This window comes from Macrotis lagotis, chromosome 1 (genome assembly GCF_037893015.1).
Source record: "Macrotis lagotis isolate mMagLag1 chromosome 1, bilby.v1.9.chrom.fasta, whole genome shotgun sequence".
Classification (NCBI taxonomy): domain Eukaryota; kingdom Metazoa; phylum Chordata; class Mammalia; order Peramelemorphia; family Peramelidae; genus Macrotis; species Macrotis lagotis.
The window spans coordinates 507,928,003-508,211,465 of record NC_133658.1 but is presented as its reverse complement, the minus strand read 5'-3'; the positions used below and the strand labels follow the sequence as shown (position 1 = coordinate 508,211,465).

The window sequence follows — 283,463 nt, the reverse complement described above, 5'->3', positions numbered from 1 at the left end:
CTAAATAATGTTAATAATGCTTTTGAATTATTGCAGTACTCCACTGCTTCAATAGACTGGCAGTGTCAGCCATATGGACATTCCCTTCAATGATATGATGGGGACTTGCAACCCTTCCATGTCTGCTCATCCTGAGTGACTTAGCATGAGAGGACCAGACAACTTGGCTGTGCTTCTTCAAGTTTGACCTTTGAAATATCTTCATTCAATTCAACTCAGCTAGAAAAACTGAAATTGACATTGTTAGAAAAAATTTATTTTAGAGTCTTATGGGCATTTTAAAAATGCAATCTTTTACTAATGTCAAATTCATAAATCCTAATGATTAGCAAACCTCTTGGAAATAGCCTTCTAGATTTTTTTTGCTAAAAAAAGTATTTCAGACCTAATCCTACATCCTTTGCTCCAACAAAGAGTTCAATCAGGAAATTTTTTTTTTAGGTGAAAATTCAGCCTTCCTGATCCAAAATTATAAGTGTTGCCTGGTGTGATTCAACAGGACAAAAGGAGGAAAAATGTCACTTCCTATTGCTAATACTTATTAGTTCACCATACTTTCTATGTTTAAAACCCATGACTCCATGTATCAAATTCTTTAAAGAAAAGGAAAATAGAGCTTGTCATTTCCTATTGTTTAAAAGTAAAAATTCAGTCTGGGAAAGATTTTGAAAAGAGGAAGTGACTCTAATTCAAATTTGTAAGTCAGCACCAATCTCACCCACTAAACTGGAAAATATTTAGACTTTTTCCTGGGAAGGGAGGAAAGGAGCTTCAATAAGAGAGACATGTAAAATAATAATGGCATTAGCTCACGAAGTATATTTAAAATGTTTTTTCTCAAATCACCCACAATAAAATAGTAGAAAGTGTTTCTAAGTCAGTAAGAATTTGCAAATTGATGTCACCCTTCCAATTCTGAACTTCCAATAATCATTCATAAAGCTACGTAACTTTGGTTTGTCATAGGTTGAGAGAAACGTGAAGATGTGGTATGAGGGGGTCAGAGGAGAGATCAAAGACCTGACTTGGCATTGACAAGGGGTGAATTTTTAGATTGTTAAATTTTTTTTTGTCCATATAAGCTATATAATTCACATGGAAAGTTACTTTCTCAAGATTATACATTTTGGACAAAATTCTAACTTCCCGAAGAAACTAGTAGAAAGTAGAGAAAAATGTTAAGAAGTCATTTCTAGGAAAAGTATATTGCATCCACACACTCAAATAATCGAAAGAACCTGTGATTTCATAGGTCTGGGGATTTCCTCCAACATTTTCAAGCATAATCCATCCATGCCTGCCCATCTGTCATGTGACTTTCATTCATATTCTCCCACAAATTTGTCATAGAGAGTACATATGTGACACAAGGAAACTAGTTGAGAATGTGGGCTAAGCCGTAGTTTTTCTTAACACCAAGTGTTAAGCCCATCTGTTTTTGTGCATACACTTTCTGATGACATCCTTTGCATGACATAACTTCTTATTTTGTTTTTTTGTTTGCTTGTTTTTTATCTTTTTGCAAAGCAAATGGGGTTAAGTGGCTTGCCCAAGGCCACACAAGACCAGATTTGAACCTAGGTACTCCTGACTCCAAGGCCAGTGCTTTAACCACTATGCCACCTAGCCACCCCCATAACTTCTGGTTTGTAACATGTTGCAACCTATCTTCCAATATAAGCCTTGATTTTGGGATGATCCTCAGTCTTGATTTACAACCACACAATAGCACCAGAAAAGTGTTGATATTAGAGAAATGAACTTGTTTCAAGTACATAGTATTATATACAAAAGAATTTTTTAAAAATTGAGGTATAAGATGACTCTTCTGACTCTATAAATAAAGTAGATCCATCTGTATTCTTTCAAAACATTTGGCCCTTGTTTGGAAGTAGTTAACACCTCAATATTTATTCTAGGGTGCAAAAGAATCAGATGTGAGATTGTTGTCACAAAAATTGTTTACCTGTTCATGGACTCAAATAATATTGGTTAATAATACTTTTCTTCTTGGGAAGAGTAAATAATAGAAACCCTCATGAACTCTTACAAGTCTGCCACTGGTGTCCACTCCACCCTTTCCTTTTTGATTCCCTGCTGTGGTTTCTATAATACTTATTCCCTGGTTCTCCTCCTACCACAGTCATCAGTCTCCTTGGATGGTTCATCTTTCTTCTTTTGACTCCCACATGTAACTATGCCCCAGGCTACATCCTGTAGCCTCAGTTCTCCTCTCCTGAGGCTGCTCATTATATCCATGCTTCTAACTCCAATTATCACCTCTATACAGAGGCATACATTCAGATATATTGTGTATACATGGATGCACAACTCCTATAATCATATGTATGTGTATGTCAACATACATATATCTGCATGCATGTATACTCAACAGTGATGTTTGTTGTGAAGTCCAATCCCATATTTCCAGTTGCCTGCTGGTATTTAACAATATGCCCAAAATTTAATTCAACATCTTTGCCCTAAAATTTGCTCCTCCCCAAAGATGACAGTACCTCCAAAAGGAATATGTGGGTCATATAGTCTAATTTCTTCTTTTTTCACATGAAGAGAAGATCATATCTTTCTCTTCCACCCAGACTTAAAAGCTTAATTTATTTTTTCTTCTTTTTTTGTTCTTCCTCTTTATCCTAAACATTGAATTATTTGTCAAGCACCATCTACTACACAATATTCAATCTAACAATCAACTACACACTCACTATATGCAAGGCAATATATTAGATACAGGATGCATAGGTAAAACATTCTCTGATGTCAAGTAGATTATAATTTTTTCAGGAGAGATTACATATATATATATATAAAAAATCATAAATAAAATAAATACATAAATATAAGGATGCCTTTCGTATATTTAGGAATAAATATACCAACCACTCAATTTTCCCTAGTCTGTTACTGTTCATGTCTCATACATTTTCCAAAATGGTGGTAAGTATTGAATACTTTTTATTTCTTTTTGCAAGGCACTGTGGCTAAGCAGCTTGTCCAAGACCACACAGCTAGGTAATTATTAAGTGTCTGAGGCCAGATTGAACTCAATTCTGCCTGACTCCAGGACTCTGTCCACTGTGCCACCTAGCTGCCCCTACTTTCCTTGTCGTAAAATGTCTTTTTCTTTGTGAAGAGGGAAAGGGCAAAGAAAGGAAAATGAATAAGAGGTTATGTTAGAATGAAATCAAACAATCAACTATGAATATGATTTGTAGTGGCATATCAAAATGGATTAGAGAGCAGAATACAACATTATAAAGCTTTTTTTGGTTTTTATTTTATCCTTTTGATAAATTAATGATATCTTAATGATAAAAAAACATCTTATCAAGTTTATATTCACCAAAAATGAACATTTTCATATACAAAGGAGAGGAAAAAGAGGAATGCAAATAAAACTGATTCTGCTACATACACCATTATTATAAAATATGCATCAACTTTAACATGATATTATCAACAACACTCTTTTTGCAGTATATTGTTCATAAGAACCATACCTGAAATATAAATATTTACATGGAGTTAAAATGTGGAGTTGGAGCAAAATTTTTAAAGTGTCAGGAAAACTCAGAATAGCAGAGGTAGGATTAATGATCTTAGACAAAGCATGGGGGAAAATAAACATGCATAAATGATATAAAAAGGGAAAATATTTTATATTTAAAAGTTCCAGAGCTAATGAAGTAATACTAACTTTATATGCACCAATGTCATAGAATATATAACCATTTAAAGTTAATTTAAAAATAGGGATAAATAGCAAAATTATGATAGTTGAAGAATTCAATATGCCCCTTTCATATCTAAAAAAATCTAACAAAAAGATAAAGAAGAAAAAGTTAAAGTACTGAATAATATTTTATAAAATTTAGAAATTATATACCTCTGGTGATTACTAAATAAGAAAAGCAAGATATATATATATATATATATATATTTCTGAGCTGTACATGCCACCACAGAAAAGAAGAAATATTAAATGCATCCTTTACTGACCACAGTGTAACAAAAATTATAATCAATAAAATGACTTTGTAGAAAGGAAACAAGCTTCAGTGGACACAAAATAATTTAATTCTAATCAAAGAAAAAAGCATGGAAATGATAGATAATTTCATGAAAAAAATGACTGTCATTTTTGTCATTCAACTAAAACAATCATTAAGGTAAAGTTTATATCACTAAACAGCTTCCTCAAGAAAATAAAGCTCAGTGAATTGTCATGCAACCAATAACATTAGAAGACTAGAAATAAAGAAGAAAAGACATGGATTTGAAACCAAGAAAGTCAGGAATGGATCAAGAAAGAACACACTGATGTGGGACAGATATATTCTTTAGTTGGAGATGGAGAGATAAAGACTTTTTTATGGGTATAAATGTTAGTGATTTGATGCTTAGAATGGTCAGTACTTCTGAGAGAATATGGAAAATCTCCTGCCCCAGGACAAGGGAAATCAAAGCTCCTGGGGACAATTGATATCTAGAAGGGTGGGATACTATGAACCCCCCCCCCCCAAAAGATTTTAAGGCAAATAGGAAAGAGAATAGTAATAGGAAGGGAGGGAGTATAAACGATCCACAAAATCAGGGATACAAGAAAATTTCTACAAAGGTACAAGATTTCTATTCTATTTATCTCCTACAAGAATTGACATTTCTAAGAATTAGTGACAACCATAAAAAGAAGAGGGGAAGATTTACTAGACAATCCATAGAAATTGTTTAGAAGAAGGAACAATTCCATGAAGAATACAGAAGCTAGGCAAGGAAAAACAAAGTCTAAGGCCAAGGAATTAAGGAATTAAAATTTGGAATAGCTATAAAGGGAAGAGAATTGCATTTAGGCACAGTTCCTTGAAAAAATAGCAAACATTTTCTTAGGTAAATACTTTTTCAATCACCCATTTTTTCTCCCTACAAGCTCTTCTGTTCTAGTAAAATTGAACTCCCAGTTATTCCCCAATCTCATCTGGTTCTCTCTCAAAGAAGTGTATTCATGCAGATCATCTTTTAGATATCTAATACATTTTCTCCACATCTCTACCTGTTGAAATAACAAAAATCCAAGAGGCAGTAACTGAAAGAGAAATTCCATTCCAAAAAGCTACAAAATGCATGAAATATTTTGAGTTCAAACTCCCAAAATTCAAAAAATACTTGAATAAATTTGATTACAATGTTTTCCTTAAACAAATAATGAACAATGTAAATAGCTTTAAGAATGTTCATGGTTGTATCATGTCAATAAGATAAAAATGGTAATACTGCCAAAGTTAATTTATAGTTTAATAATATAGTAATTAAACTATCAAAAGTATACACTATAGAAGTTGATAAAATAATGTCAAAATTCATATGGAGAAACAAAAGTCTAAAATATTAAGATAAATAATGGAAAAAATTTAAGAATAAAGGGGAGATTGCACTTCCAGACCTCAAACTATTTTGTAGTTCATCAAAAGTATTTGGTATTAATTTAGTTTTAAAAATTTAAGTTAAAAAATTAATTTAAAAATAGATTAATGAAACAGTCTAGGTTAAAGAGAACCAGGAACAATTGCATGCAAAATCCAATATTGGATAAACAAGAAAAAAACATTACTTAGGAAAGAATTCCCTATTTGATAAAAACTGCTGGGAAAACTGGAAAGCATGTGGTAAAAATTATTTACACTAAAACCTAATACAATATTCCATAGAAAATTTAATAAATAAATATATGTATATATATATATATATATATATAATGTGACATTATAAACATCAGTATAAAAATTAGAAGACAAACAGATCATATGTTTCACAGAAATACATTATAATGTGATAAAATAAACATTTATTAGGTGTCTACTATGTGACAATTACTTGATAAGCACTGGGGATACAAACAAGAAAAAAGTTTCAGTGGTGACTCTCAAGAACCTTAACAATCTAATGGGGGGGACAAAAGGAAGATGAAAAGTAGTTGGGGGGGGAGGTAGAGCATGGGATACCTCTGGGTGAGGGTTAATAATAGTGGAGTTGATAAGCAGAGCAGCTGGTGAGGAAGAAGGTTGTCTGTGCTTCTAAAATCTCTTTAAGGGAGAATTATTTGCTTACCCTCCAGCTCCCCAATCAGAGGGGCAGAGACGAGAGATGTACCAAAACTGAAGCAATCTCTAAGGTGATGAGTTTCCTGCTGATGAGCATGTCCTGGGTGGAGCCCACTTCTTTGCAGAGATGAGATGTCTATAGGTTGGAACATAATATATATTTTCAGATTTGTTTGATATATTGATCAGTTTTACCTATTTCCCACCCCATTCTTCTTCTTTTTCTTTTTTTTAAGCTATTATTTGTTATATAGAATGCCTCTTTAGAAGAGAAAAGGGAAAGTATCCTGGGATAGAATGGGGGGGGGGGGGAATGTTTCAAAACTAATGTCTTCCAGACTGCTTTCAAGTTTTCCTTGTAGTTTCTATTGTTAGAGGGCTCTGGCCTCACCAGTTAGTCTTTGAACTTACTGCACACTGCAATACTACCTAGCTTGTATGCAACTTGTTCTTCAATATCTAATTGTTTCCACTGATCAACAGGACCAAACAATTTTGATGATTCTGCATTGTAGTATAGATTGAGATCTGATACTGCTGATTCTTTTTCCTTATTAATCTTTTAAAATTATTTCTCTTGAGATTCTTGAAAATTTGTTCCTTTTGTTACTATTTTTCCTAGTTATAAAAAGTCAGCCTTTTGTAGTTTGATAGCTGTGGCTCTGAATCTATAAATTAAAGTAAGCATTATGAAGTTGTTAAATGATCAACAACTTTAATTTTACTATTAGATTGTTGCTGAGGGTCAGTGAGATAATATTTGTTTATTAATTATATTCTATTTTTCAATTCCAAATTCTCTTCTTCCTAAGCTTTCTCCTTCCAGTTGAGAAGGCAAGAAAAAAGAAAACCATTATGAATATGAAGTCATGCAAAACAGACTTCCAGATTAGGAGGATGAGGAAGAAGGAAAAGAAGAAGAAAAAGAAAAAAAGAAGGGAAAAATTCAATTTGAGTCCATTCATTCTCTAGCTGGAAGTGGGTAGCATTTTTTGTCATGAATTTTTTGGAATTGTGATGGGTTATTGTATTATTTAGAGCTACTAAGTCTTTCAGAGTTGATTATCTTTACAATATTGCTGTTATTATGTAAATTTTTCTCCTGGTTCTGCCCACTTCAGTTTGCATCAGTTCATATAATTCTTTCCATTCCTTCTGTTGAAACATATTCTGCATTAGCCATGCTTTTTTTTAAAACACGAAAAATAGAGAATGAAAAAAATGCTTCAATCTGCATTCTGAGTCTATCAGTTCTCTATGTGGAGATGTATAACATTTTTGATCATTAGTCTATTGGAGGGGAAATGTATCAATATATCAATGTATCTATATAATATTGCTGTTACCATGAACATTTTTCTCTAGTTCAGTTCACTTCACTTGCATTAGGTCATATAAATTTTCCCAGAATTTTCTGAGACCATCTCCTTCATCATTTCTTATAGCATAACAATATTTCATCAAACTCATATACCATAACTTGTTCAGCCATTTCCCAATTGATGGAGTATATCCTCTTAGTACCTAATTCTTGCCATCACAGAGTTGCTATAAATGTTTTTATTATAGTTTTTCTTCATTTAATTATTTATTTTTCCAACTACCTGTCATAGTTTTCAACAAACTTTTTTTAATTTTTGTTTCTCTCTCCTTTCCTTCCTTCTCCCCTTGACAGAAAGCAATGTAATAAAGGCTCCACATCTATAACCATGCAAAACACAGATCTATTTTATTCATATTGTGAAAGAAGAATCACATCAAAATAGAAGAAAAAAATTAGAAAAGGCAACATAATTCATAAGAAAACTTTTTTTAAAAAATTGAATTAAATTAAACTTGGTCTGCATTTAAACTCCTCAGTTACTTCTCTGCATATGGTAGTATTCTCCATCATAAGTCTTTTAGTACTCTGTCTTTGACTATTGTTCTTAAGTCCATCGTAGTTGATCATCATCCCATATTGCTGTTAGTGTATATAATATTCTTCTGATTCTGCTCATGTCACTCAGCATCAGTACATACAAGTCTTTTCAGGCTCTTTTGAAGTCCCATCCCTCATAATTTCTCATAGGACAATAGTGTTCCATCACATTACATATACCACAATTTTTTTTCAGCCATTCCCCAAATGATAGGCATCTCTTCAATTCCCAATTATTTGCTACAATAAAAAGAGCTGCTAAAAATATTTTTTGGACATTTGGGTTTTTTATCCTTTTTTGTGATCTCTTTGGGATACAGATCTAGTAGTGGTATTGCTGGATCAAAGGGTATACATGGTTTTACTGCCTTTTGGGCATAATTCCAAATTGCTTTCCAGAAAGATTGGATCAGTTCACTACTCCACCAACAATGCTTTAGTGTTCCAGTTTCCCACATCCCCTGCAACATTGGTCATTTTCCTTTTTAGTCATATTGATCAATCTGATAGGTATGATATGGTACCTGAGTTTTTTAATTTGCATTTCTCTAATCAATAATGATTTATAGCATTTTTTTCATATGATATAAGTAACTTTAATTTCTTTCATCTGAGAATTGACTTTTCATATCTTTGACCATTTTTCAATTGGGGAATGACTTGTAGTCTTAAAAATTTTCACTCAATTCTCTATATATTTTAGAAATTAGTCCTTTGCCAGAAACACTAATTGTAAAAATTGTTTCCCAGCTTACTACATTCCTTGTGATCTCGACTGCATTGGTTTTATTTGTGGGAAAACTTTTCAATTTAATGTAATTGAAATTATCCATTTTTGTCTTTTACAATTTTCTCTGTCTCTCTTCTTTGGTCATAAACTCCTCCCTTTCCATAAATCAGACAGATAAACCATTTCTTGTTCTCCTAATTGGTTTAGAGTATCACCCTTTATGTCTAAATCCTGTACCCATGTTGACCTTATCTTGGTGTAAGGTATGAGATGTAGGTCTACGCCTAGTTTCTGCCATACTATCATTCAGTTTTCCCAGCCATTTTTATTGGAGTGAGTTCTTATCCAAGAAACTGGACTCTCTGGGTCTATCAAACAGGAGATTATTATAATCATTTCATGCTGTCTCTTTTACACCTAAATCTATTCCACTGATCCATCATTCTATTTCTTAGCCAGTACCAAATAGTTTTAATGACTGATGCTTTATCATATAATTTAGATCTGGTATGCTTAGATCACTTTACTAAAAATATTTTTGTATTTATGGGTTCTTTTCTTTTTTCCCTTGATCTCTTTGGAATATAGATCTATTGCCGAGTGAAAGGGTATAAATAATTTAATAGCATTTTGGGCATAGTTCCCAATTTTTCTCCAGAATGTTTGGACTAGTTCACAGTGCCACCAACAGTGCATTAGTGTATCTATTTTCACATATTCTCTCCAGCAGGTATCATTTACCTTTTCTGTTGTTTTAGCCAATCCGGTAAGTGTGAATGAGATAATATTTGTAAAGTACTCAACACAGTGCCTGTACATAGAACATGCTAAACTAAATTTTCCTCCCTTGCTGTCTCCCCTGTTGGTCTTTAAATGGGAACTCCTTTTCTAGATGATTCATGAAAAAACATATTGTTAGAAAAGCTGAATCATCAGTTTTGACATCTTTGCTACAAACAAAACTAGGAAAAAAAGAAAACTGCAATGAAATGGAAAGATGAGTCACAGGTACTCTTTAGAGAAAGAAACAAAGAGCTGGTGGCATGGAAATTATTGTTTATCCAAAAGCTAAAAGAATTACTATTTTATGGTACTTGTGATCACCACAGTGTTTGACATATATAGGTACCTAATAAATGTTTATTGATTGATTGATTAGGTATACTGCTGTAATTATAATATGTATTTGAAAAAACTACTATGAAAATAATTATAACTTTTATAAAATCAGTTACTGAGGACATAGGGTTAGTAAAACATCTGTGAAGAATTTGATAAAAATCTTCCAAATCAAATCACCATATCTGAGTGAATGACCTCAAGTAAGAACTTCAATGCAAAAATTGGAAAAAAGGTTAGGGGAAAATATATGGAAAAGTATGGATCAGGAGCAAGAAACGAGAGAGGTCAAAGATTCATAGATTATACAGAAGTTTCATACTTCTATATTATTTTAATGAGCATATTTTGGGTTTACTAACCTAGAGTCACACTGCTATATGTTCCTCTCGGGATTCTCAGGGTACTGTTTCTTCTCCAGCACTATCAACTTGAGCCCCTATTCCATGGTTCTGTTTCTCCCAATGATTGGGGTACAGTGACTTATATTCCAATTCTATTTAATCAATAAGTATCAATTGACTTTTATCAAGGTATATTTATTTAAAAGATATAGTAAGAACTAAAGTACAAACATTTTCCCCTCCAGTGAGCCAAGAGGCATTCTCTTCTGTATTAACTTGGTCTTTGAAAAGAGTGAGTTTATACCTTACTCAGTTTCCATATAATATTGATCCCACCAGATGCTCAGGAAATTGGTTCATTTTCCTAACCTTGTAAAACTCGCAAGATTGAAGCCTCCAGATTAAGCTTTGCCTAAAAATTTTAAAGTGTGCTGAGGTGTCCATATAACTGTATTCATGAAATCATTATATAGCTATCCTACAGAGAAGTTCCAAGGTGCCCTTATAGCATTGTCTCTCACCAGATGCTGCCAGGGAAAGAGTCAAAACAAGAGCAGATTTTTCTTAACTAAAGTTTTCTGGAGTTGCCTTAGTTCTGATTCCACAATTGCAACCCTTTAAAGAAGATGGTATTCACCACATGGTTAACAGACTGGAACCAGTTACATAATGTTTATCCTTGCTCCAAAGTTTCTCTGAGGTATGTCCATTAATGCATCATCACAACTCTCCCAGAAGCATGTTCTCCAGTTTCTTCCATAGGGGAATAGCATTAGTACTTTGCTCACAATCTTATAGGGAGACAATATGCAAACAACTATATAAAAACAAGTTATATGAGTGCAGCTAGGTGACACACCTAGTCCTGGAGACAGGAAGACCTGAGTTCAAATCCAGCCTCAGACACTTAATAATTGCCTAGCTGTGTGACCTAGGGCAAATAAATAAATAAAAATTAAAAAAAATAAGTTATATACAGGATAAATAGGAAATAACAAAGAAAATAACAAAGTAACCTGAATTAAGAGGAATTAGAAGGGCTTTCTCTAGAAGGATGGGATTTTAACTAGGACTTAATCACATCAATCTTTAGTCTCTTCCCTGCTTTGGCTAGCATTTGTCTCATAGAATTAGACAAAGAGTTATCATGAAAACAGTTTATATCACATAAGAGAATTATTTGTTCTTTGCCCAATTTGATATAATTTGTCAGTGATTTTTTTATTATGACAGCTCATTTACAATTTGTTCAACTTCTTTTTGAAAAAAAGATTTTTAAACAGTTTATTTCCTGATTTGTCCATTTTGATATTTTATATTTTTCTCTTTATATTTTTCATGCTCTATTTTGCTCTAGACAAGAATGTGAAATTAGATGTTAGTTCTAACTTCCTTACATCCATAACACAAGGCCTGAGAGTGTTGTATTGCTGTTCAGTTGCTTCAGATCGTCCATGATCCTATTTGGGATTTTTTTGGCAAAGATCCTGGAGTGGTTCATTGTTTCCTTCTCCAGTTCATTTTATAGATGAGTGAACTTGTCAAACAGGGTTATACAGCTAAAAAGTCTATTGCCCAGGGTCACTGCAAATAAGAGCCAAAAATTCATTACTTTCCAGGCATTTCTATTCTAATGGGGAAGATAGTACATTTATTAAAACATACAAAATGAATGTAAAGAGAATAAAAATAAAGCAGTTAAGTTCAAGATGGTTTGGGAGAAAGAGCAATAGAAGTTGGAGCAGGGGAATTCAGGAAAGATTTCATATAAAAGATTTCATATAAAATGTACCCTAACTGATAATCCAATAACTCATCTGTCACAGTTTAATGTTATCTTCACATAGATTCTCCTTAAAGAAATGTGCTTGTTAAATGGTCACTTTTTTGAGCCCATGTTCATCTCTTAACATTTAAAAAATGTCAACAAAATATTCTCAGTAATGCAGAAAGAAAAGGTCACCAGATTGAAGAGTGAGTCATGGATTACAGGATATTCCTACATTTGTTATCTTGGCAATATAGTGTTACAGTGTTGAATTTAGCCTTCTTTTTGTAAGAATTTAAGTTTTCTTTCTTTAAGAAAGAAGCATAAATGATCATTTTGACAGGCCCGCCCCTCCCCTTTGCATGAATCTCCAGTTTTTCCTATTATTAGCCATCTGGTTTTATATGGAACAAGCAGCCTGGATTTTAATGTCACAAAATTTCAATATAAGGAATAGAAGTAATTTGATTTGGGTCCCAATTCTTCTTCAGTCATTTGAATAATGATCGTCAGCTGCCAGAGAACCTTCTCTTTTCTACTCTTTATTATTATTATGGTCAAAGATTGTTCTTTAAATTTTTTAATTATACATTTTTATAATTTTATAAATTATTATGATACAGAGAAATGGAGTGTTGGATTCAGTTGGAGACAAACTTTGTAAATCTTTTCTTTGCATTGTTAAGGGAATCTTCCTTCTTCCTTTATCATCTAATTTAGGCCACACCTGAGGACCCGACCTTCATCCTGATCTGGATTGCCTTGTCTTCTGGTTGGGGTGGTCAGGGAGCAAAGGCACTGGAAGAATATCCAAGACCACCCAAAAGAGACCTTCCCCCAAAGGTCAGATCTCCAATGCGGGACTTGAGTCACTCCCAGCTCACCACCCCTCCCGTGGACTCTGAGGGAGAATGTAAGGAGATGGAGAAAGGGGCTCTGTCTCTTTTACCTTCCAGATCCCTGTTGACACTCTGGTCAGCTGGCCTGACCAGTTCAATCAGCAACTCACATGGTCTTCTCTTTAAACTCTTCTTAACTTTTCTATCATTTTCTTATATGTTGTAATTTCTTTTAATAAATCTTTATTTTTCTTTCCACACCTGCTTTCCTGGGTCTAATAGTGATTCCACACAGGCAGTAGAAGCCAGCAGTAACAATTATACATTTATTACATATTTTGTTTCGATACAGCAAACATTTTTCAACAAATCCTCCACAACATATAGTTCCTAAAAAAGAGTTAAGTGATGTTTAATAAAAAAGGAGGATAGTATAGGTCCTTTAATTTGGATAGTATTGTACTAGAACTGACCACTATATTTACTAGAATTAGTTTCAGCATTGGGTTTTGTTTTTGTTTGTTTTGAAACATTTTAGTCATACATATTTATCTTTTATTTTGCTTCTGTCACTCCTCATTGCACACATTTTTCATGTTTCTCTGAATTCTTCATAGTCATCATTCCTCACAGTGCAGCAATGTTCAATTGCATTCATTACACCAAAGAACAAAATTCCAAATGAGGCCTTTTCCAAGTCTCCCTCTTTCCCTCCTCATTCTTCAATCCAGACACTGATTTCCTTGTTGATCCTCAACCAAGATACTCTTATTTCCCGTTCTTTGGCTGTCCATGACTGGAGTATTCAGCTTACTCATCCCTGTCTCTTGGCTTCCTTGGCTTCTTTCAAGTCTCAACTAAAATCCCACCTTCTTTAGGAACTCTTTCCCAAAGTCTCTTAAATATAATGCCTTTCTCTTGTTGGTTATTTTGATTGCTTCCAATTTAACCCCTTTCTCTCTCTAGAGGGAGATTCCCCTGGCTCCCAGCAAGATGTAAATTAGCTTTTAGGCCCACATTCCTCAGATTCTACCTCATTAGGTCTTTCCTCATCTTCCCTAGCTATTTCTCTGTAAGATATAAACTACTTTCCTCAGTTTTCCATTACTAATATGAAACCTAATCACTTATCACAATCAACCAATCTCAAGATAAGGACGAGAAGAGAGCAATGTTGTTGTTATTTGTAAACATTTACTGTCCAGCTTAAGTGGAATTCTTGACAATAGGAATTTTAAAGATATAAGATATGAGAGAATCATATTGTAAAACCATGTCATCTATGGGAAATCTCATTGGTTACTTAACTCAAGTTTTTATTATTCTTTGTTCTTTCTGTAAAAATGCCCCCTGAATTTTGTATCAGGGTTGGCATTTGTAAGGATACCATCCACTCGTGGGTTTTTGGTAAGATCCTAGAGAGTAAAGCTTCATTTATAAAACTAACTTTGTTATTTCATTTTAAGTCTAAGAAAATTATGGTTAACAATACATACACATACATAATTGTAAATAATTCTTTTTTTTTTTAGCAAGTATTCAGATATTTATTTGGTCCTTTAAAGGTACAGCATGGGAGTATTTGAGTTTTACAAAACATCAAATATAAATAACCTGAAACCATAACAATACACAAAAATTTTCTGATGCTGACATACCAGGCAGTACAAGCTGAAAAACTGAGTAAATTAACATTGTTTTACAGTAATGTACACAGTGCCAGTTGATATTTTAAAACAAGTTTCAACACACAGCACTTGAAGCATCTTTGAATCCACCTCAGTTTAGGAGAAGATGTGAAAAAAAAATTAAAACTGAGCTAAAGTATTTTTACTAGCCAAAAATAAAGGTGTAATATTTATAACCAGAGTATTAATTTTATTAAACCACAGTATTTTTAACTACTGAATTATACCTAAAGGTATTTACATAAAAAGTTGTAACATGCACCGTGTATTGTATTTTATCTAATGACTGTTGAAGCAAATACTTCTTTTCAAGTGTTTAAAACTAAAGTCCTACTACATTCAATATAGCATACTGGAATATTTCTAATGGTTCTATCCAAATGAATGTTTTATCAAGGGAAAAAAACTCATTGTCAAGTCAGTGATGTGATTTTCCTTTGGAACAAAGGACATAAATAGTCTAGTTCTGGCCATTTAACACAAATGCCCAGATTACATAAGACAGTAATAAAATGATGAAGTTTATTTTCATTCAGTCTAATGCTATAATGTCATCTAGCTCCTCAGACTGTTCTGTAGGTGGCCTCTTTGAGTTGACATGTTCTTTATCATCTAACTTTCTCTTTTGGGCTGAATCTTCCTCAGTGACATCAGCATTACTTGAAGGGCCTTCTTCATCAGAATCAACGATCAGCACATCATCTTGATCTTGAGCTGTTGATGTGGATGGCTGTGCCCCATCATCACTGCCATTACTGATGTTTTTAGATGTCTGTTCTGCTGGTTTTGGCCCCATTTTTTCAGGGGCATCTCCAACAACTTCAAATTCCACATCTTTTTCTAGATCATCACTATGGAGGACATTGATCAATAATGTATAATCCTGCAGAAAATCATCTGCTTGAAGCCTGCTGCCATTTTTTATTCCAAATTCTGACAACTTCTTATGATTATTAGCCTCTGTTTCTCCCTCTTCTGAAGATATGAGAATGGTTCCTTTGCCATCTTCAATCTGTATATCTGGTGCTACCATAGCAAATTTTTCTTTCACTATCTTATCCTGTAATGTAAGGACTGTGACTTTGTGGACATTCAATTTCACTGTTACCTCAGGCTTGCTGGCACAAACATAACAATTAGGATTGGGAGGATCCAATGCACAAGGCACAAGTAGTTTCTTTCTTGGATTTGGCTGCTTGTTCAAAAAGATCGTTCTACATTGATCTATTTTTCCTGATAAAATTTTCAAACCTTCCAGGACTATCAGCCCAGCAATCACCGTATTAGTAGTAGCTATTGCAGGAATGATATTTCCAGCCATAGATTTGATATCAAATCTGCTCTTCATATTCATACTGAAAATATGCATCCTGAGGTTTGCTGCAGATGTAACAAAATCCATTGCTGATGGATCATCCTTGTCCCATATGAGTTCAGCTCCATCACCTTTTTCAGCAAGATGAACTCTCAAGGTTTCAATACTCTTTGAAAACAGATGTGCATAGCTCTTGACATCCAGAACCTGTTGATCTTTTAAACCTAACATGGACTCATTTTATTGATCTGCTACATTTATTTCTCGATTTTGCACTTCAGTCCAATCTAATGGCACAGGAGGCTTCCTTTTCCTCCACAGTTTATCCATGGTCAATAAATATCTGATATCATCCTTGAAAAGCTTGGTGAACAGTTTAACAGGATCATATCCAGTTGATTTAGCCCATTCTTTAGTAGAAATACATTTGATATCACCATCATCATTAGATGCTCTTGCTCTGGCTTCAGCTTCTGCTGGTTCCCAGGCAGCTTCAGGATCAGCTCTATCAGGGGATACTTCCTGATCAGCATCTTCTTCCCCAAATAACTGGTTGAACAAATATTTTGCCCATACGATACAGTGGATAGGTTCTGAAGGTGTATTACGAATTGTACATCCAGGGAAAGTTTTCTGGGTTGGTTTAGGATGACATTCATAACATTCTGTCATACCCTTTTTGATAACTGTTACTTGTCCAAGATAGCCAGCAGTTCCACTCTCTATAAGAGGAACATCAGCAGCCAGACACATCCTATTCACATGGTTCCTTGCAGCTCTGTTATCCAAAGCATTCATGACCAATGTAAACTACCGAAAGAATTCCACATTATAATCGGGGTTCATGATGTGGTAGGCTATAATATTAGCGTCTGGGTAAAACTGCAATACACTTTCCTTAGCAACCTGTGCCTTCGACCTTCCAACATGTTTCTTTTGAAACAAAAACTGCCTGTTGAGGTTGCTGACATCAACGGTATCCAAATCAATCAGGTGGATGTGCGCGAAGCCGCTCAGCACCAGGTTCTTGAGGAGCTCACAGCCGATGCCTCCCGCGCCGACCACCGGGACGCGGCGTCCGGCCACGGCCAGCTCCCGGGGCAGTCCCCGCGACAGTGCCATGGCAGCCGCCCTCCCCCACGGCCGGGACCCACCCACAGACGCTCCGCCTGACCCACGGCCACTCCGGCCGGCCACTCCGGCCGCTCCGGCCGCTCCGGCTGCCAAAGCGAGAGGGGAAGCTGGAGCGGCTGCAGGCGGGAGCTGTACATCATTCTTTACTTATCTCCCTCCTCATTAGACTGTGAACTCCTTGAGGGCAGGGACTGTCTTTTCTTTGTATCCTCAGCACTTAGCACCGTGCTGGTCCATCCTAGAACTTAATGTTTATTTACTGTGGACCGGGAGCCAATATTGGAAGGAACTGAAACACTCGGAGTAATTCCACAGTTACAAAAGGAGATTTACTTAGCCTTTGCACAGAAAGGATAAACAAGAACATAGCTCTCAGCTTGATTAACTAGCAGTCCCAGGCTTCCTATGGAAAGGTAGGCAGAGCAGGGTGTGATGATTTCCACAGCCTTGGGACTTCGGCCAACTCTGAAGGGATTCTACTCCAAATGGGTGGACCTTTTTGCCCTTATGTGACCAGGAAGCCACATCAACATGAGCTGAAGCCATCAGAAAACTGTGCCAAAAGTGGCATATCTTGAGTCTTATCTTCCTGGGACAATCAAAACTTGGGGAAAAACTTCCTTACCTTTTAGGGGAAAATACCTTTTAGGGAAAGATATCTACATGGTGACTCCTTGGTGGCAACAAGTGCTTTTACACTTTGTATAGGAAAGTGTGTATGTTGGGGCTGAAGGGGAGGCTTAGTAATTGAGATCCTAGCACACATGATATCTATGAGTGGAGAGAGGGAAGAGAGAATGAGATGTTATAAAGGTAGAATGGACAAGACTGACAATTATTTGGATATGGAAATAGAGGGAGAGTGGATCTCGGATGACTCTTTCATTCCACACCTGGGAGACTAGAAATATAGTGATACTCTTAATAGAAATATAGAAATTTGGAGAAAGCTTTAGAAGGAAATTTAAGGGTGAGAAAGAAGAAACTTCTACTCAAACTTATCTAGTTTAATCCCTATAGGGCAATGAAAGTATCCTCAAGATTTAGTTAGTCAAGGAACCATTGACATAAATTCCTGGTTATTTAACTATGTAAGTTCAGTGCAAAGGAAGTTGGGAGTTCTTCCTAACCCAGTTTCCATAGAAATCATCTAAGTACATAAATACATGGAGAAAGGAGAGTTTCTTCCACCTAAACCAATGCTGTATTTTTTAAAAAATATCTTTTCCATGCTATTGTTAAAGTAAACTTTCTTTTTTTTGAAAGATTATATTTATTTTGAGTTTTACAATTTCCTCCCCATTCTTGCTTCCCTCCCCCCACCCCCCACAGAAGGCAGTCTGTTAGTCTTTACATTGTTTCCATGGCATACATCGATCTCAGTTGAATGTGATGACAGAGAAATCATATCCTTAAGGAAGAAAAATAAAGTATAAGAGATAGCAAAATTACATAATAAGATAATGTGTGTTTTTTTTTCTAAATTTAAGGTAATAGTCTTTGGCCTTTGTTCAAACTCCACAATTCTGTCTCTGGATACAGATGGTATTCTCCATTGCAGATACACCAAAATTGTCCCTGATTGTTGCACTGATAGAATGAGCAAGTCCTTCAAGGTTGAACATCATCCCCATGTTGCTGTTAGGGTGTATAATGTTTTTCTGATTCTGGTCATCTTGCTCAGCATCATAAACTTTCTTTTGTTAAATGATATATTTTCTCTAAGCATCTCATTTAATTCCAGTCCCAAACCTGAACCACTGTGCCAGCCAAATTAGCCTTGGCCTAGACCAAAAGTGGGAGATAATAAGTTCAGCTTTTGACCTTTGGAACATCCAGGAGGAGACATTCAGCAAACAATAAATAATTCAGGATTGAAATTCAGAAGAATGATTAGTGCCACAAGTCTCCAAAGCCAAGTTGCAAAAAGATATCACCAAGCTAGAGAACTCTGGGACAGACTATTTGCCATTTCTAAACTCTTATGTTTCTATGGCAATGCTCTGTGGGTGGCAAACTGGAAACCAGAAATGTTATTCAATATGTTGTTAATGAACCAAAGAATAACCTGAATAAGAAACAGTCACAAAACTCATCTAGGAGACAACTTCAGAATTAGAACAAATTGACTCCATGGTGGCAACAAGTGCTTTTACACTTTGTAAAAGAAACAGAACAAAGTTCCCTTTTTTCATTTTGTCACCTGATTAATAAAGAGTTAAGCTAACTAGGGTCCTCCTGAAGACACTCACCCCCTATGTAATTTTAAGTATAGTAGGAAAGAGAGATGCTATCTATGCTTTTACTACTTTTCCTTCACTGTTGACAATATATTAAGAAAACCCTTGGATAGGAATATATTTTTCTATAATAAGAGATTTAAAAGTATCCTCTTTTAATCCTGACTAGAAATTCAGTAGCTAGCCTTCATTCTGCTCATCTTGGCAATCAAAAAATTAATGCTGTTATGAATGTGGTCAGTTGAATTCCTCTTTTGATGGCAAAAAAATCCATTCTTAAAAATCCTAAAGATCTCTTAGCTTTAGGAGTAGCTAAAGAATGGGGTAGTGAGGTTTTTTGTTAAAAAAAAATTAATGCCAACATATACTTATTACAATTTAAAAGATTAAGGAGGAGAAGTGGACCAAATACTTTTATTTTTTAAATTTTAGAAAGGTTTTATTTTGAGTTTTACAATTTCCCCCCCAACCTTGCTTCCCTCCTCCCACCCCCACACAGAAGGCAGTTTGTTAGTCTTTACATCATTCCCATAGTATGCATTGACCTAAGCTGAATGTGATGAGAAAGAAATCATATCCTTAAGGAAGAAACATATAGTATGAGATATAGTAGAATTACATAATAAGACAATTTTTTTAAAAATTAAAGGTAATAGTCTTTGGTCTTTGTTCAAACTCCACAATTTTCTCAGGATACAGATGGCATTCTCCATCACAGATATCCCAAAAAAATACAAAAACTTTATTGATGACTTCTGATTTCTCAATTTCTCAATTTATCTCCACAATGATTTTCCCTTTCTACAAAGACCAAGTTAAGTAAAGCCAAATCAAACAGCAATATTATCTGACAGATATGTAATATTCCACCCACTTAGTCCTCCACTATGAGAAGAGGGAGGTTTTGTCACCATCAACAGAATGCTTTCTGAAAAACTTTGATGGGCTGTTTCTATCAGTAATGCATCTAAACCTCATCCATGCTTTTTTCCTTAGGTGATTATTTCTGAAGTTGTAATAAAATCTATAATTATTTTTGAAAAAGGATTGACTGGGGCAGCTAGGTGGCGTAGTGGATAAAGCACCTACCTTGGAGTCAGGAGTACCTGGGTTCCAATCTGGTCTCAGACACTTAATAATTACCTAGCTGTGTGGCCTTGGGCAAGCCACTTAACCCCATTTGCCTTGCAAAAACCTCAAACAAACAAAAAAAGAAAAAGGATTGACTGAAACTTGAATATTAGAGTTAATTATTGATGTCCAGAAATGAGCTAGTAAGGGAACACACATAGGAAGAATTGTACCAGTAGGTAATGTTTGTCCTTCATGGTTTTAGGGGTTTTTTTTTTGTGCAAGGCAAATGGGGTTAAGTGGCTTGTCCAAGGCCACACAGCTAGGTAATTATTAAATGTCTGAGGCCGGATTGGAACTCAGGTCTTCCTGACTCCAGGGCTGATGCTCTATCCACTGTACCACCTAGCCGCCCCTGTCCTTCATTTTTGAAGAAGACCATGATGTCAAAGGGGTGATGCCATGACAAGCACATGAATTAGCTTTGAGTAAGGGTGTGCTGGGCTTAATCACCAGCCTCACTTTCTCCTCCAGAGCTATCAGATATGAATCAGGAAGACTGGAGATGGCTCTAGATGTGAGGTAATCAAGGTAAGTGACTTGCCCAAGGTCACATAGCTTGTAATAGTCTGTGGCCAGATTTTTTGTTTGTTTGGTTTTTTTTTTTTGTTTTGCAAGACAAAGGGGTTAAGTGACTCGCCCTTGGTCACACAGGTAGATAATTATTAAGCATCTGAGGCTGAATTTGAACTCAGGTCCTCAGGGAGCACTTTACTAGCTGAAGTCATCTAGCTGCCCTTGTACTGGTAAAGAGTATTTGTAGAGTAGCTATCACTTCTAAAAATAATAGTAATGGATTTTTAAATGCATGTGTTCTTCCTCATCTCTAGGTAATGAAAGTTTTTTTCCTTGCAATAACAAGATCTTGGAAGGATGCATAATTGTGATTTGTTTTTTCCGAGGAAGTGCTAAGTTTCCCAGTGCTTTATATAAACTTCCTTTTACTAAACAACTCATGAACTTTGAGTTTCATTTATTGTGAACATTTCTTTGAGATTAAAAAATGAACTCCATTTCCAAAGCACACAAGGGAAATCTAGGCATTCTTGATTATAAATCTGTTCAGACACACCCATCTTAGCTTTCTTACCACATCAAATACCGCTGAAAAGAGCAACAGGCAACAGGTAGTGGGATGCAAATAAGATTCTGCAGAAGTAGACTGGAGGGGAGGCTAGGTGGCGCAGTGGATAGAGCACCTGGAGTCAGGAAGACCTGAGTTCCAATCCTGCCTGACACTTAATAATTACCTAGCTGTGTGGCCTTGGGCAAGCCACTTAACCCCATTGCCTTGCAAAAACCTAAAAAACAAAGCAAAACAAAACAAAAACAAGTACTGACTGGAAAAGTTGTAAGCTATGGGACCTCAAGAAGGTCATGGTGGAAATCCAGGTCCACTGTAGACTCTTCCCTGCTGGAGAAGTGGTAGTCATCTGTCAGCTTAGACTAAACAAATGAGCAGACCTTTAAAATGTTGATTCATTAACAGAAAGCAATGTGGGACCATACCTTGGATTGCTTCCCCAAATTTCATACTCTTTTCTTTTGGTCCTATATTCAGCAGGCACTCACAGGGAATTGTGTGCCATCATAAGGCATCCACTACAAATCCACTTCCATGGTGAAACTTTATTTCCATAACAGGAGATTCTGCTACAGCTCTCCTCCACCCTGGATGTATGCTTGCATTTCCTTTGGGGTTTTGTTGTTGTTATTTTTGTTTTGGGACAATTGGAAGCAATCAGGATTAAGTGACTAGCCCAAGGTCATATAGCATCTAAGGTCACATTTGAACTCAGGTCCTCTTGACCTCAGATCCAGTGTTCTATTCACTGTGCCACTTAGCTACCTGGCTTGCATTTCTTTGTAACAGTGACTCCCCTGATCCCCACTACCTGGAGGATAAGTGTGTTATATCCCTCCCTCCCAGAGGATTCTCTGGTACCCTTAAGGGAGTTTAGGTCATCTATAAAGTCATGCAATACACATTTTTTGCTTTAGCCATGTTCTAAAAATAGCAATAAAAATAAAGGAAAAAAAATTGTTCATTCTGTACTCTGAATTCCAAAATTTCTTTCAGGAGATAGATAATTTTTCATCATTAGTCCTTTGGAATTGTGGTAGATCATTACACTGATCAGTTACTAAATTTTTCACAATTGATTATCTTTACATTATTGTTACTGTGTATATTTTTCTCTTGATTCTGCTAACTTCACATTGTATCAGTTCATTTTAGTCTTCCCAGATTTTTCTGAGATCATCCCCTTTATCATTTCTTACAGCACAATAATATACCATCCCATTCAGTCATTCCTCAAATAATGGTTATCCCTTTAGTTTCCCATTCTTTGCTCCCACAAAAAGAGCTATTATAAATATTTTTGTACATATAAGTCCTTTTCCTTTTTCTTTGATCTCTGACATTGTTCCAAATTTTTCCTCAGAATGGTTGAATCAGTTAACTTTACCAGCAGTAACTGTTAAACACGATAAAAGACAGGTGCAGATCAAAGGGCTGTATAGGGTCTGAGGGAAAGGATTGTTTTCCACAATGGGGATCAGGGAAACATTCACAGAGGCCTTCTAGTCATTTATGTGTAGTCTTTGTTTAATTGCAATTGTTTGCCTAATTCATAGCTAACAGTGAACACTTCTGAATGCTAGCACCTAGAGAGGTTGTTTGTGCTCTCATCAACCCTTTCTCCAGTAGAGTAAGGTTCTTCAGTGGTTCTTATCATATGATATTTGAGCAGCCAAACCAATGGAGGGAACATTTGTAATGTGATAGTTGAGATCTAACCCAAACTAGTGCTATGGTCTCTGATTTACTTGACAGGAATCTCTTCCTGATCAAAGACAGAAACAACAAATACCATCAATCTGTGCTTTTCCTTCCTTTTTCTCTTCCTTCCAGATGGTATCTCCTATGAATCATAAATAGTGAGAGTGGCAGTTTTAATAACAGGTAAATAGGAGATTTCCACTTTGCCTAGGCCATATCCCACTATATGTTGAGCTTGTGTCCTGGCCACTTCCAAAGCAACCCAGGTCTCAGCTCTTACAGGATTGAAGCACGTTAGCAAAACTAGTTAAAATGAAGTAGTGAAGGGCTCCTAAAAAAGAATTACACTGGGAGGGGAGGATCAAATTTCACTCCATTCCGACTTTGACCAGGTTCATAATAGTCTAATTGAACTGAATTTGGGAAATGGAGGAAGACCTGCAGTTCCCACTGGAGTCAGGACCAGCATCCATTGGACAATGGCAGTGTCTGCTTTAAGATCTGAGAGACACACTGAAGAGAGGCAACTTCCAGACTCAACAATGTCATTGACTTTAAGAGTAAATGAAGCTCGATACCTAAGGAGATTTTCATGAAGACTCTCCAAAGGTGAGACCAGGATTTCTAGGAACAAAGAATTATGAATTCACCCTTTGGCTGCATATGCTCCTTAAACCCCCTTTTCTGTATGTGCTCCTTAAACCCTGTTTTCTGTGTATCTTGAGAGTGTGTGCTCCCAGAATGGGGATAATGATGGGGATGATAGCCAGCATTAATAATAGTGCTTTAAGATTTGCAGAGCATTTAACATAAGTAATCTCATTCGATTTTCACAACACACCAGTGAAGGTCATGCTATTTTTGTTCTCATTTTATAGATGAGTGAGATTAAGGGACTTGTCCAGGGTCACATAGTTAAGGAGTCAGAATATGAAGTCAATTCTTCCTGAGAATGATTGTACTCCTAAGTCTGCCAATCAATCCATTATGCCTAACAACTGTCTTTGCTAGGTCTTACTAGGAAATACCTTTTCTGAAAGTATCTCACTTTCTTCTCCAGAGCTATCTGGATCCAGTGGCCAGATATGAAACAGGACAACTGGAGAAGGCCCTGGATGTGAGGCAATCAGGATTAAGTGACTTGCCCAAGGTCACAGTTAGTAAGTGGCAAGTGTCTGAGTTCATATTCGAATTCCTGTCCTCCTGACTCCAAGGCCAGTGCTCTATCCATAGCACCACCTAACTGCCCTTATCAAAACACGTTCAGCTAAACAAGGGCAACTAGGAGACAGTGCTAGGCTTGGAGACAGGAAAAACTGTGTTCAAATTCAGTCTCAAATCCATGTTTACCAGCTATGTGACTCTGGGCAAGTCATAAAACACGGTTTTCCTCAGTTACTCAGTCTATAAAATGAGCTGGAGAAGGAAATGGTAAACTACTCCAGTATTTTTGCCAAGAAAACCCAAATGGAGTCACAAAGTATTGAGCATGACTGAAAAACAACTCAAAAAACATGTTTATCTTGAAAGATTCAATATGTAGAATTAAAAGAAATCAAAAGTCCTGGGTGGCTAGGTGGCGTAGTGGATAAAGCACTGGCCTTGGAGTCAGGAGTACCTGGGTTCAAATCTGGTCTCAGACACTTAATAATTACCTAGCTATGTGGCCTTGGACAAGCCATTTAACCCCATTTGCCTTGCAAAAAAAAACAACTAAAAAAAAAAAAGAAATCAAAAGTCCTGAAATGAATTTAAAAGAGAAATTCTGAAAATGAAAGGAGATAAAATTGAAATCAAAAAACCCTTACCAAATAAAATTAGGTTAAAAATGAATAATAAAATTGTCAAATTATTGGTTAATTTGATAGTAGAATAAGAGGAAAACCAAATTGCCAATATAAGAAATGAAAAAGGAGAAATCATAAGAGATAAAGGAGCAATAAAGAAAATTGTTAGAAACTATTTTGTTCAATTGATGTCAACAAAGATGACAATTTAAGTGACATGGTGTGAAGCTCTTGGCCAGTAAATACTCTACCAAACTACCGTGGGATTTTTTTTTATAATAAGACAGAAATAATCAAATTCCTCTAGAGAAACAAAAGATAAAGAATCTCAGGAGAAATAATGACTAGAAATAGAAATGAAGGAAACTTTTAAGTACCAGATCTCAAACTATGCTATAAAGCAAGAAAAATTAAAACAAAATCCCAAGGACACCAAGGAGGTTAGGATTTTAACAAACACTATTGGCAAAACTTGAAAGCAGTTGGGCAGAAATTAAGCAAATTGACTAACAACTTACAACATTATTATATATTCAAATTCATTGCTGTATATTCAAATCCAAAAGAATACATGACCAAAGGAATTAGAAGAAGAAAAGATATCATTTCACAGCTATGGCTACATGGAGAATCTTTGTCTAAACAAGAAAGAGAGAAGAACATAAAAGAAAAAAATAAGCAATTTTGATCACATAAAATTAAAAAGAACATTGGCTACATAAGATTGATAAATTAAACCCACTTCTGATCTCTTGTCAGAGAAATGATGCAGAAGTAAGAGAACCAAACAGGGAGAAGGGAGGGGTGATGGAAAAAGGGAAACAAGTAGAAATATTTTAATATATAACTATAAATACATACAGCCACACACATGCACAAATATATTTTTTAAAAACACAACATAGAAGTTGTCTCCTATACAATTCTCCTCCTTTTTTTCAAAGTCTTGAAATATTTGTTGTTAAAGACTGTTGAATTCAAAATTTAAAATAAAAAAATCAGAATTGAAGGTGGCACAGAGGGGGTAATTAATCAACTCAAAAATATATTATTAAGTGCCTACAACATGTCAGTCATCATTCCAGATATTAGAGATATAAAAGATAAAGAATGAAATAGTCCCTTTCATTTGAAAAAAAATTTTAATTCTAATAGTGGGAAGGGGCAAGGGAACAAGCTTTTATTTAGTTCCTATTGTGTGCCAAGAACTATACAAAGTGCTTTATAGCTATCATCTCATTTGATCCTCTCAGCAACTCCATTTTACAGTAGAGGGAACTAAAGCAGATGGTGATTAAGACCCTTGCTGAAGAGTCACTCAGTAAGTGCCCAAGGTTGGATCTGGCAGGTCATCTTTTTGTATTTATATAAATATTATTTATTTTCCAATTATATACAATAATAGTTTCTACCAATCAATTTTTGGAAAAGTTTTGCATTTTACAATTTTCTACCCTCCATCCCTTCCCTTCTCTTCCCCCAACAGAAGGCACTTTGATATAGTCTTTACATTTATTTCCATGATATACATAGATCAAAATTGAATTATTGAAAGAAAAAACATATCCATAGGAAGAAAGAAAATATTAGGGATAGCAAAATTACATATTACATAAGACAACTTTTTTAAAAATTGAAGATAATAATCTTTGGTATTTGTTTAAACTTAACAGTTCCTTCTCTGGATACAGATGGTATTCTCTATGATGGATCTTCTAAAATTGTCCCTGATTATTGCTTTAATGGAATGAGTAAGTCCATCAAGGTTGATCATCACCCCCATGTTGCTGTTAAGATGTTCAGTGTTTTTCTGGTCCTGCTTATTTTCCTTACCATCAATTAATGCAAGTGTTTCCAGGCTTCTCTAAATTTTCATCCCTCTTGGTTTCTAATAGAACAATACTGTTCCATCACACACACACACACATTACAATTTGTTCAGCCATTTTCCAATTGATGGATATCCCCTCTATTTCCAATTCTTTGCCACTACAGACAGAGCTAATATGAATGTTTTTGTACATGTGAAGTTGGGTTTTTTTAGCCCTTTTCATGATCTCTTTAGGATGCAGACACAGTAGTGGTATTGCTGGATCAAAGGGTATACGCAATTTTCATTGCCCTTTGGGCATAATTCCAAATTGGTCACCAGAACAATTGGATCAGTTCACAACTCCACCAACAATGCATTAATGTCCCTGATTTTTCCATATCCCTCCCAATATTAATCATTGTCCTTTCTGGTCATATTGATAATCTGAGAGGTGTGAGGTGGTACATCAGAAATTTTTTAATTTTCATTTCTCTAATCAATGATCTAAAGCAATTTTTCATATGACTATAGATAGTTTTGATTTCCTCATCTGTAAATTACCCTTGCATATCCTTGGACCATTTGTCAATTGGGGAATGGCTTGTTCTTTAAAATAAATTTGACTGATTTCTCTATATATTTTAGAAATAAGTCCTTTGTCAGAAACATGATGTAAAAATTGTTTCCCACTTTACTACACTTCTTTTAACCTTGGATACAGTAGTTTTGTTTGTGCACAAGATTTTCAATTTAATATAATCAAAATTATAGAGTTTGTTTTGTATAGTGTTCTCTATCTCTCTTCTTTGGCCATAAACTGCTCCCCTTTTCTTTTTTTTTCTTAAAATTTGTTTATTTTGAATTTTACAATTTTTCCTCTAATCTCGCTTCCCTCCCCCCACTCCCCTCAGAAGGCAGTCTGTTAGTCTTTACACTGTTTCCATGGTATACATTGATCTAAGTTGAATGTGATAAGAGAGAAATCATATCCTTAAGGAAAAAAAATATAAGAGATAGAAAAATTACATAATAAAATAATGTGGTTTTTTTTGGTGAAATTAAACGTAATAGTCTTTGGTCTTTGTTAAAACTCCACAATTCTTTCTTTGGATACAGATGGTATTCTCCATTGCAGATAGAGTGCCTGATTGTTGCACTGATGGAATGAGCAAGTCCATTAAGGTTGATCATCACCCCCCACATTGCTGTTAGGGTGTACAATGTTCTTCTGGTTCTGCTCATCTCGCTCAGCATCAGTTCATGCAAATCATTCCAGGCTTCCCTGAGTTCCCATCCCTTCTGGTTTCTAATAGAACAATAGTGTTCCATGACATACATATACCAGTTAATTTTTTTTTTAGGTTTTTGCAAGGCAAACGGGGTTAAGTGGCTTGCCCAAGGTCACACAGCTAGGTAATTATTAAGTGTCTGAGACCGGATTTGAACCCAGGTACTCCTGACTCCAGGGCCAGTGCTTTATCCACTATGCCACCTAGCTGCCCCCATATACCAGTTTATTAAGCCATTTCTCAATTGAAGGGTCTTCACTCAATTTCCAATTTTCTGCCACCACAAACAGGGCTGCTATGACTATTTTTGCACAAGTGATGTTTTTATCCTTTTTTTATAATCTCTTTAGGGTATAGACTCAATAGTGGTATTGCAGTAACAAAGGGTATGTTCATTTTTGTTGCCCTTTGGGCATAGTTCCAAATTGCTCTCCAGAAAGGTTGGATGAGTTCACAGCTCCACCAACAATGTAATAGTGTCCCAGATTTCCCACATCCCTTCTAACATTGATCATTGTCCTTTCTGGTAATATTGGCCAGTCTGAGAGGTATGAGATGTACCTCAAGAGAGGCTTTAATTTGCATTTTTCTAATAAGCGGTGATTTAGAGCAATTTTTCATATGTCTATGAATTGTCTTGATTTCTTCATCTGTAAATTGCCTTTGCATATCCGTTGACCATTTGTCAATTGGGGAGTGGATTGTTTTTATTTTAAATTTGACTCAGTTCTCTGTATATTTTAGAAATGAGTCCTTTGTCAGAAACACCAGTTGTAAAAATTGTTTCCCAGTTTACTACATTTCTTTTGATCTTGGTTACACTGGTTTTGTTTGTGCAAAAGCTTTTTAATTTAATGTAATCAAAACTATCTAGTCTGTTTTTACTGATGTTCTCCATCTCTTCCTTGGTCATAAACTGCTTCCCTTTCCATAGATCTGACAGGTAAACTATTCCTTGATCTCCTAGTTCGTTTTTAATATTATTTTTTATGTCTAAATCCTGTACCCATTTTGATCTTATCTTAGTGTAGGTGTGAGATGCTATTCTAATCCTAGTTTCTGCCATACTATCTTCCAGTTTCCCAGCAGTTTTTATCAAGGAGAATGTTCTTATCCCAGAAGATGGACTCTTTGGGTTTATCAAACAGCAGATTACTCTGTTCATTTCTTGCTGTTTCTTTTGTACCTAGTCTATTCCACTGATCAACCACCCTATTTCTTAGCCAGTACCAGTCAGTTGTGATGACTGATGCTTTATAATATAATCTTAGATCTAGCTGATAAAGCTAAACCAACTTCTTTTGTATTTTCTTTTATTAAATACCTTGAAATTCTAGACTTTTTGTTTCTCCATATGAATTTACTATTTTTTTCTAGCTCACTAAGGCAATTTTCTGGAAGTTTGTATGGCACTAAATAAGTAGTTTAATTTAGATAGAATTGTCATTTTTATTACATTAGCTTGGCCTATCCATGAGCAGTTGATATTTGCCCAGTTATTTTAGATCTGATTTTTATTTCTATGAAGTGTTTTATAGTTGCTTTCATAGAGTTTCTGAATATGTCTTGGCAGGTAGACTTCTAAGTATTTTATGTTATCTGAAGTTATATTAAATGGGATTTCTCTAACTCTTGCTGCTGTATCTTGTTAGTAATATATAGAAATGCTGAGGACTTATATGGGTTTATTTTATATCCTTCAACTTTGCTAAAGTTGTTAATTGGTCTATAGTTTTCTTTCTGTTTTGACTCTTCCTGGTTTAGGTATCAGTACCATATTGGTGTCACAGAAAGAAATAGGCAGAGTTCCGTCTTCATCTATTTTTCCAAATACTTTATATAGAATATTACTTAAATATTTGGTAGAATTCACTTGGGAATTCATCTGGCCCCTGGAGATTCTTTCTTAGGGAGTTCATTAATGGCTTGTTGAATTTCTTTTTCTGAGGGTTATTTAGTCATTTAATTTCCTCTTCATTTAACTTGGGAAGTTTATGTTTTTGTAAATATTCATCCATTTCACCTAGATTCTCAAATTTATTGGGCAAAATAGTTCTGAATTATAATTTTCAATTTCCTTCTCATTGGTAGTGAGTTCACCTTTTTCATTTTTGATACTGGTAATTTCATTTTCTTCTTTCTAATCAAATTAACCAAAGGTTTATTGATTTTATTGCTTTTTTCATAAAATCAACTTGGTTTTATTAGTTCAATAGTTTTCTTGTTTTCAATTTTATTAATTTCTCCTTTAAATTTTAGAATTTCTAATTTGGTATTTAATTGAGGATTTTTAATTTGTTCTTTCTCTAATTTTTTAAGTTGCATTCTCAGTTCATTGATTTCCTTTCTCTGTTTTATTCATGTAAGCATTTAGTGATTAATATATCCCCTAATAACTGTTTTGGCTATAACTCATAAGGTTTGGTATGTTGTCTATTTATTGTCATTGTCTTGGATGAAATCATTAATTCTATGATTTGTTATTTGATCCATTCATTCTTTAAAATGAGGTTATTTAGTTTCCCATTTGTTTTACTTCTATCTCTCCATGGCCTATTATTGCATGTGATTTTTGCATCATGGTCTGAAAAGGATGAATTCAATATATTTGCCTTTCTATATTTGATTATGAGGTTTTTAATGCCTTAGTACATGGTCAATTTTTGTGTAGGTGCCATGTACTGCAGGAAAAAAAAAGGTACATTCCATTCTATGCCCATCCATTTTTCTCCAAAGGTCTATCAAATCTAAGTTTTCTAACATTCTATTTACCTTTTTCTTTTTTTTTTGTGGTTAGATTTATCTAATACTGAGAAAGGGAGGTTGAGGTCTTCCACTAGTAGAGTTTTGCTATGTCTTCCTGTAACTCATTCAGCTTCTCTTCTAAGAATTTGGATGCTATACCACTTGGTACCTATGTATTTGGTATTCAAATTACTTCATTGCCTATGGTATCTTTTAGGAGGATATAGTTTCCTTTTCTCTTTTAATGAGATTTATTTTTTTTAAGGTTTTTGCAAGGCAATGGGGTTAAGTGGCTTGCCCAAGGCCACACGGCTAGCTAATTATTAAGTGTCTGAGACCGGATTTGAACCCAGGTACTCCTGACTCCAGGGCTGGTGTTTTATCCACTGCGCCACCTAGCCGCCCCTAATGAGATTTTTTTTGCAACTGCTTTGTCTGAGATAAGAATTGCTACCCCTGCCTTTTTGCTTCAGCTGAAGTATAATATATTCTGCACTAGCCTTTTACTTTTACTCTATAGGTATCTCTTTGCTTCAAATGCATTTCTTGTAAGCAGCAAATTGTAGGATTCTGGTTTTTAATCCACTGTTATCTGCTTCCATTTTATGGGAGAGTTCATTCCAATCACATTCAAATTTATAATTTCTAACTCTTTTTTTTAAATTCTAACTCTTTATTGCCTTCCATATCTTCCATTTTGTATTTTCCCCTTATCCATATTCCCCAGTATTTTACTTCTGAATATCACCTCCTTCACTGTATTTACCCCCTTCTATCCCACCCCTGCTCCTTACATTCCCCTTTCCTTTTACCCCTTCTTCTTTCCCTTCAGTCAATTTCTCCTTTTCTCACCCTCTCTTCCTATCCTAATACTTGAAAGGTACTAAATTTCTAAACTCAACTGAGTCTGTGTGTGTTAATCCTACTTTGAGCCAAATCTGATGAGAGTAAGAGACAAGTGGTTCTTACCTTCTTCCTTCTCCTCCTCCATTGCAATAGGTCCTTTGCACCTCTTCAATGAAATGTAATTTACCCCATTCAATCTTCCCCTTCCTCTTTTTACTGTCCCTCCCCCTTCCCCAAGGAGATATTGTAAAATCATTACATCAGGGGCGGCTAGGTGGTGTAGTGGATAGAGCACCAGCCCTGGAGTCAGGAGTACCCGAGTTCAAATCCGGCCTCAGACACTTAATAATTACCTAGCTGTGTGGCCTTGGGCAAGCTACTTAACCCCATTGCCTAGCAAAAACCTAAAAAAAAATCTAGAAAAACAACAAAAAAATAAAATCATTACATCAGAATCATGGACAAGTCCTGAGTGTCCATTACTTCTGGCTAAGTTATATTCCCTCTAATAGTTACAATTTTCAAGAGTTATAAGAATCTCCCTCTCAGGTGGGGATATAGCCAGTTTCATCTCACTGGATTAAGTTTTTTTTCTTTTCTCCTGTTTACCTTTTCATGTATCATTTGAGTCTCCTATTTGAAGACTACATTTTTTGTTTAGCTCTGGTCTTTTCATCAGGAAAATTGGAAAGTCTCCCATTTCATTAAATGTCCATCTTTTCCCCTGGAAGAGAAGGCTTACTGTTGCTACCATAGTGAATTCTTGGCTGCATTCCAAGCTTCCTTACTCTCCAGAAAAGCATATTCCAGGCCCTTTGGTCCCTTAATGTTTCTGCAGCCAGGTCCTATGTAATACTTACTGTGGCTCCTTGGTCTTTCAATTATTTTTTTCTGGCCACTCGCAAGATTTTCTCATTAATCTAGTTCTGGAGTTTGGCCTTAATATTTTCAGGGATCTCTTTCAGGAGGGGATCAATGATTCTTTCAATGACTATTTTACCCTCTGGTTCCAGGATATCAGGCAGTTCTCCAGTATGGCATTCAGGCTTTTTTTTTTCTTTGAGGTTTACAGGAAGTCCTATGATTCTTAAATTGTCTCCTCTGGATCTATTTTCCAGGTCTGTTGTTTTGTTGATGAGGTATTTTACATTTTCTTATTTTTTTTCCATTTAAAAAATTTGTTTAACAGATTCTTGGGGTCTCATGAAGTCATTGGTTTCCATAGATTTCAATCTTTTTTTTTTCAGAGAAGAGTTTTCTTTATTAACCTTTTGCGTCTCCTTTTCCAATTGGTCAATTCTACTTTTGAAGGAGTTGCTGTCTTTTCCATTTGTCCAATTGTTTTTGAGAGAATTATTTTTTTTTTGCATTTGTCCAATTGTAGTTCCAAAGGATTTGTTTTCTTGTAGGATGTTAATTTTCTCTTGTGTTTCTTTACCTACTTTTCCCATTTGATTTTTAAACTCCTTTCTGATCTAAGAAGTCTTTCTAGGCAGGAGATCAATTCATATTCTCCTCTGAAGCTCCAGTCCTGAGTTAGAATCCTTGTCTTCAAGGTAACATTCAATGAACCCCTCTTTGCACTGGCCCTTCTTCATTTTGGGCCCTTGTATTGGGGGAGGGCCTAATTCACAGACCTTTGAGGCCTTGCCCACTCCAGCGGATTCCTCAGTGTGCTAGCCTGTAAGGGATGCCAGAAGATTTCTCTGGATTGTCTGTGATGTTGATCCACTGGGTGGGGGGAGGAAAGGAGGTATGCAGGATCTGGGCCCACCCTAGCACAATGTGGGCTAGGCCATTGGCTAGAGAGTTAATTAGCAATCAGTACAGTGGGAGATCTGCTGCCCACACCCAGGCCTTGGGGCAAGGTGCAAACACCTGGGAGTTGTTATTGTGTTCATTCTGGAGAAAGTCATGCTATCCCACTGGAATGGGGGGTGGGGTGGGGAAGAGACCTAGTGGGAAACACCAGGAATTTGATGAAAACACAGGGCTCCCCAGCCAGGGTCTCCCAGACCAGCCAAACTGACCAAATAGGTGTCTGGGTGCTGTGCTGAAGTTCTCCTGTCTACCTGTAGTGCACCACAGCAAATACATCCACCACCACTGTTCATCCAGCCCCACTTCCCCTGCACCCTCCCCCAAATAATAATAACAAAAAAATGTGCTTGAGTATTTGTTCCAACACCAACAACTCTGTCATGGGTGGATCTCATTCTTTATGATAAGTCCACCACAAAAGTTACTTCCATATTTTTCCACCGTTGCCACCGCTGATCGCAACTCCCTCCTTTCTTATTTCTCCACTACCATGTACTATATTTTTTTCTCTCCTTTCACTCTGACTCTGCTGTAGGGTCACTGAGTGGTGCAGCAGACAGATCCCTGGTCCTGGGGCCAAGAAGCCCTGGGCCCCCATACCACCCCTTAGGCCCAGAATCCACCTGGCCCTATGGTCCTGGGCAGGCCTTCCAATCCCAGCCCCTTGCAAGAAGTAAAAAAGAAAATGTGTTATATCTGACCACTCTCCCACCATGGTCCATCCTCTCCTCCTTTATTCACATCCCCACCCCTTCTTCCTGCTCCCCCCCTCCTTCTTACTCCAGATGCCTATACCCCATTGAGTATATATGCTGTTTCCTCTCCTAGCCATCTCTGATGAGAACAAAGGTTCCCTCATTCCCCCTTGCCCCCCCTTCCATATCATTGCAATAGCTCATTGTAATAAAAAAAACTTATGTGAAATATCTTGGACTATTCCTCCTCTCCTTTTTCTTTCTCCCATTCCATTTCCCTTTTTTTTCTATTGACTCCATTTTTACACCATATTTTATCTTCAAATTCAGCTTTCTCCTGTGCTTCAACTATGAAAGCTCTCTCTACCTGCTCTATTAACTGAGAAGGTTCATATGAGTATTATCGGTGTCATTTTTCTATGCAGGAATACATGCAGTTCATCCTCATTAAGTCCCTCATATTTCCCCCCTCTCCTCCAATCTCCATGGTTCACCTGAGTCCTGTATCTGAAGATCAAACCTTCTGTTCAGCTCTGGCCATTCCAAAAGGAACATTTGAAATTCCCCTGGTTCATTGAAAGTCCATCTTTTTCCCTGGAAGAGGACATTCAGCCTTGCTGGGTAGTTCATTCTTGGCTGCATTCTAAGCTCTTTTGCCTTCTGGTATATTGTATTCCAAGCCCTACGAGCTTCCAATGTAGTTGCTGCTAAGCTCCACGATATTTGAACTGTGTCCTTCTGGCTGCTTGTAATATTTTCTCTTTGAATTGGGAGTTTTGGAACTTGGCTATAATATTCCTAGAGGTTTGTTTTTTGGGATCTCTTTCTCTAGGGGATCAGTGGATTCTCTCCATTTCTATTTTGCCCTCTGCTTCTAGAATATCAGGGCAATTTTCCTAGTAATTCTTTGAAAATGATGTCAAGGCTCTTTTCCTGATCATGACTTTCAGGTATTTCAATAATTTTTAAATTATCTTTCCTCAGTCTGTTTTCCATATCAGTTGTTTTTTCAATGAGATATTTCACATTTTCTTCTAATTCTTCAATTTTTTGGTTTTGAAGTATTGATTCCTGATTTCTGGTAAATTCATCAGTCTCCCTGAATTCTATTCTTTGTCTGAAGGATTTGTTCTCCTCAGAGTTTTCTTATCTCTTTTTCCATCTGGCCAATTTTGCTTTTTAAAGCATTCTTCTCCTCAATAACTGTTTGAACTGTTTTATCCATTTGACCTAAGCTGGTTTTTAGCATGCTATTTTCTTCAGCATTTTTTTGGATTTCCTTGACTAAGCTGCTGACTTCATTTTCATGTTTTTTCCTGCATCTCTCTTCTTTCTTTTCCCAGTTTTTCTTCCAACTCCCTCCTTCGATTTTCAAAGTCTTTTTTGAGCTCTGTCATAGCCTGAGCCCAATTTCTGTTTTTCTTGGAGTCTTTAGATGCAGGAGCTTGTGCTTCCTCATCTTCAGACTGAATATTTTGATCCTTCTTGGGCTCATTTGCAAAATATTTCTCAATAGTCTTCCTTTTGTTTCTCGGCTTGCTCATTTTCCCAGCCTAGGCCTGGTTCGGGGTGCTTCCTGAGCTTTTGGGACACTCCCACAAGGGTCTCAGTGTGTGAGGCTCTGTCCTCCCTCCTGGTCTGTGAATGACCATAAGCGCCTCCCTCTGCCTCGGGGCTGAGGTGGGGAGGGGCCTGCTGTTCTATGGGGGGGCCTAGACTGGGATCAGGATCTGAATGTGGTCAGAGCCCCAGAGTCCTGTTCCAGGGGCAGAGGACTGAGCTTGCAGTTTCTCTTCACTCCCCTCCCTCAGCTCAATGGGCTCATGCCCTGGAGGCTCCTGTTTACCCGCTCTGCCTGCTTCTGTTTCAGGCTCTGGGCTGCAGGAAGACCAAGCTGCTCCCTTTGTGCCCCGAGGGCTGGGCTCCACGTGCTCGCTCTGGCAGAGGTTCCCCCCCCCCCCCGCTGTTCCCCCACTTTGTGCCCGTTGCTCCTCGGGGTGCAGCTCAGGAGACTCCCCCACTGCTGTGAGCTGAGACTCCCAGCGCCCTGGGGCTGCCTCCGGGAGGCTGAAGTTCTTTGGCTCTGGCAGCCCACCCCTCTGGCAGGCCACCTCTCCACTCTTTTCCAGGTTACCTTGAGTAGGAGAACTGCCTCATTGGGTCCCTTTGTGGGTTCTGTCTGTCGAAAGTTTAGTTAGTCTTTAGCTGATGAGTTTTATCAAAGAGCTCCTAAGACTCGATCCCTTCTTGTCACCATCTTGGCTCTGCCCCACCCCCGAAAGAATTTTTAAAAAGCAAAATAGGAGTTTGTAGGATAGGAGAGAAACGTTTGTAGGCAGTAAGGGAGACAGGATGAGATTAAAAATAAGTGGTTAGTGAGGAGAGAGGGCAGTCTGTTGGAGAAAATAGGATGAAATGGGATCACTTGTGAGGTCCATCAGGTTTTCCATGTCAAGGAGAAGGGTCACCTCTTCATGTAAGACAGTGGTAAGGGAAGAGATGGTGGAAGAAGTTATCTTGGAAATGTGAGCTCTCAGTTAATGGCCCCTATTTTTCAGTAAAATATGAATCAAGGTTCTCAGCTGAGAGGATAAGAGAAAGGGGGACCCAGAAGAAGTCTGAAGACAGATAAAAAGTTTTGGATAGTGAGATAGTGAGTTAATTAGGGAGATGTAAAAGGATTCTTTTGAAGTAGTGAGGGTCCAGTTGAGAACACATAACAAATTTTTAGTTGACTGACAGCATAGAATTTTCTCCATGTTCATTAAGTAACCTGTGCAGCAAATAAAGGCAGTGGATAGTGAGAATGCACCAAGGCTAAGACTTTTCAGGGCAATATCAGCTATCTGATTAAGGGGGCAATGGTTTCAAACTAAGAGGACAATATAGAGTTGAATTGGTTCATCAAAGCATCTGGATGGAGAAAGGAGAAGAATATGATTAATACAGAAAGCATTGACACATTGAAAGAGTAGAGATTACGTTTTGGATGAAGCATAGGATTGGTTGTAGAAGGTAGAAGAAGAGGTAGAATGATAATGGATTGTGATCAGATGAATAAATTTCAGAGTTCATGGACATAGAAGTAGCATCATATGACCATTTTTGGTATCACTGAGGTGTGAGGGAAGAATAGGTATATAAAGTAAGTAATATAAAGTGAGAAACTGGTAGATTAGAGTGGTTGAGGTACTATTAATATGTATGTCAAGATCTCCTATTTTGTAGGCAGGAGCTGGAGAAGAAAGATTGTATGTCAGTACTGAACTCACTGAGAAAGTTAGAGGTGTGTCTGTATAAAACAGCTACCAGAATTATCAGTGACTTGGGAGAGGTTCCTGAGTGCTGGTATTTGAGGAAGAAACTGGTTGTGGTAATGGGATCAGTAAGTATTTCAACTTTCCCACTTTGATTAGTAAGTTCAGAGAATCAGTGAAAAGTGCAGTTGTGCTAAAAAGGAGGAGGGAGGCAGCAGCAGCAGCACCAGAAGGGAACCAGATGGCAGTGAGGGCAGAGGAATACAAAGAATACTAAAGAAAAGATTTAAGATGAATGTTGAGTTTGTTGCCTATGGAGCAGGCATTCTATAGAGCACAGAGAAAGGTGTGGATTGAGGGAACAGGATTAAGCAATGGAGTGCAGAGGATGGGGTTTGAATGACCTATGGGGAGATTTACTGGGATAGGGAAATTATGACCAGGGGACCATTTGTTAATAAAACATTTTAGATATATTTCCAATGACCATAGAGGAGCCTCAGATTAAAGATCTTTTAAGAGTTTTAGGCAGTTCAGGAAGGAAGCAAGTACTTAGAAAATAGTATTGTGCAATTCTTTTTTCTATGGTAGATAAGGCTAGACAATGGAATGGCATCCTTTACTCTCACCACAGCAGCAAGAAGACTGGAACAACGATGTCTTACTTTTTAGAACGATGTAGTATCTGTTGAACTCAGCTGATGTGGCAGAAGAGAAGACACCAAGTCTTATTATTTCCAATTCTTTGCCACCACAAAAAGAGCTTCTATATTTTTGTACATTGGTCCTTTCCCCTTTTTTATGATTTCTTTGGAATATGGTAGTATTATTGCTTCATCATCTATTTCACAATCCCTAACTATGGGGTCCTATATCTCAGGGTATTTTTTTTTTCTTCAAAATTCTCTCAGTAACCTCATCAACTCTCCGTGTATATATGTATACAAACATGTATAGATGGATAGAAGTATAACCCCAGCTTCTCTCCTTAATATCTGTCATCTGTTGCCAATTGTCTAACAGAACTTTCAAAATAGATAATCCAGAAATATTTCGAACTCAACAGGTCCAAAACAGAACTCATTATCATTTGTCCTAAATACTCTTCTCTCCCAAACTTTACTATCTGTCAGTCTTCAACTTCAATATTATCCTGAAGTCACTCTCTCCCAGTTATGCATATAGTCATTTTGCTTTTGCTTTTCTTTTTTATAAGAAATGTGTATGATTAAAAAAGGAGATACAAAAGGTTTTATTCTTAAACCTAAATTATTTCTCAAAGCTATTCGCCATTGAGCTGAACCCCTCAAGTGGCTCCCTAATGGAAATCCTTGGTATTGCTTCCAAACTATCCTGTGTAGTTAGTAACACTGGGTCCCAGGAGGGGTATAAGCTATTTCCTCCTTAATGATGGCGATGAAGTAGGTCAAGTACTTTTCTAAACTTAACTTTCCAGCACATTTACCTCTGTGGTAAAGTAAGTGAATGACAACTGGCAGCTTATGGTCTACTACATGGAGTTGAACAAAATGATTGGGTCATTTGCTGTGTCTTTTCTGGACCTTCCCAAAGTAGCATGGCAGAAAATCCAGGATCCCAGTAATTGGTGTGGGGTTCTCAACCTTGCTAATGCATTTTAATCTATTGCGGTGACTGAAACTAGTCATTGCTTTCATTTTGGGGGGGGGATGTTCACTGTCTTTTCCCAGGGCTATCTCAGTTCTCTCTAGTCCTGCCATACATGGTCTGATGGGTAAGAGATCTGGATTCCTTGATAGTACTGATTTCCACCACTAGACTCATGACTACCTATCTCTCCTATTCCTGGGAATGTACTTGCTGCTTACCTCCACCTCTTAGAATCAAAGGTTCCTCACTTGGTCAAGTCAATAAACATTAACTGCCTATAATGTGCCAGATGTTGTAGTAAGCACTGGAGAGGATTGGTTAGTTGGTTCCTGTCCTTTGTTATTGAAGATCAAAACGTCATTATTTTAGAGCCAAGTAACTGTGTTTGATTGTGGCTAATCAGACTGATATGAGTTCAGAATTTTCTACCACAGGTCAGGCACAAATAGTCCATGGGAACACCTGGTTTGTTACGTATCTCACATGTTCTTTGAGCTACTTCCATTCTACCTTACTTGGAGTAAAGTACCCTCCTTGATGAGGGGACACCATACTGGGTGGTCCTGTGCCAATTAATTCTAAAGATCTTGGGACCTTTAGGGTGTGTCTGTATGGCTTCTTCTGATCTCCCCGAGCTTTGTGAATTCTCCATAAAATAGTCTTTTTTTGCAATTGTACATCTGGCATTCTAACAAAGTGGGTAGCCCATCATAGCTGTGCTCTCTGTAGTAATGTGTAGTTTAGCTTGAGGAAGGACCTTAGTGTCTGGTATCTTCTTCTGCCAGTTGAATTTCAGAATCTTTCTAAATGGAAGTGATTCGGTTTCCTGGCCAGCACAACAGCTCTGTGGACCTTCAGTTTAGTAATCAGTCTAATAACTCTTCTCTTCCACACTTTCAGTTAGCTCTGGCAATGCTGTGTCAATCTCATTGTCAATGTGCACCTCCCTGGAATAGACACTGCCAAGGTCAGTGAACTTGTCCACAGTATTCAAAACTACTCCACTCATCATTTAGACATAAAGGATGTTACTAGAACAAGGAATAGTTTGCCTGTGTAATATTTGGAGAGGGAGAAGCTTATGACCAAACAAGAGACAGAGAACATTATAAAATACAAAATGGATAACTTTGATTACATTAAATTAAAATGTTTTTGCACAAATAAAGACAACATAACCAAGATTAGAAGGAATGCAGAATGGTCATAAGCAATTTTTATAGTTAGCATCTCTGATAAAGGACTCATTTCTAAAATAGATAGAAAAGAGGGTCAAATTTATAAGAATACAAGTCATTCTCCAACTGATAAATGGTTAAAGGATATGAACAGGCAGTTTTTCAGATGAAGAAATTAGTTTTTTGGTCATATGAAAAAATACTCTAAATCACTATTGATTAGAGAAATGCAAAATACAACTCTGAGATACTACCTCACATCTATCAGTTCGGCTAATATGACAGAAAAGGAAAATGATAAATGTTGGAGAAAGGTATGGGAAAATTGGTGGGGTTGCAAATTGATCCAACCATTCTGGAGAACAAACTGGATCTATGTCCAAAGGGCTATAAAACTGTGCATACACTTTGATTAGCAATACCATTATTAGGTCTATACCTGAAAGAGATCTCAAAAAAGGAGAAAGGATCCACATGTACAAAAATATTGAGAGCAACTCTTTTTGTGGTGGCAAAGTATTAGAAATCAAGGGGATGAATCAACATCAGGGACTTAGGGGATGAGTTTGCAATGCTGCAACGGTTATGTGAAATGTAAATGCCTAAGTATGCAAATCCCTCCAAAATAATTCATTGTGAAGGGTCATATATTTACTTGGGTTTTGATCAGACTGTCAAATCCCAATTTTTCTTTCTTGTAAATAAATACTCAGTTGGGACTGTCCCAAAAACTTTAAAACTGTAATTTTGGGGGCTTGATATTTTTTGTACCAGGGTAAAAAGCCTTAACAAAGGGCATGCTTGCTTTCCAAGTGTGCTCCTGTCCTGTCACCATCACTTCACGATGTGATCGCCTGTGGGACATCACTTTAGTTTCTGTTAGTCTTGTTCACTAACCATCCTGTTCTCAAATACAAAGAAACCTATGACTTCCTCAGTGGGAGAGGTTTGGCGTCTCTGGAGCTTAAACCAGCAGCCTCTTGACAGAATGATGAATGAAAGAATAAATGAAAGCTAGCAGGATCCTCCTTTTGAGTGACAAGTGTCTTTGGAGAGGAGGGGAGGGGGACTTGGAGGACAACCAAAACGCATGCTCTATAATCACTACCACGTACAATAAGTACGTTACTTACTACTACTGCTATATCCTTCCGACTAGCTCGCTGTAGAATGCTGAGGCTTAAGATGATCCTAGTCCTGCAGATGGATCCTTGGACCAATTCTGTATGTGCACAAGCTCCCCTCCAGTGACTGACTGACTGACTGACCGGGGGATACAGCATCAGCGACCATGATTGTACTAAGTCCTAGACTGGCTGAACTTTGGGGGGGATGTGATCTAGTTAAGCAGGGAGGCTGTGGATTTAAGAAATGTGTAACTACCTACTATCCATCCATGTATCTCTTGGAACCATTCTGTCATGTTAAAATAATGCTGTACCTTACTGGCTAACAAATGATTGATTAGTTTGATGTTTAAACAATAGTGCCTTTAGTAAATTACTTTACAATAAAAAAAAAAAGAAATCAAGGGGATGCTGATCAATTGGGAAATGGCTGAATAAATTGTGGTATATGAATATCATGGAATCTTTGTGCTGTAAGAAATCATGAGCAGGTAGATTTCAGAAAAACCTAGAAAAGTTTGGAACTGATAATGAGTTAAGTGAACAGAACCAGGAGAACACTGCACATAGTACCAATAACACTGTGTGATGATCAGCCTGGCTCTTCTCCACATAATAATCCAAGACAATTCCAAGACTCGTGAGGGAAAATGTTGTTCACATCCAAAGAAAGAACTAGGGAGGTCTGAAGGCAGATCAAAGCCTACTATTTTCACTTTTGTTTTTTTCTTTCCTGTGACTTTTCCAGGTGTTCTGATTTTTCTTTCACTAATATGAAAATATATTTAACTTGATTGGATATGTATAACCTATATTAGATTGCTTGCTGTCTTGGGGAGAGGGGGAGGGAAGGAGAAAAAAAACTTGAACCTTAAAATTTAGTTTTTGAGCAGGGATTCTTAACCTGGGGAATATGAACTTGCTATTGTATGTCAGAAGTTGGATTGTGACCCAGTTCTTCAGCTTCAATGCTATCTCCTCCAAGAATTCTTCTCTGATCTATTTATTTAATTTTGTTTCCTATTAGTCTGTTAAGTTCCCTAATGATGCCCCGCCCCCACAGAGCTTAGTAAGTACTAAGTATCCAATAAATATTTTTTGAATAAACTAATTTTTCAAGAATCATCTACTAAACAAGTCAGGAAGAGAAATAAAAAAACTGTAGAACTAGAAAAATTAAATGTTAATTTTGGAAGTAGACAAAATGCAAATTTAAAGATTTATTATTCATAAATTTTAAAATAATTCATATTTTAAATTCTAGGCTAAACAACTTGAAATCTAAATTTCCTAGTCATACAGCTTTTATTAACAGTGAAAGACCAGTTAATTTTTAAAAATAATATTAACTCAATAAGGAATTTCATCTTGGTCTCCACTTTATATCTTTTACACCATGAAAATGTTTCTTTAAAGCAGTGTTGTCTGCCCATGTAGAATCTAGACAGGAGTCATCATCATTTTCTTCCAATTTCTGGAAAAAAAAAAGTTTTTACTTTAAGTACTTTAGAAAGATACTTAATAAAGTATAAGAAAGAATAGAAAATGGTGCTTGGTGCTCTCCCTAAGGCTCTACTCGGACAACTTCACATTCAGATTCCAAGGTTTCTGAGAGTTGTAAAAGGGGAGCTCATATACAAAGGAAAACAGTTTTGAGTTCCTTGATCTTCCCCTTTTTCCAAACTCCAAACATCTGAGAACATTCTTATGCATATTGCTATCCCTCTACCACAGTTGATCATGGGAAAAGAATTTGATTTCTAACCTACTACTAGACTTCTGATAAAAGCCTATTTTGTGTTACCTTGAGTTCCTCCTGCCTTTTGTAGTAATACAGCATCATCTGTTTTTGTTCTTCACTGCTTATAACAGGTTCCCTGGCTGGAGCTCCTTGACCTTTCTGTTGAAATATGGAAAAGGGTAAAATTCATATTAAAGTAAAATTTACTTCTATTTCATTGAGTCTGAGATCTCATAGATGGAGATAAAACTGCAAGGTTCTTGTTCACATCCTTCCATAAAATCCTTCCCAGAGGCTCTCTCCTCATGGTGTTGAAGGCCTTCTTCCCCTCTAGAGCAGGTGTGTCCAACTCACAGCTCTCATCATTTGAACATTATTACATTTTATTATACCCATTGCTAAAAATGGGTTATATTTATAGTCATAAATAAATATTAAATTCTATATGTGGCACTTGCCAAGTTTGTGTTGTGTGGTGTGACCCAAAAGAGCTAAAAGATTAGACATCCATACTCTAAAGTCTAGAACTTTTCACATTCTCTGTACACAATGTAACAGTCGTTGAATGGTCTACTGATTGTCTCTGGTGCCTGTCAGTCCACCTCCTTTTCCTTCACTTGTCTATGACCTGGAATCCTGATACTGACTAATCATATATTTCTTGAATGCTTTTTGTGCCTCATTTCTTAGCATTCTCTACAAAAGTGTGGCAGTGTGGTACATAGTAAAGTATCTTTAAATGATCTTTACTGAAAACTAAACTTTGTTAGTGGGTCAGTAGGATTTGCATTTAGTATCAGAAGAATTTAGTTCAAAACCCATTTCTTGCACCTAAAATAAGCAAGTTTGTTTTCTTCTTTGGGCCTCAATATCTCCACTTGTAAAATGAAGGGACTAGGATAAGTGACTATCTGGATCCCTTCTCAGCCCTAAGTTTCTTGGATTCTTGAGGAAATCACTCAGTCTAGCACTAGGAGTTGCCCTGAAATAAAACAATTAGATGAAGTCATTGCAGGGACTGCACCTGCAGGTATTGGGGGGGAGGGGGGAGATGGATTTATGGCAACCTTAGTCTTTGGGGAAGGTTTAAAATTGATTCACAGGATCAAAGATTTAAAGTTAACAAGGATCTGATCTTCTTGCCTCTGAAAGCAGCTCTCTTCCCCTATCAGGGCAAGGTCAACAACTGTCCTCAGGACAGGAGTCATATGACTTTTTCAAGAGCGAAATGGTCCTTCTGATCTCCATCAATCTATTTCAGGAGCTTGGAGCACACTGATGTGCTAATCAGTTTAACAGTTTTGAAAAATGTCACCAAACATTCTCAACCCTTCATTAGGTTTTTGCCATAGTGCCCACATTTTCTATTTTAAATAATATTTTTATTTTCCTACAGAATGCAAAAAAAGTAACGTAAAAGTTACTCTAAGCTACTTTTATACTTTCCTTTTCTACTTTTGAAAGTGAGCATAATAAATATTATGTACACTTATTTTAATACCTTGGGCCTATAAAAATTTTATTTGCATCACTGATTTAAAAAGCTCAGATTTATTATAACTTTTCACCAGTTAGAAAGTAACAACCAGTCAAAGTTAAAATGTAAAAGTAATATAAAGTACTTACTTGCTGAAGTTTGACAATGATTTTAGTTTTCTCATTTTTCCCCACATAGTCTGAAAGTTTTTGATTTCTTTTTAACTCCTTTGCTGCCCACCACAATTGTGCTTCTGATTCATCAATGACCTGAAGTCCAGCCTGTAATGAATTAAAAGAATCAGTTTTATCAGCTTTAAGATAAAACAAAAGAGCTAAGAAAATGCACTCCCACCACATTTTTCTTAGATGAGGAAGATCATGGTTAGGGAACATACTGCAAATACTCTCAGACTCAACTAATGTGTTGGTGATTTTGCTAAACTGTTTTTTGTTTTGCCTTTTAAAATTCTTTGTTATAAGGAATGACTCTGATATGAGAGATATTAATTAGCTGGAGGTGATTAAAAAACAAAAAGATATTTACTTTTAAGAAAAGATTCAACTTTGGGCTGCCACACTGTTCAAATATACATTATCAAGTTTTCAAACACAGCACAGCTTGGCTCATATATCACTCTGAACAAACACCAAACTGGAGATAACAAAAATCCTGACTTTTTGCCAGCATCAAAAAAACTCATTATTTCAGCTCTTCAAACTCACTGTTCAAACTCATGAGCATCAATTTCCTGATTTGCAGCCCCTTTTCATGTTAATTAACTATCCTAAGGTAACAGAGAAGTCTGTGTATACACACACACACACACACACACACACACATTTGAGAGAGCCTGGAGATCACAGAAAAAGGTTCAACTCTCAGCCTGGTTATTCAGCTACATGACCCGAGGCAAGTCACTTTCTCTGAACTTCAGTTTTCTCATCTTTAAAATGGGGATAATTATAGTTCCTATCTCACAGGATTGTTAGGAAAGCATTTAGTTAACCTCATCAATGGTTGTCATCTTTGACTTGCAGACTTCTCAGATATGACATAGGATCATTTAAAACTAGGCTATTTTTCCAATCACGAACAAAGGGGTGGTTCCAATCTTTTTTACATTTTTTTGAGGAGCAGGTTCCTCCATCTCAAACTTCAGGGTCCCCTTCCCTGGCAGCTGACTGATATAGTAGCTTTGACCCTCTGCAGGAACAGGGACCCTGGTATGTAACCCCCCAATCACAACCCCTGTCAATTTTGAGTCTTTAAGGAACCAGTGCTGACTTTGGGATATTAAACAAAACATGTCTAACTATTAGGAGGAGAAAGCCCCCAAGTTCCTTCCCCATGAAGAGGAGGGAGGGACACTGAGTCACATAAGATCTCTCAGGAATGACTGGTTAAAGAAGACCCAGTTCTACAATTTTTAACTATGAACCTCTATAATTCCCTTTAACCACTCACTACTTGGTTACACCATTGACCCTTTTATCATTAGTAGGGCCTGAAATTCAAGACCTCAAACTTGAAATTTTTTTTCTGGTAACTCCTGTCCTTCAGGTAATCCCTTTCATTCCTACCAGTTTGTCGGCATTGTGGGAAGAAATCATGAGACCATTGTCAGTTTGTGCTATTTAACTCCAACTGAGTCTTCACTGTCACTTGGCAGTATCTTCATCCCCCTCTTATCTACCTTCTCTCATACTTCTAGGTCTATTCTAGTTTTCAGGGAGGCTGATACTTGGGTTAGCTTTGTCCCTTTTTTCTTCTAAGATGCTTTTTTACTATTTTAATTCTTTCCTCCAGAGCTTTTATTTCATTTTGTCTTTTGCTTCATTTCTTCTACATATTCATATAGTTCTTGATGAACATCAAATTTTCTATTTTGAGTCACTACTTACAGTGGTTATGGAGTTACTTTCTCCTTCTAGACTAGATGTTGGGACATTTCCAGACTATAATAATTTTTAATACTGGTCAAGTGTTTTTCCTGGTTTTAATTCCTGAACTGGCGTTTCATTCCTGGGCCAGGCTCCATTCCCTGCTATGGTTTTGGGCAGGGTGGTTGCTCCTGATTGTTCTTGCCTTGGGCTTCTGCAGTGTTCTCATCTTACAGTTTAGCCACCTCCTTTCCCTACTTCACTGGATCTTAAGAGTATTGGATTTTGAAGGCCCTCTAATGGAGGACAGAGTGCTAGGGAAACTCAGAACCCCTGGGCATCTGGCCTGTCCTGGTCTGAGAACTGTCATAACCAGACTGGTAGTTTCTAAGATGTGCAGCATTGCTATTGCTCATCTGAGACAGCATACTTGAAAATATGAAGACAAGTATGATGAAAATGCTGGGGAAATTCAGAAGCTGCTAAATGAAAAAGAAATAGACAGGGTTTTATTAGTAGGAAAGTTAATGTGTCTTTAAGAAGGTAGTGTTTTGGGGGCGGCTAGGTGGTGTAGTGGATAAAGTACTGGCCTTGGAGTCAGGAGTACCTGGGTTCAAATCCGCTCTCAGACACTTAATAATTACCTAGCTGTATGGCCTTGGGCAAGCCACTTAACCCCATTTGCCTTGCAAAAATCTAAAAAAACCCCCCAAAAACAAAAAGATAGTGTTTTTAACTCCATCAAAAGTAAAGAGCCTTGCAAAGCTTAGAGAGGTGTAGTATTCTTGGCTCAGTAGATCAAATTCAGTTTTACTAAAGATATTAACAATCCAAAGTGTTTTTTTGATGCCTTGAAGGCTATTTATGGGTCAACAACTTGTGGCGCAACTCAACTACTCAGTAATGTTGGAGCCTCGTTGATTAGTGATCTTGGAGAGACAAACATTTCCATAGGGTTCTCAACATAGTAATCAATCTAAAGCTGAAGTCATTGACCTCAGGTTTAAGCCAATCCCTCTTTAGCCAATTTCCAATTAAAGAGTTTTGAATGCCATTAGACTCCTCACATGTGGCAAAGCACTCGACTCTATTTCAGCTGAGATAAAGGTGATGGAAATTTTCTGGGTGATATGGTAAGAGGAAGTTATTCCCCAAGCGTTCAAGGATGCCTTCACTGTTCATCTCTATATAGGAAAAGGAAATAGGTTGTCCTGTGACAATTATAGGGATATCACTTTCTTTTAGTCATTGCCAAAGTCCTCCTAAATAGGTTGAGCCTTCATTAGGAAGATGGTCAGCTTCCTGAGAGGCAGAGTGACTTCAAAAAGGACTAAGAATAACTGATATAGGGTTTGCTGCCTGACAACTCCAGGAGAAAAACAATGGTCTACATATAATACAATATTGACTTGTCCGTAGCCTTTGGTACTGTCAGTCTTGAAGGCTTATGGAAAATCATAGTAAATTTAGTTGCCTCAAGAAGCTTATCAGTATTGTATATCAATTTCATGATGTCATGCTGAAAACAGATGATGCTCTTATACTTTTCCAGTTACCAATGGAGTAAAGCAAGGCTATATGCTTGCTCCCTTGCATGATGTTTTCAGCGATACTGTAGGAAAATTTCAGGGAGGATGGAAATGGCATTCTGCCCTGAGAGTAAATTATTTAACTTGAAAAGGCTACAAAGCCATGACTGAAGTGGAGGGAGAGTTGGTGTGCAACTTTCTGTTTGCAGATGATTGTGCACTCGATGAAACCTCAGAACCTGAGATGCAATAAAGTATGGATTGATTTTCTGTGACTTGTGCTAATTTTGGTCTGATAATTGGCACCAAGAAAGGATAGGTTCTCCACCTGCCAGCATTACCTGTGGAACCATCAGTTATAACAAATGGAGATATTTTGAATATTGTGCTTTGGCAGTGTACTTTCCATTGGTGTACTTAAGATGATGAGGTTGATGCATTTGTTGCCAGAGCAAGTCAATGTTTAGGAGGCTCCAAAGGAAAGTTGTGGAAAAACAGCAGCATTAGACTATAACTACCAAACTGAAGGTCTAAATTGTGCTGACCTCATTGCTGTCTGCCTGTGAAACCTGGATAGTGTACCAGTGCCATGCCAGGAAACCAAACCACTTCCATTTCAATTGTCTTATGAAGATTCTGAAGGAGATATATGAGTATTGGATACAGTATCCTGGCCAAAGTCCATTAACTCTCAGTAGATGAGTTGGTTTCAAACTTTATTTAAAAATACTGCAGTCATAAACTTCCTCTACTTCTCTTAACAACTAAAAACAATTTTAGTTTTCTTCATTCATCTCTTTATTTCTTGTTATTCAGGAGGAAGAAAAGTTCCTTCCCTCTCTATTTGTTCCTTTGGGTTCAGATAATTTCCACTTTTCATTAACCCTGTTTACCGCCAAATTCCTAGAAAAAGCAGCCTTTATTCACTGACATCTTTGATCCTAAACAATATGTTTTATGCTTCCACTACTTTTCTTTCAAATGTAATCAATAAGCACTAAATGGTATACCTCAATAGTTTTTCTCAATTTCTTCAAAACATTTGTAGGATGATGGCAATTACATTTTTCTTGATGAAATTTCTCCTCTTCTGGTTTTATTCTGTTTCTCTATTTACTGCTAACTTCTGCTTCTTCACAGGGGCATTTCCACTTCCCATTCCTTCTGTATAGTTATTTTTTTCAAGATCCTGTTTTATGAACTTTTCTCTTCCTCCTGAATTTCTAATTTTGGTTGATGTCACAAATACATTTTCCCGTTATCTAGGTTTCAAAACTTGGAACCCTTCTGATGATTTCCTTTCCCTGCTCTTCCTTCATACACCTGGTCAGTCACAAAGAATAAGATTCTAGTCTGAATTATCTTTTGCTAGGTCTCCTATTTCTATTACCAAAGGAACCACACTCAGATATGCATGAGCTTTTGCCTAGCCTATTCCCAGTCTCCTTGACGCTCCTCTTGTCCTCCTTCAGTCTATTCTGTGCACTGCTGCTAAAGAGTGATGTAATGAATGCACAGTTTTGATCAAGTCAAAAACTGTTAGTATCTCCTTCTTGTCTGTACTGATCATACTAGAGAATAGTTTCCTCCAATCTCACTCCAAATTCTAGTGTGCATTTTAAAACTCTCATGAGTGTATCACATTTTAATTTGTATTATATAGTTATTTGCATACATGCTATTTCTCTTACTAAATTTAAATTGTAAGTATCTTCACAGTAAGGGACAGTATCTTACCACCTTTGTATGCCACAAAAATCTAGTACTGTATGTAAAAGATGTTTAAATAAATTCCTTCTGATCACATTTACAAAGTGTCCCAAAAGTCTTGATGCAGTTTTAGGCATTAATATTAAATTTGTCTAAAGTAAATAATTATTAATAAGTATTAAAGCTTAAAACTGCACTAAGACTTTCTGGGACAAATTGTATTTCAGAAGCCAAAGTGATAAATTTTTAAACCCCTTCTAAGTTGGGATTATTAAAAAAAAAGTGTAAAGTATAACATGGTTCTTATATTTTATAAATAATTCTATTTCCTTTTTCAAATAAATAAATAAATCTCTTGCAGACATGATAACTACATACATGAGTTCCTGACAAATCTTCTTTATTTTCAAACTCCATTCTAATCGGATCATATGGTGGCAATCCCATTGGATAAACAATCATTACAGCTCCTCGAAGCTGGTCCAATGCATCTTTCACCATCTCCTTAGTAACACATACATTAGCCTGCACTTGTTTCTGAAATTGAGCAAACATTATTACTTAAGCTAATACAAATATAAACAAAATAATCGCTTATATTTTAATGACTTTTGTATTCAATAAAAAAAGTAGAAATAAAAAGTAAAGAGAAATAGCTTAAAACCCCCAGTTTCATTAGGGAAAAAAAATGCCGTAACTTTTTCCTTCCAGATTCTCAAATGTTTTTCCATCTGAAAAACAAATCCACGCTAATATTAAGATTAATGTCTTTATCCCATTAAAACAATTTAAATAAGGCTGAACAAATAGAAGATTACTCTGATTACTATTTTAAACTTCTCATTAACACTTAAGAAATTTTTAAAAATTTGTATTAATCCATATTTGTCTTACTGACAAACTACACATTTACCAAAAATAAAAGAAATACCTCTAAACTGTAGGGGTTGGATATGGGATAAATAGTTATAAGTATGAAAATAGCAGGCTAGAGAACACTCATAACATTTTTTGGAATTTTTTATTTTAAAAAATTTATTTTTAGTTCCAAATTCTCTCCCTCCCTGGATCCCTTCCCCATCTCAATGAGAATATAACTATTATATACTTGGAAGTCATGCAGAATATATTTCTACATTAGCCGTATTATGAAAAGAAGGCAAGAAAAAAAGACTTCACTCTGTACTTATCAATTCTTATCATTTCTTGTTTTATCTAAAGTTCATAAGCAAAAAGATAAATCCAAAAGATGGATTTTGGAGCATTTCAGATTGGAAAGATTAGAAGATGTGATATTACCTTCGATATTAGTGCTTTAGCTTCTTCTATAGTTTTCTTCAACACTTGCATCATTTTTTCATTTGGCGCTTAAAAAAAAGAAGTGATAAGATTATGAGATTTAAATACATTGCATGCTTTAATTCTAACTAGTGGCAATCTAGTAGCATGACAGTTTTGTTGCTTGACCTTTGTTCTTTAAGAAAACATGACATCAGTGATGTCATGACATGCAAGTGAATTGGATTTAAGTGAGGTGGGCTATGCAAAGTCAGCAGCCTCACTTTCTTCTCCAGAAATCAGTTGGATTTAGTGACAGATATGGATTAGAATAACTGGAGATAGCACTGGATGCAATGGGAGACTTTGGTCTTTTTAAAAAGTCTTTCACAATCATAGTTTGACTTGAGGCAACATCCACTCAGTGATTAAGGCTAGGTGAGAAAAATGAGGCAAAGATGTCAAGAATGACCACTTTTACTGAGACAAAAAAACCAATTGGGAGCCAAGAACCATCAAGGTTTCTCTATGAATAAGGCACGGAAGAAAGAAATGAGGCAAAGATTATTTGCATAGTCAAAAAAAATCATTTCAAAAGGGAAAAATTCTCAAGGATTCTGAAAAATAGGGTAATCTCTAGTTATCCTGATTCATATCTGGTCACTGGACCCAGATGGCTCTGGAGGAGAAAGTGAGGCTGGTAAAGCACCCCCTTCACTTAATCAATTCATTTGCATGGCATGGCATCATTTCCCTTAAAGAAAGAAGGGGTATAACTTCTGTGAAATAGGAGCAGCCCCACTGCTAGAAGGCTGGGTTACACTGTTCCCATCTCTCCCTCCCTCCTTTCCTTCCCTTCTTTCTTTCCTCTCCTTACATGTGGATGCTCTGTCCAAAGTCTTGATAAGATTTCTTGGAGTTTACAATTGTAAGGCCCCAAATCACTTTTGACTGTCCTTGATTGGCCAAGAACAGACCTCAGGCCAAGCTCACTTGGTCATTGTTTGGGCCCTGATTGGCTGAGTAAATATAAATAGCAACTGTAAATAATGAATTTTAAAAGCAGATTCAAGAAGGTGATATAAGCTCAATAGCTAGACAAAGACAGGATCCCTTCATAATTATAGTTTTCAGGTGGCGCTAGCTAGAGCTGGGTGATGCAGTGGTACAGAGCACCAGCCCTGACATCAGGAATTCAAATCTGGCCTCAGATACTTAATAATCACCTAGCTGTGTGATCTTGGGCAAGTTGCTTAACCCCATTGCCTTGTCAAAAAGAAAAAATGAAAAAAAAATTAGAGCACAATTATAGTTTTTTCTACAAAATGGCAAACTTTGAGAAGCAATGATATAGAGGAAGATTTGTAGGCTAAAAAATGGCAAACAGGGAGAATAGTCAGGACATTTAAAATTTCAGTTGAGAAACCAAGAGAAATGAGAAAACAAGTTAAACCCTCATATATCAATCAACTGCATACAGAATATTTGTGACATGCAGTTTTATCCCAAAAGGTGGAAACCAATTTAAAACAATCTCTGCTTAAAGACTATGAAAAACGAGTTGTTTTAACTGGCTTTCCTTAAGAATTAGTAGTCTTTCTGAACTTAACTTCTTTTTTTGCTAGGGTGAACTACCTGTCTCCAAACAGAGAGCAAATTTATAGATGAACAGGTAGAAAATGAAAGGACCCAATAATAGTACCCTTCACCAGACTGAAAGCTCCCTGCATACAGAGATCAGTCTTCTTTTCAAACTTTGGATCACCTCAGCTGTATGCAATGTCTTGCATATAGTAGGCACATAAATGTTTGTATAATTTATACATGTATATATAATGGATATAATGCTTCTACCATTACGAGTTTTCAAAGGTCATTTTAGTAGGACTCTCTAAAAAAGGCCCATATCTCCAATTTCCATAGCCTTCTATAGCCTTCAAAGAACAAAGTTTACACAACAGATGCTTAACAAATACTTAAAAGATTTACACCTCCATCTCTCAGGTATTAAGAGGATAACTGCATTTCACATATGATTAAGGGTTAAAGAGTCGTCTCTATAAAGTGCTGGATTACAGAGAGAGATGACTCTTCACAATAAAGTAGGGCTAAATATATTTACATTCTTCTTCCTATTTCTATACTATCAAGAGGCCATTTAAATAAACTCAGAATTCTTCAAATCTTTTTTTAAAATTTTATTTATTTAAGGCAGTGGCATTAAAGTAACCACTGGGCCAGGCAATTATTAAGTGTCTAAGGCTGGATTTGAACTTAGGTCCTCCCGACTCCAGGGCTGAATTCTGCAAATCTTAGGTTTTTGCAAGGCAAATGGGGTTAAGTGGTTTGACCAAGGCTACACAGTTACATAATTATTAAGTGTCTGAGGCTGGATTTGAACTCAGGTACTCCTGACTCCAGGGCTGGCGCTCTGTCCATTGTACCACCTAGCTGCCCCAAATTCTGCAAATCTTAATAGAATTTAAATCTCAAAATTCCCCTCCTAAATATTGCTCCAAATTATATTTATGATACACCTGTCATTCTATAATGAAAAGAACTCTTGGGTTACACTTGTCTAATCCTGTGTATTATTAGAATTGTGTCTTAATATATATGTGTCCACATAAAATTAAGTTTGTGCTTGCCAATTTGTGTTGAAATATTAAGATCATTTTTCAATGGAAAAATAATGAAGTTCTACATTTTTCTTTTTCTTTATTTTTTATATTCTCTAATTTTCAATATTGCCCAGATTTACTCATACACATAGAAGAAAAAAAGTTATTTATGGCTTGATTACCATGACCATTTCTTCGTCCAATTTCATCCTTCTTGAACACTGATCCCCCACTTGGAACACATTTTTCAGCCCATTCATCCTTTAATTTCAGCTCCTCAATTTGTTCATCTGTCAGTCCTTGCATATTAGGTGGTAGAAATATTCCATGTTCTGCTAGTTGTTCCATTTCTTGAAATATGGAAAAAAGAGAAAATTAGAAAACTTATTTCAGAGCTATATTGCTATCACCACCACATATCTGAATAACAGTTAACTAAAAACTTTCAGATACAGTCTCATTTGGTTTCCACAGTAACACTATGACGTTATCATGGTTCTCACTATCCTGCATTGTACAGAAGAAAAAAAATCTAAGGTTCAATGAGAATAATAGATGTGTCTAAGGTTACAAAGTCAGAAATAAATGAGCTAAACTCCTAGTCTAGAATTCTATCTTAAGTTTGTGAATGCCTTTTTCCATATACTTTTCTTAGAATTCTAAATTTAAAGAGAATGTAAAGATCATCCAATCCAATCACCCACCAGCAGATGCTGAAATCTGTTGATTTATATCCAACTCCTGCCTGACTATTTCATAACAGAGAATTACAGTTTAGTAGAACTGCAAATTTACTTTTGATCAGCTCTAATTATTATAGTTTTTCTTTATAATGAATTGTAATCTGTCTCTTTGACTTACAACTGCAAAAAAACAACTACAACTGGAGCTTGAAAGCTTTGTCAGGATGATGGAAAAAAGGGGACAACTCTGAAAGAGAAACTGAGGATTATCAGTATCCCCCAAAACATTTAACATAGTCTGCTGTACAAGAAATTGGAAAAAAAAAACCCTCCACAAATAAAAGGTAGTCTAATGACCACATTTAGCAAATTGTGCAAGATGCCCCCAGAAATGAAATGGATTGCAGCACAATCAATTCAAGCACTACATTCAATTCATTCAGATGTGATAGCATTAACTTTCAATTTACAAGACCAAAGAACAGTAAAGAATAAGTAAAAAAAAATCACATATTAAAACTAAAAAAAAAAGCAGTAATTAAAAAGCAGTTTTTAAAACTGCTATGTAGAGGATTTTCACCCAAGAGGAAGGAAAGAATGTAGTAAAGGCACAAAGACAAGGAAAGGTGATGACTAAAATAAGGGGCATTACAAAGCAGAACAATTTGGCTACAAAACAGAATGTGAGAATAAAAGTACAACTTAAAGCTAGAAAGATAAACCAGAGCCTGGTTACATATAAGAAATATGTTTTGGCAGTGGAGGGGCATGGTCAACATATTGTGCAAATAATTTTACTAATGCAATGTGAATGATGGATAGACTACAGACAAGAAGATAAGTTTGGAGATTATTGTAACAGCTCAGGTAAGAAGTGATGAGGGCTGGAGCTAGAGTAGTGATGATGTGAATGGAAAAAAATATGAAAGTGGAGTGTATTTATCTGACTTTGCAGCTGAATTTCTCTGATGTGTTCCTCCTGTGGAAGGTGAATTCCTTGGGAGAAGACATTCTTCCTTTTCAGCACAATATTCTATGCATTTACAAAGTACTTATCATATGCTTTTTTCTACTCAGGTTAAAGACTGGAATAACATTTGAGCTCTTTTCCAACTCTGAAATCACGAGATAGGACTTGGCATCTGATTAAAAGTTGAAGGGTAAGGGGGCGGCTAGGTGGCGCAGTGGATAGAGCACCGGCCTTGGAGTCAGGAGTACCTGGGTTCAAATCCGGTCTCAGACACTTATTACCTAGCTGTGTGCCCTTGGGCAAGCCATTTAACCCCACTGCCTTGAAAAATCTAAAAAAAAAAAAAAAAAAAGTTGAGGGGTAAGATGGGGAGAGGAGAGACAAGACAGTAACAATATCTCTGAGAATGGAAACCTGGATGATGATGGTTAACATAGACAGAAAAGGGGAAATATGGAAGAACAGGAAGATCTGGAACTACAGGAAGATAAATAGAATGAAGTCTATTAGCCAATTTAATATCTGGCATCCAGGGGAAAATGCACTAGACATGGAATCAACTGACTTGGATTTGAAGCCTTGTCACCTACCCTGCAGAATTCTCAGTAAGTCAATTCACCTCTGTAGGATCAGTTTCCTCGTCTGTAAAGTGAGGGTTAGACTAAATGACATTTCAGTCCTGAATCTATGATCTTGATGTGCCCTTCTAGCCCTTAGGTTGGGACTTTTTCTGCTATCATCCAAGGGAAATTCTGGAGGGTAAGGAAGACAAGTTCTGTTCTGGATATGTTGAACTTGAAGTGCCTATGAGACCCCCGAGACGAAGATGCTGAGGTAGCATATCCTGAACATCTCTCATATCCATCTCCTTTTCTTCACTCTTTAGAAAAATGAATGTTTTATTATTTCACCAATGTAGCTTGTGCACAAAGAAGGGGCAGTACTGTTGTTCAGTCATTTCAATTGTGACTGACTCTTCATGACCTCATTTTAAGGTTTTCTTGGTAAAAATACTGGAGTGATTTGCCATTTCCTTCTCCAGTTCATTTTATAGATGAAGAGGGTTAAGTAACTTGCACAGGCTAACACAGCTAGTAAGTGAGGCCACATTTGAACTCAGTTCTCTCTCCACTGCGCTACTTAGCTATGCCAGGGGCAGCACAGTGGAAAAAGCAATGGCTCTGGTGTCAGATGACTCCAGGTTCATTAGCCTCCTTTGGCTTCCTCCAGAAGCCTCACTTTACAGACGAGGAAACTGTAATCCTACAGAGGCGAATTGACTTACTGAGAATTCTGCAGGGAAGGTGACAAGGCTTCAAATCCAAGTCCGCTGACTCCATGTCTAGTGCATTTTCCCCTGGATTGTAAAATGAGGGGTTTTGGATTCATTGGCGACTGAGATCTCTTGCAGCTCTACATCGATAACCCTGTGATCACCCTGGTTCAGGCCTTCATCATTGCTTGCATGGGTGATTACCACAGTTTAGTATCTCCCCTCTCTGATCAATCTATCTTGCAGTTATCCAAGTCATTCAGAAGCACTTACTCTGGGTCATGGTTGCTGCTAAGGGCTGGGAATACAAATAAATACAAGCAAGAAAGACAGTTCCTGCCCCTTTGTATACAGCAAAGTATACAAAGTAAACAAAGAGAAAACAATACCTAAAAGGAATGGGTGAGGAGAGAAAACAAAGTCAAAAGTAAAGTCTAAAGAGGAAGGCTTCTTTCAAATGGAGGCTCTGGGAAGAAATAACCAAAAAGAGAAAGGGTTTCAGGGTTGAGTGATCTTTCAGGGTCTAATCTAGTAGCCCAGAGAAGAAAGGAGTGAACAAGTGATGATTCTAAAACACTGGGCTAACAGTCCCTGCTCAAGAAGCTCTCACCTCCAGTATCAAATATTAACTTCCCACTTGGCATTTAAAGCTGTTCATCACTAGAGACAATCAAACTTTTCCTTCTAACTGTACATAACTGTACATAACTCCTCCTTCTTATTGTAGTCCTCAAACATAACACCCCCCCCCTTTGTGTATCTATTGGGGCTCTCCCCCAGCCTAGCACGAGTTCATTCTCTCAAGTACAAACTTTCCTTTAAAGTTCAATTCAAATACTACCTTCTGCAGGCCTTCGCTGACCCTCAGCATCTCCCAAATTACCTTGCATTCATTTTGTATATAATATGTGGATATGTTGTGACAACCAAGCTCCTTGAAAGAATGGACTGTTAAATTCTGGCTTTACTATCTCCAACTTCCAGCACAGTGACTAGCTATAACTGCTTATTAAATGTTTGTTTAATCAAATTGAATAGAATCAAAAATCTGGGTCTCATTAACTATCCAAACCACAGAATTCCATCCAATGTCACAACAGAGTTTAAACAGATCTTCTCTGGCAAAGTGACTCCAGTGCCTCCTTTTAAAACCTAGGACCCAATCTCAAGTCCTTTGTTTGGCCCCTTCCCAATTTTCTAACATTTTACTCTTACAATCTTCTTACATTTTATTCTCTTTCTGGAAAGATATGATTCAGTCACAGACCTTGCAGTTCTGGCCCCAGGCCTCTAGTCTGCAATACTTTTCCTCCTCACTCTTAGAATTGGCACCTTCCTTCACCACTCAGCTCAAACACCACCCTGGCCTCTTCCTCTCTGTTGCCAGTGCTTTCTTCACCATAGTTACCTTATTTACCTTGAACATAGCTTGCACCTATATGGCTCTAGCAGGTTTAGAATTGTTAGTGAAGAAGTGAGGGAATCTGGGTGGAAAATAACAGTCTTGGCTTCAGCTCACCTGAAAATTTTGAGAAGCATATCATCTCTCTCTCTTTATTCACCTTAGTACTAAAGACATTAAACAGGGGTAGGAACTCCAAGGAAGACATGCTTCCAGGATGACACTGAACTCTTATGGACAACCAATTTCAAATCTTTCAAATAGCTTACATCGTTCTATCTTGACCACAAGAACAGCACGACTCTTTATCTAGAATTCTGCCCTTTCCTTCTGGAGGAAGAATAGGTGACTTGCCCAGGGTCACACAGATAGTAAGTACCTGGGGCAGGATTTGAATTTGGGTCTTCCTGACTGAACCATCTCAACACCATCAAATGCGGCCTAAGTCTTCCTCTAGCATAACATTCTAGGTCCCGCTTTAACAAAGCCTGTCTCCTGGGCCTGGCACCGTCTCCTCCCTCATTTCTATCTCTTGGCATCCCTAATCCTCTTCAAGGTCCCGTCCAGGCACCAACTCCAACTTAAAATTTTTCTGACCTCCCACCTCTCAGTGGTAAGTGCTCTTCCATGTTCACATGAAACACATTTCTGTATATATTGCTATACATGGTTTTTCTTCCCAGGAGACCATAAAACTCTTCATTTCCTCTTTGTCTCCTCAGAACTTGACGCAGAACTGAGTCTTCAACAAAACACTTGTTTTGATTCAAGAAAGTTAACACCCATCAAAATTTAGTGTGGAAAAGGCCACAATGTAGATTTGAGACTCATCAACTGTTTTTCTGTAGATTTTGCAAGGCACTGGGGTTAAGCGGCTTGGCCAAGGCCACACGGCGAGGTCGTTATGGAGCGGCCGAGGCCGCATCTGAGCTCGGGTCCCGACTGCGGAGGACGCGTCCTGGCCCCGAGGCCGCCCCACTCACAGGAGCGCCCGGCAGGCCCTGCACCGGGCTGCGGCCGCCCCCCCCCGGGCGGCTCCACAGCGCGTCCCCCCCCCCCGCGGCTCCACAGCGCCCCCCCCCGGGCGGCTCCACAGCGCGTCCCCCCCCCCCGCGGCTCCACAGCGGCCCCCCCCCCCGCGCGGCTCCACAGCGCCCCCCCCCCGCCGCCCCCTCCGCGCACGCGCCGCGGTACCTGCGCAGAGGCGCTCCACCTTGAGCCTCCCATTGTAGATGGCGGTGACCAGGCGGCAGAGCTCCTGCACCGGGGAGCTCCCCGGCGCCTGCAGCAGGAACTGGCTCTCGTCGCCCCGCTTCACGTGCAGGTGAACCATCGCCGGCGCTGTCGGAGAGAAGACCCCCGGGAGTGAGGGAGGCGGGGCCGGCCCTCCTGCCCGGCGGGCCGCAGTGTGTCCAAGTGTTGGGGGCGTCCCCCGGAACTATCGGCTGTCAAAGGCGACCGCCTCTAACAAGCGGCCCCCGAGAGCGGGGGGCCTCGCGGGGCTCAGTCCCCTCCGCGTCTTCCCCGGCGGAGCTGTCGCCGCGGAAACCCACCGCCGTTACCGTCGCTTCAGCGTCCTCAAGCTCAGGAGCCGTCGCCGGGGAGACGCGCAGGCGCGGCTCCTCCCGGACCGCGGAAGTGACGCACACGACGCTCGGCCTGGCGCCCCGGCCCCGCCCCCTCGGCAGGCTTAGCGGCTATTGGCCGGTCCGAGGACCGGGGTTAGCGCCCGACTGCGGCTGCTCCGACTCCAGCCGGCACAGCTGGGAAGCAGCGGCACGACCTGATTGGCTACCCTGGAGGGAAGACCGACCGACACCCAGCCTATCGGGCTGGCCGTGAGCGCCGAAGGGCCAACACGTGCAGCACGCTGGCTGGATGCTAGCCTTGGCAGCTGAAAACAAATGTCTACTACCACCCAAGACCCGCTTCCCATTTGGGATTCAGCACAACTTTAGCTGTGTACACATCTGGCGAGGGCTTTTGGATCAACTGCCATCAACACGGAGAGCCTCGAATGAGAGAATGGGTGTAGCACCATGCACACCTTAAAACTCTGTAAATGCCATTTATTTCTCAGGAGGCCATAGGCCTAGATGGCCATCCTCGTGGTTCCAAATCTATGGTCTTAAGTTCTACAACATGTAGTTGCCTGATTTTTTTTTTTTTTTTGGCTCAACAAGCATAAAGTCTCTAACTCTAGATATGGCAACAAATGGACTGAATCCAGGATTTGGACTTCTGGTTGTGGAAATGACGATCCAGTATGAACAAAGCACGGGAGGGTCAATGCTGTCTAGGTCTAGTTGCTGGTGGAGAGCTCTGGCTCCTGCCTTTCTCAGTCCAGGGAAGTAGGAAGGTAGGTCTGGGTCCTGCTCCTGTTTCTCCTTGACTTTGAGATGGGTATCTCTCTACTAAGGTGATGTCTTTCTTCTTGACAAAAGGAAGGAGCAGACACAAAAAATATGAAAAGTGAAAGTGGATCAGATGATAGTTAATAAAATACTTTGTAGGGTTTGACTCGTAAGAAATCAAAAAATGGGACAAAGATCCTAAATTTCTCTGTAGGCAGATGGTGTAAACAGGAAAGCTGCAGTAGTCAATAGGCCCAGGGATGCTTAAAGTCATTAATGCACCCTAGTTCAGCTTATCTTAATGTTTTAAGATAATTTCTAACTTGTTTCTTTTTTTCTAGAGCATTGTCCTGATTTACAATCCAATGACTTTCGATAAAGGATTAGTATAGTCATGAATTATTTTGATGAAGCAATGCTGGTTCTTTGTGATCATGTTTTTTTCTGGCCATCCAGACTGTAAATGATTCTTTTTAGGATGTTTCCAGTAATTTAATCAATACATTGACTTTAGTTGCCAAATTTCACTATTTTTTTAAAATGGGGATAACATTTACTCTTTACCACAAACTTTCAAATATCAAACTCAGTGACTAAAAACATACCATTTAGTTCTTTAAATATATTAGAATGTAATTATCTCTTCTGTCAGTCAGGTTGCTATTTCACATTGATCTATGTTCTTTTCTACCCCTCAGAATTACTTGTTTATGTAAATAATCAAGTTTATGCTTGAAAATAAGAACCACTGTGAAAATGAAAGTTTTTCTTACTGAATAAAGGAAATAGCTCTCTTTTGGCACCATTAAAAACTTAAAAGTAATTTTTTTTTATTTTTAGCTTCAGAATAGAGGTTGATGAAAATTTTACTGCTAAATATGAAATGGGTTACAATTGTTTGCATCTGACAAATCAGTTTAACTGGTCTTCAATAATTATCACAGAAATTGTTTTGAAAACTCCAGGGAAGTAAATTAAGAGTCTGAATGGTTGTCCTAAAATAACCTGTTTTAAGCGAAGTAATCAACATGGTAAAGACAGGTATTTTTAATTAAGATGCCACATTTTACATAATATGTCACATCCCACAATTGCATTTTAATAAGATAGTTTTGTAAAGTGTATAGTTATAAATAGTGTGCCACATTAGCAATAACAGTTACATATAAATAGCAACTTACCACAAAGGACAAAGAATTAGTGAAAAGTTTAGTGTTTCAATTTAGTACTTTAGTTTTGTTTTCTTTTGTGTTTTTTTTACTTAAAGAAATGCTAGTTATATTACTAATACACATCACACTATTTTAGCTATTTGCAGCATATCTTTTAAATCCAATATAACCTCTGAATTTTTAATAATCTGCAAGCTTGGTTATCCAGTTAAATGCTGAGCTTCTGCATGTTATGTACACTTTAGACTGCAGTTTATCATTAGATATCCAAGAGAAAGTACTTCTTATAGAATTTCAATTTGTACTAGCAAAATTCAAAGAATTGTTTTGCTAATATAGAGCATATATTCAAACACTGATCATTACACAGATGTTAGCAGTCACAATTTTAACAAGTTAATTCACATATTGGTGCACACTGCTTATAGTAATACTGCTGTTTAAAATGTACAAATACTACTGTTCAGATAAGAATAACAACAAAAAAAGCACAATATAAAATCCACTAAGGTTTCTTTTCTATTTAACAGCAGATTTTGGCTGTTAAGAGAAGTGTGAATTAGTTTTACAAACATAGTATTTTGATAGCATTTACGAATTTGGATGAGTCTTTTATGTACTGTTTGCCTTGTGTTTTAAATGATGCAACCTTCTGTGATTTTTACCTCATTTCTGGTTATGATGAAAACTCTGAGACTATATTAATAAAAATGAAAGTCTTACTTTCTTTTCTTTAATGCATATCTTTAAATGAATAACTGGAATTGCAATAAAGGTGATCATTTAGAAACTATACTTATTTTTAAAAGCATATTGGTGGCATATTGGTGATATTGGTAAGGATCATTTTAGTTTATATTTGTCATAGAAGTGTTCTGAAAGGAATTTACTTAATGATATCAAAATTCCATATTTTGTATACATTTTGCACACTTCTTGATAAAAGAATGGAAGCAAGATAAGTTGCATAATGGCAGTGCATTGCAGGAATTAAAATCCATAGCTGATTTGGGGCTGACATTAGGAATGTGGAACAGAGCCTCTTAATGGGATAAAGATAGTACTAAACTACAGCCTCTATTCAAAAGAGCTTCATCAGTGTTGAGGTCTGTTGCTTTGTCTGCTAGAGGCAACACTTTAGAAATCAAATCAGCAAATGCAGCATGAAGATGGGTTTGGGGTAAAATGTGCTTTAAACAAAAACAAGGAGAGACTCATGTTTGGGACCAGGAGTTAAAATGCTATTAAATAAGCTATACAACAGTTGCCTCCCAAAATGTTTTCACAGAACAAGAGATTTTCAAAGGGAACTTGGGTAACCACACATGACAATGAACTTCTGGCTCCACTGAGGTACTGGAGTAGAAACCAACAAGTTGGAGGCAGAAAAATTGAATTCTTTAATGTGGTGTTTTTTTTTCCCAATTTGGGGAAGAAAAGCTTAAGAAACAGGAAATGAAAATATTCCACATAACTGAAATGAAGTATAAAGTATACTCTCAGGTATAGTTACATTCTTTATCTTTTAACAAAAGACACAAGAAGGGCACTGAAAGTAATTAAAATCTGACTTGAATCTACAACATATAAATAAAGAACAAATAATGAAATTAATTTGTTATAGGATTAAAAAAGAGTAATACCTGTCAAATGTTTTTCAGTATAATTTTGGCAGTTCTTTGGTAAATATTTACAAATACCAGTTGCTAATCTGTATGTAGGGACTGATGATTATGGTAGGTGAAAATTATCAGGGTTTTTTTCATATTCTTTAGAGGGGAAGAATAGAAGATATTCTCAAAATATTCCTAAAAAGTAGCTTTAAGCACTCTCAAATTGGGATTAACTATTTTGCCTACCTATTCTAATAAACACATTCAAACTCAACTTAATGATGAGAATTATCTTTGTGCATTCTCAAAATATACATATTCAAACTCATACACATTAAATAGTGGTATTTCTTGAAGATATCAGTGCATTTAATTATTGCACATAGTTTAACTTTAATGCCCTTTTTTTATACCCAAAAGACCTTTCATTCCCTAACATTATCTTTCTGTAAAATCTACTGCTGATGAAGTCTTAGATGTCAAAGGGATAAAAGGATCTACAGGAATTGTAGGGCTAGGTGTTACTACCGGGGCAGGAGGCTCAGGTGGTCTTCTTGATGGCAACATACAGAAAGAAACAGTTGAATTTTTATTCCAGTCCAAAGAAAAGTCAGAGTCAGGAAATGAAGTTGACTGAGTATCTAGTAAGTCTGGACAACCAGCTGATTTCTGTTTTACACTGAAATCATCCTCCTCAAAAGTTACCCAACCTTTTGGTTTGATGCTTTTCATTGCTGAAGATGTGCTCTGCAAATCAAAACTGTCCTCAAATCCATCCTTGGAAAATGAAGCCTTGCTTACTTTACGACTGAGAAGATGTGAAGAGGAGAAAGGACTGTTAACAGATTCTTCTTTTGGGAGCCATGAAATTACTTCAGATTCTTGAGGGTCAGTTCTAAATGGATTTCCAAGAGGAGGAGTTCTATCAGTAAAAGGATTTGTCGCATTTAAGCCAGCAAAAAACGGGTTTGAGGAACTTTTTATGTTTTCCTGGGATTTGCTCTGAGCTGGAATAGGTGGTATTGCTCGCAAGAAACTTTCAGTATTCAAGAAATAAGCAAAGCTTTGTGATGTGGAAGGCAACTTAAGCGATTCCTTTTGTTTTAAAGGTAGAATTGGTGATGTTTGAACAGACATCTGAGACTTTGATAGAGCAAATGAATTAAATGAAAAGTAATTGCTTAATTGTGTTCCACACTTAAAATCATACTCTTCATCTGTTTTTATCTGAAATAGAAAGAAGACACTGAATATTTCAGATGAATTCTTATACTACCTTCTTTCCCCATTCCTCATATTCTTTTAATGCTCCTCATTTCTTTGGGCAAATTCAGAAATCTGAGTACTAAAAATAGAAAACTGATCATATTCTTTGTGGAATGTGGTGGATGAAATTTGGTTGAAATTCTACTGCATTACTGATTCCCTCTGACCATCCCACCAAATAAATTCTTTTGTTAAAACCTCCTTTTAAAAAAATAGAAACATTTCATTCATGCAAATAGTGACAACCAAATGGAGAGTTACACAAATAGCATTAGAACTGTGCTTTGTTTGACCTACTAGCTGCCCAAATGGTAGCCACAGAATGAAAAAATTACATTCTGAATAATCTTATGCTGGTGATGCCATTTGTAGCAACTCATCACCTATTTATATTGATGTTGTGGTTTCATTGTTCTTTTGCATACAAAAATGTAAATGTTAATATGAAATAATGAATGAAATTAGTGTGTTAGCATATTTATAATCATAAGCCCAAGTCAATGGCATTTCTTACCTTTATCTTTGAGAGCTGATAAATTGCCTTGTGAAGGAGCTTTTGACTTTAAAGGCAAGGTTTCATTTTTAGAACTAAGTCTGTGGAAAATGCCACAGAAGATTTCCTCTGAGGGATCATCCTCAGATTTAAAAACATTAAATTTTATTCAAGAACAAAAAGGAGTAACTTTAAAACAGATATAAGCCCACCAAACCTTTGACTATGTAAATGATCTTACTGATGATGGTTTATATTATCATCTTAGTATTCAAAAGACATGGCCTTTGAATTGTTTTCAAATACTTGTTCCAGGTTTCACTGGCAAGTCAGTTAGAAGAAGCCTTCAGTACTTACTCTAACCCTTAACTAAGTGATGAATTTCCCTTTACAAATCTCATTTGAATTGTTTTAGCTATGAGAAGGTTACTCTTTCATGAGGTGGCATATATTCCATTTTGGGGATCTTCAATTAAGGAAGATCTTCCTTATGTTGAACTGAAATATGCCTACTTGTAACTTCTAATTAATATCATTACTTCTATGAGTCAAAGACTAACTTCTTATTAATGATAATTTATTAACTATCTTATATCAGGGACAGATACTGTTTCATCAGCTGGAGGATAGTTGATAGGGGCCAGGAATGGTTATGGAACCAAACAAAGCTAACTGATCTATGAGGGAAATAAATCTTGTTGTGATCTTAGCCTTATGGCAACCAGGCTCTAAAAAAAAGGAGCAAGATGGTCTTTGCATTATTAATTTCTTTGCAAAAAAATCTAAGAATTATCTTTAATTACTCATCCCATTTCTGTAGCACTTAGTGTTTATGTTAATTTCAAAGAAGTATGATAGGGGAAAGATAAGCTAGAGAAAAGGTCAAATCCAAGACAAGGGTCAGTCCAGCTACCTAGCAAACACTGGGCAGGGATGCAACAAAAGACACTTAAAAAACAAAGATACATATTTTTAGGTACATTTCTATATATATATTCTAGGCAAGTATTTTTCTGATGTCATTTATAAGAGTGAAGGCTCAAATCTTGGTGGATAATTATAGGCATGAAACATGAAAAGGAACAGTTTTTTTTAATGATTCTAATAGTTTTTCTATTTGTGGGTGGGTAGTAGGGCAGGTAATTTGCTTAATTGGCAACCTCAATTATTTGTATCATATGGGTATATAAATGTAGATAAGCAAGAAATATAGGGACTCCATTTTAGCACATACTAAGGACCCATATTGTAGAAAGTATAGATTAATATATTATGTTTATTGAATTGAATAGAATCAAAATTTTGCCAAATATCATAAACCTATATATCTTCATATTTAAAGTTAAGGTCTTATGCAGTTTGACATAGGCACAGTCTTCCTGCCTATCATCTGGCAAGCAATTTTCAAAGTACAATAACAACCACAACACCACTCATTGCATTGAATTTTGTAACTGAAGTAGCATCTGAATTAGATCTTATAAGAATTATTGTTCCTATGAATGTACAGGATCTTGAAAGATATTTAAATAATACTTTACAATTTCATATTTTTTGTATTAACAGAATGAAATCTTCCATATCAAAAACTTCAATTGCCCATATTAGCCTAACAGAAAAACTAATTTTACATCTATGTCACATTAACTCTAAAGGCCAATATGGATTAAGTAAATAAATTTTCTGAAAACTAGCAGGTTATTCTCTCAAGATTATTCTTAAAGGCAATGTTAACTGTTCACATAAAGATGAAGTGGGAAAATATCTGTTAAACAGCACTAGCAAATATAACTAAAATGACTTCTAAAAATCTAAAATGCTAAAGAAAAGGAAAAGCAGGTTTATGGTATGATAGTCATATTTATTAATGTGGACAGATGATTTAAAAAAATGGGGAGATGTATGAAGCAAAAGAGATTCATACATCTGATCTGTCAGGACAGATGACGAGCACATATAAGATTGGTAAATAGTCAGATACCTGTTACCCTGACGGTTGCTCCTGCTTTAAGAAAGGAGACAAACATCAAAGGAAAGAGTTAGGAGGAAAATCAGAGAGGCTGAACAGCATCCCTAACAATTCAGTCTTTAACATTATTTTCAATATAACAGCATAACACATAATAAATGATAGAATAGCAATATTCACAAGTTATATGCAGTAATAGGCTCAAGAAATAACTTTAATATCCTTATATAAACAATTGAGACTGTATAAGAAATCTGCTTAATTATAAGCATGATGTCAAAGAATTTTAAAAACTTTTGGTGCTCTGATTGGCATACTAGTCAATTCGAAGTCATTACTTAAAGAGAATAACATTCCAGATGGATCTTAAAAACTGAAGGAGAGCAAGCCTTAAGGCCCACAGGTCTTTTCCCCCACTCCCTCAATCTACAATAATTTGATTTTAACAGAGAAAAAAGGCGACAAAAAAGCCTATATAGTTACACTGGGGGGATTGGAGATGTGTGCAATCTTTTCAAGGGGTGATGTTTGAAATTAACTGAGAACACACAGAAGCTTACAACCAAAGCTCAAAATATTCATCTCCTAGGGCATTCTGCCCTATTGAGACTTGTCACAAGACAGGTATTTACTGCACAACCACATGGAAGAGGTCTAGATGGGCAGTGATGGGAAGGGGGATGATTACAATCTTTACAATGCCGCTGATATTGAAGGGCAGTCATTTTACTGACTTTTCCATCTTTTGCTGAGAAAAGTGAGGAGAGAACATGTTCATTTCTTTAATTACATTTTATTTAATTCTCAAATTATGTGCATTCTCACAGACCTATTATCACAGAAAATATACATTATGTAAGAACTGAGTTTTGTTGTTTTCAGAGAGGATACCTTATTTTAGGTTTACTTTTAAATTTATGTTTGCTCTGGTAAACTTTATTAATAGGAAGATGAGGAATGTAGAATAAAGTGGAAAAAATGGCAACAAACTGTAGTGGATACTGTGTCTTTGAGTCAAGGACATTTGAGTTTGAATGTCTCAGATACTATTTTTGAGAAGCTGGCTAAGTCACTTAATCTTTGTGCCTCAGTTTCCTTATCTGTAAAATAGGAAAAATAAGAGCTCTTATTTCATCTAGTTATTTTGAGGATCAAATGAGATGATATATGTAAAGTGTTTTGTAAACCTTAAAATGCTATTTGATATTAGTTATTATTATTAATAATAAATTGGCTGGTACATCATTCTAGGAAAATTTTCTTTCTAGAAATAAGGTCAATATCATATCCAACACTGTAAAGATTTAATGTATTCTGGGTAAATGTTCTGCATGACTGAACCCTGTATTTTTAAGTAGTTATTTTCATAGCTTTTGAAAAGAACCATTCTAAAATGCATTATAGATTTCCTTTTCTTATTAGAGTAAAATGAAAATATTTGAAGATACTAAACATAATCAACTGCTCCTCTGTCTTCTGTTGGTTCATCATCTAGTCTAGATCATAGCCCAATAACCTATGAGGGTTACCAAAGACTGTCCTGGGCTTTTCAATGTCTTAGTGACCATTTTAGTTACTATAGTTTATTGTATCTATCCAGATGACTTACAGATCTTTTTATCCAGACTCAGCTTCTAGAGCCTCAATTCTACACCCTGTATTGAATATTTCAAAATGTTCTACAGACATATCAATCTCAAAATGTCCCAAACTGATCTTATCTTCCCCCCAACCTCATTAGTTCAGCACTTCTTTATTTCTGTCAAAGGCAGAAGGTTAGTAGCCTTGACGTTATCCTTGACTCTTCACACGTAAAAAATCTCACCATTTCTGCTCCTTAATATTGCTTTCATTCAACCTCTTTTTCGTTTTTATTTTTTATTTTTTTTGAAAGGCAATGGGGTTAAGTGGCTTGCCTGGTCATACAGCTAGGTAATTATGAAGTGTCGGAATTCAAATTTGAACTCAGGTCCTCCTGACTCCAGGGCCAATGCTCTATCCACTGTGCCACCTAGCTGCCCCAATTCAACCTCTTCTGACTCATACAACTTCCAGATAGAAATTGTTCAAAGGTCCCCACTCACCTCTTTACTAGGCTACTTCGATGGATTCCTAATTGGTCTGCCTGCTTTAAATCTCTCTCCAAATCCTCTACATTGATATCAAAGTGATTTTTCCTTAATTCCAGATCTGACGCAACACGTTCCTACTTAACAGATCCCATAGCTTATTAGTGTATCTAGAATCAAATCTAAATTCCTCGGATTAGCCTTTAAAGTTCTTTATAATCTGTCTTCAACTTATCTTCTATTTTATTCATCTTCCTACACTCTACCCTTCAGTTAAACTGGTCTGGTGTTTGAAGAAAAGCCTGACCCATCTCATTGCATCTTAATATCTGTGCCCTGGGTCTGGCTGAATTATACTCCTCCTCACCTGAATAACACTCTCTCCTTATCTGTGCTTCACAAAATCATTTTCTTCCTTCAAGGTGCAACTCATTTCCACAACTACATCATGTTTTTCCTGATCCTCTTAGCTCTTAATGCCCATTCTTTAAAATAATTTGTATTTACACTTTATATACTTGTAGATGTCCTGGTTTGTAACCCCTGGGGTCCAGCACAGAAAAACTTTTTGATTAGTAAAAATCCTTTCTTGAGGAGCTGGTTATCATCATTTGTCTATCATCATTTTCTAGATGGGGATTGTTCTATTTCCTTTTTCATTGTCAGCTGTAACTGCAATAGGTATAAAATGGGTTTTGTGACTATTTTGCCCAGTGCTTAAAGGATTTTTTTCATTTTCATTTATTTATATAAAAACAGGTTAGATAAGAACCCAGAATACAGCTTTCAATGCAGAAAACAACTGTATTATGGCTGACAAGCAATGCAATACAACACAGATTTTTAGTCGAGTTTTTTCCTTATATGGAATTGAAGACTCAAAGAACTTTCAAACAATATTAGCTAATTTTAATAGAATACTTTGTAGATTTTATATGAGAATAGAAATCTAAAGATATAGTCAGTTTTCCATGTCTACTAATCCAATATAAAAATCTCAAAATTCTATTTTATTTTCTTAAATAGCACAATATCAATAATATATAAAGAAACAGACTTTATATGAAACTGTGAATTTCTAACACATAATTTTAATCAAGGTATATTATATTTAATACAAGAAAAAGTTTTCCTACTTTCCTTTCTCAATTTCCTTCTGCTTTTTTTTGAGATGAATTAAATTTTGACTGAAAACAATTTAAATCTATTATCAAAAACAATTTATATCAACAAATTATCTAATGGAAATGTTGTTGAACTTGGAGTCAATGGATTGAGCCTGAATCCTTACTATCCATTTATCTGTAGACATTGGACACATCACTCAAGCTCTCTAAATTGCAATTTCTTCATCTGTCACAAGAGAGAGTTAAACCTAATCTCTATGGTTTTTGACTAGCTCTAAATCTGCATGTAGAGTGGGTATTACTTGTTCCATCCAGACCTTGAAGTCTTAAGTGAGCTGACAGAGCCACATGCTGAAGGCATATTGAATAGTCTCTCATTATAATTGTAAAATGGTAACCTGGAAGAAGATATATGGAGCACCATGATCCAATACTGTTCTTTTTTTTTTTTTTAAAGTTTTTGCAAGGCCATTAATGGGGTTAAGTGGCTTGCCCAAGGCCACACAGCTAGGTAATTAGTAAGTGTCTGAGGCTGGATTTGAACTCAGGTACTACTGACTTCAGGGCTGGTGCTCTATCCACTGCGCCACCTAACCACCCCTCAATACTGCTCTTTAAAAACATGTAGTTTGATCAAGTTCCAAATTAGGTGATGGGACCCTATCTGCTTCACTGCTAGTTAAAATGTCAAGGCTTCCCCCACCAAAAAAAATAAAATAAAATAAAAACTACATTTCTATACTTAAATATATTGACTAGTAGTTAATTATAATTTAAAATGATAAATAATGAAGTAATAACTTCAGTCCTGATCTGACAGTAAATATATAAACTATTACTTACTACAGGTATAATCTGAAGTGTTTATAAAACTATTTTAAAATTAATAAACTAATTCATATCAATAAAAAATTCAAGGTCCTTTGATTATGAGACAAATTCCATATTAGTTAGTGCTAAAAAGAGGGTATACTTTTTGGAAGATAACTCACTGATATGGGCAGGTCCTGGTGGGGACATTGAGACAGGAGGGAATGACTACACTCATTATTATATTCATTGAATGTTCTATTTTTTTTATCTAGTAAAAGAAGGTTGGTGGTACAGTAGGGAAGCTAGGAGTGGTGGTCCTGGAGGCAGGAGTCCAAATCCAGCCTTAGACACATATTAGCTGTGTGACCCTGGGCAAGTCATTCAATCCTGTTTACCTCAGTTTTGTCATCTGTAAAATGAGTTGGAGAAGGCAATGGCAAACTACGCCAACTAATTTGCCAAAGAAACTCAAATGGGGTCACAGAGAGTTTGAAACAACTCAACAGCAACAACAAAAGAATTTCTTTTGGTTTTTCAATCAATTCTAAGAGGGGTAACATTGGCAAAGCAAAGAAGAATTAAGACAAACTAGTTGATTACTGAGGTGGCCACAATCTAACTTAACTACTCCTTAGCACTCCATCAATGTAATAAGTCTGGAGCTCTAACATCCAGAGTATTAGCATTCTGGGTCTAAAGGAAGAAAAAGCACAAGGGCAGGAAAACCATAACTTCACTGTTCCTTAGCTATTGCTAAATGCCATTAAAAAGCTAGCTTAGTGGGGGTGGAGCCAAGATGGTGACAAGAACTGATCGTGTCTTAGGCGCTCTCACATAAATCTTTGAAACTAAAGACTCTTAAATTTTCGAGAGACAGAACCCACAGAGGGACTCAGTGAGGCAGTTCTCCTACTCAAGGTAACCTAGAAAAGAGCAGAAAGGCTCTGCTCCCCAGGGTCAGAGGGGTGGCCCGCCAGAGCGAAAGAACTTCAGTCACCCAGAAGCAGCCCCAGGGTGCTGGGAGCCCTGGCTCACAGCAGCCAGGGAGTTTCCTGACCTACTCCCTGGGGTGTACCTGGCACAAATTGGGGGGAACAGCGGGGGGGACCCTCTGCCAGAGCAAGCACTTGAAGCCCAGCCCTCAGGGCACACAGCAAGTGGCCAACTCAGCCCAGATCCAGGAAACAGAAGCAGGTAGAGCTGGTAAGCAGGAGCCCCCAGGGCATGAGCCCACTGAACCTAGGGAGGGGAGTGAAGAGAGAGACTGCAGAGCTCTGTCCTCTGCCCCTGGAACAGGATGCTGGGGTTCTGACCACATTCAGATCCTGATCTCAGTCTAGGCTCCCCCCATAGAACAGCAGCCCCCCCCCCACCTCAGCCCTGTGGCAGAGGGGGGCACATATGGTCATTCACAGACCAGGAGCCTCACACACTGAGGTGTCTGAGGCCAGATTTGGACCCAGGTACTCCTGGCTCAAGGGCCAATGCTCTGTCTGCCACTCAGCCAACCCTACCATTATTACTATTTTATTTTATTTTGGGTCTTTTTGTTTCTTTTTTTGGTTTTTGCAGGGCAGTGGGGTTGGGGTGGCTTGCATGTCACACGGCTGGGTGATTGTTGGGTGTACGGGGCCGGATGTGGGCTCGGGTGCTCATGGATCCAGGGCTGGTGCTCCGTCCACTGCACCACCTGACCATACCTACAATTATTACTATTATTTTTTTTAATTTTAATTTTTCTCTCTCCCCTTTACTTTATCACTGAAGAGAGTCTATATTTTTTGGGGGAGGGGGTATTTTGTTTACTCTTAAACAAGAATATTTTATTAATGTATAAAAACATTATTTGTACAAAATGAGAATAAATATTAAATAAAAAATAAAAATTTTTTTTAAAAAAGCTAGCTTAACAATTAATTAAAATGAAACTAAATGAGATCACGCCAGCTACTGAACAAAAGGCAGGGGGCCAAATGTTGAATCACTTGAGAGGGTTAAGAGAGGAAAGATGCTGCAACCGTGAGTAGTTCCCTAACAATTTAAACTTCCAGGAAACAGAAGCCATTAGAGATGAGATCTGAGACTCTGTCCATTCATCTTGGTCTCAGGCCCCACCTTCCCCTGAGATCAGAACCTTGAGTGCATATATCATACCAAAACATGTCATGATAGGCTAAAGTGTTGCCTAACTATTTCTTCTGTCCAGCTCTTGGGGTAAAAGAGAGGGGAGAGGAATATCTGGGGATCAGAAAATAGGATTTCACTTTCCTAGGACTGGATGTTTCTATGAAGAAAGGATGATAGTCAAAAGACTACAAAATACAGATTAAGTAGTAGGAGGGAGGAGGAGATACAGTGGCCCAAGATTTTGAAACACACTGCAAGCAAGAAAATTATAAGATTATATCTTTTGTTTCCAGATATAGTCTCGAAGATATCTGTCAGCTATGACTTCCTCAACCCTGGTTCTAGTAGCTGATTTTTTTCATACCAAAAATACTGTATTCTCAGTGCCATTTTTGGCTGACCATTAGCTCCCTGTGTCTTCATGACCATTATATTGCCCTGAGAACACCTACATGATTTCATGAGGTGGCTGTTGTTTTGACTACACTTCCTCCCTTTTTCTGTTATTAGCTTTTCTGTCTTTGACCTGTTAACTTCTAGAACTAAAGTGCACATCATTTACCTTTAGGCATAAAATATTGCTTGGTGTGTCCATGATAGTATTGAAACTAAGAATGGAACGTTATAGGTCACAACTAGTTAGTATGTGTCAGAGGCAGGACTTGAATCTATGTCTTCCTAACTCAGAAACTCAATTCACTATGCAACATTGCCACTCACTATGGGTATTAATTACTATGCACATTTTACAAATGTAGAAAATAAGGCTAAGAGAGGTTAAATAATTTGTCTATAGTCATACAGCTAGTAAATATCAGAGAAAAGATTTGAACCAGGTCTTTTCTGATTTAAAACCCTGCAACTCTCTCCATCATACCATATTGCCTTTCAATGTTCCAATAAATGAAGCAAGTTTCACAGATATGGCCTTTAAGAATCTTTAAACAACAGAACTGTGATGTGTAATATTTTATGAATATAAATAAAATGGATATCATTTTTATATAATTGGTTATGGGAAATCTCAAGTATAAGTGAATTTTTCAGTTAATGACAAAATTTAAGAATAAACCTTTAAATGGTTCATATGTTCCTTTCTTCTTAAGATGGCATTTTCAAGGTAAAATAAAATATTACAAATATAAAGATTGGTGGTTGGAACATAACTTTCATTATTTTAGAAGTTGTTCTGAAATACATATAAATTTAAATGAAATGATGAATTTTGACTTGATTAAATATGGTGCACAAAATGAATTGCATTCACTTATACCAGAGATTCTCAAACTTTGTCAATCTGAGAATTACTTTGGTAGGGCAAGAATCTCAAGGATCAACTACCACACATGGATATGACAGCCTATCATAAAAATGTTACAAAATTGGGGCAAATGAAGGCACTGGTTTTGATGAGACATTAGTGATATGCTTAGTTTTGGGTATGTTTTCACTTTTATAACCATGTCTATTGCACTCGGTCCAATCCATTTAGGCTGGATCAGTGACAGCACCAGAAGCTAGAATCCCCACAAACTATTGCTGATATCTACTGATTTGAAACCGACAACCTGGTAAAAAAAAATTTTTTTAGTTTTTTTTGCAAGGCAATGGGGTAAAGTGACTTGCCTAAGGCCACACAGCTAAGTGTGTCTGAGGCTGGATTTGAACTCAGGTACTACAGGGCGGGTGCTCTATCCATTGTGCCACCTAGCTGCTCCAACCTTGTAAATTTTTGATCTAGTATGCATTCACATTCTCTATTTGTCTGAAAAGTGAGGGTTGATTTATGAGGTATAGTAAAATATGGATAGGTTGTATTATGCATCTGGGGAACTATTCAATCAATGTGAGCAATGACCTATTTAAGTAATTTGAATGAAATATGGTCTTGATGGTCATAGTAAATTTTAAATTGTTCAAATCTGTTTTCCTAAGGAAAAGACTATAGATAAAAAGAGCTAAAAACCTTTCAATGTCCAAATTATATAACTACTAATTTATGAGATCCCATAAATCACATGTACCAGTATTATCTTAGAATGTAATTCTGGTAAATGTTAAAACACACAAAATAAAACCAAAATTATTTCTTCCTCTGTTAAAATAACATAATGTTAATTCTAGGGTGAGTATTGCAATTTTGTTAGCTTTTTAAAAAAGTAAATACTCTTCCATGAAGTCTGTCTTGATTGTCCTACTTGACAAGGAAATATCCCTTCTTGGAATTCATCTACTACTTTGCTCATAAATCTTATGCATTTACCATTATTTTGAATTACAGTTATTTGTGTATGTGTCACATATCCATATCAGGCTACATGTTACATCTAATCTTTTTATCTCAACTAGTGCCTATTGCACAGAACACCCATCTAATTTAAAATACAATTATAAAATGCCCTCTTTATGGGAAAAACTCAGCTTACTGTATAATGGAGACCATTACAGAGACTATATTATAAAATGAGAACATATTTAACAACTACTTACTTGCTGTTGCTGCAAAGGAGAAGATTCTGAGGGCAGATTGTGGGATGACCTGCTGCGGGGTGGTGGCTGTGGAGGGGTTTCAAGATTTTGTTGAGAAGTGGGTTGAGGCATAGGTGATGCTATAGGAACAAGAGGCTCCTGCAGCTTTTGAACAGGTGGAGTAAAAGAGGGCAGGGCAGAAGAGACAGCCTGAGGCTTTAGTGGTTCAGGGAGTAACACCAAACCTAAAAATATAGTGAAAGTTTAATGTTACTAGATGATTTCTAGAGACCCGAGGTTTTATTCCCCTCTGTAAAAATGAATAGTAGGACCATCTGGTCCCTTTCCCCCCCTAAAACAAGAAATAACAATTTCAGTCTGTGGTACTTTTGGTAAAAATGTATTAGAATAAAGAAAATTTCAGAGTTTGGAAAAGTTCTTCCTTTATTATTTTTATGGCATTTATGTCAGAAAACACAGTTAGAAAGCTAGGGAAAAAGAAGGGATGCAAAAAACTGGTTATTTCAAATGTACTTCTTACCTTTTGGTAATTCAGATGCAGCCATCTTCCCAGCAAAGACACGGGCATGGCTTTGTGGTGCACTAATAACTCCAGCACGTGGTGGGATGGTCTTAAACAAAGTAAATGAAAAATTTTTGAAATGAATTCATTTCAAGTAAATATAAGCTTTATTTTAAGTATGCTTTAGCTTGAGAACTCAGAATAATAAAATGACCAATTATGATGAACTATATCTCCCCTCCATAGAAGTATAGAATGATTCAAGCCAAATCAACAAACATTTTTTAAAATCAAATATTTACTATGTGCTAAAAATTGTGCTGGGGAGAGAAAGAAAGGCAAAAGCAGTTCTTGCCCTTCAGGAGCTTAAAATCTAACAGGAAAACAATTATATACATACAAACTATATATACACATACCTATACATACATGTGTTTATGAATGTGTGTGTGTGTGTGTGTGAGTGTGCGTGTGTGTGTGTGTGTATAAATAAATGAGGCATAATGCGAAAGTTTTCTCAGAGGGAAAGTATAAGCACTTAAAGAGGATTAGGAAAATCTCATAGAAAGTAGGATTTCAGTTCAGACTTAAAGGAAACCAGGAGAGCTAAGAGATCAATATGAATTGGGCGAGCACAGGAGATGGCCAGGAAAAATGCCCAAGGTTGGGAAGTGGAATAAGGAACTACAAGGAAGTCAGTGTTACTGAATAGCAGCAGAGTATATGGAAAGGAATAAGGTAAAAGAAGAGGTCAGGTTGGTTCTGATGCCATTGACTTTAAAAGTCAAACAGAAGATTTTATATTAGATCCTGAAAGTAACAGGGCAGTGTAGTTGGCTGATCAGGGAATAACATGATTAGACCTGGAATTTAAGGAAGGTCATTTTGACAGGTGAGAGGAGAATGAACTGCAGTAGGGAGATCAACTAAGAAGTTATTGTGTTATCAGTCTACCTGAGTCACAATCAGAAAAAGAGCCTGGAACATATGCAGGAAAATATCATGGAAAACTGCCCTAATATCCTAAAACAAGAAGACAAAATAGTCCTTGAAAGAATCCATTGTTCATCCCCAGAAAGAGGTTCCAAAATAAAAAGTCCAGGGAATATTGTAGCCAAATTTCAGAAAATTCTCAGCTAAAGAAGGTAGCCAAAAAGAAGCAATTTAAATATCAGGTAACCACAGTCAGGATTACACAGAACTGATCAGAGGGACTAGAATATAATATTCCATGGAGCAAAGGAGCTTGAATTATAATCAAGAGTCAACTACACTGCAAAATTCAGCATATTCTTTCAGGAGAAAAGACAGCCTTTCAAAGAAATGAAGACCCGCCCCCCCTTTTTTTAGGTTTTTGCAAGGCAACGGGGTTAAGTGGCTTGCCCAAAGCCACACAGCTAGTTAATTATTAAGTGTCTGACACAGGATTTGAACCCAGGTACTCCTGACCTCCAGGGCCGGTGCTTTATCCACTATGCCACCTAGCCTCCCCGATATGGACATATGTTAAACCCAAATATATATGTACAACATTTTCCACATTGTTTGCTGAGATGGGGAGGGAGAAGGAAAGGGAGAGTGGAAGAAAAATGTGGGACTTATAAACTTGCAAATGGATGAATGTTGAAAACTACCCTTGCATGTAATGGGAAAAAAACAAAATTAAAAAAAAAAAGAAATCATGAGGGACAAGAGTTCAGAAAAGCCTGGAAAGATTTGCATGAACTGATGCTGAGTGAAGAGAGCAGAATCAGAACAATATTGTACACACTAACAGCAACATCATGTGATGATCAACAATTTGTAACTTTGGAGAAAGAAGTTTCAGTTGAAGGATGAGGATGGAAGCTAGAATACAGTGAGTTAAGAAGATGATGAGGGCAGCTAGGTGACTCAGTGGATAACACCTGCCCTGGAGTCAGGAGTACCTGGGTTCAAATCCAGTTTCAGACACTTAATAATTACCTAGCTGTGTGGCCTTGGGCAAGCCACTTTAACCCCATTTGCCTTGCAAAAAACCCTTAACCCCCCCCCCCAAAAAAAGATGGTGAAAGGAAAGGAAATGGAGGCATTGATTGTTGAAGATCTTCTCAAGGAGTTTAGCTACAAATAAAGGAAGAAATAAGTTAAATGATAGTGGGGATATTTTTGGGAGACAGGGGAGACATGAGCAGTAGGGATACTGCAGTAAACAGCATCCCTACAGCAGTAGGCAGTAAATTAGGAAAGAACCTAAGTGAATATGGGGATTATAACAAGGAAGTAGAAGTAATCTTCTTGGACTGAATAAGTAGGTATTATAAAGGAGAACCCTTTAAATTCTGGAGATGATATTAATAGCAGGATGTGCCAAACAAAAGTAAAAGGAAGTAGAAATACAATTTTCATGTGTGGAAGTAGAAATACTATTATATATGAAAAAAGTTCTCCTTCAAAAAAACTTTTTAGACACAAATGAAATTAGTCTAAATGTAATTTTTGGATTCTTACACTCACAACTACTTCTTACGGTCCCTTTCTTCAAAGCTCAGCTTGAGGCTGCCCTACTATTTAAAGCCTTCCTACCTTTTACCCCTTTTGAAATAACTTTATATTGTTTTATATATGCATGTTATATTTTATTTGTAAAATGTGCTCTGAAAGCTAGATTGGTTAGTTTTTGTATCCCTAAGGTTTAGCTGATTGCCTTGGTAAACATTATGTTGTTAATAAATGTTTGCTGAATTGAATTCTTACACTTTATAGCTACTTTGCTCTACTATAGTTCCTAGTTCCTGGATCTTTACTCTAATTACTTCCCATAATTCTCATAACACCCCTCCTCACTTTACCAATGGGTCCCAACACTCTAATCTCTTAAGTACCTTGTTCTACCACATTCAAGGAGGTTCTTAATTACCTGTTACCTGTTTTTATTTTCTTCTAATGATCTTTTACTCCCAATTCTTTTCTATTTCAGTTTATTGTATTAAAAAAAATGCCATCCCTTCTCTCAATGTTTCCCCAGCTCCCCAGAGAGAATCTCACCTTTGCAACAAAAAACAGTTAAGCAAAACACATCAACAAATTGGGCAGGTCTGAGAAATGTATCCCTCATGTCACACCTAAAATCCATCATCTTGCTGCCAAGATGTGTCCCCTTATGTACGGTTAATACATTTATTGATTCTTTGACTTTACAATGCTGTTTCAACACTCTATCTCCTTTTCAACCCTACTCTGGGACGATAAACAAAAATATCTGGTCTATTCAAAATCTGAAAATATATACAACTTTTTGCCCCAGTAGTCCTACTACATACACATATCTTTGATACAGGGCAGAAGATATTATTTCATTTTTAATACTCTGTGACCTTTACTGATTTTTCACTTTATGAGATTCTAGTTTCTCCCTCAACCATTCTTCTTTACATGTATCTATTCATTAATTTTACTTTTACAAAAACTGTTTAACTGTATGCACCAAAATTGTCTGTTTCATTTTCATGATGTTCTCTATCCTTTATTTTATGACATCTCCAGCTAACCACTGTTTGAAAATTATCTAATATCTTTCTTTTCTAATTTTTTTCTAAATAATGTAACCGTTTATATTTAGGTTGTGTATCCATTTTGAGCATATTTTAGCATATGGTGAGAGGCATTTTTCTAAAACTTATTTCTCTTTAGCTGTTTTCTTGTTTTCCCAGAAATTCATGTAAAAAAAGAGTTCATTTCACAGTAATTTATATAGTTATGTTCAAAGGCTCAACAATTCTTTTTCAACTGCTCTTCTTTCTTGTTTATATAGTCTATTCCACAGATTGGTTTTTTAAAAATTTTTTAATGAAATAGCTTCAATGGCTACTGCTTTAAAATTGGAAGCCTCATTCTATGCTCACTTCATTCATACATTTTCTTCTCTGAAATTGTAGACTTTTTATTCTTACAAAATTTTGAATATTTGAATTTTGGTATTATTATTATTGTCTAGGCCTACATGTAGCCCCCTTCATAATTTGACTGGCATGGAACTAACCACAGTTGTAAATTACTCTATATAGCATATTTTATCTTATACTTTCTTTCAATATGGTGATATTCAAATTCCATGATAAAGCAGCAGTAAATTAAGCAAGATTTAATTCATACCGGCTTTGTTGCAGTGTATCCAATAATTCCTGGGCTTGTTAATCCTCCTTGAGGTGATGGCTGATTACGTACTACAATGAATAAAGATATCATTAGGGAAAAATCCAAATAAAAACCAAATACACATACTTTAGAAGTCGATTTTATGGTATTAGTTTAAATGGAAGGTTTTGTATTTTTTTTTACCTAAAACATCTTTTCTTGTTGTTCCAGGGCTTTTGGGTGCTTTAAATAGGAAGGAAAATAAAATCAATTTCAAGAATAATATTTCATAACATGATTCTGCTTCTCATTAAGTGAAAAAAATTGAGGGCATGAAATGAATAAATGAAATTTCTTGAGCCTGCTTTAAATAAAACTATTATAGCTTTATTTAGTTTGATACAAGGCAGAAGATATAGTTCATTTTTAATTTAATGACTTTTACTGATTTTTCACTTTATGTGATTCCAGTTTCTCTTTTACAAAACTTTTACAAAGTATTGTATGCACCAATGCCAAAAACTGTCTGTTTTATCTTTCATGATGTTCTTTAGCCTTTATTTTATAATAGCTCCAGCTAACCAAGACTGACGTAATTCTGATAACTGGTGTCTGATAGTATTTTTCAGAGACCATTCAGCTATTTGGAGAAATTGGAATTTGCATATCAAAAAATCCATTAAATAAGATTAAGGAACAACATTTTGACTTTTTGCACTCTTATGGTAAAAAAGGGAGGAAGGTAAGAATTTTCAATGACATTCAGACCCTTAGTCTTCTGACCTACTCAGAGGAAGATTTTTCTTAAGACTTGATTCTCCAGTATAATGTTCTTCCACAAATTTGTAATTAATTAGTAGGATCAGTTAAAGACAAAGAAAAAGAAAAGTTTTGCACTGCTCTAAGTTATAAGCTAGAGACTCATATAACACAATGTCTTGGGGCTCATGTCATAGAATAATATTATGGATAAAGGAATCTTATAATGAGAACCTTTTAGGATTATTATAACTAACTTTCTCAGATGAGGAACAAGAAGAATCTTCCTTATCAATAATACAATAGCAAACTAAAGGAGGTCCAATGTAAATAACCATGTAAGATGAAATATGAAAAATACTTAAATAGGCCAGAAGGAGAAAAACTACCAAAGTAGGAGATCTGTAAACTAAGACCCTGATCAAATCTGCCTACTTTCTTCTCTTCTGATAAACCTTCAATATCTGAGTCTTAATATTCTGTAATGTTTGGGGAAAGGATTGCAATAAAATAATTGAGAAAATTTTAGTAAAATACTATTAGTATTTTATGAAAGATAAATGGACAAATTTTGAAAGAGGTAACAATAGATAGCTTTAAAATTAAAAAAATACAAGAAGTTAGTATCAAAAAATGGAGAAACTTAAAGATAGAATTTTAAATGTTTTCAGACATAGTAGAGTGAGGCTCAGAGATACAAAATGCAACACACATTTCTACAATGCAAAAGTCTGGTTACCTTCAGTCTCTTGCCTGGCTACCCCAGGGCTGGGAGGTCCTCCAAGACCTTTTTTAGAGAAAGAATAGAAACTGTATATTGCAAGGCACAAGTAGCAAAATGTGAAAAGAAAGCACAAAAAAGGCACAATTTAAAAGAATATAAGTTAAACACACTTTTAAAAACATGAATTTGTTGTTTTAATATTTTTTAAAGCAATTATGCCACATCAAATTGAAATAATACTTATTGACAACTAATTTCTAATCTAGAACTTAAACAGTCAGAAATGAGATTATATCTCTATCTCTATGAGTACTGGCATCAAAGAATTTGATAATAAGGACAAAGAAAAGATTTTACTTCATTCTTGGCCCTTTATTTATTTATTTATTCATTCATTCATTCATTCATTTATTTATTTATTTAAAAGTTTTTTTGCAACGCAAATTGGGTTAAGTGGCTTGCCCAAGGCCACACGGCTAGGTAATTATTAAGTGTCAGAGACTGGATTTAAACCCAGGTACTCCTGACTCCAGGGCCAGTACTCTATCCACTGCGCCACCTAGCTTCCCCATTGGCCCACTCTTTAAAAGGAAAACCACCAAGATTCAACTGTATGTCTTATATTAGAAGTTATATTTCTAGTGTTAACATTAAATGAGAATAATGATTAGTTTATCTAAATAGAATAAGTGCCTGAGGGAATATTGCTATGTCATTCTGAATTCAGAGACTACACCATAAGAAAGTGAATTGCAATGAAGAATTTTTTAAATCTTGAAAGATAATTTAAGTACACTTCCCTAAATGTATTGCATTGGTAGGGTTATTTTCCCATTGAGGACTGTATTACATATTTCTATTTAAGTCACTCAGGTAATTTTTGATATTTATGTTGAAATTTAACTATAAAATAATGAGAGCCACAGTATATTAATAATTTTAATATTCTGTATAAGGAAATTGGAAGTCTTTGCAGAAAATGTGTTGATGAAATTATCAGGCTATTCTTATAATGTAGTTTCAATGTAAACCTAATTAAAAGTAACTCTTCTAGCAGTGATTATTTTAATCACATTATTTCTAATGAAGAAAGACAAAAGCACATAGATTTTAAAGATTAAGTATATAAAAGACATAACTTATGTTAAGCCACAGTAAAGGTATGCAAGATTTAGCATATTAGATTTCAAATTCTAATCTTAAGAATTTAAAGGTTTTGGGGGCGGCTAGGTGGCGCAGTGGATAGAGCACTGGCCTTGGAGTCAAGAGTACCTGGGTTCAAATCCAACCTCAGACACTTAATAATTGCCTAGCCGTGTGGCCTTGGGCAAGCCACTCAACCCCATTGCCTTGCAAAAATCTAAAATTAAAAAAAAAATTTAAAGGCTTTTAAAAAGAATTGTGTGACAGAGAAACATACTATAAGCAACTCAATTCTTCTATATTCCTGAACATTAAACAGTCTAAGTGTGTGATAAGAAATTTGAAACGGTTGAAATGTTTGCTTTGACTGTTGGCACATGAATACTCTGAAATTACTGAATTTCCCAGAAGAAAAAAAGGATATTTAGTTATTACTTTGTCAAAGTTCATTTATTTATTTTAAAGGAGTGGAAGATAATAGAAAGGAATATGCTTGTTGATGACAACACTCTAAACAAAAATATTTTGAAATTCCTGCATTTCAGTACTGAAATAAAAATGTTAAAACCAAAAAAATACAACTGGTAAAATTTATTTAATGCTTAAATGTTCTCCAGGACAAAATTTTGTAATAATTTTTTTGTAGTTTTCAAATGTGTGATTTCATTAGTGGTAGGTAACCTTAATGACAAAACTCCCTCTACTAAAGGAGCCTGGGAGTCATTCTACAACTTAAGCATCTAATATATATGTACAATGAACCAAGAGTAACAACTTATTCAAGGGTCACAAAGCCATTATGTGTAAGAGATGGATTTTGAACCTATCTCTTCCCAAGTCTGTTCTCTATCATTTCACACTGCCTCTCAGAGCTATACAGAGCTGTTCTTGAATTTTTCAAGTGTTTAGACAATAACTACTTAAAACTAATTGCCTAATTAGTTATATTCATGGTAAAAATTTTAGAAAAAAATTCCCTCTTAAAAATCCTGAAATAATGTTTTAACCCTTAAGACTCAAATATATCTTTTGGCTGAAGGTGTATTCCGTTTTAGTTAATACATGAACATACCAAAATCCAGATTTGATAACAAATATAAACTTTTACCTCCAAACTCCTTTCTAGAAGGTGCAGGACTCCTACTCCCTTTAAGGTCATAGGAAAAGTATGTAGCACAAAGCAAAATGAGAATCAATGACAGAATTGGAGAGTTAGGAGAATCAGATATTTAAATACTACTAATTCATCATTTTAAATAAATTATCTAGGAACTACACAAAAGGATCTAAGACCTATGGATGGTAGCCATTTTATACATGCATATACATACAATAATGTGCTGTCTGGTAAACACTTCACAAAGATAAGATATTTCCTCAGAGAGAAACTTTCCATTATCAAACATAAGTGTCACATTATAAATCTAACAATAAATTATAAAGAAGTTACTGGAATAATTATAGTAATATTGAATTTATAATATATAATAATACAATATATCATGTTATATATGTAACATATAACATATTATTATATACTATACTATACTGTACTATACTATACTATAGCAATATTGAAAAAGGTAGAGACTGGAGACTGGTTTGCACAAAAAGAAAACCAACCTAGATTTCAATAGGAAAGTCCAGATACCTAACTATATCCAATTACCAAAAAAAATCATATCTATACATAGCAATTCGAGAGAAAAAGAATCATGTTAGAAAAATCTAGTTTAAAAGCACTTATTTTACATTTGATTATGTCTACCATATGTTTTAGAAAAAGGCTAACAGAAGAGTTAGGGTAAAAGAGTCAGAAAGTTTAAAAACAAACAAAATACTAAAATATAAGAGGATGGAGTATAATTTTTAAAAAGTCTATTGGAATAAAAATAAATTAATGGTATACACTATAAACAACTGTGCCATTACCTGAAGGAGGGGGCGGTCTTTGTGGTGGAGTTGGACGTGTAGGTGGAGCAACTGGACGAGGAGGAGGAGGGCGTTTAGGTTCCAAGCTTTGGAAAGACTCTTTCTGAGAGTCAACAGGAGAATCTGCAACAACAACCAAACCCATAGATTTTATTAGAAAAATTAATTTCTTTGATGTGCTTGAAGACAATTACATTTTTTTCACAGACAGGGAAAGTTAATTCAGTAGGTAGAAAAAAGAGCTAGACATCCTCATTTTGCAAGTGGAAAAATTAAAGAACAATACCTAAAGTAAATTTAGAGTTGCAACTAGAATCCCTAAAGAACACCTTCTAAGGATAAAATGGCATGGGAAAATTCCGGTGGTTCACAGTTTTAGCAATATGTATCAGGTTCCTGAAGCTTTCTGAATGGCTTAGTCAGTAAATACAGGAGTGAAATATAGTGGAAAGTTCAATAAAGTCAAGTGAGGAGATTGAGATTGTAGCTCCAGTTCTACAACTAAAGGGATAGGTCTCCTTAAATTGTAACTTCCCTGAGCCTCAGTTTCTTCACTGATAAAATGAAGGCCACTAAAGGACTTTCCAGATCTAAAATTCTTTGCTTCTAAGATGAAATTTGGGAAGAATTTTTTTTTTTTAGTTTTTTGCAAGGTAAATGGGGTTAAGTGGCTTGCCCAAGGCCACACAGCTAGGTAATTATTAAGTGTCTGAGACCAAATTTGAACCCAGGTACTCCTGACTCCAGGGCTGATGCTTTATCCACTGTGCCACCTAGCTGCCCCCAGGAAGAATTTTTAAAAAACAGTATGTTTATCTTTTGAAGGTTAGTTCTGCTGTATGAATGTAAGAACAGGTTTGGACCCAGAAAAGAATTTAAAAATCTATTACATAGGATAACTCAGGGGAAGCAGAAGGTACATATTGGAAATACACATGAAATAAAAGCAAAAATTAACAATAAAAACCAAGATAATTCTTTTAGAATGTTCTATTCAAGAAAAATCTAAAAGTCACATAAACATTTTAACTATCACTTTATTTTTAATCACTGTGCATTCTTTCAGTATGATGCTTTTCTTTGAGGGTAGATTTTTATTCCTGTCTTAGTACTCCCAGCACCCAGCCCAGGTGTTTAAGACAAGCTGGCTTAATTTGTTATTCATGGAATAAATATGGAGGGAAAAGGAGATAAAGTCCGTTTCCTCTTTTTCTCTTCTTGTCTGTAAGACATTACTTTATTGGTACTGTAGTTTCCCCTCATTGCCTCTATGGAACTAGTTACCCAACCCAAGCACAGAAGCCATGGTCTACCTGATCTCCTTTTAGGCTTCTTTTGCCTATATAGCAGATTTGTTTTCAGGTGAACAGCCTCCCAGACATTCTCTCTGCCTGAACCCTATAAATGGAATCAGCAGAGCTCTTTAGTACTGGGCCCTTTCCCCTCAGGAATATGATGGGGGTTTCTTCTACTTTCCCCTTAATCTCAAAGTTTCCTTTGGTCAACTATTGACCTTTCTCCTTTCTTATTCCTAAAAGTTTTCTTCTTGAAAGATACATACAAAGAGAAGATCTGTATTTTATAAGACCTCTGCCTCTCCTGTCTGTTTTTTTTATCAAGGCAGTAAACAGTTATAACTGCAATACAAATAACCCATGAATCTGCTAATAAGATCAAGTCAAAATCTGAATACATAAAATAAAAGAATTAGATTCTGGTGATATGAATGAATTTCTTTTTCTCTGTGTATACCCCATCTACACTTTTTCTTCTATCTTTGGCCTCAAGAAAATAGGTATATACATAAGATATAAAGTACTATGTAGTATAGTTTAGCTTTTTAAACTTTAGTAGCTTAAAATGGCACCAAGACTTTTGGGACCTCTTGTAGATTCCAGACTATCAATGGGAAGTTCCAAGACAAAAGAGAGGCTGGTGCAATTATCAAAAACTTTTTCCTTACAGAGTGGAAAAAACACACTGAAGCCTAAATTAATGTACAAGAATACTTGCTCTGTGAAGGAATAGAAGGCCCAGGAGGTCCAGGAGCTCTTGACGGACCCCGGCTTGGTCTAGCAGGAAGGGGTGGTGGAGGCCCATCAGCTATTGTAGGGGACTGACAGGGGCTGGATCGAGGTGAACAGCTTGGAGAAGTTCCAAGACTAGAGCCTGAAGCTGGTTGTAGATGCTGGGGAAGAATTTCTTCAACTTCGGTACTGTAGTCATCAACATCACCTAAGGGCAAAAAATAGTAATTTCTTTGACTTACAAATAGGATATTTTAGACTTCCATCAAAATGAATCTGTTAATTAAGATATGTTTTCTTTTTTAAGTGTTATTCTGCAATATTCCCAAATTTCATGATTCAAAGGGCTAAATTTCAGAACCCAGAAGTTGAAGGACTAAATTACACAAACCACCTATCAGCTTCACAAATACATACAGAATAAGCATGTAGGATTATTTGTTATAACTCTAAAAATTATTTAATAAAGCTATAGGAATAAAACATTCTATATTTCAAGTCCCTCTAGTTCTAAATTTGGCAGATTTACTTGCAAAACTCATGTCTTCTCTTTTAACTCTAGATCTATGATCCCATGAATAACATGGAGCTAAAAAATTTACATGTTCAGTAAACAGACCTTCCATAACAAAATCTTCAGCAACTTCTGCATCTTCCCCAAGCAAAGTTGAACTTGTTGATGATGGCAATACATTACTAATTTTCTCCAAATTGATTTCTTTTTCCAAATCAGCAATCCAATTTGGACTTTTTAAGGTAATAGTTATGATTCGATCTAAAAACTATATGTGGAGGAAAAATACAAATTATTTACATGAAAATTAAACCTTCAACATTAAAGATATTTTGCCCCATTTTTCTCCAAGATCCAGAGTGGTTTAGAGGGCATGGCAGCTAGTTCAGGGGCCCTTCTCTGCTCCTTGTTTAGGGAGAGCTGGAGACAGGAAGAGAACTGTCACCAAGGAATATTCAAAAGTGTAAGCCATTTCTTATCTAAATCCTGCACTTCTCTTATTTCCATTTATCTTGCCCCATTCCTCTCATATCCCATTCTGGTTCAGAGTTCACTGTGAACTCTGAACACCCATTCTCTTCACTAAAACCTTTCTCTGGGGCTCCTTTTATCTATTCATACTCATGAAGATCTGGTGATATTGAATTCCCTAGCTATTCTCTCTATTACTTGGCTACATAGCCCAATCTTCAACTTGATTCTGGAGGGAAAGTTGTAATGTTTATTTTTGTTGTTTGTTCTTTGCAAGGCAATGGGGTTAAGTGACTTGCCCACACAACTATGTAATTATTAAGCTTCTGATGCCAGATTTGAAATCAGATCCCTAACTCCAGGGTCAGTGCTCTATCCACTATGCCACCTAGCTACCCCTTGGAATATTGCTTGCTCACCCCTGCCAATTCCAGTCTGCACCCTCTCCTTACTTGAAATTTACTCCATTCAATTTTTTTATGCAGGCAAGATCCTAAAAGCATTTATTTAGTGTACCCTGTGGCATTTGCCCTCTTTCCAAAAGAAATTCATGTGTACCTCTTCACTAACTTCCCCTTCCCAATTCTTCAATCTCTTTAATCCCTAAGACTTCCTTCACTCCACAATAATTACACAGGTATGTATACCCAGCTCTGTATCTCTGCATCTCATGATCACCCTCAAGTGTTCTATTTTAATGCATAAAATCCTCAAAATGCTTTGGTCAGATCCATACCCTCCTATCATTCTCTTTCCCTATACTTTATCTATCCCAAATCTACTCTTCTTCCTTACTTCTCTATTATTCAAGTATTCTCCCGAGCTATTACATTTCTGTCCTTCTTTCCCAATCTTAATCCTATAGCTAACCACTTCCTCTAATCCCAAATCCCTTAACCCCATGGCCTACTTTTGTTCATGTTTTGCCCAACTCTTACCATCCACATTATTTGCTTCTGTTCATATGCTGAACATGAGGAGGAAGAAATGTGAGCTGGAGGAAATCGTACAACCAAGCTAAGTAAATTCTCTACAAATTCACATATCTAATCTCAGAAGTTCTGTACCACAGCAAAGAAATAAGCATACTCTCTAATTGATCCTCTATCCTATTCCCTAGAAATTCTACTCTAAATCTTCTTCCTCCATTCTTGTGTTCTAGCCAAAACTGCCTTCTTTCTCTTCCTAAGCCATAACATTCCATCTCCAGTCTCCAACTGGAATCTGCTCCCTTCTCTACTCTGCCCAAATTTCTCCTCCTTCCTTTATAATGCAGCTAAAGCACGAATTTCTACATGGAACCTTAAGAACCCAACTGTTAGCATCCTTTCTCCCATCCTCTCCTACCTTGAATTTAACTACTTCAGTGATTTTTTTATTTGTGGCTTTTGTTGTTGTCATGGTGGTTAGTTTTGGGGGTTTTTTTGAGCATTACAAATGGCTCCAAAGAATAGTTTTCAAAGGATCAAAATTGCATGCCCTTCCAACAATCAATGGAAAGACACACGATAGGTATAAATCAGGGGCATATAATAGCAAAAAACTGTCAAAGAATGGTATGAAAATAACAAAAGACATGCATGACTGGAAAAAATAGATGAACTGGTGGACAATCTATGTATGCCATTGGTACCCATATGATATTAGGAAAGCTGGAGAAGGTACCCAGCATATCATAGTAATTAAAAAAACAAAACAAAACTTTCATACTTACACAACACTTTAGGGTTTACATACTTTTATCTCAATTATTTCATTTGATCCTCAAAACAACTCTATGAATAGATACTATTATTCTATTCTTACAGATAAGGAAATTTATGCTCAGAGAGATTGAAAGTGACTTGCCCATGATCATAAAGTTAGTGTTAAGAACAAGAATTACAATTCAGGTCTTCCTGACACCCAGGTCTACAATTCTTCTTCATCATTACTACCCTGTGGAAAATTTATAGGAAGTCAAAGATAAGTTGTAGAGGATGGAAAATGTCACTGGATTCTGAGCTACTTCAGTGTAGAGAAAATCCACACTGATATCATAGATTCATTGAAGTATTGTTTTTTAAACCTTTTAGTGACAACTAATTTATTTAATTTTTTTTTTTAGGCTTTTGCAAGGCAATGCGGTTAAGTGGCTTGCCCAAGGCCACACAGCTAGGTAATTATTAAGTATCTGAGGAAAGATTTGAACCCAGGTACTCCTGACTCCAGGGCTGGTGCTTTATCCACTGCTAACTAATCCTAACTAATTTATTTAAATATGTGATTAATAATACTAATAAAAATGGGGGTGGCTAGGGGGCACAGTGGATAAAGCACCGGCCCTGGAGTCAGGAGTACCTGGGTTCAAATCCAGTCTCAAACACTTAATAATTACCTAGCTGTGTGGCGTTGGGCAAGCCACTTAACCCCACTGCCTTGCAAAAACCCAATAAAAACCAAAACAAACAAAAAAAATAATACTAATAAAAATGGCTACTTTCTACATTTTAGCAGTTATTTATAAGATAAGTAGTAGTTTATGATATAAATCATTAACATAGTAAAAATTTCATCATGCCATTGCCAATATAATAAAAATGTCTTTAATATTAAATAATAATAAAAATATGCCCTTGTGTCATAATAAATCATTTTCTTCTGAGTACTGGTCTTTTTCAATCCAACCTAATGACTTCACATTTCAGAAATTTATGATCTGACTGGAAGCATGCAGAATAAATTTACAAATCAGCTAATTTGTAGAAGTTGAGACAATACTGTGTCTGTCAACAGAATGATTTGTGCCTAGTAAGTCAATAATATTCTTGAACAAAGAATAGTTTTGATGGTCTAACCAAAATTTAATAACTATTGAAATTAAAAATTATTATCTATAAGAAGTAGGGACATAGTTGAATGATTTTCTTCTTACCTTGCTTCATTTTCACTATTTCATATCATCAGCTAAATGCTAATTGAATGCATATTCCATAAGTGATATAAAAATGCCCCCTGAAAAAATATTTGAAATTTTCAACTACACAACAAACTCTAATGAAAGAAAACCAATTATATTAGAGGCAGTGTGGGGTAGTAGAGTGTCAGACTTGGCGTTCAAATCTTACTACTACTATTTCCTAGCTATATAGTCATGGGCAAGTCATTTAATCAAATAAGATGATTTATTGAAAGTAATCTGCAAACCTTGAAGTGATCTATTTATCTAGTCTTCAATGAGACTCTAAGTGGGTGTGTCTCTCTATATAAATTTATATAAAGTCTGCTCTCATTCTGACATTCATATTTTCTTGTTATTCTACATCAATGGCAATTACATTTCATGGTTACACTAGTTTCAAACTTGTACCTAAATAGAAAATATTTCTATCTTTAATTCTGTAAGATGGAAGAATGACTATCTTTTATTAATGAGCATGATTAGATCAGATTAATATATTTTCACCTGCTTTAGGAGACGATTTCAGCATCCTTTAGAATCAGTAAGATAGTGACTTAGGGGAAGCTAAGTGGCGCAGCGAATATAGCACAAGCCCTGGAGTCAGGAGGATCTGAGTTCAAATCCAGCCTTAATACCTGCCTGAGTGACTGGGCAAATCACTTAACCCCATTGCCTTAAATAAATAAAATTTTTAAAAAAGACAGTGCTTTACACAAAACAGACATTAAATAATTATTTATTAAACTGAATAAAAGTTACATTACCTCTTTTCCACTTAGACTCAGAACGCTCAGGGCAGAACTTCCTGCCAAAAATGTAACCCACATTTTATCTTCTACAAACCTTTAAGATAATTGAAAAGAATTTCAGTTATCATTATTGTAATAATTTGACAACTCACTGACTTATTCAATATAAATTTATGGCTGTGTGAATACCAAAAGATAAAAACATTTTTAAGGGAATTTTAATAAATCCCTAATTTCAAAACGTAACAGTCACTAGGCAAAATATTAAATATGGTTCTTTTATCATTAGGAAAAGAAAAAAGTAAAACCAAAAGAATGATAGCTATCAGTCTTTTTCTTAGAGAAACTTTTCTAGGTTTGGCAATGCTTAGGATTTCTAAAGTTAGATAAAGAAGGACATTAAGATTAAATGTTCAAATCATGGACATTTTGAGGGAAAGCCTCAAAATGAAAGCTGCTGGAGCAGATCATAATTTTTCTATCAAATATATGATTGCTACAAGTGCCTACTTGTAACCTTAGGAAATGAGAAAGAAACTATCTGATACTCAGTTTGTTCAGTATAAAGCTAATATGTTGCTCCTTGCTATCATCTGAAATATTACAACTTTCTTCAAATTCTCTGAAATTTTCTGGAGTATTCTTGAAGATATTTGGAAAAAAAAATCACACACACACACACGCGCGCGCGCGCGTTCTACAGTAGCTTTAAAGTCTATTACTCATTAGGTTTTTAAGATAACTCTGGCTCTTCCAAAGTTTAACACCTCCTTGCCTCCCAACTCCTCTGGAATTCTTTCAGTCTTAAGCACTTCAGTCTTCCTTTTTTACAATCTGCAAAGCTAATCTTTCAATATATAATGCTTCCCTTGGTTATAGTTGACCTTCTGTGAATCTTCTAGACTAAAAGTCTCCCTCATAGCTGAAATGCTCTTCTTTCTCTTTTCTACTTCTTGGCTTTCCTTACTTCTTTTAAGGCCCAGATGAAAGAAGACAGTCTACAGGAGTCCCACTTAATTCTAGTACTTTCTCTCTGTTGAATACTTCCTATTTTGTGTGTACATGTATGTGTAAATGAATGTATAACTGTTGCTTTTCTTTGTATCAACAGTTCTCAACATGAATAATTAAAGAATGAATAATTGACTGAGATGGTGTGTTTTGTCTGAGATACACAAAAGAATCAAGTCCCACTGGATCTCAGTGTACATGGAAGAGAACAAGTGTATCAGAAAGGTATGAAGGAACCAAGTTATGAAGGCCTTTAAAAGCCAAAAGGAGGATTTCATCTTTGATCCTGGGGGCAATAGGGAACCAAAAGAGTTTACTGAAATGAAGAGTAGGAGTAGAATGTTGGTATTGTTGGTACATTGCCATGATCCAAAACATATGTTTTGGTTAGACAATATGACCAGAAAGAACAGTGATCAATGTTGGAAGGGATGTAGGAAATCTGGGACACTAATATATTGTTGGTGGAGCTGTGAACTCATCCAACCTTTCTGGAGAACAATCTGGAATTATGCCCAAAGGGCAACAAAAATGTACATATCCTTTGATCCAGTAATAATACCACTACTGGGTCTATATCCTGAAGAGATTATGAAAAAGAGTAAAAACATCACTTGTACAAAAATATTCATAGCAGCCCTGTTTGTAGTGGCAAAGAACTGGAAACTGAGTGAATGTCCTTCATTTGGGGAATGGCTTAATAAACTGTGATATATGTATGTCATGGAAGACTATTGTTCTATTAGAAACCAGGAGGGAAGGGAATTCAGGAAAGCCTGGAAGGATATGCATGAACTGATGCTTAGCGAGATGAGCAGAACCAGAAAAACATTGTATACCCTAACAGCGACATGGGGGTGATGATCAACCAATGGACTTGCTCATTCCATCAATGCAACAATCAGGCACAATTTTGGGATATCTGTGATGGAGAATACCATCTGTATCCAGAGGAAGAATTGTGGAGTTTGAACAAAGACCACAGACAATAGTCTTTAACTTTAATTAAAAAAAAACAAACTGTTACCTTATTATGTAATTTTGCTGTCTCTTATATCTTATTTTTTTCCTTAAGGGTATGTTTTCTCTCTCATCACATTCAACTTGGATCAATGTATACTATGGAAATAATGTAAAGACTAACAGATTGCCTTCTGTGGGGGATGGGGGGAGGGACGTGAGATTATGGGAAAAATTATAAAATTCAAAGTAAATAAATACATTTAAAAAACAAAAAAACAAACAAAAGCATTCTGGGAAGGTCACTGAGTAGAGAAGATGGACTGAGATGGGAAGAGATATGGAGACCAACCTGCAAGCTACTGCAATAGCTGAGGGGAGAGGTGATAATGGTCTCCAACAGGTTGATAGCAGTGTCATAGGAGGGAAGGGAGTATATACAAAAGACATTATGAATCATTGAGACTGTCATTTTGAGCTCCTGGAGAGCAGTAATTGTCTTAGCTTTCTTTGTATCCTCAGAACTTAGCACAGTGCCAATTACTGACTGACTAACCATGCCTGTTTTTCTTTGCTTCCTTTCTTAGTCAATACCTTATCCAAAATAATTGTCTTTTCACAAAACCTTAGTGACTAGATATTTAAATCTTCAAGTATAAACTTTAAAAGATATTTTAAACATCTAAAAGTATCACATCTACTTCTTTATCCAAATACTTACGGATCCAAAGAACTGAAGGTGGCAAATCACATTACTTTTCCCTTTACATGTTTACTTTTAATTTTAAATTTAATTATAAAAATCATGTTTAATTTTCCTGTATTATACATAGGGGTGTAGGAAATCTGTTTTCACAGACATGTACATGTGTATGCATATGGTATCTCTAAATAAATACTAAAGAGGAACTATGTAATCTAGCTTTTTGTTTTAGACACAATTGGTATATTAACAAATGCCTGAGCAAAAACCTGAAAGAAGTTCAAAGTTTCACATTATTTTATCCACTCTTTCAATATTATTTCAAAGTTGGGAAAGCACATTTTAATGAATAAAGAATGAAAGCACATGGCCAATAAAGAGCAGATGTTCAGGTCAGTGACAATGCTGATAATACTCTTCTCTTCGATAGTCTCTTCTTTAGGTTACCATGGCTACCTTTTCCTGATTCTCTTCCTAGTTGCCTGACTACTCCTTCTTAACCTCCTTTGCTGGATCTTCATCCAGGTCACACTGGAAAAAGGTATCCCCCCAGTCTTCTGTCTTGGGCCTTCCTTTTTCCCCTCAATACTATTTTATGTGATAATCTCATCACTGTCCATGGCTTCATCTCAAACTTCTGGTTCCCTCCTTTATAATCTTTTTACTCCTTTCTTCCCTATTCACCCTTTACTCTTCTTCTCTGACTCTTCAATCCAATGATGTTGGTTTCCATGATGTTCCTCTCCAAACCCCAAGCATTTTCACTGGCTTTACCTCAGGCCTAGAACATTGTCCCCCTTGCCCCATCTCCTAGCTTCTCATTGTCTAAGCAGAGCCTTTCCTGATACCCCTCTTTAAGGTAATGCCTTCCATCACCTGACTCCAAGTTTATCCTGTATTTTTCTGGTTTGTAAAAAGTTATTTGCTTGTTGGCTCCTCCATTAGGTAGTGAGCTCTTTGAGAGTAGGGACTTGTCCTTCTTAATTCCAACTTTTGAGACATTGCCTGGGACATAGGGTTTAATAAATGTTTATTAAATAACTTTGAAATTGTTCAAATGATACTTTACCTTTTAAAAAAGTTCTCATAATTATTTTTTTTACTTCCCATTAAAAATGATTACAACCAAGAAGAGGTTGCTTATTACTACTCTGTATTTACATTCCTTGTTGCCTAGGACAGTGTTCAGCTCATAGAATTTTAAGTTTTATTTTGCCAGCTCATATTGAAGTTCTGTCATAGCTTTCACTTAAAAGTATATTCCCAGGGGCAGCTATGTGGCACAGTGGATAGAGCACCGGCCCTGGAGTCAGGAGTACCTGAGTTCAAATCCGACCTCAGACACTTAATAAATACCTAGCTGTGTGGCCTTGGGCAAGCCACTTAACCCCGTTGCCTTGCAAAAACTAAAAAGTATATTCCCAGGGTCACTTTAAACTTAATATAAATTTCAGATTTTAACCTCTACATTTCTCTAGTAATATGCCTTACTTTTACCCTGAACACACAAAGTGCTTAACTCAATAAGTTTGTTAACAAAAATCAGCTATTATATTCTTACTCATGCTTAGTAGCTTATTCTGAAAAAAATAGGAAATTTAATCTGAAGACAGACTGAAAATTTAATTAGGTCATGAGTCATTAAGTACTCTGAATTACAATAAAAGCTTTCTGATTAAATGACAATCAACAAATGCTGCACTTACCTTATAAGGATAACTTCACCATAATTTGCAAATTGCTGGAGAAGTTCATCAATCAAGATATCATCAAAAAAATTATTTTCAGGTAATGAGCTTTTGATGGAGACCAATACTGTGCCATCTGGTGGTCCTTGGGTTGCAATGACTTCCTTATAAATATTTTGTCGTGCTTCAGCATCCACTTCAAATATATCTATATCGATTAGTGCAACAACAGGTCTGAAATGAAACATTCAGTCAGCTGTGGGAACATATTGAGGATACAAAAGGGAAACTAATTTGCTTTCAAATTAGAATATCAATATGAATATCCAAGATATCTAAACCTGTGATCAGAAGTCTTCAGCTCAGCTCTTCCATAGTGCAGCAAAGTGCCAGGATTCCAAGTGTAAAGGGCTTTGCTTTCACTTTGAAAACTAGCATTCAGAAGATCCAAATCTTCAGCTGTAATCAATATAAAGCAGCTATTTAGATTGGAGTAGTAAAAAGATGTACTTTATGCACATATTCTAGGGGTGACAGGAAAAATTCCCTGTCTGTTTAAACCCCACAAATACATACTTTCTGAAGTATCTATCAAAGCAATATGATAGATGACCCAAGTGCTGGGGGGAAATTAAACTACAAGCATTTATTAAACACTCATTAGGTTGTCAGTACTATTGCTAGATGCAAGGAGTGCAAGTACAAAAAGCGAAGGAAACAATCACTCTGCTTGAGGGAGGCATCATCTAAATATCTAGGTACAGACAGTGTAAATACAAAATAAAGAGAAGGTACTCAAGTCTGTAGAGAAGGAAGAGCCTGAGTTGCTTTAAAGGAGGTAAGGGGATTGAAAAAAGTGATACGAGATGAGACACACCCAGCCTGAAAGTCATGATCAGGAAAAGAGCCTTGACATCATTTTCAAAGAATTACTACAGGAAAATTGCCCTGATATCCTAGAAGCAGAGGGCAAAATAGAAATGGAGAGAATCCACAGATTCCCCCAAGAAAGAGATCCCAAGAAACCAACCCCCAGGAATATTATAGCCAAGTTCCAGAACTCCCAAGTCAAAGAGAAAATATTACAAGCAGCCAGAAGGACACAATTCAAATATCATGGAGCTGCAATCAATATCTCACAGGACTTAGCAGCAACTACATTAAAAGCTCTTGGGCTTGGAATATAATATACTGGAAGGCAAAAGAGCTTAGAATGCAACTGAGAATCAACTACCTAGCAAAACTGAACATCCTCTTCCAGGGGAAAAGATGGACTTTCAATGAAACAGGGGAATTTCAAATGTTCCTGTTGGAATGGCCAGAGCTGAACAGAAGGTTTGATCTTCAAATAAAGGACTCAGGTGAAGCATAGAGATTGGAGAAGGGGAAAACATGAGGGACTTAATGATGATGAACTGCATGTATTCCTGCATAGAAAAATGACACTGATAATACTCATATGAACCTTCTCAATTAACAAAGCAGGTAGAAGATTTTATACATGAAGCACAGGAGAAAACTGAATTTGAAGATAAAATATGGTGTAAAAATGGAGTCAATAGAAAAGAGGGAAATGTAATGGGAGAAAGAAAAAGGAGAGGGGGGAATAGGCCAAGATATTTCATATAGTAAGATTTTTATTTATTACAATGAGCTATTGCAATGATATGGAAGGGGGGAAGACAAGGGGGAATGAGGGAATATTCGCTTTCATCAGAGGTGGCTATGAGAGGAAACAGCATATATACTCAATGGGGTATAGACATCTGGAGTCAGAAGGAGAGAAGGGAGACAGGGGGAAGGGGGGGGGACATGAGTGATGGAGGAGAGGATGGACCATGGGGGGAGAGTGGTCAGATATAACACATTTTCTTTTTTACTTCTTGCAAGGGGCTGGGATTGGATGGCCTGTCCAGGACCATAGGGCCAGGTGGATGCTGGGCCTAAGGGGTGGTATGGGGGCTCAGGGCCTCTTGGCCCCAGGGCCAGGGATCTGTCTGCTGCGCCACTCAGCTACCCTACAGCAGAGTCAGAGTGAAAGGAGAGAGAAAATATAGTACATGGTAGTAGAGCAATACGAAAGGAGGGAGTTGCGATCAGCCAACGGTAATGGTGGAAAAATATGGAAGTAACTTTTGCGATGGATTTATCATAAAGAATGTGATCCACCTATGACAGAGTTGGTAGGGTTGGAACACAGACTGAAGCATATTTTTTATGATTATTATTTTTTTGGGGGTGCAGGGCAAATGGGGCTGGGTGGCCTGCCTGGGACCGCATAGCAGGGTGATTGTTGGGTGTCTGAGGCCAGATTTGGACCCAGGTGCTCCTGGTTCACGGGTCAATTCTCCATCCATCATCCAGCCACCCCTACTATTATTACTATTTTTATTTTATTTTGGGTCTTTTTTTTCTTTTTTGGGGGGGTTTTTGCAGGGCAGTGGGGTTGGGGTAGCTTGCATGTCACATGGCTGGGTGATTGTTGGGTGTATGGGCCGGATATGGGCTCAGGTGCTCCTGGCTCCAGGGCTGGTGCTCCATCCATTGCACCACCTGGCCATACCTACAATTATTACTATTATTTTTTTAATTATAATTTTTTTCTCTCCTCTTTATTGCTTAAGCGAGTCTATATTTTTTGGGGGAGGGGGTATTTTGTTTACTTAAACAAGAATATTTTATTAATGTATAAAAATTATTTGTACAAAATGAGAATAAATATTAAATATTAAAAAAAAGAATTTGGATGCTGAACTGATGCTGAGATGAGCAGAACCAGAAAAACACTGTACACCCTAACAGCAACATGGGGGCGATGTTCAACCTTGATGGACTCACTCATTCCATCAGTGCAACAATCAGGGACAATTTGGGGCTATGTGCGATGGAGAATACCATCTGTATCCAGAGAAAGGACTGTGGAGTTTGAACAAAGACCAAGGACTATTACCTTAAATTTAGAAGAAAAAAAAAACACCCTGATACCTTATTGTCTGATCTTGCTATTTCTTATACTTTATGTTTCTTCCTTAAGGATATGATTTCTCTTTCATAACACTCAATTTGGATCAATGTATACCATGGAAACAATGTAAGACTGACAAATTGCCTTCTGTGGGGCGGGGGGAGTAAGATTAGGGGAAAAATTGTAAAACTCAAAATAAAATCTTTAAAAAAAAAGCTACCTAATCAAATTGCCTTATTTTATGACATATGAAGAAATAGGCACAGAATGGCTAAGTGACCTGCATAAGGTCACACAAGCAACACATGACAGAACCAGTTTTAAATATGCTGTATGTTTGCAGAGTTTCTCTAGGATGAGTGGAATAGATCAACTCAAGTAGACCACTTATTCAACTGCACATCACATTCTGCACATTAAGCTTCATTCATCCATAAGACTTTCCAAAGTAAAATTAGGTCAGACTTGAGTGGTCATAGTTATCCTACAGAGTTTAGTAGTATTTTTTAGTTTGAGGCAATTATCACAATACTTTGTACAAATCAGAGAAACCTTTTCCATCTGAACTTGGGAAAACTTGTTCTGTGCCAAAGGCACAACACCTTTGGTGAACATGTAACTCACTCAGTATTTAATAGAAACAAATAAAACTATCTCTGTGATTTTGCCTCTCAAACAAACTTGAATGATTAGATTTGGATGAAAGACCCCTTACTGGAAAGGGAGGCTACAGTTTGCTCTATAAATCAAATGCTTTTTAAAAAAATAACGAGATGCTATTTCTAGAGGAATAGCAATTATTAGTTATTTTTATCTTTTTTGGAAATGCTGTGATTTTTTCCAGTTCATATTTTCATTCTTCCGGATGTCTTAAAAATTAATCTTTCAATGTTTTCAAAACTGTGCTATATCTAGCAAGATTTCTACTGAACGGTCATGCTATTCCTAATTTCATGCTTAGTTCTTTTTCCTTATCGTCATCATTATACACTGTGAACTAAAATGTTAGTTTACAAATATGGTGGTTTCATTACCAGAGATGACAGCGGATCACTATAGAAAAGTTGAAAGAACCATTTTACTTTTCATCTCTTTGTGGTTGCCCTTTAAATTTCATTTAAAAATCCACATTGATATGATCTGACTCAGTTGGGTTTCATGCTTAGTTTTCTGTTTACCACTTAGTTATTTTTTGAAGTGATACTGATCATGATATTTCACCGTAATATTTTCCTCCATAATATTTTGCAATTTATTTGCATTATATTCTTAACCACTCCTCAGCAGTCACATCTCCCCATTTGGAAAGAAGGATCCGTATTTGCTGATTTGTTAAAGAAACTTCTTGGCTTTTTTATACTATTCATTATGACAATTATTTTACATCAGTTAAACCTCTAAAGGAAATTAAAAATGATATTTTATTCCCTCATTTCCCATTTTTTTAAAGCATGAAATACTGCCTGTAATGATCTAATAGTCATCTCCTTTCTATTAAGGTGCTGAATTTTGTTTGTTATAGTTAATGGTATATGTGTACATAGGTAACAGAATTAGAAACGGTATATCCTATGTTGGTTTCCAGATGTTTCCTAGCTGTGAAGTCAATTTAATTTTTTGTGATGTTGCTAAGCAATTTCCACATTCAAGGCCTCTTTCTTCTCAAGGTATTTACAATATAAAGGTTTGAGTCTTCTAAGTGTATGGTACAAACCTTTGACTTCCTATTTTTTAATCTTAAACCATGCTTTCCAGAACAATTTTGATAAATGACTTTTCCGCTATCCTTCCATGCAATAAAGTCACCTGGCGTCAATGCATATGCTGGTTTAGTTTTGAGGATATTTTTAAATTCTTCACAAAATTTTTCTTCTTCATTTTCAGCAATAAATTTTGGAATATAAACTGCAATTACCTTTGAATGGTTATTTTGCTTATAGTTTTCAACAAATCTTTACTGTTTGTTTTTATGGGGCAACAAGGTTAAGTGACTTGCCCGAAGTCACACAGCTAGTACATATATTACAAATTTTGAATGGCAAAATGACCAATTGTCATATGAAATGATTTTTTCCTTTGGGCACATGATGAAACCACATTATTTGCCCCTCCAAGGTGTGAGTCATTCATCCATATGATTCATTTCAACCAGAAATGTAAAAAGTATTCAAATAGTTAAATTAACATTTCTAGAAATTCTAAAACCCATGATACTGGGCATCAACACAAAAGCAGAAGAGGATCATGCAAGATTGAAAGACAAATACATAATTTTTTTTATGCTGCATGGGCTGAATTGACCAAAAAAGTCCATCACTTAGGGGCCAAGCTCATGAAAATGAGTCTTTCCATATTTAGGCCGACATTTAGCAAACACTAACTCACCAGGACTATTCTCAAAAACCTTTTAGCTTGGGAGCAACTCTCAGAGTTGACAAGGCTTTGAGAATCCAGGGTTACCTTCATACCATTATGAAGAATTGGAGTTGGACTTCTTTTACTTAACAAAAAAGCTCCATAGATGATACCACCTATGCCAGAATATTTAAAAAGCCTTTGGCAAGAAAGAGGAAAAACACTACTTTAATATGTAGATGTGCAATACTTCAGAGACATTTAAGTCAATATGAAGATATTAGTATTCCATCGATAATATTATTGAAAACACTTAATTTTTTTAAAATTTTCATAGGAATGAATATCAGAAAAATATGAATGGAAACAATACCCCAATATTGTAAAGAACTTAACAAATTCAACACGGGGGTGCTTAATTTCTTATTTTGCTAATCTTCAAAAAGAATGGGTAATAAATCTATAGAATGTCTGTACTTTTCAATTGACTTTAAGATTGTTGTACTTAATTTAATCTTATTCAATATCATTTAATTGAACAGTTAATTCCCCAACCTGTTCTATCAAAAGGCCATTTTCTTCTTCTCCAAAGAATACGATCCGTCCAGGCTGGGGTACGACATTTTTCACTGGTATCGTAGTCATCAGAAAACAAATCATACTTGTATGTAGGAGCAAAATTTATTTTTCCTTCATAAAATCCTCTAAAGATCTACAGCAAACAAAATATATGTATATATTTTGTAAGTTATATTAAAAAAATCCAAATTAAATATTTGCTTTTGCTACAATTCTTTTATTCTTTGATAATGAAGGACAAGAACCAACCAACCAACTCTTCTCTAAAGGGTAGAAAAATATATTACCTATCAGTTATTTTTCTCGCTCAACAGAGTAAAAATTAAACTAAGATAAAATAATTCTCAAGTTGCTTGTTTTTCTTTTTTTTTTAAATACAATATGCTAACAAAATCAAACATAAGGAATTCCATCTGAACTCCTTTTGATGTAGACTAGGTTATTACAGTACTAAGGTTTCTTAGAAATTAAACCAAATACTTCATTTTGTAATTGAGGAAATGGAAGTTTTAAATAGAGCAGGGCCTACATATCTAGGTAGTGGGAAAAGAAGGAATAGAATTTGTTGTCCAAGTCATACTGTATTCTTTTTACCATAGTTTGAACAAGTAGATACAGTGGAGAGAAGTTTCTCCTAGTATTAAACCTAAATATAAATTTACACCTGCTTTCATTTTAATCAAGAAAGAACTCCTGAGAAATATGATGCTTGCAAATAGCCAACATAATGTGAAAAATAAAGAAGCGAAGATAGTTTTCAAGTATAGGGACTTTCTTTTTAAAAACTTTAAAGAAAGAAAAATCATCTATAAGGTACCAGTATGCAAGGCTAGAACCTTAAAATATAAAAAGGAGAAAAAAAAGTTAGATTTTTATGAAAAAAAAGTAGAAGAGAATTAATTTTTTTTTTTTTAGTTTTTTACAAGGCAGTGGGATTAAATGACTTGCCCGAGGTCACAGTTAGGTAATTATTATGTGTCTGAGATCACATTTGAACTCAGGTTTTCCTGATTCCAGGACTGGTGCTCTATCCATTGTGCCACCTAGCTTGCCCAAGCATTAAATTTTTAAGCCAAAAAAAAGAACAGTGTAAAAATATCTAACTTCTAGTCAAAATTTATTTCTTCCCATATTCATGAATACATAGAAATAATATTTTACTTTTTTCTTCCCAAAAGGAGGAAGAAACAATTCTTTAACATAAAATGAAAGTTCTTATAAGCCTTCTAAAAATCAACTTACCACTCAAGTCTCTGACATTCTTAACCACGTTCACCATTAAAAAGAAAAAAGTTCCTCTTTCAAGATGTATACCTGTCCAGAAGTCTTCTGCATAGTAAGTTGATCTCCTGCTATAAGTAAATCCCAGTTCTGCTGCTTTATTAGATCTTTAACCTCTTCATTTGGTAGATCTATACGATAATTAAAATCACCACACCAAAATATATAGTCATGTGAAAATAACATCCTCCCCTGGAAAAAAATGAGATGGATATTAAAACAACTCCATTAATTTTCCCTCAGACACTATTTCCTCTAGTCTATGTTTTTAACCTTGTTTTAACTAAATATGTGACAAAATGGTACACATTTACATTAATAATTTTGATTTTATAGGAGAGTATTAGGAGTTTCCTGATGATATTAGCATAGATATTTCTGAAAATCCTAACAGGTATCCTGTGAGAAACTGCATTCTCTAATAGCCAGAAACATTAGCTTAGCTTACCATAGGAAAGCTCAGTTTTCGGGCTATTTCTACAAAATCTTCATTTCTTTCTCTGACTTGTGATTGTCCTGCAGCAAAGTGACTGCAGATAAAGCAAAGACTTGTTGTGTGGAATAACATCCGTATGGCAACTGCTCCTTTATTTCCAGTAGCACCTCCCATTCCAGTCTTCACAGTATCAACTCCAACATCCCTTTAAAACAAAGAATTCTAAAACAAGGCTATTTGACTGCAATAGTTTCTAGGAAATGAACAAAATACATATTTGTATTATGTATCATAAAAATACAAGTTATGTCTAACAGGTGAATTCGGTGAAGCTATAAAAACTTGGGGCCTATTACAAGTAGCATTATAAAATAAACAATCATTTGTTTTAAGATCAGAACCATTGTTCCAGAAGCATCTCTGTAGCAGCCCACATTTTCTTTTTTTTATTTTATTTTATTCTTTTCCAATGACAGGCAAAGGTAGTTTTCAATATTCATTCTTTTGCAAATTAATACTTTCCCCTTCTTTTTCTTCCCCTTCCCCATGGCAATGAAGAAACTGATATAGGTTGTATAATCGAGTTGGACATATATTTAGATAAGTTATGTTGCGAAAGAGGAAGAAAAAAGATAAAAGAAGTTTTAAAAATTGAACATAGTTTGCTTTGCTCTGCATGCAGACTCCATAGTTTTTCCTCTGGATGTGGATGGCAGTCCACATTTTCTAGCCCCATTGTGTTAACTAATTTTATAGCACAAAGCAGTATTGGCAATGCTTATTTCTTACTGACCTGATAAAAGGAGCATGTTGGGGTCTGATAAAAATGAAGAGACAGACGCCTACCAATTGCTCAGAAGCCAGCAACACATATTTTTTATCTCTGGAGATAGTCTTCTGCAGTTCAACAGCCCACAATTTCTGATTAGTTGTACTATCATAAAAAAGGTTAAAAAAGGTTGCAGAGATAATTCATAATTTATTTATTCTGTATTATAATACCACAGATAATAAAAGTCACACTATAGTAAAATCATTCTAAGTATTCTAGTTATTTTTTCCTGAGCATTTCTTTATCTTCTCACTTTGAGCAAAAATGCTCTATACTTCCTCGAATTTCTCGTTGCATGTCTGTTTTTTTCCAACCAATTAGATTATCTGCTCTTTGAGAGCAGAGTCTGGATCATACCTTTGTAATTTCAGTAATACACACACACAGACACACACACACACACACAAACACACACAGACAGCTTTGCACATAGCAAGAATGAATTCAAAGTTAGAATCTTTCTCCTCAAAAAACTATATTTTTGCAGACTAATTAAGCTTTCAAATTTACTTATATCTCAAAACAGTGATTACTAGGGCAGATTTTATTCTGGAATTCAGCAAAATCCAGTCATTTCTTGGAATTCTGATCTATCAATCTCTTTAATGAATGCCAGAACTTTGAAGAAAAATAAGTTTTACTTATGATCAGCAACCCTTTAGACCATTGTATATTTCTACTTTCCTTTAGGGAGGAACTCATTTAAGCATAAGCCACACATTCTTGGATCCTTTCTACAAACTGTATTTATTAGTGATAGAGACCCAACAGTGATGTATTCTGAAATCCCAAGCAAAGGCACTGTTATTAACTTTCTAAAAATGAATATTTTTTAAATATCACATTTGTGTCCCCATAGATCCTTTCCATCTCTTATTCCAACCCATAGTCCATTGTGCAAGAGCATAAAATAAAGTGCAACAATGTACTTTAAAAAAGCAGTTCAACAAAACTAACCAACTCAATGTGTTGAGTTTATTTATTATCAGACCACATATGATAAGAAATTTATTTATAAAGAGATTAGTCTGCAACAAAATGAATGGGTTCATATTCAGAAAGTTGTTTGTTCCTATTAATCACTATTTATTATATAACTCCCAACTGAATAGGGCTTACTTAGGGAGATCAATTTTGGTCCCTTTCAATTGGATTTACTGCTGGATAGAATGTCAAATAGATTAAAGCCAGAGTCTTTTCTAACAAATGCCACTGTGAGTCATGTATATATTGAAGGGACTCTATATGCCCTGAAGATTTTACAAATACATGTCATCACTAATTTTAATATTCATATATGTATGACAATGTTAGTATGGGGCTGATGCATAGTATAGTATTAAAAAACAGAATTTAGAGCTGACCACCTAATCCAGTCCTCTACTTTGCAGATGAGGAAACTCAAGGCTAAAGATGTTATGTGATATGCCCAAGGTCACACATTAAGTACCCAGATAATAAAGAAAAAAGACATGATTAAAACCTAGGGACTCAGGAGTCTAATTATATTTCTCCATTAAATAACACTAAGTGTACCCTGCCCATACTTAAAAGTATACGGTTCTAGAAATAATGTTTGAAAACCCAAAATAATTTTCAAGTTAGCCTATGTAAGATCCTAAAAATATTAGAACAAAAGAAGTCTCAGGCCACGGGAGGAAAATGAAGCAGTAATAAGTGCAACTTGTTAAGTCAAGAGTCAGGAAGCTCATATACTATCTCTGTAAGCATCAGAGTAACAATATGCCCTTCCTTTCATTTCATTTCCCATTGCTCCTTTTCTACGATTGCCTAAAAAGAAGTAAAAGGAATGATGGTCCCCAAAGTCAGAGAGGTCTCAAATTCTATTACTTACCTGTGTGACCTTGGGAACTTTACCCTCTGATATTCAGTTTCCTTATCTACAACATGAAGGGACTGGTCTAAGCTTCTAGAATTAAATGTAGGATTCTATAATCCTTCTTTCTCACAGTGATCTGCACCTACATTTATAGTTAAGAAGAATTACAAATCTCTAATAGTGAAAGAAGTTCCTTACATGAAGGCAAACACTGGTTTATATATCCCTTCTGACTCCTGCCTTGGTTACATGTGTTTTGTCATGACAAGTTCTATGTTAACCATACAACTGTATACCATAGTCTGTACAGTAGACATTTTTCACTGACTCAGGTTTATAAGTAGTTAGGGCCAAACTCACTGCTACCCTTTAGGTCAAGAAGAACAAAAACAAAAATCCCTACTTAAGGGTTTATATGCTTTGAACTCCAAAGTATTTTATAGCTGAATTAGTTTCAAAAATCTGATTTAAACTAAGTTCTAATTGTAGAATTATACATTTTTTTCTCTGTTACTTTTTTTGGCTTACCTTGCACTCACAATGTTTCCAGCACTTAATTCTACCATTTCTTCAAAACCAATTACAAATATGTCAGTAGGTTTATTTTTCCGATCTACAATTAAATATTTGAAAAGGATTTTGATACATACATATTCACAAGAAAAATTTCCAAATATAACTAAAATTCCATTAAAACCTAAGTTGATCAAAATCTATCCACTAAAGTCATACCAATTCAAATCTGATAAAATCACTTTAAATCTCTGCTCAAAAGCCCTATATTTTAAGCTTGATAGTTTATTCAAGTAGAGATAACAAGCTTTTTACAATCTGAACTCCTTCCCTAAAGCAAGTCTCAATAACTACCAACCCATCTTACTACTTTTCCTTTGCTACAAATTTTTTAGGAGAACAATGTACACAAAACCGAAGGGCTTTTTGATGAGAAGGATACAGTCAGGCCTTCACAAATGGTATTAGAGCAAACTAAATCTTTATAGTCAACACCATTTAATTAAAGGCATAAATAATAGTCTATTTGTTAGCTGATTATGAAAAAACGATTTGGTCCAGTGGAGTGAAATAAAGCTTTAAAGGTCCTCTTCTCAATATGTTCCCCCTATCAAATTCATAGGATTCCTTTAAAGATGTAACAAGTTTGTTCAACAATCCTTTTGATTATTAATAGTATATCAAGTAAAAAGCAAGGAAATTTGTACGCTCAATCCAAGGGGTTTGCCACCCCCCAAGGTGGATTTCCAGAACACAGTTAAAATCAGAGTTATTTCAGTGAGGTAAAGTCCTCAAGATACTCTTGATTGCATCAAGATCTTAAATACTGTAGATCCATAATCACTCAAAAAAAAATCCTTTTTTTGTTTTTTTTTTAGGTTTTTGCAAGGCAAATGGGGTTAAGTGGCTTGCCCAAGGCCACACAGCTAGGTAATTATTAAGTGTCTGAGACTGGATTTGAACCCAGATACTCCTGACTCCAGGGCTGGTGCTTTATCCACTGCACCAACTAGCCACCCCCCAAAATCTTTTTTAAGGTGTTTTTTTTGCAAGGCAAGGGGGTTAAGTGACTTGCCCAAGGCCACACAGCTAGGTAATTATTAAGTGTCTGAGGTCACATTTGAACTCAGGTCCTCCTGACTCCAGGGTTGGTGCTCTATTTACTGTACCACCTAGCTGCCCCTACTCAAAAAAAAATTTGACCTAATAGTCACATATGAAAAACCAGAAGGATGAAAAGTGTCTGCCCATTGTGCAGATTATGTTATGCAGTTGCATAGCCAATACATAGAACTGTCACAACAGAACAAAGGAATCAAAGAGAATGTAGATGGGCAATGAATTGGACCTAGAACTGAATAGGAAGAAAAGAACAGCTGGACTGCTCTTGGAAAAATGGTGTAATTATTTTAATGAGTCTAAGTTTCTTCCTGAAACAAAGATGAAAGGACAGTGGCGTCCTTCACATCAATAGGGGAATTTAGAAAAGGGATGTGTTTCAGGGAAAAAGAGAAGAGCTCTTTTTTTTAGACAGCACAAAATTTGAGCAGTATATGGTATATTCAGTTTGAAATGTCTACTACCATTATTACTACTACTACCACCACCATCACCACAACCACTACTACCATCATTATAACTAAACTCTCACAGTTACATGGACCTAGGGGTCATATGTATAAAGGTAAATTTAAACCCAAGAGAATTGATGAAATCACTGAATATAGAAAGAAAAAGGGGCTCAGGACCAAGTTTTGTGGTATATTTCAGTTCATGGAATGACACAGATGAAGATCCATAAAAGACTGGGAAGAAGCAAGAGGAGAGAGGGTCACAAAAACCAAGAGGAGAGAATTTAGGAGGAAGGGGTAGCCAATGGTGACTAAGGCTGAAAAGTCAAGAAAGTTGAGGGTTGAGAAAAGGTCAACAAATTTGGCAATTAAAAAATCACTGACAATTTTTGAAAGAGCAGTTTGAGTTGAGGCATGAAATAAGAAGTCTTTGGCAATTAAAAAATCACTGACAATTTTTGAAAGAGCAGTTTGAGTTGAGGCATGAAATAAGAAGTCAGATTTCAGAAGATAAAGAAAAGAGGAGGAGAGTTAGTCAAGGGATAGAGTACTGATGGCTTTTTTATGTTTAGCTGAGAAGCAGATTATATGATCATCTTAGCTAGGATTTAGTATTTTGAGGATGGGAAAGGCATAAACATGTTCATAGACAAAAAAACAACCATTAAATTGGGAGAGATTGATTAAAGTGAGAGAAATTATAATGGGGGCAATGTGCTTAAGAAGGTTGGAGGGGTTGGGTACCAGGGTTAGCATAAGCAAGGAATCAAGGATTCAAGGAATAGAGGGGAAGAAAAGAAAAGAATATTCAGGGGATATGAGAAGAGAAGAGGAGCAGAAGAAGTTTGTGTTTAATGGTTTCATTTTTTTTTAAATAAAAAAGACTTTCAGCTCGGAAGATAGAAAGAAATTCAGAGGGAGGCTTGAGGAGAGAAAAGGAGATTTAGTACAGACACTGTGGTGAGTGGGATAAAGAAATAATTAGAGAGAAGTTAAAGGACTGCTTTGCTGTATAATGACAAAATTGAAATTAGATAACATAATTTTTTAGTGGATTCAGCACAGTTCTGTGACTCTCCAATCCATTCAGCAGCACATGAGTAAGAATGAAGAAGGAAGATAGGCTGGGTTCAATTGGCAATAGGACAAAGAAGCAAGAATTTGAGAGTAAAGGATAGTTTAATGTTGAATTGGTATAATAAAAGATTAAGAATGAGAAGTGAAAAGAGCTTAGCCAGAACAAAGACTTTTGGGGAAAATTCTGAAGGGTGGCAGTCATAGTAAGAATGAAGAATGGGTCATATTAAGTAAGAAGATGGGGAGAATAGAATATCAAATTATGATCAGATAGAAGAATTTTGAACTTAAATAAGGAAGTGGTATATTTGTGGGTGATGAAATTTGATGATATATAAAAATATAAAACTGAGGTGAAGTAGAGGAGATAATGAGAACTGAGTACAGGAGGAACTAGAAATTTAGAGTATTTGAGGGAATGATAGCATGTTTGTTCAAATTTTTAGGAGGAAGACAAAAATTATAGCAAAGAGGGTAGTAAGACACTAAACTTACTGAGGAAGGTAAGGAACAACGTCCTAGAAGATCTGGATGAGGGGTAAATCTGGATAGAATAAACCTCCAAAGGAGAACTGCTGAGTGATGGTAGTAGAGAAAGACTGGAAGGGGCAAAAGAGAGCAAGGAGTGAAATTCCAGTTCTGACAAAGACCAGTGAGTTGGGAGGATATAAAAAAGGGTGCCATCACTACAGAAAAGGATAGCCAGAGAGGTGCTATCATCTGGATGCAACTAAGGTACTATTATGTGAATGCAACTACTCAGTGGGTGCCAAATGATAAAGGAAAAATGACAAGAAGAGTTCTAAAATGAAAGAAAGTCTGTTAATTATAGCAGGAACCCCCCAAAATACAGCAACTTTCTGGGCAGAAATGGAATATGAATCTGTAAAACTAGAGTTGTAAAGTGTCAGTAAATGCCAGATATATAACACAGGATATATGTGTGTGTGTGTGTGTGTGTGTGTAGAAAAAAAAAAACAAATTCAGAAACCATAAAAATGCAAGAAATTTTGGTTATACCGGATATAAAAAGAAGTAAAACGAATACCTAGCTTCTGATAAATGTGAAAAATATTTCAAAATATTTCTTCCAGAAAGGCTTAATATTCATTTCAGAAAGCCACCAAAGGAATATTAGTGCTAGAAGTCTAGAACCTGTAAACCAATCCCAAAGTGGCAATGGAATATAAAAGAAAAATTCCAAATCTTTAGTTACAATATATTTTTAAATTTTGAAAAAAAACAGTTCCCCAAATACATACTTAGACATAATGCACTTTAATTATAAATGTGAATTATAATGTAACTACGTTTTGTTGTCATAATATTAAATTTTCTTTTGAAGATAATTGCTTTGCTTTGTTATTAATTGTGTTTTCTAGATTAGTAAATCAGGATCAGGTTTTTATTAAATCTATATAAGTATCAAACCTTGAAATTCTTGGATACCAGCTATCTTCGGGGCATCTAGTAGCCAGTCAGTAAGTGTCTGATTCTTAAATGCAATGCTTCGAAATTGTTTTCCACCATTCACATTCCAGGTTCCAGTACACACTCGAATTTTTTTTGGTTTTGAATATTTATAGAAGTTCTCACACATACTCTTTAGTACTTTTGAAGAGGCTGTGTAAAAACAGCAAAAATAAAATATCATTTCGGTTATATAAATATATTTATTAAAATTAGCTAAGGTAACTCAGGAAACATGCCAGGATGACTAAGTTCTCATCAAAGCATATATAAAAGCATGCAAAGGCATACAAAACCATCAGCTGTGAAAGTAAATTCCAACACAAGGCACTTAACCAATGAAATAACAAAAACAAAAGGGACAACACAATAAGCTAAAGTAAAAGCTATTACACTAAAACTGTGGCAATTTAAAATATCTAATCAATAGTTCTGTTCAAATGAAATGGCATGTTTTTTTAAAATCTGAAGCAATTGAAAATTGCATGTAAGTTAAAATAGAATTTGACCAATTTCCTTTTTTTTAAATTTACAATATTATCAGAGGGATCGTTAAATTTTCTGTGCTGAGAATAGAATTTTCTTTAAGATTTATTTACATTTAATATTTTCAGGGCTGGTAGCCTTGCAAATTAGTACTTACTGATAAAATATCTAGAAAAACGCTACAAAATAAATGCCAAAAACTGAAAAGAAAAGAGATATGTAAAATAATAACACTAAATGCTTATATATTTTTAAAAATACAATTTTTTTTATCTAGAGATAGATTTTTTTTCTTCTGTCTCTATCTTTTGGTACAGTGAAAATACTCAAATCACAAAATCTGAGTTCAAATTTGAGCTGTTTTGAGTATGGGCAAGTCACTTATCCCTCTCTAAACCCTCTCATTTGTAAAATGGAGGAAAAAATACTCCCAGGGTCATTGGGAGAAAGGTAAGAGATATATTTGAGATTACACACACACACACACACACACACACACACACACACACAGATATATATGTATTTAAATTTGAACACCAATTAAAAATAGATGCTGATATCTGCCATTTATTTGTAGCTTTAAAGAGTTTTCATATACAGCATCTCATTTGATTCATGCAACTAAAACAGGAATTGCAAGTATTATCCCCATTGTACAGGTGAGGTGACAGGCTTGAGAGGGAAGCTGCCTAGTCTAAAATCACAGGGCTCTAAATAGTGAAGTTGGAATATAGAACCAGGTCTTTTGAGTTGAGGACTCCCACTGTACTTCAGGACTTAAGATAAATGTGCTTTAAGGAGGGGCATTAATAAATTGACCAGAGGAGTAACAACTCAAAATCACAGATACACTTTACTCACATACCATTCATAATTCTTCATTTAGTCATATACCAAGAAAGTATTTTACAAATTTTAAAGGGAGAAAGTACAACTCAAATAAGAAACTTACTGGTTAAATAGTTCTCAAATATAATTTCTGGAATCAAGTATTATGAGCAAATGTTCGTGAGCACAGAAGGTATATTTATATAATATACACATATCCAGTAATTTCTGCAGACCTTCCTTCACAAATTTAATTAAGCCAATCTGACTTATAAATAAGTATAAATCAGTAGGTACCACATTGCTGCTGCAAGTATATCTTATGATTAAGAATTAAGATTTTGAAATTATTGAATAATTTTCTCAGTCAACAAATACATTTATCCAAATATATATGGAGCACACAAGAATTAGTGAGGCACTTAGAAATAAACCAGAGACAATGGAATTTTTTTCTAGTACATGGAAGTTTTCTTCACTTCCCTGTGAAAAGCTATTCTTCCTTTGTAGAGCTACCAAAGACTGTCTTCTCAGTTTTAGAATTTTATCACTCTTTATTTTCCTTCATTTCCTAATTAAGGTCAAGCTTGGCCCAGGCTATATCTTGGGATTTACCAGTTATACTTCTTTCTTAAGGATAATGCCTTAAACACAAATCACTCAGGCTTTCATTGCTTGGCCAACAAAGGTCCTAGGCCAAGCCCAACTTGGTCACAGTTTGGACCTCAGAGTGAATATAAATAGTAATTGTTTCCATTTGGGTTAGAAACCTTGAGGGTTTTCCCTTTCTCAATTCGTGTGTGTGTGTGTGTGTGTGTGTGTGTGTGTGTGTACACACACACACACATATAATGTGTATATATATATATATATATATATATATATATATATATATGTAAAAGAAAAATTGTTTTATTAGGTAAAAAAGTCACTCTTTCTTTCCTAGTCTTAAATCATGGAATAGGCAGTATCTTAGTCAAACTAAGACGTGTTGAAAAACCTTGGCTTAAAAACACCAAGGTCTCCCACTGCACCCAGGGGCTTCACATATCATCTTGATTTATATCTTGCTACTGAACCCTGGAGTTTCTGATTATGCAATGTCCTCTCACACTTAAATCCAATTCATCTGCATTTCATGCCACCACCTCCCTGATATTATGGTACTCTTTGAGAATGAAGGACAAATGACAACAATCTACAGTAATTAAAACAGTCCTCCTGTATTCATATTCGCCATATAGTAATGCTGGATCAAAAAGGTATCCCACCTGGTAATGGGAAGTTTTTCTGCCTCAGAAATTGAGGAAGCTAACCAATGGTTTAAGAATCGACAGCTCATTCAGCCTGTATGCAAAAACATATGCTCCTATCATAAGCTCTCTATTAAATCAACTGCCAGAAAGAATTGGAAATTGAGTGAATGTCCATCAATTGGGGAATGGCTGAACAAACTGTGGTAACTGTATGTTATGGAAGACTATTGTTCTATTAGAAATAAGGAGGGATTTCAGAGGAGACTGGACTGAATTGTGGAGCTCATCTTTATTTATTTGTTTGTTTGTGTGTTTGTTTATTTATTTATGATCTAAGTTCAATGCAATGGAAATAAAATAAAATATGAGAAATAGTAAAATTACATAATAAGATAATGGGCTTTTTAAATTAAAGGTAATAGTCTTTGTTCAAACTCCACAATTCTTTCTCTGGATATAGATAGTATTCTCCATCGCAGATACTCCAAAATTGTCCTTGATTATTGCACTGGTGAAAGGAGCAAGTCCATTAAGGTTGATCATCACCCCCATGTTGCTGTTAGGGTGTATAATGTTGTTCTGGTTCTGCTCATCTCACTCAGCATCAGTTCATGCAAATCCTCCCATCCCTCTTGGTTTCTATAGAACAATAGTGTTCCATAACATACATATACCACAATTTGTTTAGCCATTGCCCAATTGATGGACGTTCATTCAATTTTCAATTCTTTGTCAATACAGTGTTACTATGAATATTTTTGTACAAGTGATGTTTTTTAACCCTTTTTCAGGATCTCTTCAGGGTATAGACCCAGTAGTAGTAGTATTGCTGGATCAAAGGGCATGCATATTTTTATTGCCCTTTGGGCAGTAAATAATTGTGGAGTTTAAACAAAGACCAAAGACCTTTAATTTTTAAAAAAGTTACCTTAATATGAAATTGTGCTCTTATATTTTATTTTTTCCTTAAGGATATGATTTCTCTCAACACATTCAATTTTGATCAATGTATAGCATGGAAACAATGTAAAGTCTATAAGACTGCCTTCTGTAGTGGTTGTGGGGAGGGAAGTGAGATGGGGGGGAAAATTGTAAAATTCAAAAAACAATTAACAAATCAACTGCCAGGACTGTTCAATTCTGCCTAACAATACTTTCCACATTGATACCTCTAGGAATAATTTGCACAGCTACCATCCTGGTCTAGGCCTCTATCATCTTGTCTGGACACTTACAATGGTGTTTCACAGTTTTCTCCTTAATTCCCTCCCTTCTCCAATATATTTTTTTCCTTGCCTTAGAAAACCACAAATTAACATGATCTATATCTTAATGTACTTTTATTTATTTTGTGAAAATATATCTCTATTTCATTTTAATTAGTTTCAGGCTGGGAGTCTGACACCTCTACACAACTATAAAATTAACATTCCTGAATGGCAGATCTTTCCTTCTTTTCCTTATTGCCACTGAATAACTTTTAAAGCTCTTTACAAATTATTTTAAATATATCTTGCCTAACACTATGTTCCAGCCAAAATGGTCTATATGCTGTCTTCCACACATTTCATCGCCCAACTCTATGCTTGTTCAGATGCTGTCTCCTCTTCCCCAAGGTCAAGAATGCTTTGCTTCCTCATCTCTGCCTCACAAAACTCTTAGCTTCCTTTAAAAGTATAGTTCAAGTGCTGCAGTTCCTAGTTTTCTCCCAGAAGAATATGGTTTTATATTAATAGAAATGACACTAAAGAAAATTCATTATTCTCTGCTTCAGTACCACTGGATCTTTCCATTTAACTTGTAGACAAAAACCTAAGTTTTTTGGCTCTACTACAATGTGAGTTCTATGTGTGAAAAGAAAAGAGAATGGAAGATGATAAGGAGCTAATGACTTCATTTTTTCAATAGTCATTAAAGAATCTTCAGCTCTTAAGAGTGGGAAGGTGGGATTGCTCAGGGGATCTCCAATAAGAATGGAGCAAATAGGAAGTAAAGAAAAAGCATCCTTGGTGAGGGAAATCTTAAAATATAATACCAACACTTTAAAAGAGAGAAAATTAAGATTAAATTTTCATTTAAATTTTTATCTTAAAAGTTCTGACCATTGTCACAGTTAATTAATCCTATGCTTAAGTGAAAAGGACAAGTTTGTCAACCCACTGAGATAATTCATGGTAAAAGGTACCAACCAGTCCCAGTCATAAGGACAATAATTAGGTCCTCTAATTTAATTACTAAGCCAAGTGTTTTTTATGTCAAAAGATCCCAAATAATACAATTGGCTAGCAATTTGAATTACAGGAAAAAAACCCCTTTTTTATCATCAGTAAAAGAAAGAGCCAAGAAGAGCTATTTTGCCTTTTTGACTACCTTCACAAATCCATTATCTATTGTGACTAATAATATAACAAAAGGATTTCTAGATTTTGTTTATTAAGAATAAGGAATAATACCAAAAACACTGGTTTTATTTGATTTAAAGAAAAAGTAAATATAAAAGTTGATTTTTCAATGAAAACATTTGTTAGAACAAGGGTCTTGAAAAACTTCATATTTAATAAAAGAAAAGAGTATTTTATTTCATCTTAAAACAACAGAAAGTTTTACATGTTATTCAAAAGATCTATTTTATAGAGAACATTAGAAAGAAAAACATTATTTTGTATATTGTTTAATTTACTGTACTATACCTGACTGCAATGTCTGCTCAGAAACTTTGGATGCATCAAGAAAAAAACAAGAATACATTAGTAAAATTGTTATTGTGATAAAATCCACAGTTATTTGAGAAAAAATACTCTAAAATATTTTTAGGATTGTCTCCATTTTTAAAATTAATCATTCTGAAAAAAATTATCTTTTACTATCAAGAAGTTAAAAATAACTGGCAATAATTATTTGTTTCCCATCAAAGAAACAGATAGCTCTATAGTATGATAACTTTCAGTCCTCTACCAATCTCAATGTGAATATTTCAGTTTTACAACCAGCAGGTCATATTACAACCTGGTCTGCACCACAGACTACTAACATTTGTGTGCACATGGACTTTGGTGGCCAAAGCAGAAAATGAGAAAGCACTAAATGTTACTCTGGAATGACTTACTTCATCATTTTAAGAGTGATTTAGTGCTCTCTGAAGGATTCTGCCATGACATAAACCTTTTAAAAATGAAACTGAATCATTTGTTTTCATGGAATCAACAGTTGCTCACCTTGATGAAACGATACAGTTCTTTCCAGAGTTTCAAGATACTATTTACAACACTTGAATATCCAAGAGTTAATGATTCAGTCTCTGGATTTGGATCCTTTTGTTGCTCCCTTTTCTTCCTTTCAACTACCTGCTTTTTCATGGATTTAGCACCATCAAAGGATGGTCAGGGGTAGAAAGAAGTGATGAAAATCTCTTTTCTACTTGTAAGTAGTTCTCCAAGTGTTGTAGAGGAAGAAGTTAATACAAATGGGTAAAATAAGATTTCTAGATGGTCAATCAAATTAAATTATCAAATTGCATGGGTTTTCACAGAAAATTATTGAGAGTTGACCATACATTATTTTTGGGTCCCTTCATGGAATTAAGAACAAAAAGAATTCACATTACTGTGCAAGAAATTTACTTGCATTTAGCATTAAAACTCAAAGAGACCTCAGTGATAATATAATCTAAAAGCTTTAATTTTATAAGTGAAGAGGCTCAATTTCAATTTATATAAACAAGAAAATGGAAAGAATAAGTTTTTGGAATACTGAAATAGAAGACAGGATAACTTCTAACGCTCTAAACAGCTAAGAGAGGTGAAATTAACAGTCTCTGAGTCAAGATAGGATGGATTCAAGTACAATCTCTGACACATGGTGACTGTGTGACTCAGGGAAAGTTACTTAACTTCTTAATGCTCTTGGTCTATGTTAAATTCAAATAGAAATGGATCTTTGTGGCTGCATATTGACTTAGAAAACCATAAATTAACATTATCAATGTCATATTACATTTTAAAATTTATTTTGTTAAACATTTCCTGATTGCATTTTAATATGGTTCAAGCCTATTCCATGCTTGAGTTTTGCTGTGGGGCAGTTAGGTGATACAGTGGTTAGAGTACCAGGTCTGGAGTAAGAAAGGCTCATATTTCTGAGTTCAAATTCAGCCTCAAGCACTTACTAGCTGTGTAACCCTAAGCAAGGCACTTAACCTTATTTGCCTTGGTTTACTTCTCTGTAAAATGAATTGAGAACAAAATGGTAAATCACTTCAGTTTCACTGCCAAGAAAACCCCAAATGAGATAAAGAAGAATTGGACACAAATGAAATGACTGAACAAAAATACTGACATCTATATTCCATGTAATTAATTACGATTATAAATTGCTTTGCAGTTGATAATTTGTATTGATGAAGAGGGCTTTTTCATCAGAAGTTCCCTTTAACAATTAAATCACAGGTCCAGACTCCCTTGGCCGATCTCAACCATCAAGCTAAAAGCGAGAAGCTGGCCCTGAAAAGGTTCTTTTGAAATCAAATTATAGAGTCAAATTTTGAGCTTTTGGAATTACTATATTCACTGATATTGGAGTTCATTCATTAGAGGCTGCAGGAATAGTCACAGATAAATTTGGGACAGTTTTATAATGAAGTCTACTCTCATGATTTCTCCATTGTTAATCAATATAAATTATTGGAACATTATCAGTTTAAAAGATGAGACCAACTCATAAGATAGGTTTAACATAATCTTCAGAAAGAATTAACTGAATATTTTGTGTAGTACACAATTTATGTAGTATACATAAGTCATATAGTATACAATTTACCCTCAAATAAACACTTTTAAAACTAATTGATCAACCACAGGAAACAAAATGCATGTGGTTCAATTTGTAGTTTAGTAATAATAACAGTAAAATTATATTTTTAATGCAATTTATTTTTTAAAGAAATAATTTTTATTAGTACTTGAAATAATCTAACTATATTTTGATCAACTCCATTATAATTATTAGAAATACTCATGTAAACATTAAACTTTTCAATTTTTTTTTTTACTACTCAAGTTTTCAGGAGAGAAAATAAAATTCCATCAGTAAATAAAGCAATAGTTTAAATGTAAAATGACAAATGCACAAACCTCGTAAGCATCCAGTAGTTAGTAGTGCTCGGGCTTTATCTGCCAAGTCACTATTTAAAGTACTCCCCAACAGCAAAATGTCAATGGCTTCTTGCTTGGAGCTGTCAAAGAAGTTATTCTGAATTGTTCTGGTTACAGAACGAGCACCATCTTTTAACTTTCCAGACTGAGGGGGAAAAGAATATGTAAGAATCCTAAGTAAAAAATCATTACTGGAACTCAGAAGGAAACTTAAGTTTAGTTACATGGGTATACTAATTACAAGGTAAATTTTTTGTTTTGAAAATAAATCTACCACTTAATTTTCTAACTAACATTTCAACCTGTCATCTTTTTTTGTTTTTTTTTTGCAAGGCAATGGGGTTAAGTGGCTTGCCCAAAGCCACACAGCTAGGTAATTATTATGTGTCTGAGGCCGGATTTGAACTTAGGTACTCCTGAATCTAGGGCCGGTGCTCTATTGTGCCACCTAGCTGCCCCCATCATCTTTTTATTAATATGAACTTGAAGGTGATAAAAATTCATTACAATGAGTTAAACAAGAACAATGCAAATATTGGAGTAGGGGAAAACTAGGACATTGATGCACTGTTGGTAGAGTTGTGAAATGATCCAACCTGTCTGGAGAAAATTTGGAACTATGCATACAGGGCAATAAAACTGTAAATACCTTTTGATTCAGCAATACTATTAGATCTGTATCCAAGAGATCATAAAACAAGGGAAAAAACCCTACAAGCACAAAATATTTATAGCAGCTCTTTTTATAGTGGCAAAAAATTGGAAATTGAGATGTCCATTAATTGGGGAATAGCAGAACAAACTAAATTGATGAAATACTATTGTTCTGTAAGAAACATAGGTGTCCAGACTTTAGAAAAGCTTGGAAAGACTTGCATGAACTGATGCTAAGTGAAGTGAACAGAACCAGAAGAACATTGCACCTATTAAGAGCAACACTGTAATATGATCAACCATGATGGATTTGCTCCTTTCAGCAAGTACCTGTGATGGAAAATACCAATCACATACAAAGAAGGAACTATGGAGCATGAATGCAGATCAAAGCATGTTATTTTTAACTTTTAAAATTTGTTTTGTGCTTTAGGTTTTTTTTTTTACCCTCGTTCTGATTCTTCTTTCACCACAAGACTAATGTGGGGGGGGGATGAACAATGCAAAAACTTCATGAAATAATGCATATTATGCAGTACCAAATTTCTTCACTACAAGGCAAGTAAAAAGTGTAGAGATTTTAAAAAAGTAAGAAACTTAAAGGAAAAAAGAACCTCTGTTCTGAAATTCAAGGATATTAAGTATCTACATACTCTTCCAAAAAAATCCTCTTTGGGTTAAAAAACCAAAGAAATTAAAGAGCAAGTATTCTTACTATAAATATTCTAAATTACTTAATACTAAAATTTTAATTTTAGTGTTAAATAATATAAAATATTTACATTAAGAATACTTGGTTACAGAATATTTTATATTAATTTTTACCTTAAATATTGTTATTTTGTTACATAGGTAAACAGTGAAAGAGAACACAGCATCAAATCCTTGGAATCAGAAGACCTGGGTTCAAGTCTCTCTCTGACACATACTAGCTGTGTGACCATGGTCAAATACCTTAACCTCTCAGTTAAGAGTGTCTCTCTAACAGGCATTTTAAAACAAGAGTGAGGAATCTCCAAGTTGGAGGGCTGCAAAATCATTTGGTCTGGCACTGGCAATGAAACCACAGAAAGGACTCAAAATTCACTAAATCTAGAAAATTTTAGGGGTGAATTAATTAAATATTTCACCAAATACCAAATTTCTAAAATCTTAAGATGTTTGATTTCAGATTAAAGAGTCAAAAGTATTTTAAAAAGTCATATCACTGAATGATGGTAGAAGTAACTGGACACATACTTAATTTGGTTTTTAAAAGTGGAATAATTTTGACTGATCCTTAAAGATGGTTGGGGTGGGAATGAGGGGAGGGAATGTACATATTACTAGTCACCAAAGAATTTTTGAACTAAACCTCAAAAATGACCTAGTTTTATTGCCTCATTTATTAGAAAACTCAGATTTATCAGTGTTCAATTACTTGCACAAAAACCACTCAACTAATCGGTACAGTGGTTATGACCAGGAATACAACTCAGATTTGCTGGCTTGGGTCCAACATTCTTTACTATATCATTTTGCTACTTAAGAACCTAAACTAATTACAAATTAAATAAGATTACTTCCAAATATAATCTTTGGTGAATAGTCATCAGTCACATAAAAGAGTACATGTGAAAGTGAACAAATATGAGATATGGCAGGTAGGAAGATAATCAAAAGACATACAAAGAGGGAGAAGGAGGGAGAGGGAGAGGGAGGGAGAGAGAGAAAGAGAGACAGAGACAGAGAAAGAGATAGAGCGCGCGAGAGAGGGAATCAACACAGCTATTTGATTTACTTTTGTCTTAAAGACATTTCGATGGCTGGTCCTTGCCTTTTAAAATCTTCAAGAAATTTAATGTTTAATTTTAGCTTTTTAAAGAGAGAGTTTCTAAAATCTTAAGATGTTTGCTTTTCAGATTAAAAAGTCAAAAGTATTTTAAAAAGTTACATCACTGAATGATGGTAGAAGTAACTGGACACACACTTAATTTGGTTTTTAAAAGTAGAATTTTTATATTTTATAAAACATGTTCCAAAAAGACACTCACCATTGTCAGGCAGTTAATCGAAAGGAGCCCAGAGAAAGCAAAAGAAAGAGCAGCTGAGATTAGATTTTAGGAAAATTAAGATGACTGTGATTTAAATATGAATATTATTTTACATACTATGTTATAGACAAATGTATGCACTCTTTGGAAAATACATTTTTTTTACACTTTTCAGGAACGGAGGTACATAAAATAGTTGGGGAATTCTAAAATATTATTCAAAAACATGATACTCTTGGACAATAGGAGGTTCAAATCTGAAAAGGTAATCATTGCAGAAGGAGGCAGATGAAATAACAAATTTTCGAGTTTTAGAAGTCAGAATATTTTGAAAGTAAACATTTGAATCAATTAAATACATGCATATATATTTATATATCCACACATTTATTCTTTCTTCTATCTATCTATCTATCTATCTATCTATCTATCTATCTATCTATCTATCTGTCTATCATTTATTTCTAGAACTATTACTTTGCTGCCCAAAAGCAAATGTGAAAAAAGATGAACATCTATGAGTGGTAGCATAATATTTTGGGTAAACAGTATTTAAAATAAGAAAAGATGAGTACAAAATAAATAGTAGCTAAAATACCTTAAAGTTAAAATACCTTAAGTTAAAATACCCTGGAAGGCAGATCTTGGGACAATTCAATTCAATTCAACTCAAATAATACTATCTACATGCAAGGTTCTGGGAATACAAAACCAAAGAAAATAAAATATACCCTATATTAAAGGAGTTTATATTCTGTCTAGTAGAAATGGCATTCTAATACAATGTCAACCCAAATATGTTACAGCAATAATAGTTATATATGTACAGTGAAATGAAAAAAGAGAAATCTCAAAAGTTTTCTATATAAATAGTAAAATACCACTAAGAACCAGATGAAACAGTAAAGGTTTCACGAGAACACAATTAAAGGAAAATACGGATTCTTAAAAACAATGAGTAAAGAGTGCTTCTAGTTATGGGGGAAGGTTAGTACAAATGTAGAAGCAAGGTTAGTTACAAGTTGAATTCAAGTTAACAGATTGGAGTCCAGTTTAGTTTGCATATTTATCATATGTGTAAGATGAGGTTGAGGAAGTATGTAGATGCCAGACTATGGAAGTCTTAATTACCAAGTCAAAATGTTTGCACTTCACATAGAGGAAATAGGGAGCCATTGAAGGTTTTTGAGCAGAGTAAATAGTCAAACCTATATCTTAATGAAGATTATTTGGGCAGAGATATGATTGAAGAAGAGAGAGATGAGAGACAGGGAGACTAACAGGAAGGCTATAATTCAAGGAGGGGCAGAATTAACGTTGTGGTTGTGTGAATAGAGATATTTTAAAATTTGCAATTGTGTTACCTAACTATGCTGGTTTCCCAATGAAGAGAAACACCACCATTTTAGGATTTTTTTTTTTTGATTGAGTAGGGTTTCAGACATTGGTGTGACTTCCCTGTTAATAAAGGTGTAAAAAACTTTAGCCTTAAAAAAGGTGATGCTCTAGAGGATTGTTAGACTTTTCAACTTCCTTGTCTTTCTGATTCAGCATTGCCACTATGGCATTGGGGGGAGATTCACGAATAGATGATTGTATCCTTTTTAATCTTATAAGGAGATTTTACATTGGATTTTTGTAGATCCTAAGCCTGGATCACTAGCTCAGAGAAAGCTGTGTGAATACAACTTTTTGGTGTTAGCAAGCTGCACTGGATCCTTAATAGTTGATGTTTGAGGTTCAAGTGGGGGAAGGGCAATGCTATGACTCTAAAGCCAAATGATCATATATTGGGGGTTGGGGAGAGAAGGGGAAGGAGTCTACACAATTTGCTGCAAATGATAACTTCTTAGTGGGAAAAAGAGGGGACCTTTACCCTACAGGATTAGCTAGATGGATGGTTTAGGAGCATGGCAAGGAGAGTAAAGGTACTACAAAAGTCAATACTCCCAGGCTCCTGCTAACACTTTTAAGAAGCTAGACTGACAACTGACGAAAATGAAAATAGATTATTTCAGTACATTAAGCAACATAGATGTGAATACTTGGTTGATTTACTTTTAGTCAATTAAATCAGTTAGAGGTTCATAATGGAAGTTATTCTTTTTTTTTAGGTGTCTAAGGTAGGGAGTTGGCATACCTGACTCCATAAAGATGAAGAATTCCTCTATAATCCCAATGGGGGTCAGCAAGGTAGGGAGCGAATGTCCTAAAATAAAAGGCTTTGGTAACCTGAATCTACGAATCTCTACCATCACCTCTACATTCCTTATGACCAACATGTGTCAGAAGCACAGATCCTGACATTTAGTATCAGTCTTTTAGCTTTAGATTTTCCTTACCAGCCTCCTACAAAGGCTTGAACAGATCAACTTGTAACATTTGAAGGAGAGAATGGGACAATCACTGGGGAATCAAAAAAATCAGTGTCTGGGGATTATGAAAGAAGGTATTCCTTTCTCTTGTGCCCCCTGCCATGATGGGCAGAAGATGAGGAAGCATTCCAGGTTACCTTCACTATCCTTTCTCAGAAATGACTGAATTTTTCTACATTACTAGTTTAATAGGTAAAAGACCAGAAGAGTTTCTATTCTCTCTGGGCAAGTAGGTGCTCAAGATGCTCAAAACTCATGATCCAGTGGATAGAGCTGGTTCTGGAATCAAGAGGGTCTGGTCTCATATTCAGCCTTAGACACTTACTAATTATATAATTCTTGACAGATTCTTGATATTTACCGTCTCTTAGTCTCAAGTTTCCTCATTTGTAAAATGAGGATAAAAAAACCAACTTATCTCCCAGGGTTGTAAAGTACTTAGTACAGTGTCTGGCTCAGAGTAGGTGCCCCTTTCCCCTGTAATGTCTGTCACTGTATTGATGGTATATACTGATGGCCAAACTAATGGTTAGGCTGAACAAAGACATAGTGGTAGAAGTATTAGATCAGATGGGGAACTCCTCCTCTATTTCTGTAGAAGAAACCACCATCCTTCTAATAACTCAGATTCACTGCAGAATCATTGCTAACTAATAGGAACAGAATCTATTCCAGTGTGAAATCTTGTTGATTCTCAACCTCTCACTCAATCCCTTCTCTCTACCTAGACATCTACTATCCTATGTCAGTACTTTATCCCTTTTTGCCTAGACTGTTACAATAGACCTTCCTATTGTAACAGAGATCTAAGTGATTTTCCTATTTCCAGCCAAAACAGAAATTTTCTTAGGAATGATATTTCTAAAGTACAAGTCTTACCATATCACTCCCCTGATGAAAAAGTGGTTCCCTATTGCCTCGGGCATAAAACACATTAAAAGGCTTTCAAAGCTCATCTCTCCAGACTCCATATCAAAGTCAAGCTAGCCTACTTGTGCTTCCCATACAAGGCATTCTATCTCTTTTCCATGTAACTTATCAGAGGGTTGCCCTAATACCTGGAATTCTTCTTCCTTTTCCTCCATTTCTTGGAATTATCACTGGATTTCTTCAAAGCTCAACGGCAATGTAGCTTCCTGATAGTAGCCTTTACCAGTTATTAGCACATGTCTAGTTATTAGCACATACCCCAAATTATTTTCTATTTATCCACACATATTTATATATGTATGATATATTATAAATTATTTATCTATATTTGTACCAATTGCTGTTCCAAGTAGAATGAAAAATTCTTTGAATATGAGTACTGTTTCATTTTTGTTCTCAGTGCTGAGCACATAATAGGTATCTAAAATTCCAACATTGGAAACAAAAAAGATATTGCATATAGTGCAGTTAAATATAATTTTTTTGTTCTTTTTTACCTTAGCTTTGCCTTCCAAAGCTCCAGTGCCTGCATAAATTTTACTGATAGAGTCACCATTCACAGACCACATTGACCGAAAAACTTCTTGGAAACGAGTCACCAACTGAGGCTTTTCAGCTAAGCCAAGAGCTTCCAGTTGTTTGGTTAGCATCTAAAAGAGAAAAGTAGAAGTTTTATAGAAATAAAGATTTCATATTACAACTTGATAGTTTCAAATACTACCTCTAAAGTGAAGAGACAACCTCCTGACTTATTTACAAGAATAACATTTATGTCAATGATGTTCAGATCTATTTATCTAGCCCTCTCCCAATCTTCAGTTTTACACCTTCAATAACCTATTGGGGTATCTAGAACTGGAGATTCCACAGATATCTTAAACTCAACATGCTCCAAACTGGGCTCATAGCTTTCCCTACAAACCCTATTATTTTCCTAACTTTCCTACTTCCTATAATTATCTAATGAAGCCACTATCCTCCCAGTCAACTAGTTCAGTCTAGATGTCGATTTTCAGCTCTTCACTCCCTCTTGCTATTCCTCCCCCATCCAATCTGTGGCTAAGTCTCATTAATTCATAATATCACTTGCATATGCCCCTTTCTCTCCTCTGACCCTGCTACAACCCTGGTGAAGGCTGTCATTACCTTTTGCCTCCAGACTGCATCAAGTCTCTCCCACTGCTGTCCATCTTGCACTCAACTATCAAAGTGTTCTTCCTAAAAGCACAGGTCTATCCATTTCAATATCCTCTTTCTGTAAATTTCAATTGCTTCCTATTGTCTTCAGGTTCAAATATAAAATGTTTGACTTTTAAAGCCTTTCATAAACTGCCTCCTTTGTCCCTTTCTCATCTTCTAACATCTAAATGCCCTCTACAAACTGCAACCTAGTGACACTAGACTCTTTTTTGTTTCTCAAATAAGATATTCCACCTTAGTCAATAAACATTTATTCAGCTACTCCTTTGTGTCAGGCAGGATGCTACGAACTGGGGATACAAAGGTAGGCAAATGACAGTCCCTTTTTTCCTTAGGGAGCTCATAAGCTAATGTGGAGTCATTATGCAAACAATTAACTATAAACATGATATATGCACACATATATATGATAAACAGGAAATAATCAACAGAGGAAAGATACTAAAATTAAGAGGAAATGAAAAAAGGCTTTCTGAGAGATTTTAGCTGGGACTCAAAGGAAACCAGGGAAACTAAGAAGTCGAGATAAGGAGAGAGGGTCCATGAGAATGTTAGAAAGTGCAAGGTCTAACCTGAAGAAAAGCAAATAAGGGTTGAGGAATTGGAGGTAAGAGGCAGTAGGGGAGGGAAATAGCAACAGAGAGTGATCAGATAAGGGAAAGTCAGAGTCCCAGGAGGAAGGAGACTGTTAATCATTAAAAGAAAACTCTACTATGAAGATTATCAAAGTCAATCGTGCTATGGTCTCAGGGTAGGGTCCTTTCAGTGACTCACAGTTCAGGTGAGGGAGGAAGAAATAGAAATAGGACTGCGGATACTCTTAACCCAAAGCAGGAGACTAGGCTAGAAACCTGATAGAATGGTGTTCCCTGAAATTTCCTCTCCTGAGGAGAGGGAGGCTCATAGAATGGAAAGGTGCTTCTTTTCCCAAAGGAGGCTGAAGCCCAGGCAGGAGATATATGGGGCCAAAATAGAATTGCCTCCTCTCCCATCTCTCCTCCAGCATGAGACTAGAATGTTCTTCTCTTCTAAGGGAGGCTAGTGACTAGGCATGAGACCAGAAAGATGACAGTATGTGATGGCAAGATAATCTTCCTTCCTTTTTTCCACCAGAGGAAATTAGGCAAGAGATGCTCATAGTTGGATGTTAAGGCAGAAATCAGATAGGCTGAAATGAATGGCAAGATGCCTTTTTTTTCCTTCTTTCCAGAGCAGTAATGACAAACTCAAATAGAAAGGAGTCCTTACAGGTGCAGAGTGAGTTTCAAAAATCACTAACATATGTTGTACTGTATTTTATCTTGCTAAGCATTTCCCGGTTGCATTTTAGTCTGTTCCAGCTTCCTTAGGACTTTTGCTGTCAGCTGTGATTTTCACATTTCTTTCACAGCAAGACCTAGCAAGACACCCCCAGTAGTTTCTGATCCCTCCTCTTCCCACAATTCACTGGAGGCTTCATTTTCATTGACAGCATCCCATTTATTCAGCATTCTTTAGTATGCTCCCAGTATGCTTCAGACTGTGCATAAAGTCCAAATGACTATGCTGTGGGGGAAGGTTCCTAGTTTGTTTCTGTTTTTGTCAGAAGCTCTGAAAGGGCCTGAAGAGTAGGGAAAGGAGGAAAAGGAGTGAATTGTGTGTGGGAAGTTTATTCAGTAACTATAATGAGGAGAGATGGAAGAAAAGTTGGAAGTCTAAATATAAGAATCTTGTAACAGACTGGATCAGAGGTGATAAAGAAAGGAATGTGTCCTGAACTATGGATATGAAAGAAGTAATGGGTAGAGGATGGTGATTCAAACAGACTAGACAAATGTCTGGTTGTGGGAGATAAGGGAGAGACTCAAGGATGTCTTGAGATTATCAAGCTGGGTGACTATCAGTTAGTCAACAAGCAACAAGCATTTAGCAGTGTTTATCATTGTGCCAAGCACCCAAGAAGCTCCCCTCTTTACTGAAGAATAAATGAAGAATTCTTTATGCATTTTCTATGTACAAAATACTGTGCTAATATCCTGGAGATATAACTAGAAAAGTAAGACAGTTTCTGCTCTTGAGGAGCTCACATTCTAAGGGAGAAAACAATAGATAAAGGTATCAGCTATAGGTCAGACTGAAAAATCCCATGATGCCTATATTGCAGCAGCTAAGTAGATGTTAGTATCTCCTTTCTTAACATTTTCATTGATAAAATAATATCAGATTCTGATGTTGAACCATTTGATAATATATTTTTTTTTCTCAGTCGTCAGTAGCAGTGGCTATAAGTACCTGCAAGAGCAACTGCAGGGTTTTTTGTAGGATGATGGCTGAAGAAATAAGACTTAGAAGCACTGCTGTCCCAAAAGGTCCTGGATTGTCTCTACTATGCTCTGAGGGGAGACAGTGGTCAAGGCAGTGGCAATAGTTTGACTTGTCTGGTAAAAATGACCTTCTGGCACATGGCACCTCAAAGCACCAACTTCAGCTAGGTTAGGTTGCCTATCCTATGGATGACTGGATTCATTTCCTCAGTAGTTGTCTCCACAGATGACAGCTGTTAGGGCAGGGCTAGAACAAGGAATGACAGAATGGAGGGATGCTGCCACCCCTGAGGGGCCTATTTGATTTTTGGTGGCATTTGGTCAATATCTGTTGCTCATGGTGATGAGGAAGATGAGCTCCTTTCTCACAATGACTTTTCTCTTAGATGACAGTTGTGAGGTTGGGTTGAAAATAAGGTTTTTTGGTTGGTGGGAGGTAGAACCCTAGGGGTAGGATAGGGCCACTGCCATTTCCAGGGCTCCCCACCAGGGTCTGAAAGCACATGGGAGTCAAGGTGGTAGTAGGCTGACTTGCCTGGCTTTCCTTCAGGGTATCTTGCTGCCTTGGCTAGGCTGTTCTGTCTATCATGTGAGTAGCAGTTGGTGAGGATGGTCAAAGAACAGGACATTGTTAATAGTCATAATATACATTGTAATATTTTTTTCACAGACTTGCAACACTAGATTTAGATCTGTTCATAAGAAAAATGGATATTCTTCCATATCCCAGGACAAATGTATTAAAAATAATGAGAGTACAAGAAAAACAATGTTTTTTCAAAAGAAGGTAAAAAAAAAATCACTGAAACCAATAAGGTTATTGTAAGAAAATGAAGGTAGGAAAGGGAACTATCTAGCTGAAAGTACTAAAAAAGAAAGCACATTAGAAGTCAATTAGGAGAGATGGCTGAACTCTTGCACACAAATTGTTTCCTTAGATGATGGTTGTATGGGTTGGGCTAGAAGCAGGGATGACAGGCAAATTTCCATTCTGTCTTTTTCTGTGTGATCTTGGAAAAATCACAACCTTTGGCCTCACAATAAAAGTGATAAGGTTGCACTAGGTCATTCATCTTCCAACTCTAAATCTATAATCTTATGACATATTAAAACAAGTAAATTTGGTATCAAATATTATTACAGTCATCCTTCAACATTTCTGGGTTTCCCATTTCTTAGTATAGTATTAACTGGTAAGCCAGTGATAATTAAATGGGAATTTTAGGAGATTTGCAGTGTTCAGTGGAAAATCATATATGATACTAATATGTAAAAAAGAAAAACTACTGTCAAAATTGCACTCAAGTTTTATATTATTAATCCATTTAACATTTACTACTATTTAAGTATACATAAATCCATTATGAACACCTCAATTTTGTTAAGTTTGTTAGGCTCTAAGTCTATCTCTTCTTTCTGTCTGTGTCTTTCTTTCTTTGTTTTTCTGCTGAGTGACTGTTCTGTCTTGGAAGGAAAAGGAAATATGTGAAGTGGTTGCCGCAGGTACACCAGCAGCTCTAAAGACTCTGCCTAGTGCATGAGATACTTATCTCTCTCCCATAGAAATTACTATTATTTTGGGATATACTGTGTTGTTTTACTTGTTTTTGTGAGTTAAATATGATCAGAATTATTAGAGATATTTGCAGTTTTCACATTGTAACAGTCCCATAACACCCCACCCCACCCCTCCCACGTTGAGATGACTCTAAATACACACACACACACACAACACGTATATAAACAACATATTTCAAAGATGTAATTCATAGATGGATCACAGGACACTAGAGTTAAAAGACCTTAATTATAATCTCTTAATTTTACAGATGAAGAAGGCAAAACAGAAGTGATGACTCACTGGAAGTTACATAACCAACACTATCAAGTCTAGCACTTCTTTAAAAAAATGTATTCTACTACACTAAAGCTTATTAAATAATCTGATCAGGAATATAATTCATTGCTAAAATTAATGTAAAACTATGTGATTATAAACTCAGGTTACCAGTATTTTAAGGTTTTCTTACCTCTAAGCCAAAGAAAGCTTGCACACTATTTGTTCTATCTAGACAATCCAAGCAGTTTGTTCGAATCGTACCATTCTGAGATCTGTATCAAATGAATTGAAATGAGTGAAATCAACAAAATTTATCGATTCAAACAAGGTAAAGGTTAGCTAAAATCAAGATAATTTAATCAACAGCATTGTTATCATATATTCATCTTCAAAAATCAGGATCACATCAATTTTGGGATGCTAAACATTTAGGAATTGTTAAGCAAAAATTCTGTTAAATGCATTTAATGGAAAATCATTGTGTCATAGAAAACTCAAACATCAGGAATTAGAGGATGAAGAGAAGTTAAGAATGTAGTAAGTAGAATCAGGAATTTGTACAATGACAAAACTGTAAGTGTAATCATAATGAGTAATTCTGACCATTTTTGGTGGGAAGAAGAGTGGGGGAATTATGGGTTTGATATCTTAGGTTGTTGGACCCAGACACTGGTTTAAAAAATTTACTGTGAAGGTAAGTTCTCTAGAGTGAGGGAGGGCACATTCAGAAATGATCAATATAAAAATCTAAGGTTATCAATAAAATTAAGAGAACAAAACAAAAAAAATGAGTTGTAGCTAGACAGTTATACAAAAAGAGACCTGGCATTTGCACTGAGGAAAAGAAATCATCTGTCATTTCACAGGAAGTTTATCTTTTATAACACTTATAAACCTGACAAATATAATTTAAATTTTAAGTTCTTTGAGTGAGGAGCAGACTAAATTATTTTTTTTATAAACTACTCAACAATACTAACAACCAAAGTAATTAGAATAATAAAATTGAGGTAGTAATTCATGGGAATAAATTTTCACTTTGTAGAACCTATGATGTAGAACTCACATCCAGAATATTCAAACTGCCTTACAATGAAGGGAGGAAAGTAGTATATACCTTTTTTCAAAGGATAAGTACATAATAGTTTCTATCAAAAGAAAAGTCAGAATCAGAATATTGTTAGGTTGAATGAGTATTCCACTATATTCTTTTACTAATGATAAAATCACAATTATTTTAGATCAGGAAAGTAAAATATTGTTCAATTTCTTCCCATTAAAGATCCATCCTATGTACATTTTAGAAAATGATAATTTTAACAAAAAAAGAAAAATTGAAATTAAAACTTCAATTTTGTATATTTAGATAAGGAAAACATCCTTAGCTTAATTTTAAAAATTTTACAAAACTAATGGAAACATAATTTTGAACTTCTAATGAAAATGAGAATATAGAATGAAATATAAAAGATCATCTAACGTAAGTGAACATCCTAATGGAAAATTAAATAGCAGTTAAAATTATAATACAATCCTAATTTAAAGAATAGAAAAATAAAATAATCAAACCTCTGAACTTCAATTCCATCGAAATAAAAAAACTCGGAGTCTAAGAATTTTTGGACTTGAGGCTTAAGTACCCTATGTAATCTCTCTCCTTTTCCTCCTTTAACCATTTGATGATAGTCAAAATTGACCATTTTTGTATCAACAGCATGTTCAGAAGCTTTCAAATGGCTCTGAAAAAAAAAACAAGGAAATATTCTATTAAAATATGAACTTATCAGCAAAGATTCAATGAAGCACTGGCATATTATTTATTGCTAAAAAACTAGCCCATCACTTTAAAGCCCAATCAGTATCTATTTTCAAATCATTCTAATTTTTATAGTAGTCATAAAATCAGTATACTGATGAAAAACTGAAAAATTACCTGTTGATTCTTATATCTAACTATAACTACTCATATGGGTCTTGAATACTTCCAGTGATAACATAATTACCATAACAGAACCCATATTATTTTCCCCTGGATCAAGAGAAGAATGGATTTAAATCACTAGTATTCCAATTTGTTAAGAAAGTTCCATAACTAGATATACTTAATATAGTTACTAATTATTTATTTATTAGTAATTAGATATAGTTATTATATAGTTATAGTTAAGGGAGAGATAAGAATCAAATGAGTTTTTCCCTTAGAATGAATTAATGTTACATAAATTAATACTCAATTTATATATTCTAAAGTAATCAAATTGACTCAGGAAGTTCCTTTCAACTGTAAACACTGCAACCTATCCAAGTCTGCTGATCTTGTATGAATGACCTTGCTTTTTCACAGGGGATCCATTCAACATATTGAAGGCCTTCATTGCTTTCTCCTTACATTGCAAGGATATTATGAACAGAGCACCTTGGCTGTCCAACTGTTGCTATCTCCCATTCTTGCCACGTGGCAAACTCATTTCTCTTCCTAATATACAATTTCAATCTAATTCCTTGAGCATGCCCTTTATACTCTTTATTTGGGATTCAACATTGGTTATATATTTCGCAGCCTGTTCACATCCACCAGATGTTTCTTCATTGCCCTCTGTGTGATACTCACTTCTAAGGGTATTCACTCATTCATTCACTGTCATATACATACTACTGAACAACCCTTAGATTTCATGAAAGCTAGGAGTGAGTAAAAGAACCCTGTAATTCCCTGAAAATGTTTCAGTCCATGTTCTTCATCCCATTCAGCTCTGCCAATTCTTTGTTATCTGTACTGTTTTAGATGTACATGTTGTCCAAGATGTTCTACCCAAATGGAATGTTAAAATCTGAGCAATAACATTCTTTCATACTCTTGGTCTTTTCTGGTTGATTAGTTAGGTCAAATTCCTTTCAAGACTGATACCCCTTTCCCAGGAGGATCTGCAATATTCACTGACCACTAAGGCCATCAGAGTATAGGCCTTCATTTTACAAATGATGAAAATAACAATTAGAGATGTGAAATGATCATGCTCACAGTGAGCTGTTACGAGAGGGGCGTGAAACAAAGTTCTCTGATTCCAGAACTTCTCTCCACTGAATAACACTTCACTGGAAGGTCTTGACCACCTCTTTACCATATGGAGCAGGTCCAGTACAGTATCAATCCATGTGTTCAGTACACATCTTCCTTATTTTGCCTGATATTTATTTCTTCATTTTTAGGGGTTTTTTTTTTTGCAAGGCAAATGGGGTTAAGTGGTTTGCCCAAGATCACACAGCTAGGTGATTATTAAGTGTCTGAGGCTGGATTTGAACTCAGATACTCCTGACTCCAGGACTGGTGCTCTATCCATTCCATCACCTAGCCGCCCCTGTCTGATATTTATTAAAGGATCACTAAAGAGAATTATTTCAGCTAAATCTTCCAGAAAATTTTAAATGATCTTGATGAAGAGATGTGAGACACTTTTTTTTTGTAAAAGAGACTTTAAATTCTTTTGTTCCACATATCAAGTGTTTTTTTGTAAATCAGAAATAGGCACAATGAGATCTTATATTCCTTACATCTTGCAGTAAAATAAGAAAGATACAAGGACTACTGACTATTGCTTGTAGAAGGACTGCTTGCTTCCCACTCTCCAAGAAGATGCCCTTGATTCATGCATAGATGATTCTCAAGACACTGAATAATAAATGTTTAAGTTACTGATCCCTTTGGCCACTTTTTTCAGTATTAAGGAAGCATAAGATTTTTTTCCCATGTCCTTGGTATCTTTCTATCCTTTAGATATCTTATATGTTGGTCCCTCAATATCTGCATAATTGTACTGTTTCTAAGTCCAAAGGACAATAAAACAATTTATAACCTTTGATCCACCAAAACCACTGCTAGATCTGTATCCCAAAGAGATCATAAAAATGGGGAAAAGACCAACATGTACAAAAATATTCACAGCAGTTCTAATTGTGATGGCAAAGAATTAGAAACTGAGAGGATGCCTATCAACTGGTGAAAGGTTGAACAAGTTGTGGTATGTGAATGTAATGCAATATAAGAAATGATGAACAAGTATTTTTCAGAAAAACCTGGAAAGACTTACATGAGCTAATGTTGAGGGAAGTGAGCAGAACTTCACTTTTAAAATTGGTTTTATGCTTTCTTCTTCTCATGGATTTTTTTTCCCTTACTCACTGTCATGTGGAGGGGGAAGAGAAGGGAGGGAAGCAGAAAAATGTGGAACTCAAAATCTTACAAAAAAACCAATGATGAAATATATATATATATATATATATATATATATATATATATATATATATATATATAATTGGAAATAAATTTTAAAAAGAAAAAGAAAAAAGAAAATTATCTTACTGCTGGAGAGTATCCAGCAATACCACTGAAATTGGTATTTGAATAATTGGAAAAATACATAATATTTAAAAATAACAATTATACTGTTTCTAATACGGACCTTCACAATGGATGTTTTTTGTATCTTTGTTCTCTTTAGTGCCATTTCTGGTTCACGTCAGGAACCAGGAACAGTGGTTTAACTATCCTTGACACAGAAAAGTTTGTTCAATGTTTTTGTCAAATCTTTTCCCTTTTTTCTTATGTTTGTAATACTCATTAGATCATAATGCTTGAATGTTCTTAGGATGAATTTGCTTAGTTGGATATCTTGGTAAGATTTTAAACTGATTTTACCACTACTCCCTCTTTCTACCTTATGAGATATATTGCTCATAATTATCATCATTCCCCATAAAATTTTACAAATGAGTTTATATTTTAACCTTTGCAGTCATCTTTTTTTTAAAGTTTTTGCAAAGCAAAGGGGTTAAGTGGCTTGCCCAAGGCCAAATAGCTAGCTAAGTAATAATTAAGTGTCTGAGGCCAGATTTGAATTCAGGTACTCCTGACTCCAGGGCTGGTGCTCTATCCACTGCACCACCTAGCCACCCCCAGTCATCTGTTTTCATTTGGTGCTTGGTTTTCAATTACTTTTAGGTGAAATTATTATAGTTTGTGTCAATGTTATTTCTGTTTTTCACTTAAAGAAAAAGTTTCTCTAAGTTACATAAAACACTTTGAAATCTTTATCCTTATGCTAATTTCTTACATTAAATTTCCTTGCCATTTCTCATCTTACTGCTATAATACTTTCTACTCTGATTTTCCAATTAAGTCTCTGGAAGCTCATTCTAAGGAAAATTTCATACAAGATTCTATCAGCCTTGATACCCTACCTTACCACCTCCCTTCCGTCTTTCTGATTGGAAGGTAGAGCCATGAACTTCAAATTTCCACTGAAAAAGGGAACTCACTTCTGAGCATCTTCTCATTTTTTACTTAGCTATACTATTCTGTACTTCTACAATTCCCCTCCCACTTGTGGTACCTTTCACTCTGCAACTTCTTTTGTGAATTGTCTTCCCATTGCAAATACCTAGAGGGCAGAGACTAGCTTTCTTTTTTATATTTGTATCCCTGGTACTTAGCACAGCACCTAGGACATAGTAGATATTTAGTAAATGTTTATCAGTTGATTAATACAGAAATAGCAAAATAACTTCATTATTAGATTAAACTGCATTTTAGGGAACATTTTTCTAATTTTTCATTAATTATATATTATTCCAGCTATTATAATTACTTTTATATATTTCTCCTCTTTAAAATGACAAAGCAAATTTTTTCTTTCTGACATGTTAACATGAATGTTAACAACATTCTTCAGGTGCTTGTTTTTATTTTAGCTATTTTTATTGAAATTCTTATGCTCTTTCTTCCATTTCAAGATTTAGTGAAATCTTACATGATTTCAAATATATTTTCCTCAGTTACATAAAGGCATTATCACCTTCATAATGTCTGGTATTTGCTGACAATTACGATTTTTACATTACAATTGTAATGTATCTTCTAACACTTATCATGACTGTGATTCTGACACTGCTATTTATGCATTCTGATTATTTTCCTAGAGGGATTAATCAGTATATAACAAAGCTGAACCTTGTTTTATTATTTCTTGTAATTAGTTCTAATGCACTTTATATTACTTCTCTACTTCTATTCACATACCTAAAAATTTCTATGAGAATATGTCCAGAATCAGTATCTGAAAGTTTAACTAGATCTGTATAATGCTATCTAATTATTCCTAATAGTTGAAATGCAAAGAAAAACAAAGGACCTCTGGCATAATTTTGAGATACTACAGAGAAGGTTTTTAATTTCTATTTCTACAATATTGACAAGGAAGTAAGAAAGTGAAAACAAATGGAAGAGGAAATGACTAATTCCACTTTAGGGGATTAAATCTCTCTACTTTTACTCCTTTAACCTTTTGATTACAGCCAAAGCTCATTATATGGATATCAAATTCACAAAATATTAAAAAATATATTATCTTTAGAGAATTTATGGAAGGACCTATAGAAGTTGCACTAAGTACAAATAGATGATGTATCTATATCTATGAGTTCATTGTCTCAATGAAGTTTTCAAGTAAGCAGAGCAAGGAGAATAATAGTACACTCTTTTTTTGCATAACATATTTAGAACATAGTGAAGGGATGAGAAGAATTGAGGGACATGGGACAACTCTGACAATTTTTTAAAATAAGATTTCTATCACTGCACTTTGAAAAACTCTTTATGAAAATTAAATGTTCCCTGATGGCTCTATTTCACAGGATGGCTGGGAATTTTAAAGTATTCTGTATAAGTGTCTGAAATTACCATTAATGGAGCTTCCAATACGTCTCTTATGACTTACATACTTGAGCACCTAGTGATTTTAGATTTTTAAGAACCATGGAAGATAAAAGTTAATAATACATACCTGGAAAGTTTTACTGAGCATATCCTCACCTTCCTTAGTTCCAAGTAAATTTACAATGATTTGTTGGCCATATAAATTCTTAAGAGTTCTAAAATGCCTATTGAACAAAGATAAAAGCAATATACTTAATACTATAAATTAGTACAATGCTATAAATATATAGATATGACAATCTATAGAAAACACTCACATGGCAGTACATTTAACTTATTTGAATTTATAAACATTGATTACATATAGAGTACTTGCATTACCAATGTGAACAATAGTCAATAGAGTTCACTAATATTCTCATGGGAGAGAAGGAAATCAAACATATACACAAACAAATTGAGCACAAGACAAAATGTGATGAAGTCAAAAAAGAGGGACAACAAAATTTAGAGAGAAAGTTATTTTCAGTTAGGGGTCAAGGAAAGCTCAAAGAAGTGTGGAGCACTGAAGGAAGGGGAAGAATTCAAAGATGCAGAAAAGTAAAAGAAATATTTGGAGATATGAACAAATAGATCTCATGAATAGAAAGGATAAGATTGACAAACAATTCTAAGAAACAGAGTATGTGAAGAGGAGTAGTAAAAAAAAGGTTAGAAAGGCATGCTAAAGCCCAAATTTAAGAGGCTTTAATTGTATGTAATTTAACAAAAACATATCAACGACCTATGTGCTAGGTACTAGGAACAGATACCACCCCCCCCCCCCCGAAATAAAGCTTGGGCAAAGACAATGAGGCAAAAGACAATGCTCAATTTGGGAGCTTTTAAGTAAGTCAGTGCGGTCCAGAAGACTCAATGATGATGATGATGATGAAAGTTAACATTTATGATGTGTCAGTCACTGTGCTAAGAGCTTTACAATTATTATCCTAATTAATCCCTACAACCACCATGGTGGTGGTGGTGGGAGTAGTTGTTATTATCCCCAATTTATAGTTGAAGAAACTGAGATTGAAACAGGTTACATGACTTGTCCAGCGTCACACAGCCAGTGTGTGAAGAATTTGAACTCAGGTCTTTCTGACTCCAGGCCCAGGGTTCTATCCAATGAACCACCTAACTTCATGAAAGATGGCAATGTGAAATAATCCTGGAAAAGTAGACTGGAACAAGACTGTGAAGGGCTTTAATTGCTAAGATGAGGAATTTTTATTTTAAGCAAGTGAGTGTCCAGGTTATTGTAATGCTTTAGGAATATGAGGCAGGCAGCTGAGGGGTGTTATTTATAAATAAGAAGTTATTGATATTAGGGGAACCAATCATGAGGCAATAATCCAAAAGTGATAAGGGTCTTCCCTATGATGATGGCTAGTGAGTAGAGAGAAGGAAAGATGCTATGGAGGCAGACATGACATGGTAGGGAGGAAAAGAAAAGTGAACAATCAAAAGCAACTCCAGAGTTGTAAACCTGAGTGAACTGCAGCTGGAACATATGGAATTTTGGAGGAGGGATGGGGAAATGGAAGGGCAAAATAATAATTCTGGAGGGATGTGCCAAAAAGGGTCAATTCTGGAAACCCAGGAAAATATCTAGCATACTGCTAGAGATGGGGGCCTAGGAGTTAGGAATTATTTCAGAAGCTGTATGAAGGTTTAACTGGAGAGGAAAGAGAGAAAAGAGGAATTCTATAATTTTAATAATTTAAGGAGATATGTTGAGGGCTTAATACAGTGATGGCAGGGCGCCTAGGTGGCCCAGTGGATAGAGCACCAGTCCTGGAGTCAGGAGTAGCAGATACTTAATAATAACTTAGCCATGTGTCCTTGAGCAAGTTACTTAACCCCATTTGCCTTGCAAAAACCTAAAAAGAGTTACAAAAAGACAATGATGGCAGTGGTAGGAAAGAGAAGGGCTTCCATTAAAGATATAGAGTAATATGGAATCCATAGAAATGATTTTGCCTATGTAATTTCAAATAGTCTAAAACAGTTGGAACTCTTTAGTAAAATAAGTAGGTACCAAGGTAGAAAAGAGAATTCCTAATTCCTTACTGTGAATCATCTCTTTTGCTCTAATCTCCAAGGATGAGATAAATTTTTTCCTTCTTACAGTGACCCTTCTCAAATGAAATAAGATATGAATAACATTTTGCAAATTTTAAAGTGCTATAGAACTGTTAGCTATTATTGTTATTTTTTATAGCTTTGCCTCTGATCTCATCTCCTCTGAAAGGATACTCCAGCAAACTTCCCCTTTCTACAATTTAAATTTCTCTTTAGCCATTGATTCCTCTCCTGTTGCCTTTAACTATACCCAGGTATCTCTAGTCTTTAAAAAAAAAAATCTTCCCAAGACTTCATCATTCCTTCAAATTTCCATCTTATCTTTGTCCTTATACCATAAAACTCCTTTATAAAAGTTTTAAAAAGCTGTTTTTAAAAAGCTTTGTTGCCTCAGTTTTCTTACTTTCTATCCCCCCTTTGCACTTTGCTTTAGAGCCATCACTATTTCCAAAGTCAGTGATCTCTTTATTGATAACTACAATAGCCTGTTCTCAGTCCTATCCCTCTTGATCTCTCAGTAGTACTTGACACAGCTAACCAACCCAACTCTTCTCCCTAAGTTATCATGACACGATTCTGTCATGGCTCCCTTCCTATCTAGCGTACCAATTCCTCTCGGTCTTCCTTGAAGAATTATCATCCATTCCCCTACCCTGATGCATTGGTATTTCACCAACTCCCGTGAGTTTACTTGATCTTTTTAAGGATAAAAGAACCACATATTAGGAGCTAAAAATGGCCTCTATCATCTAATTTTATAGATGAGAAAATTGAAATTGAGAGAAGTTAAGTATCCAAAATCATATAGGTTAAGAAAGTGGCAGAAATAGAATTTGATTCCAGGTCTTCCAATTTTGAACCCAATGATTTCCCTATTATATCATTTTGTCCTTCTAAATCCAAATCCAATGCTCCCTTTGTATCACATTGCCTCCTCCCCCTTCTCTACTCCACTTTGATATACAGCTGTCAAACTGATATATCTAAAGGTCAAGTCTCACCATGTCAGTTCACTACTTATGAAATTACAGGGATTCCCTACTACTTTTTGGATAAAATGCAAACACCTGTTTAGCATTTAAAACCCTCCATATAATCTGACTTAAGTTTATATTACTAGGCTTATACATATACCTAATGCTTATATATTCTGATTCAGGTGAACTAGCCTTTACTATTCCCTATTTTATTTCCTGCTACAATATGTGTCACTCACATCTGGAATGTGCTTCCTCCTCACATCTCTTTGAATTCCTAGCTCCCTGTGAGGATCAGTAGCTCAAGAGTCACCTTTCTCAACACACCTTCCTTTATTTCTTCCAGTGTTCTGTCACCACAACTGTGTCCTACTTTGTACAGAGTCTATATTTACTATCTTTGAACAAATTCCACTAGTAAAATGTCAGCTCCTTTAAAGAAAAGATGAACTAAATTTGGTACTGGTATCCTCAATATCTAGCATAGTGGTTGGCACATGATAAATTGTTAATAAATGAAAGGAACAGAAACTGAATCTGTAATAAGAGGACCTGGACTTGCTTACAGAGGGTTGGTCCTAGGTTTCTTCAGAAAAAATCCAAATCTGTGTCCTCTGTCATTGGTGAAAACAGAGAAACAGTGGGTCAATGGAAAAGTTACAAAGGGATAAAACAAAAAGAATCAGAGATAGAAAAAGGAACCCAGTTCTGCTACCCTTTGAGTTAATAGCTCAGAATACCAGGAGCTTCCAATTTAAATGAAAAGTTCGGGGGCAGAGTCAAGATGGTGACAAGAGCGGATCATGTCTTAGGTGCTCTCTCGTAAATCTTCTTAACTAAGGACTTTAACTAAATTTTCAAGAGACAGAAGCCACAGAGGGACCCAGTGAGGCAGTTCTCCTACTCAAGGTAACCTGGAAAAGAGCAGAAAGGCTCTGCTCCCCAGAGCGTGGCTCACAGCAGCAGGGGAAGTTTCCTGACTTATGGCCCGGGGGAGCACTGGGCAAAAATTGGGGGAACAGCCTGGGACCTTTGCCAGAGCAAGCATGTGAAGTCCAGCCCTCAGGGCACACAGCAAGCAGCATGGCCACTGCATTCCAGATCCAGGAAACAAAAGCAGGCAGAGCCCCTAAGCAGGAGCCCTCAGGGCATGAGCCCATTGAGCTGAGGGAGGGGAAGTGAAGAGAGACTGCCAAGCTCTGTCCTCTGCCCCTGGAACAAGACTCTGGGGCTCTGAACACATTCAGACCCTGATCGAAGTCTAGGGCACCACCCATAGAGGGGCCCCCACCACCTCAGCCCTGTAGCAGAGGGGGGGCACATATGGTCATTCACAGACCAGGAGGGAGGACAGAGCCTCACACACTGAGACCCTTGTGGGAATGGCCCAAAAGTTCAGGAAGCACCCCCAAAACAGGCTTAGGCTGGGAAAATGAGCAAGTAGAGAAAAAAAGAGGAACACCATTGAGAAAAACATTATCTATGATCCCAAGAAGGATCAATATAGTCAGTCTGAAGATGAGGAAACACAAGCTCCTGCATCTAAAGACTCCAAGAAAAACAGAAATTGGGATCAGGCCATGACAGAATTCAAAAAAGACTTTGAAAATCAAATGAGGGAGTTAGAAGAAAAACTGGGAAGAGAAATGAAAGAGATGCAGGAAAAACATGAAAATGAAGTCAGCAGCTTAGTCAAGAAAATCCAAAAAAATACTGAAGAAAATAGCATGCTAAAAACCAGCTTAGGTCAAATGGATAAAACAGTTCAAAAAGTTATTGAGGAGAAGCATGCTTTAAAAAACAAAACTGGCCAGATGGAAAAAGAGATAAGAAAACTCTCTGAGGAAAACAAATCCCTCAGACAAAGTATAGAACTCAGGGAGACTGATGAATTTACGAGAAAACAGGACTCATTACTTCAAAAGCAAAAAGATGAAAAATTAGAAGAAAATGTGAAACATCTCATTGAAAAAAACAACTGATATGGAAAACAGACTTAGGAAAGATAATTTAAAAATTATTGAAATACCTGAAAGTCATGATCAGGAAAAGAGCCTTGACATCATTTTCAAAGAATTATTACAGGAAAATTGCCCTGATATCCTAGAAGCAGAGGGCAAAATAGAAATGGAGAGAATCCACCCATCTCCCCTGGAAAGAGATTCCCCCCCAAAAAAAACAACCCCCAGGAATATTATAGCCAAGTTCCAGAACTCCCAAGTCAAAGAGAAAATATTACAAGCAGCCAGAAGGACACAATTCAAATATCGTGGAGCTGCAGTCAGGATCACACAGGACTTAGTAGCAACTACATTAAAAGCTTATAGGCCTTGGAATATAATATACTGGAAAGCAAAAGAGCTTGGAATGCAACCGAGAATCAACAACCCAGCAAAAAATCAATGTCCTCTTCCAGGAAAAAAGATGGACTTTCAATGAACCAGGGGAATTTCAAACGTTCCTGTTGGAATGGCCAGAGCTGAACAGAAGGTTTGATCTTCAAATACAGGACTCAGGTGAAGCATAGAGATCGGAGGAGAAGGGGAAAATATGAGGGACTTAATGAGGACGAATTGCATGTATTCCTGCATAGAGAAATGACACTGATAATACTCATATGAACCTTCTCAGTTAATAGAGCAGGTAGAAGGAGCTTTTATAGTTGAAGCACAGGAGAAAGCAGAATTTGAAGATAAAATATGGTGTAAAAATGGAGTCAATAGAAAAAAGGGAAATGTAATGGGAGAAAGAAAAAGGAGAGGGGGAATAGGCCAAGATATTTCATATAAGGTTTTTCTTTATTACAGTGAGCTATTGCAATGATATGGAAGGGGGGGAAGGCAAGGGGGAAATGAGGGAATCTTTGCTCTCATCAGAAGTGGCTAGGAGAGGAAACAACATATATACTCAATGAGGTGTACAGACATCTGGAGTAAGAAGGGGGGGGACAGGGGGAAGGGGGTGATGTGAGTGATGGAGGAGAGGATGGACCATGGGGGGAGAGTGGTCAGATATAACACATTTTCTTTTTTACTTCTTGCAAGGGGCTGGGATTGGATGGCCTGTCCAGGACCATAGGACCAGGTGGATGCTGGGCCTAAGGGGTGGTATGGGGGCTCAGGGCCTCTTGGCCCCAGGGCCAGAGATCTGTCTGCTGCACCACTCAGCTACCCTGCAGCAGAGCCAGAGTGAAAGGAGAGAGAAAATATAGTACACAGTAGTGGAGAAATACGAAAGGAGGGAGTTGCGCTCAGCAATGGCAATGGTGGAAAAATATGGAAGTAAGTTTTGTGATGGACTTATCATAAAGAATGTGATCCACTCACGACAGAGTTGTTAGTATTGGAACAAAGACTGAAGCACATTTTTTATTATTATTATTTTGGAGGGGGTGCAGGGCAAATGGGGCTGGGTGGCCTGCCTGGGGCCGCATAGCAGCATGATCATTGGGTGTCTGAGGCCAGATTTGGACCCGAGTGCTCCTGGCTCAAGGGCCAATGCTCTGTCCGCCACCCAGCCACCCCTACTATTATTACTATTTTATTTCATTTTGGGTCTTTTTTTCTTTTTTTTCTTTTTTGGCTTTTGCAGGGCAGTGGGGTTGGGGTGGCTTGCATGTCACACCATTGGGTGAATGTTGGGTGTATGGGGCCGGATATGGGCTCAGGTGCTCCTGGCTCCAGGGCTAGTGCTCCGTCCATTGTGCCACATGGCCATACCTACAATTATTACTATTTTTTTAATTTTAATTTTTTTCTCTCCCCTTTACTTTATTGCTCAAGTGAGTCTATATTTTTTGGGGGGAGGGGGTATTTTATTTACTCTTAAACAAGAATATTTTATTAATGCATAAAAAACATTATTTGTAAAAAAAAAAGTGCATACCCTTTGATTCAGCAATACCACTCCTCGGTCTATACCCAGAAGAGATGATGAAAAAGGGTAAAAACATCACTTATACAAAAAATATTCATAACAGCCCTGTTTGTGGTGTCAAAGAATTGGAAATCAAGTAAATGTCCTTCAACTGGGGAATGGCTTAGCAAACTGTGATATATGTATGGAACACTATTGTTCTATTAGAAACCAGGAGGGATGGGAATTCAGGGAAGCCTGAACTGATGCTGAGTGAGATGAGCAGAACCAGAAAAACACTATACATCCAAACAGCAACATGCGGGCAATGATCAACCTTGATGGACTTGCTCATTCCATTGAGTGCAACAATCAGGGACAATTTGGGGCTGTCTGCAATGGAGAATACCATCTGTATCCAGAGAAAGAACTGCGGAGTTTGAACAAAGACCAAGGACTATTACCTTAAATTTAGAGAAAAAAAAAAACCCTGATATCTTATTTCTGATCTTGCTATCTCTAGTACTTTATGTTTCTTCCTTAAGGATATCATTTCTCTCTTATCACACTCAATTTGGATCAATGTTTACCATGGAAACAATGTAAAGACTGACAAACTGCCTTCTGTGGGGGTGGGGGGTGGGGGAGGGAAGTAAGATTAGGGGAAAAATTGTAAAACTCAAAATAAATAAAATCTTTAATAAAAAAAATAAAATCTGAAAAAAAAAATGAAAGTTCATGGAAAAATAAGGATTTGAATTTTACTTCACACTTAAATTGGCTAAAATAGAATTCCTGCCTAAGAAACTTAAGTTTCTAAATTCATAAAAATGAAACAATTACCAAAAAAACTAAAAGAAAAGCTAATTTTACCTGTCAAAAGCAGGTGCATTGGCTTCAAATCCCCTTGACATTCTAACACGATGAGATCCCACCTTGAAAAAGAATATTATATTTAATCATATAAGAAAATCACATGAAATAAAATAGCAGATTTAGAGCTAGAAGGGTCTATTTGATCCAACCCTGTCATTTTACAGATGAAGAAAATGAGGCCAAGAAAAGCCAAGCATTTATTAATTGATTTGCTCAGAGTCACACAGGTGGCAGATATCAGAGGTAGTACTGGAGCCAAGGTCTAGTCTGAATGCTAGGTTCTCTATAAAACCTTTTCTAATTTTGTTAGCAATGATCTTTGGACTTTGAGGAGCAATTAACTTTAGGCTTAAGCTTGTCTCCTATGTAAATAGATTTTATTTGAGTGAGTGAATCAGAGAACATTTAAATTTATTTTTTATCAAGCACTGTGTTAATAGAGGATTCAAATTGGAAAAGTGGGATGGTCCCCTGCTCTCAAGAAGTTCACAATCTAATTGTGAATATAAAGAAAATTCACCTGCAGAATGAATAAAAAGGGCCCTCAAAGTCCTAAGATGAAAGAGATGGCACAGTCTGAGAGATTCTGAGGTTTCCTAAGTAGGTTAGATGACAGTGCTAGAGGACAACAGAATGCAAATGCAGAACAGAAGGCTTGAAGGATCTCAGCAGCTGCAGGCAAGAAATATGGTAATGTCTGGTAGTCCTCAATTTCATGGGAAGGAATAAAATTGTTGACTCTCTGTTGGACATTCTTTCCAAATCTAAGACTTCTTGAGTTCACACAAAGAGTTGAAAAGAACCATAAATAAAGGTAAAAAAGGAGTATGGGGCATACTGGCCAGGACCCTGGTATCAGCCCCAGGTAGGAACAGAGTATCCTCTACTTCAATCACTGTGGCTTCCATAACCTGAGACAGGCATTTAATAGTTTGGAAGATTTGGGAAGTCAGAAAGCACATGGGATGACCACAGGAAGGGGGCTGAGGAGTCAGCAAAAAACAAGGCTCCAAGGAGTTGGGGAAATTTCCCAGGCCTCTTGCCAATAACATCCCCTTAGAGTTACTTTTTTATCCTGTTATTACTTGCCAGCCATGTTTTCTTTTCTCCCATAAAACTCCTTGGATTTGTCTATTTTTTTTACCTCTATAAAAAATCTTTCAGAAAAATCTGCTGCTTCTCAATAAGCAAAGCTTTTCCATCACAAGACCACAGTGGAATAGAGGTACACAGATCCTTGTGAGGCTGAGATATTTTCATTGTTCATCAAATATAAAACCACAATGAATTTTTAAAAAATAGACTTCTTATGCTCCTTCTTGTTTCTTAGAGCCCAAGGAAGGACAATGTTACAGGCTTTTTACCATTCCATTCATAAAGAACTAGTCACCTACATTTCAAGGGAAATACTAGCAGTCCTAGACAGTCTAATAACATAAACAAGATCAGATCTATGGTATGGTTGTCACAGGAAGGGGGAAAGAGTAGATGATAAAGTAGTGAAATTAAGGAACATAGTTTAACTAGATTTTTGGCTTGAAATTCATTGTATTTTTCCCATTGACTCACATTAGATTATAATCAGGAAGCACACATCATTTACATATATGGGTATTTTTATACTCACATGGAATAGAATGGTCAAAACAGAATGGATTTGAGCTAGGCATGTAGAAATAAGTTAAAATTGGATTTAAAGAATTTCACATTGTTTTATAAGGCAACAATGCTAAATTGTCCACCTTCTTCTGTAATATTCAACAAGCATTTATTAAAATTGTATAGGTGAACTTTTATTTTAAAATTAGTGAAGGCTAATTTCCATATAGTAAAAAAATTTATCCTTGTGCTGATATCAGTCCTTTAATCTTTTTCTCAATTTTTTTTTTTCAGGATCAGCAACTTGTTATGAATTAGGTTAAAGTTGCTTTAATTTCACTAATAATAACAGTAATAGGGGTGGCTAGGTGGCACAGTGGATAGAGCACCAGCCCTGGGTTCAGGAGTACCTGAGTTCAAATCCAGCCTCAGACACTTAATAATTGCCTAGCTGTGTGGCCTTGGGCAAGTCACTTAAACCCATTGCCTTAAAATTTAAAAAAAAAAGTAAAAAACAATAATAAAAGTAATAATAATGTTTGTCCATTTCTGAAGAAGTAATGGCATGACTAGCACATGAACTGGATTTGAATGGGGGATGCTGTGGTAAGTCACCAGTCTCACTTTCTTCTCCAGAGTCAGCTGAGTCCAGTAGCCAGATACAAAACAGGATGACTGGAGATGGCTCCGGGTGGAAGGCAATCAGGATTAAGTAACTTGCCCAAGGTCACACAGCTAATAAATGTCAGAGTCTGGATTCAAACTCCTCTACTCCTGATTCCAAGGCCAGTCTATCTGCTGCGCCATCTAGAAGCAGATAGAGTACCGGCCCTGGAATCAGGAGGACCCAAGTTCAAATTTGACCTCAGATATGTAATGATAATAGTTAACCTTTAAATAGTACTTACGATTTCTCAAACATTACACTAAATAATTTACAATTATTATCATCCTGGGGTGAGGGTTGGAGGTGGATTTTCTTATCCTCATTTTGCTGATGAGAAAACTGAGGCAAATGGAGTTCAAATGATTTGCCCAGTGTCACACAGTAATAGTCTAAGGTCACATTTGAACTCAAGTTTTCTTGACTATACACTGCCTATAACATGTCAGTGGTTGTTACACAGATAGCCTGCTTGAAAATGACTACCATATTAGTGATGAATCTTAGGATATAATTAATTTTAATGTCTTAGAATACAATAAGTTTCATCTTTTTTTAGGTTTTTTTGCAAGTCAAATGGGGTTAGGTGGCTTGCCCAAGGCCACACAGCTAGGTAATTATTAAGTGCCTGAGGCTCGATTTGAACTCAGGTACTCCTGACTCCAGGACCAGTGCTCTATTCACTGCGCCACCTAGCCTCCCCAATAAATTTTATTTTCTGTGCTATTACCAATACCTTACTCCTCCTAACTCTTTTTGATGAAAATTTTCATTAAATATAAGTATGAAATATCTATATATTCTTCAAGCTTTTGACTTTTAATTCATCAGTCAACTTTTGCTCCATTTTTTCTGTGAGGCCAACCATTGTACTGAAGTTACCGAGTTTTTTTTTAACTGATTTAATTAAGAGGATTTTATCAAGTTCTTGATAGGATTTCTCTACTTCATTTTTTACAACAGGAACAGCTCAATTATCTTCACAGTAATCCTTTTTACAAATTCTCATCATTATCAGAAGATCAAATGTCCCAAGAAACAAAAAGGACAAAACTAATTTATTTTCTTTCCAAAGACCTGAGTCATACTTTTTGTAGTTTCTTTTTTCTCATTATTTTCTCCCAAACTATCCCTTCTTTTTAACTACCCTAACAAGGATCTGAGCACCATCATTCTCTCAGTCACCAAGGCTCAAAAGCCAGATCTCATCCTTACTTTATCTCTCTCTCAATACCATGTCCACATAAACAATCAGTTCTCAAGTACTGTCAACTCTACCCTTGTATATGCCCACCATTTTCTCCTCTGATATTGCTATCACCCTGGTGTATACCTTCATAGCCATATCTGTATGTAGGCCTTCCTGAATCAAGTTTCTCCCCATCCTAGTGTATCACTCAAACTTATCTTCCTAAAGCAAAGATCTTTTCTAGTCACTCTAGCAGCTCCATGATACTCCAGGACCAAATATAAATTGCTCTGGCTTTTAAAGGTCCTTTATAACCTGACCCCTTCCTATCTTTCCAATTTTCTGACATTTTACTTACCAACATGTATTTTACAATCCAGTAAGACTGGTCTCTTTGATGTTCCTTGCACAAGAACTTTCATCTCTTAACTCTAGGAAATTTCACTGGCCATGTATCACTCATGCCTCTCTTCACTCATCTCTTCCTACTAGGTCCTAGCTAAAATTCAACTTCTATAAGAAACCTTTCCTGATCCTCCCTGATGTGAATCTTTGTGCCAACTAGAGGAAAATATCTTACTGAAAATTAAAATACAGCAAAAAAAAAAACACTAAATGATCTGGGATGAAGAGTGAAGTGCTGTTGAAGAGAGCAGAGAAGAAAGAAGTTTTGGATTCAAGGGAAATTTTCCTAATGAAAAAAGTTTCACAATATCAAAAACATACTTGCAAACCAGGTTGCTCCCAAAACAATGGTACAGATCCACGGATTTGTATGAAGGAAGATACAGCATCATCTAAAAATATAACCTGAGAAGAAAAACCAAAGTTTCATAGTCAAAGCACAGTTATGTATTTAAATTTTTTTTTGTGATTTTACCTTTACCTCATAAAGGAATCAAATCTATTAATTTATAATTCCTGAGCTTTTGGAAAAAATTAATTGAAAAATTAATCAAGATGCTTAGAAATATTTCAAACTATGTTAACTTAAGATTTAATAACATCTGTTTTAAATCAACACATATAATTTTCATGAAAAGAACTTGAGGTAATAAAAATAGGAATTGAAAATTCTCAAAACTAATAAAGGTGCATTATAAATACACTATTTTGATTACTTTTCTAAGAAGTGAACTCTCCAATTTAGTATTGTACCTATAGATGATGTATAACTTTGATTTTCTTTACTCCTACAATTTTATATTTTAAAATTATACTTTATATCTTTGAAACACTAATTTCCAAGTTGAATGTTTTAAGATCTGCAAGCATGCACACATAGAGAAATACTTTGGGCTAAATTTCAGTTGAAGTTTCTAACCATATTATGGAATACTTATGTCATTTTTTAAAAAAAGATTTTAAAGTGTGTTTGATTTAACCAAAAATGATTCTTTTAAAATATCCACTAGTATTTATATAATTCAGTATTCATCTGATAATACCTAAACCAACACAATAGTTAGATAATTTGTTGGGTTATATACAATTTGCTATAACTGGAGTGTTATAAGTTTTCATTTTGGAAAAACTTTAGAGAAAACTTTTTACCTTTAATGATATAATGACCAGGAAAGCAATGATAGATCATGGAATGACTTTGTTACAATTATGAAAAATGTTTTGAGTTTTGTAGGAAATATGTAATTAGACTATTGTTTTTTAGGCCTTCTAGGAAAACTAAATGAAACGAGATAAAAAAAAAAGAACTAATACCTGTTCTGTTTCTACAAAATTTGCAACATGACCATCGTCATTTGTTCCCCGAACATTAAACCTGGTCCCAGCTCGTTCACAACTTAGACGTGAAATAAGGCAAGCTTTTGCCTGTTTGTGAGCAGCATAAATTGTTCTAATTTCAACTCCTCCACACATAAGCCGTAATAACCAGTCATCACAATTCACACCATAGTGCTTGAGATGTAAGTGTAGCGATTGATTCCTAATGAAAAAAAAATTAAATTAGGTTACTGAAAACAAAATATATGACAAAGCTTCAATTCAACCCAAGTGCCCTTCAATGGGTAGATCTGCATACATATTATTTAAAATGTTGATAGAGATGAAATGAATAACAGTATAATTGAGTTCATTCATCCAACTCATACCCATCATTAAGAGACTCTGCTGTCCTATTGGGGAATGTGGGATGAGAATGCAAAAAAAAAAAAAATTGGGTAAATAATGGGCATACATTTGGCTGCCCTGTGATTTGCATTCCATGATTTGTGAACTTGGGCAAATCACTTTCTCTCTTTTCTCATTTTAGAAAAGAGAATACTACTTCACCCTACATTCCCAAATAGGATAATGTATGTGAAATATAAAGTGGCACATAAACATAAAAGTTTATTAAATATTAAACAAGGTCTTTTGGGATCATCTTCAATAAGAAAATGTAGACATCAAATGTAGCACTTTGTAGGAAAAGTAGCAAAAAAGAAATAGTGATTAAGCATACCTGGAGTTTATAAAGAAATCCTAGGGGAGCCTTTTGAAAAATATGGATTATGTATATATGTATGCACAAAGGCGTACGTATGAATATGTACATATACATATAAAGATCTAGAAAACATATATATATATATATATATATATATATATATATATATATATATATTTCCATCTCTCTGTCTTGGCTCTGTTTCAAATTCTTTGTATAAAAGAGAATTAAAAGCAAGATGACAAAAATGATACAAATTTGTTTTGGCTACATGAAAGTAACTTGCAATCATTTTCTTATCAACTTATTTCCAACTGCCAAGGGCATGTTAGTTGCATATGTCATGTCAAGATAACTTGTTTTGTTAAAAGTATTAAGTTTTGTTCACATTCTCAAAGTCAGTTTGGTTCACGTAACATGATAGCACACCAAAACAAGTAAATTAATAAATACTGCTGGTAATTCTGGTTCCAGAAGGTTAAATTGCCAGAAATCTTAACTTCTGGATAACTGCAATATTATGCATTATTATCAAGCCATGGTACTATTAATATCACAGAAATTGCAGTGATGCCATTTCTAATTTGAATACTATAATTTCTAAATTAAAAGTGATATTCTACATGAAAGACCAAAAATAATATTAAAAATCTAAATTACTTTAAATTAATCTAATTAAATATATAATATTAGCCAGAAAAATTTTATAGTACATGAATAAAATGGGAAACATGAACTCACCAGAAAAATCTATCGTCAGTTGTGCGGTCTTGAATGCTACGATGGGCATTAAGACTCAAATCTAAACTTGATCCAGTGGCAGACCATGCAAAATAAAAGTTTCCTGAATTCAAAATTTTACGCACTTCTGAAATGCGGTCTTCATCTGATGAATCAATTCTTAAGGATATAAATTCAGTGGATGTAACTCTAAAAACTTCAGACTCCTGAATTTTTCCAACAGACATGCATCCTGTGACTAGAACCAGATACTGCGCCATTATATCTCCTATAAAACCAAAGAGATAGTTGATGAAGTCCACGGAGTTTTCAAACATAAATTAAAAATTTCTTTTGGAAGTATTATATTCCCCCTCATTTGTAAAGTTCTTGTTTTTACTGAGAAACATCAAGGAAATTCTAAGTTTCACCAACTCACTAACAAATAGAAAAAAATTAACTTTAACATTTAACATTGCTTTGAAATATCCAAATATTAAAAGAATGCTATCAATATTTATTAAATTATTTATGGTACCCTTAAGAAGCTTCTTCAGCCTCTAATTAAGGCATTAGAAACAAGTACCTAGGGGCGGCTAGGTGGTGTAGTGGATAAAGCACAGGCCCTGGAGTCAGGAGTACCTGGGTTCAAATCCAGTCTCAGACACTCAATAATTACCTAGCTGTGTGGCCTTGGGCAAGCCACTTAACCCCATTTGCCCTGCAAACCCCCCCCCCAAAAAAAAAGAGAGAGAGAGAAACAAATACCTAGTACTAGATGTCCTATCCCAGGGGGCATCAATGTAATTTCCTTGAAAAGAACACTTTAGTCTACATATATAAAGGAAAGTCTTTATCTTATCAGTGAACATGAAGTTCAAGTCTACTGTTCTGCATTTTCCCAGCTGGAGCTACCAGTTTTTTCTCAAAAACATTTTAAAAAAAGGATAAATTTTTTATGCGGGAATGTGGAACACAATGCTTTATAAGTGTTCTAATAAATCATTGTTCCATCTTAATAATAGGCCTACCTATTTATTGTTCACACAGCAGTCCCTTTTAACCATGAAAGCTTTATCCTACATTATCAAGATCAAATCAGTTAGGTCACATCAATACTTAAAAGTGATTCCAAATAACACAGACACCATCATCTAAATCTGAAGATCACCATATTTAAAGTTAGAAATAGATCATCTAATCCTAACCCCTCATCTAAATATAACAAAACCAAGAAATAAGATCTGCTAGAGTAGATCTCACTTCACTCTATTTTTCTTTGTTTAAATGTATAAAAATAGGAATAGGATAAAAAATAACTTTATTGAAAAGTTTTGCTTATTAAACTTACCTAGGTTCAGGCGTAATACGCCTAAGAGTCCATACGCATCCATTACTTTGGAATACATTCCTTTGATTGCCTCTTTTTCTGCAGATGCTACAAAAATGTTTTAAGATATAAGGAAAAATAACTTGAACTTTAAACAACAGTTCTCTACTTAATCTAAAGTTTAAAGGATTCAGTCTTTGAAATCAGGTTCTTCATACTACAAATGCACCACACAACTATTTCTGATACAAACATACAAACACACACACACACACACACACACACACACACACACACAGGAAAACATAGGTGGAAAATGGGCTCTACAACAAATTCAATTGGTTCTTATTGTTACAGAGAAATCCTTTCTAAAGAAGAGCTTCTCTGATTAATACTCTACCCCCACCACCCTTTGTTAGCTGTTTGTGAACTCTGTTGTGAACTCTTCTTGATTACCAATCTATAATCCCCCTTCCTCTCTACCCCTTACTGAAGATGTCAAACACTTCACTGAAAAAAACTGAAGACCTTAATCAAAAGCTCCCTTCGCCAATTCTACACTCTAAATCACCTGGACATCAGGGTAATACAGAGAAGGAACAGTGGGTATGGAGGAAGATGAGATAGGTTCAAGTTTGTGGCATAAACTTCATTCACCTAATCTGTAAAATGAAAGGGTTTGACTAGATGACTTCTAAGGTTTCTTTCAGCTTTAGAGTTTTAACTGTCTCCACTGAGACACTATCTCATACCTCTAGACTTTTCCCTCTATGTAGACCTTTTCTCTGCATAGTTGTAAAATTGTTGATTTTAGGTTAACAAGTCTGGCCATGTCACTCCTTTGCTCAAGAATCATCAGGAGTAACACTTACTGTGTTACCTTAGACAAATCACTGAACCCCAACTGACTCACATTCAATGCTACCTCCAGTCATCCTGATTCAAATCTGGCCACTGGATTCAGTTGGCTCTGGAGGAGAAAGTGAAGCTGATGACTTAGCACAGCATCTCTCACTGAAGAACCATTAGGAGTTCCTTTTGTCTCAAGGATAAAGCATAGACTACTCTGTTTTGCTTTTAAACCCCTTCATAATATCTGGTTTGGACCTGCTTTTTTAAACAAACTGCTTATTACTCTTCTTTATGTATTCTACATTCCAGCCACACCAAACTGCTAGGTATGCTCCAGACATAATATTCCTTCTCTCACCTCCGTACTTTTATATTGCCTATTCCTATCATGCTTCATTACCTAACTTTTAGCTATCCTCCAAGATCAAAGTTCAATTTATAAAATAACTGCTAAAAGCAACCTATTCTTATCACAACCCTTCCTCTTCCCAAACTCCTAGTACCTACCCTCTTGAAATTATACTGAAAGCATTTTGTATTTAATTTTTAGGTACATGCTGCTTTCCCCAATAGAATGTAAGCTTCCTAAGGATAGGAAATGATTCTTTTGGCATTTATATTCCTAGTACCTATTCAAGAGTCTGACACTCAGTGGGCCCTTGATCCATGCTTACTAAATTTCACTGAAAAACATCTGATTCCAGGACATTGCTAGAGAGGGAAACCTGTAATTTGTTGCCTGAATTGATTCTATCTGATTGTGGGACTATTTAGGTCCCCCGTCCAGATAATCATTTCCCCTTGGCAGATTCCAAACATTATGACATGTAATTCTATTTTTAAGGCTAAACTATCAGTGACTATTGCTATGAGATGATGGATGAGGAACCAGCTGAAGTAATTAGCAGTGGTTAATCATGTGATATTCTACATGGGCAATGTTCAGAAGAGATAGCTTTAAGAGTTATGTCGAATCAGCTTATAGTTTAAACTTAAATAATGGTACTCCAAATGACTCAGATTTGATATACTATAAGAAAAAAAGGAAACATATTTATGTTGATATTTGAGAAAATCAAAACCAGAAGACGTTGAAGGAATTTGAAGCAAAATAGAACGATGATTAACAAAATCTCCTCAGAAAGCCACACAATAGGGAAAGTTTCCTCATGTTCCCAAAGGCAACAAGAAATAGCCTAGCAGCTAGGTTGCCTACCCTTTAAAGTTCTCTACAAGTTGGCTTTAGACTCCCTTTCCAGGCTCATTTCACTTAATTTCTTTAAATATCTATGTCTTAGTCAAACTGAACTTTGCTGTGAATTCATCCTGTCTTCTACTTCTTCAATTTTACATTTTTCTTTTTATCTTAAGATCTGTCCAATACTAAGATAGGAATAGAATCGTAGAATTTTCTACGCCTTTTTGTAATTCAGTTAGTTTCTACTTTAAAAATTTAAGTGCTAAGGAGATGGAACATAAGTTTAATATTGCTGTCTATGGTTCCCTTCAGCATAATATAGTTTCCTTTTGTTCTTGGGTTTTCTGATTAATCAATTTTCAGCAGAGTAAACTGCCACACGGAGACTTGCTTTTCACCCCAGGAGGGGAGAATGGCTGAGTTGAGTCTTATTGCATATCAAGTTGTACCACAATGCCGGATTGTGATGGGTGGTGGAAAGGGAGTCCTAAAAGAGCAGGTTGAAGATTAAGGATTAGTTTTTTCTGCTGTTAAGTTCAGAGTTGTGAGTTCCTTAGGATTCTTGGCATCTTAGACAATGAAGGCAGCAAAAACTGTTTTCTCTTCCTGTTTTGGAGAGAACTGTGCCTAGACCTTCAAATTGTTAATTACATGACCCAGGAATCTGGTGATTCTTCTACTTCTAACTACACTATTCCTTTCCTGAAATGAACTCTACCTACATTTCTATCTACTGAAACCCCTCTTTCTCAGGCACTATACCTTTTGCATGAATTCTATTCAAAAATTCATTAAGTATATATTACAATCTTTCCTAATTTCCCCCTGTAAGGTAAAAGTAATTTCTCCCTCCAAAAACTATACCTATGCACTTATTATAAGAAATTATATTTACTTGAAAACATGTCATTTTTGTATCACTAGCACTTTACAATCACAGTATACAATTTTAGAGATTAAAAGAAACTTTAGAGAAGATCCAGTTTCCTCATGAGGAAGTAAATGACCCTTAGGGTTCTTCCAGCTTTAAGTCTATACTCCTAAGATATCCAGTTTGATCTCTCTATTTTATAACCAAAGAAACCAAAATAAAGAGAAGTGAAGTTATTTGCTCATGGTCACACAATTAGTCATGGTAGAACCCAAATGCCCTAACTCCCAATCTAGTGCTCTTTCCATTAGGAACTTAATTCTTTATTTAAACTAGAAGCATTTAGTAAATCTCTGAACTGAAGCTCATTTAAAAATTTTCTATTAATGTGAATTTTAATGATTATTAATTGAGTTCCTCAACTTCCCACATCTACCAGGCCTTTTTAGTCAAGGAAACAACATTATTTCAATCATGTCTACAGAGAGGCTTATCTACAATTTTTCTATTTTAACTATGACTTTTCATTTAAAAAAACTAAAAATTCAATAAAAATAGAAGATGCATAAATAGAGAATAAAGAATGCAAAGGAAACAGAGGATGAAATACATCATTTTTCCCCCTTTATTTTTAGTTCAGCATGCCCTTCTGTTGGGGTAGTCTTTTTAGCATATAGCTTTATTAGGCCTAGCATAATCTCCCGTTGGTATAACTACTACAATGAAGAAAATAGATTTACATGTAAATATACAGAAATTAAGATAAGTAAATTAATTCACAAATTGTCACAACTTTATAACATCATTTTTACATATAAGTATTCCTTAACCAAAATTGATTTAGACATCTTTAAGTAAAATCAGTCTTTTGTTAAACCAGTAGTCATCATTTAAGTGGGAAACGATAAAGTGGAGAGTTCAGAGATGGGCCACCAGAATGGTGAAGTGAGTTAAGTACATGTCAGGCATAACATGTTGAAGGAATCAGGCAATTGTAGCCTGGAGAGGACATAATAAATGTCTTCAAGTTCTGTCACAGGGAAGAAGGATTAGCCTTTTCCTGCTGGCCCCAGAGGGAAGGGAGCAGACTAAGTAGAAGAGGCAAACACATGCTTGAAATCAGGGGAAAAAAAATTCCTGAATATGAAAATTGTCCAGAAGTATAATGGGTAGCCTTAAGAGGTGACCTCTTTTTGGAGGGCTTTGAGCAGAAGGGGACAACTGGCCAACTACTTATTAATTTTATATATATATATAGCATGGATTCCATTCATGTCTGGATTGGAGAAACTGACCAATGAGTTCCCCTACAACTCTCATGTTCTAGGATTCTGTGATCTAAGCTTAGAAGAACAAATAAAGGAAATAATCTTAAGAGTTGAAAAAATCTTGAAGATCATTTTTAGTACAACTTCCTCTATTAGAGAGGAAAATCATGTGGCCCACAGAGGTGAAAAAACTTAGTTGCCTCAGGTTACACTACTACTTAGTGGAAAAGCTGAAACTAAAACTCAAGTCTTAATAAACACCAAAGATATAAAAATGTTTTCTTAAAACTTCACATCCCAAACCTAAGAAGAAGCATGGCATAGAAGACAAGACTTTTAGAGAAAAATGTTTTTTGTTCAAGTCCTTTATTAGCTCATTATAGATCTTTAAGTTACATAATTTTAAAACCCTTTTAAAAAGTTATTTATATTTTAAAGCTTTAGGTTTTTTTTTGTTTTGTTTTGTTTTTAGGATTTTGCAAGGCAAATGGGGTTTAAGTGGCTTGCCTAAGGCCACACAGCTAGGTAATTATTAAGTGTCTGAGGCTGGATTTGAACTCAGGTACTCCTGACTCCAGGGCTGGTGCTCTATCCACTGTACCACCCAGCCTACCAAGCTTTAGTTCTTAAGTAATTATTTGTAATATTTGGAATATGTACTTCAAAAATGTACTACCTGCTGTGAAAAAGTAGCAACTCCTTGGTTCCCTATCATTCCAATATTCCAGAATTTGTTCAAAAGGACTTTTAAACTTATAGACATAATAGATTTTTCACTATTTTTTGAATTTCCAAGACTCACTTTTAAATTCTAATTTTTAAGGTTATATTTATATATTTTATCTATGTAACCATACATTGAACTATTTTACAGTAGCATCTATGTCTATTTTTATCTTTATACATACCACACCTAGTATAATGCCTTTGTTTAGAAACAGTATTTGTTGAATCCGTTGACTACAAAAGTTTTATCTCAGGACCATAGAATAAATTTAGAGGTGGAAGTCTAACTTTTAGACTTCTGTCTAACTGAAGTCTGGTCAATCCCCTTTTTTGGACAGATGAGGATACTATGATCTAAAAGAGTTAAGTGCTTTATTGAAGGTAGAAGAACATCTAAATTCAAACCAGGCCCTCTGATATCAAATTCCATGCTCATTCTACTGTATCATTGGTTCTCCTCCTCCTCATCTGATTGTTCCTCTTAAATCTTCTTTGTTTGTTCTTCATTCATACATAACTATGTTTCTGTGTAGCATGAGGATTTATGCTCTCCTACTTTCCCCTCCTTTGGATAACTAGGGCAGAATTTAGCTTCTAGGACCTAATTTTCCATACCTAGCAATAACACTATCTTCCAATGGCTCATTCTTCCACAAGAAATTTAGTGGGACATGAGTTCAAATTTTAGGGTTCAATTTGGAAAAAAGTTTTAAATTAAACTGAAACTCAATAACATCCAAGGAAATCATTTAACCTCTCAACTAGAACTGCAGAATCCAAGGATATAGTTTGTGAAAAGCAAAACCCCTCAGGGACATCCCTCTATGCACATTAATCTCAAATAGGGACATGCCCAAAGACAAGGGGACTGAATCAATTTATAAAAAGAAAATCAGTATTATAAAATGCCACCAGCAGAGTCAACAAAATAACATTTCTTCAGTTCTTCCTATACAAATGGAGTGAGGACAGAGGAGAGCATAAAGAAAATGCCATTATATTTTGCAGGGACAGAGGAAAGTGGGTGTGGGGCATATATAACCAACTAGGCTGCTGCATTCTTATTTTATTGCTGGTCACAATAAGGAAGGCCCAACTGTTTGCCATTCCATTAGTCTCTGCCCTGCTTCTGTATCTCTGCTTCTCCTCCCCTCTTTGTGTGTCCAAATTTATTGCCTGATTCCAGGCAGATACTGGACAGCTCCCACCTCAAAGAGCTATCTTAACTGTTCCATGGAAGTTTATAGTAGGAACAATAAATGTCATGGTCCTTAATTAAAGGTTCTTTCCAAGATTCCTTTCTTTTTCCTTCTACATTACCTTACCTGGCCATCTCATTATATCCCAATTCAAACTCAAACTTCAAAACAGAACTCATTTTCCTTCCCTCCAGACCCAGGACCAAAACCTATGTGTCATCCATGACTCTTGCATTACAGTAGCATCACATGTCCAATCCATTTCCAAATCTTATATTTTCACTCTTTACAACCTCTTTGATATGAGCCTCCTCTTTACTCACAGTCCTGTCCTCATCATCTCTATTGAATCCCTTGGATTTCTTCACATAAATAGATTATCTCATATTCAGAAATACTCTACCAGTATTCCTAGTTGGTTCCATTTGAACAAGGTAAAATGGAGGTACATTATACATGTATTTAACTTGCATGAATTTAACTGTACACTCTTCACCAATAAATTAAGTAGTATACATTTAATTTATCACCATAGTTATAAAGACTTCTGATCAATCTTTTCTGTCAATCTTTCTCTATTCCAATTCTTCCTTTATTCAGTTGAATTTTTCTAAAGGATAGATCTGATTCATTTAATAAATCAAATGATTCCCTATCACATTCAAGATTCAATACAAAGGGGGCAGCTAGGTGGCGTAGTGGATAAAGCACCGGCCTTGGAGTCAGGAGTACCTGGGTTCAAATCCAGTCTCAGAAACTTAATGATTACCTAGCTGTGTGGCCTTGGGCAAGCCACTTAACCCTGTTTGCCTTGCAAAAACCTAAAAAAAAAAAAGTTTCAATACAAAGTCTTCAGATTTTTATTTAAAGTTTTTTTTTTATAACCTGGTCCTTCCATTGTGTCCAATCTCCTTATATTTTATTCAACTCCAGGCACAATGTGATCCAGTCACATGGAAATGTTTTCTGTCCCTAACTCCTGAAACTCAATCTCCTGATTTGGTTCATTTCTCTTGGCCATCCCTCATATCTGGAATGCTAACTTTTCCCTCTCCTGTGCCTCTTGGTTTCCCTAGCTTGCTTTAAGATTCTTCTCAAATTCTACCTTCACCAGGAGGCCATTCCTGGCCCATGAGCTGCTAAGGCCTTCTCATATGAACTTATCTCTCAGTATCTCTCTCTTTCTCTGTCTCACATTTCATCTTTGCTTTTCCCATTAGAGGTAAGTTCCCTGAAGGTAGGAACTATTTTTTTTTTAATCTTTTCTTGTGTTTCTGGTGCTAAGCACTAGGCCTGGCATAAAATTGACTCTAAAAGTACTCAGTATATTTGGGCTTATCAAATCTTATTTTTATTTTTTTAATTTATTTTTTGGTTTTTGCAAAGCAATGGGGTTAAGTGACTTGCCCAAGGTCACACAGCTAGGTAATTATTAAGTGTCTGAGGCTGGATTTTAACTCAGGGTTCTAAGTCACTATGCCACCTAACCACCCCTTGGCTTATCACATCTTAAGAAAAATAAAATGAGCAAGGTCAGAAAGAGGCACAAAGGCAGACAGTCAACAAGTATTTATAGTGTAATTAGGTCTCCTTATTAAAAACATGGCTTCAGGTGGACTATTGGAAACAAATAGAGCAATAATCATTCCCTCTCAAGGTTCCTAACCTTTCAACTTCAAAACCAGTTTTGCATTACAGGTCAAAATCAGGTTCTTAGTAGTTTTTCCACTTATTTTCTCTATATTTTCAGATGAAATTATTACTAAAGCAAATAATTTCTCAGCTGTTCTGATTTGGCAGCAAACATCAAGGTAGTAAATGTTTCCTACCATGTCTCCATTCTAAATTTATGTTCTGTTTTCTGAATTCTTTGTCATCTGGGTCATCTACATTATAATTAAATGACATAATCTCTCTCTCCTTGCAACAGATCCTTGCCCAACACTCTTAATCGTGCCTGTTTTTTCCCTTGGATTTCTTCACATAAATAGATTATCTCATATTCAGGAATACTCTACCAGTATTCTTAGTTGGTTCCATTTGAACAAGGTAAAATGGAGGTACATTATACATGTATTTAACTTGCATGAATTTAACTGTACACTCTTCACCAATAAATTAAGTAGTATATATTTAATTTATCACCATAGTTATAAAAATGCCTTGTTTATCTGAATCTCCTGAACATCATCCTCAGGCTCTCTTCTATGTATTTTTTAATGACTGATTAATGTGCTTTCTTTTCTTGAGTATCAGTCACTAGCCCTTGTTCATCTCCTTTCTACTCTTCCTCCATAATAAAAGCAATTCCTTGTTACAAATAAGCATAGTTGGGCAAAACAAAATCCACATATTTGCTGTATCTGAAAATATATGCTTCATTCTGCAAGAAGAAGAGACATTTTAAATGTGTATTTTATTTTGCTTTACTTAGGAGGTAACAAAGCTGGTCTTCTGTGGGGAGAGGGTGAAGGTGATGAGTAGTGATAATGGCACCAAAAAAAATCAGTAAATCATTTAAAAAATAAACAAGAAAACAAAGAAGTTGATAAAGAAAAACTGTCAAGCCCTTTGTCACTATTCTGTAAAATTTAATTATTTTTTATAAAAATCTAACTATAAAATTGTTGTTCCATAGATATTCTGTTCTAAATTGAAATGTTCACGTCTATTTATGCTTGTCAAGGTTAAAATATGTAATTTTTCTCAAAATGAAAAAAAGGCTGAATAAATTATGATACACTGTCATAACAGATTGCTACTACTAGTGCAAAAACCAGACATTCTTTCATTTTTATGAAAGGAAGCATGGGGAAAAAACCTACAAAGTAATTCAAATCAAGTTTAATAGAACCAGCATTGTAAATGAATTAGTTACAACTATAAACATATTAAAAGAAAAAAAGATAAAGCCAAAAGGTAACAGAAAAAAATCTCAAAAGGGGGTTCAGAATTAATAGTTTTTGTTTATGGTATAGCCTGAGTCTACTGCTATTATTTTAAAAGTACAGATGATATTGATACACCTTGTTATGTTTCATGTAAATTATGAAAGAGTAAAAAAAATAGCTCTTCTATTATAATTTAAATATTTATCTTTGTGAATGAAATGAGTTAATCGAACAAACTAGGTAAGAAGGAAAAACAATCTACCACAATAGTCCACTATTTAATCAAATCAATCCAAACTACTTGGAGAAGGATTTCCTATTACATAAGAACTTTAAAAAAACTAGAAAAAAGTTTAGCAGAATTAAATTTAAATTTTATAGAAAATATCACATTAAGGTCTTAATATCAAGGGTTTACAGTATTAAAAAAATTAGAAAATGAAAGAAGGTAGCATTAACAATTATGACTGGGGAGAACAAGAGTGAAATATTTGAACCTTGGAGCCAAAGAAAGAAAAGCTGATGAGGAAGAGGATTCCATTTCTGAGGAAGGTAATGAAGAAGTGGGAGGAAGAGTAGATGGTAGATAGGATAAAAGAAAAAGACTTTTCTCTAAAGAATTAAGGTGAACAATGAATGGCTTTGGTGGTGATCAAAATCCTTATACTGAGATAATGAATATTCTAGAAGACCTAATCATGGAATTCATCCTTGAAATTACTCACAAAGCAATGTCTATTAGACAACAAAGTTGAGTGCGGGCTGAAGATATCCTTCTTGATTCAAAAGAACCCAAGGGAGTTTTGCCAGACTTAAGAACTTGCTTATGAATGATGAAGAAATGAAATGGGCTAAATAGTATCTGATGAAGCAAATAATCCAAATATCTGGATTATGTTCTGCAAAATTCCACTATGTTCTATGACAAGTGTGTGTGTGCCTACCAGAATTGTGTATTCTTCATCTTGTCAAAAATGAAAGGTCCTGACATAATTTAAGTACTTCTTACAATTAACTTATAATAATAACCTGCATTAAACTGATTCTATAAATTGGAAATGGAACAATCCAACTGATCCTGTAAATGAAAAACTGAGCAATAATCTTTACTTTGACTTTGTGGGTTCTGAAAGTGATATATAGATACTGGTATACAGATATTGAGTTACCTGCCTCTTTGTTATTCTTGAAATTGCTTGTTAGGATTTATGTTCTGGTCTCATTTTTGCCACTAAATTTTTATATTATATCACTCTGATATGTGAATCTAAATGTTAGTCCTTCTGGCTTTTCAATTCATAAAACAAATTTCTTGGCTACTTTCATTTTCTCAGACAAATAATGGTTTTATGGATTGCTACAGGAAGCTTTTAAATACTCTATTGGGTTATATTCTTAAAGTGTTGTTAGTTTCTCTAAAGAATAAGAAGAAAAAGAGTTCCATATTCTTTTGCACAAGATTAGATTTCTTAAAAGAAATAATTGGAACAGATAGGTGGTGCAGTGGTTAGAGCACTGGCCCTGGAGTCAGGAGGACCTGAGTTCAAATCTAACCTCTAACACTTAATAATTACTGTGTGACCAGGGGCAAGTCACTTAACTCCATCACCTTGCAAACCCCCTAGGCCCCACAAGAAATAATTTGATTTCATTTTTTTAATGGATATAAAAAGAAATTTTTTTCTTATTCAAAGTTACTGTTTCCTTTCAAAAATTCTACATGAAAACTAGATCATTTGAGAGCTTTTTTTGGTTCCAATTAAAAGCCTCTTGGGCCTATTAGTAAAACTACTTGAGTTTTGGAGAACTAATCTCCACAGACAGAATTTTAAATTCAGAGATATTTAAAGGTGTACACTGTAAATTTTAGTAAAAAAAAATGGTAGTAATTTAAAATTGTTTTAAGAATTTACTTTGTTCAAGTGAGCATACCCTTTGCTCCAGCAACAATACCACTACTGGGTCTATACCCTGAAGAGATGATGAAAAAGGGTAAAAACATCACTTGTACAAAAATATTCATAGCAGCCCTGTTTGTGGTGGCAAAGAATTGGAAATCGAGTAAATGTCCTTCAATTGGGGAATGGCTTAGCAAACTGTGGTATATGGATGTCATGGAACACTGTTGTTCTATTAGAAACCAGGAGGGATGGGAATTCAGGGAAGCCTGGAGGGATTTGAATGAACTGATGCTGAGTGAGATGAGCAGAAACAGAAAAACACTGTATAGCCTATCAGCAACGTGGGGATGATGTTCACCCTTGATGAACTTGCTTGTTCCATCAGTGCAAGAACCAGGGACAATTTTGGGCTGTCTGCCATAGAGAATACAATCTGTATCTAGATAAAGAGCCGTGGAGTTTGAACAAATTTCAAGGACTATTCCCTTTAATTTAGAAAAAACCCCCAACATATCTTATTGTCTGATCTTGTCATCTCTTATACTTTTTGTTTCTTCCTTAAGGATGTGATTTCTCTCTCATCACACTCAATTTGGATCAATGTACAACATGGAAACAAAATAAAGACAGACAGATTGCTTTCTGTGGGGGTGGGGGGGGGAGGGAAGTCAGATTGGGAGAAAAAATCGTAAAACTCAAAATCTTTAAAAAAATAAAATAAAAAAAGAATTTACTTTGTTTATTATGGAAACAGCTATCAGCAAATACACACATGTAACTGTACGTGCTGCCATTGTAGCTAAGGGTATGCGAATTTTGTGTGTATTTAACCACAATGTATTAATGTATTTAAAATGTTTAATATTATTAGAATTGAAAAACAGTTGAGTTGAATCAATGAAAAATCCTTTATGTGTGAAACTACACTTTTATTTGCTAGTTGTGAACATACTTTAAATCAATTCAACTATCCTAATTTTTCGTATTAAGAATAAAGTTGGGGGGCAGAGCCAAGATGGAAAAGGAGAAGATCCTCTCTTAGGTGCTCTCCCTCAAAACTTATAAAATAAGGACTAACTAAATTCTCGAGAGACAGAACCCACAGAGTGATCCAGTGAGGCAATTCTCCAGCCCAAGGTAACCTGCAAAATAAAAGAAACGCTCCACTCGACCATTTAGAGGGGCCGCCACCAGAGTTCAGGAACTTCAGCTTCCTGGAGGCAGCCCCAGGGTGCTAGGAGCTGTGGCTCACTGCAGTGGGGGCAGTTTCCTGACCTATCCCCCAGGGAACACTGGGAAAAACTTGGAAGATCAGTGGGGGGACCTCTGCCAGAGCGAGCCCATGAAGCCCAGCCCTCAAGGCTCTCAGCAAGCAGCGTGGCCACAGCAGCCTAGATCCAGGAACTGGAAGCAAGAAGAGCCAGTAAGCAGGAGCCCCCAGGCTTGAGTGCTGAGCCTAGGGAGGGGAGTGGAGAAAGACTGCTGAGGTCTGTCCTCTGTCCCTGGATCAAGACTCTGGGGCTCTGACCACATTCAGATCATGATTGGAGTCTAGGCCCCCTCCTGAACAGCAGGTCCACCCCCTCCTCAGGCCCAGGGCACAGGGGTGCACTTGTGGTCATTCACAGACCAGGAGGGAAGACAGAGCTTCACACACAGAGATGTGTGTGTGTGTGTGTGTGTGTGTGTGTGTGTGTGTGTGTGTGTGTGTTAGGGGTGTCCCAGTGATACTCAAAAGCTCAGGAAGCACCCCCCAAGACCAGGCACAGGCTGGGGAAATGAGTAAACAGAGAAAAAAAAGAGGAACACCATTGAGAAATACTTTGCCTGTGATCCCAAGAAGGATCAAAACATTCAATCTGAAGATGAGGAAGTATAAGCTCCTGCATCTAAAGACTCCAAGAAAAACAGAAATTGGGCTCAGGCTATGACAGAACTCAGCAAAGATTTTGAAAATCGAATGAGGGAGATAGAAGAAAAATTGGGAAAAGAAATGAAATGCAGGACAAACATGAAAAAGAAGTAAGCATCTTAGTCAAGGAGATCCAAAAAAAAGCTGAAGAAAACAGCATGTTAAAAACCAGTTTAGGCCAAATGGATAAGACAGTTCAAAAAGTTATTGAGGAGAAGAATGCTTTAAAAAGCAGAACTGGCCAGATGGAAAAAGAGATAAGAAAGCTCTCTGAGGAAAACATCTTTCAGATCTAGAATGGAGTTAAAGGAAGCTGCTGACTTTACAAGAAGTCAGGACACAATACTTCAAAACCAAATGAATGAAAAATTAGAAGAAAATGAAAAAACAACTGATATGGAAAACAGATTTAGGAAAGATAATTTAAAAATTATTGGGATACCTGAAAGTCATGATCAGGAAAAGAGCTTTGACATCATTTTTAAAGAATTCTTATAGGAAAATTGCCCAGATATCCTAGAAGCAGAGGACAAAATAGAAATGGAGAGAATCCACCCCATCTCCCCTGGCAAGAGATTCCCCCCCAAAAAACAACCCCCAGGAATATTATAGCCAAGTTCCAGAACTCCCAAGTCAAAGAGAAAATATTACAAGCAGTCAGAAGGACACAATTCAAATATCATGGAGCTACAGTAAGGATAACACAGGACTTGGTAGCACCTACATTAAAGGCTTGTAGGACTTGGAATATAATATTCTGGAAGACAAAAGAGCTCGGAATGCAACCGAGAATCAACTACCCAGGAAAAATCAATGTCCTCTTCCAGGAAAAAAGATGGACTTTCAATGAACCAGGGGAATTTCAAATGTTCCTGTTAAAATGGCCAGAGCTGAACAGAAGGTTTGATCTTCAAATACAGGACTCAGGTGAAGCATAAAAAGTGGAGAAGGGTAAAATATGAAGGACTTAATGATGATGAACTACATGTATTCCAGCATAGAAAAATGATATTGATAATACTCATAAGAAACTTCTCATTTAATAGAGCAGGTAGAATGAGCTTTTATAGATGAAACACAGGAGGGAGCTGAATTTGAAGACATAATATATTGTAAAAATGGAGTCAATGGCTATAAGGGAAATGATGGGAGCAGGAGAAAGGAGAGGTAGAACAGGCTAAGATATTTCATATAATAAGATTTGTTTTATTACAATGAGCTACTGCAATGATATGGAAGGGGGAAAGAGGGAACCTTGGTGCTCATCAGAGTTGTCTCAAAGAGGAAATAGCATATATACTCAATGGGGTATAGATATCTAGAGTAGGAAGAAGAGAAGGGGGACAGGGGATAAGGGGGATGTGAGTGATGGAGGAGAGGGTGGACCATGGGAAAGAGTGGTCAGTTATAACACATTTTCTTTTTTACTTCTTGCATGGTCTGTCTGGGACCACAGAGCCAGGTGGTTGCTGGGCCTTAGGGGTGGTATGTAGGCTCAGGGCCTCTTGACCACAGGGCTGGTGATCAGTCTGCTGTGCCACTCAGCTACCCTACAGCACATTTAAGAAGAGGGACAGAGTGAAAGGAGAGAGAAAATATAGTGTTATGTAGTGGGGAAGTACGAATAGAGGGGGTTGCAATCAGCAATGGCAACAGTGGAAAATCATGGAAGTAGATTTTATGATGGACTTATCATAAATAATGTGATCCACCCATGAAAGAGCTGGTGGTGTTGGAACACAGACTGAAGCACATTTATTATTATTATGGGGGGGGGGGTTGCAGGGCTGATGGGGTTGGGTGGCTTGCCTGGGGTTGCACACCTGGCTGATTGTTGGGTGTCTGAGGCCAGATTTGGACCTGGGTGCTCCTGACTCTGGGACCGGTGCTTTATCCACTGTGCCACCTGGCTGCCCCTTCTATTATTATTATTATTATTATTATTATTATTATCATCATCATTTTAATTTGGTTTTTTGGTTTTGGTTTTTGCAGGGCAGTAGGATTGGGGTAGCTTGCCCAGGGTTGCACAGCTGGGTGATTGCTGGGGGTCTGGGGCCGGATTTGGGCTCTGGTGCTCCTGACGCTAGGGCCGGTGCTCCGTCCACTGCCACTTAGCTGCCATTATTATTATTATTATTATTATTATTATTATTATTATTATTATTGTTATTATTATTATTGTTATTATTATTATTTTAGTTTTTGCAAGGCAATGGGGTTAAGTGGCTTGCCCAAGGCCACACAGCTAGGTAATTAATAAGTGTCTAAGGTCGAATCTGAACTCAGGTACTCCTGACTCCAGGGCTGGTGCTCTATCCACTGCGCCACCTAGCTGCCCCCTATTATTTTTTTTAATTTTAATTTTTTCCTCTTTCCTTTATTTTATTGCTCATGAGGGTCTATACTTTTGGGGGGAGGGGGTATTATGTTTACTCTTAAACAAGAACATCTTAATAATGCATAGAAAACACCATTTGTACAAAAATAAAAAAAAAGAACAGTCATCTACAAAAATGTAAAAAAAAAATAACTATGACTGAAGTTAAGGGAATTCATAACCAAAGGTTGGAAAATAGACAAATTTAGTTATTTTTTTTAAACTATTGCACATATAAAGTTATCTCAAGTGGAATGAGAGAAACTGGTTTTATTTGGCAATTAAATGCTTTAGCCACCTAATTTTCAGTTAACTTTTTAAACTAATCACACTTTACATACCCTATCTTCTACACCCCAACCAATTCCGGCTGCCCTCCATGGAATACTCTTCTTTCTTACCTCTACTCCTAGAAATATTCAACTCTTTTAAGACTGGCCCTGAAATAATATCTAGTATTTATAAAGTAAATGCTTTACAGTTATTATCTCATTTGATTCTCAAAATAAAGCTAGGAAGTAGATGCTATTATTATGTCCTTATTTTCCAGATGAGGAATCTGAGACAAATAGAGTTCAAATGACCTGCCCAAGGTCACATGGCTACTAAGTATCTGGGACTGGAAACAAAGTTAAGTCCTTCCTGGCTCCAGAGCCAACACTTTATCTAGTACTACACCACTGATTAGGCATTCCTATTTAAAATTAACTGTGTGCAGTTTAAGGTCAAAATTACCATAAAATTAGAAGAAAGAACCTAGAGAGTGGAACATATCTGTAACAGTTCCCAATTTCTGCTGTTATCTGAAAAATGAGAATGTATAAAATTAATGGGATTCTCAAAAAGCTGTCTAAAAACTGTAATAATTTTTAAAAAATCACTAACTGGAAAAACAAAAAAAAAAAAAATCTAAAAACTGAGTAAGAAGAAATACTTGCTTTTCTTAACCAAAAAAGTCATGTTAGTCAAGGATAAAGGGTACTGGAAATGTAAGGTCATGAAAGAAGATGAAAAATTATGAGTAGTTCACATCATTAAAAAAGGAAAGGAAGGAAAAACAGGTGTGTACAATTATCAGGAGTTCAATGAAGGCATATTATTATATGAACATTTATAAAAAAAAACTTTAAAAGAACAAAGAGAAGTTTAAGGGAACAGGTTCTTATCATCAATGATAGTAGAGGTCGGTATGAGGTAGAGAGAAATGGGGCAAATATGAGGGTTTAGAGTTTGATAACTACCTAAGGAAAAAGAGTAAAAAATGAATGGTAAGGAGCAGCTAGGTGGCACAGTGGATATAGCACCTGTGCCAGAGTCAGGAGGACAACCTCAGACACTTAATAATTACCTAGCTATGTGACTTTGGGCAAATCACTTAACTCCACTGCCTTTAATAAAAAAAAAAAATTAATGGTAAGAATTCCACTGATGAAGGTAGGCAAGCAGCATATTTTGTCTAGTCCTCACCTCATGGTTTTACCTCCTGGATATATGAGTAGGAACTCAGTAGTGTGGGCCCCAACAAGAGGGTCATGGGTAGTTCTCAGGAGAAGTAGATGCAGTGGTCTGGGCCAGTTCATTGATTCATTTTCATACTATTAACCAATATACTGTCATTTATCTTACTGGTAGAAAAACAGCAAGATCCCTACAAAATATATCAACACAATTTTGATACATATTTTGAAATGCTATTTTTAACCTATTTAGAAAAAAAAGAATTGATGTTGATATTTCAGTATCTTTTTTAGGTGTTTTTTCTGTCCTACTACATGAGCTAATTAAGCAATAAAACTGATCACAAAGTCAAAAATGAAGATCAATCTCTTTAACCAAATTTAGTTGAACAGTAAAATTTATTCATCTATCATACAACTTCTGCTTTGCCCACAACCATTTTTTACTTAGTAAGCATTGGAAGTCTAAGGAAATCAGACACAGCATTATTTAATGCTAGCTTTGTCTTACTGGGGAAAAAAATGAAACATTAAAAAAATAATTGTAACTACAATTTGCTGACAATAATGCATTCTGATTATGCTGATATATTTGTTTGCTATTCCTTCTTCCCATTTCTTTAAGCAGGTTGAAAATGCACCAAATTGCAAAGGGATTTTGATCTATCTTAGTAGAGGAAGTACCTACTATACTACCAAAAACATTGGGTATCAACTTAACTAAACAGTTTGCTAGATTAACATTTCTTTTTTTTATTTTTATTAAAAATATTATTTGAGTTTTACAATTTTCCCCCAATCTAGCTTCCCTCCCCCCATCCCCACCGCACAGATAGCACTCTGTCAGTCTTACTTTGTTTCCATAGATTAACATTTCTTAAGTGTATTACATAAGAAGGGTAAAAATTAAATTCACTTCCTACCTAACCATATAAACCAAAGTCTTAAGAATTTTTTAAAATCAGTAATAGAAAATTTTCATCAGTAAATAATGTTACAGACAGGAGGAAAATCTTGGGGTTAGAAGACCATTGTTCAAGTTCCAACTCTGACTGGGTTATCATGGGCATCAGACAGCACTAAATCTATAAGCTGCATAACTAATTTGCATTGCTAGGAGTGATTTTATCCAGAATTTCCTAAACCAAAAAGTTATTAAGCTAGAGGGAAAATTAATATATATATTGTTATATATAAAGTTAATATTATATATGAAATAATTGCAAACAACAGAGAGCTATAAGGTAGATATAAGCAAATTACTGCATATTGGAAAAGTATCTAGAGAATGTACTAACAGCAAAGGAAGTAGGTAGTATTTTAAGGGCTAACAGATGGTCAGTCCAAGTGGGAGCTTGCTTTGAAATTGAAAATTGAAAAGGTTGAAAATGGTCCCTTATAATGAATTATAGGTTTGCTGTCTAAGGACAAGGTTAGTCAAGTTCAGGAAAGCTCATTATCAGGTTGAATACAGTGTATTTTTCCTCATAGCACAGTTCTTAAATATCATCTACCAAATTGCCGAGTGACATTGATCTATCTTAGCAGAGGAAGCACTATTATACCAAAGATACTACAGATCCTTTAAGTAAAAAAGTGAAAACAAGAATCAGATTCATAAGTATTCCTTAGAAGCAATTTAAATTAAAGAGGAATTCAAGGAAAACTTAATAACTATTTTCAAACAGGGCTTTCAATTAAAACTTAGATAATGCAAAACAAAACAAAACAAAAAGCCAAACTAAGCCCAGTAGTCATATGAAATGTTTACACTTAAAAATAGCTTTTTATGGGGCAGCGAGGTGGCACAGTGCATAGAACACCAGCCCTGGATCCAGGAGTACCTGAGTTCAAATTTGACCTCACTTAATAATTGCCTAGCTGTGTGACCTTGGCAAGTCACTTAACCCACTGCTTTAAAAAATAAACAAAATTAGAAAAAAAAATTTAAATAGCATTTTACACCAGAAATTTACCTCAAATAGTACATTTTTAAATACAGAAATTAATACAAAAAGCTCTTCTATGCTTTTTATATGCAAAAAAATCTTTTCATTAAATCAACATTATTATCAACTTTGTTATGTGTAAGAAAAAGCATGAACTAAAATTTAAAGGAAAGTTTACAGTTGTCATCCTCTTAGTAGACCATAATGATGTTCTCAGAATAAGCAAACAAACATTGGATCTTAAAATTCACAATAAAAGAAAAGGGGAAATAAAAGGAACAAATATTTATTGTGTGCCTTCTATTGCCAAGCAGAAGGTGCAATGAGGTAATGCAGGGAATAGAATGCCAAATCTGGAGTCAGGAAGACTCCTCTTTCTGAGTTCCAATCCTGTCTCAGACATTTACTAGAGGTGTGACCCTGGGTCAGACACTTAACCCTGTTTGCCTCAGTTTTTTCATCTGTAAAATGACCTCCTAGAGAGGGAAATGGTAAATTGCTTTAGTATCTTTGTTAAGAAAAACCCAAATGGGATCATGGAAACTCAGACATGACAGAAATGGATGAACAACCACAATACCAAATTCTTTTACAAAAATCCTAAGCACTTTTACAAATATTATCCCATTTGATCCTCACAACCACTCTGCAAGTTAGGTGCTATTTTACAGCTGAGGAAACTTTGACAGACGGGTTAAGTTACACATCTAGGAAATGTCTGAAGCTAATTTGAACTCAAGTCTTCTTGATGCTAAGACCAGCACTCTATCCATTATACCACTCAGCAACCTAAAAGAAGTTATTTCATTGAAGGTTGTTCATTACCAAACTCAGAAATGATTGAGTCAGAACATAGTGCCAAGACTCTCCAAGTCTATTTTAGAAGAAGGGAGCTTTGAACCCAGAGATGTTAAATGACTTGTTTAAGGTCACACAGCATGATTGTTAGGACTTATCCCCAGAATTCTCTTTCCACAACATAGTTATTTTTTAATTCAATTGAACAAACATGTTAAGCAGTTACCACATAAAAGATACTCTATTAGGCATAAGCAATAACAATCAGACAACAGTTCTTACCCTGCAGGAACTTAAGTTACTGAGGTATATAAATAATCTACAGATCAGAAAATATCAAGTGATTTTTGGGGGTGGGGCACTAACAGATAGGGAAGAGTCCTATAAAAAAACATATTAACTAAACTTAAAAGGATCCTGAAATTTTACATTCCCTTGAGTTGGGAACAGAGGACACTCTGGAACAGGGAAATGTCAGGACTGGCAGCTTTGTGGACTGGGGAATTGAGAAAGGGAGACAGTAAGACCAATTAAGAAGTTATTTTAATAGAGGTGATGAAGGTCTAGAGCAGGGTGAGGATATGACATAGAGAGAAGACAGAGAAGAAGTTTGGTATAGCTGAAAGAATGTTGTTCCTATAGTCAAAAGAGACCTGGAGTCTAATCCCATCTTTGACACTCAACATTCGTAAGATCATGGGTAAAACATTTAATTGCTATGTGCTTCAATTTCTTCATCAATAAACAAAGATGACAATCTACCTCACAGGGAATGAGCTAACATATAAAATGCATCACAGAGTCATCAACAGTGTGGAGATCAGACTAATCTTAGTGTGAGGTGACTACATGCAAGGCATTTTGTAAGGAACTTTTTCAACATAGTTATTTTACTTCCTCCAGCAATTTTCAGTAGCACATGATAGGAACAGAGAAAGTAGGTAGTACATGTACCCTAAGACTGGACTTGGCAAGGTATGAGCAGCATACAGGTACAGATACAGCACGAGGTACCAGATAATGTAAAATCAAAATAGCTCACTATATGATCAAAATTTCAAGGAGAGAAAAATTAAACTAGAGCAGGGATAGTGGGCTGGGAAGACCAGGGAGGGGTAGAGTACCTTGGGTTCCTAATGAAGAGAGTCTATGTTTAGGAAGAAGTAACAGTAGGGTTAGAAATAATGACAGAGAACTTTCAATTTCAAATCTTAAATTTCATATGATAGTGAGACTAAAGGTAAGCCTACATATGTATACACACACACACACACACATGTTCCCTTTATGTGGCTAAGAGCATAGATAAGGAACGTAAAGAGGTTGATGGCAGAGAGGGAAAACTGCAGCTCTGCACTCCCTAAGAAAGGTGGGGAAATGACCTAGGCATTTAAGAGATAATAGCCAGCAGTATCTGGAGAAGAAAAGATAGACAGATAAAGTGATCTCAATGGAAGAGAGGTTGCTAAATGGTAAAAGAGGAAGAATCTAAAAAATAATAGTAAAGAACAAAGAATATACCTCTTCTTTTTACCATCTAGTAAGTGTGATAAAAGAAAACATCTACTCCACAATACAGTTTCATCTCAGAAGAGACAGATTTCTGTGAGCATAAGATAGAAGGAACATAGAGGAAGAGTTCTAATAGAAAGGTCAACCACTGTGCTGCACATTATTAGATAATATAAACAGAATTTTGAATTGTTGTTGATTTGTAGTATAATATAAGTGACCTGAGAATGATATCATCATTAAAAAGGATAAAAAATTTTTCATGTTTCTATATCATTTACTTATTATGTCACTGTTACAATTTCCTCAGTCTCTGGCTAACCCATCATCTTATTAACTAAGAATAAAGATCATTCTTCAAGAAAGGATTCAAGTCAAAGAAAAAGCAATTAAGATAAGACTGAAGTAAAGCAGAACTCAGCAGAGTTCTCTCTCAGCAGTAACTATTCTACTGTATTGTATATAATTCTATTGTAAGCTTGAAGCACATAGCAAGCTCAGAACTTGTGCAAACATTCAAATAAATGTTCAGGTAAAAAAAAAGAAATGGTTTGAAATAAAACTTCATTTTAACTAACATTTTAATAACTATAAGTTTATCTTGAAAGCTATGATCAATTTAAACCAAATAATTTAAACCCTAATTTTAAAATATAACTCAAAAATTCTACTGGTATTCAAATAAATAGAACTCTTCAAGTTATAACCGACAAAATTATAACTTAAGTTAAACTGATAAGAACTATAAATATTTTATAAAATAAAAAGATCAGAAAGATACTGTGAAAAAGTTAAAGGTTTATTATTTTACTTGGGTTTTGTTTTTCTTTTATTGTATGGAAAATTAATTTCTAGTTAAAATGCAAAATTACTTGAGAAAATTTGGTAAATGGGCTGTATCTTTTATATCTATTTTTATCTAGAAATTGAAAATTAGTTTTAAAAATTAATCTTTTTTTTTAAAAATGTACATTCATTTTCTTTTCCTTTTTTGGGTAGTGGTGGTGGTGGATGTTTGCAAGGCAAAAGTTAAGTGTTAAGTTAAGGGTTAAGTGACTCGCCCCAAAGCCACGCAGCTAAGTCTCAAGTGTCTAAGGAGGTCATCCCGAATCCAGGGTAGGTGCTCTATCAACTGTGCCACTTTGATGTCCCTAAAATGTAGTTTCATTTCCAAAAAAAAATGACCCTTAACAAAACTTCAAATTTGAGAAGCAAAGAGGGGGGAAAAATGAAGAATTTAATATATTAATAAATATCTAAGTAATTAAAAAACAAACATTTCATAATAAATATTTTCGACTCAGTCTCTGTGCCCAAATTGGTTGAAATCTTTCTTCCCCCTGAAAAAATGCTTGTTTCATATGATGCAGAAACTAGTTTAAAGGATCCAACTCCAAACCAGTGGGCATGCCATCTTAAATTACTTGTACCTACAGGTATCATTTTTATGAAATTGTAAATAAGTAAACATTTATAGAAAATTATATTGGGAAAGTTGCTACAAAATGGTTTGAGTTTTGTACTAAGGTTTACTCCTACACCGCTTTAAAACTTGACATGCTATAAGAATTCAGAGATCAATGTACACAGATAGTTTAGGTTTTTTTTTTGCAAGGCAAATGAGGTTAAGTGACTTGCCCAAGGCCACACAGCTAGGCAATTATTAAGTGTCTGAGACCGCATTTGAACTCAGGTACTACTGACTCCAGGGCCGGTGCTCTATCCACTGTGCCACCTAGCCACTCCCACAAATAATTTAGGAAAATTTTCATGAAAGTAATGGGATTTGAATTTGGCCTAGAAAAATAGACAAAGAAAGACCTTGGGGAATGGGTAAAATAGCAAGGAACAGTATGAGCAAAGATTAGAACAGTGTTAGGGAGACTGGAGATTCTAATGGTTTCTTTCTAATTCCTCACTCTCATTCCCCATATCCAAACAGTTGCCAAGTCTGGTAGATTCTACCTTCATAGTATCTTTCAAGTACATCCACTTCTCTCCTCTGATACTGTCACCAGTCTGGTTCAGAACTTTGTCACCTCACTAATGGAGTACTGAAAAAGCTTTCTGAGTGAACTCCCTATCTAACCCTACTCTCTATTTCCAGTCATCTTTCAATTCAGCTACCACATCACTAGTCTGACCACATCAAATCTTAGGTACAAGGTTTGACCATACAACCTCTTATTCAATTTTTGTTGTTGTTCAGTTGTTTCAATGATGTCCATGACCCCATCTGAGGTTTTCTTGGCAAAGATATTGGAGTAGTTTGCCATTTCCTTCTCCAGCTCTACAGATAAGGAACTGAGGCAAATAGTTAAGCACTGAGAGTCACACAGTTAGAGGCCAGATATGAACTCAGGAAGGTCAGTCTTCCTGACTTCAGACCCAGCACAATATACACTATATCACCCAGATGCCCAATATACTATTCAACAAACTACAGTACCCATCAGGATTAAAGATAAAATTCTAACTTTGGCTCTGAAAGCCCTTCACAATCTGGATTCTTTCTACCTCTCCAGTCTTCTTACATTTTATTCCCTCCACATACGTGATCCAGTGATACTACTTTGCTGTCCAGATTGCATACACTGGCTGTCTCTCATGTCTGGAAGGCTCTCTCCTCATCTCTCTCCTCCTGGCTTCCTTCAAGTCTTTTCTACTAGGAGCCTTTTCTGGTTCCCCTTAATACCAGTGTCTAGCTAAGATTTTCTTGCAGTTATCCTATATATATTCTATACAGAGTTCTTGGCATGCTGTTCTTTCCACTGGACTGTGAGTTCCTTATGCAAAGAGATTGTTTTTGCTTTACTGTATATCTCCAAGGCTTGGCACAGTGCCAGGAACACAGTAGGTGCTTAATAAATGCTTTTTGACTTAAAGATTTACATGTTACAGACATCATTTCTGTACAAGTTGTCCTGGCCACACTAAGTTTTAGGGCAGTGAAATGTTTTGAGGAATATTGTTGTATCGAAAATAGTCTTTTTCCTTATCTTCAGATCATCTTCACTTTACAACATTTTAGTAGGAAACTATTTTTAAGTGTCTGAGGCTGGATTTGAACTCAGCTACTCCTGACTCCAGGGCCAGTGCTCTATCCACTGTGCCACCTAGCCACCCCTAAATAAACTTTTAAAGGAAACTTTTAATAGAGTATTTCTATAATTACTAGCTCTAATTTTTCATTAGCACTTAAAAATTATCTTAATTAGGAGAATCAATGAGCCACTTAAAAACTGCTTTAATCCTTACAGAAAGAATAAATCTATTTAATATATTTCTTGAAAGAAATATACAAGTGATTTAGATTTAACTAACTAAATCAACTGATTCTGCAAAAACTTAGGTTCAAATATTGAGAAATTTTCAAATGGTAGATTTTATCTCTTTTTCAGGTGATTTCCCCCCCCCCCCGCCCCTTTGTTTGAGCATTGATAATACAATCTCTTTACTATCACCAAATAACATATAACTAGCATATATATTCAAAATCATGATTATTTTTAGGTTTTCTAAATACTAGAGAAAACTCTAATGTGAATTTTTCAAAATAAAAGATCTGCAAATACACATTCAATTCACAGCACAAGTTCTAACATGATTTAGAAAAAGGAGGGAGATACGAATAAAATCTCAGGTCTTTCCTAGGAGGAGACTTCATTTTCAAAATAAACAGGTTGTACTAAAGTTTTCTCCAACACTAATAGTTATCTTCTTCACTGGCATATGACACTATTTCATCATACTTAAAAAATGATAGTTAAGAAGGAATAAAATATTTTGACAATTACTTTTATTTTTCGAATGGATTATTTCCATCTACAACTGTATTGTCTATGTAAGAACAGAATGACTAGAGGATATCTTTATCAAACTTGCAGATTACAGTATTTCAAACTTTAGACTATAGGGATCCAAAGAAACCAACAATGACAACACATCATATAAGTCTAATGTGAAATTTAATAGGGACAGATATAAAGTCTTATACTTGATTTCGAGAAATCAATTTTACAATTATAAAATGGAGGAAGAAGAGATGTAGAGGAAAGACTGCAGGATTTGTAGTCAGAGGATCTAGGATCACATTATTACTGCTCCTTATTACTTATGGAACTCTGGGCCAAATCACTGAACCTCTCTCTGGGCTTAAGGTTTCCTCATCTGTAAGGGAGTGAAGTCCCTTCCAGTCAAGTCAAGAAGCATTTATTAAGCCCACATTATGTGCCAGGCCCTGTGCCAAGCAAAGAAAGGCAACTTTTAATCTGACTCCATGATGGCTGAAAACAGTAACATTAATTGTCTGATGGGTATTTGACAAAGTTATGAGAACTGGAATTCAGATAAGATTATTAGGACAAGTCATAATTTTGAACACTTGAAAAGACAATTTTAGGAAATGTTTGCAAAAAAAATTTGAGCTTTTAGATACATAAAAAGCCTTTATCTTCTTGTCTTCTACTCTATTAAAATTGGTATAAATGAATATCAGTGCAAACATTAATTAGGAATGATTATTATTTAAGCACAAATGTCTAAAAGTAGAGATTCCTCTCAAGTACATTAAAATAAAGTTCTATTTCAAATGCACCCTGCCTCTGTCCCCAAACAATATAAACTGATAAAAGTTTTGTTACAATATCAAGTTAGTCCACCAACTATCAATATCATCAATGAAATAGAAATAATTCTTAAAATGTCATCAAATAGGGGGTAGCTAGGTGGCACAGTGGATAGAACACTGGCCCTAGAGTCAGGAGTACCTGAGTTCAAATCCAGCCTCAGACACTTAATAATTACCTAGCTGTGTGGCCTTGGGCAAGCCACTTAACCTCATTGCCTTGCAAAAAAAAAAGTCATCAAATGGTTCAATGTTTCAATAATACCTGATAAACAAAAGCCAATATTTAAATACGGCTTTTTTAGAAAGTTAAGACAGGTAAAGTGCTAAGTTGATTTTAGAATAGTAAAAAACACACTAAATGAGCAGTAACTGTTATCAGAAAAAACCTCTTATGACCTGACTAGCTGACAATATCCCAAATTAAAATAGCTGATAAATATTCAAATCAAACATTTAACTTTTTCCCTCCCTCCTCTTAGTAACTATAGTAATGGGCACTATCCTGGTAGTCTATTAAGGTCTTTTCTATTAACCTGCTAATATTAGCTATTTAAGAAACACAAATATCAGCAAGTACATACAATTCATTAAATTTCAGGAGTTTATGCAACCTAAAATGTAAAGAAAGGATTCTAGTAAGATACTCTGTGGACTGAATGATACTTTCAAAATTGTACACTTTTTCAGTAGATTTCAACACCAAAACAGAAAAAAAAGGGGTGGCTAGGTGGCACAGTGGACAGAGCACTGGCCCTGGAGTCAGGAGTACCTGAGTTCAAATCCAGCCTCAGAGACTTAATAATTACCTAACTGTGTGGCCTTGGGCAAGCCCCTTAATCCCATTTACCTTGCAAAAACCTAAATTAAAAAAAAGAGGAAAAAATTAATGTAATTCCTTATAGCAGCAACCTCAACTCAGAGGATTTGATATAGAAAGAATTCATTTTACTTAGAAGGTACAACAAAAATCTGACTTCAATAAAATACTTCAATATGGAAGAAAAGAAATAAAAGTTCATTATAAAAGTGTTAGGATGAATAAATAAGATAAAAATACCTTACTGAATTAAAGAAAATTTAGGATATTTGTTAATAATCTATAAACAAAATGGTTGAATTTATTTGTTCCAAATCAATCTACCTGTCATAACGTTCAACAATATGTAGGCAGAGACTTACAGAGCACTGCCACAGCACCAGACTCGAACATGAGACATTCTTCCTTGTGTCTAGTTTCCACTATGAGACTGAATGGTGAGGGATCCACTTTCTGAAAGATTCGAAATCCTTTGCTGAACGCCATTCTTGCTTCAGAGGCAACCCTGGGAAAACCAAGAGCAGCAGATGAAGCTGATGCTTCCCCTCTGCAGTAATGACGGCAAAGCACCAAGAAATTCCTGCCAGGTTTTGCGTGGGTCTCTATGTCTGTCTATGTGTGTAGGGTGATGGGGAAGGAAAGGGAGGAGATGGGAAAATAAACTACCGGTTCATTTTTACCAAAAAAAAAAAAAAAAAAGGTGGGGGCTAAGTTCTGGGTTCCCACGACAAGGCAGGGCTGAATTTGATCACTTTTAGAAGCCCCAGTTCTGTTTTGATAGAAAATTAAGGGATGCTTGCAGAAAGGGAAAATCACGAAGTTCATTTATTTGGGAAATGATTGTCCAGTTTCTTGTTTAAATGTGTGTATACATTATATATATTAGACATTATATATACAATGTTATACACTATATATACAATATGTCATACGTTGCATATATATACAATCTATATTATACACTATATATACAACGTTGTACCTTGTATATACAATGTTATACACTATATATACACACAATCTATGTTATACACTAGAAACAATCTATACGTTCTACATATATACACACACACAAGCGATATGTATATACATATATTTATTCATTTAAATATGTGCACACACACAGACATATATTGAGAGGAAACTTCCAGTGGCCCCAGAGGGAGGAAGAGGAGGACCGAGGGCGGCCGCGGAAGGTTAAAATGGAAGCTGCCGCCTCCCCGCGGCGCGGGCGGCGGAGAAGTCAGCGGCCCGTTCCCGGCCCTGGGAGCCCCGCGCGTCCGGCCGGAGCGCTGCAAGGGCCCCGGCCCCCGGCCGCCCCCGGCCCCGCCCGGCCGCTCGTCCCCTCGGGGCGGGTTAGCCGGGAGCGGCGGCTCCCCGAGCGGGCGAGTCCCTCCATTTTGGGCGAGGGGCGAGGACGCGGGGCGCCGCTGACAGCGGCTGTCACGACTTCTCCGTCCCCCGGCGGCGGCTCGCCGCCGGCTCCCGCCGCCCCCCGCGCGCCCAGAAGCCGCCGCCGCCCCGCCCGGCCCCTACCTGCGCCGCCTGGAGCGCCGCCCGGCTCGTCCTCAGGCGGCGGCGGCCCCGGCTGAGCCTCGGCCAGCCCGCCTGCCGTGGGCCCGGCCTCGCTCCTTCCGCCGGCGCCCGCAGCCCCGCCGCGCCGCCCTCCCGTCTCCGCCGCCCCCGCCGCCGCCGCCGGGAGCGTCACTTCCGGCCCGGGGGGCCCTCTCTTCCGCATTGCGCAGCCGGAGGCGGAAGGGCCCGCCCCCGAAGGGGAGCCGGCGGGGCTCTGCCCTTGGGCAGCTGCCTCGGCCGGAGAGCGCCCGGAGCTCCCCGCCAGGGGGCGTCGCAGGCGCCGGCCCTGTGGCGCCCCGGGGCGGATCTCAGCGGTCCGTGCCCCCGGGCCCAGGCCGGCACGCAGTTGATTCGGCTTTTCACGCTTCGTGTGACTGCGCGTGTCGGGCCACCCGCTGTCCTGGGGAGGGAGAAAAGTGCGCGTTACCAGAAGGGAATGTTGACAATTATCTTTACGTGTCATTGGAAAGAAATGAAAAAAATTTTAAAAATCTGTTTGCCAATTACATGTAAAAACCACGTTGGCGGCCAGGGGGCGCAGCGGAGAGAGCACCGGCCCTGGAGTCAGGTGGATTTGAGTCCAAAATGCGGCCCCAGAGTCAATGCTTCACCCAGCTGCGTGGCCTTGGGCGAAGGGAAAAAAAACAAGAGGGAAAATCGCTTTAGAAAACCTAATATCCATCTTTTTTAAATCTTCAGTTCAGAACTCCCCCCCCCCCGCGTCATGAACGACACCCGCCTGCCTCGGTCATGGCCGCCCTGAGGCTGCCAGCGCCCGGAATCTGGCTTCACAAACCCTGGGGGCTTGGGTCGCTCCCGGCCCGCGGCTCGGCCCGCCTTCTGGACGCCCTTTTAAGATTTGTGCAAGGCAATGGGGTTAAGTGACTTGCCCAAGGCCACACAGCTAGGTAATTATTAAGTGTCCGAGGTCGGATTTGAACCCAGGTCCTCCTGACTCCGGGGCCGGTGTTCTATCCACTGCGCCACCTAGCCGCCCCTCTGCACATGCTTTTCCAGCTTCCTTTTTAGTGTTCTTCCCCATTAGAATGTAAATCCCTGGAGGGAAGGTTATTTTTTTCCCTGCCTGTGTGTATTCCCAGTCTTTAGCACATGCGGTTAACAAATGCTTGCTGGTTTGACAAAGCTTTTGATGGGGAAGTGGGTTGAGATTAGCCTAGAGATGAAAGGGATAAAATTAGCTGCTTTAATGAGTCAGTTGCAAATAATTTTAAGTTCATTGTGAAAAAGAACCCTTTTTACTTATATTAAGAATATAAAAAAAATCAGCTTAATTTGGATCATTCAATATATTTGTTTAGAACTTAGACCAACCAACCAATCAGTAAAGGGCAGTCCCTTCAAAACTTGAATTACTTGGGTAGCTAGGTGGTACAGTGGATAGAGTACTGCCCCGGAGTCAAGAATACCCGGGTTCGAATTCAGTCTCAGACACTTATTTACCTACCTGCGTGGCCTTGGGCAAGCCACATAACTCCACTGCTTTACAAAAAACTTGCATGAGCCATCTTTTTTTTTTTAGAAAGATTTTATTTCAAGTTTTACAATTTTTCACCCATTCTTGCTTCCCTCTCCCACCCCCCACAGAAGGCAGTCTGTTGGTCTTTACATTGGTTCTATGGTATACTTTGATCTCAGTTGAACATGATGACAGAGAAATTATATCTTTAAGGAAGGAAAATAAAGTATGAGATAGTAAAATTACATAATAATATAATTTTTTTTTCTATTTTGACAGTAATAGTCCTTGGACTTTGTTCAAACTCCACAGTTGTTTTTCTGGATACAGATAGTATTCTCCATCACAGACAGCCCTGAATTGTCCCTGATTGTTGCACTGATGGAATAAGCAAGTCCACCAAGATTGATCATCACCCCCATGTTGCTGTTAGGGTGTACAATGTTTTTCTGGTTCTGCTCATCCCACTCAGCATCAGTTCATGAAAATCCCTCCAGGTTTCTCTGAATTCCCATCCCTCCTGGTTTCTAATAGAACCAGTGTTCCATGATATACATATACCCACATAAGCCATTCCCCAATTGAAGGACATTCACTTGATTTCCAATTCTTTGCCACCACAAACAGGGCTGCTATAAATATTTTTGTACAAGTGATGTTTATACCCTTTTTCATCATCTCTTCATGGTATAGGCCCAGTAGTGGTATTTCTGGGTCAAAGGGTATGCACATTTTTGTTGACCTTTGGGCATAATCCCAAATTAGGATGCACCATCTTTTTTAAAAGGTTTTACATTTTGTAAAACCTTGAAAAAGGGGGCAGCTAGGTAGTGCAGTGGATAGAGCACCGGCCCTGGAGTCAGGAGGACCTGAGTTCAAATCTGCCCTCAGATACTTATTACTTAGCTGTGTGGCCTTGGGCAAGCCACTTAACCCCATTGCCTTGCAAAAACAAACCCAAAAAAACCTCATAAAAGATTTCATAATTTAGACTAGCAGTTCTCAAAGCATGATCTCAAAACATGTGGTGGGGATAAAATGGGGAGACTTCACAACCCTTTTAGAGGTCTACAGGTTCAATACTATTTTCATAACAATATTAAAGTTATTTACCTGTTAAAATTCTTCTCCAACTACATATCTTTTTGATAAGGCTGGATTTTCTTAACATGCTTCAATCAATAGATTGCAACAGATTGAATGGCAAAGACATGAGAATATAGCTGTCTGAGTCAAATATTGAAGAGATTTGCAAAAATATGCAAAAATGCCACCTAATTAAATTTGAGGGGAAATTAATTAGGTTCTTTTTCATTAAACTTTTATATTAATATGTAATGTGTTTATTGTTTTAAATAAACATTTGAAATCTTGTCAGTTTTAATTTATATGGCAAATATTGATGGATATAATCCATACAAATGAAGAGCTTTGGTGTGTTCAGTAATTTATAACAGAGTAAAGGACCTCTGAGATGCAAAACTGTGAATTTTGTTTGATCATGAGTTCTTAACCTATTATATCACAGACACCTTTGACAGTCTAGTGAAGCATAATATAAATAATAATATAGATTATGAAGGAAACTGATTATGTTGGAATACAATTATAAAGCATTTTTAGATGCTTACAACGTGCCAGGCATGTTAAACACAAAGAACTCAAATACAAGCAAAAAGAAAGTCTCTACTCGCAGCTAGTAGAAGAAGAAAGGTATAAAAAGTTCAGTCAGGAGTCAGGAGCAGAACTAAGAAGTGAGAATAACTGGATTGAATAAAGGTTTTTGGAAAAGAGGTGGAAAAGTCCATAGAGTTGGAGCCAGTTTAGATGTGATCAATCTATCCATATTGATGCAAAAGGGGTTCTAGACCCTAAGGTGAAGAAATGTTGACTTAGACTATAAAATATCCAGTTATTGCCTCCATTTTATGTTGCCCAGAATACAGCTTACCTGATAGAAGGCTGTCAAAATTTTTTTTAATTTTACAATTTTTCTCTATCTCACTTCCCTCCCCCCACTCTCCACAGAAAGTAATCTAATAATCTTTACATTGTTTCCATGCTATACATTGACCAAAACTGAATGTGTTAAGAAATTATATCCTTAAGGAAAAAAAACAAAATATAAGTGACTGCAAAATTACATAATAAGATAACTTTTATTTTAAATTAAAGGTAAGTCTTTGTTCTTTGTTTAAAGGTTAAATTCGGGGCAGCTAGGTGGCGCAGTGGATAGAGCACCGGCCCTGTAGTCAGGAGTATCTGAGTTCAAATCCAGCCGCAGACATTTAATAATTACCTAGCTGTGTGGCTTTGGCCCTCTTGGTTTTTAACAGAACAATAATGTTCCATAACGTACATATACCACAATTCGTTCAGTCTTTCCCCAATTGATGGGCTGTCAAAATTTTAATACCATTCCTCAAAGGAGGTTAGCAGAACTAGAACTCTGTATGCAGTAAGAGTATTGTAAGAATGATCAAATATGAAAGGAGCTAATCAATATGACCTAAGACAATTCCAAAGAATCATGATGAAAAATGTTATTACTATTCAGAAAGAACTGATGAACCTCAGACTGAAGCATACTTTTTTCACTGTTTTTCTTGCCCTAATAATTTTTACAACATATCTAATATAGAAATGTTTTGCATGTCTTCACGTGAACAATTGATAAATTGTTTTTCTTTTCAGTTGGAGGGGGAATGAACTTGGAACTCAATGTTAACAAATTTATGTTAATAATCAAAAATATACTCCCCCCCCATAAAAAGATTATCATTCTCTAAATAAATGATAAGAAAAATCACTGACTTCTGAGTAAAAGATAAAAACATTGATTTTTTATTTCACCCAAATTGTATTCTTTGATGGAACATAGTCAATTTAGTTCAGCAAACATTTATGATGTAGTAAGAGAATTTATAGCTCAGGCCTCTTGCTGCCACTCTTATCTGATAAGAGACTTGGAAATACTCTGGCTCAGACTCCTGACCATCACTATACTAAAGGTTACACTATCTCAGTCCCTGTTTTGGTCTTCCAGATATTGTTCCTGGAAGATCAAGTAAGCTTTAGATGCGGGAAAGATGATATTCCTCCCTCTATCCCTCTACTTATTCTTAGAGACATATACTCCTATCTTCTCAATACTCTCAGTAAAATTCCACTTTTCTTTGCTACTTATATAATCACTTTCTTAAAATGGTTGCTGAAGCTGATGCTCAAGGCTCTCTTACTTTTCATGCCAATGAACCTATGCTCTGGGCATAAAATCTACAGATATCTATATATGTTAACTTCTTAACAGGAGAATATAATAAATGAAGCCTTTGATCAAAATTTTTGTTACAATAAGAATCTATTAGTATTCACTACCTGGTAGGTATTGTGCCAAGCCTAAAGAAATACTACCTTGAAGAAGTTTACAATTGAGTAGGGGAGATAATGAAGAACATAGTTTAATAGAAATTCACATAGACAACAAAAAGGAAAACTATCTGTGACCTTTGGAAGAAGGTGAAATGACTCAAATATATGTACAAAACAATAAATTAATTTGAGGGAGAGATTACTAGCAATTGGAAAAGAAGGGGAGATAAAGGAAAAGTCTCTTGAAGGAGGTAATCTTTGTTAGGCCTTGATAAAAGTCAGGGAGTCCAAGGGAGTGAGGTGAGAACTGCATTCCAAGAAGTTGGGCCTGTACAAAAAGCAAGGAAGCAAGAGGCAGAATATCACATTTCGGAGCACCAAGTACTAAGTACAACAGTTTGGCTAGAATTTAGAGTGAGGAAAAATAAGTAAATCCGGAATGGAGAGAGATTGCCATGGTTAGTTTTAAATGTGGTCAAGAATTATGATCAAAGCTTTAATTTATCAATTTGGACTTCCAGCCAAGAGAGTTGCCTCTGTGGGAGGCTAACTGCCCAGTTTCTATAAATATATTCTGATGAAAAATTAAAATTCAGGCAAAAAAAATCACAATTAAAAAAATTCTGCAAATACGTGGAAGATGGATTGTAGGGAGGACGAATGAGAGATTAGAGGCAGGGAGACTAAATAGAGAGCTATTGCAGTACTTCAAGAGTGAGATGAGGGCCTAATGTAGGATGCTAACTATGTAAGGTGTTCAAGGAATAGAAAAATAATAGGGAAAAAAGTTCCTGGGTTCTAATCCCACCTAAGATACCTACTACCTGCTAAGAAACGTGGGCAAATAACTTTTTCTGAGCCTTAACTTCATCAGAGAATTCGTAAAATCTCATGAGGCGCAATTCAACAAGTTATCTAATGGGTTAACGAGGTTTATCATGAAGAACAAGATAATGCACGCAAAGAATTTTGCCAGGTTTCCAGGACTAGATCACCTCTAGGATATCATCAATAAGTCTTTATAGTTATTAAAACAAAAATTTCATTACCTTGCAGCCTGGATGAACTTTTCCTTACTTATGATTTTCCTTCAGTCTGTCAACCTATCAATACCACAGAACTTCCCAAAGTATGTGATTTACTAGCATAGCTTTTAAGAATGTAAGTTCTTGAGACACAAAATGATTTCCAAAATATGACTGGGCTTTAGAAGGCAGTTTTATTGAATGTCAAGTGCTTGTAGACAGTAAAAATGTTCTAGAAATGTCAGTAGGTATCATTCTGTTCAGTAAAGAGGAGAAACAAAGCTTGAAATTTGAGGGAAAGATGCAGGTAAGACCAGAGGTCATGGGAAAAGCTTTCTTTCAGCAGAATCTGAGGGAGTTTTTAAAGCATAGGAAGGTTTTTCCTTAAATTTTATTTTCTTTATTAATAACAATATTTCAGTGAATGAAGAAAAGAAAAAGGATATGAAAATTTGTTGTTATATGTAGTTTGTTTAAAAGCAAAGTTGTTTCAAAGCTTCAAAGTCAAGAATATCTGACTTCAATGCTCTCCCTCCCCTAAACTCTAAGACTTACAGGTACAGTAATTTCAACCTGCATATGTATTTTCTCACTAGTCACAGGTCTAATCTCTATTCTTTATCATATTTACTAGGATAGTAAGAAATGTGCCTTGTTTTTCTCTCTTCTGCTTGCTTCTGTGAATGCTTTTTTTTTCCATTACCACTACCCAGGAATTCTCCCTTCCCAACAAGCCTCCCACTCATATAAGCACTGACAAGCAGTCAGATTAGCTCTGACCGAAAACGATCATCTCCCTAAATCTGTTTCTTCTCTAAAAGACGGAAAGCAGAATTCATCACTCTTCTGGGGTTTTTTTGCAAGGCAATGGGGTTAAGTGGCTTGCTCAAGGCCACACAGCTATTAAGTGTCTGAAGCTGGATTTGAACTCCGGTACTCCTGACTCCAGGCCAGTGCTCTTTCCATTACACCACCTAGCTGCCCCCTCTTCTGAAGACATGTTTAATGCTTTTGAGAGATCTTAAGTCTTTCAAACTTTGGGTTTCTTTACATTGTAGTAGCCGATGCATAGACTGCTCCTCATATTCTACTCTTTTCCCCTCTGCATTAGTTCAGATAGTTTTTTTAACGTTTCTTTGGTTATCATTCTATTTAGACATTAAACAGTTTCCAGTTATTAGCAACCACCAAAAAAGGACTATATTTTTCTGAGTCTTCTCTAACAATTGTTATAGGGATATATTTATACAAAGTACTTTGTTAAGCCTTTTATGTGAGCACAGCTCATTTATATAGTTATTTGTTTGCAAAACACTTTACATATTAACTCATTTTATACTCACAACCTTATGAAATAGTAGCTATTATTATGCCCATTTTACAGATGAGAAAACTGATGTAGAGATGAGAAAACTGATGTAGAGATATCAAGTGATAGTCTAAGTGATAGTCCAAGATTAAACTTCAAGTAAGTGTCAAACACAAGATTTAAACTTGGGTCTTTCTGAATCCAAGTCCACACCTCATCTACTGCTACCTTATTCTCATTAAAGAAAATTTTTGTTCAGATGCAAGTTGGACTCCATAGTTTCTGAGATGCTTTCCAATTCTGACATTCTCTGACTGGGAGATCTTCACAGTTTGTGTCAAGTATCTGAAGCTGGATTTGAACTCAGATCCTCCAGATTCCAAGACAGGTGCTCACTCTATCCATTGTACCACCTTGCTACCCTAGGGAGCTACTAATGCTATAAAGTTCTCATTCTAGGAAATTTGCTCTTCTACCTTTGGATGCTTCAAACCTTATTTCTATGAGCTGAAGATTCTCAACCTAGTTCATTTTCTTTAAAATGATCAGAAACTTTGGGAAATTAAGTGGCTTCCACAAATCAGGTTTGGAGTTTTTCCAAATCACAAAAATAAACATGTGCCCAGGGTCTAGGAGAAACTAAATTGAATCTTCCAGTGTAAAGTTTGATGACCACTCCTCTTTACTATATTCTTTCTCTTGCATGTTGCTCCCTATTTTTTTCCCACTGGTTTCTTCTACATATTCAAATTCATATTTTTATTTTCCATTCTGTATGTAAGTCCATTGCTTTGCATGGACAGTCAATAAATGCTTAAGTACTTAAATGATTGTAAAGTATTACAAGTAAATGAATCTACATAGACTTGCAATTGTAAATTCCACAATATTAGACCATTTATTAAATTTCATTCAGGGAAAAAGAACTTTGATCTAATACAATGAGTTAACACAAAAGGATTCTATGATTCAGTTATGTCACAACACCAAGTCATGTGCTCCATCTATCTAGATCAGGGCAGGGAACCTCTGGTCCAACAGTATTGGTCTGGTGTTGCTGAGGTAACCAAGATAGGACTTCAAAACCAATAAATCTAGTAGAATTTTAGGGGTGAATTAAATAAATGTTTGATCAAATACAGTCCATGAATGATGTTACAAATATACAAATGTCCCTTGGCAGAAAAAGGTTCCCCATTCCTGATCTAGATAGAATCAAAACATATCACATGTGATCACATCATCTTTCTGGTGACAGAGAAATTTGATTCTATGTTTCTTTGCTGATCATATCAACAAAGGGAAAAGAACAATGCTTCTAAAATTGTTCATTTTTTGGGTAAATGTTATTGATAGTAAAACTCATTTTTAAGGACTCACATTATGCATATAATTCTTAACGTGATTATCTGTGAAGAATCTAATAGTATAAAAATAGCTTTAAAGTCTGGCACTTACATATACATATATATGTATATGTATAGGATTCAGAATATGTCAAAGAGTTGCTTTAAAAGTACTTTACTAGACTGAGAATTAAGCAACTTTTGCTCCTAGGTAAAATGAAAATGTTTAATATAGTAAGTTATAATTTATTTTAACAGACAGAATACTAGGCCTTTTTCTAAGTGATAAACTTAATTATCCTATGTGGTATTCCTTAAAGTCAAGATGTACTGCACTTAAATGCAGCAAATTCTAGTAGATAAGAGTGGACTTGAGTCTGACAGACCTGGGTTTGCATCCTGCCTCAAGGATGAATCCTAGTTTTGTGACCCTGGGCAAGTCACTTAGTTATCCTCTGTAAGAGGAGGAAGTTGGACTTGATGACCATTAAGATCTCTTCCTACTCTAAATCTATGATTGATTATCCAAAACAACCTTTTGACTTTTGGGTAATTTCGAAGTTGACACCTTAACTTTTGAGATAGAATCATATTTCATCTGGTGAAAGGAATTCTTATAAGAATTATAAGTAACAAGCTTACTTAATAGTCAAACAAATTCCCTTAAATTTGTAAAACTAAAACCAGATTTTGTGAAAACTGGAGTTTAAGGGTCTTTTGGAAAGGGTATCAAAACCAGGAATGGAAAACTAGATTAAATTAGTCAATCAACAATAATCTACAATGTGATATATAGGCCCTGTGCTACTTGTGACCACAGGTCACATTACTCAAACACTCTTGTCTCAGCATGCCTATCTCACTAACAGCTCTGCACTACAATCTGTCTCATAACAGCATGGAGTTATCACACAGGTATAAATCAAATTAGATTTTTAATATAGACCCAGGGATGTACTGCTGTCTGAGGACCAAGCCTAACTCTGTTCAAGGCTCCTTATAAAAACCAAACTACCTGCGGGGAGATGAAGTTTTCAAATTACAGAAATTTTCACCAAGTAAGAGAAACATGGTGATCTTTGTTGGTGGAGAACATACATCAATTAAATTACTTACCCTTGAAGTTCCTGTTTTTAAAATGGGAATCAGTCAGAAGGCTGTTGCAAGGAAAATGTAATAAAAGATATGAACATATTACAGAAAACAACGTAACTATAACTGCTACATTGAGGTTATTTAGAGACTTTTAGCATGGGGTAGTTGATCTTATATTTTAAGTCTTTATACTACTTCATATACATACTGCTAAAATGATGTTATGGAGGAGTGTTTGTTTATCCCACCTCCTGATGTCAAAGTAACTGGATGGACTGCACAAAATTAAAAGTCTCAATGACAATTTATTGAAAGGATTCTTAAAAGCAAATAATGGGAAATGGAAATCCAATGGGATCATAAAAACATTCTGTTCAGGTTCCAAATGGTGTGCAGATCATCCATACTATACATGTTAACATACTCAGTTATACTACACAAGCTGTAATGTACTTTGAATCTAATGTCTGTAGGTTAACAAAGAGGTACAAAAATCCCCATTAAGTTATATAAGGAGGGATAGGTAGGTTTCCTACAAAAGCCTTCAGAATTCATGTTAAAATTCACTTCACTTAGCAAGTGTGCAGCTCTGTACTGCTATTTGTCCAGTTTTTTTATCTGAAAATTTTATATTCTTACCAAATGAGTGGTATAAATTCTAACCAAAGAAGCCACCAGCAACATACACTAAAGGGGAAATTTAAAAATTATTTGGCTAAACATTAATTTTACGTCTGATTATATAAACTAATGGTACTTAGTTTTAAAAAGTTTTTTCCTTGAAAATCACAGAATAAGTGTAAACTTTGAAACAAAATTTCTGAATATTTACAGTGTGGTATAAATATTAAAGACCATGGGATATGAAATTGCCTTCGTGGGGAAGTCATCTACAAATTTTAAATATTCACTTACCAGAAATGTGTATTCTTTATTTATTGCATATATCCTTCACATATGTGGGTTTTGAGTTGAACAATAAACTGCTGATATTTAAAGATATATGTATTTAAGATGGTCAGATAATGGACCCATGAATGAGGCAGTCAGATTGTATAGTTAAATAAGTGGGTTTTTGTTGTTTTTAATCTTCAATTTATATATTACAACTATTCTATAACATTTTTAATGTTCCTTTTAAACCCACAATTGAATACAGAGCTAATTTAGGGAGAAAAATCTCATATTTGGTGAAAAGTTCCACAATCCAACCATTTCAGTTTCAAGGGAATTTTGTCACTGCCCTATCTGTTTCTAACTGAAGGTTGCTTTAACATTTAATCAAGTGACTCTTATGCCAAGCCCTTTGTTGCAATAATGCAGTAATTTCCTAAGACAATTTGCTACTGAAGAATTTTTTGCTACTCAAAGCTTACTTATTAGAAAAATGCCAAAAATTTCCAGTGTGAAAGTAACTCCCAGGTGGTATAAATAAATGCATAATTACACATTTTACACTGGACAGAGGCAAATCCAGACACTCAGACATACCCACACCCACCCACACCCACACCAGTGTACCAGAAGATAATGAACTGAATAGACAGCTAATATGTACGTGTTTACAAAATGTTTTTTTTAAGAGAGGTATGATGGGCAGTAAGGAAAACACTCTTGTATTCCCACATGTCATCATTCTGGGTTTCTCATCCTGTATTTAACATTGCAGTACTATATATAATAATGCTCTATTAAAACAAGAATCAATACTTTACAGTTTAAGAAACTTTACATATATACAAAAATTGTACATCAGGAATGGATTTTTAAAGCTCATTTTTTTTCAGTATGAAAATTCTATTTTCCTTCAATTAAAGCCTTTAATTCTTTCATATTGTGGTCATTTGCAACAGTCATAGCATGATCCAGAGCTCGAACACTTGCAAGAAGTTTTACAATCTGTTTTATGTTTTCCCTAAAAAAGAAAAACATTTTAAGTAACAAAATAGTATTTGTTCAATTTTCATAAGTAAATTTACTGATAAACATTTTGATTATAAGACCAATTTAAAAATACATCTATTAATACATTGTTATATGAGAAAAAAGCTTATGCAAAAAGCTTATGAATTAGTGTGACATAGTCCATATATTTTTCCAATTAAAAAAACCATGAAATCTGACTATAGATAGAATCTTTTTTTTTTTCATTTGGTAATCTATATTGAGACAGGATTATGTTCTTTTCCTTGAAAACCTGGGATAATTAGTGAATAAACTGAACTCATAAAAGCATAAGTGATCCCTACTGATTTGGATAAATTAAAATAAAAGTGAAAAATAAAAACTAAATGTATTTATGCTGGAAAGAGTTCACTATTACTAGAAATATTTCTGGTCAATTTAATACAATTTACATCTGCAAATATAATCTGTGTTCAAAAAGCAAACTTTCTGTAAATGCTATTATTAATATGTATCAGTCTATCAGAATTGGGACCATGAATGATACCCAGGAAATGGGTACCCAGAATGTTGTCCAGAAAAGATTCTTAGGATCTCCCCTTACCACCTCCCCAGTGACTTCACAGCTTTCTCTTCAACACTGTACCCTAGCCAAATCTGGCCTTAATCTTTTGCTTCATCCTTCCTAAATTTTATCTTGTAAAGAGATGGAATGAAATGGACAAAATTTTAAAACATATGCTTTCATAATTTGCCAACCTTTCATTTATATACATATTTAGGAATAAATTATGTTAATGTGTATACAATTTATTAAAATACAAAATTGATCAATAGATTCAAAACCAAATTACACACACACACACACACACACACACACACACACACACACACACCCGAGACTGACTCACTCTTTGAAAGACAGGAAATCCAAATCTAAGATTTTAGTAGTGTAGGCAATTTCCAATGTGGAAATTCCCTAAACTGAGCAATCTAATTACTAAGAGATCTGTTTGTCCATGATCAGATATCTAGGACCAAGAATTCATGTTTTCCAAACTTCAAGGCTAATCTTTTATTCACTATGCCATGTCACATGTGTGTCTGTACATGTGTGTGTATTTGCATGTACATATAATAAGTAAAAATTAAAAATTAGGCATCTTTCAATCATAAAATATCTAATTAAATAATATTTGATAAAATGATCTTTACTTTGCAACTTCATCATTAATTGATTACAAATTTACCTTGCATTTCTTTTTTCTACATCAGAGCATCCAATGCTATTTCTATAAATGGTATCTGCCAGGTGAACAAGGTATCTACAAAAGTTTTCTAATTGGCATATAGTCCTTTCTCCTTTCAGATTTACAAACCACTGTTTGGGGAAACAGTTGATTACCTGTTGGGTAGGGAAAAAGTGGTTAGCAGGGTTAGGTAAACCTGTTATATAGTTCTACATAAAGATGTCTTTTAAAAGGATTCTTAAAAATAAACTTGAAGATTATTAATTTACGTAAGTTTATTTTCAATCCTAGTTTTTTATATTCTCTACTAATTGTTGTAGAAGATTTCATAAAATAATTAAAAGGTTCATACAAATTTTTTAAAGCTTTCAAAATAAATTAAAATAAAATACTAAACATCTTAGTTAACTTACATGTTGGGCTTTTTTGATGCTATCATCCCCATATTCTGAATTCTGAAAAGCCATAAGGATGTATCTATTAAGCAAACCATCTATGGATAATTCTTGAAGGGTTTTGTTTGAAAAAATGCCATACCACTGAAGAAAGTTTCCTAATAGCTGCAGAGAAAAGCAAATTGCAGAATTGAGACAATATAAGAAATAAGGTTGTATATAGAGAACACCTTTAAAATACCGGTGTTGGACAAAAACCTTTTAGAATTAAGTAACAGCAAGAAAACAATGAATAAGTATATTTCACTAGGGGGACATGATTTAACACAAAGTACATAGACCCTCAACAAGTGGTTTTTGAAAACTTTCCAGCATGAGAAGTGTAGTTCTTGCCAGAATTTGAGCTGTGCTACCACTGAGTAGAGAACCCGAGAATCCAGGTTTCTATTTACAAGACTCTCTGAAGCAATGGAAGACTGCAATGGGAACAGTTTAATAAAAAAAAAGATCTTGGATTATAACTCACTGAAACTTTACTTGTAACAAATAAGGTATATTCAGCAAAATCTGGAATATGCAAAACCCTCTTACCTACATATGAATTACTAGCATTGATCATAAATTCCTATTACACAAAGTTCTCAATTTCAATGTGAAAATACTCCAAAACAGGGATTTTGTCAGGGTTTATAATATAAAATAAGTAGTTAAATTTGAAAAGTCTCAAATCATAAGACTGAAAAAATTCTTATTGAATTAAATATATGAATTTAAATTCTTTAGGCCTTCATTTTTTAAACATAAAACATTTTACAAATTTATAACCAACACAAGTATATATCTATGTGTATATATAAACACACACACACACACACACACACACACACACACGGAAGAGCAGAAATGGCTCTTGAAAAGACACCAAAAAAACTTGGAGCTGTTAAAGAATATTCAGGTTCAAGGCTGAAGAAAGGGAACAAAGTGCTATATAAATTTTATTACAATTGATTTTCACTAATAGCCCTAAGTTACAATTTCTATGATCAGCATCATCCTCCTTTTACAGATGACTAAAGATTTAAATCCAATGCTGAGTGAGATGAGCAGAATCAGAAAAACAATGTACACCCTAACAGCAACATGGGGGTGATGATCAACCCTGATGGACTCACTCATTCCATCAGTGCAACAATCAGTGACAATTTTGGGCTGTCTGCAGTAGAGAATACCATTTCTATCCAGATAAAGAACCGTGGAATTTAAACAAAGAGCAAGGACTATTACCTTTAATTTAGGAAAAAAAACCCAACCAGATATCTTATTGTCTGATCTTGTTATCGCTTATACTTTTATGTTACTTCCTTAAGGATATGATTTCTCTCTCTCATAACACTCAATCTGGATCAATGTACAACATGGAAACAGAGTTAAAGACTGACAAATTGCTTTCTGTGTGGGGGTGGGGGGAGGGAAGTAAGATTGGGGGGAAACTTGTAAAACTCAAATAAAATCTTTAATAAAAAAAAATTAAATCCAAGGCTCTATTGACTCTGACAACTAGATGACTTGGTGGACAGAATACCAGGCCTGAAGTCAGGAAGATTCAACTTTCTGGATTCAAAGTTGGCCTCAGATACTTATTATCTGTGTCATCGGACAAGTTACTCTGTCTCAATTTCCTCATCTGTAAAATGAGCTAGAGAATAAATGGCAAATTGTTCCAGTATCTTTGTCAAGAAAACCCCAAAAGGGCTCACAAAGAGTCAGACATGACTGAGAACAACTGAACAACAACTTTTCAGATTCCAAGTTCAGAGTGCTTATATAAAATGTAGCTTGTGACAGTTTAAAATACTGCAACAACCTAAGGACACTGATCTCAGAGTCAGACTACCTAGGAAGATTCCTGAGCCCCTCTTCTTTGTCAATAAATCAAACCCAAAATAACTCAATTCACACTGGGAAGATTAATAGGCAATTATCAGTCATTTATATTTGTATGAATAAGTATAATAAGATTAGGCCTCCTCCCCATAACCTATTTCCTAATGTCTGTAATCATTTACACTGAAGTAATCAGAAAGCAGAAGGAAGGGTAAATAATTCTGAAACATGAAATACATTAGAATAATGTAGAAATGATGGGTTATAAATATATTAGATCCTAAGAGACTGAAGTGATTTGGGGAAAAAGATTATGGTGAGGGATTAAAAACCATTTCTGAGGGGCATCTCTGTATCTAGGCAAAAGGAATAGTTTTTTGAGTTTTAAATTAAAAAACTGCAAATGAGTTGGTTTCAAAAGGAGGTTTTCCAAATATAGTTATTTTTATTAAGAGTTTTTTTAGGTAATAAAATTATTTATGAATTAATTCCAAATCCCTAGAATGTCAAGATCACTTACCTTAACTGAAGACCAGAACTGCCTCTGGAAAAACAAATATGGGCCAGAGTTTTTATTTTCCAAGATACTATGTACAAAAAAAGGAGAGAAAAATATTAATTGAAATATTTTATTCTAAAAGTCAGATGACATAAACATTCACCAATAAAACTGGATGCTGCAAGAAAAGAGGCATAAAAGGTTTAAAAGGCAGCAAATGGCTTTCATTTAATATTTGTGAGGAAAGTTATTTAACAATTAAGGAATAAATAATTATTTTAATTTAATTAAATATTTGTTGAAAGATTAATGATTAAATATTACTACTTATTTATTAAGTTAATTTGTCCACTTCACTATCAAACAGTCTCTTTGTGCCGCTGAAACTCATTAAATTAGTAAAGTCAAATGACAAACTATCAAAACAGCAAATTAGCAAGCAATAACTAAGTTTTACTTACTTCTTGGGATACAAAGGCATGAATACATCATCATCTAAAGTTCTTCTCATTCTCAGTAAGAGTGCCTTTAAGTATAGCTGAAAATGTTTAAAAAAAAAACCTTGTTGGCCATTTAAAAATTATAATCTTTGATTGGGTTTGTTAAATTGTGAGAACTTAAAAAAATAGCTGTTACTTTTTATAAAAGTGATCTTTCATAGAAGTTATTTAAAATGGAGAATACTGCTATTAGTAATAAAGAATGTTTTGTCTAGTGTAAGGAGAGGATAGACAAAAAGTATAAACCTGTAACATATCCATTTGTATTTTCAAAGGGAAAAATAAAGTCACCTACACATAATGCTACTCAACTAGCAAAAATAAATTACCTGTGTATTTTTATTTTCTGCATTTACCACTGAAGGATATCCACCTGTCAATTTTAGTGTAATCCCAACCATTCTAGATGTCTGTGTTGTGGAGAAGGGATCCCATGTATTTTCTGCTATTCCTATTTCAGTAAGAATAAGTATTAGATATAAAGGCAAACAATATACAAAGTTAAAACATTAAAAACATGTAAGAAGTAGCAAAACCAAACCAAACCACCTCAGTTAAGTTTTAATAATCAGGAATTCCCGCTTACAAATATTCTTTACATTCAATGGTTTCTGTGGACTTTCTTTCCCTGCTGGTAGAGCTGCAGGAACTACTTTTTTCCCCCTTTCTTGCTAACCCTAGAGATTTGCTCCTCTTTCTCCTTGCTGCTAGCCTGGCCTTAAAAAGAAAATACCCCTACTTTTCTCCATCCTCAAAGATTATAAACTTCCTACTTTAATTGATCCATTTCTCAGTTTATATATCCCTTTGCTACTAGCAGGTAGAGAAGAGGTATATATTATTATGTTCCTTTCTAAAGACGAAGCTATATCCCCATTTCCTGAACTAAATTCTGTTCTTAAAAACTGTTATCAGATAGTAGTCCAGTTTCTTACTGTTACATTATCTGTGGTGGTCTAACTTAAAAGATTCACAAGTGACTGATTTCTTGTTCCTGAGTTATCTTGAAGTGAGCAGGATACCTTCTTATGATTAAAAAATGCTAACTATAAAACAAGACTATTAAATTATTTTGACTTATTTTTTTTACTGGACTTCTGCAGAGGTTTCCTAGCTGAGTCAATGCCAGATTGGTTATTACTTAAGAACACGCAGGGTTTGTTTAATAATGTGCAGGTTTTTTTTTTTTTGCAAGGCAAATGGGGTTAAGTGGCTTGCCCGAGGCCACACAGCTAGGTAATTATTAAATGTCTGAGACTGGATTTGAACCCAGGTACTCCTGACTCCAAGGCCGGTGCTTTATCCACTTCACCACCTAGCCGCCCCCATGTGCAGGTTTTTTAAAGAAAAGTCTGTTCTACTGATAACATAATAAAAAGAAGCACCCTAAGGAAAGATAAGGCAGCAAATATTTTTAATTGCTTTGTATAATTTTCTTTTTGAAGATCAGTATAAACATTTTGATGTTTTATATCTGAGATAAATCATTAATAAAAATATAAAGAATAGAATAGCAGAAAGGCAATTTGTCATCAAAACATCAAATTTCCAGTTAAGAACAGTTTCTTAAGAGGAAACAGAAGAAAATATGGTATAATTATACTAATATTCTATTATTCTGAACTAAGCTAAAGGGTGGTGAACTAAGTACATTAACAATATTGTTTCAGATGGGAAGAATTTCTTGAGTTGTAAACATAACTTAGGAATACCACCTATTCATAAATCAAGAAATGCTTACAATTTTCCATATAGACAGATAGAAAGATACACATATACACAAATATAGAGGAAATTTTAAAAAGCCACTATGTCATAAATTATACCTGTTAGTTTAGGAAGAATTACTTTTTCCACAATGGTAGGTAGCAATGCAACATCTACATCTTCCTTTTCTTGTTCTTGCTCTTCACAGCCATAAAATAGCAATGATTCAAACCACAGCATACTCTCAAAGTCACGACATTTTGCCTTGTATAAGAATTAAGAATATTATTAGAATCAAACATTTAAATCATCGTTTCATTTGTAGAGTAAAATAACAAGATTTTCAGGATATAAGACACTTTACCAAGATAACAACCTATCGTATCAGTAACTAAGCAACTTTTACTCCAATTATATACATGTATATGAGAAATTTAGCAGTGAATTGTTGAAAAAAATGAAAACAAAAAAACAAACATCTGAATTCCAGTTCTAGTTCTACTACTTAAAATATTAAATTTTCAACAAGTCATTTTAGTCTTAGTTTTGCTCCATTATAATAGAAGATTAATCCTACCTACCCCATATGTATGTATGCTTGCCAAGAATGCCAGTGTTATAAACAAACACTCCGAAGAGTATAAAACATTACAGACATGTAAGGTGTTATATTTTATTAGAAGCACTTAAATATCAAAGCATGTTTTCCAAAATTTTTCTAAGTAAGAATACAAAGGTATCTATTGGCCACTTGAACACATTCCCAAAAGTAATCTAATACCATTCCTTCAAAATATCAGGTTTTTATTAAGTACTAATCAAGAATATAGGAATGAGATAATGTTAATTTCAAAAGTATTTCTATGTATTTTTACCCTCAAGGTGGTGTGTTATGATTTTTAACTTTCAGCAAATTGGAAGGAAGACAATGACAGTTACTCAAAATCTGGTTATATATGGAAAACCACTGAAAAACTGTAAAACAATGGATTGCTTATCATTTGGCCACAAGATTACAATGAGTATAATCCTTTGCAACTATCACAATGCCTCCTCTCCAAAACAGCATTATATATTATTCCAGAAAAGGAGTTAAATTTCAAGTTCTTACTCAAAGACTATAAATTTTATCTAACATACAACTTGATGTCAAAAAAAAAAATCATTTTTACATCTACTCACCTCTAGGGGAGTCCAAGTAAGGAGTTGCAACCTTATTAGAGGATTGAATAGCTTTGGCAAACAAAGACCAATATAAGCATCCTTATAAGAAGTGAAATATTTAGAACGCCAAGCTTCAAACTGAGATTTAATACAATCAATAGAATAGAAGCTCTCAAGGACATCTTCAAATATCTTACTGGATTCTTTTGAGATACGATCTAGAAAAGAAACAGCATTAGGATTATTGCTAAGTATTTAAGAATTATAAACAATTTAACATTATTTTTCATTTTGGGACTCTGAAGAAAATTAAGAATAAGGCTTTTTTACAACCACAAATACAGCAAATACATATATGAAAGGTAGTATGTTGCAGTGGAAAAGACCCTTTGATTTAGCATCATTAAAAACTTGAATTTAAAACTCATCTCTCAAACTATGTGTATAACCATATGTAAGTCATTTAATCTTTCCTTCAGTTTACTCAACTATAAAATAGAGTAGAAGAGTGACATGGTCAGACATATATTAGAAAAATTATTTTGAAAGAAGTTCTATGAAGGAACAGATGAAGAAAGAAGAAACTAGAAAGAAAGAGACCAATCCAGGAAAGATATGATGACTCCAAATTTTATGCCTGGGAAGATGATCGTGTTACTCCCCAAAAGTACTGGGATGCAGACCAGGTTTGAAAGAAGATAAATAATAAATAAAGAAAACCCAGAAGGGACAATTAGACAAGCATAAGAACCAGAAAACAAAAAAAATTAGAAATAAAGAGGAAGAGATATCAACAATGTTGAATATAGAGCGGTCTAGTGAGATAAGTACTGAGAAAAGACCATCAACTTTAACAAATAAGAAGTAACTGGCAACCTTGGAGAATGCCATGACCATGGTATGCTATGGTAAGCTTGGAAGCCAAACTACAAAGGAAAAAGAAATAAACAGAGATTGAGGCAGTAGGGCTATTATCTAAAACTATCCTTTCAATGAGTTTTTTTTAAAGATATAGAAGGCCACACTGTTGGAAAACTAGGATCAAAGTAGGATGAGAATGTCAATACTAGATTGGAAGAGAACAAAAAGAAGGAATTTGTAAGCTACTGGGCAGGGGGGGAACTAAGCATGGAAAAGCTTATAGATAAATCAGTTACAAAAAAGGTGCTTAGTAAATGTTCACTGAATGAATGAATCATAAGAATATCAGTGTGAAAGTTCCCTTTCTGCTAGTGTCTCTCAGGTATAGTGACTTCCCGTTGCAGCAGGGAATTGTGTGGCTAGACTTTTGGCAACCAGGCCAGTTCAGACTAGCAATGTTGCTAATTTCACTTTAAAGCACGATAGCAGCATTTCATCTACAATGTCATAGCAATTGGAGAAGGTATTTTCATAAGAGGCTTTATACTATTCTAATTTTTAACCTCAAATCATAAAACTAAACTGAAAAATAACAAAGCAAAAAATATGTTCTCTCTCTCTCCACACTAGTCTAAGCAATCTAGCTGTGTAGTCCTGGGAAAGATAATTAATTGTTCAAAGGCAATATTCCAAAACTATAAAATGGAAATATTATTATCAACATCACAGAATTACTGTGAAGATCACATGAAAATGGATACAAAGTACTTTATGAACTATAAAGTAAAATTCCAAAGCAACACAATATAATGGCAATAAACAAAACATTAGTTTTCAAATTCACTTAGGATTCCTTTTATTATGACTAGCTTTGTTTAGAAAGTTAGCTTTTTAGCTATTAAAGCAGTACAAATGGAAATGTAAAGAACTGTGATAAAACTCTAACTGGTGCAATCAGGAAAGACCTCTTGCAGAAAGTAACAACTTGAACTGAATCTTGGAAGAAGTTAAGGTCCCCAAGAGATGTAAAGAGTATTCTAGGCAAGAAGGACATTTGAGTAAAGGTAAAAAGATAGGTGATAGAACAAGTATACCAGTATAATTAAATTATAGATTGTGTAAGGGAGAATAATATATCATCAAAGCCTGGAAAGACAGACTGGAGACAGAATGTGAAGGGCTCCAATTGTTAGAGAAGTTTTTATTTTACCCTAGAGTGAACTTGTAAAGGAAGAAACTAGAGACCAATCGGCAGGCTTTTGCAAAAGTCTTTGTGAAAGGTGATGAGGGCCTGAACTTCCTAGAGTGGTGGGTTGTGTGAATGAAAAGAAAGGAATGGACAGATATTAGAGATATTTCGGAGGTAGAATTATTAGAATGTAGCAAATGACTGGATGGGGATGAGATGTTTTACAGGTGATAAAACTGGGGGGGGGGGGAGAATTGTGGCATTGATAGAAATAGCTAAGTTAAGAAAAGAGTAGAGTGGGGGGGGGAGATGAGTTCCATGTTGGACTTGTAGAATTAGAGATGCAAATGAAAATGCTCAGCAGATATTTGGAAATGTAAAATTGGAACTCAGGAGAAATATGAGAGCTGTGTATGTAGATTTGGAAGTCATTAGCACAATGATGATAAAAGTTGAATGCATCAGAGCTGATAAATTACTTACATAGAGAGAAGAGAGTTGACAATAGAGCCCTGGCATGATCAGAGGATTTATGGATCTGGATAATAGGTTATTGGTCTAAGCTCATTTATTTTAAAAATAAAGAAAAGAGAATTAGAAAGAAGTTCAGAAAAATCCAAGGAACAGCAAGTGTCTAGGAAAAGAGGGAGGTACCACATAAAAAGAAAAGTCAAGGATGAGCAATGAGAAATGACTAAAGGATAGTGTACCTCTTATTCCAGCAATCGATAGAAAAACACTAAGATCCTCAAGATGGCTCAGAATTTTGGGTTAAATTGTGCCAACTAATTGTCATTGTCACTACCTTTTAAAAAATTTAATATTTCAAAGAATATAAAAAAGTATGGCTAATGAGGTTACACCAATCTATATATATATAAAATGGTTCCCTCCCAAAAAGATTAAATTAATCAGTTAGTGGTTGAATTATAAGCATGATAGGAATGTTTATATATTCTTAAGGAATTATGCCAATTAACCCAATATTTCCTTTGTGAGGAAAAAAGGTCACATTTTTATTCAGGTGGAATACAATGTGATGAAGTTCTGGCCTCAGCAACCCTCAAATTAAATAGATTAGGTGTACATCATTTCTTTCCTTCAGATATCAAACATAACAATGAATTTTATAATAAACAGTGGCAACATTGTATTCTTTTATGTTAGTTTGGCAGTGATACTTTATTTACTCAATGTCTTCCCACAATATCTCTTGCTACCCAAAGAAACCAGTAGTTCAAGGGGTTTTGGACAATTGCAACTTCCTTATAAGATATGGGAATTCTCATGGCCAGGAAAAGTAGCCCAGGGAAGGAAGTACAAAGAATTGTAGATTTTATATAGGCTAGGATAAGACAATATTCACATTAATTAGCAGTGCTAGTTTTAAGATTTCTAGTTTTGCTCTTGGATTCTGAAGTTTTCACAGAAATTTGGAAAGGGGGAAGCAGGGAAGAGGAAGGGAAAAAAAGCCTCTTAAATGATTTTAACAGCACTTCCCCCCACAAACCCTAGTCTGGATCAGTAGCCCATTACCTGCACTCTAAGAAGAACCATATGGATACCCTGTAGTCCACTAAGCCCATGACAAAAAAGCCTCTGTAGTTGGAGCAAATATTTTAGTGAAAAAAACAGAATGCTGGGAGTGGCTAGAGCACTGGCCCTGGAGTCAGGAGGACCTGAGTTCAAATCCAGCCCCAGACACTTAATAACTACCTAGCTGTGTGGCCTTGGGGAAGCCATTTAATCCCATTGTCTTGTAAAAACTAAAAAACAAACAAACAAAAAAAAAAACCAAACCCCCCCCAAAATACCTTACTTAAGCATTCCTACACTTTCCATGGATTCTTCATGTTTCACTAAATCATACAATACTTTGCTAAGCATGGACTTTTTTGCAGGATTAATTTAATCTGAACTAGTCTTAAGAGTTCTTCTGACTTGGTTCAGAACACTTTAGCATTGCCCTTCCTAAACAAAAATAAGATTTCTCCCCTCCCCCCACCTTACTAAATAACTGATAACTTACTATTTAAATTAAAAAAATCCAATCCATTATTTTAAAAAAAAGTTTCTATTTCCATGGTTGTAAGAAACAAAAGAATAAAACAATAGAGGAAGGGATAAAGATTGTAATTCATGTCAGTGAATTCACTGACATAAGCTGAGGAAACTCCCTCTACCAGTGCAGGTCAGTACCTTCTGTGAAACTTTCAGTCTTACAGTTACCTAGAATACTGTGAGGTAAAGTCACCTGCACAAGGTTACCTAGCCAGGATGAGGCAGAAACTGAATTTGAACCCAGGTCTTTCTTGGCTTTGAGTTTAATTCTCCATCCACTATACTCAAAGAGAAAATTTCCAAATTTCATATTAAATATGCAAATGTCTGACCTCTTTCCAGACTGAAATTAGTAATATCTGTTGATGTTTCTTCATCGTCACTAGAAAGACCTTCGAGGTGATCTGCCATTTTGCCGGTTTGCTCCCTGGCTTGTCTTCGACGGGTCCTAAACATAAACAGTATCAAGTTCCCCCAAAACAGATAAAACAAATATGTCCTTCTCATAATCAATGATGACAAAGATGGGAAAGCATTACCTTCTGGCCTCTCGTTCTGCAATCCGACGCTTTGCATGTTCCTGATACAGGGCTCGGTCTCGTCCAAAAGAATCAAGATTTGGTGCCATCAGAGCTTTATCTGCAAGACATCAATGACTAAAATTAAAAGCCTCCTATCAACAATACTGGGGAAAGAGTTTGCATAGAACAAACTAGTATGACAGACTGCTTTCTAATCTCATTACAGTGTGACTGGATCCAGTTAACAAACCTGAATATTCTCTGTGTTCCTGGGAAAGGGGGCAGAGGAAGCAGTAGAACAACTGAATTCCCTTTTAGAAGATGCAACAACCCTAGACATATACAACACTTTTCATCTTTCTTCAGGTTCTAAGTACTGAAAATGGTGCATGCTATTATGAACACACAAAAATTAAAAAATCCAAATTGCCTGACTGAGCAAAGAAAACATGTTTTCCTTAAGCAAGATTTCAAATGTTGTGTGCTTCATAACATGAAAAAAACAGCAAAGAAAGACATCAAAGGACACAGGAAGAAAACAACTTTGAGGTCTGACTACTATTTAAATTTTGGTCAATACTAAAAATATTAGATTTCCTAATTACAACTATCTTTTGGAACTATAAAGGAGAGAAGCAATACTCAACCCTGAGGTTCAGAATCTGAGTGAGTCTAGCTTCATTGATCATCTCAAAATACTTTTTTGCTTTTATACTTTTCCCACCCCTATTTCCAAATTCCTAAATCATGAGTCTGAAAAGAAATGACACAGCAGTGTGAGGGAGAGAAATAAGGAGATTTGGGGGGAAAGAAACAAAACATGAATAAAAAGGTACCAATTAAAACTGGTGGAGATCTCCCCCCCCTCAACTCTAGTTTTCAGGGCTTGTTCAAAAACATGACAACTAAGAGCAGCAAAACAGAACAAAAAAAAATATGACTCATTCTCAAAATGTCCTATTTTTGAAGAAGGTAATAGTTAAAAAAATTTTTTTAAGGTCTAAAATAGGTCTGGAAGGTTTTTTAGAGTATCTATCAGAGTGCCTCTGAGAAGTTCTGGGGCAAGTCACTTAATCTCTCCATGCTTTAGGAAATCTTAATAATGCAAAGTGGCAGAGAAGGTACCGACCTACATCAGTAAAAGAGTTTCCTATATTGATGAAATAATAGATTTAGTCTATTCCTATCCACTAGGATAAATAATGAGGAGTTTCCTATAACGATGAAATAATAGATTCAATCTCTATTCCCATCCACTAGGATAAATAAGCTGGTTTAAATATGAATATCCCCAACTATGACTCAACTAGCTCTGTAAAATTATTTCAATTAAGAAACTCCCCTAGGGCGGCTAGGTGGTACAGTGGATAGAGCACCAGACTTGGAGTCAGGAGTACCTGAATTCAAATACGGCCTCAAACACTTAATAATTACCTAGCTGTATGGCCTTGGGCAAGCCACTTAACCCCATTGCCTTGCAAAAAACTAAAAAGAAACTCCCTGGCACCCAAACCATCATATTTCATAAAAACAAATTTCAACAAACAAGTGATTCGAAATATAGATAGAATTATAATAGTTTAAGTATCATCATTTATAGGCTTTATGAAAAGACTTAAGAGGGAAAATATCTGGGAAAACATCTGAGTCAAAAGATCCTTTTGGCTCTACTCCTAGTCCTCAATTTGTTTTGAGGTGCAAGGTTTATATAAAAGTATTAATTAGTTTATGCAGGCAACCTATGTGACAATTCTTTAAAATTTTTTGATGAATGTTAACACTACTTTGGGAAGTATTAGACAGATTTATAGCATTTCCCACATTATTTTTCCTCAAATCTTCTAATAATATTGATTCATTTTTTTAAAATTTTCAGTCTAATTATCATATACCATCCCACACATACTACAGGCAACACTTAAGTAGTATGAATATATTTTGATAGGCAAATTACAAGCAGCAATGGAAATCTCTCCCATGAACAAATTACTAATTACTGAATGACAAAATATTTAGATAAGAGAAATCTAGCTCAGTACAGAGCAAAATATTTAGGGTGGGATGTAGAAATCAAAATCTCTAAAACACCAGAACAATGACAATAGCAAAACAGAAGCTCAAAAGTCATTTGTGGCTCTTATCTCAGGCTAGTTTGCACAGGAAGTTACTGTGTTACCACTTCTTTTTTTTTGCCTCTTCCAACCTTTTCACAGGACATGCCTATTTTGTTATTCAAACACTTCTTTCAGAAAATGTTTAGTGATATCAGAGAAAACTGACAAAAAAGAGAAAAGAAAAAAGAAATGGCAAAAGAAATTAGATTTTCACACCAGCAAAAATTCGATTAGCAAAAACAAATAAGAATGTATGGGCAAAAAGAAAAAGGTCTCAAAGGTTTAAAATTAAGAAAGCTGAATTTGATTAGATGAATTGAAGGCTGGACTGAATCAACAACAACTACATTTGTGTATGTGTTCGCATACAAATATGTGTGAATGTCTCTCTGGTAAGAAATATGAATCTCAGCTCAGTCTACCTCACCAGAGATTAACAATTATGTTTCCCCTCAAATGAGTTACATTGTTTTTTTCTTTAAATTACATTTTGACCAAAGGAAAAGTACTGATAAATGAATAAGACCATATGAGGGTAGAAAAAATGAATATGTAAATAGCTCTACTAGATTTTTCAAATCAATTTTACAAAAAGCTATGCAGAGAAATGCTTTATCCTAAAACATTTAAATAAAGACTCTGAATCCTACAAAGCTGCAGTTTTGATATGTGATTTAAACTTTTAACAAAATAAACCTGTGGTTTAAAATTTTTTTTCTATCAAGTACTTGAAGTCTTCAAACTTCCTTTGTCAGATCAATTTAACATATGTGTAGGGTGAAAAAAGTGGAAAAAAAAGATAAGATGGTTTCTAGTTAAAACATTATGAATGAGATACTAACTGAACTCTAAAGAAGAAAAGAGGAAATATGACTAGAGAAAGACAGAAATAATTACAAGACAAAAGTAATAGTGAAAATCTCAGAGTTCTTGTGTGATGCAGAATTTAAAAAATACATTTTGATTCTACGATGCTATTTTTAGATCTACCTGACACAAGAGCAAAGAAATTTTAAAAAGTACTCTGAGATATCTATGTTTCAATTAAGCTGCACTAAGTAAACAAGGTTGTTTAATGAATAATAAAAACCTTCAAGATGGACTGACTTGAATGGCTTGAAAACTCCGAAGATTCATCTTTAATATCATCTTGTCGTCTTTGGACAAGGCGGGAAGCTCGCTGTTTGTACAGCTGATGCATTGCTGATTCAAGTTCGTTAATCAGTGGCACCTGCAAAAATACAACACACTACGTAACATCAAATTCTAGCTGCTTAAGTATTCGGGGGTTCCATACTAATCCAAGAATTCTGAAAAAGTATCCTAACTATGGTCAGAATAAAAAATGTAATTTAAAAAATACAAGAAATTAATCTGTTCCTGTAGTACACACATAAATTCTGTTCACAATTCCAAAAGTCTTTTGAATATGTTTTCCAATAAAATTTGACTAACTGATTATTTGGAATATCTTAATTTTTAAAAAAATGCATCATTAATTTCTCAGCAATAAGATCTGATTCTCAAAAATACAAAGAAGTTAACTATACAATTATCACTGACCAGTGCTAAAAATATATTATGCTATATGTGTATCATCTATATTTCTTTTAATAATTCAAATAATTCAACTGAATTAGTAATTTAAGATAATCCTAATACTGTCCTAAAACTTACAGACAGTAAATAACTCAGTGATTTATTGAACTTTTAAGCAACTCTGTCAACAAATAGAGTAATATTACTACATTAGGTTTCACTAACCTCTGTTAGGAACCAGGATTTCCTGTTATGAGGCACTAATGTCTTAAAAGTATAGTCAGGAAGTTCCACCTCTTGCCACCAAAGAATTAATTTCCTTTATTTTATTATAAGACAGTGAATTTTTACATGAATTATCAGTTTATGAAATCAATGAACTCTGCCTCCAGTTTATTAAAACATTTCTTGTAAAATCACTGATTCTCATTTAGCACAAAAGCTTTTATAAAAAGCACATTAATTCAGTCTTAATACAATGAAATGTGAATGCTTATTTCTTTATAATCTTATTATTTCAAATAAAAGTATCATGAAGATTTTACAAAAAGCTAACCACTACAAATACGTTTTAAAGTCAGAACTTATGATGGTTTCTTGATAGAACAAATGGAAAGTATTTAAGTGTTACATTTGTTTTTTTCTTAAAACGCTGGCCCCAAACATTAAAGCGGTTTGTTGAATGGAATGAACTGGAAATGGATAATTAAAAAAAAAAAGAGCAGGTACAAAGAACATTTCAGTTAAACAGGATTTGCACATCTACATGATTCCATTGCAAGGGAAAAAAAAGGAAATGTTCACTGAAAGGTGAAAATGATGTAGTCATTTTATTCTTGAAGAAGTCCTAATTATGGGGCATAAATATGTCCTCAAATCTTCACTTACTGTTGTTAGAACTAAAACTCAATAACTTGGGATCTATGTGAACCAATTTTTACAAATGAGATTACAATAATTTTGTCTTATATTTTCACAAAAAACACCCTATTCCTTGAAAAAAATTTTATGTATATTCAATATAAGCTTAAGCTCACAAGAAACTGAAGACAAACTATATTTTGCAAAGACTTACAAAATTCATCCTTTACTCTTAATATGACTTTCTCTAATGAAATTAATATAAATATGTATTTTAAAATTTTTGAATAGGTTTTTGATATGTAATTTCCCTAGTATTGAATGACTTTTAACAAAATCCACAGAAAATTCTACCAAAGTGAAATTCTACTCAAGTGAAACTAGATTTAATTTAATGACTTTGGCCTAGACAACATTCCCCTCTTCAAACCTCAAAGAACAAATAAACAAAATTCCAAGACTAAGCAATAATTTAGAAGTATATCTTTTTACTAAACTGGAAGCCAGGATGATGACTAGATGTAGAAGGAAAAACAAGACACTGAGAAATTAGAACAAAAGCTAGAGAGTCTGGCTTTGTTTAAAATCTGGAAACATTAGAACTTTATATTGTTGTAATTTCATCTTTTAGAGGAATAATAAAATTTGTAGTCTTGCACTGAAGCAATGTCCTTGCAGTGTCATCAGTGATCTGAATCTTCAAGATTATAATCCAACTCTGTTCCAAAAATAGTTCCAAGACAGACAACTCATGACAACATTAATTTTGAAGCATTTTCATAATAAAATTGTATGAATGCAATTATTCAAAAACTAAATGATATTCACTGCTAAAAGTAAAACTACCTACAAGAGATCAATTAAAATCAAATCCTATTTTAGTTCAATATATATGTAAGGTATCCGATAAATGTAAATTCCATTTATCTTATGCTTTTTATGTGTGACCTGTGATACTAAACACAATATGAAGTATGAATAATTTCTGCAAAACAAATAGCAGACTCCGTAACTGGTACAATTCATTGAACACTTAGTACAAATAGATGAAAGGGCCTATTTAAGTGGAGGGAAATAGCTAAAAGAAGCCTGAAACTCCCAGAAATTGGATTCTTTTGAAAAGCTATCTTTTAGTAGTTTACAAAACTACATGCCTTTAATTGTTTTAATTACTGAATTTGATTCAACTCAAATTTATTAAATTTAGGCAGAAAGTTTTGAAAAAACAAATGGTATTAATGCAAATGAATATTATTTGTACATGTAACTTAAAATGCTATCATCCACTGAATAGATGTCCTACAAATAAAAATATCACATAATCTAAGCTTAGTTATCTTCAAGTTAATTTTCTTCAGGCGTTCATGTTCCCAAATAATAGAACTTTACCTTAATATCTGTAAATATGCAATTTTCTGTACAAGAGCCAATTCAAAATCCCTTATTTTCAGTGAAAAATGAAAGATAACTAGTAAGGGTCACAGAAGGCTAGCTCCCACAATGAATTACAGGTTTAGATCAGTTCTATTGGTAGGAAAAACATTGCTATGCTTCTTGATGGTTATATCCAACCTCCAGTTTTGATATATGACCAATTATGCCTCCACTATTCCTTTACATATTGCCCCTAATCACTAAAATCCCTAACAAGGGACCACATATCCCAGATATTAAGCATGACATCTAATGTAGAAATTCAGTCAAAAGGCAAACACATAACAAAGTCTTAAGATCAAATCAAGACCACACTACTGCTGCTGTAAGTCATAGACTAGGTCTAATCACAGATCAACAGTGCTCATTAAAGAAGTCAAATTCGATCTAAAAACTATCTGTTACTAATCCCTAATTTTAGATTTTACAATATCTAAATAGCAGGGAAATAAAATACTTAAATGTTAAGCGTCAAGTCAAGTTTCCACAATATAGCAGATTATACACTGACCCACATAGACAACGACAAAAGGAAATGCTTTTTCTCAATCTCTTTTTAAAGGATGTTTTAATATAATTTTCTGCCAAGCACTCATTCCAAGGGAGAAAAAGGATAAAGGAGGAGGATGTGGGGATAAGAAGAGGACCATCTTTTTAAAGCTAAGAATGAAAGATCCATAAAATATAGTGTGGTGCTTATCAACTAATGTATGAAGCAATACATTTTGCAATTTCCATTATAATCTCAGAAAAGAAATAACTATATCATAATTTCTAATTCAGAAGAAAAATCAAGTAAAAGAACAATTGAAAAGAAAGGAGATTCTGAGAAAATTATCAGAAATGCAATCAATGAGCGACAAAACAAAGTGCTAAAACTATGCCCAATACACTATTTTTCTAAAAGCAAACATTTAGAATAAAATGACAACTGAAAAAGAATGATAGTTCAAAATGAATGCTTCTTGAAATGGATGATGCTATAATTTTTTTTTTTAGTTTTTGCAAGGCAATGGGGTTAAGTGGCTTGCCCAAGGCCACACAGCTAGGTAATTATTAAGTGTCTGAGGCCGCATTTGAACTCAGGTACTCCTGACTCCAGGGCCGGTACTCTATCCACTGCACCACCTAGCCACCCCTAAATGGATGATACTGTAATTTAAAGCAGAATACTAATGAAATAAAAATTACCAAATCTATACTAGGAAATAAAATCATTAAGTCATTTTATATGTATTTGGAATTATGTATAGAATTATAATAAACAAAGCTTCATCTAGTCTTTAAAAAGAAATCCCATCATATCCATATCTGAATTCTAATGCTTTAGGGAACGCCAATCGATTATGTACACTATGATTAAATCAAAACCTGTCTAAAAATACTTCAAATTCGATGAGGAAAGACACTCAAAGGTAGTACTATTAAAACTATTAACAAAATGATAAAAATAAAAACAGCATGACTTCTCATTATTTCTAAAACAAAATTCAATAGTATCAATTTTTTAAAAATAAGAAAGACGCTAAGAAAACCTAGATTTCCCTACTTTTGATTTATTGAAAGAGATTAATATTTTTGCATTCTTACCTTTTCACTGAAACACTCAAGCAAGTCTTGGACATACCCTCGCATTTCTTGCAAAAATTTATACCGTTCACCAATACCCCCAGAAGACCCTTCCAATCTTTCAATAGCCCTGGTAGAGTCCACTCGGCTTTGCAGATGTTTCTCATGTTGCTGTCGATTTGCTTTGTGCAATTCTTTCAAGGAGTCTAACCTTAGGAATTAAAAAAAAAAGGATAAATATAGTAAATTTATATCCAAAACCTTAAGTTGTCAGGACACTTGCAATAGTACAATATATAATGCAGTAAGTTCCAACGTTAGAGTATGAAAAATTTTTAAATGCACTTTTCATCTGCACTGGGTTTTTTCCTTTTCAAATAGCAGTTTAGGGACATTTCAAAGATATCTGGCAGGTTAACCAAATTCTCATTCTTTGTTTTGCCTTTCCCCCCAAATCTTGACTACACTTTTTCAGTGTCCAGAAGGTAGAAAATCAGATCTGTCTTCAACAAGATCATATGGTGACATTTTTATAATTTTTCCAGGCTTCCAGAGAAGTAATCCAAGAAGGTAGCAGAACAGAGTATGATGTCATCTTCCATTTAGTTTTTGAAGATGGGCCAGTGGCTCTTCATCGATGATATTCTGCATCTGCTACCCCAGACTAATGTTGCCTGAGGGAACAGAAAGCTAGAAGACAGGTCTTTAAGAAGTTGATCTGCCCTACCTGTCTTTAAGCTGTTTCTTTACCAAATCAATAGTAACAGGAGTCATCTCATTACTGGGAGTTTTGAAAGGGACTGTATTATCTGTTTTTTGAGATTTGGCTTCTGATGATCCATAGGCTGTATAACTGTAAGGAATGCCATACGATGAACCATAAGGCATTGTCTGGTAAGTATTCTGGTAGTACATATTCACTTCAGCAGGCTGACTCGCTTGAACCTGTAAAAGAAGGCATGTGATACATGAAATATTAACAACATAAATGTCAATTTATGCTTATAATAGAAAATGTCCCCAATTTTACTTAACATGTATTTAAAATTCTAACTTAGAGTTGTGCATTTCTTTAAAAACAAACAAAAACCATCAGGGAAAAGAGAGGGAGCCTACAGAGATCCCCCCCCCATTGTAACATCTTCAATTAATTCCTAACAATTGATAGAATTATTAGAGAATACTAAAGCTGAAAAAGGCCTCAGAAATTATCTAGTCCAACTCCATGTATAGAGGAGGAAAATGAGGCTAGAAAAGTGAAATTATTTGCTCAAGGTCACACAACTGGTTATAGTGACAGAGTCAAGATTACAATTCAATCCTCACTGTGATTCCTTTTCAATTTTCACAAGTTTCTTCTTAGCATAGCATACCAATTAAGGTCTTTCAAAATCTAGAGTCATCAAAAAGATTTACTCAAGACATAGATAATTTTTATCAGTATGGTTTATAAAAAAATATTGCAAAGTATTTATCCTGTTCTCCTCGGTAGGAGGCAGCACTGGACAAAGGAAGGGGCATGGGATTGGAGTCAGGAAAGATGTGGACTTAAAGTCTTTTACCAGCTGGGCGATCATGGGTTAATCACTTAACATGTGAGCATCAGTTTCCTCATGTTCAAAATCAGAATGCTACAAGTATCCAGTGATAGCATCTGTAACTAACCTACCTTACAAAGTTGCTAGAAATATCCACTTTGCAAACCTTCAAGTCACCTAAAAATGTCAGCTATTAATGACAGAATTGTAGGGTTGCCAGCAGTTGTTTAGCTAAACCTCAGTCAAAAGGAATCCCAACTATTAACATATGACAAGTGGTCAACCAGTACCTGCTTGAAGACCTCCAAAGAGGGGAAACTCATAAATTCTTGAGGGAGGTCCTTCCATTTTTGGGCAGTTCTTCTAATTGTTAGAAATCTTTCCTAATCTAAATATGTCTCTACAATATTCATCTGTTGTTCCTAAGTTTACCTCCTGGGACCAAAACAGGTGTAATCACAGCTTCCAAAATGGCAGTCCTTAAAAAAAAATCTAATGGCAGCTATCATATTCTTTCAAAATTTCTTCTTCTATTGGCCTTCACATGACTTCAGTTCCTTTAATTTAGCCTCAGGACAGGATGAATTCCAGTCCTCATCATACTGGATGCCCTCCTCTGAATTCTCTCCAGTTTACCAGTATCATTCTTTTTTCTTTTAGATTTTTCAAGGCAATGGGGTTAAGTGGCTTGCCCAAGACCACACGGCTAGGTAATTATTAAGTGTCTGAGGTCAGATTTGAACCCAGGTACTCCTGACTCCAAGGCACCAGTGCTCTATTCATTGACCAGTATCATACTTAAACCACTTTACAACAAGGTAACAAACAGTAAATACTCTGTGATTTGACAAGAGGCAGAGTATAGGGATGTTATTTGCTACATTTTTTCCTGGAAGGTGTTCCAACATTCCAAGACTGCAGTAACATTTTTTGACATCACACTGCTGATTATGGGGCTTAGTCCACCAACACCCTTAGATTATTTTCTGACAGACTACTATTTAACTATTCTTTCCTAATCCAGAAATTGAAGTTTTTTTGAACCCTATTGACTTTAATCTTATTTTCTTTAACCTGCCTTATCTTTTGAGATTCTAAATGTAATCCAGTTGTAGCTATTCCTCTCAGTCCTAAATAACTAAGGGATAAGTCACTTACGTTAGTATCCAAGTCAATGGTAAATGCCAAACAGTCCAGGGTCAAACATATCCTTGGGAGGCTTTGTCAAGTTGACAATGAATTATTAACTATTGCCAGAATCCAGACATTCAATCTATTTTGAATCCATATAACTTTATTATCTTACCTAGTCTATATCCACTTTTCCACGTGAATGAGATTTTATCAAATGCTTTCCTAAAAGCTAAGTAATTTATCTACATCTTCCAATCTATCAGTTTAATAATCACAGCCAAACCACCCCCCCCACTTAATTTGGTGAACCTGTCCTTGATGAAATAAAGCAGTTTATCACTTTGTTAACACTGCTTTCTTTGCTCAATATTCAATAATCATTTCTTTAATTGTCCATTCAAAAATGTCTCCTAGCATCAAATTGACTCGTCTATAATTTGGAAACTCATTTTCCTCCCCTTTTATAAAAATCAGGACACTGCTTCTTCTCTAACCTTGCAATAACCTCTCAGCAAATCACACTTGCCGTTTACTCCAGTATACAAAGAATGTGGTTTCTGTGTGACAAATGACCTGACTTCAAAGATAGGCAGGTGCTTTTTTATTATCTCCTTTACTTATCTTGAGTAGGAAATTCCTGTTCCTTGTTTTTACTGTTATTTCCAGTTTCACCTTTACAGAGAAAACAGATAAAACAGATCTACCTTCTCTATTGTCAGTCATCATCATCCAAAGGCCCTATTCCCCTTTGGATCCTTTTTTCTCCCAATAGAGTGCTAGGAAAACCCTCTATGCTGCACTCTGCTTTTCTGGCTAAGAGCCCTGCTGGCACTCTTGTCATAGGCTGTGCCAGGCTCTCACATTCACCCTGTTATTTTTTCATGCTTCCATCTTCTGTACTGGTCTTTTGAAATCTAAGTTGTTTAATGAGTTCCCTGTGCATCATCACTATCTTCAGACATGGTCTGTTTTTCCTAACTGAAATTATTTTTTTTTGTCTTCAAAATTTTTCTTGAATTTCCTATTGCTTGTGGGTTGACACCTTTGTCAGATTTTAGTCCAGAGGATCCTGTTTTTTTCTGAGACATTTCCTTACTCATAATCCAGGGAGTGTTCTGGACTCTGATCTTCCCTTCCTTTATTCCAAACTCTAGAACAAACTGGTCACCCCTGAGTTCCCACCATTTCCACCTCAACAACCTCTAACTTTGAGAAACAGTTCTGGTTTAGAATTCCCCTTTTTGATTCTTTGATCTTTTGAAGGATGAACTCATATCTCTGACAAGTCAATAAGTCAAGAGAGATTCTGCTTTTTGTCAGACCCCAAGTGGAGTCTGGATGAAGTCTTCTATCACTCCTCTATCAAGTCGCTGTGCCAAGACTATGATTCCTATCCTTATCTCCTTATCTCTTTCCTCTTTCTGCCCAAGTGGTCTGTAATATATTCTAATGACATTTTTGGTTTTCTCTCCATTGATCTTCACCCAGGCAGCATGATACAGTAGAAAGAGCACTGGAGTCAAGAGGATCTGGATTCAAATCCTGCCTCCAATACTTATTATGTGACACTGGACAAGTCACTAAACCTCCTGGATTCTTCATCTGTCGAAGGAGGGGGTTGGACTAGATGCCTCTGAGGTCCCTTCCAGATCTAGATCTATGATTTTAAGATTTCATTGAAAATTTTCCACCATGCTTCCCAATTTCCTCATAACATTCCATCTTAACACATGATACTAACCCTCCTCTTCTCTTCCTCTTTTTAACCTAGCTTCATTTTTTAATGAAGTACAATCATCCAGTTGAACATTACAGTTATGGATTTCATCTCACCAAGTCTCAGTGATGCCTATGAGATTAAATTCACCTTTTGTTAGGACCTTTAGTTCCTCTTGCTTGTTGCCTACATTCTGTGGGCATTTGAATAGCCATTTCAAGTTGTGAAGTTTTAGTACTGCCTCCTTTCCTAGATTTTTGTCTCCTGTGAACTTCTGGGTGTCCCGACTACTATTCTTCTGCCTTCATTGTAGCTACTCTCTATGGTGTCTAGCTTGATGGACATACATAGGCAGTTTTCTCCCTCATCTCAGCTTATAGAGTCCTTTTGATTAGATCTGCAAGACAGCCAGCAAATATATTCTTACCAGTCTTTGTTAGGTGTACTCCATTCCAGTATTTTAAATTGTGGTCCAGAAATCCAAATTTCATTCTCAGTCACCATTGTTTTAGCCAGTTATTAATTTTTTAAATCAATTTCTCACTTCTGTATCCCTTGCCTCCTGAGGAAAATATAATTCTGTCCTCTTGCCCATGATTTCATAAAATCTGGTAATACTCTTAATTTCCTTCTGGCAATATTATTTGTACCCATGTAAATCACCAAAAATGTGTGTGAATCATCTGTTTTGACGACTCTTGGGAGGCTCAGTTGTATCTTGGATAAATGCTCCCAAAAAAACAAGAGATTTGATAGCTGTCAGTTCCCTCTGAATAAGGACTCCCTAACCACTGCCAACCTTTACTCTCCACTTCTTCCTCTGACCCTTACCTGATGGCTCCTATAGCTCTTTCATTCTTTTTAGGGCAGATAGCTACTTTTGCCTCAGTATATCCAATTCCCTCCCTTCAGTATATTCTGAAATCTAGGTTTTTGGGACTAAGCACATAGCTGTCCTCTTCCTCGTCTTATGCGTGACAAATCTATTCTCCAATCTCCTGACAAGAGTCGAGAATTTCTTCCTCATCTCTCCTTTCTCCCCCACCCCCAAACCCTGCCTCAGCTTTCTTTAGAACACTTCATTTAACAACCTGGAGAATGGGAAGGGGTTACTTGAGTCCTTTTACCTTTTTCTTCTAGGAAGGAGGGTAGCTTACACTTAGAACCAGGGATGGGCAAGAGCCAGTTCAAACTGGTTTGTGAGAGCCAAATGTTAAATTTTCAAAGTTAGACAATGCTACAGATCAGGGTTTGATTTATTGTTGATAGTCTAGACTTAAGAAAATAGAGAAAATGTTGACAATGCAAATTAAACTTAAAAGTGTGTTGTAGATATATTTCCCCACCTCAAAGAAAGTTGGTTGTTAAAACATTTACCAGAACACCTCTACCTATAACAGTGATATCAGTTATAGTTTATATTTATTACTTAAGTCAGAAATCTTTCATAATATATATTTATATGGAAGGAAAATATATAGAGAAAATGACTTAAATAATTGTCCATGTACTACTGTATTTTTCAATTTAATGCAGTACTGGTGAGCTAAGTAATACAAATATTATTATTATTACCCCATTTTTTTAGATGAGGAAACTGAGGCTGAGAGAGGTTTAATCGTTTGCCCAAGGTCACAGAGTTATTCAAATGTTTGAGCTCAAATTCAGGTCTTTTTATTTCAAGTTAAGTTATTTCTTCTGGACACTGTTACTTTGAATTAACAACTTTGTATTACCTTCTGTTAGGTATTCTATAGTTTTCTACAAGGTTAATTAATTCTTTTTTTCTTTGAGTAGGTGTTAGAATAACAGAAGTGAGCATTATCCCTAACCAACAATTTTATCTGAACAAACAGAAAATCTCTTTTCTGAATCAAAAAAGCAAAGTACAGTGTAGACACTTCTAAAATTTCAATAACTGTTTTTCAATTGGTGAAGTGTGATTTTACTAAAAACTCACTTATTGGCTGGCAGATTCAGATGAAGAATTAGAACTATTTGAATTTCAATATTCTTTTTTTCATAATATTATTAATAGAATTTTCCTCATAATCTCTTACTTGACACAATTAATAGTTTTATGTAATAAGGCTGAAAGTACATGACAAATACTCATTATAACTTTTAAAACAACTAATGATTTTGAATAACTGATAACTAAGAAATACCCAAGAAATCTCTAAATTTAATTTTAAGGACTTGCCTGAGGTATGTTAATTCCTTTTCTTATCTGTTCTTGTTCCCATCGACTTAGCTCTTCATCCTGTTCCCCCGTTACTAAGGCTTCATCATCACTCCCCTCAATACCTATGAAAATAAATCATTTTAAAAAAAGATCAATATGAAATATTTCACAGTAGTGCTTATTTTACCTATCTTAATTTCTTAGTTCAGGTTTTCATTCACATAGAACACTTTCATAAAAATCCTACACAATAGTTTGCCTGTCAGATGTATGGAAAGGGAAGCAGTTTATGACCAAGGAAGAGATAGAGTACATCATTCAAAACTAAATAGATAATTTTGATTATATTAAATTAAATAGCCTTTGCACAGACAAAACCACTGTAACCAAGATCAAAAGAAATGCAGCAAATTGGGAAACAATTTTTGCAACTAATATTTCTGACAAAAGGACTCATTTCTAAAATATACAACGAACTGAGCCAAATTTTCAAAAAAAAAAGCCATTCCCCAATTGACAAAGGGTCAAAGGATATGCAAAGGCAATTTACAGCTGAGGAAATCAAAATAATTCATAATCATATGAAAAATTGCTTGAAATCATTACTTATTATAGAAATGCAAATTAAGGCATCTCTGAGATACCACCTCATACCTCTCAGATTGGTCAAATATGAACAGAAAGGACAATGATCGATATTGGAAGGGATGTGGGAAATCTGGGACACTAATACATTGTTGGTGGAGCTGTGAACTCATCCAACCTTTCTGAAGAGCAGTCTGCAACTATGCCCAAAGGGCAACAAAAATATGCATACCCTTTGATCCAGCAATACCACTACTGGATCTATACCCTGAAGAGATTGTGAAAAAGGGTAAAAACATCACTTGTACAAAAATATTCACGGAAGCCATGTTTGTGGTGGCAAAGAATTGGAAATTAAGTGAATGTCCTTCAATTGGGGAATGGCTCAACAAACTGGTATATGTATGGTCATGGAACACTATTGTTCTATTAGAAACCAGGAGGGATGGGAATTCAGCAAAGCCTGGAAGGATGAACTGATGCTGAGTGAGATGAGCAGAACCAGAAAAACATTGTACACCTCCCTAACAGCAACATGGGGGTGATCAACCTTGATGGACTTGCTCATTCCATCAGTGCAACAACCAGGGACAATTTCGGGCTATCTGCAATGGAGAATACCATCTGTATCCAGAGAAAGAATTGTGGAGTTTGAACAAAGACCAAAGACTATTACCTTCAAATGAGGAAAAAAAAAAGTTATCCTATTATGTAATTTTTCTATATCATACTTTATTTTTCTTCCTTGAGGATATGATTTCTCTCTCATCACATTCAAATGAGACCAATGTATACCAGAGAAACAATGTAAAGACAAACAGAATGCCTTTGGTGGGGGTTGGGGGGAGAGAAGCAAGAATGGGGGAAAAAATTGTAAAACTCAAAATAAATAAAATCTTTCTAAAAAATAAAATCCTGGGGGTGGCTAGGTGGCACAGTGGATAGAGCACTGGACCTGGAGTCAGGAGTACCTGAGTTCAAATCCAGCCTCAAACACTTGACTAATTACCTAGCTGTGTGGCACTGGGCAAGCCACTTAACCCCACTGCCCTGCCAAAAATAAATAAATAAAATAAAATCCTACATTCTGTTGTCTAATATAAAAGTAATCTTGGTTTCTTAAAGGCTATGCCAACGTATCTAAAATTCTGGTAGGTACAATGGTGCTGGAACTTTAGTATGGTCACACTGACAAAGTTTGCTCTTCAAATATTAGCCTTCCCAAGTAGCAGGAGATAATAGAATTTTATCACCAATATGCTGGTTATTGGGTTTATACATTTTATGAACAAGATGACCCATAAAACAAACATTCAAATGTTAGAAAATAGAACAAATCTGCCAGTAAATCTCTAGTGGCATATCCTTATCAATGTCAGTGGATCTAAACCTGGTAACTAAAGTGCCATGAGGCAAGTATTTGGACCAAGTCAAATAAATAAATACACACACACACACGCACATGCACACACACACACACACACACCACCCCCAAAGAAATTCATGCCAGTGGTAACAATATAAAAGCACTCTGGGATCAGTTTTCAAGATGGTGCTTTTTAAAAAGAGGATTATGAGGACAACAGGACAGCCAACTTCCTCTTACACATAAAAGCTTTAAGAAAATAATATATATGTACACATCAGGCGTCACTTCATGAAATGAGAAGAGAAGAAGTCTTTTGCAGATTTCTTTGGTAGTGGATATTTTAATTACCTCACAATACTGACTTAAAGATAGAGAAAATTATAAGACTCCCCGCTTTCCACTGCTTCTTTTATCAAGATCCTAGGGTTCCTTTAATGAGATCAGTTTAACAACCCACACAGAAAAAAAAAATAAATGAAGTAAAAATGCTCTTTGCCAGATTTATGGACAGCTGAATAGAAAGGCCCTCCAGCATATGTTGAGTCTAAGACTGAGTAAAACAGCAAGACAAATGGCATTTGGAAAATTTTGCAAAGCCTTTCCAAGCTTCTTCCTAACACAATTTCATAGCTTTTTTCCACCTGAATTTGCCTGTTGATACTGAAAGACTCCAAACAAGGCAACTTTCAAAGAATCAAAACTATGTCTGATGTATAGGATATGGTCAACGAAGGAAAAAAAAGTATTATTAGTTGAGTGAAGAAAAAAAATGAAAGATTAAAAAAATAAAAGGCATGGTCAGCAAAAAATAAGTATAAGAATAACAGCAATGATGACTACAGCACAAAATATAGTATAAAAGATAGTGCCCAGGATCTATACCCTGAAGAGATCATGAAAAAGGGCAAAAACATCACTTGTACAAAAATACTCATAGCAGAGTGTGTGTGTGTGTGTGTGTGTGTGTGTGTGTGTGTGTGTATGTATGTCACAGAGTACTATTGTTCTATTAGAAACCAGGAGGGATGGAAATTCAGAGAAGCCTGGAAGGATCTGCATGAACTGATGCTGAGTGAGATGAGCAGAACCAGAAGAACATTGTACACCCTAAGAGCAACATGGGCGGGGGGTGATGAACAATCTTAATGGACTTGCTCATTTCATCAGTGCAACAATCAGGGACAATTTTAGGGTATCTACAATGGAGAATACCATCTGTATCCAAAGATAGAATTGTGAAGTTTAAACAAAGACCAAAGATTATTTCATTTAATTTAAAAAAGTTATCTTATGAAATTTTGCTATCTCTTAAAAAATTTTTTTCCTTAAGGATATGATTTCTCTCAACACATTCAATTTTGATCAATGTATAACATGGAAACAATGTAAAGACTATCAGAATGTTTTCTGTGGGGGTTGGGAGGAGGGAAGTGAGATTAAGGGGAAAATTTAAAAAAAAAGATAGTACCCAGGAAACATGATTAGGAAATGAAGTAGACAGATCTCATAGTACATATAGTAATACAAATGTTTAAAGTTCTACTAGAACCTATCAAATTTTTAAAAAATCTCTCTCAAAAGCAGCATTACAGGGTGCTGGGTATATGCTTTAGAGGATAATGGACAAAACTGTATAGGATGAGAAGGTATTTCTACCAATTGTGTGAAAAATACATGTTGACATGATTAGTATGGTTGCTAAATATGTCAAGTACATTTATTACATTATTAAAGGAATTACTACTCTTAAAATGTTACCTATTTCTTCAGCAATTTTTTGCCTCTGTGACTTTTCTTTAACAGAGAAAACTATTCGACGTTTCTCATCGTCATCATCATCATCACTGGCATCATTTTCATCTTCTCGAACGAGGCGGCCTTTACCAGGTTCATGATCATGAGGTGCAAAATCACCAAGTTCACGGGCCATCTGACGTTTTTTCCTAGCAGCATGAATAAAAGCAGCATCTGGGATTTCCCCTAGAAACAAACAATTATTTTTTTAAAAGATACAATTCAGTAGAGAAAGTTTTTCTTGTTACAACTACAGATTTTATATATTTTAAGGAAAAGGGTGTGCAAAATTGGACAGAAATCAGAGTTACTCTTTAAAGTTTTAGAAAGTCAGTTAAGAAGCAGGTATCCAGCATCCATTATATGCAGAACACTGTAAGTTAGTGCTAAGGGGTTCAGAAGCTTTTGTCTCTTAAGGACATCTTTGCTATGACTACTTTCTAGTGCTAGCTGACTATAGAACTTTTTTCTTTTGAATATCAATACTCACACTATCCATTTATTCAATCCAGATCAAACTGCTGATGGAAACAATATAGAAGGAAGTTGGCAGAGCTTCCAATCCTTGCTCATTATTTCTAATTGCTTATTAGCTATTTAGTTTATGTTTAACCAACCAGTACTAGAGGTGCCCTTCAAAGTTAACAAAAGTAGCATCTTAGCAGTATAAATTATTATATAAAGCAAATGAGAATTATGCAAAAAAAAAACCCCACCAAAACTAAATGTTCACACTCTTGACTTTCCACTGTCCTGCATCTATTGGATTCTCTAAGGCTATCCCCAGTGTAGCCAGAGGTCAAAGACAGTAAACCAATTCCTTATATACCACAAATATTCACAGTAGCAATTTTTTAGGGGGTAGTAGCAGAGAACTAGGAAAAAATACATATTCTTTTGATGAGAATGGTTAAACAAACTGAGATACAGAAACATACTAAAGCATTAGTGTTTATAAGAAACAATGAGTATAAAGAATTCAGAAAAATACAGAAAGACTTGTTGATACAAAGTAATCAAAACCAGAATAGCAATATACACAGTATCTACAATAAGGGAAATTATCAATTAGCAAGTACTGACCTAGGATGTGCTGAAATAAGATCTAGGGATACAAAGGAAAAAAAACACTACAATTTTTGTTTGCTCTAAAGTAGTTTTGAGGGTAGGGAGAAGAGAATACATACAAAGCACCATCATCAACCAAAACACATTGAGCAGTGTGTAAATATGAAAAAGCTTCATTACAGAGAATAGAAAAGACTTCCCTTTGTAGAGGTGGGGCAATTACGAGTTTAGAACATTAAAAAGATGGAGAGTTTTCCTGAGTTGCTTTTTCACCTTTTCTTTTATTATTTTTATGGAGAATGAAGTCTTTCTTTTTTTTTTTTTGGCAAAGCAATAGGGTTAAGTCACTTGCCCAAGGTTACACAGCTAGGAAATTAAGTGTCTGGGTCACATTTGAACTCAGATCTTGCTGACTCCAGTGCTGGTCTTCTATCCACTAGACCACTTGGCTGCCTCAACCCTTTCTTTTAAAAAACATTTTTTGTTTGAAGGGATTACTGAGCAGCTAGAAGACAGGGAAGGTTATTTGGAAATGAATGATTTTTAAAAAGACATAATAAACAAATAATTTTTTTTTTGAAATTAAGGACCATGTGGCTGTGAATTTGTTTACGAGTCCTAGTAGAAGATAAAAAGAACAAGAAGGAGAACATGGGATAAAGAGTATGGCAGTAATAAAAAAAATGGATTGTTACTATAAGTTTTTGAAGAAGTTTCACCCAAATGAGAAACCTTTAAGGTTCTTTTTTTTTTTTAAAGGTTTTTGCAAGGCAAATGGGGTTAAGTGGCTTGCCCAGGGCCACACAGCTAGGTAATTATTAAGTGTCTGAGACGCATTTGAACCCAGGTACTCCTGACTCCCAAGGCCGGTACTTTATCCACTATACCACCTAGCTGCCCCTAAAAACAATAGTTTTTAAAAGACACTTAAAACATTTCAGATCTGGGCTTAAGTCAGAGGCTTGGCAATAACTATCTTTGTTTTTAGATGTTAACATTTAAATGGATTAATTATAATTCTGTCTTGTCCTAGACAAAGAGAAAAGATAATCCTACAGTAATTCTATGCTAATATTTATTCAAGTTATGTATAACCTCTGAATGCATATTATTGTGAAAAACTTTAGTGATGTCCCAATCTCCATCTAGAAACTCTTATTATCTACCTTCATGTCATGTATTAAAAAAATGTATAAAAAATAAATTGACTGCAGCCTTGTCCTCCCTTCCCTGAAATAAGAGATCTCAAGCAAGTTGGCATAGGTCACCCCACAATAGATATACTAATTTGACATTATACATTTTTAGTAAGTACATACCTGGACGCAAAACATTCAAAGATGACAAAGCGTTTGAAAAAGTTCCACCAACTTTTGGTTTTTCTTCTTCCTTCTCGCTCTCCACTTCCATTTCTTCTTCACCATGTTCACAGATAACAGCCCCATCTTCTAGATTTGGATCCTTAGGCTGCCCTGCTTTGTCCAAAGGCTGTTCAGCTAAAGGAAAAAAAAATTCTAAAAGGATACATTTTCCTTACCCTAAATTTCATTATCAGAAATACAATTAAAGGAGGCAAAGGGATGCCTTTCAAGAGGATTTCTTTATTCAACTATGCTCTAAGAATAATGACTGTCACCTCCCCAAATCTCCCTGCCCTTTAGGATTTGTGCAATTATCTTGAATACCAAGTTAACATAATTCATATGCTCCAGTTTTTATTATGTAGTTTGCTCTTTATCTTAAAATTTTGGGTGAAAGGTTTTTCATTCTCCCCAATAATTATTCAATAGTGTTTAGCACAGGGCCAGGCACATGCTCAGGAAATGTTTATTAATTGGGAGAGTAGATTTGTTCAGTTTTTGGTGAAGCAGACACTAATTAGATTTATTATTATCATCTTTAAAAATTTATCCTTTTTGATATGATTTCTCTCATATCACATTCAACTGAGATCAATGTATACCATGGAAGCAATGTAAAGACTAGCAGAATGCCTTCTGAAGGAGGTGGGGGAGGGAAGCAAGAATGGGGAAAAATTGTAAAACTCAAATAAAATCTTTCTTAAAAAAATATCCTTTTTATTTTAGTCTTTAGGCAGAGGTATTAGTATAAATAATTTTGACTTTCTCCTACAGCGCTAGAATTTGAAGTAATTGGCTATCTAAAACAAGGTGAATAAGCTTCAGTAAGCTTTAATCTAGGTCTTTCTCAATTACATTTTTTATGGATTTAAAAACCATACGGGTTTTCATTCATCTTTTTTCTAATTTGAAGAACAATCATTTGTACTAAATCACCTGTAGGGCAGGTAAGGAAGAAATCTGAAGTCAGAACATTTGCATTTAAATCCCTTCTATAATATTTCCTAACTATGAGAGTAAGTCATTTCACTCCCTGAACCTCAATTTCCTCATCTATAATATGAGGAAGTTAGACTAGATCAGGGGCTCTTAATCTTTCATTATCATATACTATCCTTTGGCAATGTGATACAGTCCATGGATCTCTTATCAGAATGTTTTTCAATATGTAAAATAAAGTCTTACAAAGAAAAAAGTTAACAAATTATCTAAAGCAGATGATCTTTAAAATTCTTTCCTGCCCTAATATATAATTTTACGACCTGTGTTGTAGGCTGGGAGGTACTAGCAGGAAGTACATTAGTCAATCAGTAGACTAGTAGAAATTAGAGACAGTTTCACCTTCCCCTTATCAAATTCTAAGTGCACTTTCCTTCAGTCAGGCCTTGGGCCTTGTTAATCTACCTAGACAAGTATCAATATTTCTTCCTCTGCCATTTGTTATGACCCCTGTGCTGGGAAGCCAGGCTGTTATCAAATCTTCTTATCCAGGCCAAGTTTGTTATATTCTTTGTTTTGAGAAGATTTCTAAAGAGATGACTTCATACTACTACTATTAGAGTTAATAGTTTAAGTAGTGAAAAATTTCAAAATAGCATACATATATATAAACTAATGTAAGCAATTAATATAAATTAAAAATTACACTAGTCATAACAATAAGAGATATTTTTCAATTCTCATCTTCACAATGTTAGCTTAACTCTTTCCAAATCTTCCCCACTCCACTTCAAAAGAAAGAGAAAAACAAAGCTCTGAGTAGGCTAGCCTTAACATCACTCCCTTTCATATACTCTATACTATAGATGGGATCATCTCCAATCCGTCTAATCTCTATCTTGCCACTGGGCCCAGACAGCTTTGGAGAAGTAAGGCTAATGACTCTACAATCCTCCATCCCTCACTTGAATCTGATTCACTTGCAAGTTATGACAACACAATGCTGATGTCATGGCCTTCTTGGAGAACCAAGGACAAACAATGAAGGATGAATACAAAAGACAACACAACATTTCATCTCGTCACCATACTAGAATGTTCTTGAATGTTCTTCCTTATTACTGCTAACTCTTTGAATCTCTAGCTTTCCTTATGGCTCAGCCCAGGTGTTCACTCCTATCTGAGGCTTCTACAGATATCTGGCAGCTATTAGTGTCACCTTCTGCATCCCCCCCAAAATTACTTTTATGTATTTTGTATTCACTTTTCTGTGCATATACTTTATTCCCCAAACAGAAAGTTGCTTAAAACATAGACCTATTTTTTAAAATCATCAGTACAATGTCTTGTAGAGAGTGAGCACTAAAATGCTTATTAAATGAATTAAATTGGATCCAGGGTTTCCTACTTGTATTATCTTATTTATCTTCCTCAAAAGACCTATCTATACCCATTTGCTCTTCTTTCTCTCCAGTTTCAGAAAGAGGTATAGGTATGTACTCCCTCCTTTAATTCTATTCCTTTTTTACTCCTTTGAAACCTTGTTATTTTGATTATCCTTTCTCTGTAGCCCTTTTCATCTCCACTGGTTCTTTTTTTCCTAAGAATATATATGATGGGTCTCCTCCAATCTTAAAAAACAAAATTAGAAAAACCACGCATATACACACAAAACTTCAGTAAAATATGCTGTTTCTTCTAGGGCAGGGATTATTAAGCTTTTTTGTGTGTCATGGACTCTTTTTATACTCTGATAAAATCTGTGGCTGTGGATCCTTTCTCAGAATGTTTACTGGTTATATTCATAATGTAAAGGTATACTAAATTTCAGTTAGAGAGTAATGAAAATAAAGAAGCAATTTATTTTTCTACCAAGTTCATAGATCCTCTTGAAATCTATCCACTGACCCAAGAACTCCAAATTAAGATTTCTTGCTCTTCTTTTCCTTGTTAAATTTCTTAAGTAACCACTCTATACCTTCCACCTCCCATTTACTGTCTCACAAGTTACTTTATTTTATAACAACTGGTTTCAAAACTAAAACAATTCTTTAAAAGGTAAACAATGACAATTAGCAAATTTAATGATCTCTTCATAGTACTTCTTGACTCACTACAGAATTTGATAGTGTTGAATCCATTCATAAAACTCTCTTCCCATGTCTGCTCTAACAATCCCATTTTTACTTTCTACTTCTCTTTCTCCTGTATCTTTAAAGTTGCTAAACCTTAACATTTAATTCTGTTTCTTTTTGCTCTTCCTCAATGACCTTGGTCACTTTGAGCTTAACTATTATTACCTTATTATCTATAAACCTAATTTTCCAAATTTAATTATCAAACTTGACCTCCTCTCCCAACCTACCTTTCTTCTTAAACTGCCTACAACATACATGGGTCTCAAATTTAACATGAGTAAAAATCTGAAGCCACTATCTTACCTTCCACAAGATGGATTCTCTATTCCCTTCTGCATTATTAATGTTTTCATTACTCTCAATCTTAAAGTCTTGTCCATTTTTTTACATCTTTCACATTCCCTCTTCACTTCCCTTATCTAAACTGTCATCAAGTCTTACTGTTTTCTTCTTTGGAAAATATATGCAAATTAGTCCCTTCGTTTCCATTTCCACAGTTATTACCCTAAATCAAGTAGTTATCATCCCATAACTACTTAAGTTTCCTTGCCTCTCTACTCTCACTGTCATTACCATTACTTATTTTAATAAGGTTTTTTAATTGTGACATAACAATCAGACAAAAACATTTCAACATACAAAGAACAAGAGAGTTATATAAGAAACTGAATGTCGTATGGCTTTTTATAATGTGTATATATTATTTTCAACTAAGTAGTAACAGTATTGCTCTATGTTTGTATCTCTTTTTTGCACTTTAGTTTCTTCTAGGGACCTGCCCCTTCAATCATACCCTCTTTTTTTAAACCTCTCTTTATCCACTAGATTCTTGTCTGTTGTGTTTAAATATGCTCAGATAATTCCAAATTCTTAAAAAACAAACCAAAAAACCCCATTCTAGTTTTTTTTCCCCATTGCCAAACTCCCTGAAAAAAGATCCCTACATTAGTTACTGTTTCATTCTCATTAGCTCCTCAACCCCTCAAAAGCTTGCTTTTGTCAATCACTTAAAAAAATTCTTTAAAAGATCACCAATGATCTTATAGTTAAATCTATTGTATTTTTTTTTTGGCCCCCATCTTTCTCTTTCCTAACTCCCTTCTGCCTTTGATACTATGTACCACACTGTCATCCTAATTATTCTCACCTCCTGGGGTTTTTCTTATATAGTCACTTTGTCACTCTGCTTCCTACTAATCTGACAATTCTTTCTTTTCTCTCGGTGATTTCATCAACTTCCATGGATTCAACTATCATCCTCATGAAAATGCATAAAAAAAACTAGATCAACTTGAAATTCAAGATCACATCTACACACAACTGGAAAATAAGGGGAGAGTGAAAAACCAGGGGAATATCAAAACTGAAAAGTTATTTCTGAGTGACAAACTTCCATAATTCCATAGGAATTGAGGGAATTTCAGTGGCAGTCAAAGATTTAACATTTTCTTTAAATAGCTACAATATAATCTCATAACTCTAATGTAACAAATTGGAAAGAGGTTCCCCCAAAATTATTTCACATTCAAACTAAGGAGTCATATTCTTTTCTATTTACCGTCTGCTGAAGAATTGAGTTCTGTCTTAACCTTTGATTTTTCAAGATCTTCTTTATATTCTTTCTTAAGTAGTTTTACAATCTTTTTGCTATAACTTGATTTCTTCACTTTGAAAACTTCTTCGGTTTCTTTAAAAAGAGAAAATATTCTTGTAAGATATCTGTATCTGTCATATTCAATTTAAACAACTTTAACCCATACTGAAGCTGCTTTGAATCTTTCACTTTATTTGTAACATCAAGGAAGGAGAAAAATGATTTTTTTTTGGTGTTTCCTTCACTCTCATTAATAACACTTCAGAAAGTTCTTTTTTACTTTCAAACTCTTGTGCTAGTGGAGAAAACTTTGAAATAATAAAACCTGCCAAATATTAAAATTTTGAAAGTAATTTTATTAACAACAACAAAAAAAAAAACTGACAGTTAATTCCCAAGTCTAGTTTCTGCCTAGGACATTTCAAAGGGAAGTCTATATTTCATGGCATGTCAATTTTATGCTTAAAAAAATAATTTGGGGGTGGCTAGGTGGTACAGTGGATAGAGCACCAGCGCTGGAGTCAGGAGTACCTGAATTCAAATCTGGCCTCAGACACTTAATAATTACCTAGCTGTATGGCCTTGGGCAAGCCATTTAACCCCACTGCCTTGCAAAAATCTAAAAAAACCCAATTTGGTGTACTCTAGCTAAACAACAAAAAAAGAAAAATACCTGTTCACTTATATATCTTAATGCAGTGTCCTATGAATTGTATTAGTGACTTGTAAATGTTATTTCATTTCATTTATAAAAAAAGCATGCTGTAGTTCAAATCTTGTCCTCCAAAATCAGATTGTCCTAACAATCTGACAGTTCTTTTTTAGTCTCTCTTGCAGTATTATTATTCTTGTCCTGACCTCTAAGTGTGTGTGTGTGTGTGTGTGTGAGAGAGAGAGAGAGAGAGAGAGAGAGAATATGCCCCTTTCTTTTTTTCTCTCTGTTGGTGATTTCATCAGCTTCCAAGGATTCAACCATCATCCTCAAGAAAATGTATTAAAAAAATTAGATCAGTCTGAAATCCAAGATCACATCCTCACAAACTCCTGGAAAATAATGGAAGAGGGAAAACAGAAATAAACAAAAAATGGCTCAATTAAAAAAAAAGTTGGGATCTCCATTCTTTGTAAAGTAACTTTCATTAGCCTCAAACGTGTATTTCCAGGAATCAGAAATGCATTTCACTGCTGACCTATGGGATACACTTGGGCAGATTCACTTTCTAAAAACGGAAAAAAAAAACCCGGGAAGCTTTAAAAAAACCTCGCCCGATCTTGTGAATTCTTTCTCATTTAAGGAAAATCCGAGCGCCTATGCCTCCATGGGGCTGCTCTGGATGCAGGCCTCAGTTGTTCGGTGTCTAGAGGGTCATTTCCCCGCTTTCCTCGCTCCTTCGAGGCGGGGATGTTTGGGGCCACAACTCGTCTGGAGGAGCGGGCGGCCACGTTCCCGAGGGGACACGAGGGAGCCGTGGGCATGCGTGGGTCCCCCCAAGCCCAGCGCGAGTGGGGGTCCCGGGGGGCGGTTACCTTCCTCTTCGTCCTGGAAGCTCAGCAGGCTGGCCCGGGGCGCCTCTTTGTTCTCCCGCGGCCTTTTGCGCGGCTTCAGGCCGTTGCCCTGCTCGGCGCCGGGCGGGAAGCCGGGCCCGGCGTCGGCCCCGGGGCTGGGCAGCAGCGGAGCGGAGGAGGCGCAGGCGGAGGCGGAGAGGGGCGGCGGGCCGGGGCCGAGGGGGGGCGGCGGCAGCTCGCCGCCGGGGGCCCGGTCCCCGGCGCCCGGCTCCTCCCCCGCGCCCGGCGGCAGCAGCGGCGGCGCCTCCGGCTCCTCATCGCGCTCCCGCTCCTCCTCCTCCGAGTCGTTCCTCTTGCGCACGTTCACACGCCGGGCCTTACGGAACATCGCCCACCGAGCCCGCGTCCGGGGACCGCGGCCCTCACACGGAGCGGCGCCCAGTCCACAGGCCCCCACGGCGCAGGCGCCCGCTCCGAGCCCCCGGCGCTCCTCCTCCGCAGCCCGCGCACGAGCGGGCCGGGGGCCGGCTCCCTCCGGGGCAGGCGCTTTCGCCTGCTGCCCCCTGCTGGCCCGGAAGACTCACGGCGGCCAGAGAGGCGCAAACTTCGCGTGGCACTGCGGGGGGGAGAACCATAGAGAGGACGGGAACGTGCGGCTAGAAGGTCCGGCCTGCTCGCCCGCCCTCGGGTCGGCGGTCAGGCGTCACGTGGGCTTGCCTCCCTTCTCGCGCCCAGAGAGGCGGGGCGGCGGCGAGTGCGGCTCGCCCATGAGCGGAGCAGAGGAGAGGGCTACGGGAGAAGGCACGCCGCGGGGGCGGCCCCGGCCACTGCTCTAAGCAAGCGGGGAAGCGCCTGAGGCCAACACCGGCGGGACTTCTCCTTTGCTGGGGAGGGGAGTGCCTCCCCTTGAAGAATTTAAAACTTTTCAAAATGACAATTTATTCATCACAAACCTGCCTCGTCTTCTCCCCACCCCCATTTGCTGGGTTTTCGTGTATTTTTGTGGTATTTGCAGAATCGTTGATAAGTGTTATTGGTCCCCCACCTCCAATAAAGGAGTGGACTGGGCACCTCAAAAAATGGTTGGTCATAGGGGCGGCACCGGCCCTGGAGTGCCTGGGTTCACATCCGGCCTCAGACACTCAATAATGACCTAGCTGTGTGGCCTTGGGCAAGCCACTTAACCCCACTGCCTTGCAAAAAGAAAATCTTTAAAAAAAAATGATTGGTCATTACATTGAGTTCTTATGTCTTTCAAAGTTGTCTTTATAGATTTGATAATTGTATAGATTTGAGTTCTTTAGTTCTGTTCTCTTGGCTAAATAGTGTAATAAAAATATCCCCCCCCCCCCCCCCCGTTTCCCAGAAACTTGTCGTTTTCTTACACCACAGTAGAATTTCATGACATTCATAAATCATTCCCCAGTTAATGGACAAGTCCTTAGTTTCCAATTCTTTGCTACTACAATAAAAGCATCTATATTTTTGTGCATATAAATCTTTTTTTTCCCCTTTTTTCTTTGATGTCTTTTTGGTTAGACTGAGTAGTGGTATCTAAGTATAGGCAAAGTTCAGTAGCATTTTGGGAATAATTGTAGTTCCAAGTTATATTCCAGAATTCTAATGTGCAAAATATGAATGTGCCTATGCCCCCCCCCCCCCCCCCCAAACTAGATCTGTCAAGCTTGTCTGGGTTGGAAGTACATTGACCACTCAGTGGCACCTTTGCACCATTTTTGGAATATGTACCTTTCTCTCACACATTGTAGAATCTCATCACCCCACTCTTAAACAATTTTATTTTCCTGTTGGTTGACTTTTCTGCCTCAGTATATTCCCATTTCTTCCATCTTCCATTCAGGTCAATAGAATAATTTCCCTAAAATGCAGGTCTGATCACAGAACCCTGCTTTCAAGATCAGATACAAAATTCTGTATTTGGCATTCAAATCCTTTCATAACCTAACCCCTCCTACCTTTCCAATCTTTTTTTTCCCCCAAGGCAAATGGGGTTAAATGGCTTGCCCAAGGCCACACAGCTAGGTAATTATTAAGTGTCTGAGGTCAGATTTGAACTCAGGTACTCCTGACTCCAGAGCCAGTGCTCTATCCACTGCACCACCTATCTGCCCCTTATCAATTTTCTTACAACTTTCTCCTAGACTTTTACTCTTCTATCCAGTGACATTGGCCTCTTCCATGAGCTGGACACTCCTCTGGCTGTCTCCGGTGCCCATAAAGCTTTCATCCCTGCTCTGTCTACCAACCTCCCTGTTTCCTTTAAATTCCAATTAAAATCCCATCTTTTAACAGAAGCCTTCCCTAATTCCCCTAAATTTTAATGACTTCCTCCTCAAATATTTCTTATTTATCCTTGATATTTGTTTTCACATTGTCCCTTCCATTAGATTGTAAGCCCCTTGAGAGCAGAGATTGTCTTTCACCTCTATTTTTAAAAATATTACATACTAAGGAGTGCCTGGCACCTGATAGGTGCTTAATAAATATTTACTGATTGATTGGAAACCGTGAACCCTTGTAGGTATTATCTTCACAGGTAGCCCTCGACTTTTACAGAATAGCCCTCTCAAGAGCTTGGCTATTTAATAGCCTAGAGGCAGAATGTACCAAATATTTCTTTCAAGTTCTTTTTAGTTATTATTTTGAAGAATGTTTCTTCAAACGTTGAAAATGTCTGATGACATTTTACTTTCTCAGTCTAACAATCTTAGCTGTTGAGTCTAAGTAGCATCAATTTATTTAACAGCTAAACATTTTAGATTTTAATATGAAGCAGAAGACCTTTTCCATGAGCATTGTGTCTATCTAGGCTAGACAATTCAATCAGTGCTATAAATGTTATATATTTTTTAAATCTTTTTCCTAGTTCTATTTACTATACTTTAAAAATTTTTTTTTACTTAAGCATAAGGAAAAAGTACATATGCACAGCAGAACACAAAAAGTATTATATATGGAATTGTGAATCTCCACTTCGTATTTTTTTAAGTATATAATTCCACATTAATACCTTCAAAATGATCCTGCTTTTTTCCTGTATTTTGTTTTGAACATGTATTCCTTTTGGGAAGTATCAATATCATTAACCATACCTCTTTCTTGTATCCTTCCCCCTCCCCACTTCAAAACTGAAAGGGGGGAAAAACCATTATAATAATTAAACACAGTCAAAATGGTGTAGCTATACAATAGCTATGTCAAAAAATGTACTTCTCTTTCTGCACTTGGAGTTTGTTACCTTTTCTGTTAAGAGATTGATAAACATGTGTCATGATATGACCTCTGGAGGAATGATTGATCAATCAGAGTTCTTAAGTCATTCAAAGTTTTTTTTTTTACAATGTTGTCCTGATATTAAAATGTTCACCTAGTTCTGCTCATTTCACTAGACTTCAGTTCACTCAGAATTTTCTGCAATTTTATCATTGTTTTTAATAGCACAATAATATTGTATTATGTTCATATAGCATAACTTGTTCAGCCATTCCCTAAGCTTTTCTTTTTAATTCTAATTCTTTGTTTTACTTTTACTTTTTCTTTCTCTTTTCACCTATAACCTCATCTTCAAGATCAGAAAATTTGGTGTGCTTACAATTGTTCCCTGGCTGATTTACTTTCTTTCCTCTTAACAATTTCTCCTTGTGACGCTAGGTGGCACAGTGGTTAGAGTACCAGTCCTGGAATCAGGAGGACCTGAATTCAAATTTGACCTTGGTTACTTAAGTGACCTTGGGCAAGTCACTTAACCCCATTGCCGTAAATAAAAAATAATTTTTAATTCCTCTCCTCCTCATCCCTCTCCTCATCTACACTTGTTTTCTAGTTGAATTGGTGTATTTTTACCCCAGACTATTCCTTTGCTCCAAATAAGGTTCATCTGAAGCCTACTCTTCCTACCCTTCCTTCATATTTATATATTCTTTTTATGTACCCAATTATTAGCACCCCTTTCCTCCACTATTATATATATATATATATATATTTTTTTTTTTTTAATCTGCCTTCTCTTTTCCTTTCTAAAATACTTAAAACAACCCAGTCATTTCCAGGCCCTTTGTTTTTCTTACTTCATTCCCTCTATGTTCTTGGAAGATATAAGGGTTCTGAAAGGATATTTCTTTTCTCCCTATCAGAATGTTATCACCATTCCAGTTGCTTAAATGTTTTTGTCTTTCTAGATTTCTTTTCCATGATTGGTGATTTAACAATTTATTCTTTAATGTTGATTCCCTCTATTTTTTTACATCATCTCTCCCTCTCCCCTTTTTATTTTCCCTTTTTTGTGTTGACTTCCTCAATTAAAGTAAAGGAGGACTGGAGGTATTTGTATCCCCAGTGCTTAGGATAGTATCTGGCATTCACAATGCTTAGTAAATGTGGGTTGTTCACAGCAGAAGCTACTCTGTCTTGTATGATCCTGACTGGTTCCTTTCAATATGAGCTTTTTGTTTTTTCTGGATTCTTGCAGCATTTTTTCTTTGACTTGAGAGCTCTGAATTTTGACTTTGACATTTCTGAGATTTTTTACTCTGAAGATTTATTTCCAGGATTCTTTTTCTTAGTACTACCCACTAGTTTTAATAATCTGAACAGTTTTGTGGTCTCCTTCCAGCTCTTTACCCCAATGCTTGTTTTATTTTGTTATCTCTAGGGTTAGGTCTTCCAGTTTCTACATGGACTGAGAATCAACCCTATTTAAATCTTTTAAGTTTGGCATGCTATATTTTGAGGGTCCCCTATTGTTGGGGTTCAATGCAGTCTGGGAAGGAGTTCTTTAACTCAAGCTGTTTCCCAGGCAAGTAGACATCATATGGCATAGTGGGCTAGAGTTGGGAGGTGCTCTAGCAAAGAGAGACCTAAACCATGCTATTTTTTATAGGGTAGAGTCAAAGGAAGAAAAAATGATCTCAGAAAATGATCATATCTGTCAAGGTGAATTCTAGATGTCAGAAGGGGTTCCAAGGACAGATGACAGTTAGATGGGACATATTCTTATAAATATACTAGTTAAGGTGGGCTTTGGATATCAAAGGAGACTCCAGGTCTGAGAAGATGGCAGGCAGAACAAGTAATTGGGCAGACCAGGGACTTCAAAAGTAAAAATAAAGGACTAAAGGGCAGTAGCATAGAGCACTGACTCTGGAGTCTTGGGAATACCTGAGTCAAATCCAGTTTCAGACCCTTGATACTTACTAGCTGTGTGACTTTGGGCAAGTCATTTAATTCCATTGCCTCACAAGCACAGCCCCCCCAACCCCCAAAGAGTAAGGGACAAAGATAGCCTCAAGCAGATCAGACCTTAAATGGACCAGGGGCAGAAGGTGCTGATAAAGAAGACAAAGAAACCTTAGGCAGGGGCAGACACAGCAGAGCCGGGTTTTAGTAAAGGAAAAGAGAACTCAGATCAAAATGTATGCTGTCTCAGGATGGAATGACAGTGAACCACGGGATAGCCTGGTCTGAACTTGGTCACTTTTGCTTTTGGAAGGTTTTCAAAGTTCCCATGAGGGACTTATAGACTTCCTTTAGTTTTTCTCAGGAGGCATCCTTCACTTTCTTCAACTAGACACAGAGTCCCCACAGGGCCACTTGTGTCTTTGACCCTATTTGCTTGTGTTGATGCTGCTTGTGGTGCTGGCTTTACTGGTGACCCCTTTTCTAATTGCCTGTGGGTTCCTGGCTGCGTTTTTTTGCAAGACCCAAGACCACACAGCTAGGTAATTATTAAGTGTCTGAGATCAGAATTGAACTCAGGTTGTCCTGACTCCAGGGCCAGTGCTCTATCTACTGCACCACCTAGCTGGCCCCTGGCTGCCGTTTTGAGTAGCTCTGGAGTGGAATTATTCACTTAGCATAGTTTCTCAATGAATCTCTTGAGAATTATTCTGTCGGTATAAATTTCATGTTTCTGTTGGAATAGGTGTGGCTAAGCTAGGTGCTCTATCATTCAGGCAGGCATCTTGCCTTATTTTCTCAGAAATTAGAATTTTTCTCTTCTTTTACTCACTAAAAGGTTCAGGATGCAGACTCATTTTGTTTATACATTAAAACTTTATTATATATGACCATACTCTTTGACTGCATCCACTGATCTGTAATGGGAATCACAATATTCACCCTTCATTATACATTATTCAGTAGCATATACTCCAGGTATTCTGTCAGGTAGAAGTCTTAAACTCTCGGTAGTATTGTCATTTGCTTAAAATATAACTCCCCAAGCATCACATATAATCTTTATTCCTTCTTTAGGTGTCTTCATGGCTTTAGTGTCATGTGTAATTTCTGATTAAGGTATCTGCATGCATATTTCTTCCTTTGTTGTAGTCCACCATCACAATTTGTCTTTTCTTCTATAGACTTCTGCATAGTTTGCATGGATGGCCAAAAGGTGGAGGGATTGCATCCTCTGATATGAATTGGAATTATTTCCAATCAGTACTGACGTTCCATTGGTAGATGTAAGATCTGGAAATACCAAAGCCACAATGTCTATTGACCCATTGACACCAATAACTTCCTTGGGATAGTTCAGTTTCACTTTGATGTATCCCACATCAGTAATTTTTATCATTCAATCCTCCAAATTATGATTGAAATATGATGGTTATTCAACAGTGTGTCACATCCTCAATCTTTATCTTTCCCTCTGTTCAGAGTCTAGTGAGTTTAGATGGAGTAGACCCATAAAGAATAAGTGATGAAACCATATAATGTTTCAGATTCTAGAGCAATTTCTTCCCTGGCCCTATTTCCTTTGCCTGAGACTCAAAAGATGTCACCATCTGTAGAATCAAGGCTTCATTTTTCTCACAAGTACATCTACCCTTCATATGGTTAATTTCTTCCCAGTTATATTGGAAGCCATTCTAGTTTTCTATTGATTGTGATTGTATATTAGCCCAACATCATTCATTCCTTTGGTTCAATAACTCTAAAACCCTGGTTTTGTTTGGGGTTCTTTTCTTCACAAGAACTTCTAATTTCGACTCCATCTTTGACATGACTGCCTTGTTCTGTTTCTATAACCCATATAGTAGTGTATATTCATTCCTGAGTTATTTATAGAGAGACAAAATGACTTTGTGATTAACTTCCATTATGTTCACTGACTTTAGCATTGTTTCAAAATTTTTTATATTCCATAGAAGTCCTTTGTCTAACTGGTCTGTTGTTATATTGTGATATGGCATGTGACTGCACAATCATTCCAGTGTGATTATCTTCTCTTCTCCAGTCCATACTGATGAAGGAGAAATATTAGGGAAATATTTATCTGGCCTTTCCTGTAAAAAGGGAATATTATCTATGCTTCTCTGGCATCTTCTGTGGGTCTTTGACTTCCTCCCCATTGTTCTGTTTAAACTTCTTCTTAAATGAAAATTCACTATCATATTAGGAACTACCTAAGCCCTTTCCCTCTTCACTTCCTTCACCTATCTGGCACAAAGCTTTTCAAGGTATATATCAGATTTCAGGCACATCCAGGTGGGTCACTCCTTGACCCCTCTCTCCTAACTCCTTTCTATGCAGGAGGTGGGTTAGATTCTCTATAAAAGTTCTACTCATCCCTTCCTCCATGCTAACCTCAGTTGGATTGTAGATTATTTTAGCCCAGCCACAAGATGATTGTTTTTCCCCCTCCCCCTTTCCCCTTCTAAACTGTCTTCTCACAAACTCAGTTTGTAGCTGTTTCTTCTTTGCTTAAACTTTACCATCTTCTCAAAAAACTCATTCTCTCTACTTTGCTGCCTCCCTAAAGAATTTGTGAATTAGTTTGTAACTCTTTGCAGTAACTGTGTATTAAAGTCTATGACTTTTGTTACCCTCCTGAGTCAGAAAACCTTGTGATTTCTTTACTGATAAAAGAACTCCCAAAGATCTTTGCAAGACCCCTCCCTGGCACAATTCTCTCTGCTTCATAATTGGTATCCAACATGGGACAAGTGGGGCTTCACCTGGGCAGGTGGCATCATTAGAATATGAGCTGCTTGAGAGCAGGGTCTCTCAGTTTTCTACTTGTATCTCCATTGTCTAGCACAAAGCAGGCATATGATAAATATTTGTTGACTACTAAATGCTTATAAACCCTTTCAGAATAAATCCTAATTTTTTTTCCTTGAATTATAGAATTATGGCTTTTGAGCTGAAATGGACTTCAGAGGTAAACAAGGATTCAGAGGTAGAAGTGATATTAGAGGCCATGGAGTTCACTCCCTTTATGTTACAGATAGGGAAACAAGCATGAAGAATTTGTCTAACTTTATCTTATAGATGAGAAACCTGAGACTTGAAATGGCGCGGACTGACTTGTCCAAGGTCAAGTTGAGCAACCTGAAGGATCCACTCCATTCCCTAGAAGAAGCATTTGGATGGCATTTGACCATCTTCTGCACTGTTGCATCATTTCAATTCTCAACAATTTTTCAAAGACTACCTACTAATCACATCAGTCTGATCTTTTTTCTACTTTAGACTGTAGTCCATTGATTGTTGACAATTCAGTGATGATAGCTAGGTGCTCTGTTATCACTTTTTAATTTTTTTTCTGGATTACAATTCTGGTTAACCATTTGTTTTCTGAATCCAAAGATTGGTCTTGAATATGTTTAGAATATGTGTAATGATTTGATCAGGGAACTTGCCCTGTCAATTTGATAAACCTACAGAGAAGTTGTTTCTTTTGATCTTGGACATACCCATTGACCCTTTGGAAAGACAAGGAAGGGTGGTAAAAAATCTTATTGAAACTCATGACTTGGTTGTCCCAAGATGAATTAGTTGGTTGAACCATTCTTTGATGCCTACTAGGGAACTGATTGGGACTGCTCCCCCTTCCATCCCCCCTTCTCCCCTTCTCCCCTCTCCCTCCTCCACCTTCTCCTCCACCCCTGCTCCCACAATGAATTTGTTGCCTTGGACTCTTGGGAGAACAGACTCAAGGAGTAGTTACTTCCTTTGTGAAGGAAGTGACAGGATTTCCTTGCTGTCCTTTCACCTTTTATCATTTAATTTTCCTCAGCAGAGTTCTTCAGAGTACAGGGGTAGAGAGGATTTTCACACACAGACACACACAGACACACACGCGCGCACACACACACACACACACACACACACACAATCATCATCCCAACAGTCTAGTGGTTGTCTGAGAAAAGGTATTTCCTAGACTGTATAGTACTGAGATTGAGCATTTTAGAACCAAAGACTTTTTTTGAATAGCAAATCTGAAAAGAAGATGGACCACATGCCTTCACCACCCCAGTACTGAGGTTAATACTAAGGATCATCTTGCCCTAGAGAAGCAAAACCTCTTGATTTAGTTATGCTTTTATTATTATTAAGACAGTGCAAAGGGAAATTTACTTGATTATTGAGGTATTTCTCTTTTGGCAATCCCAAGATCAGTTCCCTTCTGAGTGGGAGAGCATGGGGTGGGATGAGTTTAAGGATCTCTAGGATACTGGAAAAGAGCTGAAGAAGGAAATTTGTGTCCATTGTAAATGGATATTGTGAGTTCCTTTATTTTTTTTTCAGTAGTTATCCCTTCTACCTCATGAAGATTGAAGAAATTTACCTCCCTTCCCCAATCTGGAAAGTCTGGGTAAAATTTATTGACCCTTCATATTATATTAAAAGATAAAATATTTTGATACTATACAATACTATATGTTTTATATATATATATATGTATATATACATATATATATATGTGTGTGTGTGCATTTCTGAGTTTCTAAACATTTTCTGTATCATCTGCTGGCTTTCATATGTTTTCTATGGCCTCAGCAAAAGTCCCCCCAAATTCCCATTTCTTATACTTACCTGCAATATATGGAAATCATGCTGGGGAAAGTTGAAATATAGAAGGAATAACTATTTGTTTATGGATTCTTTTAAGTCCTTTTTATCTTCTACATTTTCTGATGAGTTAAATATAGATTATCCTACCTATTACCACCATTATCTTGAGTGTACATATGATATCTGGGGACCTACTTGAACAAAATCCATGGAAGTCTTTACAAGAGTTATCCATGAGTAAACTTCCTGGAATAAATTCTGAGTGGGAACATAAGCCAAAAAGTATGTGATCTTTTGGGGCCAGGATTTGAGGCCATGGATTACATATAGCATCAAAAATAAAGTTATAACAAAAAGAAGATAAAAGGGATAAAGAACTAATCTCTCTAATTAAAGAGTTGAAACATTTGAACTCTATAGTACCTTCATTTTTCTAAACCAAGGTCCTTCAGCCTATAGCTAATGACCTGGTTGAAATGTAATTAAATTCTGGTCAAGAATTTGATGAGACGGGTGGAGCCAAGATGGTGGCAGCAGAAGAGCCTCTCCTAGGTGCTCTCTCTCTCTCCAAAATATTTCAAAAATATTAAGATTATGACTCTAACTAAATTTTTGAGAGACAGAACCTACAGAAAGATCCAGTGAGACAATTCTACAGTCCGAGGTAACCTGAAAAATAGTGGAAAAATTCCGTTCCACGGGATTAAAGGTGCTACCCACCAGAGTAAAGAAATTTCAGCCTCCTGGAAACAGCCCCAGAGCACCTGGGAGCCACGGCTCTTAGCAGCAGAAGCAGTTTCCTGACCTGTACCCTGGGTAGCACCAGGCACAAATTGGAGGATAAGTGGGGAGACCTCTGCCAGACTGACCCCTAATCCCAGGCCCTCAGCCCTGTCATGGCAGTCAGCATGCCCAGATCCAGGAAATGGAAGAAGGAACCAGGAAGCAGGAGCCTCCAGGCAACTATGCCCTGAGTGCTCAGACCACCAAAGGAAGGGGACTAGAAGGAGACTTCCGAGGTCTGTCCTCTGTCCCTGGAACAGGACTCTGGGGCCCTGACCACATTCAGATACTGGTTGCAGTCTAACCCCACCCCCAATTGGAACAGGGACCCCCCCCCCAGCCCCATGGCAGAGGGGTGTACTTGTATTCACAGACCAGGAGAACAGTCAGAGCCTTGTGTGGGGGTGTCCCAATGATACTAAAAAGCTCAGGAAGCACCCCCAAACCAGGCATAGGCTGGGGAAATGAGTAAACAGAGAAAAAAAAGAGGAACCAGACCATTGACAAATACTTTATCTATGATCCCAAGGAGGACCAAAATACTCAGTCTGAAGATGAAGAAGTACAAGCTTCTGCATCTAAAGACTCCAAGAAAAATGGAAGTTGGGTTCAGTCTATGACAGAGTTCAAAAAAGATTTTGAAAATCAAGTAAGGGAGATAGAAGAAAAATTGTGAAAAGAAATGAAAGAGATGCAGGAAAAAACATGAAAAAAAGTCAGCAGCTTAGTCAAGGAGATCCAAAAAAATGCTGAAGAAAATAACATATTAAAAATCAGAGGGGCGGCTAGGTGGTGTAGTGGATAAAGCACTGGCCCTGGAGTCAGGAGTACTTGGGTTCAAATCCAGTCTCAGACACTTGATAATTACCTAGCTGTGTGGCCTTGGGCAAGCCATGTAACCCCATTTGCCTTGCAAAAAAAAACAACCTAAAAAAAATCAGCTTAGGTCAAATGGATAAAACAGTTCAAAAAGTTACTGAGGAGAAGAATGCTTTAAAAAGCAGAATTGACCAGATGGAAAAGGAGATAAGAAAGCTTTCTGAGGAAAACAAATCCTTCAGATGTAGAATGGAGCTAAAGGAAGCTGATGACATGAGAAATCAAGATACAATACTTCAACAATAAAAGAATGAAAAATTAGAAGAAAATGTAAAACATCTCACTGAAAAAAACCAACTGATCTGGAAAACAGATTCAGGAAAGATAATTTAAGAATTATTGGGATACCTGAAAGTCATGATCAGGAAAAGAGCCTTGTCCTCATTTTTAAAGAATTTCTACAGGAAAATTGCCCTGTTATCTTAGAAGCAGAGGGCAAAATAGAAATTGAGAGAATCCACTGATCTTCCCCTGAAAAAAGATCCCAAAAAGACAACCCCCAGGAATATTATAGCCAAGTTCCAGAACTCCCAAGTCAAAGAGAAAATATTACAGCCAGAAGGACACAATTCAAATGTTGTGGAACTGCAGTCAGAATTGCACAGGATTTAACAACTACTACATTAAGGGCTCATAGAGCTTGGAAAATATTCTGGAAGGCAAAAGAACTTGGAATGCAACCAAGAATCAACTACCAAGCAAAACTGAACATTCTCTTCTAGGAGAAAAGATGGACTTTCAGTGAAACAGGGGAATTTCAAATGTTCCTGTTGAAATGGCCAGAGCCGAACAGAAAGTTTGACCTTCAAATACAGGTCAGGTGGAGCATAGAGAGCAGAGGAGAAGGGTAACTTAATGATAATGAACTGTATGTATTCATGCATAGAAAAATGTTTCTGATAATGCTCATATGAGCCTCCTCATTTGGTAGAGAAGGTAGAAGGAGCTTTTATAGATGAAGCACAGGAGAGAGCTGAATTTGAAGATATAAGATTTTGTAAAAATGGAATCAATGGCTAAAAGGGAAATGTACTTGGAGCAAGAAAAAGGAGAGTGGAATAGGTTAAGATACTCCATATAAAAGAATTTTTTTTGCAATGATATGGAAGGGGGAAGGTGAGGGGGAATGAGGGAGCCATCACTCTTATCAGAAATGGCTCAGAGAGGAAAAAGCATACACATTCAATAGGGTATAGACATTTGGAGTAAGGAGGAGAGAAGGGGGAAGGGGGAGATGTGGGTGATGGAGGAGAGGGTAGATCATGGGAGGGAATAGTCAGATATAATTGCATTATCTTTTTTACTTTTTGCAAGGTGCTGGGGTTGGGTGGCCTGTCCAGGACCACGGGGTCGAGTGCTTGCTTGCTTGCTTGGTCTCTGGGGTGGCATGTGGGCTTGGGGGCCTCCTGACCCCAGAGCCAGTGCTTTGTCCGTTGTGCCACTCAGCTGCCCTACAGCACATTTTGGAAGAGGGATGGGGTGAAGGGAGAGAGAGAATATAGTATATGGTAATAGGGAGGAATGGATGGAGGGAGTTACAGTCAGCAGCAGCAACTGGAGGTGGCTTCTGTTATGGACTTATGAAGAACGCGATCCACCTGAGATGGAGCTGATGGTTTCAGAACACAGACTGAAACACAATTTTTTCTCTTTCTTTTACTTTATTTCTCATGATGTTCTATATTTTTGTTGGGGAGAGGGTATTATGTTTTCTCTTAAACAAGAATATTTTAGCAATGTATAAAGAAATGTGGAGTTTGAACAGAGACCTTTAGGATATGATTTCTCTCTCATCACATTCATTGGATCAATGTATACCGTGGAAACAATGTAAAGACTAGGACTGTCTTCTGTGGGGGGTGGGGGGAAGCAAGATTTGGGGAAGGTTATGGAATTCAAAATAAATAAAAAAATGATTGGTTGGAAAAAAAAGAATTTGATGGGTGTAGAGAGAAGGGAGTTGATGTGACAACTATTATAAAAATAAAATCCCTAGGACTTAGTAACTTATTCATTTGGTGGGGAATAAAAAAAATTAGAAATGATTATAAGGCTTTCAATCTGGATTATTCAGATATCAACAGAAAGAGGTAAAATAGGAGTATTGGGTGAAGATTAGATGAATTCAGTTTTGTTCCTGTTGCATTTGAGTTATCAGCAAGACTTCCGAGTTGAGATGTACATAGGCAGTTGGAAAAAAGTGTGTGGAACTAAGGGTTCTTCCACATCTAAAAGATTGTGATACTGTAGTACTAAAGATTATGAGTTAAAAAGATGAAAAAACAATAGCTATATCTAGGGAAATTTTGTGCCTGGAATAAGCACTGAAAACTTTCCTTGGGCAAATGGCAAGACACTCACTTTGGAGGAAGGAATCCCATAGAAAGGGATGAAGAGCCCAGGTTACTGCCCAGGAGGTTGCCCCCAACTCCCACAGCTATACCCCAGTTGCTTTTCCCCAAGAAATTTGCCCATTTGATAGCTTCCAAGTTAAATTACTTACTCCTGATAACTAACTACTAAGGTCATGTGTTTCTTCATATTTGTCAATCAAGAATTGTAATTCCTAGGGTTGAGGGAGTGATAACACAAGTAAATAGACTTTTAGGGAGAAAGCTGAGTCTTACAGCCATTCTCCTTCTTTGTCACCACCAAAACTCTCTTAAGTATTGTCATAAAACTAGAAAGGCTCTTATGTATCATTTTATCTATGTCCTTGATCTTACAGAGGGCAAAAGAAAGGGTACAGAAAGGGGAACTGATTTGCCTAAGGTTACAGAGCTCATTCAACTCTTACTGTAATTGAGACTAAGCTAAGGCAGAGTCAAATGGATGTCCAGTTTCATAGATTCACAGACTATTGGAGCTAGAAAGAACCTTACCTCGTTCAACTCCCAAATTTTAGAGACAAAAACAGGCTCAGATCAGCATCATGCAGAGAGTCAAATCCAGTTCTCTACAGGCTGTCTCAGCATTTTTAGTCAAGATTCTGATATTTGTTCACTCTTAAAGGTGGACAATCCAGAGAGGCAGTTAGATCCCCTGGTCTCTCATCTGAGGGTATGTAATTAAACAAGGAAGAAAGCTCCTCAGGTCAAAGAAGCAAAACAAACAAAAAAAACCTAGGAGAAAATTTTTAGAAAAATAATCTGGGGTATTGGGGAGTCGAAAGATTTCTAGGAAAGCATGACCCTTGCTCATCCCCATCATGCTTTGTGACACCCCACCCCTTCTGCCCACCATACCATATCCCAATTTCTCTTCCTGACACTTAGGAAGTATTTCTACCTAACAGGGGCAACCTAGCTACTACAAGGTACCTGATACATTTGAAGTTCCCCTACTCTCCTCTCACAGGCAATACAATGATATAACACTTATTCTTGCCCTTTTCCCCAGTCTTTGTTCTCTAGGGCCCTGGAAAAGTTTGAGAAACTGGGGAAGGTAAAGCAATCAATATTCCTTAGGATCAGGGAAGTATTGAGAGTTATCCTGAAGGCATAGACCTAAAACTGGGTTGAGATAACTGCCTTACCCCATCCCACAAACCTTACCTCTATTCCTTTGATGAGATGTACTATTTTTGGGTCACCAAAAAAGTTATTGAGGGGACAAACTTACTTGGGTTGAGTTTGGGTATCCCTTCCTTCTTCTAGACTGGATCTGGTTTCTCCAATTTATATCTCCAATTTATAATCTTGTTTGTACACAGTTGTTTACTTGTTTTATACCCCATTAGATTGTAACCTCCTTGAGAGCAGAGACTGTTTTTTGCCTTTCTTTGTATCTATAGCTTCTAACATAATCCTGGCACATTAAATAATACATATAAAGATTAATTTGTAAATTAGGGATTATAATACTTGAACTACCTAAATCATAAGTTTTTTGTGAGGGAGGCATCCTCTCAGCTTTAAAGAAACATAAATGTGTTAGTGTAACAATTTTTTTGTGTAAAACAGGAGGTTCAAAGTCAACTATTATGTACCATAATTAATATTTGAATATCCTGCTTGCAAATTGTATCAACTCTGTGTTACTGTCTACTGGAAACTTTGTGTTTGCAATACAATTATCATTGTAACTATATACAATATAACACAGTGAGACCAACAGTGAAAAGAGCTTTGGAGCTGAAGTCACCCAATTTCCAGTTTTGTTATTTGCCATTTGTGTTATAATTGAGCAAGTCAGTTCAGAGTCATAGAACTCTGTACTTGAAAGGATGTCTGGGATGATGCAATACAACTTAACCTCTCCAAAAATGAATCTGTTCTATTAACAAGTGACAAGTGACTATTCAACCATTCTTTGAATACTGAGCAAGAAACCCACTCTATGTCAGGATAGTTCTAATTTGGGGGAAGATTTTCCTTACAATAAGTCTAGATTTGTCTCTCTGTAGCTTATGCATTGCTTTTAATTCTGGGGCCAAGAGAATGAATTTAATACCTCATCTAAAATAACAGCTCTTCAAATACTAAAGACATCTGTCAAGTCTGAGTCTTCTAGATGCTTAAATATCTTCATTCCCTGGAACTAATTCTTCATATAGCTTGCATTTGAAACCCTTCTCTATTCTATATGCATTCCAGTTTATCCTTTGCAAATTATAGTGTTGCAAACAGAGTAGAGTATTCTACTTGTAATCTGACTGGTATTGCTGCTTTATTCCCAGAAACTATTGTTCCCTTTATGCAATTGAGGACCACATTAAATTTTTTGTCGAGTATTGGTTTCACATTGCTGAGTCTGTTTTTTTATTTGTAAAGTGACCTTAGATCTTCAGGATCTCTTCTTGTACTAACATGAAATAATTGTTTGCTTGCCTTTTAAAAGGATCCTATCTATCACATTTAGTAACTTGATACTTAGAACTTGCTACTAAGGGGATCAAAACTAATAATATAATTGCCATGAACTAGTTGCCTTGACTCTGTTCTGGCTATAGATCAAAGCAAAAAACACTGATCAGAAAAAGAATTGGGTAAGATATCATATGGTTACATCCAAGAAGAACTGTCATCACTACTGGAAAAAAATCAAAAACTAATTCCAGAGATAAGTAAATTACTAAAAATTCCTTTGAATTTGAAGGATGAAGAAAATTTGGTGGGTAAGAAAAAAGACTAGAGGGTTGCCTGAGATGCAGAGTAAAAGATAAGGATATATTTTCTGGTAGAAGTTGAGCTAAAAAAAATGGATAATAAGGATAAAATCTATCTTCACTTTTACATTTCTATGAACTCTAAATAGGCTTCTAATTTCTAAATAGGTTTTCTAATTTATTAATTATTATTTCTAATTATTTTAAACAATAATTAATTATTTTTATTATTTCTAATTATTAATTACTTAACAAAGTAACTAATCTTTGTTAAGAGAAGCAAAACTGGTTTCTTCCTTAAGGATATTATTTCTCTCTCACCACATTCAACTTAGATCAATGCATACTATCGGAATGATGTAAAGACTAACAAACTGCCTTCTTGGGGGGTGGGGAGAGGGAAGCAAGATTAGGGGAAAATTGTAAAACTCAAAATAAATAAAACCTTTCTAAAATTAAAAAAAATGAATTGGAATTGAAAAAAGTAAAACTGAGTTATTTAAGTACTATAGAAATTTAAGTATAGTAATCAGCTATAGTAATCAGATTTACTATGATATTCCCACAGAACATAACACAAATTGAAAACTCAAAATGACAATTCAAAACATGAATTCCAAACATAAATTCTAAACATATGACTTTAGTGGTTTTTAACTGACATTTTCACCTTTTAATTTGAAAGTGATTCTATTATATAGGCAATGTTTAGCTATATATTTTCTTAGAGAACCTGTTAAATTCTCACCCAATCTCAGCAGGCCAAAGAAGGGGCACCCAATGGGAGGTACTAGACAGATAATCTAATATAATTTAGCCTGTTTTCCTTTAATTCCTTCCTAATTTCCTTTCATTCATTATATATATTGTCTTCTACCTATTCTAACTACTCCCCTTTCTTCCTGTCTCCCTCCTCAATTTTTACCTCTTTTAATCCTTGTTTCATAGACATAGCACTCTTGCTATAAATTGTAAGGTTTAAGGCAGGGTTTGCTGTTTCTGTACTTGTTTATGAGAGCCAATTAGGTTTATAATATATGAGAAGAGTTTAGAACCTAGTAAATTAAACACAGAAAGGGGATCAGAGGAAAGTAACAGTGAAGATGAAGCAGGAAAGAAAACAAGTTATTTGGTTAGACTTGCTCTTCTAATAATTATACTAGGGGAAATAAGTTGGGAATTCTCTGACCAGTTGGGTCCCCCCGCCCCAAGCCATTTGATGAGCTTATAGCATATAAGGGGTAGATAGCCAGAAACAGTTTCATAGTAAAGCTTTAAGACAGTAACTCATTTTAACCTAGTAAAAGGGTCTCTCCCCTTTTAGATTTTAGAGGATCATTTCATAACTCATAAATAGTAAGATCTTAAGTAGATCACAACTAGAGTAACCTATTCATAAATTGAAAAGGGTATAAAACTAGCTTGTAAAAGAGTATAAAGAAATATATACAGTACAATTTGAAGTTTCTTTAAGAAGTATGAAGGAATTGTTAAATTAATTTGATAGAATTGTAGGGTAGTTTTTGTTCTTCAGTTGTTTTCAGACTTATTTAACTCCTCATGATGCCTTTTGGAGTTTTGGCAAAGATATTAGAGTATTTTGCTTGTTCTTTCTCCAGCTCATTTTACAGATGTGGAACTAAGATGAATAAGGATTTGCCCAGGGTCACACAGCTGGTAAGTGTCTGAGAACAGATTTGAATTCACTAAGCTGAGTCTTCCTGACTCCAGACCTGACACTCAATCTACTGTACCACCAATATGTGCACACCATATTTTTTTAGTTCAATCTACATTACTGACATTTTCTCCATCCTTTTCTTAAATCTAGAGACTGGACAATAAATTAAATCAACTCTGAATGTAAAATTTGTAGATTTCCAATATATATCTATTCTCATGTAGAAAACTTAAAGATTATTTTGAAGTAATTTTTAAGAGTATATAAAGAGATCAAAATTTTTGACAACCATTGTAACTAAATGACCTCTAATATCAAAGAGGTTCAAAGAACTATCAGTCTCTAAGGAGTAAAGACATATTTATTATATGCTTTGTGTTCAGTTGTGTCTGACTCTTTGTGACCCTATTTGAGGTCTTTTTTGGCAAAGGAATACTAACACCTCTGGTGTAAGAGTTTGCCAGACCCTTTTTTCTCATCCATCTTTGATGTCCATCTCTCACCTGGTTCTCACCTGTGGCTCCAAAAAGCTGTAGCATTCACATCAACCATATGTTTGGTAAAACCACCTTGGCAGACAGGTTAAATCAGGATGAAGGTAACAGACAGACCCAAATCCTATTTGTGTGTTAAGGGGATGGCTCTCCCAAAGCAAGTAAAGACTATAGAATGGGCAGATGAGAACAATTTGTTCTGATAACCATGAAAGTAGCTGAAGCAGGTACGGTGGAACAATTAGAGCTTAATTAGATATTAGAAATACCAAGGTCATCTGCTGCATCCGGCTTCACTGCCAGTTGTCCTGATTTTTGTCCTGCCACTGGATTTATGAATCTGGAAGAGATAATGAGACTGACAACTTAGTGTAATTCTGCTTCACTTAAATCCAATTCGTGCACAAATTATCACACTGTGATATTGTTGGTCCTCTTTGAAAATGAATGACAAACAACAAAAATATGTACATATACCTATAAAAACACATGTATGCTTATATATATAAAGTATATAATAGTTTTATGCACATACATAAATTATATACACATGTATACTGATAAATCCAATGGGTTGGTCATCCAAATGTATGCCATAATCAGGACAATGACTTTTTCATCCATTTAGTTTTTCCTGTATGAGTTGTTAGGCTAATCTTTTTTGATTAATTATGGATGTCCTTGAGGAGGTCTTATAATATTCTGGAACTTGATGTATTTACCACAATAACATCTTCAAAGGGATCACATGAAAGACCCCATCAATAAGACATCATAACTCTTTCATTTAGACCTTGCAAAATAATCTTCTGTAATAGTGATGTACACCTTTGGCAAACATTTAATCTCTGTATCATTGAGTAAAATGAACATATGAATGATGAAAGTTATTTAGGCTGTGTTTTGCCCTGATGCTTTTTTGTAATAAATAATAAATTTGTAGTAGTGTGGGACATTGTATTCTCTTAACCTTTAAGTCAATTGTGTGACAATAATGATATCATCTGCTGTAGAGTTAAATGTGGAAAGCTTGCTCCTTTCCTTCATATATATAGTTTTTTAAATCAAGAATTCCTTCAATACATAGGAAGATCATTTTCATAAAAATTATTAAAAAATGAGAAAGTAGACTGTGAATTAGTAGTTATTGTTCTCTCAATATCATTTTGGGTATTAAAATTATATATATATATATATATATATATTTTATCTTGTTATTTTGGCATCTCTTCTCTGATCTATTTAAGAAAATAATTCCTCCATTCTCTAAAACTTACGTATTTTTCCTGCACCTTGGTGACTAAAGTGTTAGAATCCAATTATAGCTACTGTCATTGATAATTATAACAGATTATAGAAATATGGTATAGTTTGTTCCATTTTATGGCCATCTTGTTATTTTCATCTTTATATGCTCTTAGGATGTTGTAGCTCATTTGGGTCCCATATCAAGTTTTTTGTAGATTTATTTTCCCTTCCGTTGCTTTCTGCTATTTTATGAAGTGATATAGCTCATAATTCCCCATCATCCTCCTTGGGCAGTGTTTTGCAAATGAATTTGTAGTATAAATTAACTTTGTTTTTTGTTCTCATTTCTCTTTGAATGACAACGATTTCTTTTAGCCTGGTTGTCATTGTAATTGTTTTAAGTTAGCTAAATTTTTACAGAAAATAATGGATAATCAAGATTTGATAGATACTAATGCAATTCCCATTTCCTATTATCAATTTTAATAGGTTGAAGTTGTTAAGTTGTTGCACCTATTTTATATTGTTTTTTCATCTTCAAGCTTTTGTTTAATTTGATGTTGATTTTGACTTTTGTCCCATATATTTTAAGTCTGTGATCCAACTATACATGAGACAGTTTATTCTGATAGTGCAAATCTTTAACTAGTATTCTACCTGTTCAGATATAGTCAACTTAATTTTATTTGGTGAGTTGTTCAAAGCTTGTTTTATCTAGTATCTTTATAATCTCTTTTCATATCATATGTGTGTATAATATATAATCATATCATGATTTTCATATCATATGTGTGTCTATATAATACATATATATATATACATATTATATATGTATATTCCCATAACATATATGAGTAGATATAGAGAGAAATAACAGAGAATCTTTTAAGCACTTAACTATGTCAGGCACTATGCTTATAAATACAAAACAAGATAATCTCTATCTTCAAAGATTCTACATTCTTGGGGGAAAGAGAACAACACATAAAGGGGAGCTGAAAAGCAAAAGGGACAAGATCAGGTTGTCGTCAAGAGAAGCAGGAGGACAGGAGGAAAAGATATTTGCAGAGTTGAGTTGTGTGTGCAGTGGAACATAGCAGGGTCTTTCCTGAAGTACTAGCCTGGGCAGGCAGTCACAAATTAGGAGAGTATGGCCTCTGATTGGAGTTTTCTCCAGGGAGGCAAAGTACCATAGATCGCCAACCTTTTTTTCTTCTTTATTAACTGCTAAATCGTGGTATAGAATCACTTAAGCATCAAATACTGTACTCAGGTGATGGGGATATAAATATGATATATGAAAAAATCCCTTCTCAAAAGGAATTTACATTCTGATACAAGCATACTATTTGTATACTTACTAGTCTGAGAGCATTTTGGTTCTGTGATACAGGAGGAAGAGGAAGGAAGAAGAGATCCTCTTCCATTTTTCCTTGGATGGGACCAGTCCTTGACAAAATGTTTAAATGGGCAAAGTTTGCCTTAGGCATCTTCCCATCTCTCTCTGAACCTCTCACTTCTCCCAATGCCATTCCTCTAAGATTGTCCTTGATCTCAAAGAGTCTCCATTTTGACTCTTTATCCAATCTGCCCTAATCTCCAAAGTGCATCAAGGTTCATTGTTACTTACCTCTCTTGAACTATGACCCTCAGCTAAAATCCTCCTTTCCTCAAGGAAGTTGTTCTTAGGTATTAGGATGAAAGCAATTTGATTGACACACCATTCACAGAAATATATGATTGTCACATTGGTCCTTTACCTCCCTGTATTTTTAAAAGAGGAATTCATAAATCCAAATTTATTTCCAATTGATGGAAATGAAGGCTGTTGGAAATTGTAGAATGGAAGAGTTCTTAAAGTGTATTCTGGATAGTTTCTTTCTTGATTCAACTCTCTAAATCTTACCTGTTTTCCCTGACCCTTGCCCCAACAGCTTTTATGGCTACATGACATAGTCCTATGGAAAGAACATGGACTCTGGAGACAAAGGCAGTTAGAGGAAGCTAGATACTACACTAGATAGAATTGCAGCCAGAAAGTCACAAATTCTAATCCAGATTCTAATCCATATTAACTGTGAAATCTTGGGCAAATCATTTAACCTCAAATCATTTAGCCACAGTTTTCTCAGATATAAAATGAAAATAAATAATACATACTTCCCAAGACTGTTTTGAGGATCAAATGAAACCTGCATTCAAATTCCACCTTTGACACTGCCAGTGTGACTTTAGACTAGTTCTTAACCTATGAAATAATTTTCAATTCTAGGTCTATGATCTCATGATTCCTATGGTAGTATGACTTTGAGGAAAATGTTGGTGACTTGACAGGGAAAGAAGGGATTAGTTATAAGTGGATATTTATAATGTCAGAAATCCCTTAATAACATGCATTGTACAGATTAACCATATTTTGTTAATATATTCATTGAATTTGATCACAATACAATATCAGTAAATGAATGTTACAATATAGCTTCTGTTGCTTGGGATGGAAAACATTTTGAAGTAAGAAAGGTAAGGAAAGTTGTTTGTGATACTGGCAACATTTTCAATGCTATATGATTTCAAATAAGACTCCCCATTGAAAAGAGCTGTATCCAAGAATGAAACATATAAAAATGTTTGTCTGTCTGTGGGCAATTTAGGCTTATCTTCCTTAAAATCACTGTCACCATTGCTGTGTATCAGTAAACTTTGCTCTGGGAACTGATCCTTGACTTCTGTGTTGATTCTAAGTCTCTTCAGTCCCCAAATAGCCAGATATTCTGTTGGGAGGGTAGTGGTGCTACATAAGGAAAGCTTCAGGTCCCTAACCAATGTAAAGTTCAGTAGGAAGCTCAGTGCTGTAGTGTCTGTGAACCAGATAGTCAAAACACTCTCATAGCTGGCTTGCTCTATTGTATAGGGTAAAACAGTTTTACAAGTGCACATGAGATTAGCCAAACTGTAATCACAATCCCGTATATCAGCAGAACAACTGCAGTTTCTAATGGTGTTTTCCTTGGTGAAAATCAATGTATTGTTCTTTTGACCTCTTACAAAGCTGCTGTATGCAAAGAAGCCAAAGAAGCTAATTAGAAGGAGGTGTTGACCAAAGGGCACAGCCATCATTTGTTGGGTTGTCTTTCATTCGGTGAATCAAACCAATGCCAACTACCTGAGAGAAAAAAAAAACAAAACCTTGTCACTACAAATTCCTCTTAAGAAAATAATTTGAGAAAACCAAGCACCTTTATTGAATACTGGCCTTCAGTTTCTGGTTCTATAGAGGCCACAGAATATTGAAAATACCAAACCACAGGCAAAGGACTTTTCCCAGAAACATACACAGGATCACAACCACCTTATTGTGCCTTCCAAAAGCCCAGGACACCACCCACTGATAGCAGCTGTCATTGCAGTAAATGTGCCAATAAAGGAGAGAAAATGCCAGAGCTAAAGTCTGCCATGAAACTGCTAAGAGAAACTTCTATTATCTGTAGGATAATTTGCAACTATTTGAGTAAAGGCATCCAATTGTTAATGTATAGTAGCTATTTGATCCATTAAACAGGGACTACCTTCTTCCCTTTTTGCCCTCTTAAAACAAAACTTTACAAAAATCTAGAAGACAGCTTTTGGTTTCATTTATCTTGTTTCCCACATTCTCCCTAGCATGAAATATTAGACAACATAACCCAAATACTATTTAAATTTTAGTTAATTGAAAACTTTAAGCTGATTTACTCTTATTTTTCTTCTATCTGTGCAACATTTTTCTTACCCTTTTGTGTTATCAAATGATCTAATTCATCCATCTACTTGGTACTTTCCCAAAGGTGACTAAAGATTTAAAGTAGTAGGTTGAATTAAATAGCTTACATTTATTATGATGTATAAATAAGCAATGACAAAGCTAATTAAAGGATTATGAGCTAGAATTACCTTTACTCATACCATCCTGCCTCAAAATAATATCATGCATTGATTTTTATATCTATATCTAAATGTATACATAGTTTATAAATACTTCACACAATATCTATCTGTCCAGTGAGCAATAAAGGAGCATTATTGTTCAGTCTTCAATTGTTTCTCACTCTTTATGAACCCAATTGGGGTTTTCTTGGCAAAGATATGAGTTGTTTGTCGTTTTCTTCTCTAGCTAATTTTATAGATGAGGCAATTGAAGCATACAGGACTTTCCCAGTGCCATGTAACACTAAGTGTCTGAGGCCAGATTTTTTTTTTTAGGTTTTTGCAAGGCAATAGGGTTAAGTGACTTACCCAAGGCCACACAGCTAGGTAATTATATGAAGTTGGATTTGAGCTCAGGTAACTCCTGAGTCCAGGGCCAGTGCTCTATCCACTGCCACATAGCTACCCCCTGAGGCCAGATTTGAATTCAGGAAGATGAACATTTTTGACTTCAAGCCTGGAAACCTATCCATTGCACTAAGTAGCATTAAGCACTAAGTAAATGGGATTATGGCAAGGAATTACAAAACTTTCTGTTTCTGGTTTGTGGAGGGAGGAGTAGAGAATGAAGGGAAGGTAAGTTCCTGGCTCATCATTCCTTTTCCTAGATGTTTTGGGAAGTAGCCCTGTATTTTAATAAACACACCCAGTTGCTTCAGGGAATAGAAAGATGTTTGGGGGAGAAAGAGAGTGTTGCTTCCAAAGTCTTAGATTCAGTGGAAAGTATTGATACGAATAGTACTGAAGCATTGGGGGAAAGAGGATGCAAACTATAATAAACTACTATAAACCAACAGAGGGTAAGGACCTATGTAAAAAAGAAAGCTTTTTAAAAAATGGAAGAGAGGCAGCTAGGTGGCACAGTGGGTAGAGCACTGGCTCTAGAGTCAGGAGGACCTGAGTTCAAATGTGACATCAGACACATAATAATTACCTAGCTATATGACCTTGGGCAAGTCACTTAACCCCATTGCCATTAAAGAAAAATTTATAAAAAACATCTTGGGGCAAGACAAAGTCTAAATTTTTCTTCCCTAAACATTTTGGACAGCTGATCCTCTAGAAATGGGAACAAGTACCATATGCTAGAGGCCGAGGAGAACTCTAGGGAAAAAGAGTGGAAAATACTTAGGAGCAAGAGAAGATAGTCAAAGGGCCTTTCAATAAGACCATTACCTGTTGAGAGATAGGAAGAATTATAGGACAAGCTTCCACAGGGGAGAATGAAAAAGAGCAGTGAGTAATAGAAGTAACTAGAGGTAAGAGTTAAGAAAACAGAAATAAAATTCAGTTATACAGAAGATCTGAGGCAAAGAGGATCAATACAAAGGATCATACTCCTATTCTGTAGCCCTTGCCAGGGCTATATTATAAATAAATGAAATTCGAGGTCTTGGGTACAAGAATACTTTCTGATAGGGGTTATTTTCTGTCTTCTGAGTCAAGCCCTATTTGTTTTCTTTCATTTGTAAATGCATCTTCTCATGATTTGAACTTTGTGAACCTGTTTGCTAATTGAGGATAGTTGGTGACATATACCCTGGAGGTTGATGTCAGATGTTAAAGTTCCCAAATCATTTGAGTGGGGGCAGTGAGCTAGATAAGAGAGAGATCTCCAAAGCCTAAACTTGCCCTTCCTATCAGGAAGGAGCTTGTCACACAAAGATTATACAATAATAGCAAAATAGTCGTAAACAAAGTAATTTTGTATGGTTTGGAGCAATATTAACAACAAATTTGTTAAATATTTTTTACACAGTTTCTCCAAGGCACTTCTTTTCCATACTGCCATGATTCTCTCAGAGGTAGGTGAAACATCCATCAAGTAAGCAAGCTGATAGGGTCTGTAAGTGGGCCACATTTTCATTACTTATTTAGGGTAGATATATTTGTGAGTAATTGATAAGTTAGCTACTAGGTGATGATGTCATGATTTCATGAAGCCTATGAAATAGAAAATAAAACTAATACCATACCTTTTCCTTTAAGTAAAAGAATGATAGAAAAGGGAGAAAAGAGTTCTAAGTCTCTTAGTTTATCCACAAATATTAATTTTCATGATGGTACTCTTAATGTAAGTGTCCAACCACTGAGTTGATGTGTTACTGAATAAACTGAACTATGTCCAAATTTTTATGTGCACTGTTTCTGCTGATTGAAGACAAGGACTTCAAAGCAGAAAGATGAACATAGAAAGTGATTAACAAGGTAGTGGGATTTGGGGTTCCCGGAAGATGATTTAAGATAAGTCACTTAACCCCTTATCCTCATGAATAAAATGAAGATAATAATACTGCACATATTGATTGGGCAAATAGGATATTGTCTAGAAAGTGCTTTAAAAACCTTGAAGTTTTATATAAATATCTTTTGTTGTTATTTTTATTGTTAACACCTCATTTTCATATTTTTCAATTAGATTTGGAAAGAAGTAGTCCTGGAACAAATAACTATTCTATCATTTTTCTTTTATATTTTTATGTTATGCAATGGTGTTGCACAAGTAGATAAAATAGTTCAATTTTTAAAAGCATTAGTATGTAAACATCTTCCTAAGCTCACTAAATGCATTATCAATATAACACCAGTAGCTGATAGGGCAACAGAGATGAATGCAACTCATTCTGTTTCTCCATAATTTTGGTCTCCTCTAATGAGTTTCTACATTTTGACAATTTTTTGTTTCATACAGTTTGAAGATAAGAGTCCCCTTTGGAATAAATTCCAGTGGTTCCTTATCACATTCAAAATCAAATATAAAATTGTTAGATTTTTAAAGCTCTTCATAATCTGTTTCCTTCCTACCTTTTCAATCATCTTATACCTGCTTTCCTTCAATCTCCTCTGGGATTCAGTGATACCGGCCTGATTGTTGTTCCTCTATCTCCAGACTTCAGAGCATTTTCACTGGTTGTTCCCCAATGCCTGGCTGGTATCATCTCCCTCCTCATCTCCCTCTGCTGGTTTCCTTTAAGTCTGAGCTAAAATCCTGCCTTCTGCAAGGAACCTTTCCTGATTCTCCTTAAGAGGAAAGACCTTCCTTGTGGGATTATCCTGAACTTTACATATATATATATATATATATATATATATATATATATATTTACATCTATACATTACACACACACACACACACACACACACACACACACACACACACACATATATATTCAAATTATAACTCAAGTGTTAATGATCAGTTTACAAATTCCAGCTATAACTCTGGTGTTTATTGCCTATTTATTACTTTACCAGATGCAATTTTCTCTTTCTACTATCCATTCTTTGTGTAAATAATTATCTTCTGAATTTTGTAAAATTCCATTGTGCCCATCCTTCCCATATATTAATATATATGTATATATATATATGTGTATATGGTTGCTGAAGTTTCTGCTTAAGGTCCACTGCTTTTTTGTATACAGTGAGCATATAATAAACCAGTTTTTCCTGATTTCTATGTATTGATAGATATGTTTGATACCAGTACCTATCAATCCACCCTTGGACAATTTTTATGATTTATTTGTATATATATTTATTTATATATTGTCTCCCTATTAGACTGTGAGCTCCTTGAGGGACTATTTTTGTATCCCAATCCTGAACCTGGCACCTTAGTGATTATGATGATGATGTTTGTCCTTCTTTCTCAAAGATCACGTCATCAGGTAGGTGATGCCCTGACAAGTACATGAATTGGATTTGAGTGAGGGTGGTACTGTGCTGTCACCAATCTCACTTTCTTCTCCAGAGACATCTGGATTCAGTGGCCAGGTATGAATCTGGACAACTGGTGATGACTTTGGTTGTAAGGCAATCAGGGTTAGTAAGTGTCTGAGGCCAGATTCAAACTCCCATCTGACTTCAAGGCCAGTGCTCTATCCCCTGAGCCACCTAGCTGACCTCTGGCACCTAGAAGATTCTTAATCAATGCTTGCTGATTATTTAAGATTATAAGGATTTGGTATGGAGACATAGGTACTTAATCAATGCTTGCTGATGACTTAAGATTATGAAGATTTGGTATGGAGACATTACTAAAATGTTATTTTAAAATTTTTGTGGGTCAGTGTTATTTCAGAGTAGTTTTGAATAAAAGTTTTGACTAATACATTTTATTAGTTGATTGTATATATCTATGTATCTATACATATATGTGTGTATACATATGTATGCACACATAAATTTTCGAGACAAGTATTTTTGTGAAGATTATGACAGTGGCATTGATGTGTCTTGTTTCTGTGACTTCCAATCATAATTTACTGATTATTGTCCCATAAGATATTTATCTTTTTATTGTTTGCTTGTTTATAAAAGTTCTGGCAACCTGGAAGGAATAGATTTTTAATCAGTCCTCATCATTATGAGAAAAGGATTAAACCCAATACTGTACCAAAAGCAGCTCCCTAATTAATCAATAAGTATTTATTAAATGACTATTATGTGCAAGACACATGGTGTTAGGGAATACAAAAGAGAAAAAAGATGATTCCTGTCTTCAAGTTCTTGCAATCAAATAATCTTACAATCTAGAGAAATTCTTTTACAATCTTGAAGAGAAAATGACCAACTAAAAGAGAGGATGTCTTCCTCTTGCAGAAACCTATGTCACTGGATTGAAGAATATGCGTTGGGGAGTAAGCTGAAAGAAGTTTGGAAAGGTAGGGGGGATTTAAGTTATGAAAGGCTATGAATGTCAAAGAGCATTTTATATTTGACCCTGAAGGCCATAGGAAACTACTGGAGTTCTGAGTGAAACTACTGGAGTTCTGAGTTGATTTGGTAGAGATATGATTTATATAGTTAATACATGACTTCAGGAAAATCAGTACTGATAGAAAGGAGGATGGATTGAAGTCGGGAGAGACTTGAGGCAGGAAGACCTTGTATCTTCCAAATGAGAAGACTCCATCTCAAGTGATCTGGGCATTCCTCAGATACCACTTATTCTATGTATCAATAACATTTGGTAGGCTATGACTAAAGATTGTCTGAACTGTTGCTTTGAAAGGGCAAACTTATTTAAAAGAAGGATTGTGTAAGGAAATCCATGAACTAGAGGGGGGAAAACCCAGAATGTGTTTAAATTTAGAAGAGGGACTGGAATCATAAAGAGAAATATCTGTCAAATCCTTACCCAGCTTTTTATAACTTGTGTGATCTTGAGGAAGTGACTTAATCTCTCTTTTTTGTAAAGAGCTATTCAAATTACTTACATTTTCTGTGCCCCAGACAACTTTGTATAACCCGTTCTGGTGACATGGAGTATCCAGAGAAGAGTTCTTTACTCAATCCAAATTGGGTTAATTAAAATATAATCCCACAACTGTACAGAAAACAAAAATAGCTATTATAAATTCAGGAATTTAACTTCAACAGAGTCTATTATTAGTTTAGACTAAAGGATCTTTGGTATGTGGAAAAGAAGTGGTACTATGACTTTCATTTGCTCATCTCTTTAATTATTTAAATAAACAAATTTATTATAAAGTTGGTTCTATAGTCTTCTTTAGTACTTTTAATATATGTAACATGTCAGATAATAGTCAGCATTTTAAAATAAAACAAAAGTCTAGAATGATGAATCAAATCTAGGAGGACTGAAATTAATAAGGAGAATTTCAAGTACTACCCTTAGGTTCAAGTAGGGTGTTGTGGAAGTAATGCTACATATGGAAACAGAGGACCAAGGTTCAGATTTCAGGTGGGTACTTAGGGTAAGTCAGTAACCTCTCAGTATTTCAGTTTCCTGGTCTATTAAATAAGGGAGCTGGCCTACATGACTTTTGAGGACCCCTTTCAGTTCTAAATCTGTGTGGGTCTATTCAACCAAAGTTTATCAGGTGCTAGATATATGGAAGGTATTGTGTAAGATGCATATAGATACAAAAATAAAAATAAAATTATCTCTTTATTTAAGGAATTAACATTCTATGGAAGGGTGACCCCAAATGTTTATTTTTCATCAGAAATGATTTTATTGGTGTTGGTGGAACTCTGGATTTGTAAGCTACTCTTTTTAGTCTTAATGCTTGGGGGCATATGAGCTATGGGCTCATAACTAAATAAATATAAGGTAAATTCCCTTGAAAAGAGCAGAAAGATTCTAAAAACTGGAGATGAGGAAAGAATGAATTCCAGGAATGGAGAATTGCCTCTGTGAATACATAGAGATGGAAAGTGGAATGCATACTGATTTTAGGAAAATTAGTAGGGCAGTTTGGTTGAAACACAGGCTCAAAGGATAGGTTGGAGTCATAAGGGTCTAAATTCTAAGGAGTTTGTATTCTTAGAGGCAGCAGGAAGTCACTGAATATTTTTAAATGAGGTCTGATCTGGTCAGACTCGTTCTTTGGGAAGATCTTTTTGATAGTCGTATAGAGGGTGGATTAAAGAAGAGAAAGGCTGGAAGTAAGAAAGATAAATTAGGAGGCAATTTTTTTTTTAGGTTTTTGCAAGGCAAACGGGGTTAAGGGGATTGCCCAAGGCCACACAGCTAGGCAATTACTAAGTGTCTGAGACTGGATTTGAACCCAGGTACTCCTGACTCCAGGGCCCGTGCTTTATCCACTGCACCACCTAGCCGCCCCAGGAGGCAATTTTAAACAGGAAGATGATCTGAAGTAGATACTGCCTGAGTGGAAAAAAGTCGAATACAAAAAAATGTGAAGATTTAATTGATAAAAGTTGGCAGTTGAGAGACAGAGAGACAGAGAGACAGACAGAAGACTCAGGGATGACTGAGGTTCTAAACCTGAATGATCCCAATGAAAGTTGTTTTCAACAGGAGGAGGACAGGTTTAGAAAGGAAGATAATGTGGACATGTTGAATTTAAGATAAAAATGGGAAATTCAGGTGAAAATTTCCAGCAATAGTTGATGTAGGACTCTAATCTAGAATCAGAAGAGACCTTTATAGATTTGTGAATACTCTGTGTTGAGATGATGATTGAACCCATGGGAGATTATCAAAAGAGGGACATTATTGAAAGAAGTAGAAAGGATCCAGAATGAAACTTTGGGAGAGAAGTATTATTACAAAGATGATCCTGGAAAGGAGACTAAGAAATGGCAGTAAGAGAACCAAGAGAGTAATATTGTGGAAATCAAACTGCAGAGGAGTCACAAACAATGATTATTGAGAAAAAAACTGATGGGTTTAGCAAGTAAGAAATAGAAACCTTTGAGATAGAAGTTTCAGTTAAGTTGCAGAGTTGAAAGCTAGATGGCAAGGAGCTGAGAAGAGAGGGAGAGGTAAGATGATGTAAAAAGACTTCTAGGAGTCTGGCTCTGAAAAGGAAAATAGATAAAGGAGGAATTACATACATACCTTTCTGGTAAGCAGTTCACCCATAAAAAGAACCTTAAAACCTTTGACTATGTAAACTCACTTATTAAGGATATATTTATATGAATGTTTTTAAAACATAAAACTTTTATACAAGGATTACATGTAATGGTGATAAACTGTAATTAACTTAAATACCCCATAGTTAGTAAATGACTAAACATACTATGATACATTATTACAATGTGGTATATATGGCCATAAATAATGAAAAATATGCTGACTATATAGAAATGTGAAAATATATAAAAATATGAAATGATACAAAATTCAAAAGAACTATAAGTATCATAAATTTTGTATTATGTACACATTGACTGGGATAACTAACTGAATGGTGCAGTGGATTAGAGCACTAGGCTTGGATTCAGGAAAACCAGAATTCAAATCTGACCTCAGACATTCACTAGCTATATGACTCAGGGCAAGTTACTTAAATCTATTTACCTCAATTTCCTCATCTGTAAAATGAGATTGAAAAGGCAAACCAAACCATTCTAGTATCTTTGCCAAGAAAACCCCAAATGGGGTCATGAAAAGTCAGACAACAACAACATGCATTAGCTATCATATTATATACATACACACATACATTTGAATAATAAAGGAAACTTATAAGATTTACAATAATTACATATATATGTGTATGTATATATGAGTGCTTATATAAATATATAATATATAAAATAGTAGTTACCTCACTAGTCTGCTGTGATGATCAAATACACACACACACACCTACATGTACATATAAGTAATATGGCAGGTACAATGATTATCCCCCTTTACATTTTATTTCTAAGAAAACTGAGACTGAGATTGACCAGAGTCACAGCAAGTAAGTTTTTGAGGTGAGATTCTAATTTCTGATACTCAAGTTCAGTACCATCCATTTGATCACACTACTTCTCCAATATCTATATTTATAAAAATTCAATCAAAAGTACTGGAAAGGTTTATTAAGTTGCCATTGACATAAGCATATTGAAATTCTCTTTTGACAATAAAAGTGATTTAAATAAAAAATGCAAAAATAATTTGTGATATAGTTTCATATTTACTTGTATAATGTAAATGGTGGTATTTTGAGTATGAGATTTTGGAGATTAGAAAAGAATTCTGGAATCTTGTTGATTAGATCTACTCAATTATGCTTCATGAAGTGAGCTAGTTTTCATTGCTCTAGACTGTTCAACTGTGCTGATGTTTTTGATGAGATATATTGCTTTTCTTCCAAAGGGTTCAATTTACTCATGGTTAAAGTTATTTTTTGACATTGTCTTATTTCACTAGTTCTTTCCTTAACAAACAATCAAACTTGCAGAGTTTACTTGATTTTGAACTGCTAACATAAACAAATAGGTAGTTTGATTTTAAGAGCCAGACTCATAATTCAGTACTTTCCTTTCTTATGTTTCCTTGAGTCAGTTAACCTACATTTATTTCTATCCCTTTGTTGAAAAATAATATTGTTCCTTCCCTTTCACCTTTTTCTTAGTGGGTGGTAGATGATAAGATCTACAGGGAAGATGGAATGGAATTCAGGAGAGTAGTTACACTCCATGAGAACTTAACTAGATTTTGTATCTGCCCTAGCATTTTTCACAGAGCAGGCAGAGAAATATACAAATTCCTTATCTTGGCATTTAGCCCTTCACAATCTAGATACATCCTATTTTCTCCAAACACAGTATATTACATAATTCCCTTATTTTTAAAATTTATTATTATTTTTAACATCTTAAAAAATTGAATTCTGTATTTCTCCCTTCTACCCATTGTGAAGACAAGAAATGTGACATCAGTTATACATATGAAATCATACAAAATATTTCCATATTAACCATGTTACCAAAAAAAGCAAGAAAAATAAAGTGAGAAAAGGTTTCATTCTGCATTCAGACTCTTTCATTTTTTTTTCTGGAGGTGGATAGCATTTTTCATCATATGTTCTTTGAAATTATCTTGGATCGGGGTGGCTAGGTGGCACAATGGATAAACCACCAGCTCTGGAGTCAGGAGTGCCTGGGTTCAAATCTGGTCTCAGACACTTAATAATTACCTAGCTGTGTGGCCTTGGACAAGCCACTTAACCCCATTTGCCTTGTAAAAAGGTAAAAAAAAAAAAGAAATTATCTTGGATCATTGTAATGATCAGAATAGCTAAGTCATTCACAGTCAATCATTCTATAATATTGCTGTTTTTGTATATAATGTTCTCCTAATTCTGCTCACTTCACTTTGCATGAGTTCATATAAGTCTTACCAGGTTTTTCAGAAACCATTCTGCTCATTATTTCTTATAGCACAGGAGTATTCCATTCCATTCATATATACAACTTCAGTCATTCACCAATTGATGGGCCTCTCCTGAATTTCCACTACATTTCCATTCAATTTCTACTATAAATATTTTTGTATAGATAACATCCTTTTCCTTTTAAAAATATTTCTTTGGGATACAAATCTAGTATTACTAGGTCAAAGGAAAAGCACAGTTTTATAGCCCTTTGGACATAGTTACAAATTGTCCTCTGGAATGGTTAGATAAGTTCATAGTGCATTAGTTTGTTCCAATTTTCTAACTTTCCATTCAACATTTATTACTTTTCTGTCATTTTATCCAACCTGTGGGATGGTACCTCAGAATAGTTTTAATTTGCAAGAGTATTTTTTTGCTTTACTTTCTTCATCTGAAAACTTCCTGTTCATATCCTCTGACCATTTTGCAATTGGGGAATGACTTGTACTTTTACAAATTTGACTCAATTCTCTATATATTTGAGGAAAGAGGCCTTTATCAGAGATAATTTTTTATGATTTCTTAAAAATATGATATCTAAACTTTTTCTTTGATCATGACTTTAAGGCTTTAGTCCAATGTAGTGGGAGATTGATCAAATGGGCCTCATCCCTATAGGCATGTACAAAGCTCCTGGGAGCAATTCCCTACATAGAAGAGATAGGGCCTGCTTCTAGACAAGTTGTGAAGATATGTAATGGAAATGTCTTGAAGAGACTTCAGGGGAACTTGTGTAAACACTTTGAAACTGGTTCTCATCTGCTAACTACAAGTTGAATAGATGCCTCTTGATTTTCTGAGGCTTTGGATTTGAAACTGGGGAATAACGGATACTCAAAAGGCTTTAGTTGGCCTTGGCCTCTTTCCTTTGGGTTAGGACTCCACATAATTTTGATTTCTTCCTGTCTGGTTATTTCAGTTGAAAGACAGTGTTGTAAAGGGAGTGGCCATGTGCTGCTCTATGCTTCCAAGACCAATTTTTGGCCCTGTGAATATGGACCATTTTTTGTGTTGGCATTTGTTCTTTCATTTTAGATGAAGGAAATTGGAGGCTATGGGCTTCTAAGTTTTGAGAAATCAGGAGTTCGAGCCAGCCAAGGTCCAGAAGCCTGGAAGTCTGAAAGCCTCGTTCATCTAGGTTTTGCAGCCTGCTCAGCATGAATAACCTGAGGACCTTCAGGACCTCCAATATAATGCCACATTTTGCACCAGTGAACATGGTGGGACCAATGCTGTATAGAAACTGTGTTAAATCTGAGTTCTTTCCTCAGAAATAGATTGCTGATCATGGGAAGAGGGAGTGATATATTTAGAAATGAAAGTTATATAAAAATGGAAATTAGTAATAAAAATGAGGGAAAAAAACAGAATTCTTAGCTTCCTTCAAGGCTCTAAGGGTCATTTACTGCTTAATGATCCCCCAAATTATTAATACTTTCTCCCTCCTCAAATGATCATATATTTCATTTTCTGTGTGGATTTTTTTCATTCCTCAGAAGAATGCAAATTCTTTGAGGGCAGGGACTTCATATAACAGCCTTGATGAAGATTTCTTGAATTGAATAAATGAATGTTGAATTTGGTCTTATCAATCAATCAAATCTTTCTCTGCATATTTATAGCAGCCATTTTTTGGTGGCAAGAAACTAGAACTAGAAACTGAGGAGATGCCCATCAGTTGGGGAGTGGCTGAACAAATTGTGGAATGTGATTAAGATGAAGTGTTATTTGGTTATAAGAAATGATGAACAGCATGCTCTCAGTAAAAACAAACAACTTGTATGAGCCGATTCAATGAAAAATGTACTATATACAAAGTAACAGCAATGTTGGAGGATGATCAACTGTGATTGATTTATCTTTTCTCAGCAATGCTGTGACCCAAGAAAACTCTGAAGGGCTTATAATAAAGAATACTCTCGATCTCAAAGTCAGACCTGATGGTGTCTGAATACAGATTGAAGCATACCATTTTTTTAAACTTTATTTTTCTTGAGTTTCTTTTTTTGGGGGAGAGGGTTATGTTTACTTTTACAACATGAGAATATTTTAATGACTACCCATTTTTAACCTATATCAAGTAACTAGCTTTATCAATGAAGAGGACTGGGGTGGGAGAGAGAGAATTTGGAACTCAAGGTTTTAAAAGTGATTATTAAAAATGAAATAAGAATGGTCTTGCATGTAACTGGGTAAAAATAAAATTAAATCCAAAAAATCTACCTGTGACTCTGGTCTCTATAGTATAAGCTCTTCTAAGCCTTGGAAGACCTCAAAGTCTTTTATTATTTTAATGGAACAGTCTACTAGGATTTTGCTTCCATGAGGCTTTCCTTACTCTTGTTCCAAGATTTTCTTCTAGAGATATTCCAATGGAGGGCTTCTTTTGCCTTTAAACATCAAGCTAATTTCTAGCCTGAATTTTAGGGTCACTTGGAACTGCCTGCTTTTTAACACAGCTCCAATTCCTCTTCTTGGTAGACTTTATTTGGTCCTCTTCTTTTCTTTCGGATTTTTCATTTGGAGACCCAAATGAAAAAAATCACTTCTGATTTGAAAGTGGCAAAAAGCTGGGAATTTCATAGCTATGTATTTCAGTTTCTCATTTTGGAATAAAACAGAGTTTTACTCAAAGCATTATTCCTGATAATTTCACGTCTCTTTGCTAGTCAAATGTTATCCTCCCTTTCAAAAGATATCTTTTTAGAAGTAATATCTTCCTGCAAACAGAACCCATCCTAACTAACATTCCTTTTGGAGATAGATATAAACATTACCTAAAAATGTTTTTCTAATTCTAGATTTAGAAAGAATCTGGTATGGAATTTGTTTTGAAATAAGTAATATCTGTGTGCTCACAAATACTCCACGAGACACAACTCTTACTAAAATGCACCTCAGTTCAATTCTGATGTCTAGACTTCATTTCATGGTCATGCATTAGGTAAAATATTTCATTCTAATGATAGTTTCAGTCTCCAGTTATATTAGTGATTCAAAGTTTTCAAGTTCAGATCATATTCTATAAGAGGCCCTTTCAATAATATAAATGGAAATATTTGTCAAATCTACACTGCATGAATTTTTGTAGCATTGGCATAAAAATCATTCTTAATGCCTTTCTAAGTTTTCAGGGTGAATAAAATCTTCCTTTAACAATTAGAAGAAGGGACAAAAAGAAGAGGAAGAAGAGACAGAGGAAGAAGAGAAAGAAGAATAAAAGGAGAAGCTGCAGAAGCGACAGAAACAGAAGAAACAGCAGCAGAAATAGAAGAAAGAAACAGAAACAGAAGTAGAAGCAGAAAAAGGAAGGAGGAGTAGGAGGAGAAGAAATTCTGACTGCTATGGGTAGGTTAGATGATGGAGGAGTATGACTAAAAGGAGTTTGGGAAAAAGAAAGAACGTTTAATATTTGGAGTTAAATCCTGGGTATTTGCCTCAGTTTTTCAGGGGTTTTTTGCACTTGAACTGGATTTGGTATACCCCCAAGATCTGCTCAGTTACCACCATGGGTAACCCCTGGGAACATAAAAGAACTTGGCATTGTCAAATTCCCTGGTCCCTGGTCCCTGCTCCCTTATTATTTACTATGATTTGTTTTGTTGCTTTTCAGGCATTTCAGTAATGTCTGACTCTTCAAAACTTTATTTGGGGGTTTTCCTAGGCAGAGATACTGAAATGCTTTATCATTTCCTTCTCCAGTTCATTTTACACATGAAGAAACTGAGGCACTCAGGATAATTGATTTGTCCAAGGAATCACAGCTATTAAGTGAGGTTGGATTTGAATTCAAGTCCTCCTGACTTCAGGATTAGCACTATATCCATTGTGCCAACTAACTAAACCCTTATAAACTATATGTCTCACAAATATTTCACAAGGACCAGACATTTGAGAAAAGGAAAAACAAGAGAAATCACATCTTAGTCCTTGAATTCCCTCTCTACTGAGATTCAGGACTCATAAGACCTTGAGTAATGGTCTTATTTTATTATCAGTCCAATTAAGGGTCTCAGGAGCACTCTTTCTGTGTAAATTTGCCTGTCTTATCCCATTCTTAGGCTGCTCACTTTTCTCCTTCTGCAGATGCTGCCTCTATTACTGTGTTGGATACCTCAAAACTCTCTTAGGTTGAAGTCCTACATCAGCCAGCTCAATTATCTATCCATAGACTTTCTCTTGGCAAAAGCATCACTTTAGCAGGTTGGTTCCTACTACACTAATTTGTTCATACAAAAAAAAAGAGATAGAATTGGAAAGTACCAGGCATTGACATGGATTAGGAAAGGATTATGGTCCTACATTTTGGGATGTTTATATATTTATTCTTATTGCAATTTTGCAGTAAATACTCTTTTATGAAAGTTAATCTAATTATTAAGTGATTAAACAGAATGGGGGCAGGGGATCCTAAAATTGAGGGGACACAACCAGTATGAGCTTGAGCTACTGGCAAGGAGACTAGAAATTTTCACACCCTTCTTGAGTACAAAAGAAGTCTTGGAGGAGTAAAATATTACATACTTAGACATCAGGCAATAATGATCCAGGGTAATCACTGCTACAAGTGCAAGAAATAGCCAGGAACACAGTATTGCTGAATCTCAGAGTATATGGAGGGGAGTAAAATGTAAGAAAAGAGAAGCATAAAAAGGGATCCCTCACATAGGAAGGGGTCAAGTTATGAAGGATTTTAAATGCCAAACAGTAATTTTTTTTTAATCCTGGAGATAATAGAGTACCACAGGAATTTATTTAGTAGGGGAGTGACATGACCAAACCTGATAAGAAAATCACTTTGGCAGCTGAGTGGGAGGTGTACTTGAGTAGGGAAAGACTTGGCAGGAAGGTCAATAAAAAGGCTGTTACAATATTCCAGAAATGAGGTAATTAAGGGCCACACCAGAGTGTTAACTATGTCAGAAGAGAGAAAGAGGTTTATATGAGAGATATTGGGAAGGTAGAATTGATAGGCTTTGCAACAGATTCAGTATGGGAGATAAGAATAATTAGTTTAAAGTGGCATTTGAATTTTGAACCTAGATGACTGAGAAAATATAAATTATCCAGCAGTATTGAGGAACTCAGGAAGGGGAGAGGGTTTGGAGGAAAAATAATGAATTGAGTTTTGAACATGTTGAATTTAACATGTTTTACTGATCACCCAGCTCTAGATGTCCGAAAAGAAATTAATTGAAGATGTCAGTTTGGAGGTTAGGACTGAGATCTGAGAATCCTCTATTTTAAACTATGAGAGTTGATAAAATTACTAAGAGAAAACGGAGGGAGAAAGGAAGAGAGCTCAGGGCAGAGCCTTGGTAGTTCACCATAGTCAGGGGATATGAATTGGATAAACATCTAGTAAAGGAAACTGATGAGGGGTCAGACAGAGAGAAGAAGAAGAACCAGGAGAGAATAATGTTATAAAAACTGAGGAAAAAGAGAATATCCAGGAGAACAGCAGGATCAACAGAGCCAAATGCAATAGAGAAGTCAGGAAAAATGAAGTGCTTCCCTTACCAAATAGCACAAAATGTGTCCTCCAAAGAAGTTTGTGATGTATTGTATGAAAATAATTTATTAATATAAAATCAAATGAAATAGCATTTGGTAAGGGCTTTGTAAACTTTAAAAAGATAGATTTCCCTCCTCCTCTCTCTCACCCCTTGCTGTTTTAAACTTCTTTCAACTATAATCATTAAGTTGCTTGTCCTTCACATGTAAAGAGGATCAATGATATCACAATATTGGGATCAAGGTACAGTGTGTTCGACTGTAACTGATCAGTCCAGTATGAGCTTGGAAGGCACAACCACAAGTTGGCACAAATTATCCATTAGAATATTTGGGATGGAGATGTCTCTAGATTTGCACATCTCACATTTTCTTTTTCTTACTGCAGTTCTGTTTTGTTCATGGAATACAGCACCTTCTTTGTACAGTCAGTTCTATAGCTCTTCAGAGAGAGATTTTAAGAATGTTCTTGTTCCATTTCTCCTGACTTCTTTGTAAGCACCTGTCTTGTCCAATTTCTCCATAAAATAGTCTTTTAGGTAAATGTACATTTGACTTTAGAGCTATGTGACCAACCCATCAGAACTGTGCTCTCTTCAATAGAGTTGAAATGCTTGGCAGTTCAGCTCAAGGGAGGACCTCAGTGTCAGGTACAACATCTTGCCAGGTAATCTTCAATATCTTCCTAAAACAATTCAGTTTTCTGGGAAAGTACTGGTAAACTGTCCAGATTTCCCAGGCACACAACCATGAAGTCAGCACAACAGGTCTATTTGGTATGCAGCCTAATACTTCTTCTCTCCTATTTTTTCTTTTGGAGCCTTCCAAATACTGAGCTGGCTCTGGTAATGCTTGCATCAACTTCATCTTTTATGTGGACAAATCTGGAAAGCCTACTGCCAAGGTAAATGAACTTATCCACAGCATTCAGAATTATTTTCCATTTGTTGTAACCAATGATTCCACATATTGATGGTGTGCTACTGGCTGGTGGAAAACTTTTTTTCTTGGTGTTTATTGTCAGGGCAAAATTAGTAGAAATGGAAAAGAATTAATCCACCCTCAGTTGCATTTCAACCTAAGAAGCTGTATAGAATATATAATCATTTGCAAACAAAAGAATTATTGCTATGTCCAAACTAACCATATTCTTAAACTAATTCTCTTCTCAACTCTATCTTCAAATTTCTCTGTTACATTTTCATTGCTTGGGGATTTTCCAATCCGTTTCTATTCCCCTTGCCACTTGATTTGCTATATCAAGCATATGTAATCTCTCATTTCTTTCTCCCAATCATCCTCCATAAATTTTTTCATGTCACCCCGTTGTCATATCACATTCCATTTCTCATTTAATGAGAGACTACTTTTTAAAAAAAATTTTATTTAAGGCAATGGAGTTAAGTGACTTACCCAAGGTCACTTGGAAATTACTAAGTGTCTGAAGTTGGATTTGAACTCTGGTCCTCCTGACTCCAGGGCCGATGCTGTATCCACTGCACCACCTAGCTGCCCCTGAGAGACCACTTTAAAAAAGAACTGATTAAAGCAATGATCAACTATGATTACAGAGGATCAATTATGAAGAATTTTACCTGACAGCTAGGTGATTGACTAATATGCAGAATAAGACACATTTTGAAGCATCTTCAATATGGGGCTATATTTTACTTGACTATACATTTTTATTACAATGGTTCTAGTTTTCCTTTTTCTTCCTCCAAAGAATGGATAAAATATTTGTTAGTTGAAAAAAATCAAATTTAATTTCAAAATAAAAGAATAAAGAATGTTTTTTTCCTTAAATATAATTTATTTCTCAGGAAATACCAGTCTCGGCTTTGGCATAGAAGTTAGAATGATGGGCATATTCACAAAATGAGGAAGGATAAGCTTAGTGTCAGGAGTATTTTAGCTTCCTGCCTCCTTCTATTAGGGGTGGAAGGAAGTTATGTTAGATTAATGAGTAGTATGTGTCCCCCTCCCCCCCACTTTCTGTGTAAAATCATGATTACCATTTGGTTGCTAGGAATTCTCCCTGGCATTAACTCCTACTGCTTCTTTGTTGCTGTTGGGGCCAATCCCAGTAGCCATTGATAATTCTAATTATCTCCAGCCACTAGTAGCATCTTTGATAGGAGCTCTGAATATCCCAAACCTATGATGTTACCTATGATACTTTCATATCAAGCCACTTCTCTGCCTAAAAATAAATACAAAGAAATAGAGGCAGCCATGTGCTCACAGCTACTAATAGGTTTCAACAGGTACCCTCACTTTGCCTTTTTGGGTCAATTCTGTGTAATTCTTTTTCCATGTAATTGTAAAGGAAAAGAGTGAGAGATCAATGTGTCACCACTTTTATTTGCACACTCTGTTCTGTGACTCTTGAATCATTAGTTTTTCCAAGTTCTCAATCAATTGAATGACTTTCCATCATCACACAAACACAGCTAACCTTAAGCCATCATGGTCAGAAACTGGCTTTTCCCTAAATTTCCACATGGTCCCTTGTATTAAAATCAGATAGAAATTTTTTTGATAAAGATGCTGGTGTGGATTACCATATCCTCCTCCAGCTCATTTTATTGATGAAGAACTGAGTCAAACAAGGTTATATGACTTACCCAGGGTCTATACAGCTAGTAAGTATCTGTGGTTGGATTTCTTTCTTTCTTTTTAGGTTTTTGCAAGGCAAATGGGGTTAAGTGGCTTGCCCAAGGCCACACAGCTAGGTAATTATTAAGTGTCTGAGGCTGGATTTGAACTCAGGTACTCCTGACTCCAGGGCTAATGCTCTATCTACTGCCCCTGTGTCTGGATTTAAAGTCAAAAAGATAAATCTTCCTGAATTCAAGTCAAGTGCTCTATCCACTGTACCATTTACCTGAGCCATATTTTATTTTCAAAACAACAATGAAGTGTTGTGGAAAGACTCCTGAGCTGGGAGTCAAAATACATGGATTATGCTCTTGATACTTTCATTTAGCTTTGTAATCTTGTGCAAATATTTCAGTTTTCTTATTTAGATAACTGTGACCATAATATTTTTACCTTGTCTCATAGGATTGTTATGAGGTATGCTACTAGGTAATGTAATGGACAGCACTGGTCAGGAAGACTTGCATTAAAATCCTGATCCAGGCATTTATTAGCTGAGTCTCTTTCAATCTCACTCTCCTCAAGAAAAAAAAAAGTGAGGAGGGGGACAGATAATAATAGTTCCTACCTTACAGTGTGATGAGGATCAAATGAAGTCATACATTTAAAGAACTTTATTGATGTTGTTGATAGTGGTCTATTGTTTTTGAAGAGGACCAGGAAGGTCACAATGTTGAGGTATAATAGAGATGTCTTGACTTGAGGGTGAATTGGATTTAAGTGAGTCAGAGTTGCACAAAATTGTCAGCCTCAATTTTTCTTCCAGAGTTTAGTGGTAAGACAAAAGACAGGAAGATTGGCAATGGCTCAGGATGCAGTGGAAGACCTTGGTGTATTTGGTGCCTAACTAAACTCAACACTCCACAGTGCTTGCTTCAGTTGCCTTCATGGAATAAATTGGAACAAAACAATCTGCCCATTTCACAGGGGAAAATCTTCACATACTTGGAATAGATATCCCCCTAACTCATGGTTTGAGGCCCAGTTACTGTTTAGCTCATTGTCCAAAATGGTTTTCCCAGGGTGTGACTGATGCACATGCTAGAGCTTCTTGGAGCTACAGGGAAGGGTTTGGTGATAAGAGGACACCAGAGGTGAATGAGCAGCACTGAAAAGGGCTCAACAAACCTTCACACTAGAAGTGCTAGTCCTCTCTGAACCCCCCGTATAAACCTTAATATAGTAATGTTAAATATTATTATTATAAGTGAATAGTAAATGAGGATATGAATAGAGAGGTACCTACATTGTAAGTTGTAAGGAGGGACAACCAAATTACTAAAGAGGAAGAAGCATATGATCAATTGAATGACTTTTCATCATCATACACAGCTAACCCTTGAGATGCCTCTTTGTGACCCCTTTCCAGTTCCATTGAATATCACAATACTTCATAAACCATGTCAACAAACACCAAATCAGTTCTACAAAAGGTCAAAAGCTATTGATTTCATCTTTGATTTTTGAATGAGAATAGATATAGCTTTGTAGTTTTTCCACAAGTTTGAAATTCAAAAGCACAGTTCTCTGGGAATTCTAAGTTAAATCTTGGTTGGGAAGGAGGAAGCCAAGGAAAATGAGTCAAATACTATTTCAATCCTTTTGGTAAGTGAAGAGCAGAAAAGTGAAAGAAATCAGCAAACTGTTGATTTAACTGTTCTTCTAGAACAATAAAGGGGAGTTTATTTTAACATTCACATAAAATTTCTATATATTTGTCTCAGGATGGAAGTATAATGATTTTTCTTTTTTTTCCTTTCATTCTTTCTCCTTTTCCTTCTCTTTCTCTTTATTTCCCTCCCTCCTTCCTTTTCTTCCTTCCTTTTCCTCTTTTTTCCTTTCTCTTTCTCTTTCTCTCTGCCCTCCCACTTTACTTCCTTCTCTCTTTCTGCTCTATTGAACTTTAAACTGTAGTTATTATATAAGTATACAAAGAGAAATTCAACTCTAGAAGTAGTTGAGCCCAAATGTGGCATCTGAAGGCCATCAGACCCTTGCTGATTTCTTGAAAGGTTTCCTTAGTGTCTTTGTCTAAGTAAAAATGCCCTCTCTTCTCATTGATCATTTCATAAAGACTATTTTTGTTTTGATAGAAGGATCCTAGCAAACTCTCTGGGAATTTTTGTTTGGACTGTACTGTGAACTTGTGAAATGATGTCCAGGCAGGAATCCAAGTGAGCTCTGCTGGATTCCTGGCAACTGAGAAAGGGATTCTGGTAGTTACGAAGCCTCCCTAATGACCTTTGAGACCAGGCTTTTCCAGATGCAAAGTGGATACTGATCCAAGTACTTCTTTTATGGCTTACTGATCAAACTTATCCATTTCCTAACCACCCACTATATAAAGAAAGTGATTGTTTTTTTTGGTGAATTTTGGGAATGAGCTCAGTTGAATTACACTCCTCCCTTTTTTGGTGGGAGAAGGGGAAAATAAAACATTTAACAGTAATATTGTCTTTTATGAAAGACTCCTCTATAATTTGCTACCCCAGTCTACATGTTAATTTCATATTACCTGGTGAACTTGGGGCAGCAGTATAATTCCCATCTCCTAAGCTATCTCTCTTCCCTCATTTAAAACTTTCCTCCAAACCCACCTCTTTCCAGAAGTCTTCCTAGACTCATTGATGAATCCTCCTTGCCTCCTCAGAAAATGACTTGGTTAACAATATTTACCTTCCTTGTAGGTACTAATCAAGTCTAGAAAATCAGAAACATCCAAGGGGAAAAACAGAATTCCAAACAACAATATTAAAACCATTCATCATATAGTAAAGATTGTGTGTGTTCTCTTTTGCAGCATCCTATCATACTGGGTCAAATCTGGCCTTAGAAGCTAATTAGCTGTGTGACCCTGGGAAAGTCATGTAACTATTTTGCCTCAGGTTTCTTTTCTGAACTGGAGAAGAAAATGGCAAGTCATGCCAGTATCTTTGCCAAACTCCAAATGGGTCACAGAGTCAGACACAGTTGAAATGACTGAATAACTTCATACTGGGTCATGCTACTTTAGCATCTATCTCATACTAACTTTCCATGGGAAGAATATGGGCTAAGGAAGAAGCAATTATGATAATATAGCATCTTAATGAGGAATAGTAGACACTTGCTATCTTACACATAAGGAGAAAGAACAAATGAATGTTCTAATTCTCAAATGCACTTTTCTTTTTTTAGTGAAGTCAGAGAAAACCAAAATTACTAGGTTGAAACTTGATTGCTCCTTCAGGCTCTCCTCCTTAAAGTAGCACGTTGGATAAGAAACAGTTGTTAACAAAAGGCAATATCCTTTATAAACAAGGAGAGAGAAAAAAAGGCGAAAAGTAGGTGCAGGCTGTATTTGAAAAATAATTAGACTGCAATAGATCCTATTTTAAAGCTCCCCATAAAATATGGATATCATAAGGACAGATGATGCCTCTCTGTCCTTAGTATACCATAAGACTATGAAAACAATGATGCTATGCTTATATATATATATATATATATATATGTATATATATATGTGTATATATTTATTTATCTATAGATAGTGGCCAAATGAGGTGCTATGACTTTCAGCTCACTGTTGTATTTATAACTGGACAATACTAGGAAAGGAAAGGAAGGTGGGAAGGGAAAGAGAAGGAAAAAGGAAAAGAGAGAGAGAGAGAGAGAGAGAGAGAGAGAGAGAGAGAAATGGAATGACAAGGGAAGGGGAAGGGAAGGAGAAGGAAAGAGAAGAGAAAAAGAAGGAAAGGGAAGAGAATGGAAAGGGAGAGGAAAGATAAAGGAAAAGGAAGGGAAAGAGAAAGGGAAAGGGAGTGAATGTATGTATAAAAGCCATGGCTTCCTGGAGGTTACACATAGCATATGCAGAGCAGCTCTTCCTGCTTCTGATCTACCATGTACATGACTCAATTTTTGAGGGTACTTCATGTTTTGAGATAAGAATGTGTCTTCAGGTTGACTATCAAAGGTAAAGGCATTTGAGAGGACTGGTAAGAAATATTGACCCACAGAGGAAGGTAAACCTCGGGTCGCTGGCTAGGAGGAGGTCTCAGTTTGTGAGTGTGAGTTGCAAGATACTTGTCTGGCATATATTTAGGTTGCCCATTTAAAGGGGTACACTGGAGAAATTCTCTGACCAGGGTCATCACCTAAAAATAGCCTAATTTTTCAGGGATCCACGAGAGGAAAATATTTTTTGTTTTTCTTTATCCTTTTGTTTTCAGATTGATTCTAACTAGGCATTTTTTCACATTTCCTTTACAAGTCAGAACATTTTCTTTCAGGTAACCTTTATTTGGATTGAATGCTTAAAAACTGCTATATTTCCCTTACAAGTATAGAAGCCAATATGAGCAGTATGGATGTTGCATCTCTAGAATGCTATTGTCTAGAAAGAATCACACCATGGAAGTTATCCAGGTTAATTTTTTTAATTGCTTTTGAGCAGGTCTAAACCACTTTCTAATTGTTAGGACAATTTGCATGAAATCCTTATGGACCACAGGATAAAGTTTGCCCAATGGCCTAGAAATTCCAAATAATCAACTCCAAGTCCTTAATAATTTTTTAGGAGTCCCATATCATTTTGGGGCTCTTATGAATTTAATTTCTTCATAAATGAGGGCACTAGATGGTACAGCGCAGAGGGTGCTGGGACTAGAGTCAGGAAGACCTGCATTTAAATCCAGCTTGAGTCACTATAAAAATGGAGATAATAGTAGCACAGTGACATCTACCTCTCAGGGTTGTTGAGAGGATCAAATGTGATAATAATTGTAAAACTCTTAGCAAAGTTTCTGGCACATCTTAAACAATATATAATTGTTAGCTAATATTATTATTTTTTGTTTGTCTTAGTGAGGGATGGTGTGGGTCTTCACTTGGAATGTCCTTTGTATTGCAGTGGATTTAAGAAAAATTTTAATTACAGGGACCTAGAAGAATTTTTATAGGGGGCATTTTGGTTTCTTCTCTGAAGTCCATTATTTTTTTTGGGAGGGGGAAGCTTTGTTGAGATCATAATTTCTCTTTGCAGGAGAGGAAAGATCACTTTTTGGCTTTCCCTTTCTTTTCCTTTACTGTGTTTGTGTTGGGATAAGTGAGCACCAAGAGAGGCAATAATGGAGAGTTTTGGAAAATGTTGTGTGTTTCTTGAATTTTTTTAATGTGTTTGGAGGTGAGTAAAATCTATAGGCCCATTATGTATGGTAGACTGTCATGGAAATCTGTAATTTTCAGGTTTTTGATGAACTCATATGGACTTTGCTCAGTTTCTAGGGGAAAATTCCCAAGAGTAATATTTGAGTCTTCCCAAAACATTAGAGAACTATTCAGAATTTGGGATTAAGGACAAATTAAGTAGACCCCAGTTGATTTGCTGGGTACAGTAAATGTTTAATTAGAAAAAAAATGTAATGGAGAAGAGAATTGATCATGATGTCCTGGATTAATTGATTCTCTCTTATTTGGTTGATGCTGATGTAATTACAGAAAGTATAGGCAGGTAACAGAGACTAGATGCTAAATTCTTAAACAAAGTGTTAACTTTGTTAACCATTTATAAAGTATGTAAAAATTCTCTGATCAAACTAATGAAGAGAGAATAGCTAGCTAATGGATAACCAAGGACCAGCCAGATTCTTGGTGGCCCTTTAAAAAGTTGGATACTCTCTATAGAGAGTTAAGAGCAGCAGGATCTTTAGTTCAAGAACACCCCTCTCTTTTTACTATTAGGAGACACCCTGTTTTCCAGAGCTAAGGCCTTGACCTTAACTGGACATATCAACAGTCCTTTGCACTCATCCTCTGGTTGAACTCTGCTGCAGCCAAAATCCCAGAATTATTTCAAATCAGCCCCAGGAGGTCCCTGAGCTTGGACAAGCACCTTAAGGATCCACATTCTGGTCATGAAGCCCTGCTATGAATCAAACTTGTCTCATTGTTGCTGTTACCCCTCATTGTCAGCGCTCCAGTTGTTCACTATGTAGCAATTGCTATATGTACTAAGATTTGACTTCATTAAAATGGGTCTTCTCTTAGAGGAGGTCCCAGCACCATTGTCTAGTTTCCTTCCTTCAATGGAATAAAGAAAGTTTTTTGCTTATGGTTATTGTTTTCTCTTTGTTTTTATTTTGTTTTTATTTTATTTTATTGTTTTGTGATATTCTGTTAACTTTTTGATTTATAGAAGTTGCATAACCTCTGTGACTCTTTGGTCATAAATTTTCAGGATTGATAAAGATAGCAGATAATAGTTCCAAGGACTAAAATCTCTGGAAGCAGAGAAGAGAGTCAGCTATGGAAGAAGAGCAAAACTCTTTTTTTTTGGCAAGGCAATGGGCTTAAGTGACTTGGCCAAGGTCACTTAAGTGTCTGAGGTTGGCTTTTAACTCAGGTCCTCCTGACTCCAGGGCCATCTAGCTGCCCCTAGAGCAAAGCTTTTTAGAGCTATTTGGTTCCTGTTTTTTAGTGGAAAAGGGAGAAATCTCTCTCCTTTCCCACCATTGGCTATAGTATCTTGTGATGGTGCTACTCATCAGTTGAAGAAACCATGGCCAGTAGCTATTAAGTATTTGAGGGTGAAACAGTTTTGAGGAATAGGTTTAGGGAGCTCAGTTAAGCAATTTGCCTAACAGAGATGCTTCACACATGGGATACAATATGAGGACATCATGAAAAGGGGAAAGATATCAAAGATATCAAAGACTGCATGGGCCTTTCAGTGTTAGAGATATGAGTTACCTTGACCATACTATATATATTCCTCAAGGAAGTGCTTTTTTTTTACTAGTATATGCCTACTCTTCCTAATGACACCATATGTGGTTATGGGAAAATGCAACACAGGTTTATTGGGGAGAGTACCAGTAATATTGTTCATATGATGATGATATCTCAGTAAAATCCTTTGCTTTGAGTCATTTGTGTCATATGACTAACTAGTAAAGACAAAAACACCAAGAGGACTACTTTTTTGGGACTATATTTACAAACCTATGTCCACTGGACCTAGAAAAAGTTTGTAAGATTGAGGAAGAAAGGTAACCCAGAGAGAGTGCGATATATATATGGGAAACTGTTCCCTGAGGGAAATGGATTTCCTCTAGCTCAGAATATAGTTACAGATAATGATTTTTAAAATTAAATATAAATATAGATGTCTCACAGAAAGCAAAAAAGGGTAACAGAGATCCTGCTAATCTTCTATAAATTATGAATTTCTACCTGATCATGCTAGAGGCAACCAATTTACAGTAAGTTTGCTAAATTCTACAATCAGTCAAGGCCAGGAGCAGCTTTGTGGATAGCTTATGCCTATGTCATAGGGTAGCAGGAGTGGGAAAAGAGTTTCTCCATTCATTGGACATGGTGATGATGATACTCTATAGGGACACAGAAGAGAGCAGAAACATATATTCTCCAAAAAGAAACAGGCACATACACAGAGAGGGAATTGAGTCAGCACTCTTGAGATAGAAAGTGGTTTCAAGAATCAAGGATCTGTGGCAGTGACCCAAGAATTAGCCTTGGCAACTCAAGAGTTGACATAGAGAGAGGAAAGGACAGGAGGAACCTGACTAAATGATTAGTACAGCTGAGATGCTGTGTCTGGGATAAGAGATGAGAGATGCAGTCTGAGGACTCAACAAATAGAGAAAGTATATTGAAACTTTGAAAATTGAAACCATGAGGCCCTTGTTGACACTTCTTACCTAAATGTATGCATCACCACAATTAAATCACCACCTCTAAATCTGTGTCTACTCTTCTCCCAGACACTGTATGAATTTGTGGGCTCTGTGAGTGAGAATTTGGAGAGATAAAAATGCTTAGGGATCTGAAACCTAGAACCTAGGGTTTGCATCTGCTCTCTGGAAACACAATTTTCAAGTTAGGTCAGAGCAGTAACCCAGAGGGTCACTACATATACAATAATATGGTTCCATTTGTTCTTCTTTGAGTTCTCCAATAATAGGTTATATTATACACATTCATTCAATCAAGAATCAGCCAATAAACATTTATTAAGTGCCAGGCATATGCATTGACAGAAGAGCATCTATAAAGAAGTTATTAATGGCAAAGTTGTATGTTGCCTTTAGGTGATTAAAAGAAAATTGTGTGTCGGAAAAGACATCTGGAAATCCAACTTAGCTGTTGAATATGACTCATTTCCTTAGAGTTTGTTGAAGCTGTTAGTCTCATTTATATGCCAGATTTCTGACAGGATGAAAACATCTCTCCTCTTCCAAACCAGTTGCATCGTTTTGTCTTTAGCAAAGAATTCTTTTCAGAGATATTAGTAATAAGCATTATCCTTATCCTTTAGTTAATTAAAACACACACATACACAATCTGGAGTTGTTTCTGGTGGTTAATAAAGGATTTATTTTGATAGTTATTATACCTACTTTTTGTGGTTGAAGCAGCATTACTAAACAATGAAGAAAATCTAATTACCTGGATTTTCAAAATATCTCTGGGCAAGGATTTGACAGAAAAAAGGTCTAAAAAGATCTCTTTTTCTCAGTCAAATATGATATTTTTTTATTAAGATTGAAAAATAATTTCAAAAACCATTTGAAATACTGCAGTCAAATATTCAGTTAATTTTTCCCTTAAAGTATTTAGAATATCCATTCAGCAATCAGTAACTTTTCTTCAAGATGGAAGCAAAACTAAGTAAGCCTAGTATGGAAATTTGGTTTTTTTCAGAGTTTATCAAAAGAAAAGTATCAGATAGGGAAAACTATTTTTAAAGCCCTATTTTAAAGCTATTTTAACTTCTTGTGAAGGAGAGAAAGAAGTTTAAAAATGTAAACCCATAGCCTAATTGTTTCTATTCAACAAGCACTCCAGGAGCGACTATTATTTTCTAAGTCACCATGCTAGAGATTCCATGCCTAGTACTTATTGGATGCTTATTAATTTCTTTTTTGATTTATTGATCCTATATTTTGAGATCATTGAGGAATTTCCTTACTTGGAGACTTAAATGATAAGATCCATCTGGTTTTTGGCTTAAGATATGAAGTTTAAGACAAAAGAACAACTATTGATTTTTACATTTTCTCTGTTACCTCCTTCCTGGGTTCTGTTTTAAAGGTAGAAACTCTAGAGGGAATGGTTTTGCCTGCAAATGTCTTAAATGTAAACTATTTAAACATTTCATGTAGAGAATTGTACTATCTTATAAAACCCACATTCAAAACTGTCCTGTGCAAACTGAGAGACCAAAAGTAGTGAATCTTAAATCCAGGGGGAAAAACTTTCATACTCTAAAGCATGTACAATAGATATTAAAAATGGTCCCAGTTAAAACTAGACACACCTTTCTAAAAATAAGAAGAAATTACTTACATTTAGGGGTTAAATTATGGTGCTCCCCTTCTTCCCTTGGAAGTTCGGTCTGGCCACTGAGACTCCATTCTGGCCCTAGAGCTTGGTAAATCTTCAAGGTTTGTGGAATGTGTGGTCTTAACTTGCCGTTGGTTTATGCTATCTAGAGGCAGCTCTAGTCGTTGCCATGACAACAAGGAAGGAAGCCTTCAGCCTCCTGCTTTCATTAAGGACCCAGAAGGATCAGTACCTGGATTATTTTGAATTTGGGTGTGCTCAACTCTTAAGTTTACAGGGCAACAGGGGAGGTTGTTGTGATAGGATAGGAACAAACTCACTTTAGTACAAGAAAGCTTACTTAACAGGAAATTGCATGATTAATTTTGGAACACTGAAACTCCTGACATGTTTTCCTCATATGGCTATTTCACTCTGACCACTTGCTTTCTGAGTTATTACAAACAATTAATGTCTCCTTTCCATTACCAATTATCTCATCACAGAGGAAAAGATTAAATACTTTGTAAATTATGCCTAAAGTCATCCCTAAGGATCTGCCCACTTCTCTATTTCAGATATATAACTAGACATTGTTTTTTTTTTTTTTAGATTTTTCAAGGCAATGGGGTTAAGTGGCTTGCCCAAGGTCACACGGCGTAATTATTAAGTGTCTGAGGTCACATTTGAACCCAGGTACTCCTGACTCCAAGGCTGGTGCTCTATTCACTGCGCCACCTAGCTGCCCCGACATTGTTTATTTTATTCACAATCATTTCTTAGTTTTTCTTCATCAAACACATTTCATAGAAAGTTATTGGTAGAAAAGGCCATTTGTATCCACCCAGTCACCTTAAAATGAGGAAAATGGGGACTAGACTGATCATTATTTATCCCAGCTCACAAAATTAATATATATTTTTAAATGGGACTAGAATTCAGACTTTTGGACTTTTGGGTCATTACTCTATGCTTTCTTCTTAATATTAAAAAAAACAGTTTCTCAAAATATGTAGGTTAGTCAATTGGCAACAGTAAAAATTATTCTATATGCTTTTATTGAGCTTTATTTTTATTTGGTAACTATTATAGTTCATTTTACCTTGATTTTGTCAAGGTATTTTATTTTTAAAATAAAATAACAAGGGCTGTTATTTTGAAGGGCCGTTAAGATGAAGGGCTAGCCAAGCAGAGATAAAATATGGCATGACTTGAGAGTGTAGAAAGTTAAACATTTACAGTAGGATTTCTATTTCCTCGTGTTTTAAAGCATTTGAGGTTACTCTCTTTGTTTTCTGTATTAGCTAAAGTAAGCACTTAGTAGTTGGCTCGGCAAGTGTTGAAAAGAGTAAGAAGCTACTTACCTGCCTTGTGACTGTGAGCAAGTCATTTCTCCTCTTTAGATCTGTGTCTTCCTCTATAAAATGAAAATCATATTTTTACTGCCTTCCTGACCGAATGGTTTTGAGGAAAGTTCTTAATAAGTTTTAGAGTTTCTGAAGTCTTTTGGGGTGGGGATAGATCCTGCTCCCCCAAGAAGATTACGGGAAATGTAGGTTGAGGCTTGGACAGACTGACTTCGATGTGAACTAGATACAGAGACTGGAAAACAAGCCAGTGAAATCTGGAAGGAAGAAAGCAGGATTGGGCGTGGGGGGTGGGAATGAAGCTGGGGAGAGGAAAAGGCAGGGACAACACAGGAAGAAATAGGACGGTGGCAAAAGGCTGCAGAGGCAGGAGTGGCTCTAAGCCTTCATTCCCTCGCGCTGAGAAAGCTGAAGCCCAGTCGGCAGTGGCCACAGGAGAGGATTAGACAATGAAAGTTAACTGGACTTCCGAGGGGCAGACAATGGGGTGGAATTCAACTAGCACTATCTCAAACTGCTCCCTTCTCCAATTTGTTTGTTTGCAATTTGTCCTCGGGTTTAAGTTGTTCTTTTTTTATTGTCTTTTAAATTTTGTGGCCATCAGAGTTTGGACTATAATAAAAATGTGCCTGTGCTTAACATGTCTATAAATATGGACAAAAGATGCTTAAGAGGGAGAGCAGCTCTAAGAAGTATTTTTTTTCTGAGAAGTATTTTTAAAAAAAAAATATTTCCCAGAATATCCTGGTTTGGTGGTCAAGGGGACCACTGGAGGCATATTTTCAAGTCATTTATTCTATGTTTTACAATGTTATGAAATTCAGAGAGCAGAAATGAAATGAAACCTGAATCTTTTTACCCTTGGCCTATCCTATCCTTCAGATTATATGGGAAATCATAGCTGAGTGCTACAGTGACAATAGGGGGGTTA

At 35.8% G+C, this 283,463-nt stretch overlaps 4 protein-coding genes and 1 pseudogene across 26 annotated transcripts; all 5 read right to left on the bottom strand.

The window, feature by feature from the left end:
- Window positions 1-14,962: 14,962 nt before the first annotated feature.
- Window positions 14,963-16,977, bottom strand: LOC141520755 (SUMO-activating enzyme subunit 2 pseudogene; annotated as a pseudogene).
- A 25,626-nt stretch (window positions 16,978-42,603) lies between these two features.
- On the bottom strand, window positions 42,604-59,525 carry CFAP298 (cilia and flagella associated protein 298). 3 transcript variants are annotated; one of them, XM_074214108.1, is made up of 7 exons: window positions 59,079-59,525; window positions 53,739-53,906; window positions 50,957-51,024; window positions 50,036-50,194; window positions 44,685-44,816; window positions 43,122-43,217; window positions 42,604-42,791 (listed from the first exon to the last, which is right to left on the bottom strand). In XM_074214108.1, exons 1-7 carry the CDS (start codon window positions 59,215-59,217, stop codon window positions 42,681-42,683), a joined length of 873 nt encoding a protein of 290 aa, XP_074070209.1. In that variant the 5' UTR covers window positions 59,218-59,525; the 3' UTR covers window positions 42,604-42,680. The 3 variants fall into 3 exon arrangements, with proteins under 3 accessions (XP_074070209.1, XP_074070210.1, XP_074070211.1); XM_074214109.1 differs by lacking the exon at window positions 59,079-59,525 and adding an exon at window positions 58,489-58,830; XM_074214110.1 differs by lacking the exon at window positions 59,079-59,525 and adding an exon at window positions 58,482-58,827.
- A 1,518-nt stretch (window positions 59,526-61,043) lies between these two features.
- SYNJ1 (synaptojanin 1) lies at window positions 61,044-180,088 on the bottom strand. 14 transcript variants are annotated; one of them, XM_074214093.1, is made up of 32 exons: window positions 179,984-180,088; window positions 178,810-178,952; window positions 152,108-152,194; window positions 150,778-151,045; window positions 149,307-149,532; window positions 148,314-148,397; window positions 144,133-144,194; window positions 136,431-136,527; window positions 131,161-131,330; window positions 129,782-129,863; window positions 124,746-124,898; window positions 118,236-118,401; window positions 115,797-115,820; window positions 110,498-110,689; window positions 106,434-106,518; window positions 104,027-104,167; window positions 103,246-103,438; window positions 102,831-102,989; window positions 101,493-101,649; window positions 95,959-96,076; window positions 95,636-95,851; window positions 91,271-91,349; window positions 87,200-87,362; window positions 86,567-86,788; window positions 84,554-84,676; window positions 83,730-83,768; window positions 81,494-81,541; window positions 80,200-80,238; window positions 80,014-80,084; window positions 75,898-75,988; window positions 75,378-75,601; window positions 61,044-64,250 (listed from the first exon to the last, which is right to left on the bottom strand). In XM_074214093.1, the coding sequence occupies exons 2-32, from the start codon at window positions 178,931-178,933 to the stop codon at window positions 63,462-63,464; spliced, it is 4,692 nt and encodes a 1,563-aa protein (XP_074070194.1). In that variant the 5' UTR covers window positions 178,934-178,952; window positions 179,984-180,088; the 3' UTR covers window positions 61,044-63,461. The 14 variants fall into 14 exon arrangements, with proteins under 14 accessions (XP_074070194.1, XP_074070195.1, XP_074070198.1 ...); XM_074214094.1 differs by having other exon boundaries at window positions 118,236-118,392; XM_074214105.1 differs by having other exon boundaries at window positions 64,207-69,492.
- A 10,550-nt stretch (window positions 180,089-190,638) lies between these two features.
- On the bottom strand, window positions 190,639-230,477 carry PAXBP1 (PAX3 and PAX7 binding protein 1). 2 transcript variants are annotated; one of them, XM_074214091.1, is made up of 18 exons: window positions 230,049-230,477; window positions 228,486-228,614; window positions 223,809-223,985; window positions 221,386-221,607; window positions 217,692-217,795; window positions 211,827-212,044; window positions 211,121-211,310; window positions 206,804-206,945; window positions 203,601-203,700; window positions 203,394-203,509; window positions 198,969-199,168; window positions 197,906-198,050; window positions 196,409-196,530; window positions 196,041-196,117; window positions 195,601-195,667; window positions 193,215-193,361; window positions 192,802-192,956; window positions 190,639-191,561 (listed from the first exon to the last, which is right to left on the bottom strand). In XM_074214091.1, the coding sequence occupies exons 1-18, from the start codon at window positions 230,413-230,415 to the stop codon at window positions 191,444-191,446; spliced, it is 2,796 nt and encodes a 931-aa protein (XP_074070192.1). In that variant the 5' UTR covers window positions 230,416-230,477; the 3' UTR covers window positions 190,639-191,443. The 2 variants fall into 2 exon arrangements, with proteins under 2 accessions (XP_074070192.1, XP_074070193.1); XM_074214092.1 differs by having other exon boundaries at window positions 206,804-206,927.
- Window positions 230,478-242,005: 11,528 nt separating this feature from the next.
- Window positions 242,006-282,753, bottom strand: EPCIP (exosomal polycystin 1 interacting protein). Of its 7 annotated transcripts, none has more exons than XM_074214090.1 (2): window positions 282,530-282,753; window positions 242,006-253,207 (listed from the first exon to the last, which is right to left on the bottom strand). In XM_074214090.1, the coding sequence occupies exon 2, from the start codon at window positions 253,159-253,161 to the stop codon at window positions 252,499-252,501; it is 663 nt and encodes a 220-aa protein (XP_074070191.1). In that variant the 5' UTR covers window positions 253,162-253,207; window positions 282,530-282,753; the 3' UTR covers window positions 242,006-252,498. The 7 variants fall into 7 exon arrangements, with proteins under 7 accessions (XP_074070191.1, XP_074070186.1, XP_074070189.1 ...); XM_074214085.1 differs by lacking the exon at window positions 282,530-282,753 and adding an exon at window positions 281,190-282,513 and having other exon boundaries at window positions 242,006-270,703; XM_074214088.1 differs by lacking the exon at window positions 282,530-282,753 and adding an exon at window positions 281,190-282,513 and having other exon boundaries at window positions 242,006-259,339.
- Window positions 282,754-283,463: the final 710 nt, after the last annotated feature.

Bases quoted from the DNA above. Each gene is read 5' to 3' on its own strand.
- CFAP298 (XM_074214108.1), bottom strand. From the start codon at position 59,217: ATGGTTCACCTGCACGTGAAGCGGGGCGACGAGAGCCAGTTCCTGCTG. The intron at 43,218-44,684 runs GTAAGTACTTTA...ATATTTCAACAG, and splicing joins TCATTGTCAAACTTCAGCAA to AAAGGTCAAGGAGCTCCAGC. The intron at 42,792-43,121 runs GTAACACAAAAT...TTTTTTTTCCAG, and splicing joins AAAGGCAGGAGGAACTCAAG to AAATTGGAAGAAAATGATGA.
- SYNJ1 (XM_074214093.1), bottom strand. From the start codon at position 178,933: ATGGCGTTCAGCAAAGGATTTCGAATCTTTCAGAAAGTGGATCCCTCA. The intron at 110,690-115,796 runs GTATAGTACAGT...GTTTTTACACAG, and splicing joins TGAGCAGACATTGCAGTCAG to CCTCTTCAAAAGTACTAAAG. The intron at 104,168-106,433 runs GTAAGCCAAAAA...TTTTTATGATAG, and splicing joins GGAAACATTGTGAGTGCAAG to TACAACTAATCAGAAATTGT.
- PAXBP1 (XM_074214091.1), bottom strand. From the start codon at position 230,415: ATGTTCCGTAAGGCCCGGCGTGTGAACGTGCGCAAGAGGAACGACTCG. The intron at 223,986-228,485 runs GTAAATAGAAAA...TTTTTCCTTTAG, and splicing joins ACTCAATTCTTCAGCAGACG to CTGAACAGCCTTTGGACAAA. The intron at 212,045-217,691 runs GCAAGTCCTTAA...CTTCTTTTACAG, and splicing joins AAGGAATTAACATACCTCAG to GTTCAAGCGAGTCAGCCTGC.
- EPCIP (XM_074214090.1), bottom strand. From the start codon at position 253,161: ATGATGGCTGTGCCCTTTGGTCAACACCTCCTTCTAATTAGCTTCTTT.